At 40.4% G+C, this 288,358-nt stretch overlaps 1 protein-coding gene, 2 long non-coding RNA genes and 1 pseudogene across 4 annotated transcripts; 2 read left to right on the forward strand and 2 right to left on the reverse strand.

Annotated features, from left to right (window-relative positions):
• Window positions 1-21,977: 21,977 nt before the first annotated feature.
• Window positions 21,978-22,096, forward strand: LOC113921241 (annotated as a pseudogene).
• A 29,451-nt stretch (window positions 22,097-51,547) lies between these two features.
• On the reverse strand, window positions 51,548-83,288 carry LOC113920861. Its single transcript, XR_003519402.2, has 4 exons — window positions 83,026-83,288; window positions 78,086-78,181; window positions 58,926-59,040; window positions 51,548-51,760 (listed from the first exon to the last, which is right to left on the reverse strand). It is a non-coding gene; the product is annotated as an uncharacterized LOC113920861 (long non-coding RNA).
• An 11,807-nt stretch (window positions 83,289-95,095) lies between these two features.
• Window positions 95,096-236,252, reverse strand: EPHA4 (EPH receptor A4). Of its 2 annotated transcripts, none has more exons than XM_027589823.1 (18): window positions 236,120-236,252; window positions 232,912-232,979; window positions 228,033-228,696; window positions 172,519-172,674; window positions 156,387-156,725; window positions 131,961-132,085; window positions 130,770-130,929; window positions 129,504-129,615; window positions 121,021-121,079; window positions 119,077-119,190; window positions 118,632-118,817; window positions 114,558-114,619; window positions 113,897-114,106; window positions 111,919-112,068; window positions 107,970-108,163; window positions 104,545-104,700; window positions 103,240-104,185; window positions 95,096-99,188 (listed from the first exon to the last, which is right to left on the reverse strand). In XM_027589823.1, the coding sequence occupies exons 1-17, from the start codon at window positions 236,208-236,210 to the stop codon at window positions 104,071-104,073; spliced, it is 2,961 nt and encodes a 986-aa protein (XP_027445624.1). In that variant the 5' UTR covers window positions 236,211-236,252; the 3' UTR covers window positions 95,096-99,188; window positions 103,240-104,070. The 2 variants fall into 2 exon arrangements, with proteins under 2 accessions (XP_027445624.1, XP_027445625.1); XM_027589824.1 differs by having other exon boundaries at window positions 104,516-104,700.
• LOC113919896 lies at window positions 159,089-163,086 on the forward strand. The gene is made up of 3 exons (XR_003519158.1): window positions 159,089-159,226; window positions 160,522-160,661; window positions 162,855-163,086. It is a non-coding gene; the product is annotated as an uncharacterized LOC113919896 (long non-coding RNA).
• Window positions 236,253-288,358: the final 52,106 nt, after the last annotated feature.

A 288,358-nucleotide genomic window follows, 5' to 3' on the forward strand; every position in this document is an offset into this window, starting at 1 on the left:
TGATGAGAAATATATTCTTGGCTTTCCGTTAGCAACCAGCTTTGACAGTGTGATCCGTCTTTAGATTTATGCTTTTGAACATTGACCAAGGCTGCTTTTCCCTGGCTATACTGAACCTGAATTTGCTGACCTATTGGCCAAAGGTATGTGGGAAGAAGACTTCAGTGGATTATAAATCGAGGAAAAAAATTCCTGTTCAGTGTTCTTACTCAGCAAGAAAGTTTGGGGAAATTTGGGGTCTCCAGAGATTGGAAAGCTCACCCCAGTTGCCTTATACTGTGAAGCAAAGTTCAGATTTTGATTTGTTACTGCTTTCTGGATCTATAATACCTGCTTATGCTCCAAGCAGTGGATCACAGAAACAGATCATCCCACCTACCTGTTCATTTAAGTGATTTTCACTGAGCACCTAATATGTACTAAACATGTTCTAGTTATCAGGGATATGACATGAACAAGGATTATTCTCTGGGAGGTTATACTCCAGTCCCCCTTCCTGGCCCACTGATACAAGTTACAAGGCATTGACCCTCTCTTAGCCAAAGGTAGAATGAGCAAAGTTTCAATCCAGTAACTTCCAGTGCCCCTTATTCCTAACTTTAGAGGAGACTTTTTTTTAAATTAAGTTTATAGACCACTCATATTACACAATATTCACAGGGTCCCCTACTCCCCAGAATATAGCAATAACCTCTTCAAAACCATGATAAAACTTACACAGTTAATGAAGTTTTACTCATAGAAGAGAATGAAATTGTGTATGTATCATTTAACTTTAATAAAATCTGAGAACCAAAAGAAGAGATGCAGAAATTATTGTGGTCAGCTCTATCAGCCTAGACTCTTTCTTTCTACTCCTTCTTTCTATTCTTGCTTGATAGCTCTCAGGAAAATAAATACTCATGTGTTTTCCAAAGACACCAGACAAGCAAATATAGAATAATGCTAAATCTAAAGAGAGATCTGTGAATCACCCATCCAAAACTGTCAATTTACATAGGAGAAAATGTTTTTTTCACACAATTTCTGCTCTTAGGACAGCCTCCCTAGCTTTCTTCACCTAGCTAAATCCTTCTCAGGCAGTACTCATCCTCAGCATCATCTCTTCCAACTCCAAGGCTAATTTCAGAGCTCTTTGCTCTGTTCCCATTAGTCCTGTGTGTATCTCCAACAAAACAGAGACAATGCTGAACTGAAATCCTTTGTTCAGGTATCTCTTTTTCCTAACTATACTGAAGGTTCTCAATGGCAGAAACCATAATCTCTTTGCTCATGTCTGTATTTCAGGCTGCAGCAGAGACTGATGCGTGGTGGGCACCTATGGAGCCTGCCAACTGATAACGAACTACTCAGCTTTATATGAAAAGCCACAGCAGATCGAGGGCTAAGACACAGTCTCCTAACTCATGGTCTTGGGTTCTTTCTACAACACTGCACAAAGAAGTATGTGAGAGGAGAAAGTCTTGTAAGTCGAAAAAAGAAGTTTTTGAATGGTTTTCTTTAGGCTAAATTAATGAAAATTAATGGGTGCTTTTGTGTCAAACCCTTAGCATTCACCTGACCCCATGACTAGTCAGTCCTCAGCTGCTTAGGATGAGCAACCTCAGCTCCAGTGGAAGAAAGACAATGGAAATCAACATTTGCTGAGCACCTGCTATGTGTCAGGAACTTATCACATACTACCTCATTTAAAAGCCAGGTTTCGGTAGAATTCTATATTTTGATTTGTTTTTCTTTCATCTTTCCTGGTGAAACTCTTTTTAAATAGTTACAAGGGGGGACAAGAAATTTGGGAGATTTGGGAGGCCCAGGGTCTCTTGGTAGCCAATAGAAGTAGCAATAACCTACTAGAGGATTAGATGAAAGACAATGAAAAAAACCCATCAAATGTCAAGTACAGCCAGGTTGATCATGAGATACAGTTCCTCAAACTTCACCTGGCTTAAAGGGCCTTAAATACATAACAGAAAGTCTCAAAGTGATTTGTAATAGTGTTAGTTCTGACAGTCTGAACCTGCTATTCTCCTGGCTTTTCCTTCTTGTTTATCAATTCATTATTTCATCATGGCACCATGGGTGTCAACTTGCTCAAGACAGAAAGAAAGTATGAAGGGGAAGTGCCAGGCACTTTTGTGCCTTCTATCAGGAAATTCTAAGACCCTTCCCTCCCTCCATCAGGTTCTTCTTGTATCTCATTGGTCAGAAAAGTGACAAAATCACCCCTGGTTGTGTGGGAAGATGGAGAATGAGAAGGACATTGGAAAAGCCGTTGGGCTAACCAATAAGCAGTATATGCCATAGGCTCCTACTAGTGAATTGGGGCTGGAGATGCTTAAGAAGACTGTAAGTTTCTGAAGGGAAACATCCATAATTTCCTTTCTTTGTGCCCTCAGCACACATCAGGACTTTAATAAATGATGCACCCGTGATTGGATGGATGAATAGAGCCGGGAACCAGGGAAAGTGCAACATAGATGCTTGAGAAAAATTGGGCATGCAGTAGGAATGAAACCAGGTTGAGGGCCGATGCTGCCAATGGGAGGTACTCTGAGTTGATAGGAAAGTTAACAACTCCTCCATCAAATCCCATCAAGACACGATGTTGCTATGCCACCAATTTCCTGTGCCATCGGAAACTATCACTGGCCTACACCCCAAGCAACAAAAAGAAGACAAATGTTAACATCGGAAAAAACATGTTCTCTTTATGGATTCCCCTTTCAGTGAAATTTGAATCGTTCTTATTAGATGAACTGTTCAACCAGTTAGCAGTTTCCAGAAAGCCTGAAAACACTTTGGGCCTTTGTCATTCAGGAGACAGCCGGAGGAAGGAAAAGTATTAACTAAATTTTCCCACCTCATTGATTGAGCTCATCACAATGAAGATTAGAAAACTTGAGATTCCTTATCATGCTTTAGAATATAATCATGTAAACCACCCAGCAGTTTTAGGAATTCCTAAAACAAAGGTATTTAATTGTCATTATAATCAGCATGACCCTTCCCCCTGGCTTGAGGATCAAAGACAGTGCATTTTTTGTGTTTTTTTTTCCCCCCCTCAAATTTACCCCTACCTTTTCCACTTTTTCTCCTATAAGTCTAGTACTGTCCCTGGGTCTCCACTCACTATTCAAATAAGCAAGAATCAGAAGGTTACTTATTACATCCAATAGAGAGTCCTACCTCTAAACATCTCCTAGAGAGGGGACTGGGTTTTCCCATAAATCTAAAAGTCAGAGATTCTCAACATTTTCTTTTTCTTTTTCTTTATTTTTTTCTCAACATTTTCTTTTTAAAGACATTTGTTTTACTTGTGTTTCCCGCCTTGATATTTTCTATTATAGATATATTTTTTGGCCTAGGTTTTTTTTTTTATTAGTATTCACTTCAGAAACTTGAATCCACAGATATAAGCAGTATATTACCAGAAAGTTACAAGTAAACACAGATTATACATGCAAATTTCTGTTCACAAAGGTCACATGTGCAGGTATATGAATTAGAAGCGTGCGTCTAGATTATGGCCAAACTTTTTAAAATGCAGAAATGTAAAATTACATCTTGAAATATATTCTATTTTTATTAGATATTAGAATTATCTATTATTATTATTATTTATTAGATATTAGAATTATATTCTATTTTTATTCCAAAAATATGCTGATTATTATCCACTAAAATGACTTCACTGCACTACCATTTCACTAAACAAGAAGGGACCCAATTTTCAGCAAATGATGTCATATGGTATTGCTACTGAGCACAGACTCGATGGTGCAATGATACCATCCACCACTTTCCAGACATCACAGACCATAGTGCTACTCCACTCCTGGACTCCCACAATGAGAACTCTTGAGCACATTATCTCTGAAATGTGAACACCATGCTGGGGTGGGGGCATGCAGGGTTGAGGGCACTGCAGTGAGAGCCTGGCTTTACTCATGCAATGGCCACATTCCCCTAGACTCTGGGATTGATCTAAATAGCACTCTGTCATGGTCAATTCCCCTTGTCTAACTTCAAGTTTATTATAAAACTGATGAGCAATCAGATGTCAAAGTGCTGGAAAAAGCTTTAAAAATTATCCCAATACAAATACAGTCATCAGTGTGACCTTACTGCTCTCTCTCAGTAAACTCTTCCACTAAGATATTGAAATGAGTATGGAAGAGGTCTCGTTTCTAAGAACATTCTTTGCTTAAATTTGGAAACCACCTTCCTAGCTGTGAGAACTCTAAGGATTTCATCATTATGACTTTTTTTCCGTAATCAAAACTGCCTTCCCTACTCACTCCTGAAGCCACTTCAATAAAAACTCTTCCTAGTGGGCACTCAGAGGAAGTCATTTGTTTGATGTATATATTTAATTTTGCATACATTTTTGCACCTCATCTGCAAATCCCACTTTCTATATTTATCTTGAGGTCCTCTAAGGACCTGCTGATTCCTTCCGTGCAGAAAGAACCCATGGACCCAAAGGAGGGATTTTTTTGTTTTGTTTTTGTGGTGTTTTTTTTTTTTTTTTTTTTAACAGGGGTAAATAGGAAATAGAAATCAAGGTCAAGGTCAGGGTTTAATATCATCTTATTGCTTTTAAACCTGAACTTTATAGTCAAAGCAAAATACTGGGCTGATTTTCTTTCCTCCTTGATGACTTCATTGCTGGATTGGATATATAACATCTTTGCTTTGAAAGAATGAGTGCATTAAAGCAAATTTTCTCTAAATCATTTTTCAAGATTTCCTGTTACTTCATCTATAGCTGCTTTCCATTAATAATTCCTCAGTACAAAGCATCTAGACACACAGACACCATAATTAGGGGAATTTCAATTACCTATGTGAGGAGGCAGGTAATTGACAATCTAATTAGTCTCATTTCAATTACAATTTTTCTCTTCATTAGAGCAGTTAGTTAGAGAGTGGTGAAGGTTTGTAAAACATTCCAAGACCACAGCATTTTCAAGCTAGATTTACTAAAGATTAAGGCTGGACCTTTCCAAGACCAAGGGAGCATAAGCAATAGAAAGGCAGTGTCCAAGACAGCTGCTGTGTGCAAGAACCAGACAAGCATATTGGAAGCTCATCAAGCAAGAATGTGATTCAAAGCCCTGGGGTAGAAGCTGTCAAGTGATTCAGATAGGACTCATTCATTGTCCAAAGGAGAAGTTATTTGAAACGTGCATTATTTAGTGAATTAATAATCATTGTCATTTTGGGAGTGCTTGCTCTGGATCAAACATGCAGTATTCTCTCACTTTCATGCAGACATCAACCCTCTGGGGTTAATATAATCATTCCCATTTTATAGATGAGAAAATTGAATGGTAGAGATCATGCAAGTTTCTGCATCCAGACAAATTAGTATTAATCTTAGATCTCATGCTCTGAAATTTTTCATTCATTTCCTGACCCATAGAGGACAACTTGGCTTTGGATTTCAACAGACCTGAGGGCATATCCCAGACCCTCCACTTACCCACCAACTGTCTTCCCCAAAACTTTAAGTTCCTTTTCACTATCCTGAATAATTTTTTTTTAAAGCAAGTGGGTATATATGTATATACAAATATAAAACTAACCACACATACATATAGAAAATTATGTATTTCACCAAAAAAAACCCACCAAAACACAAAACTTCCTACGGATTTCGGGCAATCATGATGCATCTATGTAGGCTTATTGATTGAAACAAATATGTCACTCTGGTGCTGGATGCTGATAGTGGAGCAGGTTGTACATGTGTGGGGACAGGCGCTATCCAGGAAGTTCTATGCTTTCAACTTAATTTTGCTGCAAAACTAAAGCTTTTCTAAAAAATAGTCTATTAGAAAGAAATGAAAGCCTCAAGGTTAATGGTGATAGGGAACTTCTTAGAAGAAATTCCAAGATTAATCCAAGCCAATACCATCTCTTTTCTGAACTTCTCAGTTGGATGCATCATGCTCCCAAAAGGGGCAGGTACCACCTGTCACACCCGGCATGCTGGCCAGCTTCTCTGTGCTTTCTGGCTCTTCCTCCGCTTCCCACCAGGACTTGCCTGCATCTTCCAAGACAACTTAGAGTTTTATGTTATCATTTTTGTTTTAAAAGACTACTTGACATGTAACAAAGCTAATTAATTTTTATGCAGTGCAGATAGCTGTCAGGAGCACACTAGTTTATTTCTAGGAAATATTAATGCTTTATATATCCAAAGGCCATCAAGACTCTTGACCATAGATTGTATAAGAAGACAGTCTTAAAAATAGGAAGACCAAGGCACAAAGTTTCTGGACCAGTGCCTTTCAATAGAAATATAATGCAACCATATACATAAATTTATATTTTCTAATAGTTGTATTAAAAAAAGGGAAAAGCGTAAAATTAATTCAAAAATCTTTTTTACTTAACCCAGTGTATTCAAAATATTATCATTTTAATGTGTGATCAATATAAACCCTGTTATTGAGGTATTTTACATTCTCTTTCTTTGGACCAAGTCTGAAGTTTGGTGGGTATTTTTCAACGTCAGCATGTCTCAGTTTGGAGCAGCCACACTTCCAGAGCTCAATGGCCAGCTGAGACTGACGCCTACATATTTGATAGCATAGGTCTAGAGGTCCCATGATTTCTTTTCTTTCTTTTTCTATTTTTTTCAAGTAGGCTCCACCCCCAATGTGGGGCTTGAACTCCCAACCCCGAGATCAAGAGTCACATACTTTCCCGAATGAGCCAGCCAGGTGCCCCCCCCATGGCATCTTATTGATCCCCCAGTCAGCCACAGCCACTGGGAGGTTTGTTCTCCATCCCCAGGAGTGGGTAAGCTCCTCTGACATGGGGCAGTGTTCCAGCTCTGGTGCAGGTAAGGCGGTGGAAAAGGGGGAGCATCTCTATCAAGCTGAGTTGCCTTTACGATACGTTGTCATGTTCCCCTTGATCCTCACAGCAACCTCACATTTTATAATTCCCATTTCACAGTTTCAGTTTCCACTGATTATTAATGGGTTCAAATACCATGTGCTAGCTTTGCGATTTTTGAAGAATTACTTAACCTCTCTGAGACTCTATTTCCGTGCCTGTATAATATAGATAATAATCCCAGCACGGAAGCAGATTGTGAGGGTTAGAGAGATTGTATATACAGTACCACAGAATAAATGCTCCAGAAGGGTAGTAAATATCCGAACTGTGCAGACTCCAAGTCACATATTCTTTGCCCTAGATCATGCTATGTGCAAGAGCAGGTGGGTCTGGAAGATTTCACAAAAAAAGACAAAAGAAACTCAGGATCTGGCAGAGCCATTTCTCATCCAGATGATTCTTGGATGCTTAACCATTGTTTTCTGAAACTCCTTGGTGCTCAACCTTTCTACCTAGTTCCTGACCTAACTTTTTAAATTCTCTGGCTTGGGAGGCTTGGATGATGAAATATGTTCGTGTTGGAGGACTCTCATTTTGATATTGAACTTGATGCATCTGGCTAGCTCAGCTCTGTAAGTGTTTAATTTCTCTTTCATTGACTGGACCACTAGACACCAGAACTTTCACTAAAAACCTAGAGACGCGGTATCTGCCCAATCCCACTGAAACTGCCACTAGGAATCAAAACTCTCTGGGGCATTGATCAGCCCAGAATAAAGAGTTAACAGAATAAAACAGGATGGGTAAAAAAAAATACTCTGTGGACTTGAAATATTACCTGCACACACAATATTACCTCATGTGGGCACCTGCGTACTTTGACTACACAGGAGTCTTGTGCCAATGTAATAAAAACACTGTCCCTAGGCTTGACTCCTTTGGATTTCACCAGGAAAAAAAGAAAACAAGTCAAAAGCTAAAAAACACTGTACCCTGGGTATTTATTTGTGTACATATTTCATGCACTTCAACTTCTGAATGTTTGACAGTGTTTTTGTTACTTTCACAAGCAGGAAAAGAAGCTGGAATAAAGTGGATTTTGAACCTTTTTATTTGTAATTCCAAAACACCATCCTGTTTGTCACAACAGACTCATCAGTGGGTATCAGTGGAATGTGGGTTACCACGGGTAGCTGGATGAGAATAGCATTTCAATACTGGGGAAGCTATTAGAAGAAGTAAGGGCATAATAAAGTCAAGGTTTAAAGTAGGCAAGATTAGGGTTAAGAAACACATAGTGCATATAGGATGTCAGAAATCCAGGTACTCAAGATGAAGGTTAAATAATATTTAGCCTCTCCGATGAACTTCAGTTTTGTCTTTTTTTTATTGCTACTGTTGCTTTTTAGATGCTCTAAATTTTTCTCAATAGACTCTACCCATAAGAAGCATAATCATTCTTCACCAGGTGGTTCTTTGAATGGCAGTGTAGATCAGAAGTTGTTCAACTTCCCTAGGACCCCTGAGGACTGTTATTTCTATTCATGTATTTTCAAGGCCCTGATGATTCTGAATAATAATCCCAGGGTTCAGATAACCAGAGATTTCTGACCACCTTCTGGACTGAGACAGAAGTCACTTGCTGTCTCCATGTGGAGGTTTGAAGTTGGCTAAGATCAAGCTGTGACCTTGGCTATACATTTCCAGAACTTTCAAAGGAGCAGCATGGATCTTCCACCACTGACCATGGCTCAAACTAAGACCATCTACTGCTCAACTAGTATAGTTCCCTTCTCAAGTGCAGTCCTGGAACTCTTACCTAGTGGGTGTGAGATTTCCAATGTGCTCTTTAGAATACGCTGTATATTATTTTTTTTTTAAATGTGATTGAGCGGGAGACTTTCTTCCCTTTAGAAATACTTCAAAAGGGAAAGAACAAAAAGAACAAATCCATCCCCACCAACAAAAAGACAATGTTCAGTTAACCTTTTTTCCTTCAAATGCCCATGGTTTCTTTGGTTCATCAACTGTCATAAATTTGCTCCCTCCCAGCACAAAAGCTTGCTTTGAGGTTCAGAGGTTGAGTTTTATCTGCCCCCAGGGATACAGGGTTGCTCTCCCCTGCATCAGAGGGCTCTGGAGTACTGTTGTTGGCCTCTTTTTGAGATGGGCTTGGTTTTCTAATGAATGAGTTGTGAAATGAGTCCCAAGGCTCTCCAGGAGACAAGAGGCTGCCTTGTCTTACCAAGGTTGACAGCATCTGTCTATTGCACATCAAAGCAAAACCAACACCTAAGCAAATCAATCCATCCCTAGAACTTCTGTAAAACATTAACTCCCCAAAGCAAGGGAAAGAACAGGACGGTGGTGTGACTCACACTTTAGGTAAAGAAAAACAGTGCTCAGTTTGCATCCTGTTAAAATTATTTTCAGGTGGTGAATTCTTTCTATTGTTTGTTGTAACCAGATCATTGGCTAAGACCAACTTTTGGTTAAGTTAAGCATTCAACATTTCAAAAGCACTCTCAGAATGGACTATGTTTAGAAAAAAATAAGTAAATATATGTAGTTTTCTAGGTAGAATTCTGTACCATCAGGTGTCCTATTGCCAGGGGATTTATATACTCTAGTATTTGTTTTTTAATTCAATTGTAACCAGTCTATCAGACTATAGAAATAAGGATGGGGAAAATCATATTGGGAATATAAACAGAAGAAAACCTCTTAAAAGTTCAAGTTCATTTTGCACAGATTTCTGTTATTAAAGGTCATGGAAAATAGGGGCCCTGGCTAGCTCAGTCAGGAGAGCATGCAACTCTTGATCTCGGGGTTATAAGTTTGAACCCCCCGTTGAGGGTAGCGATTACTTAAAAGTTATGGAAAATAGAAAGAAAAACAGGCAAATCATGAAGAAAAGGTAACGGCTACTCACTTGTTATTTCCCATGGGGACTAGAAGATATTTGAAACTTGCAAAGTTGGGATGCTTTAAGTTGGGCTGCAATCTCCTCTTGCAAGCTGTCATTAACAGACCAGATTCACCGAGCTCAACACTTAACATGTGTTTAATATTTCCCAATCAAATACATTTGGGCTGCAGTCATAGCTGTCAACTATAAAATAGATTAGATTGCTCTGTTTTGATAGCTGAAATAACAGGAACAAAACAAGAACAATCAATACAGTGATTTTGGTCATTTGATTAACCATGTGACTTCTTGATTGTTCAGCTATTGCCAATTATCCCAGCTGAAAGAAGACTGAAATCCCCAGAGAATGGTTGCTTCGAAATTCTCATGCAGGGCCAGTTCAATTTTTTTCTGTACCTGCTTCTGTAAACTATAACGTATACAGTGCCATTTGCCATTTCTGGGAGCATACGGAGGATGTCCTTTCATTTAACTTTCGAACAAAATTTTTCAGAGCTTGCCCAGGGCTTTATCCAGTTTCTTCTTCATTACACAGAAAAATTTCTATTAGTAGGATAAAGATGATTAAAAAATACCTGTGCTTTTCCCTATTTCCCCCTGTTTTTTTGAATAATAAGCATCTGCATTATTATTTTTCTGTTTTCTATGTTTCAAGCATCTTGCTTCAAGGCCCCTTTGTAAACTTGGGGTATGGCTAGCTCTTCTGCTAGATCATAGGTGTTAGGGGAGCCAGGCCATTTCTCACTCATCTCCTATTGATCATAGAGACACAACACCTTGAACTCAGAGGGCAGTCCAATTTTTGTTGGATGATTGGATGGATTTTCAACCTGGACTGATTTTCACCAGAGAATTCCAACTAATTTAAAAAGTAAGAATGATGGTGTTTGGCTAATTGAATAACTGTAGGATTATCTGGGATGAATAGCTCTCCCTAAATGAAATGACACCAGAGACCTCTCATTTCCCATCAGAATAGAGAGTAAGACATCAAAGTACTCCAAACCATCATGGCTTATTACATTTTATATGAGAGGATAACTTGGGTACTTTTCCTCAGTGATTGGGTCCATAAACTAGTCTCTACTTCAGGACACCTTTTAATCAGGGAAAAGAATTATTCTTAGAAGACTGACTCTGTCTCATTTTAAACAATGTAAAAATATTCAGGTGACTACAGCAGAAACAAACCTCCATGATTATATTATGCACAATCAATTGTATAAACTACTAGGTTATCAAAGAAAAGAATACCAAGTAAAGTCCCGTAAATATACAGCTGCTTGTGTTGATTAGGAATTCACCAGCTCCATTTTCTTATAAACTTTTATCGATGATTCTGCCTTGTAGTACCTGCATCTGATACAAGTGGTTACAAACATTTTGGAATCTTGACATTATAATATGTATGACATTTACCTGTCAAGCTAGAACTTTAGCATATTAAGGACTCCGAAAATTCCTGCAGTTAAAAAGAACTCTTTTTCTTGGTAAGAGTCCCCCAGTATATTCAATCTACAAACCTTTTGTTTATGTTATTGCATTAAAAAAAAAGAGCAGTTATGAAGTACCAGTCTATATAGATTTTGTGTAATGCCTACTCTATACCAAGCCCTGTGCTCTGTGCTGGTGATGTGGGATTGCATAAAATTGGCAAGGTTCCTATATTCATGGGTCTTATACTCCAGCAAGGAGAGATGGGCAATAAAAGCACAAGCAGTCATTTCATTTCAAGGAGGTGTTCGGTGGGTACATAGTGAAATGAAGAGTGAAGGGAAATTGGGGCAGTGAGAACAACATCTGCCTTCTAAGGCCATTTCTAAATGGCTTCTTTTGGGCTACCTGGGTGGCTCAGTCAGTTAATCCAATTCTTGATTTCAGCTCAGGTCATGCTCTCCGGGTCATGAGATCCATCCCCTTGTTGGGCTCCACACTCAGCGTGACAACTGCTTGAGATTCTCTCTCCTCCTTGCCTCTGCCCCTCCCCCTGCTTGCTCTCTGTCTCTCTCTTGAAATAAATACATAAAATCTTAAAAAAAAAAAGAAAGAAAGAAATGGCCTCTCTTACAAAGCCATCTGTCGAATGGAACAGATTTTGAGATGGAACAGGCTGCCCCACAACGTAACTTCAACAAAAAAGTGCATCCATAGCCTGAAATAAAAAGAAATGAGCTATCATGGCACTACAGGATATGTAGGCACCTTTAAAACATATTGCTTAGGGGCGCCTGGGTGGCTCAGTCAGTTAAGCGTCAGCCTTCAGCTCAGATCATGATCCCAGAGTCCTGGAATCAAGCCCCACATTGGGCTCCCTGCTCAGTGGGGAGCCTGCTTCTCCCTCTGCCTCTGCCCCTCCCCCTGCACTCTCTCTCAAATAAATAAAATCTTAAAAAAAAAAATATTGTTTAGTGAAAGATGCCAGTCTGTAAAGGCAATGTACTGTATAATTCCAGCTAGATTACATTCTGGAAAAGGTAAAAATTGATCAGTCATTATCAGAAGTTTGGGGGAGGGAGAGAAGGATGAAGACGTGGAGCACAGATGATTGTTAAGGTAATGAAGTATTCTGTGTGATACGATAATGGTGGATACATACACACCATTGCACATTGGTCAAAACCACAGAACCTTCTGTACAACAAGAGTCAACCCTAATGTAAATTATGGAGTCTACTTAATAACGATGTCTTGATATTGATTTGCTGATGCTAACAGATGTACCACAGTACTGCAGGATGTTAACAACAGCAGAAATTGTGAACAGGAGAGAAAGGAGATCCATGGGAACTCTCTGTACTATTGCCTCAATTTCCCATAAATTTCAAGGTTCTCTTTAAAAAATGCTCCTTGGACACCTGGCTGGCTCAGTCAGTAAAGCATGCAATTCCCAATGTCAGGGTAGTGAGTTCAAGCCCTATGTTGGGCATAGAGCTTACTTTGAGTAAGTAATTAATTAATTAAAAAATAAAAATAGGGGGCCTGACTGGCTCAGTAGGAAGGGCATGTGACTCTTGATCTCAGGGTCATGAGTTCGAGCCCCACACTGGGTGTAGAGATTACTTAAATAAATATTTTTTAAAAATTAATTAAAAAATTAAAAAGTGCTCCTGATATATCTTTTAAAATAAAGTATAACCATGGCTGCAAATCCCTGTGGTTCAATGGAGGATAGAGTGTATTCTGTATGAAGGAACCCAACATGTCATGAACCCCGTGTTCTAAGTTTGAGAGGAGTGCTCTAAGTTGAGTTTCCTGAAGTCTGCCCCCTTCCCAAAAGCTTTAGGTAAAATGGCTGTCGTCTTCCTTCTACCTCTCCAAATGCTTTAAGTTTTAGCTGAAGTCCCTCATGTGTTACATCATTTAAGACTCACACAGGCTTAGCAGGTAACTACCCTGATATTTAAGGCCAGTTTACAAACTCTTTTATAGATGTCCCTGATGCATCTCCTGGCAGGGTCAGCAAGATACTCTGTAAAGGACCAAATGCTACATGTTTAGGGTTAGAGAACCACATATGTTCTCTGCCACATGACTCTATTTTTTAGCAACCCTTTAAAGATGTTTAAAAAAAAAAAAATCATTCTTAGTCCAAAGATAGCATCTGGACTAGATGTGGCCCATGGGCACAGTTTGATAACCACCAACTCGATTATTCTAGAACAACCTTTGTGACAGGCAGTTTTCTAAGAATGAGGCTTAATTAGACAAAGATTCAAAGCTCATACACAGTCACACCAGGTTACTGACACGCACACACACAGACACACACATTTACCCAAACACACCTGCCATCAAAGAATTTAATGTGAAGAAACAGATGGCACAGAGGTCTCAACCCTGCCTGTACATTAGAATCATCTGAGAAGCTCTTTAAAAATATCCATGCTCAGGCCCCAGTACAAACTAACTGAATCGGAATGTCTGGATGAGAGCCCGGGCATCTGTGTTTTTTAAAGCTCTCCAGGTGATTCTATTTTGCAGCTTAGTTAAGAACGAATGTTTTAGGGCTGTGATTGTCAAATAAGACCTTGCTTAAGAATCACCTGGGGCTTGTTAAAACTCAGTTTGATGCCCCACCCCCAGTTTCTGATTCAGTAAGTCTGAGGTGGGTCCTAGAGTTTGTGTGTTTTTTTGTTTTTTTAAGATTTTATTTATTTATTTGACAGAGAGAGACACAGCGAGAGAGGGAACACAAGCAGGGGGAGCAGGAGAGGGAGAGGCAGGCTTCCCGGGGAGCAGGGAGCCCGATGCGGGGTTCAATCCCAGGACTCTGGGATCACGACCTGAGCCGAAGGCAGACGGTTAACGACTGAGCCACCCAGACGCCCCATAGAGTTTGTGTTTTCTAACAAGTTTCCAGGTGATGCTGATGTTGCTGGTCTGGGGACCACACTTTGAGAACCACTGTCATGGAAAATGGCAAAGGGATCAGGTGAGAGATTTCCTCTTTTTTCCAGGTGGAATTTTTTGGTTAGTTCCTTTAGCTGGTAAGTTAGTTGGTATTTTGTTTTGTTTTGTTTCTGGGACTTTAGATGTTTCTGGGACTCAAGTAAAAGGAAGTTAAGAGAGCAACCTGAAGGCAGGGACAATATGAAGGCATAGAATAAGTTCTTAACAAATATTTGTTTAATTTAGGAAAAGGCAAGGGCTGACAGGAACAGGGGAGGTAAATGGCTTTGTTCTCTCCGTGGAGAAAGAAGAAATCCTGAGTAAATAGCAAAGACATTTCAGAGACTGCCTTGAACACATTTACCAATCACATAGAGAATGCCTATGTTGAAGGAAACCTACCAAAGCTGACAATAGCAGTTGAAAGATTTAACTGATTATATACTGTGGGCCCAGTATTCTGGGGAGTTCATTCGAAAGAGAAAATACACCGATAGTCAAGAAAGTCATTGCCATGAAAACCGGGAAAAGTGCATTCTCTGTTAAAGTATTCAGGTATGAATCAGAGAGGGAGACAAACCATAAAAGACTCTTAATCATAGAAAACAAACTGGGGGTTGCTGCGGGGAGGGGGTAACTGGATGACGGACAGTAAGGAGGGCACTTGATGTAATGAGCACTGGGTGTTACAGAAGACTGATGAATCACTGACCTCTACCTCTGAAACTAACAATACATTATATGTTAATTAATTAAATTTAAATAAAAATAAAATAGTCAGGTATGAGAGTCTGACCTGCACATGTAGACTTTATTTAATAAGGAGAGAATCTCAGAAATGCTACATGGTTTCAAATATCCCCTCTCATCATCCACCCATAAGAGAAGCTGATAAAAGCTTTTACTCCAAATGCAGTCCCTGGGCCAGCTGCATTGCTACCAGGGTTAGAAACAGGGCCCCATTATGACATCAGTGGACCATTGGTGCTTTTGTCTTCACAGTCCCTCTCAATAAAGAAAAGTGAAAAGTGTATTTTTATGATTATGCCAATATAAATTCAGATATATTAATATTATACTTAAAACCTTTTTCTTCAACCTAAACATTCAACTTTTTTCCTTCAGATTTTAAAAGAAATGAAGGCTTGGGCCCTGAAGAGAGTATCTAATGGCCAAGTTGGCCCTAGTGAGAAACACAGAATCTTAAGCTCCACCCTAGAGTTACCAAATCAGAATCCACATTTTAACAAGATCTCCAAGTGACTTAAATGCACAATGGAGTTTGAGAAGCCCTGTATACAAAGTTCTGACTTTTTCATACTTTCTGAGTCCTGAAGCTAAGCTACCATATTCTCTGTGCTACGTATCAGCTGTGTGCTTCCAGAATCCCCACTGGCCTTGGGGCTGTGCTGTCTAAAATTACCCAGAGCTCTTCATCCGGGTGGACACAGAGGATGTAAGGGGGCTTATATAAGGGTTCATCCTTTAAAATCCCTGAGCAGCTGCAGAGGTATGGGATTCTAGCAGACACTCAATATTCTAATTGCCTAGAATATTTCACAGAAACTAAGTGGAATCCTGATAATCATTTTCTGATAGTACTGGTGATTAGGGACATTACTGTGTGTAATGCTGGTAATTACAGAGGAGTATGAGTTGAGGTACCCATTCCTCCCTGACCATAGAATGAACAGGAGTTACATAACAGATCTCAACATTTGCACTCTATTTTTCCAGTAACATTTATGAACATAAGGAAAAAACCGGTATTTTGTGTTGAAATAGAGTTTCACATCTAAGAGAACAAAATAGCAACTCCAAGTACGGAATTTGTTACCAGTGTCTGAGACCACTATCCTCAAGTTTCTCTATCTCAATGATTCTCAGACCCTATAAGTAGTAAAAATTAATTAAAAATTTTAAAGATTAAAAAATAAACAGAAATCGACTCAAAATGGGTCATAGACCTAAATGTAAAACACAGAACTATAAAACTTGTAGAAAATAGAATTGAGGTGACTCTAGGTGACTTTGGATATGATGGTGATTTTTTAGATATAACACCAAAAACATGTGCCATGAAAGAGAAAATTGAGAAATTGGACTTCATTAAAATTTACAACTTCCACTCTGCAAGAGACACTTGAAAGAATGAAAAGACAAGTCACAGATTGAGAGGAAACATTTGAAAAGTATTTACCTGTTCAAGGACTACTGTCTGCAATACAAAAAGAAGTCTTAAAACTCAACAACGAACAGAAAATAAACAACCTAATTTAAAAATGAACAAAAGATCTGAACAGACAGCTAACTGAAGAAGATATACAGAGGTGCCTGGGTGTCTCAGTTGATTGAGCATCTGAGTCTTGGTTTCGGCTCAGGTCATGATCTCATGGGTCATGAGAATGAGCCCTGCCTGGGGCTCTGCACTCAGTGGAGAGTCTGCTTGAAAATTCTCTCCCTCTGCCTCTCCCTCCCTTGGACTCTCTGTCTCTCAAATAAATAAATAAATCTTTAAAAAGAAGAAGATATACAGATAGTAAATAAGCAGACGAAAAGATGTTCAACATCTCGTGTCACTAAGAAATTACAAATTAGAACAAAATACTACTACATAGTTATTAGAATGACAGATCCAAAACACTGGCAACATCACATGCTGACTAGGGGTAGAGCAAGGGAAACTGTCAGCCATTCATGATGGAAATGCAAAATGGCACATCCACTTTGGAAGACAGTTTGGTGGTCTCTTACAAAGCTAAACACAGTCTTACCATTCAATCCACTAATAACACCCCTAGGTGTTTATTCCAGTGAGTTGAAAACTTATGTCCACGCAAAAACTTGCACATGACTGTTCATAGCTGTTTTACTCATAATTGCCAAAAGTTAGAAGCAATCAAGATGTCCCCCAATAGGTACATGGATAAACTATAGTATGTCTGTAAAATGCAACATTATTCAACACTAGAAAGAAATGAGCTACCAAGCTACACAAAGACATTGAGGAATCTTCGATGCATATTACTAAGTGAGTTAAGCCAATCTGAAAAGACCACATGCTATATGATTCCAACTATATGACATTCCAGAAAAGGCAAAACTATGGAGACAGTAAAAGATCGGTGGATGCCAAGGATTTAAAGGGAGGATGGGAAAGTTGAATAGGTGGAAAACAGGGAATTTTTAGAGCAGTTAAACCATTCCCTACGATACGGTAGTGGTGGGTGCATTTGCATCCACCATGACAACTGACATTATTCATTTGTCAAAATCCTTAGAACTATACAACACAATGAGTGAACCCCAACGTAAACTACAGACTTTCATTAATAAAATGTATTGGTATCAGTTCATCAGCTGTGACAAATATACCACACCAAGGCTAATAATAGGGGACGATGTTAACAAAAGGGGATGTTAATAACAGGGGAAACTGTGCAGGAGGAGGGAGAAATGGGAACTCTGTGCTTTCTGCTCAACTTTCTATAAACCTGAAACGGCTCGAAAAAAATCAAGTCTAGTCATTGAAAAAATAAAACAGCCTTGCTCTACATGACAATGGAAGCCTCAGAATCTTCCCCCACTAATTCCTCCCAGAAGCTATTACTCCATACAGGCTGCTGAACTCATCAACCTTTTTATAGCAAAACAAAGTGAAAATGACCTTAACTGAGTCCCAGGGTTCATTCTTGACAGTTGCTGGACCTGACCCACATACACAGCTATTGTGCAAGAATACCTGCATGAATGCAGCAAGAAATCATAGCCACTACCTACAAGGAAATAGATCAACTATTTGATGTGATTTTATTTAATCTTCCCAATAATCTGTGACATGGATTATAATATAATCCTCCTACAGAAAATTAAGGAAAAAAAAAAAGCCTCAGAGAGAGAATGTGATTTCCTCAAAGTTACAAAGCAAATTTTTGAGAGAGTCAAGTTTCAAACTGACCTACTGTATGTCTATACTTGCGCTTTTCCTCTTATGCAAAACTTTTTCCTCAATTCAGTGGGAATTCCCTTTAGTTCTAACCCCAGGGATTTTTGTGTATGTTATTTCACATTGGCACAATCTACTGAAAACATTCTTCTGGCAAAATATTAATGTGTGTCCTCCAAAAATGTGTGTGTGTGTTTGTCTGGGTTTTTTTGTTTGTTTGTTTGTTTTTGTTTTTATTTTACTTTAAACTTTCATTTCCTCCAAAAATTTATATTCTCATCCTTACTGGCCTGTGTGTTGGTCATACATCTGAATGCCAATTTGGCAACTTTCAAACATGCCCCTGCTCCAAACAAACAGAACCCGGATCTTGTTATTTTAGGGCCTGGGCAGCAACAGGCCACAGCTATCATGGGAGAAAGGTATGGTCAGGTTAAAACAAGTTAAAGTTCTCTGTTGGAGGTCCAAAACAGTAGCATACTTTCAAGGAAAGAGGGGAATAAAGGAAGCAGTAATATCCAGGAGATAAGCAAAAAAATTAGGAATCAAGAGATCTACCTGCAGCATGAGATGAACAACCCAGGAATAAATAGAAATCCTGTTAGATAAAGCCAGAATTCAAACCAGCCAGGAGATAAACTGAGCTGGTGGGAGCTACCAAGCTATGCTGCCTCATCTCTGGAACTTTCATACGCTTCCGGGGAAGAGCCAATTTACAGACTGAAATATGTGAGACTCACGTGGCTGGAATGAACACATGGAGAGAAAATGAGTCCCTGTGATATTCTTTTCTTTTCCTAATAAGAAGAGCAATGACATTTCTAAGATGTCACTATATGCTAAGCACTGTGCTAGAGTATAGTACATCATCTCATCCAGTGGTCAGAGAAACCAAATGAAAACAACAGCATTATCTCCACTTTATAAATGAGAAAAGTGTTACCTCCAAAAGGCTGAACAACTTCCTAAGAGTATGAGCAAAGACTCAGAGGCAAATCCTTTTCATTCTGAAATCAGTCATCTCAGCCACTATAACATGCTGGCTTGCTACTAAATATTAGGTGGTGATAAGCTACTACTATCTTATAGGTTTTAAAGATATATTTCATTCATTCCAACCATGTTAACAGCCACAGTTGCAATGGGACAGGCCTTTTGGGGGGTGAAGCTTTAAGCCTGTAGAAAGCATTGCAGAATCGCAACCAAGCTAGTCAAGCCTACTATCATGCAACAGAGACCCCGTTTTGGCTGCCAGCCACTCTGGCAGCACCAGGAACCTCAACTTGTTCCCTTTTTGTGCCTCCAGCACAAGTACCTTGGCCAGACCTCAAGTGTTTAACAGATGTTTGAAAAAGGGATGATAAAGGTATACCATTCGCATCATAGTTAAAAGAGTGAACTCAAGGTCCAACATACTTGCATTCAAATCCTAGCCCTCCTACCACTTTTCAATGCATGACCTTGGTCAAGTTACACAATCTCAGAGAGTCTTAAATTCCTTGTATGTAACATGGGCCATCATAATACCTACCTCATACTATCTGAATGATTAAAATGAGATTAGATATTTAAGGCATTAAACGCAGTGCCTTCTAACAGAAAGTAATGAATAGTAACTCCTCCTTCATCTTTTCTATATAACCCATTTGTTTGAAAGATTTAAAAAAAACACACAAAGAAAGAAGCAAACATTCCCATTAAATAGAGATCAAAGTAGTTTTAACTTTAAAACATATACTCCTATGATTGATATTAACGTATTGTACTTAAGGTATTAATTTTGGAATATAGTGGATGATTTTCTCAATGAATGCTAAATTATTTAAATAGCAAAATAATCTTCTTTGCAAATTCGAATCCTTGTCTCACAAATCTGTTATCTGTTCATCCAGATTTGAATCATCAGCCCTCAGTTCTTCAGCTTGTGGCGTTTTAGAAAAGTCACAGCAAAACAGAGCTCTGATTCGTCGGTTTCACTTCACAGATAGGAGGGTGTACAGATAGAATCTATTAAGCCAGCAGGGCACCCATTAATGTTCCAGTGGCAGTAATTAATTCCGGATGGAAAAATAACTACAAATATTTCCCCAAAACTGAACCAGATGTTTTGGCAACTGGATGAAGGCACCAACCTGAAAAACTCCACATGCCACGGACAAAGGCTCTTCAGAAGCGGACCTGGTGTGAGCCGGAGGCTGCTCACGATCTCAGCCGGCCGGCAGCGGTAAATAACAGCAAACAGTCTCCCTCCTGTGTAACTGCAGTCCCTCCCAGCAATACCAAGAAAGGATTGGAAGAACCGTCCACTTATTAAAAGCTCCTCTAATAATGAAGCCAAACGACTAACACGTTTGTATTTCCATGTGTGAGACACCATCAATTCACAGTGGGCAACTTAGTCATGCCTCATAGATCATCTTCCTAGGTAGCTTACACAGGATACGGGTTGCTCATTAATAAGCAGTCAAGATATTAATTATCACCATATTTAGTGGTCAGTTAATGAATTAAGACTTAAAATTCATTTCCATGGCTGGCCAAAGGTGACATGGGGGACACCTGAATAACCAACATCCTTTTATTTTATTTTTTAATTTTTATCTTTTAGGTTGTTGCTTTCCACCCCCACACCCCCCTCCCCCAGCTTGCTTCTCCTAAGATATCCACTGTGGCCCATTTCCCCGCATAGCACATCATTTCAATATTTTGACAGAATGTTTTCCAGTATGGCAGAGCTCACTCTAGTCATGGCATATGTATCTACCATGAAGTTGTCATGATATCCTGTCATGAAGTGAGATGAGAAAAGTTACTGGATCCATGGAGACTCAATAATGGTGGTGCCGGTTTCCATCAGCAGGGACAGCAGAGGAGGGTGAGAGCAGCCCTGAATCAGCTGGACTTGACTTCAGGGCAGCACGCTTGAACGTCAGCAAAGCAGGAATAAGCTGCTCCCAGCCACAGGGTCCACACAGGACTGGGGAGTATAGCAGAATGACACCTGCTACCGCCTCCTTAGGCTGGTGAGTTTCATTCTGTCATTCTGTCAGTTGCTACCCTGGTACCTATCTTATTAGTGTTAATTTATCTCCAGTGCTAAGGAGGTTAACGACACTGTTATTTTCTCTGCTACTGAGCTTTACTGCATGTCTGCAGGATAATATTCCAAGTAACCTCATCAGAGGAAGGAATCACAGAGAGGACCTACCTGCACAATAAATAACCTTTAAAAATAATGTGTCCTTCCAAGAGAGGAAATAAAGTAATATAATGTTAATTGTAGAGACTATGGAGGAAAGGTTTTTCATCCATCAAAAGAGACAGCATAATGGTTGCACATTCCTTAAAACACAGTAAGATTCAAAATCCTACATAAAGAACTGAGGTATGTTTTCAGGCAGCTCCTATCAGTTCACACTGAAATTCACTAAGGCAAGAGCTACAGACTTTTTCTGATTGGCCGTCCTGAATCTTCTTGCTTTATTTTCCTGTCAAACACTGCTTCGTAGACCTGAGCCTTCTAAGGTGGAGAAGCACAGGCAAGGGACAAATTATCTTAACCCCCTTAGTACCAGTAATCATGTATTCTAAATCAAAGGATTTCCTCAAGTGGCGATCAGCTAAATGACCCCACCTCCCCTCCACCCATCCCATACCCCTTACCCCCCATCTCATGGGTTGTATCGCGCCTGGTTGATCTGATAATAGCTAACTTCCTAAAATTCATGTCTGCAGAGTTGTCCCCAGAATTATAAACACAATTTGGAATGTTAATTTAAAATTATCATCTGAAATAACCAGAAAGACAGGTTGGGGTGCTCCGTGGCTTTGTGATTTGATGATTCTCTTTGAAAACTGTTCTCAATCACTTCTCGGCCTTTTGGCTAAGATCAAGTGCGAAAACTGTTCTCGAAATTCTTTGGGAGACAATCAATCCATTATTATGTAGACTTTTTTTTTTCCTTGTAAAATCCTGACCCCTTAACATTATATTAAATTCCACCGCTGACAGGAAAGAAAGAAAGAAAAGAAAGAAAGAAAGAAAGAAAGGAAGAAAGGAAGAAAGAGAGAAAGAGAGAAAGAGAGAAAGAGAGAAAGAGAGAGAGAGAGAGAGAGAAAAAGAGAGAAAGAGAGAGAGAGAGAGAGAGAAAGAGAGAGAGAGAAAGAGAGAAAGAGAGAAAGAAAGAAAGAAAGAAAGAAAGAAAGAAAGAAAGAAAGAGAAAGAAAGAATGGTTCATGAACTTTTGCCAACAAACAAATTCCCTGGTACTATGACAGCAAACAATTCCAAACACAAACTGCAATGAGATGTGAATAAAAATGTTAAATGACCTCTTTTAATATTCTCTCACTTGACGAACAGTGTTGGGCTGACTGAAACAATTGCTAAAAATGTTTTCATGTAGCCCTATGTCGCGCTTCTATGGAGAGTAAGACTGGAAATTCACCCACTCCAAGCCAAGCCATTGCTGAGGTCAGATTCAACTCTAAGGTATCTGTTCTTTAGAAAGATCAGTTGGTTATGGGGGTCCTGGCTGGCTCAGTCAGAGGAACATGTGACTCTTGATCTTGGGGTCATGAGTTCAAGCCCCATGTTGGGTATAGAGACTACTTAAATAAAAGGAAACTTAAAAAAAAGAAAAAAGAAAAATCAGGTTCTTTTTTTCTTTTTCCTCGTACTTCTTCACTCTCTCTTGCCTTGCATCACCTGTACCCCTTCTCCTCTGGAGGTCCTTTCCCACAAAGAAACTGTAATTCGATCACCTCATGAGAACTTCAATATGCAGGAGAAGTTACTAGAAAACAAGAGAAATAAACTGAACTGCTAATGCTGGGGAAGTCAGCTGGGTTTATTCACTAGCTAAGTGATTTGCTCTCCATCACCACCTTTGCAGAATACAGTTCAAACATTTATATGCTTTATCAAAACTACAAAGTATTTTGTGTCATGGACCTCTGGGATTACTCTTAAATAATCAAAGTTATAAATATTAGTTATATGAATCCCAGTAGCCACACACAGACACATATTTGTATATATAATGTTTCCCCTGGTTTTTTAACAGACAACTCCTTGAGTGATCTTTTCCTTTATTATCCCCTTTGTATAGACAATGGTTTCCACCACATACAGAAATTAAGAGAAGTCCTAACAGAAGAGGAAACGGCTTGGCCCACACGTCTTCGTGTATCTACCAGGTGCTTCAGGCTCACAAACTCTTAATACAACTAGAAGAGTATATGGGCTTCTCCCCAGTGAACACATGAGGATAGTAAAATCTAGAGAAGCTGGATAATCGTAGGGATTGCACAGCTGGTGATGTAGACGGAAATGGTTGCAAAGCCTGTGCGTTTCCTATTTCATCCCTCTGCCTCCGGACTTTGTGCACCTTGTGTTGCTGGGCCCCACCCTGGGAAAATAACCAACATCCGTAGGCCGAGCTTTAGGCCAGACATCCAGTATTTCATTCATTTTGACAATGGTCATTAACCCTGAGGACCTAAAAGAATCTGTTTGGGTTGTGAATCACTGTGTTTTGAAAACCATCCACCTGTCCCTGGTAAAAATTAAAGAAATAACGATTAACTTAATCATTTCGATTAGTCCTATGGTTTGTATGGTTTAGATGTTTTCCTGATGTGCTATCACATAAATATGCTATTGGTTGCAAGCACAGACCACCATTCAAGTTAATTCAAGCTTTTCTGATGTGGAAGCGTACCTGCTAATGAATTGAAAGGAGAGGCTATAGTGTCAGGAAAACAGGAAGGAGGTGAGGGAGGGTAGGGATGAAAATATTTGGGGATGAGCATTGTCACTACTGCCACCGCTGAATATAGACTACAAGGTGTCCACCACTTGTGTTGGGCTATATTATCTCAGTGTGAGATCACCCACTCAACATTCAAAATCTTGGGTTACGGGGTCAGGCTGGCTGAGCCTCACTTACATGCCCATCCCTCCATCTGGCATCCAGGGCATGGGGGAGAAACTGGGTAGATTCTATAGTAAAGTAGTGACCTGGCTTCCCAGCAAGAGCTATGCAACAGAGACTCAGCAAAATCAGAAAGAGGGTTCTTTTGTTGAGCAGACCTCCTGCAAAAAACACCAGGTGTCTACTACAAGTAGCGTTGAGATATTCTTCCAAACAGTTCTATTCATGATCAATAATAATCACAGGAATTTGTTTATTTGGCTGAATAAGAACATCAAGAGAGAAGTAATGCTGTCTTTAATTCTTGAATTGGCAATCTGTTTGTCTTTGTTTCAAATGTATTAATACTTATTTCCACATACTTGGTTTTGATTGATAGTATAACTCATAACCAGTGTGATATGAGAAAGAATGTCTTAGAATTAAATATATGCCTCTTTTTAATTATTGCAACTTGAAAACATGGAAAAATATTTCTATTGGAAAATTCAGCACCCCAAGTGAACTGTGACCAGCTGCAGCTGAAGTCAAGAGGCCTGCTTTCCAAGGAAGGTTTTCCAACCTACCCTCTCTGGACTCTGCTCAGAGCCCATCTTCCTCATTTGTGAACTAAGGCTAATGATATCCTGGCATGATGTCTCCGAGGGTAAAATATGGTGGTGCTTGGCAGAGAGTAAGCACTCAGTGTTTATTCAGTCTAAATGTTTATCTTTCTGCAGGGTTGCATCCAGTGATTATAAGCTATTAATCATCACAATTTCCTCCTGTAACTACTGTATGCTCATAAAGGCAACTCTATATCCTCAGTACTTCCAAACCAGCAGCTCAGAGTAGGGTTGCCTTTATTGCACCCTAAAACTTAAACCACAACTATAAATCACATTCATTTCAAACATATTCTCCTCCAAACTTGATGTCATTGAGAGATGCTCTCTGAATGGACTCACTTTGCCTGGGGAGCTCCATCAGTGGACAAACCATCATGGTCATGGTGTCTGCTGTGTTTGCAGCATTTAAATAGGATAATGGTGTAGAAGGCAAGCACCAAAAGCATAAATCACACTTCCTACCCTCTTAGGAGCTTACAGTTTAGTTTAGCAAGGACCAAAGGCACACATGTATGCACCCATACCAAGAGTAAGTTAGTTATGCATTTGAGGACACTAGCCAACAAGGCCATTTTAGCTCAAGGATCACTGGAATCTAGCGCAAGCAGAAAAGAGAGAGGTTATAGTTCATGGAAAATGTTTGCTCTTGAGAGGGAGGTTAACGGAAGAATATACTTTAGGAGAAGAGAAAGAAAAGTTTACCCAAATAATCCAGGTTAAGATAAAGCAGGATGAGATAGGAATGGTTTAGTACATAGTAGAGAAAACCTTTTATCAATATCCAGAGCTTTCAGTGAACCAGAGAAATCCATGGATTTCCCCTTTTCCCACCTCTAAAGTGAATTTCCCATCTTCTTCTCTACTAGGCCACCTCAAAATTAGTACTGAGGTGTCATCTGGTCCTGTAACATTCCTGGAAATCTCTCTCATTCTGAATTTACAGTGATCATCATCAAACTATTTTTGAATCATATCACTACACTTTATATAAATTATCTTTCCCAGTTTCATGAAAGCATGTCTAAAAATTGTTCAGTTTTAAAAAAAATTCATTTTCCCCAAAATGGTTCTAGAATCCCTGGAGACTTTCCATGCATATTCCCCCAGGGCTTTTCTAAGTCACTGAGCTTCCTCATCCATACAGAATGGAAAGGGAGTACACCAAAGGGACACTTACATTTGCAAAATAGAAGATAGCTCAGGGACTTTCATTCAGAAGCCAAGAGAGTTCCTAACAAAAAGCATTTTGTGAACCTCTGTTTGAAATGTTCTTTTTATGATGCCAGCTATGGTAATTGTGTTGTCCCTGAAGTAATAGAAGTAGGTGGTTAATTTTCATAGTGATTCAAGCCATCATTGTTAGACGAGGTGTTCATTGTCCTGACCTCATCAGATGACTACTGATTATTTTTCTCAGTAGAATCATAAATGTTTTTCTTCCTCTTGGTGCATTTTATTGTCCTTGCTTGGAATGTCTACTTATCTTTGATCCAGTGGTATTTAAAGTCTACCTTTATCCTAAGTCCTGGTTATAGTCACATTCAATGTGCTTGGGATGCCTGCGTACGTTCACTTGCTGAATGTTAATTATAAGCCTCTCAACATTTCAGTCTTTAGCTTCTGAATTCATTTTCACACTATTTACAACTTTCTTCTTTAAAAAAAATGGTTTTGAGGAATAATTTTGCCAATAGCACCCCATGGGTTCATGAAATTATACAACCTCTATTTTAATGGCCTTCATATCAAGACTTTTTGGGCTTTTGCTACTGTGGCAAAGGAGCATTTAAGACAACACAGACTTACTCTCATTGTCATAGAGATAATGTATATGCTACGGTTATTGGAGACGCTCTTACTTGAACTAGAATTCCATCAAGGTTTACTGAGTTAATATGGGTGATAGAGATGTCAAGGTGCAGACAGATGGTATTGTTCACTAACACTGTCATTTAATGAACACTAAGGAACTGGGGTGAAAGACCTACATTCACAATTCAATATGTCCATGGCCACCAATATACACAGAACCACGGTGAGTGAAAGAAGAGGAAAACAGATGTCAGAGAGAGTCAAGGAAAAAAAAAAAAAAAAACAAGAAAATGAGTTGCTTTCAGTTTAAATACCTTTCCAGAGAGTTCTCTGGACTTTTTCGCTTATGCTGAAGAGGTGTTCTTCTCTCAAGTCAAAGATTAGCAATCTACTGCAGATGGGTAGGAGGACAACTTTGCCTGCCTTATATTATTTTTTATTCATTGTTTTATGTAGTCAGCAAATGTACATCGAAGGCTTACTGTGGTTCAATCAAGTTACATGCTGGCCTTCCTAAATTGTAGAAGACAAAAGAGAAAGAGGAATTGAGTCTGGGAGAGTTGAGCAATGAGGTAAAATGCCTGCATATCAACACCTACCTCCTTAATATTTTGTTAAAATGGCCCATTGAGTAGCCTAGATGTATTAGTTATCTAATGCCATGTAACAAATTACCCAGAAATGTAGTACTGTAAAATAGCAAACATTTATTATTTCCTAGCTCCTGTATGTCAGGAATCCATGGGTGGTTTAGCTGGGTGCCTCTGGCTCAAAGTCTCTCAAGAGGTTGCAAACTGTTGGCTGCAGATTCGGTCTTATCTGAGTCAGGGAGAGTCTGCTACCAAGCTTGTTCACATATTCTGACAGTCCTCAGTCCCTTGGTAATTGCTGGACTGAGGGCCTCTGTTCGTTGGCCAGAGACCTACCTAAGTTCCTTGTCCTATGGGCCGCTCCATGTGTTGTATCATAGCATGGCATCTGGCTCCCTTCAGAGCAAGCCAGCCAAGAAGCAAGAACATTTAATATGAAAGTTATGATCTTTTTGTAACTCAATCTAGGAAATGACATCCTATCACTTTTGCCATATTCTATTTGTTAGAAGCAAGTCAACAGGTTTAGCCCACACTCAAGGTGTAAGAATTACACAAGGGCATGACTGTCTGAAAGTGAGAATCATCAGAGGATCTGATTAGAGGCTATCCACCAACCTACCTGTAGGCTTGGAGATGTTGAGACCATTTGCTTTACTCACGTCTTGCCAGCTAAAGACTTGAAATAAAGTTCCTAAAATGGTCAGTCTAGCCAAGGTGTCCATATGTTTTTCCAAGACAGTCACGGTTCAAGCCTATTGTCCTGGTATTGATTATGAATCAGTCACTTTCAAAGTGCCCAAATGTGAATGATAAATTACATCAGAGCTGTTCAGTAAAACTTTCTGTTCTGATGGAAATATTCTATACCTTCTGCTGTTCAATATGGTAGCTACTGGAAATGCATGGCTCTTGAACACTTGAAATACAGCTAGTAAAATTAAGGAACTAAATTATAAAATTTTATTTTGTTTTAATTAATTTAAATTTAAATAGACACATGTGGCTAGTGACTACTCTATTGGACAGCGTACTATTATTTGGTCATGCTAAGGATAACCCTCTTCACTGGGCTAGAGAATCTAAGATTGGATCATGTCCACTTTGATCCCCTTATGCTCAATGTGGTGAACTGGAACACATCACTTTAACCCTCTAGACATCAACTGAGAAACTCTAATCTATAAGAGGAAGTCAAACTTGTCATAAGCTTCACCTCCTGTCTTCACTTTCTCTCTTGCTATTTCTGTGATTCTTATTAAAATGCTATCTTCTACCACTACCCCTCCATGAACCTGCTTGAGATTCTCTCTTCCTCTGCCCCTCCCACTCATGCTCTTTCTCTCTCTCTCAAATAAATAAAAAATAAATCTTTAAAAAATATAAATACATAAATACATATATACATAAATATCATCTTTCTAAATTTCTGATCATTCCTGGCTCTTGAACCATTTTCTCATCACTTCTACTATACCCTTCTCTCAACTTTCCTCCTACCTCTCTGACTGGTATTCCTCAATCTCCTTTATCATCTCTTCTTTTTCTCCCTATCCTCTAAATTCAACAATCTGGGTGGACTATGTAGATTCTAACTCCAGGATGTATCTCAAATTAATTCAATTCTTTCCATTTCAACTGCACTCAGCTTAGTGCAAGCCACCATCATCTTATTCATCATCATAGTCTAAGAATTGGTCTGGTGGCTTCTGTTCTTTCTTTTCTCCATTCAACAGACAGTGATCTTTATAAAATACAAGTAAAACCACTTCAGTCCCTTTCTTAAAACCATTCAAAGTGGCCTACAAACCCCACATGATCTGGCTCCAGGCTTTCTAGAGCTTTATCTCATGCCATTCTCCTGACGTCCAGCCAAAGAGGATTCCTTTGAGTTCCTCAGATACAGCAAGCGTTTTCCTGTCCCAGGGTCTTTGATCTGTTTTCTCTGGTTGGAATATCCTTCCTTTACCTGGGTAACTCCTCTTTCTCTCTCTCTCTGTCAGGTTTAAGCTTTAATTTATAAAACTACCCCTTGTAAGATCACCCCAAACAAATTCATGTTCTTATTGTTCTCAGAATATCCGGGTCTTTCTTTTATAACACTAATTTAACCTGATGGCTTTATTCATTTTTTATATGAATTTTTCTCTAGACTATAAGCTCTATTAGTCAAGGATTTTGTTTATTTTGTTCCTCATTGTACGAAATGTTGAGCACAGGGCCTAGCACATACTAGATGCTTAATAAATATTTGCCATTGAATAAATTTTCCTCCATAATGTAGTGCCCCATTTGGCGTTTGGCTCAGCAACTGTGAGAAATTCTTCTGAGGACAATTAAATGTTGAATGCTCTTTGATGTTTCATCTGTGTTCTCTAGTCAAGTCTTTTCTAATCTATTCTTAACTTTTTGGCAGTTCTCATGTTTGAAGAGTTGACGAGGGTTCTCTGGCATCTGGGAGGATGAAAAGAACAGAGCAAAGGGATTCAGCCTGAGTCACAGTCAGACAGTGAACATCACTGTGTCCCTTAAGACCATGCTCCCAGCTCCAAGAGAGTCACCAAGCAGCTGATAAGAATAATGTGCCAAGTACCTGTTGAGTTCTTAACTCAGCCTTCAGTTCATCTGACTCTTATTACATCTCTGGCCATTCCATTCCAGGCTGGACTTCTGTCCTTGCTTTTGTTGACTTCCTGAACAGTTAGATTGATTCACTTGGATATAGACCTTGATCCTTTATATTTCAGACGTGACTACTTTAGACCTAAAAAAGGATATAGAGCCTACTTTGGTATATCCCCCAGGATCTCCCACATCCCTCTCTCCACCCTCTTCCCAACACACTACCAGTGTGTTGCCTTTTCAGGCAGCCTTGACTTGTTCTGGTATGGCCAAACCCTGCCTCCCCTCACCGAATCACCTATTCTCAAAAGGTGACTTAAGCATTATCTACAGAATCCCCCTCACTTATATAAGGCTTATGGTTTCATTGGTTCACAGAGAAAAACTGCAATTCTGCCGTGAAAACTGAGTATTAAGCCATCAACATTGGGAGATTGGGAAAGAGACTATTATTTTTAGCAGCAGTTTTTGCTATATTTGATGTCACGTGGACTGATTGTTTCACTATCCAGAAAGTCTCTGAGATCCTTCTCCTCTTAATCTTTCTGTCTGCAAAGCCTGACTCAAAGGACTCTAAAAAACCCCACTGGTTTATTGTTATAATTTCTCATTGTTTTTACTACAAAGAGCAAGATCTTGTTTTAAGAATGTTTCCAAAACAAATCCTCCTCTTTTTTTTTGTATTCTACTACTATAAAACATATTTCTATAAAAACATACCCATATGCATATTCATTAAATATTCCATTAATACAAAAGTATCCAACAAGCATATATTCTCTATTCCTTGATACTATTTATATGTTCTATAATTCCCCACACTGCTGAGGTCTCTGCCCTTTAGCTAATGCCACTGTGCTGAGATGTCAACTGTATCAGTGTGTGACTTAAAACAACTCACTTAAGCTTCCTGAATCTCAGTTTCCACATCCATGAGATGGAGTACCGGCTGCCTCTCAGGATTATGTTACAAGATGTGGATACCAAGTAAGAAAGATACTAGAGACTATGTCAGCCTTTCTTATGTCCAGGGATAGAGACCAAATCAACTTGGAGTAAACCTTCTTTATTCAAGGATAAGTCTCTTAAATGCCTGACTCGAAGTTGTACAAACATAGGGTGGATAGATTCCCATTGTCTGGGATAAAAGGTGTAACAAAATCTTGCATGGCTCAATCAAGACTGCCTTTCCTTGAGACCTCTGATATGAAAAGCTAATCTTTGAGGAGGTGCAGATCAATTAGCATAAAGAGCCTAGGGTCTCTGGGAGAGGAAAATCCAAGACCCACAAGCCTTGCTTACAGGGATATGATGTCACAGAGATGTCGGGATGCACTGAGGAAACACTCAGGAGTCAGCATCAGGAGAATGTCAAGCTAGTATAATGGTGGTCTTTAGGCACAATGGTGAAGTAAGGAGGTATGAGAGAAGGAGCTCCATACCTGTACCAAAAGAGGGTCACTCCTGTGTCCAAGGAGAAGAAAAAAGGGAGCAAGCTTTCCCCGATAGCAGTAGGCAAGTTTAATCTTTGGATGTGTGTATGACTGGTCTTGAAAGAAAATACTCTGAGGTTTCAAGAAGCAACAATAGTGGTAGACTGATCTTATTCTCAATTCCTCTTCTTCTCTTCTTCTTTCTCTTCCTCTTCCTCTTTCTCTGCTTTCTACTATCGTCAGCACTGTAAGAATATACCCTAGTATGTATACCCTAAATATATACTAGTGTTCCTTTGACTAAATATACCATAGTGTTCTTGGACAATTTTGAGGTAGTAGATTCCATAAAGAACATTCACTATTTCATGTGATTAGTTTGGGTAAACCAAGAAGCAAGTAATTGTTTTAAAACACATAGAGATGATTTTATTTATACCTTGAGCCAGGACAGAAGACCATACTATTTATAATAGTAAATGAGTTTTGTAAATGACAATACTCTCTATAAAACATGAGAATTTTTTCTGGCTTTTGACTGTGATCTTTTCCTGAGGCCCAGTATCCTCCTAAATCGTCCCAGGTCATCTGAAAAGGTATCAGAGATCAACCAAGATCTAGAATAAAAATAAATCTTCTAAGAAGTATATACATGATGGTATAAGGGGATGTTTGAGACAACAACTTTAGACTAAGAAATACCATAAACCACTCAGCTCTCAGTTTGCATGGCAAAATCTATATCAAGGCCTTTATAATAATTCTCCAGCTTCCATGTAAATGGTAAAAAAAGTACTAGGGAAAAATCCAGATATCACTGACCCTGGAGTCTTGCACATCGCCTCTGCCATAAATCAGCCGCCATGTCCTATGCGTCCATGAGAAGAGATTCAACATTGGGAACTGGAGAGAACCATTTTTAGCCAAGATTTTGGCCTTCAACTAGCTCTCCAGCTCCCTTTCCAAAATTGTGCCTCAGAGACCACCATCCTTAATAAAGTTCCTCTGGCCACACTGCAGACACGGCCTATGGCTTAGACATTCATTATTCAACCCAGCCCAGCACCATTTCTCTGCTTTACAGCAACAGAACTTCTGTCTTTTTTCATTTTGTGTTTTCATTATTCCCTTTTCCTTACAAAACAACATAACAATCCAACAGCTCTTCTCTCCCATTTTCCACACCCATGATCCTCTGTCTAACCTACTTCCAAATTCCAATTTCTAAACCAATTTCCTGTACCGTGCAAGATATTCTGAAATGATCACCATGGTCTTATCACTATAGCAGTAGTAGTGCCTGGCACGTACCATGTACTCCATAAATATTTTTTGAATTAACTATGTTTCTCGATGAACCCATTATATAAAATGAATTCTTTTTATCCATTTAAGAATATTCAGCCTTCTTGTGATATTAGTCATCTTCTTCTGAAATATTTACTTCCTTCATCCTTCTCTCCTTCTAGTTACACCTCATATTTCTACTATTATTATCAGTGATAATGATTGTGATATACTATTTGTTTGTTGATTTATTTATGTGCCACCCTGGTTATCTGTTTGACCAAAGAATTTAAGATGACTTATGAGAACATCCAAAACACAACGATATGACATAAATTTAAAACCAGTTTAAAAAAAAAGTCAGAAGAACAAGAGTAGAGAAATAAAAATGGGCTTGGCATAAAGTAAATGCAAAGCTTCAAACCATAAGGACCCATATGGCTATTCTGGGTAGATTACTGATTTGGCTTGCAATTTCCTAGCTACCAGTCCCAGAAGGTAAACTCAACCATTTTAACAATCCATAGTATTTTAAAAAGAAGAAGAAGTTACCCCAAAGAAAAAATTACTTGAAACGTTAAGATCGGATAGGGATGTCTCTCATAGGGGCTACCGAAGAGTCCTGTGTCATGTAGTGAACCACACCCCCATAACACCTTTATAGGGAGCATGCAGAAGTTTAGTAGGAGCATTTACTGAAAGCCAATGACATCTTTCCCAAGGACAATGAAATGTAAACATCCTGACCGGGCCCTAGTATGAATGATATGGTGCAGACACACAGATCTTTAGTGATCTGACTTAAACCAGAAGTAAATACAAATAGAAGAACAGATGCAGTGCATAACTTCTAAGAAATTTTCCCTGGAGATTGTTTCTCTCAGCTGAGTTTTGGTTTAAAATTGGGTTCTAACTGCTACCAATAGAAAATCCAGCCACTTGTCAGGCACTCTATTGATTATCTGGGATCCCCAGGTCAACCCACATGGTAGATATTACTGTACATATTATGTTAATGAGGGAGCTGAGGCTCTGAGAAATTAAATAACTGCTCCAAGCCACAATAGCTAGAAAATAAGGTCATGGGGATTTGAAACACAAGGCTTAATTCCAAACACATACTCATTTGATTTAATTATGAAAATTCTCGAACATTCAGAAAGACATAGAGATCAATGTAACAAATGGCCATATACCTACCCACCATCCAGATTTGACAGATGTTAACATTTTCCCCTGCTCTAGTCAGTCGACCAAGTTGCTTCCTCTTGGTGCCTCTTTGGTGTCTGAGGGAAACAGACTAACAAAAATTGGAAAGTGGCTTTTTTTCCAATGATACCAATGGAGAAATTTCCTGGCTGCCTTCTGTTATAAATCTCTAACTGCCCAAAATGGCTTGGGTTGCATTATTTAAAACACATTGTGCCTACCCGCCCCCACCCTTGGCTTCCATGCAGGTGCAATGGGAATGAAACTTTAATGCTTCTCTGGAGAAGAAAAGGCTCAGCAGTTGGTTCATCTGCCAACTTCTGATGCAGGTTAAGTGCCATTTGCTCCACCCCCAAAGAATCCTCTGTAACTCAAAACACAATGTGTGATTGGCCCATTTTATTTTTCCTTCAACTTGGCTAAACATGAAAAAGACATGTTGTGAGAATATTCTTTTCAAAGGTGCCATTTTCTAGGCACATAAACTTTTTCTAAGCATCTTTCTTGAAATGTTTAATTTACAAGTGAAAGTGGATTCAAGATCTCATAATCATGGGTATGTATTGACTTGAAATACAATTTTCATCTCCCTTCACACTTTATTTATTGTGGACTCTGGGCAGCCATGAAAAGTGAAAGAATTTTTCTAAACAAATGTTGGCCTACATTTCAGAAATAAGAATGAAAAATGCTTTAGTTGGTTTACCCCTTAACTCACTCTTTAAATAACACTATGATGAGAAGCTGAAGCTCTAGAGAAGAACATTGGCAGATACTGATAGATAAATAGGTAGGTAGATAAATAGATAATAGAGAGATATATGATAGGTAGATAGATAGATGATTGATAGATAATAGATGATAGAGAAATAATAGATAAGTAGATAGAAGATAGATAAGTAGATAATAGATGATAGAGGATTAATGATAGATATATGATAGATGATAGTCGATAGATAGATAATTGATAATAGATGACTGATAGATGATAGATTTGCTTCAAGTAACTGGTATGAAACTGGACAAGATGACCTATTTACTTGTTACTACATTTAAAATTTTAAAATGGTATAGCTTGGGCACCTGGGTGGCTCAGTCAGTTAAGCATCTGCCTTTGGCTCAGGTCATGATCCCAGGGTCTCAGAATCGAGCCCCACTTGGGCTCCCTGCTCAGCAGGGAGTCTGCTTCTCCCTCTGCCCCTCACCTCACTCGTGTGCTCTCTCTTTCTCTGTTTCAAATAAATAAAATCTTTTAAAATAAATAAAATTTTTTAAAAATTAAAAAATAAAATGGTATAGCTTAACTCTCGTAACTTTCATTTGGACTATTATAACCAAATCACCAATTGATATGCTTATCAATGTCATAAACTTCAACTTGTCTCAACAAATATTTGAAGTCCTTTGTCTTCCTCAGCCGAACTTTAAAGATTTGCATTCAGTTCCAATTTTTTTAAATGTATTCTTAAATCTTTCTCACAGTTTGCTTGTATGACCTTAAATAATTTTCTTTTAGACCCTCTTTCCTTCCCAGGCAGGCAATAAGTGCTTAGACTTTGCACCACAAAATGATATACAGTGGCAGCTAGACATAACATGCCTGTGTCTACTGAACTGGAGCCACACACAAAAAATATATGGATCAATTGGACCAAAAAAAAAAAAAAAAAAATCCACATTGTGTGTGTGTGTGTGTGATTGTGTGTTTCCTGAAAATGTCAATTTGGAATAATAAATATTTGCAATTAGAAAGTCCTTAGTGATCTTAATGATTTTCCTTCATTTTTTAGAATTGTATACTGTGGCCAGAAAGTTTAAGTGGTTTGTCCCAAATCACATGACATGTCTGTGGCAGTCAGCACTTAAAACAACCCCTTGATTCTTCTCATCACTTCCCAAAGCCTGTGTTGGGGTATCTCCATTTCCCAGGTATATTTCATTCCGTTTTCTCCTCCTCCTGTGCCTCCTTCCTTCCTTTTTTTTTTTTTTTTGGTTCTGTTTTGTTTTGTTTTGTTTTAATTTTCTACCTTACCCTATGTGTGAAGACAAAGATCTACCTCTGGTTTAACTCAAATTGTAATGACTTTTTGTAGCTGTTCAAAAAAGAATAAATCTTCTATTTGTTTTAACTGTCAGGTTTATCTCTTCAGCTCCCACAGAAGCAGCCACTGATCTCCTCTTTCCTTTGACCCGATAAAAAGATAGTTAAACCAGGCCACATATTTTTAATAACCCCCTGCCACCAAAAAAAAAAAAAAAAAGAAAGAAAAAAGAGTATACACAGACAAACACACAAACATAAACACCCACACTGGGACAACAAAACCAATCACAGGAAAGCAAGACAGTAAAAGAGACAAAGAGAGTCTTCTGACAAGGGCCAGTAAAAGTCTTATTTCATTACAATTTCACACTCCTGAACTCTGGGTGATCCTGGCCGAACATCCTCCTGTTATCATTTCTTAGTGCCCCAGCTCCAACTGGACATTGGATACGGAGCATGAATCTGTCCATTAAGGACACTGTAATCAAATACTAAGACAATATTATCTCAGAGCATACATAGGGTATCACTTTCTTGCTCTTCTTAGTATTCATAGCTAAGTGATTTATGGGCACACAAATGGATATAATGTCCCATAATATATAACAGGACTAATATTTAATGTGTTTCTTTCTTACTTTGTTTGAATAAAATTCCCAAAAATACTTTTAGCAAATGATCATTAATTACGTGCATTGTCAAATGCTCTCGGGTTCTAATAAGCGGGCCTCAGAATTTACAGTCCCCGGCTCTCTGTGAGTGCCCATAAATTCAATGTGGGTGACGGTACTCAATAAAATGGCCCCATCACCAGAACAGAAACCTCAAATGGTTCACTTTTGGATATACCACAGATTTTTTTTTTTTTTCCAATGCCTATAACACAAGCAGAAAATACCCTTTCTGGATGTTATTCTAAGGAACCTCCCAGATTATCTGAAGTTGTTTTTGTTTTTTTTTTAATAGGACTCTATGACCCACAAGGGCTAAGTTTGGCCTTCAGCCTGTGGATTTTATCAACTGCATCTTTGGGACAGATGGGTTACCTGGGACAGAGATGAAAACCACAGAGGCTCCTCAGGGAATATTAATCAGCAAATATATTTGCCCCCAAAATAAAGATTTTAAAGGAAAAATGCTAAAATAGAGTTGTGACATCATAGTCAATTTACTTAATCTTCAATGTCTTTGCAAATCCATTATGCACTTGGGATGTCAGAGGGGTCTACAAATTACCGAGTTGTTTGAAGTTTGCTGCTTTCTGAAGTGGCTTTGGTCATTTATTTTCATAGAAATGTTATTTCTTCAACTTACAAGGTATGTAATAGCAAGGTCTTTTGAGACAGCTGTCTGAATAGAAAATGATTATCCATGTTTCTAAAGAAAGATGACTTGTTCTTTATATGAAGTCCTCTAAGGAGCGTTTAGCATTTTAAGAATATGAAAAGACCAAACTTCAATTTTTAAAATCTGTAAGAAGTGTCCACGCAAAACAAGAGAGAAAAACAGAAAAAAGAAATAGAAGGATGAGCTGCTTTGATCTGAGGTAAGGGATGAAAATGCAATGTATTTAGTCTTTAGTGTTGTCTGCAGATCTCCAAATACTTTAGATCAATGTAAGAAGGTGTTATTGTCTTGTTATTTGAATACCAGACTGGGGAATGGAAGAAATATTTGGGCCTCCAGTTTAAGCTAGAGTTAATGATTGCATAATAAACTAGATGCTAAGCTAAGTGATGAATCCTATCAAGATTTATTTTTCTCTCTGAACGATCTGTCCCATAGAGGTTTAAAGTATCCAACTAAAAACAGGAAAATTCACACACTACCCTGCCTTTTATATGCCAGGAGAGTGCATGATGCAGTACAACCAGTGAGCATTACCACTAGAGATTTCATCTCAAAAGAGAGACTTCTAATCAACCTCCAACCCAAACTAACACGAAAAGCAACAGCACGACAAAATAGGAAAACACATGAAAAGCAGAAAAATAAAATAAAGGTCAAGGAAATACCACCTGTCAAAAAAGTTTAAAGAAAATGAACCAAGTAAAGAGTAAGAGAAATGAATTTAAGATCCCTGGTTCCAAACATAATAAATTTTAGGGGACATTGTGTCCGTGGGTGCTGGACACAGGCTTCTGGATTCTCTGGCAAGTGCTTTCTTCCTTACGTGAGACAAAACATTCATAGAGCTATCATGTATTTGAACCAGAAATTATCTTGGCCCTTTTGTCAAGACTGCTCAACTCTGGCGAGGACACAGCCTTCCAGCTTCTTTCCTGAATACCAGGCCTTTCCTGGTTTCATTCTGGTATTGTTTCATGTACTGATATCAACTCCGTCCTAAAGAGAGACTCCTATTCCTGAAACTGCAGGAGTTCATCTAACGACCAGAGTACAGTTTATGCATATTTGTTTCAAAGCCGTGGCAAACCTCCCTAGTGTGATAAAGAAGGGCTACTCCTCCCATACCAGGAAAGCTGTCTGCTCTGGTTTCCAGGACAGACAACCCTCTCTTTTACCACAGGGCTGTGTCACATAGCCTCCCTCACCTTCAGAGCGGTTGTCATTATCAGCTATTCCCATTCTTTTTTCATACTGGGGATCAAAATAAGGAATTTCCTGATTCCTTGAAATCCCATCTATGGTTTGGCCTTCTCCGTGTCCATTCAAGGCAGCTCTTGGATCTTTTAAGGAGCCTGCTTTTAGAGTCCGCTGCTGCTCGTCTGTCTGCATCATTGTCTTCACATCTTCCTTGGTTTTAGAGGGATTGTGTTGAATTTATTTGGTACAGTCAGTGTGAAGGCACTACATCCATTGTTTCTCAGAAAGCATTTTGTTTCTGAACCCTTTGATGGGAGAAATTATTTATTTGGGTTTGAGGTTGCACTTTTAGAATGGGAAGACGGGTTACGGGGGTCAGATAGCCCCATTAAGGAAGGAATTGTAACATTAAACAAGAGCACCAGAGTAGGATTTATTATTTTCCGAGTGATTCACCCTTCAGGAAGGAAATATTTGCCTCTGCTGAGCAGAAAGGAACTGTTTCATAATGGTCACAAACTGAGGTAAAGAAACAAGATTCAAACTAGACATCTCTGAATTTAGATATCCCAAGTAGATTTTTCTTTTGAGTCACATATATTCATGATCAAGAGGTATGTTGGGGCACAAGATGGGTGGGAAAGGGCATAATAAGTTCTGTAGGAAAACAGAGGGTAATTGATTCTGAAGGCGAGAAAGTGCTTTGAACTCAGGGTTTTATCTCCCCTACCCATGAAGCAGAGAACCCCTTTTGGTGTAAATTGTTCAAATCATGATATCTGTCTGTAACAGGCTTGAAAATGTTGATTTGTTTAGAAGGATAAGATCAGAATGACAATTCAACTCCTATCACATCCACCCCTAAAGTAGGGACTCACTAATAAAAGCACCTCGATTGTTTGACAAGTAGTCACATCTGGGAATTTCATTAACCCATGGGTTTTTCATCTGGGAATGGATACAGACGTTTTAGGAGAATCTGTGTTGGATCTGAAAGAATCTGGATCTTTTTGGCAAAGTGCTAGTTTGTAGACTGATATCAGACCCTTTAGCTCCATCTACGTGAAAGGGTCCAGATTTTGTTTCTATGTGATTTAAACCCATTGAAAAGGCAAAATGCTTTTGCAATGTGTGTGCTCCATTCTGATGAATCCGGAGATTGTTATTTTGTTGGCTCCTACAGACCACCCATAAAAGGGAAAAAAAAAGAGAGCATCCCTAGAGTTTAATGCAGAATATAAACTTTTACTGTTTTATTAAATATGTCCTCACAAAAATTAACTATTCTCCACCAAACTAACTAAAAGAACTTAGGTGAATCAGAAAGACCCAAGAACATGATCTATCACATCCCTCTCCTCACTTTCAGAACAGATTGTTTACAACAATCCTAACCAATAAAACCTTTTAAAATCTTCTAGGGAAGCAGATTCTGAAATTACCATCATTGTCCAATCTAGTTCTTACAAACCCTCAGTGAAAAGGAAATTGGACCTGGAGTTACTGGACATTAAGGACCCACCTTCTCTAATCTGTGGTTTCTGGGGTATTCCAGGAAGGAAGGGAAGTATTTACATTGCTCACTCTCCATCTTTCCTGACCTTTAATCGTATCTTATCCTATAGCTCAAGGCTTACGGCTATAATAGCAGCTACTAGGTTAGTCTAGTCCCATTGGCAAAACTAACCCCCCTGCCACTTTGGATGGTTGAAGCTTTGGAGTCAAACCAGATGCCCATTTGTAAGCCATGTGACTTTGGGCAAATCATGCAATCAATCACGCCATTTCTTCATTGGAAAATGGTGGTTATAATAGTATGTACATGTCCTGTTAAACGTGTTTTAGGGAACAAATGAGATTATTTACGTAAAGTGCTTACTATGGTAAGTGATCAAAATTTGTTAGCTTTAATTACGTGTGTGTTTAAAACTACCATCACTAATTCTTTCTTCATGTCTCCCTTTACCTCCCAGTTCAGATGCCTCTCACTCAGACCTTTAGACCCTTGACCACAAAATAGAGATTCCTACTAAAGCCCATTTCAGAGCAAGTGACACAGTCCCAGAGCTCAGTCATGGGAACCTTGAATGACCCTGTATTCAACCCCTTGGGGTTAACTTTTTACATTCCAGATGTCTCCCCTAGTTCTCAGAACAACTCTCTGATATACAATGAACAGATATGTATCATTTCTGACAATTGAAGCCCATGAGAAGTCAGTAATTTATCCAGTGCCACACAAAAGAATGGGCCTTCCATGCTGATTTCATGTCTCCCAGACCAAAGCTTCTTCCATCCCTTTCCACTGCCTTGAAATCATTATCTGAAAATCCTGGTCCTCATACTAACTTGAAGCCAAGGCAAACTTCAGAGAAGGAGGTCGCCGAGGGGCAAGAGGGTGAGGAGGAGGAGATGACATCCTCAGACTTCAGAGGAGCCTGGGGATCTCTCATGTCTTCCTATCTTTACCAGAAAGTAAAATATGTTCTAGTTTCACCTCAGAACATTCTGAAAGTTCCCCAGTTCTCGGACTTTCCTCATTTGGGATATATAGCCCAATAGCAGTAATTCCCAATTTCATGTGTGCATAAGAATCACTTAGAGAGATTCAGTTAAATGTGTCAAGGACTGGGGCCCAGATATTTGACTATTTAATTGATACTCCAACACATGTTGGTGTATGTACTCTCATTCCCCCACTGGAACAGAGGTTGCTCGAGCCCTAGGACATTGTAATTCTATTCTTAGTTTCTTTCAGTGGCAGCTATACTGTAATTCCCTTCTGCTGATTCTGCACCCACTTACAATATTATTTTTTTACACTAAATTTGCTGATCATGTAATTGTGTAGGCATCAAGCATGTATATTATGTAGATCACTTTCCTGCAATATAGCAAATCTGACACTGTCATAAAAGAAAATTAGAGTGGTCTGACAGGATTGAAGCAGCCACTGTTATTTCTTAAGGTGATTTTAAAGCAGATGCATTATCTGTAGGGAACATTGGTTGGGTCCTAAATTATTGCTCTTGGTAATGGATAATTTTATTATTTCTAAGATATACGGTTCTGATAATATAGTACAGAAGACAGTAAGAGAATTTGTTCCCCTATAGTATTATATAATTAGAAGGAAAATGAATTCAGTTTATACCCAAAACCTTTAGTGTTCCAAACCTGTCCAGTTATAGCTCTGGCCATTGTGCCCATCTTTGTAGAGCTGATTCTCGTGACCTTTCCTTTGAGTTTCTCCAAGCGATCCACAGGCTCAGAAGTCTGTGCAATCTGAAGGCTAATCTAAAATACAAGTCCCTGCAAGTCTGTGTGGATACCTACTGTGGGGGTGTGTGTGTTTGTGTGTGTTCATGTATTATAAAGCAAAGGAAGAAAAAACAAAATGCAGTCACAAAAATATCTGGAAAAGTTTTCTGAGACCATTTCTGATGAAAAATACAGATGGAATACCTACATAATATAGCACATCGAAACATATATGTGTGACAGATTATACATATGCATACATGTGCGCGCGTGTGTGTGTGTACATACACACACACACACACACACACACAGTGACACGCAGGTGAATGTTTAAGTAATTCTTTGTGGGGAAAAGCACCAGTTTGTAACATTTGCCAATTTCCATGGTGTAAATGCTCCCACAATGGCTGAATGAAAGCCACCAACATGACTGAACACACACAATCAGCCTTCCTGAGCTGAGGGGCTCTAACCACATTGCTGCTATTTACCTCTCTCAATTTCTCTTTGTCAAAGAGGAGGATTTCACTAGTTGACCTCATTTCAACATTTAACAGTATGCTTTCTCTATTTACATATACACACTATAATTAATTGCCTCTGGCTTAAGTAGGAAAGTAGGTGGTCCACAGTGCTTTTAATCCTACCGAAAGTAAAAAGTTTACCACAGCAGAGATTTAAAAGCCACGGCACAAATTTCGGGCTTTGAAATCCATTGAAATCCACCACTGCTTCCCCCAGCATTTCTAATCCCATGTGTTGGCAGAAATGGATTTGCACCTGGTCTGTTTATCATTGCAATCATTTCTTCCCACATGATCTACATATTTCTACGTGTATCTTTTCCTTCAGAATGACTTCCTTTGTTTCAGATGTGAAATAAGAAATATTATTACATGCCCTACCAGAAAGAAAAGAGGGGACAAAGTTAATTGTATCTGAACTGAAGTGTAACTATGGCCCTATTAAGGAGGTATAGTGATAGGCTATTGATCGCAGCGCACCGGAAATCTTGTCATGTAAAGTCAAGAGGTTAATGTAATTACAAGAATGGGCAGCAGGATCAGCTGTAGCCCAGAAGTGGCGAATAACTAAAAGCTGCTTTAGAGACACATAATGTTGTCAAAGCATAAATAATTCATTCTAGCATTCGAGAAGAAATTACTCCTCTGTTCCAGCATATTATTCCACCATTAAAATCTTGCCTTCTAAAGACATTTGATGTAGTCATATTTCCAGTTCTAAGTCACCGAGGCATGCCACCTTCATTAAGCCTTGTATTGTGTAGTTTTCAAACTATTCGAGAGAATGTGGACTTGATCCACAATTTGTTTAATAACCACAGTGCAGTTCAGATAAGAGGGAAGAGGCTGGGAGGGTTCATGCTGCATCTAGTAGCTAAGGAGCAATGAAGATAAGCAACATGGGGTTGGAATTCTTAATTCTTGAGTTGGGTCAAACTCCATTCACACCCGTTCCTTGCCAGCACCAAGTCCTCACTGATCTAATCCCAGAAACATTTCTCTAATGCTGAAGAAGTGGAATAGGCATGAGGAATCGTGGCTGGACCCACACCCTCCTTGTACATATCATCACTAACTGCTCATTAACTTTGAGCAAGATACTCTGACAATGTTTGCAATGGACTCCAAACATTTTGGAATGGAATCTGCTTTTTTTGTTGTTACTGTTTTTCTTTCAATTTGTGCATTTAGAAACAAAATGTTGTACCTCTGTGGGAAATGGCTAGCTACAGGCCCTTCAGAATCTATAGTCAACGACTGTCCCTATAGTGATTACAACTATTATTTATACACGTGCACTCATCATGTAAATGGTAGTACACAAAACAGTATGAGAATGAATGTAAACATGAAATCATAGAACCAAAAGTGACCGTAGAAGGGCAAATGTAGTTTCAACCCCAAATCTATTCTGTACCCTGCTCTGCCCTGCCTTGCACCCCAGGATGGTGAAGCTAGATTCTTGACCCTCTGACTTCTTTTTTGCGGATCAGCCAGTGAGATACCCCAGCGGATGATCATGGAGCAGGAGGAGAAAGGTGGGAACATTTCTTGTCTGTTCCTTCCCTGCTGGAGTTCAGTTCTGGAGTGGCTGTGGCCTCTAAAAGTTCTATTGAACGACACTTCTTTAACATTTTGGGTCTCATTCAAGCTTTGGCAGCACTTTTCCATCCCTTGCTCTGTAGACCTAGAAGATGCTACCACCACTGCAGCTCTCCAAGTGTTTCGGCATCATGGTTGGCTATCAATAGTCCCTTTATTGAAAGTCTTCAAAAATCCCAGCTCAGTGTGCTGAGCATTTTCCCCAAGGATCCTGACTGATATGTACAACAGGGCAAGGAGCACCAGGACTTCTCCTCCTTACTATATTCTCTGGAAGAAATTCCTCCTCTTTAATTCTGAAGGCATCATAACACTTGCTAAAACCACGATGAAAAAGCCTTAGAAAAAGTCATGTCAAAACAAGACTCTGAAACACTCAGGGTCAGATACTCAGAGGAGGGTTGTATCTTTTTGATATTTTAGGTCATACCACCAACCAACTGGTTATTCTCTCACCACTCCTAAGGGGGGCCCTGACATCGGATCAGCTTCTTCCCTACCCACGTTAGAACAGGACTATGCCTCTCTTTCAATGCCAAGAAGCTTCATCTCCCCACCAGAGGAAATAACTGCATATCCTGCCTCTGGGTGAGTTGCACTAGTGAGAAGCAACTCATTGTATAGTTCAATGCATTGCATATTTCTAACTCTTTATATATTTCAACTCATTTTATATGACTCATTCTGTACATTGAGTATCATTTATTTCAATCATTAACAGGTTCTTCTGCTTTTAAACTAAAACTATGTTCCCCTGAATTGCTCCTGGTTTAAATTTGCAAAGAAATCACATAATCTTCATTATAAGGGAGGCATTTAAAGTATTTATTCAAAATGTCTGAGACATTGCTCTACCATCCCACTGGTGGAGCTTACCCAGAGAACACCCTGGACAGTACATGCTATCGCTATGACCCCAGTGTTCACTTCAAACTCTGCCCGGCTCCTCTCCAGAGGATTAGTAAATATTTCTATTTAGCATCAGCAACTAGAAGTCATCCTTGATTTCATTTTTTGTCACCTCCGTGCTAAATCCATTAGCCTACCAGATCATTTTCATCTCTAAAATATATCCTAAATCTCTCTATATTTCTATCATCTTTAATACCTGGTGCAACCTGCCATCATCTCTCACCTGGATTAATATTAATGGAATAACCTCAATGCTTCCATGCCTGCCTACCAATAATGCCCTTTGTACACAGAGCAACTAGTGTGATATTTCTAAAATGTAGATCAGATTACATCATCCCTCCCCATTAAGCCTTCCAAATGGCTCCCTTGATCTATAAGGCCCTTGTATAAACTTGCAGTTCTCTGTCTCCCTCACTTATGATAATACACTAGCCTCACTGGCCTTCTTTCTAAGCCTCAAACATGGCTTCTTCCCCCCCTTGAGGTCTTCTTATTCTTCTGCCCAGAACAATTGGCCCCCAATCTTTGCTTGGCAAAACAGTCGAATCTCAACTCACATGCCACCCCTTTGGGAGGTCTTTGATATTCCTCTCTCTAGTGCCCTGTCCTCAAGCTGAGTCCCATCACATCTTACTATGCGGTTTCCCTCTAGTATTTATTACTACTGAAATATATCATTCGTTTATTTATTTGTACTGCCTGTCTTCACATTTAGGATATGAGCTCCATGGGATCAGGAATCTCATCTATACTGTTTACTCCTTTTTGTCCAATCCCTAGAATGACACTGGCATGGAGTAAGGACTCAGAAGCATTCACTGAATTGCCTTTCTACTGCCATAGTGTGAGGCAAAGTGGGGGTAGCCTCATGTTTATTGTTTTTCATCAAATATTCTCAATTAGCTTCACCTTATGCTCAAATTATTTTGCCTCTCTCCTAGTAGACATCAGCTAAACCTTAACTGCTCTGTTCAGTGGTAGAAAATGCTAGAACAGGTACAATGTGAAATGGTTCTCATTTTCAATGAATGTCTCACAAATGATTTTTAAAACTTTGATTCTTATATATAATACAAACCTACTTGTCAAGTAAAGAACATGGAATTTAAAAATACAAAAATGTGACAAAATGAAAGAGAGGTGACAAGAACAAAAAGACTTGAAGTCCAAGTACTTTCCAGGATGAGTACTTGGCAGCATGTCAATCATTACTGCTTTGAGAGAGACAGAAAGGTGAGGGACCAATGGTAGAAACCTCCACTGAGCAGTACAAGGGTGTGCAAAGGATACTCCCCAAGTGCTGAACATTTGGAGGGAAAACAGGGAGAAGAACACACCTTTGAGCAGAGGTAGGAGCTGGGAGCGATTGGTCTAGAAGTTTCTCATAGAGAAGATGTGACATGAACAAAGACCTGAAGAAGGATAGAGTCGCCATTTAGCAGGCAGAAACAGGAAAGGATGATTTGAAAGAAGTGCCCAGAACTGCCCAGAGGTCAGGGATCTGAATGAGCAAAGCAGAAGCAGGTGTAGGGAAATGCACTGCAGGTTTGTCTGACAGGAGGACAAAAGCCTGAGTGTAACAAGAGATGAGACGAATTAACCCAGAGAGGAGCCAAATGGTGGGAGGGCTTAAAACCCCAGACTGGAGGGTTGTGACCAGGTCTGGAGACAGGCAAGGCCTTGATCAAAAGAATACCCAGGACCACTGAGAACCTAACACCCTTCTTCTGCAGCAAGAGAAGAGGTGTGCCTGGATGAAGGAGGCAGGAGGGCCCTACTGCACTTTGTCAAGTCGGGCTGCATCTGCAGAACTGGGTTTTGTCTCAAGTGCCACATTTTTCAAAGGACATTGACTTGAAAGCACCCAGAGGAGGGTGACTGGAGTGCAGAAGCTAATAGAAAGCATACCAGGCAGGGAAGAATGGAAGAGTCTGGTTGAAAGCAACCCAGAAAAGTCAAGAAATGTGATAGAACCATCTTTTCTGTTTGGGTTGATCTCGGATGACTTCAAGAGATTAAAGACAATCTAGGACCTGGGAGATTCCACATAACCTAGAAGTCAGAGAGGTGTATGGAGAAGTCCACTTACCTGGAAGCCAGAAGACCTGGATTGAGTTCTAACTTTACCCCTGACTTGTGCATACATTACTTACTTTCCAAGTCCTCAATTAATTCATGTATTTACAAAAAAAATCTGGTTAGACTAGAAAATCTCTAAAATGGCACAAGAAAATGTCTAGTTAGTTCAGTCTAGTCCTTACCAAGCTACCGGAAGTACTAATTTTTCTGTTCCTTATTTGGATGAATCTAAAAGGATACAAATCAGAGCAGCAGAAATGGCAGGAATTTGTAAGCAGTGCAAACTGGCCAAAAGAATAAACACTTGGGAGTGTATTGGAATTGCATTACCCAAGAAATCCTAACAGAGTCAAAGATGGAAAATAAAGCATCAAACGTGTGTCTTAAAGGGAGGGCAGGGCGCCTGGGTGGCTTAGTTGGTTGGGCGACTGCCTTCGGCTCAGGTCATGATCCTGGAGTCCCAGGATCGAGTCCCGCATCGGGCTCCCTGCTGAGCGGGGAGTCTGCTTCTCTCTCTGGCCCTCCCCTACTCTCATGCTCTCTCTATCTCATTCTCTCTCTCAAATAAATAAATAAATAAAATATTTTTAAAAAGGGGGGGGAGGGCAACTGGGAAGCCAGGTAGGAAGAAGACACTCTCCACTGTGTTCAACAGAATCTTTGTGTTACAGACTAAATGTCTGTGTACCCCTCCCCCACATTCAGATGTCAAAGTCCTAGCCCCTAATGTGATGGTATTTGGAAGTGGGGCCCCTGGGTGGTGATTAGGTTTAGATTAAGGACACTAATCCTTAAAGGAAGAGGAAGAGAGGCCAGGGCTGTCCTTCTGTCTCTGTGTCATGTGAGGACATAATGAGAAGTTGGTCATCTATAAGCCAGGAAGAGGACCCTCACCAAAAACCCAACCATGTTAGCACCCCAATCTCAGACTTGCAGCCTCCAGAATTGTGAGAAATAAATGTCTGTTTTTGAGCCACCCAGTCTATATTTTGTTATAGAACCCAGAGCTGACTAAGACATCTGGTGTTTCTGGATGCTTGATGTTATTACTTCTTGGGGGGACTGGGGGCACAGAAAGAAAGGAAGGAATGTAGGAAGGAAGTAATGAATGAAGGAAGAAATATAGAAAGAAAGAAAGAAAGAAAGAATGAAAGAAAGAAAGAAAGAAAGAAAGAAGGAAAGTCAGGAAGAAGAAATAAAGAAAGAAAGAAAGAAAAGAAAAAGAAGGGAGGGAAGAAAGAAGGAAAGGAGGGAGGGAGGGGAGGAGGGAAGGAAGGAAGGAAGGTAAGAATTCTATGGTAAATTTGATGAATGGTAGTTTCAACAAAATAAAAGTTTTCTTTATTGCAGGATTTCTCAGCACCTTTAATATGTTCAAGGGTCTTGTGACTCAATAAGGACAGTGTACAAAGGACCTTTTTTTTTTCAAACCACAAAGGTGACCTTCCTCTTCACAACACCCACCACTTCCCCCTGCAAGCATTTTAGCAGGGAAGAGTGTTTATCAAACATTAACATTACAGAAACCCTAGAGAGCTTTGCCCCTGGGTTGGATGGTCCCAGTAGAGATGGTAAGAAGGGTGAACTCGCCCTGTGGGAATAGAGTAGGGATCCCCTTAAATCAATCCTTAAACGCAAATGAAGCCCCTGTGATTTGTCAATTGCAGTAGCAGATAAAGAGACTAAAAGCTACCTCCACTCTTCTCAGCTTTCAAAATACTAAGAAAATAAAACTTGCTCACGTAAAAAGATAAATAACCTTGTGAGACTCTCTTATTTGCTAAGTGTCAGAAAGAGGGGGCCGGTGTGGACAGGAGCATGGCAGGAGCCTGGAAAGATGGTGGTGACCTCGGCAGTGAGGGGAGGGGAGGGAAGGGAAGGGGAGGGAGGGGAGGGAGGGGATGTGGGGGGAGTGGGGTCCTGCTCTTGGAATGATGAGCAGGACCAGATTAGTTTACAGGAAGAGTCAGACATTTTAGCAGAAAGCAGAATATGATCGAAGGGACAACCAGACACCAGGGATATTGTGGGGCATTGAAGAGACGAATCTGGAGCTGAAAGTTCTGGAACAGTGGCAAATAATGCTGGAAATCTGTCAGGGCAGGGTGTAGATCTTATTAAAAGGAAACTCAAATACCACATGCAGGACATTCACTCCCTAACCTACAAGCAATGGTAAGCTGCTGAAGTTTTCGAGCAAGTGTGTGACATGATGAGAACATTCATGTCACCTTCAGCTGCATGGAAATGGACTGAAGCTGCCAACTATCCGTTGGCCCCCCATTTAAAGGAAAAGAATTTTTATTTCTGAAGCAAAGCAGTCACTCAGCTCCAGAAGGAATTCAGGGTGAAGGGGGGGTAGTTTCTGCTTTCTCTCTTCTTCTGGCAAATAAAGAATCCTTCTGGTGGAGGAAAGGGTTCGGTGGACTATTTTTAGCCTCCTGCCAGTGGACCCCAGTGATAGAAGACATAGATGTGTTCTAATAAAAGATTCAGCTAGCCTCCTAGGCCAGCTCTGCACATTGTTTAAGTAAACATTCTAAAAATAATACAATAAACTTATATAACTGGCAGAGACAAGCTGTGGGTTACAAAGTGATTTAAAGTGCTTCCTCCTTCAGTTTGGAGGTTTCTTTGAATTTCAGCCAAGAAAAAGCCACTATGGTGTCTAAGGGAAGAACCTCAAAAGAAGTTTGGAGAGCTCTTCTTCCTCAGTATTTTTACATGAGCTGGACTGCAATGCTCAGAGCCTTTCCTTGCCGGGTAGGAGCTGCCCCTTGGTAAAGGGCAGAGCAAGGTGGAGAAATGGTGTTTTGAGGACCCTCTTCATTCAGGTCATTCATGCAACTGCTCTGCCTGACCCTTAGGAGAATTCTAGTGGGTGACTCAGGTCGAGTAATGAGGTTGGAAATGGAACAGAGAAAGAAAGGCACGAGTGACTAGCTCTGCATTATCCTTCCTCGTCCTGCTCCACCACAGTTGACCTCCCTTGTCACCCGATCACTGGTGCCCTCGGGCCAGGAAGCAAGTAACCATGTTCCAAGGGGCTCTCTCTGCCACAAAGGCTCTCCCAGGAGAAGGGGGAGGGAAAGAGGCTGCCTAGGGCACCAAAGCCTTACTTGGGGGGCTAGATCTAGTTCTAGTTCTAGTTACTAGTTCTACTAGTTACATATTTGCAAGAGTTACTTCAGAAATCTAGGTTTTTCCTAGAAATACCCCTAAATATAACACGTTACTTCCACTTAAAAGACCTTGCATCCATACTGGAAAGGTTTTTCCTTTTCAAATTATATTTGAGACTGTACCCCTGAAACAAATAATACATTATATGCTAATTAAAATTAAAATTAATTAATTAATTAAAAAGTAAATAAATAAATTATATTTGATTTAGGAAGGTCTGGATTCCCTTTATACTTCCGTTAACCTAAGACATAAGAGACCATTCCAATGGCAAGTCTGGTTAGAAAGAAAAGAAACAACAAATAAAAGACTGGCGTGGCTAGAAAAGTGAAATATCAGACATTCCGAAATTATTTTTCAGGCTTCTCTGCTGACCTCCTAGAAAGCCTCCAGTTTCCACTGAGTGCTAGTTTAAAACCACTGCTGCCTGTGGGGCTTCTGTCTGTTCCTTCTTATGCTTGTGGCCAGCTTCCCCACCCACAGAATACTGCCATCTTGGCACGGGCATGCGCTCAGCCTTGTGAATGGATGCAGTTGGATGGAACAATCTGCAAAAGGAAGTCCATGTAGAACAGATCATAAGCTCAATACTCAGCTCTCACTCCCCAACTTCAGAAGTGAAACTGCCTTCAGTTCTCCTTTGTGAAGGAAAAGCCTGAAAGTCAAGCCCTTCACTTTTTCTGGGTTGTGCTTGCTCTAAATAATGCAATCAATTCAGGGCTGCTCTGAAAAAGAGCACGGGGCGACAATATCCAACCCCATCACCAGTCCAGCCTCGCTATCACAGCAGAGCCTGACGCTCCCCTGAAAGCTCATTTATGAAAAAATACAATCAAGCGGGTCTGCAAGGGGCTGCCCCTAGGGAACTTTTGTGTCCTTGCCTTGAGGAGAAAGAAATTCACCTTGAGCTGCGACGAACTGACATTCTCTACGTGGTATTATATGCCTGATTGAATGCAGTGAAAAATAAGTCCAGGCTGCCCAGCATCTATCTACTGATGGTTATGTTGGAGAGGAGGCCGGCAAGATGATGTTGTATCGTTAGGACACATAGCATTCATCTTTCTAAGATGATGAATCAGGAGACACTGTTAGAAACAAGAATCTACAAACCAGGGAAGAAAACCAGCAGCTCATTATCATTTCAAAACCACAAACTGAGCAGGGGCTTGAGCAGGGAATGCAGGAAGCAGAGAAGCAGCTCAAGGACACATGCCTTCCCTGTAAGGGCTTGACAGAGTGAAATAAATCAGCCCCATTGAAGACACACAGCAGCTCCCATGGGCAAGGGAGTAGGGAGTGTATTTGCTCAGCCTGAAGTTTCGGAAGCATCTTCGAGGCGAGTCAACTGCGGAAGAGCACAGATGAAAAAGAATCAGGACTGGAGTGGATGCTGGAAACCTGGATGAGGCGAGGTGTGGCTGCGAGTCGAGTAATGCAGGGCAGTAGATACTGAGCCCAAAGTCCTGGCACCCCACAGTTTTCCCCAACCCTGGCGGAGCTCTGACCTAGCTCAAAGGTGGATTCGCAGGGCAGATGATTGGGCAATGGGCAGGAGTCAGCTACCAGCTGGGAGAGCCTATGGAACAGAGCACTAGAGAGCGAGTCATTACAACTAAATAAGGAGGAAGTGGGGAGTGGAGGCTAGCAAACCGCTCCCAGCCATGCAGGACAGATGTGAACAGAGTGACTACGTGATCTATTGTGCGCACAGGGACGCTTGCTATTAATAATTACACAATCAGAGGAAAAGGAGACTGCTCCAACAAACCGGGATGGAGGATCACTTTAGTTATGGACAACGTCTGGAGTGAAAATGGGAGTGACTTCAATTTAGATCTTTCCCTGAAGGAGATCTCGGCCCTTCTCCGCATCCAACTCTGCTGGGTCAGGAGTAGAAGATCCTGCTCTCATTGGGCAGCACTGGCATTCAAGGTCAGCCCCACAAGGATGGAGACTCCTCCACAAATGGTGTGATACCAAAGGCACTCCTAACTGGAGACAGAGAGGTGGTTATTGGGTCAGATGGACCTGGGTTTGGGGTCAGACTCTGGCATTTGCGTAAGCTTATTAAACCCCACCCAGTTTTCTCACATCTAAAATAAGGAGGGAGACTTTTCCATGGGATGACTGGGAGGATTCCGTGAAAGAATATGTGTTTATAAATATTACTGCAGCTCACCAAGCAGCAGGAACTTTTCTAATTCCAAATATGATTTACCTGTATTTATGTGCATTATTTCTTTCAAGGCAGAGTGCCTGGCAGAGAGTAAGTTTTGAAAATGTACTGATTATTAGCTTGCATGATTTTTGCCCCTCCTTTTTTTGTTGTTCTATTTTTAAATTTTATTTTAAATCCAGTATAGTCAACATACAGTGTTATATTAGTTCCAAGCATACAATATAGTGATCCAACAATTCTCTACATTGCTCAGTGCTCATCAGGGTAAGTGTACTTTCAATCCCCTTCACCTCTTTCACCCATCCCCCCACCAGCCTCCCCTCTGGTAACCAGCAGTTAAGAGTCTCTATAGTTAAGAGTCTATTTTTTGGTTTGTCTCTTTTCTTTTCTTTGTTTCTTTGTTTTGTTTCTTAAATTCCATATATGAGTGAAATCATATGGTATTTGTCTTTCTCTGACTGACTTATTTTGTTTAGCATGATACTCTCTAGCTCCATCCATGTTGCTGCAAATGACAAGATTTCATTCCTTTTTATGGCCAAATGATATTCCATTACACACACGCATACACACACACACACACACACACACACACACACACACACACCCCTACCTTTATCCTTTCATCTATCAATGGACACTTGGGCTGCTTCCATATTTTGGCTATTGTAAATAATGTTACGATAAACATAGGGGTCCATATATCTTTTCAAATTAGTGTTTTCATATTCTTTGGGTAAATATCCAGTAGTAGAATTACTGGATCATATGGTAGTTCAATTTTTAATTTTTTTGAAGAACCTCCATACTGTTTTCCACAGTGGCTGCACCAGTTTGCGTTTCCACCAACAGTGCACAGGTGTTCCTTTTTTCACCACATCCTTATCAACACTTGTTTCTTGTGTATTTTTTTTTTTTTAAGCCATCATGACAGGTGTGAGGTAATATCTCATTGTGGTTTTTATTTGTATTTCCCTGATGATCACTGATGTTGGACATCTTTTCATGTGTCCGTGGGCCATCTGCATATCTTTGGAGAAATGTTTGTTCATGTCTTCTGCCCATTTTTAATTGGATTATCTGGGGGTTTTGGTGTTGAGTTGTATAAGATCTTTTATATTTTGGATCCTAACACTTTATCGGACATGTTATTTGGAAATATCTTCTCCCATTCAGTAGGTTATCTTTCAGTTTTGTTGATTGTTTTCTTTGCTTGTAGAAACTTTTATTTTGAGTGTAGTCTCAATAGTTTGTTTTTAGTTTTGTTTCTCTTGTCTCAGGAGACATATCTAAAAAGATGTTTTTATGGCCCATGTCAGAGAAATTACTGCCTGTGCTCTCTTCTAGGACTTCTATGGTTTCAGGCCTCATATTTAGTCTTTCATCCATTTTGAGTTTATTTTTCTGTATGGTGTAAGAAAGTGGTCCAGTTTCATTCTTTTGCATGTAGCTGTCCAGTTTTTCCAACACCATTTTTGAAGAGACTCTCTTTTTCCCATTGCATATTCTTGCCTCCTTTGCTGAAGATTAAGTGACCATATAATCGTGGGTTTGTTTCTGGGCTGTCTATTCTGTTCTATTGATCTATGTGTCTATTTTTGTGCCAGTACCATACTGTTTTGGTTACTACAGCTTTGTAGTATAACTTAAAATCTGGGATTGTGATACCTCCAGTTTTGTTTTTCTTTTTCAAGATTGCTTTGACTGTTTGTGATCTTTTGTGGTTCCATACAAAAATTAAGATAGTTTGTTCTAGTTTTGTAAAATATGTTGTTGGTATTTTGATAGGAATTTGATTAAATCTATAGATTGCTTTTGGTAGCATGGACATTTTAACAATATTGATTCTTCCAGTCCATGAGCATGGATTATCTTTCTATTTGTGTTATCTTCAATTTATTTTGTTATTGTGTTATAGTTTTTAGACTACAGGTCTTTCACTTCTTTGGTTAAGTTTATCCCTAGGTATATTATTATTTTGGGTGCAATTATAAATGGGACTGTTTTCTTTAATCTCTCTTTCTGCTGCTTCATTATTAGTGTAGAGAAATGCAATAGATTTCTTATATTGATTTTATATCCTGTGATCTTACTGAATTCATTTATCAGTTACAGTAGCTTTTTGGTGGCGTCTAGGATATTCTATATATAGTATCATGTCATTTGCAAATAGTGAAAGTTTTCATTTCTTCTTACCAGTTTGGATGTCTTATTTATTTATTTATTTAGTTAGTTAGTTAGTTAGTTCTTGTCTGATTGCTGTGGCTAGGACTTCTAGTACTATGTTGAATAAAAGTGGTGAGAGTGGACATCCCTGTCTTGTTCCTGACCTTTAGGGAAAAGCTCTTAGTTTTTCACCATTGAGGATGGTGTTTGCTGTAGGTTTTTCATAAATGGCCTTAATTATGTTGAGGTGTGTTCCCTCTAAACCTACTTTGTTGAGGGTTTTCATCATGAATGGATGTTGCACTTTGTCCAATTTTTTTTTCTGCATCTGTTGAAATGCTCATAAGGTATTTATCCTTTCTCTTGTTGATGTGATGTATCACATTGATTGATTTGTGAATATTGAACCACTCTTGCATCCCTGAAATAAATCCCCACTCGATTGTGGTGAGTGGTTTCTTTAATGTATTGTTGGATTTGGTTTGCTAGTATTTTATTGAGGATTTTTTGCATCTATGTTCCTCAGAGATATTGGCCAGTAGTTCTCCTTTTTGTAATGTCTATATCTTGTTTTGGCGTGAAGGTAATACTGGCCTCATAGAATGAATTTGGAAGCTTTCCTTCCTCTTCTATTTTTTGGAATAGTTTTGAGAAGAATAGGTATTAACTCCTCTTTAAATGTTGGTAGAATTCACCTGTGAAGCCATCTGGTCTTGGACTTTTGTTTGTTGGGAGTTTTTTGATTACTGATTCAATTCCATTGCTGATAATCAGTCTGTTCAAATTTTTTCTTTCTTCCTGATTCACTTTTGGTAAGTTATATGTTTCTAGGAATTTATCCATTTCTTCTAGATTGTCTGATATGTTGGCATATAATTTTTCATACTATTCTCTTACAATCCTTTGTATTTCTGTGGTGTTGGTTGTTATTTCTCCTCTTTCATTTCTGATTTTGCTTGAGTCCTCTCTTTCTCTCTCTCTCTCTCTTTATGAGTCTGGCTAAAGGCTTATCAATTTTGTTGATCTTTTCAAAGAACTGGCTCCTGGTTTCATTGATCTATTGTTTTTATTTATTTGTTTCTATTTTATTTATTTCTGCTCTAATCTTTATGATTTCCTTACTTTTATTGGTTTGGGGTTTGGTTTGTTCTTCCTTTTCTAGCTCCTTTAGGTTTAAGGTTAGGCTGCTTATTTGAGATTTTTCTTGCTTCTTGAGGTAGGCCTGTATTGTTATAAACCTCCCTCTTAGAACCACTTTTGCTGTATTGCAGAGATTTTGGACCATTGTGTTATCAATTTCATTTGTCTCCAAGTATTTTTTTTTTCCTCTTTGATTTCTTGGTTGACCCATTCATTGCTTAGTAGCATGTAATTTAACCTCCATGTATGTGTGCTCTTTTCAGATTTTTTTCTTGTGTTTGATTTCTAGTTTCATAGTATTGTGGCCAGAAAAGATACATGGTATGACTTTAATCTTTTTGAATTTATTAAGACTTGTTTTGTGGCCAATTATGTAATCTATTCTGGAGAATGTTCCATGTGCACTTGAAAAGAATATGTATTCTGATGTTTTAGGATGGAATGTTCTGAGTATATCTGTTAGATCCATCTGGTGCAATGTGTCATTCAAAGCCACTGCTTCCTTGTTGATTTTCTGTTTGGATGATCTATCCATTGATGTAAGAGGGGTGTTAACGTCCCCTACTATTATTGTATTACTATTGATTACTTCCTTTATGTTATGAGCTGCTTTATGTATTTGAATGCTCCCACAATGGGTGCATAAATATTTATAATTGTTATATCTTCTTGTTGGATTGTCCTCTTTTATTATTATATAGTGTCCTTCTTTGTCTCTTTCTGCAGTCTTTTTTATTTTTTTAAGTCTATTTTTTCGATGTAAGTATTGCTGCCTTGGCTGTCTTTTGACATCTATTGGCATGATAAAAGTGTTTCTCCATTCCCTCATGTTCAATCTGCAGGTGTCTTTAGGTCTGAAATGAGTCTCTTGTAGGTAGCAAATAGATGGGTCTTTTTTTTTTTATCCACTCTGTCACCCTATTTCTTTTGATTGGAGTGTTTAGTCTATTTACATTCAAAGTAATTATTGATAGATATGTATTTATTACCATGTTTTTGCTTGTTTTGTAGTGGTTTTTGTAGTTTTTCTCTGATCCTTTCTTCTCTTGCTCTTTCATAGGTCATTGGAGGGGGAGTTAGTGATATATTTGAATTGCTTACTCTTTATTTTTTCCATATCTATTACTGGTTTTTGATTTGTGGTTACCATTCAGTTTGCATATAACATCTTCTGTATATAGCAATCTACATTAAGTTGATGGTTGCTTAAGTTTGAACACATTCTTTACTCTTCTCCCCTGCCACATTTTAGATATATGATGTCATACTTTACATCCTTTTATTTTGTGAGTCCTTTGACTGATTTTTACAGATATACTTATTTTTACTGCTTTTGTGCTTCCTAGTTTTCTTACTTCTACTTACGAGCTTTCTTTTCCATTCAAAGTGTCCTCTTTAACATTTCTTGTAAGGCTGGTTTAGTGGTCATGAATTCCTTTAACTTTTGTTTGTATGAGAAACTCTTATCTCTTCTTCTATTCGGAGTGTTAGCCTTGCTGAATATTCTTTGCTGCAAGATTTTTCCTTTCAGCACTTTGAAGAGATCATGCCATTCTCTTCTGGCCTGCAAAGTTTCTGCTGATAAATCAGCTGGTTGCCTTATGAGGTTTTCCTTGTATGTAACTGTTTGTTTCTCCTGCTGCCCTTGAAATTCTCTCTTTATCACCACTTTTTGCCATTTTAATTACTATGTGAATTGGTGTGGCCCTCCTTGGTTTGATTTTGCTTGGGGCTCCCTGTGTATCCTTGATCTGGACTTCTGTTTTCTTCCCCAGATTTGGGAAGTTTTCAGCTTTATTTCTTCAAATAAATTTTCTGCCCCGTTTTTTCTCTCTTCTCCTTCTGGGGTCCCTATAAAGCAAATGTTATTATGTTTGATGGTGTTGCTGAGTTCCCTAAGTTTATTTTTCATTTTGTACTTTTTTTCTCTCATCTGTTCAGTGTGATTGCTTTCCATGACTCTGTCCTCCAGGTTGCTGATCTGTTCTTCTGCTTCCTGTAGTCTACTATTCATTCCATCTAGTGTATTTCTAATTTTGCTTATTAAGTTCTTCAATTCTAACTTGTCCTTCTTTATATTTTCTATCTCTTTGGTAAGGGTTTCACTGTGGTCTTCCACTCTTTTCTCAAGTCTTGTGAGTAACTTTACAACCATTACTTTAAATTCTCTATTAGGCATATTATTTATCTCCATTCTGCTTAGGTATCTTACTGTGATTTTTGTCCTGTTCTTTCATTTGGGACATATTCCTCCATCTCATTTTGTCTAACTCTCTGTTCCTATGTTTTAGGAAAGTCAGCTATGTCTCCTGCTCTTGAAAGTAGTGGACTTATGGAGATGAGGTTCTGTAGTGCCTTGTAGGGCAGTGTCTCCTGTTCACTGGAATCTGGTGCTTCAGGGCCATCTTTTATGTATGTTGCCTACTGTTGTAGCTGAGCTACTTTTTCTGTCAGTCCAATTAGTCATCTGCGATGGCTTTCTTTGCCTGTTGTGGGCAGAGTTTTGTCCCTGTACTGTTAGTGGGCTGGTCTGGGGCCACCTTGGGCTTTAGTTGAGTCAGACCAGGCATTTGCCAGAGATACAGTAACACCAAACTGCAGGACACTTCCCTGAGAAGGTTTTGTTAATGGGGGGAAGGGAGAGAGGCTGCAGTAAGACCAGCTGTTTGCCCCCAGCCTACCGCTGGGGTTGTAGTCAGATGGTGTATGTGGTTATCTTCCCCCGCTCCCTGAAGCAGGGGTCACTTTGGAGTGCTGCTGCCCTTGTTGAGACTGCTTGCACACTACCAGGTTTGTGGCACTGCTTTGCATGGGCTCTGGCCAACAGCATATTGGAAGGGGCAGGTCTGCAGGAGAACATGAGGGTGGGGTGTGCAGTGACAGTGAGTTCCATGCTGGTTCACTGCAGGAGGGGACCTGCAACTGCTGGGACTGAGACAAGTTGGGTTGGATGGGAGGGACCCACAGAAATGTGCAGAGGTGCGGCTTGCAGTGTTAGCAGGGTTTTCGAGAATCTGCTGTGGGAGGTGACCTGGTACAGAGGCCTGGCTGGAGGGGGTGTGCCTGAATGGGAACTCCAAGGGTGGGGCACACTGTTAGGAAGTTAAGTAGGGAGTTTTGGCACTGCCCTGGTTCCGTGCATTTAGGCTAGGGGGTGGAGGAGGGAAATGGTGCCCACCAACTGCTTTGTTCTGGGAGAAGTCTCCCAAGGATCCCTGCCCCTCCAGCACACACTCTGAGATTAGTAAACAAATCTCCCTCCCCTATGCCCCACGTGTTTTTCAAACTGCTGCTGCTATGCTGTATCTCCGAGGGGCTGTTTGTTGGGGACTCAGCTTCCTCCTGCTAGCTCTCCTAGAGCCAGGCCAGCTGATTTTTAAAGTTCTAGATTTTAACTCTTACTGGTTGTAAGAACTCACAAAATTCATCCCTTATGGCTTTCAAAGCCAGATACTATGGGGATTTGTCTACCCTGGGCATTTTCCCTGGTGTTATAGTCTGTTTCCCTGCCTTCTTCCGCTGTGGCTCCCTCCCTCTGGCAGCCAGACCCATAGGGTTTTGTTTGCTACTATGTCTCTGCCCTTCCCACCCTCTTCAATGTGGTCTCTTCTCTACATTTAGTTGTGGAGAGTCTGTCCCTCCAGTCTTCGGGTTGTTTTTTGGGTTATTTACACTGATGTAAGTGTCATCTAGTTGTATCCACAAGACAAGGTTCACTTAGGGTCCTCTTCCTCGACCATCTTCCCTGGAAGTCTGTCCCTCCTTCCTTCTTGGCTTATAATTTGCACTGTTATGGGAGAATGAAAAATACAGTCGTGAACCAAATACAGTTGTGATCACTGCCCGAACACCTCCTGATCAAATTATTTCACAATTAGATATAAAAATACAAACTCTGAGAAGTTATGTGGAGGAAAGCAATGCAGGACAGTATGCGAGAGAATCATGGGGTGAATTTATTTTAGCAAAGTATTCAGGGAAGGACTCATAAGGAGGCAGTACCCATATCCTGTGTACTGAATGACAAGGAAGAGGAAGTCCTCTGAGAGTGAGGCAAGGGCATTTGAGAAAGAGGGGATCTGCAGGTGCCAAGCTCCTGACCAGGCAAGAACTTGGCACATTTGAGGACCCTGAGGGAAGGTGGAAGATGAGAGAGGCAGAAGGCAAAAGATTGCCCCAAAGTAAGTCTCCAGCAGTAGGCGGTTGTTACACTACAGACGGCTTTGATAATCATATACATATTATGTATATGCACACATATATACATACAAACATAAACATATATAGTGTGCCTACCTTGTGGTCTTCTGGTTTGAATTTAATAGAGAAGTAATGAAAAGCCATTAAAGAGTTTCAAGCTTGGAAGAAGCATGATTTACACTTGAAAAGTGTCTATTACCATTTGAAAAGTGGAAAATCAGTGGGGAAGAGGAGAAGGAGTTGAAAGGAGCAATTAGGAAGCTCCTGCTATAATTCAGGAAGGAGTGGATGGTGATTTGGACTACAGCCATTCTGATGGGACTGGAGAGGAATGGCTGGACTGAGGATGTACTTGGAAACAGTGCTGAGAGCTCTTGGTGAAACTGAGTGTGGAGAGGAAGAAGGGAGAGGAAGAAAAATTCTGCTCTAAGATGTGGAGCCCTGGCTGAATAAAGACTGGGAGAGGACCAGGCATGAAAAGACAATTAGAAGTGCTGTATGGATATGCAAATTTTGAGATATTTGTCAGATAATGAAGTGGATAGCTCAAGTAGGCAGACATGTGTATGAATCTAAAGCCCAAGAAAACATGTATATAATTGGGAGTAGTAGGAAATATGTGATTTTTTTCGTGATGTGTTTTTTTAAAGATTTCATTTATTTATCTGTCAGAGAGAGAGAGCGCACAAGCAGGGGGAAGAGCAAGCAGAGGGAGAAACATTCTCCCTGCTTAGCAAGGAGCCCGATGTGGGAGTCGATCCCAGGACCTTAGGATCATGACCTGAGCTGAAGGCAGACACTAAACTGACTGAGCCACCCAGGCATCCCAGAATATATGTGATATTTAAAGACAGGGATAGATAAAATCATATGGAAAAACCTATAGAAAGAGAAAAGGGCAAAATATGTTAAAAACATTCATTTCTCCTCACTGACCCTAAGAATTATTTAAAAAAAAAACAGTAAGTTTTTTTCTTTGGCAAAAAGAAGACATCTCATTATGAGCCACTTGATTTTTTATTAACTGCCTGTGTAAAGCCTTTCCCTACACTTCAGTTAAGGTAGTCCTATTTGTGATTCATTCATCAATGTTCTTTATATATCGAGAATATAGACTTTTACTTTCTATGTTGCAATAGTTCTAGTTTGTCATTTATCTTTTAGAATTCTGTATAAGACTGAGTTTTTTGGGCGCCTGTGTGGCTCAGTCGTTAAGCATCTGCCTTCGGCTCACGTCATGATCCCAGGGTACTGGGATCGAGCCCCACATCGGGCTCCCTGCTCAGCGGGAAGCCTGCTTCTCCCTCTCCCACTCCCCCTGCTTGTGTTCCCTCTCTCGCTGTGTCTCTCTCTGTCAAATAAATAAATAAAAAATCTTTAAAAAAAAAGATTGAGTTTTTTTCCATTCTTTTCCTCAGTAGTATGATTTTGCTTTTGTTTTTGTTTTTGTTAAAGAAATCTAGAATTTTCTTCATGATTTTGCCTTTGGCATAATGTTTAGAAAGTTCTTGCCCACTACCAAGTTTTTAGAACAAAAATATAGACACTTAGAAGTTTATTACAGCATTATTTATAACTAATTTAAAAAAAAACTAGAAATAACCTAAGAATGTATCAAAAATTGATTTATTAAATATGTGACTTTATAAAATGTTTTCAGCCATTAAAAATAATGCCTGTCAGTTAGGTAGCCGACTCTTGATTTCCGCTTAGGTCATGATCTCAGGGTCCTGGGATCAAGACCCACATCAGGCTCTGCACTCAGCAGGAAGTTTGTTTGAGGATTCTCTCTCTGCCTCTCCCCCAGGTCTCATTCCTCTGCCCTCTCTCTCTCAAATAAATAATCTTAAAAAAAAAAATAAAAATAATGTGTGTCTGTTTACTGACATTGAATCATCTCCGCTATGTATTTAATAAAATAAGAAAAGAGAGAATAGAACATATCATTTTAGGATGATTCCCTTTTTGGAAAACTTTTATTATTAGCAGCCATATTTCTGCCTATTGCTATTTCTATGATAAAAGAGTAATCGTTTTACTTATGTATATCTTATCCCCCAATTAATTCTTGAGCTTGTATACTCTCTTCATATGCTACCTACTCAAAAAAAGTTAATTAATTAAATTTTATACACATTAATAAGAGATCATTTCTGATTTTTTAAATTTATACTATTAATGACGTCTATCATTTATTTAGCACATAATATGGCACACACATACTTCAGTTTAAAAGAGTAGAAAACTGGCAACAAATATTTCAACAAACAAATAATGAAGTTATCATTGTCTCTCACCTAATTAGCAAGTCAAAAATTTGGATGTTGACTGTCTTTCATAAAACTCTTCCAGCTTTTTCCCTTTAGGCAATCAGCCTGGGAATTTTCTTCCTTTTCATGGCCAGGGGCAGACATGTCAAATAACCCATCCAAGGCTGACCTTGACAGCTTTGTATCTGCCTCCCTCCAACCCCCATTTCCACTCTACACACCTCTAGATACCCAGAGCCAGCAAGCTGCCCTAAGCCTCAGATTCTGTTACTTACTTAGACCTCCCCCCCACCCTTCTTCCCTCCACCCAGAATTCTCTCCAACAAATCCCCTCCCTACCCAGCTGTGGTCTCATTTCTTTAGCACAGCTGGTCTTATCTAGGAATTATGGGGAAGGCAATCTGATTCAATTTATTCTGAAGAAGTAATAGTTGACATACATTTGATCTTCCAGGAGTCATTTGCATCCAAAATAAAATTAAGACGTAAAGGAGGAGGGAACCCTGTAGCAAAAAATGACTGTCATTGGAAAGTTAACTAGTATAGTCAATTGAAGTAAAAGAAAAAAAAAAGGCAAATATCTCTGGACTATCCTGCTCAGGCTGAGGGTCGAGTTGGAAGTGAGAGCAAGAAAGTAAGTGTACCAGGAAAAGTGGGGGGAGGGGCGGGGAGAAGAAGCGTTACTTCCTTTCTGATGCTCTTGATTTTTACAATCTCTTCCTTGTCTACATTTTGAAATCCATAGATCCTCTAAAATCTCTACATTTGGTCTTGTCTTGTTTTCTTATAGACCTTTCCCCTCACTTTGGTGGCAGTGAGATCTCTGGCAACAGAAAGGAACCAGCAAGGAGTTTGAACTCCTTGTGCCTGATAGTACCCACCTTGGGGAAGGTCAAAGAGATGTACATTGCAAGAAAGCCCCAAACCATTTCACCCATTTTTCCTCTACATCCAACCTCACATTTCCTGTCTCCAAAGAGTCTCACCAGATCCTAAATTGGCCAGGTCTTGAGAAAACTGAGAAACCACACTGTCTTGGTCCAAAGAAATAGAGACACAGGGCTTACATTTTTCTCTTCCATTAGCATTCAAGTATTTTAATGAACACCAGATTTTACTATTTGTTCCTAGGGGAGAATGTTTGAGTTTTCTGTGGCTCATTTTATTTTTAATATTTAAAAATCTTTTCCCTCAATGAGGCATAACCGTAATTGCATTTGTAAGAAGTAGGCTCTATTTTGTTTGGTGGAGCTGTTTCATAAATGTGGTGACAAAAATTAAGTTCATGTTCCTTTTGTAAGGTGCTTTTCTCCCCATCTTTAAAAAATTGAAAAACAAACAAACACATTATCAAGACCTGGAGATTTTCAGGCTGACCCAGATCCTTGTTATGTGTGAATACCAATGCGTAATGACCGATAAGAAGCCATGTAAGCAGGTAGGTACAAAGAAAAAGTCCTGTGCAAAGGGTATTCAAATTGTTTCATCTAACCACAAAGAAGAGCAAATCATTCCCAAAGTATAAAGTGGTTTAAAGACACGGAATTGAGAACTAAATTTGAAGCTGACATCTTGACAGTCTCATGACCTAGTTTCAGGCACAAAGCTATACAAGAGTGACAAAGGAGGAAAAAGAAGGAGGGGCAGATGGAAAGAGCCAGAGAAAAGGTAGTAAAAGAGAAAGACGGTGAGGTGCTGCTGCGAGGGGTAGAAAGGGCATCAGAAACCAATTAAGAATGTGATACTACAGGAGAATGTAGACTGACAACCTTAAAAGTGCTCTTCAGCAGGCGACTGATACATGGGATAAGTCTTAGACATTTAAATATTTGTAATATATACTACTCTATTTATCAGTATAAATTTACATTTTCCAATACACTAGTGACCAGTGCTCTATGAGAACAACAATGAAGTGAAAACTGAGGAAAGGGAAGTCAGTTTTATGCTTATTTTTCCAACTTCTTAGATGGTTAACTGCAGGTGGTACTTCAAATATCTGAAGTTTTTTTCTGTATCTATGTTCAACAGGACGACATCTCAAACAGGCATCTCTGATTTCTTAACCCTAACGGGGGCCAGATTAGAGAAAAGACAAGAGAGTTCCCAGGAGTGACCTCATCATAAGGATGGGAGTGAATACACCTGCCAGAGACAACATGAAGGTCTGGGGATCATAGGAAGCAAGAAAAGAAATGCTCCCGGTACAGTGCTCAGGCGGTCGGATAGCCCAGCCCTGGCCTGGCAGCATGTACATCATAGAGTGGAGGAGGATGCCCTGGCAGCTACCCTCCTATAAAGAGCACAGGTGGGTCTCCCAAACAATGGCAGCAGCAACAAAATGACAGAGGTAAGTCTTGCCTCAACGGGACATTCACAGCGTCGTCCAGGTTTGGTTGCAGGGAATCTGTGCTGAATATTGCAGGTCAGTGGGGCAGCAATGCCCAGGATTGATGTACAGACTTTATAGACAAACCTGGGAAACCTCAGAAATGTCAGGGGAGTGGGACACTTGAATGCATTGTATTTCCTGACATCAATCAGGTGAGGTTTTCCAGCCAATGAAAATTGGATATTAAAGTCAATACGATGCATTCATAATCCCAAATAGAGAAGGGTGGGTCAACTGGTTCCATTTGCATTGTCCTTTCCTCTTGACTATTATACAAATCCACTCAACAAAGGAAATCCTGAAGACTTAACCCCTCTTGAGTGGCGACTTTGAATGCCCCAAATTCTTTTGGTTAATAGTCTCCAATTTATGCCTCAAAGATAGAAGGTTATGTTTTTCTTTTAAAGATAAGCTAAGATTTAAGGTGAAAAAATACGTGTATCTTCCAGATGAAGTGTTACCTCGCACACTCATTACACAATGCCCATTCTTCTGGTTACAATTTTCCTATCATTTTAGCAAGGCTGGGCGTAACAGAGAGCTCTGATGTTTAACAGTTTTGTGAATACTGTATGTGGATTTCATTCTGGCGACCCTGCCTTTTGTACATTCAGGCTTTGATAAGCACTATCTCAGTGGATGTGCCCATTGCTTAATTTCAAATTCCATTTAATACCCTCCCAAGGTCTTTTCAGAAGCAATAAACTGAGGTTTCATTTAACTATAACTTGAGCTTTTTAAATTAAGATCAAATTTGTCATAACACAAATGAAGCACACTGGCTAAGTTAAATGTTCTGTCTGGGGTTTAACACACATTTTTCTGTAAAAAAGCAGATTAGTAAATATTTTTGGCTTTGTGTGCTACATCTACTCACCTCCGCCACTCTACCATGAAATATACAATATTATATAAACAAATAGGTGTGGCTATGTTCTAATAAAACTTTATTTACAAAAACAGGCAGCCAGCCCAGGGTCACAGTTTGTTGACTTCTAGTCTGGGTCTTTACCTGCTGCTATAGATACCTTTGTCTTGTGATGTTGTTGTATCCCTAACAATGGTACCTGTTTTTGGTGGTTAACCATGAGTAGAGAAGAAAACAGATTTCAGAAAATGAGAGCCTAGCCATTAGAACTGAAATGCCTAGCTCTGTACAAGAGCGTTAAACAAACAACAAATGAAGCTCTTTTAGTAAACAGATACTCACCGATGTTAAGAAAAAAAATCACAAAGGGCAAACCCTTGGTATGAAGAATTTAAAATAAAGATCAAGTAGATCTGTAGCCTAATTATAAAAGCACATCCATACCCACAAGTGAAAAGGATGATGTCATACCAAAATGATAAAGGAATTACTTTATTATGTAGATTGATGAATATTTGAAATGCATGGTTTCAGAAAGTCCTATCTCACCGTGTAAGCAACAAAGCTGTCTCTTGATTGCTGATTAAGCCCATAAATTCTCGGGAATGATAGGCATGAACAGCTAAAGCCAAAGAGAGATGCAAAATAAAAGGAATCTGCCTCCCTTTCCTCTAATGTCTAACCATGGCAACCACGCTCAATGCTATAAAAGGTGAAGATGCAAACTTGCCTATTGAAGGCAGCCGATGGTTTTTCACTAACAAACGTCATTTCCAAAGATAATATGTTGATTTAAACTTTCAGCTTTCCTCAGGAAATATTTTTTATAGGCCCACATTTTAGAAAAGCCTCTTTTTCAAGCAATGAATATGCAAGGGGGGAAATGTGGCTTCCCTGTGGTTTCTACCATAATATAAACACCGGTCCCTCATGTCGTTCTCTGTTCTGCAGATCAGAAAACTAGTTTTATTCAAACTTGAAAAATAAAATGACAAATTCCTGGTAGCTTATCTAGGTATTCGGTAGTTTCTGTGGTTTCTTTGTGCAGCTAGAAAGAAATCCTTTTGCACTGGGTTCTTTGGTAAAAATTACACTTAAGATTTAAACCAAGAGTGGTTCGTGTTAGATATTCTTTCCTACCCATCTTCTTACCACTTTTTTTTAATTTAATTTTTAATTAACGTACAGTAAAATTTACTCATTCAGCTGTGGGTTCTGTGAATTTTAACACGTCTATAAATTGACGTAAACACAACAACAGACCTTTCCAGCAGGCCCCCAAAGTCCCCCATGGTACCCCTGCAGGGCCACTCCTTTCTCCACCTCTGTTTCCCTGGCAACCTCTGATCTGTACTCATCACTACAGTTTTGCCTTTTTGAGAGACTTTTCATCTAAAATCATGCAAGAAAAAAAAATCATGTAGTATGTAATCTTTTGAAACTACCTTCTTGTACGTAGCAAAATGCTATCGAGATCCGGCCAAGTTGTCCCGTGTGTCAATAGCTCTTTTCTTTTTATTGCCAATGAGTTTTCCATTATATTGATGTACCATGGATTCTTATCCATGCACTGAAAGACATTTGGGTTTTTCCAGCTTTTGGTGATGCTGAATGGTGCTCTGTAAATATTCATGTACAGGTTTTTGTGTGAACGTAAGTTTTAACTTCACTTAGGTAAATACCTAAGAATGGGACATCAATTGCTAAGTTAAATGTATCTTTAACTTTATTAGAAACTACAAACTGCCTTCCAAAGTGGCCGTAGGGTACTATTTTTGCATTCCCACTAGCAATGAATGAGAGTTCCTGTTGTTCCTCATCTTCACTAGCATCTCATATTTTCAGTATTTTTGTTTTTAGTCGTTCTAATGGGTGGGTAATAGTGCCCCCCTTTAAAAAAAAAAGTGTTTTCTCTTTTAGCGTTTCTATTTTATACTCTTACTAAAAATTATGTCTTCTGACTCCCTATTTTGCTCTAGCGCTAAAGAATCTATGCTTTAAGGAAGATTACTCTCATTCTTTTAACATCTTTCTTTCCTTTTCCCCATTCTTAGTGGTTCTGAGCTAATTGTAGATGCAATTCTTATTTCAGAAGGAGTAGTGAGTAAGTGGTTAATAGACAGTGAATCACCTACTTTGGAGCAACACCCTATTGGCCAGGGATTGGCCATGTTGATTCAGGTGTGTGTATAGTATTTTTTAAGAAGCAGAACTGGATTATCCCCCTAAGGTAATATACCTACAAATTGTCATACAAATCCAGGCTTGCCAAATAAAAGAGATGCCTAATAAATACAGTATATCTCCACATATGTTGACAACCTATACTATAATATGGTTACATAAATAGCTAAACACTAGAAGGCCAAACTTGACTGTGCATATCAGATTTGGGGACCGAACTCCTGTGCACTAACTATCGGTAGAAATGACACGAGGGTATAACTGGGGATTTCAGTGCAGGGATTCATTCTGAAAACTGCCAAGGTAGAGAGGGCCGAGGGAAGAGTGACTAGAGGGATGATGCTGAGGGACCAGCCGGGGAATGACTAAACCCAGTTCCGGATCCAGTTCCTCAGTTATGCACTTGTTCAAAGTGGGTGGCCTCGGGAAAGCCTACAGATGGGCCAAGGGCAACAGGGAAGAGGTGAGCTTTGCAGAGGTGTGGCAATGAGGACTCACATGGGGTGTCGTAGAGAAAGTGTATGTCCTTTACTGATTGGAGGTCATCAAGACTGAAAATAATATACAATTAAAAAATAGTTTTAAAGAGGGATGGCTTGACAGCCCAGGATAACATGAAGAGTGTAAAGCAGAAAGAAAGGAAACTAGTTGAGAGACTCTTTGGCCCCAAACTCTTAATGTAGACCCTGCTTTTTCTCTCCTGTTCCGTCAGTGTCAAATTCCTCTCTATTCTCTTCTTTTACATTCATATCAACCCCACCTCACCTAGCACTGTGTTGCTTCAATCTTGGGTTACTCATGGTTCCATGTTTCTTATGTTATCCCTTCCCAGAGAATGTTTGGAACAATTATCTCATGTAGCCAGCAACCATATGGATACCATTTAGACAGTGAAGAGGCTGTGGTTTAAAAAATTTTTCTTAATATTTTCAGTGTAAACTTTTTGTTTCATACTTTGTTATTTCCCAATAAAAGAGAGATCCAAGTTCAGTGTGATGTGAGTCAGCAAAGCCCCTCAACCACTCCTGTCTGCTGGGGAAGCAGGCTGCTGTTGTCACCTTGACTCCCCACAGGCCCCCCAAAAATCCTTGGAATAGACCAAGCACCTTTCTCAGGGCTACTGTTTTCTGATGGATTTAAAGAGAGAAAGCTGATCTAGAATCTGGACATTTCCAGGATCAGGATCCCAAGAACTGTATAAACAAAGTCCACGAAAATGACTAGACCCAAAATTCCTGGTACACTGGAAAATGTACCACAGGGTCTTGTACATAGTTGTCACCTGATATATACACTTACTAAACTGAATTGGATCTCACTATTTTATTTGACGTAACCCTTTTTTCTGCTCCATTTCTCCTTGCTATAAGAACAAGTGAACATGAGTCATTAGAGGAAAAAGGCTTTTGAAAGAGAAAAACACTCACCAACTACATGTAGAAATTAAAAGTAACTATAAAACTCTTGGCTTGTGGAGACACAACTGTCATTGACCCACATGCTAAAGCATGGCATGATATGTGTATACATTTCCCTGGGCAGTAAGTTTGTTGATGCACAATGAAATGTGTGTGCTTTTATTTAAAGTTCAAAGGGAAATTTTCCGTTAGAAAGTCTTCTGATTGGCTGCCACTGTCAAGTTATTCCTTCACTCTTATCTTCTATCTCTAAGTAACTAGAGGCAACACACAAGAAAAGCATTTGAGGAGAGCCTGGGTGGCTCAGTCGGTTAAGGGTCTGACCCTTGGTTTTTGGCTCAGGTTATGATCTCGGTCAGGCTCTGACCTCAGCGGGGAGTCTGCCTGAAGTTTTTCTCTCTTTCCTCTCCCTCTCTGCCCCTCCCCCCCAAATAAATAAATAAATCTTTTAAAACAAACAAACAAAAGAAGTATTTGGAAACAAATTCTGAATAAGCTTATCTTCATTAGGCCATGCTTAATTACATACCTTCGGTCAACAATTTATTAAATAAAACTACCAGAAAGTCAGGTGATGTTCATTCTACTTTGTAAGTATTACCTGGCAGTAAGTACTAAACTTCACCCAATGATTGCCTCAATCTATGACTTCATCATTCTACATTTTCTGAATGAATCTGCCCATCTAGCTGCTTAAAAACCAAGGAGCTTAAATCAATGTATTAACATCCAATAAGAAATGTGTTGTGTTAGCATGGTCTTTAAAAAATATCTGAAAGTAAAACTAATCTTATCATTTTGGAGGTAGGGTGGCAGGCTTTTCTTTTTTTTTTTTTAATAAAATTATGTAAGATGAATGAGCTAGATATTGCAATAAGGAATACATTACAGGCATCCGTAGTTCATCTCTATCTGGGGCGGATATCACATGCAGTGTTTCCCTAAAATATAACCTAACCACCACCAGACTGCCCTGAACAACCCACATCGGTAATATCTAGTTTTCCTACTTACTGGAGAGTATGTTTTTAATTGACCACATTTTTAAAAGCTTTGACAGGATCAGTTCTGTCATTTTCAGTGTGATGACTACAATATTTTTTTTAAAAGCTCCTTTTTGGAAAGTCATAGCATTTCTCATTAGGTTTCCATTGTCAGAATCCAAGTTTGAAATTTCAGAAGAGTTGCAAAGAACTGTCCCCCCACACACTTTCCCCATTTCTTTATCCCACTTGCCTCATATAATTGTATATGTGCATATAATCTATCAAAAAGATTACCAAATATAACCCTGGGAAAAGCCAGGGTAGGTGTACTTCCACAAATATTTACAGGCTTTGTGTCTGAGGCTTTGTACATGGACATTTACCATTTTCATTTGTGCCAAGTTTGAGTATGTCTGTATGATCAGATGCTAAAAGAATTAAACAGACGCGGATTGAGTGACTTTAAGCAAATACTTCCTGAATCCCAGTTTCTATTTCTATAAACCTTGAGGTGGGAGGGAGATAGCTCTACTAAGCAGTTTTCCAGGCCCCCTCCTTTAGCTGTAGTCTGAGACTCCAAAGACAAATTTCTTTCTGTTGTCGACCGATTGGTAATTATTACCCGTTAATTGGTAATAAGTACTGATTGGTAATTAATTACCTGTAATTATTTACATGTGCAGCAAACAAGCCAAGACAGTTACACGCACAGCTTCATGGCACTATTCTTTCACTTGTGCGCCAGCTCCTGGTGTCTCTGCCTAATTTCCAAGCCTAGTTTGTCAACCATAAGAGGGCTCCCTCAACGAAATCCTGTGCTTTGCTCTGAGATTGTTGAATTCATGCTTTTTCTTCCCCCTCTGCCTCCATCTCATAACCTTGAAAATAGCCAGGTGGCCTACTCTAAATCACCCAGGGTTAATTAGTCACTGTTTATTTGTATGCATCGGTCCTCTCTGCTCCCAACATCTGCTTCTTGTACTCAATGTTTAGCATCTATCATGCTCATCGTTACCTCTGATGAGGCTGGTTGGTCACCGGGGCAAAGTTTCAGCCAAACTTTAAGTGAGTTTTCTTCATGTTGGCACACTGAACAAATATTTGTTGAATAATGACTGATTTGGTTAGGGAGGAACCATAGGTTCATGTAAAGTGCGTGGTTTCTAGTAGGTGGAGTGTAAATTTCATCTGTTGATGTTATTCACTACCACTGCATTGACATAATAGTTGTAAAGAAAGATAATATAGTATTACGGAGTTCTTTTCCTATCAGCTGCCGTGAAGGAGTACTGAATAGTTGGCCCCCTTTCCCGTGGCATCTGCAACAGGCCTTTGTAAACCTGAGAGAAAACTGTGGAATGGACCCTCTTAAAGATTTCTATCCTGGGACAAGACACACCTCCCACCCCTCTCCAAAGAGTTCTTGATGGGCCTGCAAGGCATCTTGGCTGCACACTGGATGGGGGAGCGTCTTGTCCAGTTCCCCAAGAACAGTTAAGGTGTCCTCCAAGAGGCATATGGAGGGATGTGAAACTTCAAGAAACTTCAGTTCTGCCCATCATAAATGTGGCTCAAAGTGGCAATCCAAAAGGATTTTGTTCTCTATTCCCAAGAAACATGGAGCCAGAGTTCTCCTACAAGGAGAGAGTGGGAGAGAGGAAAAATACTACATGTATTTTTTTTTAAGATTTTATTTATTTATTTGAGAGAGAGGGAGAATGAGAGATAGAAAGCACAAGAGGGAAGAGGGTCAGAGGGAGAAGCTGACTCCCTGCTGAGCAGGAAGCCCGATGTGGGACTCGATCCCAGGACTCCAGGATCATGACCTGAGCCGAAGGCAGTCGCTTAACCAACTGAGCCACCCAGGTGCCCGACTACATGTATTTCTAACACTATAATTTTTTTAATGGGTGACTGAATATCTGCCCTCCACCCCATTCTCCCAGAATTATAAGACCATTTACCAACAATTGAAGGACTTTTGATTTGCTCTATGTTTTGGGTTATTAAAAGTCTTAACTCCAGAGAACCTGGTCTGAACTAGCTGCCAATAGAGATTCTGTGCTCCCTTCCTGACAGCCTCAGCCACAACCCAGGAATTCAAACAGAAATGGAAGCAGAACTCTGTCTCAACATCAGTCAACTGGTCTTTATGAAAGACAAGACTTGTTTGCCAGAACTATGAGGAAAACATATCTCTTGATGTTATTCTGCAGAAAACTCGTCCATGGACAGTGTCATTGGATGAAGGCAGAGGCCTTTCATGCCAAGAAAAAGACCTAATGAGTAGTGAAGTAAGTCCCTGGCCATTCAAGGGTTGCCTGATTACACCAAATGCTCTCAGCTGCAACTTGCCAAAGATTAACTTTTTTTTTTTTTAATTTACTAGTGATTGTCCCTTTTTAACTGGTCTTGAAGCTTGTTCCAACTTTGCCAGCCACAGTCCTGGGGATTGATAACAAATCAAGAAAGGGTGATTGATGCCGATTTGGAGTTTATACAAAGCAGGAAGAGTACATAAGCTTTACATAAGATTTTTGACAGAAAGACATCCGACCCTGGATATGTTAATTTATAAATGAAATCTTGAGATTGATTTATTAATTGATTGATGTTTCTCTTTGAAGAGAAAGAGAGAGGAGCTGATTGCCTTTGCAATGTGAATTTCACAGAAACTCTCCAAAATGGAGTAAAATGAGTTGCTTCAAAAAACCAAAATGTGTATGTTGCTAAACTATCTTGGTAAGGTTAGTTGGCTGGGATAAGAGAAAAAAAATCATTTAATTAGGAAAAGGAACTAACGGGTGCTTGGGTGGCTCAGTAGTTAAGCATCTGCCTTCAGCTCAGGTCATGATCCCAGGGTCCTGGGATCGAGCCTCGCATCGGGCTCCCTGCTCAGTGGGAAGCCTGCTTCTCCTTCTCCCAGTCCCCCTGCTTGTGTTCCTGCTCTCGCTATCTCTCCATCAAATAAATAAATAAAATGTTAAAAAAAAGGAAAAGGAACTAAGCAATTGCATTAATTTAGCAACTGAAGTATGAACATCAAGGTGAAAAAAAATGTACATCAGCCAGATGCATTTTCCTACTCATGAATGTCCCATTTTCTTGTTTTCCATTTTGGCATTTTGGAGAGTTCCAGGAGCTAAGTAGGAAGGACTGATCTTGGTAGAAGTGAGACCCTAAGTCACGCGGCCACGTTGGGCTTATTCTTCTGCCCTGTTGCTCTACATTTCCTGCTTTGAAATTCAACTATTCTGTACTTCGTTTCTTTTATTAGAGGCATAAAAAACTGACACCAGATCTCTGAACTTAAGATAGCAATCGTGTGTCTGTCCCATCTTGCGATATAAGTTGTTCCAGTTGGCTAATACGGTATAGAGTGTAACGGTTAGCACGTAGGCCTCAGAAGCACAAAACCCTGATTTAAATTCTGGCTCAAGCACTACTCTCTGGATGAACTCAGGGAAATGTTTTCAGCTACCAAATGGGAACAGTAATTCCCATCTCAGGAGGCCATTAGAAGGACTAAACAAAGCTCAGTTTGGTCACTTGTGAGCTGTTCCTTAGGACCTGGCACATGAGCTGGACTCTGAGTTTGGCAAGGATGGTGGAGTGGGTATTATTTTATGTCATTTCAGATAAGAGGAAATCAGAGACTCTACTAATCCTTTCTTTTCCATAATACTAGGTTATACATTAGTGCTTCTCTTCTAGCTGTTGTTGAGAAGCAAACAGGGAAAGCTTGCTCCTATAGTCATGAAAAAGCTGAGATCCATCATTGGAGGTGCCCTGGAGAAGTAGCATAAAGTAGTAAATATAGCAATGATTAAAATAGGAATAATCACAATAAGAATATTATTTTTCCTTTTTCCAACTTAAAATAATGGGGAAAAAAAACAGAAGCAGATTTCTCATGAAGACGGAGATACTCAATTTCTGAGCCCTTCGTTCCTAGACCCTTCCTAAATCGACATTTATTTTCAGGCTTAATTTTGCATTATTTTCCTCAAGGAGGGTCCTCAAAATTGTATCAGCATCAGGCTGCAGAGCACCCAGCTCCACCCCTGTGCAAGTTGTCGCCAATAAGTTTTCCTCATATTATTCCTGCTCCTCTTCCATACTGAGCTTTCGACTGAAATTTGGAACGTGAAATTTGGAATCTGATGTGCAAAACAAACAAAAAGGAAGTTATCGTCTGATTAATTGGCAAAATCCTCACGCTCAAAAAACACTGAGCCCTGGCATATGTTCACTCAGCAGTATAACAATGCGTCACATTTGGGTATTTCTTGCTCAATTATCAAGCAACATTTTAAATCATTTGAACTGAAGAACAGAATACATACAAGAGTGCAGAGATTAGAAGTGAATAGCTGGGTGAATCTTAGAAATTAAAGATGTCCTTGCAACAATCCCCATGTCTAAATATACAACATTACCGACTTTCTAGAAAGCCCTTCTGTGCTCTGTCATTGGCTTGTTTCCTCCAATTTTGGGGGGGGGGGGGCAGGAAAAACTTCAAACCTTCAAAAAAATGAAATAGTACAGTAAACAAGCACCCCTTTTAGCTAGATTCATTGATTAACATTTGGCTTGCTCTTACACTGTCCTCCCACTCATTCTTTTGTTTAACCATTCGAGAATTGTCATAACACCTGACTCCTAAAAATCGATGTATTCCCTAAGAGCAGGACATTCTCCCAGTAGTCACAATACTGTTATCACAATAAATGACATGTCAATTCAGTGACATCACCTAATATCAAGTCCATATTCAAATTTGTTCCCCAAATTTTCTTTATGATTTTCTTCGCATCCAAGATTTAATCCGTGTTTCTGTGTTACTTATTAGTCTTCTCTATTCTGTCATGGTCTCAGCATCATTTGTGCCTTCAGTGTATTGAAAACACAAACAATATGTCTTACAGAGTGTCCCAGAGCCAGGTTTTGAAACTGGGTCTTCTGACTGTTTTTCTTTGTTGTTGTGTTTATTTGTTTCTACTCCTGAGGGTGGCTACCTCAAATGTCACAGACAAGACCAGCTACATAATTTATGGGACCTGTGCAAAATGAAAATGCAGGGCTTCTTTTTCAAAAAGCAGGGGAGGAAATGCTGTTTAAGAGAGGAAAATAATAAGTTTTTATCTTTAAAATTATTTTATTCCTATGAAACATAATGAAGTAGCAGTAATACATCAGTAACAAAATCAACTTAGAAAATGCAAAAAAGAAATATATAAGAAATAATAATCCTAGTAAAGTCAAAACTTTAAGTACTTATATGATACCTTAGTGATCATAAAAATTTTTCTGGCCGTCTTCATTTATTCATTTTATTAGATCAATCTAACTTACACTTTTAGCAACTTCCTTTTCAATCAATATAATTGAAAGTAATCATTCTCGGCAAATGAAAGGTAGCAAATGATTTTTGAGCATTTTTAACTTTGAGAAGGATCATTATTCTGATGCAAGTGTTACTTTAGTTAAGGGCATTTTATAGACTGTGATTATATTGGGAGAAATTTTTGATAAGTTATTTTGAAATATAAATTTGGTACATTTAGAGCTAATGATCCTTACGAAACAATTTTTCTAAAAAGATTTAACTCTTCATACAAATCAGTTTTGTGTAAGTTTGAATTTAATTGTAAGTGTAAATTTATACAATGGCATTTTAACGTTTCCTCTGACTTTTTATGTAATTTGTGGAGGTCATACAAGAAACTGAAAGCGGCTTCACAGTTTGTATGTAATTCAAATGCCTATTTATGCATCATATCACTGTATCTTTAGTTACAAGGAAACATTAATCTTAGAATTGTTTTCTTTGGTAAACCCAAAGCTTCATAGGAAAATAGTATTCTTTTTTATTGAATGTGATAATTTTTAAATTTAATTTCAGTTTCTAAGCCTGTAGGTATTTGCTTTGCAATGGTGCAACAGTTTTCAAACCCAGAGAGTCTAAACTCTTTTAAGAATAACTCCTTGATATGCTTTATTGCAATGTCCATGCATATGCTATTATTTTATAGTAATTTACTGACAAAGTTTGCTGAGTGTTCGCCAGTAGTTCCTGTGCTTGTTATATATAATCAAGATAGCTGTTTATGCATTCTGTTGCTTCCTTGGGGATCTATGGTGCCCCGACTGCCCGAGGCATGCACATGTGCACTGGGCAGCGAAGCCAACTGCTCAGCATGCATGCTGCCTGCTATCCTTCTCTGCCCATCAGCCTGAGTCCATGCTTGCTGCCAACTGGTGGATTTCCTCTGCTCACACACATGTTCAATTGTCCCATCACACTTCACTTACAAAACATGAATTCAAAAGATAAAATGATTAAGAATTTCAAGACAGAATAGCAAAGCCTTAAACCAAACTCAAGCCTCTCCTGAGAGTAGGGCCATGTGACTGCATGAGTCACACACCCATGAAGCTGGCAGGACCCAGGGACTGGCTAAGAAATTGTCCCCTAAAAGGTCAGGGGTAAGGGAGTCTGTGTACACACATCATTTCCACAATAGGGTTGGTGGCAAACTGGGAACATCAAAGACCAGTGGGAAGATGCCGGCTCCCAAGGAAATCCTACAGATTGGGCCACAGGGCAGAGGTTCTCAGACATGGTGTGTATGAGAATGACCTGAAGGTAACTAATGTCACAGTGTTTCTGACTGAGTAGGTCTGGGAGGGCCCATGAATTTGCATTTCTAACAAGTTTCTAAAGGCTGCTGGTGCTGCTCATGCAGCAAGCGTACTCAGAACCACTGCCATAGGATACAGCAGGACCAGTTTGCTTGATACTCCATTTTTGTAAGAGAAAGCAAAAACCCAGATTTTATGTGAAATATTCCAATTTAAAAAAAAATATTTACTTGAAAGTTATCGAACACCAACAAAACATTTATAGGTTGAATTTGACCTGAATGTTCTTGGTTTATAACTCTCCCACTAAGAAATTATGCTAAATTAGATGGAACTAGCACTCAAAACTTTAATGTTTAAAAGTCTAGTAGGAAATTGAGTCAGGGATACAATTCTTAAAAAGCCATAACCAGTGGAAGTAGAACTGCATTATTTATTCTTTTAGATAAAACTGCCATTATTTTCCCTCAGACTCTTAAAAAAGAAAGGAAGGAAGGGAGGGAGGGAGGGAGGGAGGGAGGAAGGAAGGGAAGGAAGGAAAGAAAGAAAGGAATGAAAGAAAGAAAGAAAGAAAGAAAGAAAGAAAAGAAAGAATAAAGAAAGAAAGAAAGAAAGAAAGAAAGAAAGAAAGAGAAAGAAAGAATGAAAGAAAGAAAGAAAGAAAGAAAGAGAAAGAAGAAAGAAAGAAGAAAGAAAGAAAGAAAGAGAGAAAGAAAGAAAGAAAAAGAAGAAAGAAAGAAGAAAGAAAGAAAGAAAGAAAGAAAGAAAGAGAGAAAGAAAGAAAGAAAGAAAGAGAAAGAAGAAAGAAAGAAGAAAGAAAGAAAGAGAGAAAGAAAGAAAGAAAGAAAGAGAAAGAAGAAAGAAAGAAAGAAAGAAAAAGAAAGAAAGAGAAAGAAGAAAGAAAGAAAGAAAGAGAGAGAAAGAAAGAGAGAAAGAAAGAAAGAAAGAAGAAAGAGAAAGAAAGAAAGAAAGAGAGAAAGAAAAAAAAGAAGGAAAGAAGGAAATAAAGAAAGGAAGGAAGGAAGGAAGGAAGAAAGCGAAAGAAAGAAAGAAAAGGAAAAACAACCCACAAAAATTGTGATGAGTAAATGCATGGCTACCTTCCGACTTACATTACAAATTAAAAGGAAAACACACCTCACAAATTAAGTGATGAATTTCCCACTGTGGGTAGGAGTTACAAGGCAAAATGGAGATACATTGCCTTGGTCTCATGTTTATCTGAAATGTGAAGTGCCTAGCTTAAGCCATCTCTCTCCCACACCTTTTATCTTCCTTTCCCTTCCAGCCCCCAAACTTCCCTTTATCACAAATACTGTATATTTGGCCTCACAAACCCAACATTCAACAGTTATAATTAGAACAGGGAGAAAAGAACGAAGGCATCTTTTTCTTACAGTGAAAAACTACAGCTGAATTCATTTTACTTAGTGGCAATTAAAACACATTTGTAAATTTATAAATATTTTGTAGCATGGTTCTGCAAGTGTTTCTAATTTGAGCAATGACAGGTGTTTGTTGTTTAAAATAAATAGTGATCCTGGGGTCTTTTACTTAGGATTCAAAATATGTCACCGTGGAAGAACAAAATTGAGCGCTGGCAAAATTTTCTTCGAAAACAGGTTGTGAGGTGCTCTGCTTAGTTAACTTAATTGACATATGTCAGACTAGCATGTGAAGTGCCTATTACGTGCCAGGTGCTACTTCACTTACTGACGTGTAATTTTCAGAACAATTCTGAGACCTAGGTTTTAGTAGCCCCATGTTATGGATGAGAAAGCTGAGCTCAGAGAGGATAAGTGACTCAGTCAAGATCATATTGTCAAGTAATGGCGGAGATGGTATTCAAACACAAAGCCGGAATCTTACCCAGGGGAGTGGTCACTGGTGATGATCTTTGTCTTCGCCAACCACAGCTCAGCTGAAGGAGTCATCACACTAGAGAAAGGCCAGTCTTACATGCAGCTTAGGGGAGGAAAGAGAGTGAGCTCTGAGTGAATGGTGTCCAGATGTATTTTCAGGGGGCAATTGAAAAATTAAATCCTAGACTCTGAAGTCAGAATGTTTGTATTCAAATCCTATCTCTGTAACTTAGTTTATGAACTCTGGCAAGTTGCTTGCCTGCCAAAAGCCTCATTTTCCCCCTGCCCCCCACTTGGTAAAATGAGGGTGATAACAGCACCTACCCCTTGGAACTGCATTGAGGATAAAAATAGATGAATAGTACTCAGCACCTTGAGAGCATAGTGCTCGGCACATTGTGAACACTCAATAAATCTTGAGCATTGTGATACTGCTTAATTTAAGGGGATCTTTGGGAACACTCCCACTCCCAAATATCTGCCCAAAGTCACATCTGAAACCCCAGCAGGACAAATTCAGTCTTAGAGGTGACTAACTCCTCCTCCTATTTGACAATCAGTTCAGGTGTTTGTGTTTATCTCCCAGGAAACTTTCCCAAACATCCCGTACATATTTACCTAGCATTCTGCTTATAAGATTATATACCATATGAAATTATATTATACTATATTATGTATACTATATTTATTTGACTTTTGCCCTACTAGATTGTGTGCTCTCTGAGAGCAGAATGTCTTTCTATCTTACCCACCTTTAGGTATATCTGAGTGCTGGCTCTTGCTCTAATCTGCTGGCATCGGCACCTACCTTTGCAAAACACTCCCTCCTGTTGCAAAGCATTTCTGTGAATCACAAACAATATCTGTCTGTCTGGCAGGCACCATGGTCCTACTCACGTGTGGACATATCTGGCCCTCCCTCTGGGTATCACTTCCTCTGTCTGCCACAATCACCCCCTGCCAGGCTCTGCTAGAATCCTCTGAGTAGCAAAATTGAGCAGCGGTCTGTGAACAAATGGGTACCTTCCTCTCTCTGTCTGCATTTTGCCCTGTTCTAAAATTTCCCAAAGTAGCAGTGGAGTAGGAATGGTAGGAAAATGACAGGGGTCCACCTTAGGAGAAAGCAATAGAGGGATGTACTACCTGTGGAGAATTAAAAATAAAACCATCTAAAAGTCAATCTTCTTTTTACTATTGCTGCACACTGGCAATCCTAACAATGATAAACTACTCCCTTTAGTTTATCTAAGTTCTAAACAACTGCTGCAGTTTTTGTTGAGTTTTAATAATAGTAATAGCAAAACAACAGTGGCAATAATTAACATAGACCTCAAATTAGCAAGTTTTGTGACTTATCTTTAAATAAACATGGTATTCCACATGAAAGTTAACTCAGAGAACTCCCAGTTATATAGTCACCCTCCAGGTACACAAACTCAGCCACATAATTGCATTTGAAGAGTAAAGAATCATTTGAAATCAATCCAGCTCACTTTGGGTGCAATTTGTGTCTTCAATTTCCTAAATAGTACATATTTTGGCATTTAAACAGTAGGTTCAATTTAATGACAACATGGTGGTTGGAAAGATGAAAAGACAGGACTAGAGTAGCTTCAGCTCTGTCATTCTATCTGACCACTTGGACTTTTTTGTTTGAAATTTAAAAACAATGAAATATAGTGCAAATAGCAAGCTTTGTTGGGTAGGTGCAAATTCCAGTTCATATATTAAATAATTTGTTGAATTTTAATACTATCATTAAGGTGAAGCTTCTTTTTCAATTGTTTGTCAATTAAAGAATGAATCGAGAAAATATTGAGTATTATTATTACATGATTACTACAGAAGATAATTTTGTTGAATTGGGGAGAATTAATAAGTGATCTGCTCCAGGTGTCAAATATGTTAGGAATACCATAAAAAGTTGTGCTGTCCAGGCCATGACTGCTTACAAAGAATGATCTTTCAGATATTATTGAAAGCCAGAAATCCACATTATAGAATATACATATATATATAAATATGTATACATATATATGTGTGTATATATATGTACATAGAGAGAGAGTGAGAGAGAGAAATCCATGTTACTGAACATACATATTACTGAAACATATCATATAAGATATATGATATTACTAAAATCCAGACCAGATGCAACAAAGACTAAGCTGGAGACAGAGGTCAAAACCCTTGTTTCTAGGTGAAGCTTGTCTTGCTTCTGGTCTTCCTCTATTCCCAAGGTTTCTGGAGTTTTTTGCAAATACTTCTAAGGACCCTGCCCCACCCGGTTCTCCCAGGTACTCAGATATGTGGGCACATGACCATTCATGTAGGTGAGGCTCAGACTGGAACCCCTCCACCTTTGTAACCAGGTTAAGTATAGAGCCCAGAGCAGGCAGGTGTACCATGAATGTTAAATGGATAAGTGAAAGAATGAAGTGCATGAAATTAAACCACATCAACATGATCCCATTTAATCAGAACTGTTTTTCTTCTTGGCTGGACAGGGAAAGGAAAGGAGGACAGGTGGGTGTCAGGGAGGTAGTCGAAGGGTCGAGGCTAATGCTAGACACTGAGGGAGTTGAGCTCACTTCTCAGCCTGGCCAGGCTGGAGCCTGAGTGGGCTCATGTTTCAAGAGCTGCTCTACCGAGTGCTGGAGTTGAGCAACCAACCAGGAGGGTCCCTTTATTGTTGCTTTTCTGTTTCCACAGCACTTTAGGTTTTATGCTTTACAACCATTAATTATTTATTCCGCAAGGCACTCCAGAGAGATATAGACTAGGAAACACACACGAGCAAGATCGAGTGCCTTGCCAGGCCTGCGGAACACTTCAGTGAGAGTGAGGAAGACTGCCTCATGGTTTCCACTCCTGTGTTCAGGTCCCAGCGGGTCCTTCCACCAGGCTTTTCCGCCAGAGGTGAAAAAGCACAGCCCGACTTCCAGAAGCCATTCAAAAAGAAGAATCCACTGACTTTTGTTTCATCATAATTGAAGACTTTCAGGACAATGACTTTAGCTTTTGAAACTAATTTTAAAGGAACTAATTAAGAGGAAAAACAAACCAGTTAAGTATAAAATATTGAGCTCGACTCAATTTTCCATTCCTTATCAAGTAATGACCAGGCGTGAAGCAAGATTTTATTGACCCCGCTATTTTGAACCCTAAGGATATTTGGCATTTTGACCTATCAACAGGGCAGGCAGTTAGTACTCAGCAAATAATAATTTCAGCAAGACTTCCCGAGTTCTGTGGAGACCTCCAACAGTGGGTGTCCTGTTGTTTGGACTGTGGCACCACCAGCTGCCTCCAGAGTGTCTCCTGTAACCCCTGCACCACCCTCAGGGGGGATTCAGGAAGTCCCATGAAGCTCCATGTGCTCCTGGTAAGATGGCCTCTCCTGCAGCCACACCACCACCCACTCACCCCTCCAAACTGATCAAGAACAAATCTAAGACTAAAGAGTTTATTAATCACCTTCATTGAAAAGGCCACCACAGCTAATCTGATCATGCTTTAAATCTCTGCTTACCTCAGCCACTTCCAGAAGTTTAGGTCTTCCCATAATCACGGGGGTTTTTATCCTCCTGTAGCCTCACAACACCCTAATCTGACCCAGCCTCCTACCACTTCTCTGCCTTCGACTCTTACATCTGGAATTTAGAGTCTATTATGAGCTAAATTCCCTCTAATCACACATTTCCTCTGGGAGAAGGGTTCTTTCTCTTTCTTTCTCTAAGTGGAATCTGGCCATTGTCTGACAACACTACTTCCCCAGTAGCCTTCACCAACAATGACAATGTTTTTCTGTGGCACCCTAGTGCCCTAGGGCCTGGACATGCAGTGTTATCGTCCCTGTTCCTCTTGGCTGTTTCCACATAATTTCTCATCCTTTCTTCCTCAAACACCACAGGCTCTTTTGAGCCACATCAATCAGGCAGCACCGTCAACTACCCCTCCTTATTTTACTCATCTAACAGTATTCAATAAGCTTCCATATTTATTGAAAATATTAGCACCAGCTTACCTGCCTTTCTTCCAAATTAATCCATCCCCGTCATCACTCTTGGCAGCTTCAACATCTAACAAAATAATCCATCCATCACTCTAGCCTCTCATTGCCAACAATCTTCCCTTCAGTTCACCTTAGCCATCAAGTCTCATGATCTTAACAACCTAGATCTCAAAATCACAATATCCATAACTATATTACCTCCACTATCTCGATTGTACTCTCTGACCATCAGCTGTGTCTTTCTAACTCACATATTCTAACAACCCCCCCCAACCCATTCCAACAATTCTTTGATCTTCATTGGACTTCCAATCTATTGACTTTAACACCCCTAACAGTCCCCCAATAGGCTTATATTCTTTTATACTTAGATTCTGTGGATCACACAGTTTCTATGGATCACAATCAGAGAGAAGCTGGGTATTTCTGCCTCAGAGTCTCTCATGAAGCTGTAGTCAAGATGCCAGCCAAACCTATGGTCATCTGAAGGCTTGACTGGGGCTGTAGGGTCTGCTTCCAAGTTGGCTCAATCACATGGCTATTGACAAGAGTCTTCAGTTCCTCACCATGTGGATCTCTCCATGGCACTATTTGAGTGTCTTCCCCACAGGGTAACTGACTTCACCCAAAGCAAAGAATCTAAGAGTGAGAGGAAGAAGGAAGCAACAACACCTTTTATGACCTAGTCTTAGAAGCCACACACCACTACTTCCACCATATTCTGTTAGAAGACAAGTCACTAAGTCCAGTGTATACTGAAGAGGAGGAAAATTATGCTCCGCATTTTGAAGGAAGAAGTATCAAAGAGTTTGTATACATATTTTAGAACAATTATACCATTCTACAGATGAGGAAATTGATGTGCATGGTGGAAAAATAACTTGCCTCTGATCACACAATCTCAAACATGAAAAGATTCTATTTCTCACTCATGTAAAGTCTTGATCAATGAGTTCTTCTCCAAGTCGTAGCTCCAAGATCTAGTACCCTTCCATTTTACAGCTACACCATCTTCAACACATGGCTTCCAATGTTAACACTTTTGTCTTCATCAAGCCCTAGAAGGTGAAAGAATATGAAAAAATCAAACATGAGAGGTTTTTTGCGTCAGTCCTTAGAGTGACATAACATCATTCTGCTCATATTCCATTAGCAAGAACTCAGTCACATGGCCACAAATACCAGCAAGGAACTTGTGAACTCTAATCTAACTTGTATAGAAGAAGAGGAAATGGAGTTGGTAAGAAGTCAGAAATCTCTGCCACACACAAATCCCATGCTCATACTTGTATGCACTGTGATGTGACAATGTGCATATGGATGATGTAGCAGGGTCATAGGTGACGGAGCAGGTAGGATCATGAGCTGCTTTCATCAATAGAAAGTGTGTGTCTTTTTAGGATAAAATGGCAAAACTAAATTGTGTACTTTGGAACTGTTTCTTTTCTTTTCTTTCTTTCTTTCTTTTTTTTTTTTTAAAGAGAGAAAGAGGGAGGCGGGGGAGGGGCAGAAGAGGAGAAAGAGAATCTTAAGCAGGCTCCATGCCCAGAGTAGAGCCCAACACAGAGCTTGATAATCACAACCCTGAGATCATGACCTGAGCCGAAATCAAGAGTTGGATGCTTACCTGACTGACCTACCCAGGTGCCCCAGTTGTTTCCATTTTTTAAAATTGTTTGTTCAATTGTTTGTTGACTGAAACCACCAGTGGAGCCACATATCCATTCCATTAGATGTCTAAAAATAAGCTTTCTAGGCTGTCCTATATATAAACGTGTAGTTTCAGGCCAGACATGTTCTTTTCATCTTCACAATATGGATATGACTTATTTGGGGTTCTATTTTAGAATTATCTGGAAAATGCATCCAATCTCCCACTTCATCTATGGAACACAGTGTTCAAAGGCACTGAATACAAATTAATCTGTACCAATTATCCTGCCTGTTCAAGAGTTAAGCACCCCTGAAATTCTCCCACAGGTATTTTTTTTAGATTCCCCAGGGGTAGTAGCATCTCATGTGTGCTCAGCAGCAAGGATGCTCCTGCTCCGCTGCTCCAGCATCTTGCCAAAACACCTGGCCCCTGACTATAGGCAGGGAGGCCCCAAGAGAAATACTGCTTCACATGCTCATCAGTTCTTCACTGATGGCCACTCTAAACGCTGGGAGTGCCCAAAGCTGCAGTAGGGTCTATGGCACTGTTTGTACCCTGACACTCGTAAGTATTTCATGAACACATGTCCTTTACTTTCTGGCATTATGACTTGTGGTAGATGATAATATTGTTCAAGAAATACGGCCTCACTTCCCCCTCCTTAATGACAGTAGAATATGCCCACACTCACTGATGTTTGCCTTAGCCAGGTGACTTGCTTTGAACCTCATGGTGGATGGAATGTATTGCCCTACCCCTTGATCTTGAGCTCAGCCATGTAACTTGTTTTTTGCCAATAAGATGTTAGTGTATATGACATACACAGAAGCTTGAAATGTGAGTAGCATTTTAAGGTGACATGTATGCAGATTTTATAAGGCAAGAGTCAACTTATATCCTCTTCTGTGATCTCAAAGTTAGTCCCTCGGTCTAAGTCAGGGAGGTCAATACCAATCCATCCATTCCAATGTTTTTTCCACCCATTCTGACCCCTTCAGACATTCCAGGACCAAACTAATCAAAATGAAAGAAGAACCTAAATCCAGTCTGGGACTCAACTCAGATAATCTTGGTACATTTGACTAACACTTGCCTGTCCGTGTTCTTCATGAATCCACTTGTAGGATTGCTTTAAAATCACATTTGGAAATAAAACTTCAGAACAACTTTTCACTACCACCTAAAAAAAAAAAAAAAAAAAAGGCTTAACATTTCCTATAGAGAGAGGTTTACTAGAGTTTTCTCAGTTTAATTAGGCTCTCATGCATCATAGGTCTTTCATATACGTGACTTCACCCTGCAGGCTTAGTGGTATCTTTGCTGGCAAATATTTTACAAAGAGGGCATCTGTTTCGGAAATACACACTTAATTTAAATGAATTTTAATAACCACAGTGCTTGATTCTGATGAAAATGTTTACGAGCAGCATTTCTTCTCTGGAAACATTTGTTTCTATTATTTTGACAGAAACAAAATTTGGTTGGTTGTTCTTTGGGATGTGAAGTGGTTTTGTAAGCATTTCAGTTTGATGCCCAGGCAGGCAGTCACAATAATTCTTCTCCAAATAAATGGGAACCACTGTTTTTGTATTCATTACTTCAATAAGAAAAGTTTAACCAGTGAAAGGATTTGCAAAACACTGCATCACAAAAAGCCTAAAGTGAATCCCAACAAAAGTTAGCACATTGTAAATATTTTGCAAAGGTTTGAGCAATCTTTTCTTTCAATAAATAGTTGTCTGCACAGTAAAGGAATGAAAAGTCAAAAGAGGAAAGTGTGTTGTCTCTTCTATAGTTGCGAACAGCAAATATTACTGAATTCAGCAGAACTTTATTGTGTGCCTTATAAGTTATACATAAGGTGGAAGAGTGGAGTAAATTTCATGCCAACATATTAAGTGACATAGAAGTGACTTCTGTAATTAAATCATTTTTTAATCATCAAAATTGAAAATAAGAGAAAACAACTTCTGAAGAAGTCCAGGGTCAATCAGCTAAATAAACTAAAGTCATTCAGTCAACTAGCATTGATTGGATTTTAGCAAGATGAAATTGACTTTGCTCCAACTCCACCCACTTCACAAACTAATTAAAAAAGCACATCAGCAACATCTTCAATCAGCTAAGCAAGATAAGTGGGCTTCAAAGCAATCAACTCCAAAACTCTGTCAAGAATAGCAATAGATCCTCAAAGAACCTCCGAGAGCTTTCTGAAAAGTTACTCCTGTCAGTCAGAAGAACAAAAACTCAGAGCCATATGCTTCTGATTTGGGAGACCTTTTTAGACAAGGTGGCTGACATATAAAAAAGAAAATCACACACCGGCAGGGCATATGCTCATATCCAGGATCTCTCTCAACTTCAGCCCTCCTAAATTTCCATCAAGCAAGAGTAATAACAACGCTTGGATTAGAAAGGCTTGCAGGGTCATTGGGTAAGTCATTTAAAATGTCTAGAAATGTACAAGCTCCTATAGTCCTTAAATGGAATAGAGGATTATTAGATTACCTTTTGCAAGGAACACTGGCTATGGATCAGCAAAAGACCCTTGCATTGTGAGCGTCCCATTCTCTCTACCATCCAAAGCACACAGAATATTTCGTTCATTACAGAATAGAGGAAAGAATAAAAGAAGCACTTTGAGTTCACCTAATGGCACAAGCAATGATTTTTCTTCTTTCTATGTGTTTCTGTTCTCAAAGCACCAGAAATCTAATTTCTTAATAAAGATATCTAACTATTCAAAACTCTGTTCTATTGACAATCCTAGTAAAAGATTTCAGGAAAAATCTGAAAATAGAAATTTCTTTCCTTAACTCATGGATGAAAGAGAAGAAGGGAAGAATGGAGGGGAATAAAAAGAAAGAAAGACACAGATTGACTTAGGAGACCATCCACGTTAGTATGGTGTTAAGTTTTCCTGTCAACTTTTTGATCCTTCATGGTAACCCTTTGTTTCCTGTCTTGCTCTCTCTTTCTATCCTTAGTGTCTTTTTTTTTTTTTTTTTTAGGGCCCATGTCTCTAATCAGAATGTTTATTGCTTCTATGTGTGAAAATATTTTTAGACCTTTCAAAAAATAAATTTCTATGAACGACATGGATTCAGTGATTGTGGGGCTGCACAGGGGACAATTAGGAGAGCTAGGTAACGGGGACAACTCACGGTGCTTCAGAATACAAACCAGGCACCAAGTAGCATGAAAATACTTATATATCAGACAGTTACAACAGCAGGGCTGGACATACCTGCTAAATATCAGTGCTGCCTTTCTTTTCTGTGACTGCATATAAACATTTTTGCATTCTGAAGTTCGTACCTAGGAACCAAGAAATACAAAGCATACGTTGAATTTTAGAGCTGAAAGATAGTAGAGATTAGGGAGTCCGAGTCCTGGTTTTAGAACAAGAAGTCATGAGTGACATATTCCCACTCACAAAGCTCTTCGTAGCAGAGTTCAGGCTAGATCTAGTATCTTCTAAACTGTACGGTATTATTTTCCAATGATATCAAGCAGAGAGTACCTATTACACTAAGTAGATTTCCTATCACATTGGTGTGTAGCTGGGAGAAAATCAATTTCAGGTCATCGACCAGAGAGTTAAAAGTCTTGCTTAAGATGTGAAATGTTACTGCTTCTCATGAAAACACAAATTTCCCCTATATCCCACTCCTCCATCAAGACCATTTGGACAGATAACAATAATAATGGGTAACTTATACCAAAGGACTGCTGAAACGAAGGAAAAGCAATACTTTCACAGGTCTGCTTTGTGGAAATGCTACAGGAAGTTACCAATGAACCACATTCCTCTCTAGCTCCACTTCATCCTTCAAGAAGCCTAATGGCATTGTAGGAAGAGCATCGTCTTCGGAGGCAGATGGATCTGATCTCTTTCCAGTCAAGTCCTGGCAAATAGCCTTCTCAAAGGTTTCTGAGTGCTTCCCAGCATTCCTGCCTCCCATATAGTTGGGAGCAAATCTGTCTGGTTTCCCTTGGTTCTTCTCCTGTGCCTCTGACAATCCTCATGATAACATGCCTCTTCTGGGCAGCTATTTTTCATTACACGTCCTTACTCCCTTCTCTCTGGTCTTACTGTGAGCTTACTGCTTAACCCGATTCCCCACATCACAGTTGGGAACGGATTAGGGAAGATGTGGTTTACCCCAATTTAATTGAAGTTTAAGGTTACAGGGAATAGTTCAAAACTGCTAACATCCCACATACCCATGTTCCTCACTAGATCTCCTTATTCGGTCAACATCCTGCCTATCTCTAGCCTGCTTCTTTGTGCAGGGACCCAATAATTCTCACCACTGGAAATACTCGAAACACTCCCATGGCTCACCTTTACTTCGTCATCTGAGGCCCTACAGAAGAACATATCCTCTCTACTAGTCCAAGGGCAAGATTCTGTTCGGCCCTAGAGCTTCGTCCTTTCAGGATGATTGACAAAGATTAACCTTCCATCCAGGGCAAAATTGCCACCTGTTGCATGTGACCTGATGTCATGGCTCAGACATGACATTCACAAGAGTCAATAGGATATTTCCCGAAGTCTGGCATATTCGATCTTAACACCACCTATAGGGCAAGAGTTACCCAGTCCAAGTTGCTAAGACCAACCCAGTTTTTTTTTTTCTCTTTATCCGAAGTATGTCTTCCAAATTAAAATATGAAAAGATGATAATTTTTACATCATTCCTGTCATGGTCTGGTCTCACATTCTGATTTCCTATGAGCAAGTTTCAATGACGTACACACGCACACACAGGATCTAATAAAAGGGGAAAGAATGGGAGGGATCCAAAGACAAATCATAATCAACCCTAAAAACAAAAACCTTCTTAGAAACTTATAAGTGATAGGGTTTCAGCTTGAAAAAAAAAATGTTTTTGCCTCCAATCTCCATGGGGATATATAGTAATATTTGTGGCTGTTGTTAGTCATAATTGGATTCACAGGATGCAAAACTAGTTTGAAATATCCAAACAAAGTAAATGGAAGTCAGATTCTAAATCTTAGGTGATAGTTCTTAGGAAAATATAAAGCAAAACATGGTTAAGTTTGTGGGACATGAAGGTAAAGAGTTACCATTTCTTCACTGTCTATTACCGTGCACCTGGCCATTTACCAATTATTTACTTTCACACAGCAACCTTACATGTTAGACCCCATTCCCATTTTATATATGAGGAAAGCATACAATTTGCTTAAGAAGACCCAGGCAGTGAATGGCAGGACTAGAACTCATATCCCATCTATTTGATAAAAAAGCCAAGGCTCTCTCTAATATCCCTCAACACACTTGCCTGACACCGGGACAGACAACACATGGTAAATAATGATGGTGATACTAAAGATGAGAAAAATGAAGAAGGGAGAAGTCAAGGAGTTTTGATGGCTTTATGATGATTCACATATTTAGTATAAGGATATGTACTAAGGGTAATGACAGAGTATTTCTTTTTTCCTTGAATTTCAAGCAGTAAAAACAAATCACGAGGATTTACTTATTCATCCATTCAAGTAATTCAGCCAGCATTGGTTGGGAACCTATAATATGGCAGCCATGTCTCTATCTGTGAGGATGTAGACAAGAAAAATGAAAGATTCCTAAGATTTCTAAGATGCTGTTGATCTTAGAGTCTAGTGGGGGAATCGACAAGAAAATCGATAAGTACTCCGCATTGCTAAAAGCACTCCAGACAAGGTAGGCACAGGGTGATATGAGAAGGGACTTAGTGACTCAGACTAAGAGGATAAAGAGGAACTCCATGAGGCACTGACTCAGGATCCTGAAAAACAAGTAGGCATTAAGTGCAAAGCTAGGAAATGTTTACCGCACAGCTCTGGGGGGAAGGGGGAAGGGGGAAAGAGAGAGGAGAAAAAAAAGCAGCAGCCCTGACCTGTAGTGTTTGCATACATCCATGGTGTAAATACTCCCAACTGTGGCCAATTGCCAGCTCCCAACATGATGTTAACCAGCTCACAAGCGTCCTACAACTTTAACAATCAGCTCTCGAGAGCTGGTTGGTACAAACAGGCTCCAGTACACCCGTGGGTCTGGCTCTGGTTTCTTCAAGATTCTCTTCATCTATGTGTATCACCTCCACCCTGAGGCTAAGTTTTCTCATGGTCCCAAAATGGCTGCCAGAGCAAATGGCGCCTTTTGTTCATGTGGGGGATGGGGTAGAGTTCAAGAAAGATTGCTTCCCACACTATGGTAAAGTCTCAAGTTACACTCTGATTGGACCTCCTTTGAAGCAGTAATTGGTTCAGAGGTTTGGATCCACTAGTATAACTCCAGACGGGGATGGGTCAGTCCCACCCAAGTGACATAAGGAGAGAACATGGATCCTCTACTGAAATCTGTTAGGTACGATTAGGAAGAGCACCAAGGGGGAGTGAATGCTGTGCGAGCTACCAGCAAAGCCCAAGATACAGCCTGGGAGCTTATACCTTACTGAGAGGGTGATGCAGAGATCCTGGGGAGGCAAATCATTGGAAAATTAGTCTTTTAACATCAGATGCCAATCCTTATTTAACCAGCTAGCTCCGCTTTTACTATCATGGCAGATTACATCAGGGAAAAATGTGTATTATGTCAGCTCAACTTTTAACTTCATATATTTTATAAACAGTCGGGACCTAACTTATAAAGAGGCAATTTACAAGGATCTTCTCATTTTGCAAATGAGAATTTGTTTTGATTCCCTAAGTTCCTGGCCATTTTGAGGAGAGAAAAAAAGATGAACTCAATTAAGACCTTAACTGAATGGTAAATGAGGTGGTGATGCTATTATGTCATCTACAAGATAATGCATAAGCAAGAACAACCTACAGGGCAATTAGCCCCCTGAGAGATTCTAATAGTTCAATAAGTCACAGAAATAAATTCTGAGCAATTTAAAGACTAGGAACTCTATTAATTGTAATGTTCTCTTGCCCATAATAAAAAATTGTTGTGCATGCGTGTCTTTTTGCCTTTTGCTATCAAGTCTTTCTTGAACTTCCTTGCAACTTTTCAGCCCTGCGCATTTGCCTCTGGCTGATTTTAAATTATGCTAATTGGAAGAGGGAAAAATGCTGGTAATGGAATAAAATGGAATGCCATTTCTTATAGCATCTGGTGCAATCTGAGCCATTTAAAAGTGCATCTTATGGAATAGAGCTCTGAATAAGCAATGCCAGTCTGATTACAAACAACATGGGTCTCATTAGAATCCGTCAATCTGATTGCTAGGTAGTGATACACTGCAGATTACTAGGCCATAATTGCCTCTTACATATTATGTGTATAATATATAGTTTCTCTGGTGTATGTTTAAGCCACTTTCTCTCATGGCTATCTTTTCCAGCTCTACACAAAGCAATGTCTATGTTCTACTAAGTTGATTTTAACTGGGTCCTTAAGTCCTAATTCTATTTTCTTCTAAGTATTCATCAAGTTTTCTACAACACTGCTGTAAACAAAGAATTATGTTCACGGCAATTGCCAGAAACAAGATATGTCGGGGGTCTATTACCCATTCAACTGGGAACAGTCAAAGGCTCAAGGCACTTCCTCCAAAGGGAAGGGTAAAATGACTGAGGCCGAAGCCCACCATACAGCTACGAGTCTTAATTAGGTTGTTGATTTAAGTGTGTCGTGCATTTTTGCATTGTCAGAATCTATTTGGTTCTTTATGAGGACTAGAAGAATTTAGATGTCTTAGCCCTGGTTATGACTTTGGCTCACATGGTTCAGTTCATGAATTAAAACCTGCTATATGGGCTCTGAAATCAAGACTTGATATTCATACTTCCGAGTAGCATAATCTCTCCCACCCATGCTTCCCATTTCACATGCTCCATCCCCAAACAGTAATGCAGCCACCAGGCCATGCTGGAGAAAAGACAAATCTCCATGCCGCCACAAAGCTAGGTAAATACTTGGAATATGCCTGGGGTTGTGAAGGTAGAAGGTCTTGTGGGCAGTGGATCAGGATACTTGAGCTAAACATTGTACAATAGCTGTTTGCCTATCTCCTTTGGTTTCCTCATATGAAACTCTAAAGGATAGACTGAGAGCTTCCGTTCATGGAGATGTGAACAGGGCAGGGTTTCATTTTCAAACGTCTTTGCAAAAATGGTAGGTTAAATTGGCAAAACTAGTTTCTGTACTGCAGGACTTCTCAGAGCGTTTAATATACTAATGCACTTTATGACTCTCCAAAAGGGGGTCATAGAACGCATCAGGGTTTTCTCGTCTTATTTGGCTGTAGAACCCTTCTTGCCCCAACCTACCATCTGCTGAATAATATTCATTAACATCTTATCAATCTAATGTTTTATCAAAAATATCGTGTTTTATCAAAATACATGTTTTCTCTTGTGCTACATTTGGACAGTCGTTACTCATTCACATGGCCTAACTGGCTCCTGTGGACACCCGTGTTTGTAGCTCCTGCTTTCCAGTTTGGACCTGCTAGCTTAACTCCAGATGGGGATGGGTTAATCCCACTCATATGAACTGATTACACTGAGTTCTTACAGGACCCTGACAAAGCAGGGAATTCTTACCTTCACTTTAAAGGTGAGTAAACTTTGTTTCAGGGAGGTTAAGTGATTTGTCCAAGGTCACATATATAGTAGCCAAGGCAGGGTTCACATGAACTCTGTGTCCTTTTTTATTACGTGATCCTCAGACTCCATTTCAGTGAATTTTTCTTCTGTCCTTGGATCCATCCTTTGTTTCTATTTGGTTAATGACTAGCCTCTCTGTCTCAGGCTGTCATCAAAGTGAAGAATCGCACGTGAGAAGTTCCATCCGTGACTTTTATGCTTAGAATACAAACGTGATGATTAAAGAAAATCACTACTTCCTCCTCCGCTCTACATCAGATGGTAGTATTTTAGTGATAATAGATTACACTCTGCTTTTAAGTGAAAAGTAGGCTTTGGAAATTAATTCTTACAAAACGCAGCATGTAAGGTAAACATTGTATTTAAGTTGTAGTTTCTCTCACTAGAACTTACCAGAAACAATAGCATGACTCACTGATAAAAAATGAGCCACCTGGCAACAGAAGAGGCAAGCAGTGTTTAAGAAAGAATGTCCTGGCATATATACCTACTACCAATGGCGTGTAGCATCGATATCAAACTGGAACGTACCCACCTGGCAAAATGTTTCATCAGATTGAGTTTATCATACGCACGGTATGGCAGGGTGCTGTAGAAGTTATAAGCAAATTGTTGGAGTCCAACTACTTGTGTTTAAATCCCAGATTCCAACCCTTTTCAGCAAGGTGGCCTTGAACCAATTGTCTAAGCAATCTGTACTTTAGTGTTTTCATCCATAAAATGAACATATGAGGACTTCTGTCACAGACACAGGCTGTTGTATTTAAATAAACAGAGCTTAATACATGGCTGGCATGTAGTTAAGTGTTCAAAAATGCTAAAGGGAATGAAAAACCCTGTGAGCTTTAGCTCCAGTTCTTAGGATGCTTCAGACAGAACAAGACTTTAATTAAGGTCTTGCCCAGCTGATAGATGTCAAAGGGCTAAGGTGGTTTGGTTTTGCACATTCTAGTTGTATCTTTACTCAGAGGAAAAATACTGCTTTAAATCTCTTGCCTGGGATTAGGGCTTATTCTCTGCTCCCGGCTCCCTTCCTTCATCCTAGGAATCCTGAGTGGCTAAGGCCATTTAAACCTGAAAGGGCAGCGCTTTTGTATATAAACAGAAGCTTGTGGCTAGAGAACGCATAGGAAGGAAAATGTTATCTCTGAAGCATCTGGGTAGACAAGGAGAAGCATGCAAATATCATAGCAAGTCCGGACACTGCTCATGCTTCCCTGCCTCTCTGGGAAACAAGCATTAGACACATTTGGGGGAGCAGATCAAACGAAGCTTAGAGATGCGTTTGACTTTGACGGGAAGCTTTCTCTGACCTCCCCTTGGTGCACGGTGCTCCTTTGTACTTGTGGTAGAGACTGGCTAGCTGCTGAACAGATTTAATTCATCTTCCCGTGCACCTTCCCACCTCCAAACAGTAGCTTAGGCCCATATGATAGGTTCTGGCCAATAAGATACGGGAGGGAGAATACAAGCCCTTTCCAGGCCTGGCCATAAAGCTTTCAACAGAGTCACCCACATTCTCTGGTGTGGTGGCGGTAGCAGCCGCCATTGAGGGGCGCCTTGGTGGCTCAGTTGTTAAGCGTCTGCCTTCAGCTCGGGTCATGATCCCAGGGTCCTGGGATTGAGCCCTGCATTGGGCTCCCTGCTCTGCAGGAAGCTTGCTTTTCCCTCTCCCACTCCCCCTGCTTGTGTTCCCTCTCTCGCTCTGTCTCTCTCTGTCAAATCATTCAATCAATCAATCAATCAATCAATCTTTTAAAAAAAAGAAGAAGAAGAAGCCACTGTTGAAGATGACAGCCTCATGGGAGGGAAGGAGCTTGGATCCAGCTCACTGCTTGCAAAGCTGCCAGAAAGATCCTCTGGATCTCCATCAGGCCATGGATGTTTGCTAGAAACAACACTTAAGTGGGTTAAACACTGAAAATGTGGGGCCTTTTATCATAGAAGCTAGCCTTCATTACTCAAAATAATACAAAAGCCTCATATTACGCTACACTGAAATCAATCTCAAAATTATTGTTAAGATTACGTGTGGCAATTTTGATATGCACTCTGCCAGCTCATTCTTGAAATGTGGGAGAGAAACTGCTTTGCTGGTAGAAGTGATGGTGAGTTTTGTGTGAACCTGACTGGTCAATGGAGTGCCCGGATTACACATTATTTCTGGGCATGTCTGTGAGGGTGTTTCTGGATGAGATCAGCATTTGAATTGGTAGGTTCAGTAGAATGCCCTCCCCAGTGTGGGTGGGCATTATCCAATATGTTGAGGGCCTGAATAAAATGCTAGGTGGAGAAAGGCGGAATTCCCCTCTTTGGTTTCCTGCTTAGCTATCTGAGCTAGAATGTCTCATCTTCTCCTGCCCACGGACTGGGGCTTACGCCAGTGGCTCAGCTGGTGCTTAGGCCATTGGACTTGAACTGAACTATACCACTGACGTTCCGGGGTCCCCAGCTTGCAGATCATGGGACTTCTCAGCTTTCCTAAAGGCATGAGACAATTCCTCATAAAAAGTCCATAGCTATATATATTTCTATAGCTCCATCTATTTATAAATATAGATATATCTCTACTACAGTTGACCTTCTATCTTGCTAAACAAGTGGGACAGAAAATGCTAAGCCTCGTTTGCCTCAAATCATAAATACGTTACCAACTATTAATTAATATAGCTGATTCTAGAGAGGTAATTAAGAAATAAACACAAAATAACCAGATGTAACCGAGATTCTTTTTATTTCAAGGTCTATGTTTTAAAATATCTCTGGTAACACTAGACAGCATGCTCTCATTCTCTGAAGCCAGCTGCTTGTGAGGGCTTTAGTTAATACACTGTAATAAGTCTCGAGACTGATTTTCAATTAACAGGGGCTCAGTCAATTGACAGTTTGTTTAATGAAATGGTATAATGATGGGAGCATTCATCCTTAAAACTATGGCTCTTATTAGTTTTGTATCCCACATTCATTTATAATTTGATGAAATTTAAGAACTTTCTCCCCATCAAAACACACATATACATATAAGCATTAACATTTACACCATGTTTTAGGGATAATCTTGGACCCCTTGGAGCCCCAATGCACTCGCGAGGATCCAACAATCCAGGATTAAAACCTGTGGTAAGAATGGGTAGCTAGTCACTAGCAAAGATGTTAGAGAGGGTATAGAACTGGGGATGTTGAAGAAGACAGGTTATAACAATAAAAATGCTCCTGAGAATACTGTAGGCCCCTCTTATCCACAGGAGATCCATTCTAAGACCCCCAGTGGACACCCCAAACCACAGATAATACCAAACTCGGTATATAGTATTGTTTTTTCCAATGTGTACCTACTGATGAGAAAGTTTAATTTATAAATTAGGCACAGTAGGATGTTAACAATAACTAAAAGTAAAATAGAATGATATAACAATATACCATAATAAAAGTTATGTGGAATGGTCTCTCACTCTCTCAAAATATCTTATTGTACTGTATTTTCCCTTCTTGTGATGACATTGTGATGGTAAAATACCTAGGTGATGAAGTAGGGTGAATGATATAGGCACTGCCATATCACGTTAGGTTACAGCTGATCTCCTGTTGCTAAACTAGAAGACGGGTCATCTGCTTCCAGACCATGGTTGACCGTGGGTAACTGAGACCATAGATAAGGGAGAGGAAACCACTCTCCTTACCATTTGCTGAGTTCTGGCTAGATGTTAGACCCTGTGCTAAAGTTCAAATATATTTAGTCTTTATACAAGTTTGTGGGGGGCTCAGTCAGTTAAGCGTCTGACTCTTGATTTCAGCTCAGGTCATAACCTCAGGGTTGTGAGATGGAGCGCCCCCTGCCGGGCTCCGGGCTAAGCGTGGTGTCTGCTGGAGATTCTCTCTCCCTCTCCCTCTGCCCCTCCCAACTGTTCACACGTGCTGTCTCAAATCAATCAATCTTAAAAAAAAAAAAGCCTGTGGTATTATAATTGCCATTGTACAAACAAGGAAATGGGCACAGGGAAGTTAAGAAACTCGCCCTAAATTGCATTATCAATAGTAAGCGGGAGAGTCTACGTTCCAACCAGAGATCATAGTCTTAACTACACTGGGATACTTACAGGATCTCATAAAACCTAAGTCTGATTTGCTAATGTATTGTTCTTAAGGGCGAGGGCTGTTTAGAAGTCAATGCTTTTTATCCTCTAACTAAGCACACTCAATTAGAACTTAAGATTTTTATGTTCTAACCAAATGACAATCAAGAATTAATTAATTTAGAAACAGCAGGGATACAGAAAAATTATTTAAAAGAGACAACTGGATTCCGGGTCTGTATACGGCAACTACTTTATTATTTTCAAATGCAAACTCTTTGCATTTAGTTTGCTATTTTACAATTTTACAAACTAGGTATAAAAGACCATAAATAAATGACATAAGTTATGTGTACCTAAAGTTCATGAAGGGAAGAAAAATACCTTGACAAAATAAAACAAAATAGAAAATCTATGTCTAACTCAAGAGATCGCTCAATTTTCGGAACATGTAGGAACCAAGCAATGTTCTGTTAATTTCCTTTTCGGTATGAACTAAATTATAATATGCCTTATACATTCTAATTTTAACCACAGTCCTTGCATATTCCAACATACTTGGAGTGATACAAAAAATAAATGCACTCTTCCGTGTGTATCAATGCTTGATGTTATTTGGAAAATGCTAAATAAGTGAAAATATTGCTTCTAGAACTTTCCTTTATTGGTCAGAATTTGAGTGTCTTCAGACAAATATTGAGGCTATAAGCGTGTATGGATTAATACACATATCCTTCACAGATTGAATACAAGAGTTCTCAAAACACACACACCAGCAGTGTAGTGAGCACAACCTGTCTTGAAAATAACTTTTTCAACACACCAGAAAATTTCATCCATGACTGTTAAAAATAATTTGGGGCCAGCAGACACATGGTGAAGCTACTCGATTTGGTGCAGGGGAACAGCTTAATGCTGCCTAATGGAAGATCTGAGCAAGATTGAGCATCTGAACTCACTAGGCCAGCACTCGCTAACGGGGCTAGATACAGTCCCTGAAGTTGGCCTCCTGCCCTGACCTCTGGGGAAAGATGACCAGCTCAGAGATTCAACCTCATTTCTTTATACATATTTTTCAGGCATCAATGCATAGGCACATCCCTTTAAAAATATATTAAAGTCCCCAAAAAGGGGTGAATTAACTTTGTCACTCTGGCATAGCTATGAGAATACAGTGCCACACACCCTGTCAGAATGTAATAAATATTTATTGATGATTTTCTCTACTTACTCAACAACATAGGGTTCAGAATCTTTTTTTTCCCATTTTTTCCCTGATTTGATGGTATAGCTTATGTAAATGGTCACAGTTTCTGCAACCATAGCTTAGAATAAACAAGGCAGCCACTCAGATTATGAAAAATGGCAGTATGTTGGCTGGAGTTTGGTATACGTATCCTATCAGAACTGAATCTTCACACACCGGACCTCAGATCCTAGAAGGCTAAGGGCCATCGGAGTTAGCTGCATATTGATAACTGTAGAACTCTTCCTGTAAATGGGGAACCTGAAATCACTTGAGGACATTTAATCCCAACTATGCTAACCTCAAGAGTCACTGGCATGTATTTTTCTGTGACATTGAGAGACAAAGTATTAATCCAGGACACATCATCTCAAAGCTGACACACGCGTCTACGTTCATCTCCAGAAGTATACGAATTGCATATATTTTGTTCGCATTCGACGAGTCCATTTATGCAGGAAAACAAAGGCTACTTCTGTTCCATTTGGGGTTACCAGACAAATTCCATCCCCTTCTCTCTCTCTCCATCAAGAAACCGGCAATTCAGATGAGAAGTTCAATCGGAATTAGTGATTTAGATGATGGGTTGTCACCTGAATGGATTTATACTCTCAAATTACCCCACCGCTGAGGTGAAATTGCCTCCATCCCAAGCTGTAGACTTACTTATTAAGGTTAGTGTGGCAGCTACAAAACACACTTCTAGATACAGGACATTGAACATTTCCGGGCTGTCTTTCTAAGGGGATGGGCGCGGTCTTCCAGCCCACCACCTCATGTGGCTCTTCATCTCCGAACTGGCGAGGAACCAGAACTCTCCGGGTGTTGCATTCCACAACATTCACAGGCAGTTCTGAGCATGAGGTTCTACACTCACACGCACATACACCCGCGGACGCGCACACTCACACCTATGTACACACATCAAAAGAGAGATAGTCAGCTCATAGTTAGTCTAGGAAAAAAATATATTTATATCACGGCAATGGCACACCCTGGGTAAAATGTTACTTCAGCAATGCATATCATAGGCAGCTCATGGGAACTGGCTTTGTTTTGTGTGGTGGCACCCAACCTGGTGTCCATGGTACAACCTGTAGCCTTGGGTCACTCGCTGCCACACCAAGGCAGCAGTGACGTACAGGAGCGAGATATGGAAATACATATAAATAAAACCACAAGGAGTTCAGGAACAAGGGCTCTGCAGAGCTGGTGCTGCGAGACAGTACATTCCTCAATGCAACGGGAGACCCCGTGCTGAACCTTTTGCGCGGTTGTGGTTTCTTTCACTGGGAAGGGAGATTCGGACGTCATCCAGGTATTCTTCTCGGGTATGGGTGGTGTTTCATCAGTGTCTTTGCTCCAGAACTGGCATAGCAGAAGCAGAAGAAATGCATTTCAAAGGGACTAAGGAGGGTGTGTTCTGTTTTCTTCTATGGGCTTTGTAATCAACAGGAAGGGCTGTGAGGCCAAGATAGCAGAGTCTACTCCCTGTAGAGAAAAGAACAAGAGTTTAGACAAACAGCAGCCAATAGTGCCAGCCACTCGTCAGCCAATATTGCAAGAAAGAAGAGAAGCACGTAGAAGTCGGTACGGCTCAGAAAGAAGTAGTTCAGAAGGGAGAGTGTTGAGTTCTTGTTTTCCTCCTCGGAAAAATGACAACCGGAGTAGCAACAAGAAAAAATGTCTATTAATAGCTTAATTATAACAACTCGAGGAAGGTACCAGTCCTACCCCTATCATACGGATGAGGTCATTGAATCATAGCAAAGCTGAGCTATCTGCTCAGTGTCACGTCCTACATTGTGATAGAACAAAGCTGGGATTAGAACCCACACAGTCTGAGTCTACAGCCATGCCTTAACCACTGTGTGAACAGTCTCTCTGTGGAAAAGAAAATTCTGACTTGGAAGAATTGTGCAAGAGGAGAGAGGCTTAGAGTTGGTAAAAGGATGTGAAAAGCAAATTGTACTACCGGAAAAGCCCCAGCTACTAGCACTCAGCCTTTCCAGAAAGGGAAATTATGTATCTTGGGTACAAATCTGGAAACATCACAATCTGCCAGTATTCAACACTATGATTGAAAAAATGCAAACCAAGAGATAAAAAGCACTGAATGTTTTTTCCTAAAAAGTAACCTCTAATGAAGGAGAGTATCTAGTAAAGGATTCATACACGCTGCATGTAACAGGCATGGAGAGGGAGCATTGGGGCTATGGCACAGGGTGACGTCTGGCGTGCCAGTGAGAAAGGTTTGAGGGCCTTGAGTCCACCAAGAACCAATCAGTCTCAACTGTCCAATCAGTCTAGAACAGAACAAGATCAGCACGATGCAATGGAATCACTGTGGCTCCTCACTGTCCTCTCCATAATCAACATGAACCAAAATAACCAATTTCTCTTCTTTCCTTTGTGACAACTGACCACCAAGACTGCTTTGGACACCATATCTCCCGCCACAATGGCTATGATTGGCAGTGGATGACCTCAGGTGGAGAGCAAAGGATTAAGACCGGAATCTATCTTCACAATTTTGCTTATTTTATTAAACCAATTATTTATTTGCTTGTTTTGTACATATGTGTCTTTATTGTGTATGAGCTATAAATCAAATTTAGTTTCTTTGAGGTAAATAACTGTTATTTAGTCTTGTAGTGATTACTTTACATAGAGAGAGAAATAAAGTTTTCTTATAAAATATTCAGATAGAGATGACTTCTTAAGCAATTTAAAATTCTAAATGTGGGTAAGGTTATAACTACCAAGCCCTTCAAGAAGCCATTTGTCAACATTATTCATTTTGACAATTATGAAGAAAATGAAAGGACCTGGCTCTACTTTTCCAGCTTTATCTTCTCTGCAGATTAGTAAGTCTATCAGGAGTACGGGCTTGCACTAGGCAAGCATGAATTTACATGCAGGACAAGGAGAACATGAGTATGACCTTAAGACTGACGGAGAACAACCAACACCATATGGGTATGCCCACTTTTTGAAGGTGATTTTGTTTTGCTGCTAGAAATTCCATTCTTAGAGGAGAAAGAGGAGTCCCCAAAACATGTCTGTCCCATCAGTTCACCAACACTCTTCAATAGTTCACAATAGGAAGTGGGCTATTTGGGGACTCAGTGTGCACGTCGAAAGGGTTGGACGTTCGAAGTGAGGAGTGTGGGAATGTGAAGGATTATATCTAGTTGATGCCAGAATACTCTATAGAGCAGAGAAAAAGAAACCTTTGTTCCTTTGAATTCAGACAACTCCTTATTTGTGGGGAACTGCTTGAACAAAGACCAAAGTCTGTGGTCTATGCGGCATCATGAGGGAAAGATGTGACTTTTGTTGTGACTAAATAAACAGAACATGGTTCCTTTGAATCCATTATGAAGACATCAAAGTGTCTTACCATCCAGTTCTTTTCATTACAACGGGGTCTTGCTTGTGCATTTCACCCTTTTCCATTATAAAATAACAATGTCATGAGTTTCAAGGCTAAATGATAAAGCAGTATTGGATAGGTCTGCCACCTTTTGTAGAGATACATGTTTAAATCAAACCCTCACAAATCCACTCAAGGTGAAGCAGCTTCATCTGCATGGCTCCTACCACTGAACTTCGCTTCACCCCACTCTGGCATGTCGCAATACAACATTTGGGTTCATGAGTGAAAGATGGATGAGTAACACTTGGAAAACACTGGAGGAAGAGTACACCTTCCTTCCGTGAAGTTCAGTGCATTCTACATAAGAGCATTTCATATACACTTACAACAACGCCATGTGTTAGGAAAGGTGTTATTACTTAAGTATCATTATCTCTAATTTACAGGTGGAGGGACTGAGTTATAAAGAAACATGGAGTGAATTTCCCAGTGTCAACATCTCAGTTGGCTTTAGAATCCACAGCTGTCTAGATGCCAGAGCCTGGCTCCATGTCCTGGGAAACAATGGGACATGCCTATTGTCCTCCTCTTTCTCTTCAAAAATGTGTAACGTCACAGAAGCAGTAGACTTTCACTTCGGCTGTCACTGGATAGTATTTTAGGCACTTAGAAAGCCCTCTTTTGGCCTTCCCATTGGCCTGGACTCTACAATGTGTTAAAATTAAGATTCAGAAGGCAACCTTTTAAATGTAGTAAGATTTCAAGCCTTGCCTGATTATCCTGCACATACAGAAGATATGCCCTGAGAAATAACACCATGACCATGGTATAGTGCCCAGCATTAACCTGGACATCTTACAACTGACACACTCTCTCTTTTGAAATGTTCTGCTTTGAGTATGTTCAGTGTGTAGAAAAATACCTCATCTTACATTGTTGCCTTGAAAGCAAGACTTCTAATTATTCAATGTATGCAAGGAAACAATTTTGACTTCCAAGATAATACCACGATGTCACCTTATTTGAATTGGTCCGTGGAGATTGAAAACAAAATACTCCATAGCCTTCCAGAAGGAAAAAAAAATATATATATATATTTTTTTACAGCAAGCAAAAAACCACCTATACTTGTCACCTTTGAACATGAATATCTAGAACTCTTAGGGTTCAGCAAAAGTGGTGATAAAACAAAAATGGTTGAAGTAGTTTAAAAAAAAAAACAAATTTCACATTCCTTCTGAAAAAGCTTTTACAACCAATGTTGCAAAAAGGTTTTTACTAAACTGTCATGATTTGACAGCATCAAATTGAACATGCCTTGCTCTATAAGAAATAGCTTTCAGCATAAAACCAAGGGGGTGGGGGGAAGGTCATTAAAATCAGCCAAGCTCGTGTTTAAAAGTGGTGAAAATGGAAGAGTTTAAGAAGTTAAAATTTGTCCGGTCAAAAAAGTTAGGCTGTTTCTAGGACTAAACAAAGCCATTTAATTCCCGTTTCAAGAAGAAAATTCTGGGATTAAAATAGAAGCATCTAAGTCTAGTGGTCTTGATGGATGAGAAACATGTTTTCCAGTAGGTCACATTTTGATAATGAGGATGTCAAGGTGAATTCTAAGTCTCACCATTGACTTCTAGGTAAATCCTCCCTGGCTGATCCTGTTTGGTGCACGGGTTACTGGAGCAGGACAGAAAGTGAGAATAATGGACAGATCTTCCAGTACTTCTCAATTGTAGCAAAGTCTCCAAAGAGTGAGGCATGACCCAAGGTTAGAGGTGATTACCTGGTTCCCAACAGATACTCAGTAAATATTTGTGGCATGAATGGAGGGCACCAAAAGGCAAGAAGAACTGTGTGTGAGAGAAAGCAAAGCCAGCGAGGCTCTAGGTGCCACGTTCCCAAACCTGACTTCATATAGTTCCTAACTCACTTCTTCCCAGTAGAACAGCAGGGAAGCCATACTGGTTTCCACACTGGTCTCTTCTCCCATTGTTAAGAGAGGACTGAAATCTTGAAAGAACCCCAAACTAAATGACAGACATGAAAGAATATTTATCGCTCAGTGTTTCAAATTAGATCAAGTTAAGAAAAAAGTTTACACTAGAGAAAGATTCATTGCTGGTTTTGTTTTTGTTTTTGTTTTTTTTGGGGGGGGGTTTGCCTTACCTTGTGGGTTTGGGTTTGCTTCTTTAAAGGAGGGAAGTGTGAAAGTTCCCTATTCAAGATTGTCACGGTCCGCTATCCATAAGGTAGTTACAGTAAGTTTGTAGAGTCCCAAAATACGACTTTATATGGCACAGCCTCAGGCCCAAAGAAACAGACCTTGTTTGTCCAGTGAGGGGAAGGTGCTTGGGTTTTATTATTATTAATTATTATTATTATTATTATTATTATTTGAAATCTACTTTCCTTTTCTTTCCAGCCCCTTATGTCACTGTAAGCCACCAGGTGGCCTGAGCACTGAAGGAGCAACACTGATGAGCCACGTGGTTTTCACCTAGGTTGTTTCCCACGGTATGAACCAAGCCTTAAAACCTACAACTGAGTCCTTCCAGAATGTTCCTGGGCATGGTATCCATTCCAGTGAAAGCAGGATGACGGTCATTTATGCCACAAACAAAATACTGCAGTTGTAATTCCCAATGGAGAGACGATCAAGGATGCCTCAGAGAAGCTCAGTGTCTGGCAGCAAATGCGGCATCAAAACTCGGAGGTGGTGTTCTATTTATATACGTACATGTATTTTACAAACTGGTGATGGACGGAGTACTTCTGAGAAACAATTTGTTCCAGGTCTAATTTCAAACGACGGCTGTCATTTCTACAAAACCCCACAGTTTAGGCGATCTGTACACCAAGCAACACTGCAGGTATTCGATTTTTTTTTTTCCTTAATTTCGGAGGGCGAAGACGAAGTAAAAAAAGTGCAGTTCTTCAATTAAAGTGCATGGATGAGGTAAACTAATTTCAAGAGTTTCGAGTTTATTCAGTACTGGCTCAGACAGGAACCATTCTGCCGTGGATCTGTTGCATTTGGGTTCTCATCGCCTGGACACTGCTCAAAATCTTATTCTGGTGCGTGACGACTGTGATGCCAATTCTTGCCAGGTCACTGGAGGTAGGGGGAGAGAAAAAGAGGGAGAGAAAAAAGTTACAAGGGTGCAGAATCTCGTTTCCGGGCTTCATGCAGACACACATTTGAAATCAGCCACAATTCATACAGCACAACAAGGCAGGTGTATTAAAATGTTTAATTAAGCAATTTAACACAACAATGTAGGTGCTTTTGAGGCTCTGTAAAATTATACTCAATCAAAATGAAAGGCATTCCAGTTTGTTTTTTTTGTTTGTTTGTTTTATTTTGTTTTGTTTTTTTTAAATGAGGAGGATGATAATGCAGCTCAAAGCAAAAAAAGAAAAATACTATTAAATCTAGATTTACCCTTTGGTGTTACATCGCTGAGTACTTACTCCTGGTTCATGTGCACTACAGCCTCTAGGGTGGTATAACCAGCAGCCGTGAAGTTATCCTTATACCGGTCCATTTTAATGGCCTGGAGCCAATCGCCCACTGATACCACGGCAGAGAATTCAGGGGAGCTTGGATCCAACAAGGCAGTGTTAGGTCTGGTAAGGGAACGAGGAAGTGGAGACAGACAAGGATTATCAGTTAGACGGCAAGACTCAGAAGTCAGATTGCCTAAAATAGGCACTGACATGCCAAGGACAGGCTTTTTAGAGGGACTACCTATCGTCAAATGGCATCATGAGGTTTTTTTGCCCCTAATTTCACAAAGTTGCTAAAAGCGTGTATCCATCACCTTATCTGTTCGTAATTCCACTTCCTGCATTTGTTTTATGTGGACCTCTTCGTACATTAACGATTGTACAGGTCTTTTAACACCCTCGCCTGGGGCAAAGATTGCGGGAGACCTTGTGGCTGAACCTGGCTCAGCCTTTGCAGGAAGAGCGCAGTCCCTGCTGCTACGGAGTATTACATACCTCAGGACAGCATCTATGGAAACCCTAGTGAAGTATGAGTAAGGAAAATTGTGAGCTTGCAACTTGCCAGATTCGATGAAACAGAGAAAACAGCAAGAGTTCAAGTCCAGCATGCTCCCAGCCAGGTTTGCAGGCAGGCTCAGTGCATTCAAACAAACTTGGGACAGCAGGGAGTTAATGCCCTCTTTAATCAGCCCATGCCTGACCAGCACATGTGCCAAGACGGGAAGGAAGAATGGCCACTTTGATCACCACTTGGACTGTGGAATGTGCTTCTCGTATTCCCTCTTAGATAATCATTCCAACGAATTCTAAGCACTTTTTATTAAGTTATTTATTAGTTTATGCATTTCTCAGGCCAGGTGTTTTATGTTAGGTCATCGTCAAGAGTGACAACAGTTGAAGGCATGATATTGATATACGATAAAACGTCTATCTATGGAAGCATTTATTAGGGGAATTATAGTCATCTTCAACATCAAACTACTTAATTAATTGTTGGGTACACCTTCACAGGGTATTTTATACTGCCTTTATTTTAATCTCCTGTAGAGCGACACAGCTACTTGTTTAGTTAAGTTTTCTTAACTCCCATTTCCCTAGAAATTATAGAATGCACTTGATCTTAACATTCTGACCTAATTTCATCCTGAGACTGTGTTCCTTGAACTGAATCAGAATATTATCATTACTGAATTTTTAGCCAAAAAATTATTTTCCTATGAAAACAAAATTAAGTCAGTGTAATGCCTTGATTAATTTTCTACAGAGCAGAATTAATCCGATTCCATTGTTTGTTTTATAATTTTTACCTGTTACTTTAATTTGCATTACTTCTTTCTTATATAACTATTTTACCAAAGACATGTTTTACCAGTTTTGTGTCCAAATAGTACTTTGCCTTTGTGACCTTTTATGTACATTATTTCAATTCATTTTCTAAGTAAAACTCTGTAAATTTTTATAGCAAGAATAATCAGGATTTAATTCTTCCGCCAATAACAAGTATCACCACAGAGGATTTTAGACATTAGTATTAATGTTTATAAATAATATTTATCATTAGACAAAGACCAATAGTTTGCATTTCTAACTTTAAGCCAAGAGCATTAATAGGGCCACATGTAGGCTCTAGGTACCTGACAAGGTCAAAATGATCTGAGGATGAAAATATCCTCAGTCAATATCAATTAACTCTAAGGGTCACTCTCAAGCTTGCCCTGGAAATCTCTGTGCTCTTTGTGGAACACCATGACATTTGCCCAATTTTGTGCTGAATCACATACAATGTTATACTACATCCCATTATCAGCAAGCAGTAATAAGCATCAAAGCTACTGAAGTACCATCAGTGAGAAAAATTTAGAATTGAGAAGAGTATATCCAATAACTCAATTTGTTCTGCATAAATGGTACAAAGCACACATTATGCAATATGAGTAACTGAAGAGTTTCTACCAGCAGGAGAAGTACCAAGTACCAATGAACGGGCCTTAGGATGCTTAGAGAGAATTCATGGGATCTGGAGCTGGAGATCCAAAGCTGAAGGATGTTCACCTTGGAAGAGAAGAGGCCCGCTACACCTCTCAGAGTACTGAAGAACAAAAAATAGCCCAGAAATGCCAGGAGATTTTTTTTTTTTTTTTAAGTCACTTGGCTATCAAGTGGCAGAAATAAAATGTGAATTCAGCCCAGTGTTATTTCAGAAGAGCTTGATCATGAAGCTCTTGGGATTGTGGCTGGTGCTAAGGGATCTGAAAGCCTAAAAGAATAGAGGATATCTCTGCCTTCTGATCCAGATTCTTTTCTTCATGGTTTGTAATAATCAGTATATATGACAATCATTAGGCTAAGTCTTCAGAAGACTGGAGGAGATGCTCATAGCACTGACAAAGACTAGAGGGTCTTGGATATCGTGGGAAAAATGTTCTATTTTTAACTCAGGGTTGTGATGAATGAGAACCTTGGAGAAGTACGGATTTGGAGGTGAGTCAATGCCTCACTTCTTGCAGGCCTGAAGCAGCTGGTCATCTTATGCTGATCTTCTTAAATCATTTAATAGCAACGGTGGTTATTCCCTTTCGGATAGAACAGGTATATAGGGATACTGAAACTTACACTAGGGAGGCCCAGTCTCCAAGTAGAAAAGTTCCTATTGAGTTACAGGACTTGCAGTATCCTTACCTCCTTTCTAGACTGATAAATGCTTCTTCCTTCTGCTCTTTCCAGTGAAATAACTACCTCTTTCACAGGTGGTTCAATTCTATTCATTTTTTAAAACCCCTCTCAAACATTCATCCACATGCTTTGTAACCTGATCACTTTCTATTTTGGTCCTGTTTCCTTCTACTCGTGAAAGACTAAAAAAAGAGAAACTCTAAGAACTAAAACCAAATGAATTTCTTGCTGTAAAGCCTATAAGCACCTATAATACTTTATAAGTCAACTTAACACTACAATGCATGAAGAGCTGTCCTCGACTCCTTATTTTCTACTAACCCAGTGCTCCTTTCCCTTCCCCAAATATAGCATCTTGTGACCATCATGTCTTCCCAAAGTCCATGTCATCTCTCTTCCTAAATGTTCAGGTCTAGCATCATCAAACAAGCACCTTTGCTCTTTCTTTGTTGTCGGTTTGTTTTTATTGTTATTTTGGTTCTGTTTTTTTAAATCTGTTTTTCTTATGACTGTTCAAGGCCTGACAGGTGTTAGGCTCCTCAACATGGTGAACAAAACCATCATACGTACTCCATTAACTGAGAGAGAAGCCACCCTGGTTGCAGAGAGCTGTGCAGCAGCCTCTGACAAATAGGCAGGAATTCCAGGGAGCCAGCACTCGCCTGCCACCTCTAATGTATCCTTTCATACATCACTATTAAGCAAGCATGGCCGACCTGGAGCTCTCGGTCCCCGTCCTCTTCAAGCTGTTGGGGTTGCGGATGAGTTTGTCCAACATGTTGACAATCTGCCCAAATTTCGGCCTGTCACTCCGCTCCTTCTGCCAGCAGTCTAGCATCAGCTGATGGAGTGCAATGGGGCAGTCCATGGGAGGGGGTAGCCGATAGCCTTCCTCAATGGCTTTAATCACCTACCAAAGACAAGAGAATGATATATAAGCTGTCAGGGAAGCTGTTGTTAGAGATCCACCCTCCTGACCGGCAAGTTCCTGGTACATTCAGTTGCCAGCAAGCTTGAGCATGAGAACAGCACCAGTGTCTTCACAGAAGCCACTGCTGGAGCTGAGTATTGCTGGTAACAGGGCAGGGAAGCCAGCTGCTGATATGCGGTGTTTTCAGATGGCAGGCAATTGCCAATCTGAAATTCTAAAGGGAAGATTAATTAATGTTCCCAAGAGGTTAGAACGTAATCAGATCAACAACCTGGTGGCGGCCGGGCCCTCCGGAGATCACATGGCAATGCCCCTCCCCCTTCTCCTATCCAGCAGCAGCTAAACCCTCTTAGCAGAAGAGACTCTAACCTAGTGTTAAAGACCTTCCTTAAGAAGCATTAATAGTGGGGCGCCTGGGTGGCTCAGTCGTTAAGCGTCTGCCTTCGGCTCAAGTGCATCCCAGGGTCCTGGGATCGAGACCCGCATCGGGCTCCCTGCTCAGCGGGAAGCCTGCTTCTCCTTCTCCCACTCCCCCTGCTTGTGTTCTCTCTCTCGCTGTGTCTCTCTCTGTCAAGTAAATAAATAAAATCTTAAAAAAAAAAAGCATTAATAGTTTCGTCCAAGATGGAAGTCCCTTTGTGTCATTTTAAGCCTCTGTCCTCTTGCTCAGACAGCTCATGGGTCAAATACAGGAGCCCACCTTCGAGACCTCCCAATCCAGAAGACACTACCACTCTCTAAAATAGCACGCTCCTCAAACCCTCCAGATGCCCAACCATTTTTATTTTTGGAAGACCACAACACACCAATACACCAATTCTGTATCTCATCCTTGGTCTCAGTTGGCTATCAATTGACCCTGTTAAAAGGTGTTAGTAAGTAGATTTGAAAAAAAGTGTTAGCAAAGAAAATTAAACAAACATTTTTTTAGGGCATTTACATTTTGAAGGGGATCCTTACACATCTAAGGAAAGAAGTTATATATATCTTTCCTTATAAGATAAGGAAAGATATATATAACCTTTATATATAAAGAAGTTATATATAAAGTTATTATATATATTATATATATAATATATATGATAATTGTTTTATTGCCCAGAGTTCTCCCTGCTTAATAAGACATAAGCAGACCATTCAACAGTCTTTCTTCTCATTCTAATTTTTCTAATCTGTCTTCACAGGTATTATGGTATTTTTCTTATTGGCATCTTGCTAAGCCCCCCTTTTTTTCAGGGCGTGAATCCCAGTAATGTAATGTCGTATGACTCACACCAAATTTAAGGAGGGGAATTATTTCATAACTTCTTGGCTACTAATCAGCAGTATTTATGGGGCTCCTATGAAATTCTGGATGTGCTTTTGTTTGGAGATTTTTTTAAAGTTTTATTTGTTTTAAATCAGTTTTGCTTTTTTTTTCTTCTTCTTCTCCACCAAAATGGTAACTGTCAGTGAAACAACCAGAGCTGTAGCCATCTCAATGACCACATTGCGTTCACCCTGCCAGGGGGTTTATTTACTGTCCAACAATTGGTCTTCAACAGAAAACAGTTAACTCAGTTGGGTCCAGTTTCTATGTATCAGTATGACTACTGTCTTTTTAGCCAGCACACAGTTTAACCACCATCCTGTGACTTATTAAGCCCTCTGATCCTTTTCCTGCCATGCATCTTTGCCAACATCCTGTTATCTTAGTACTATTTACCACTCCTTCTAGTGTAGACGTCTATATGCTATCTTACTAAACATTATTCCATTTACTTCTAGCAATTACATTAAGTCAGTTTGATCTTCTGACTTTCTTTTATCTTTCCAGGTGCATGGTGTTGACTCTAGACTTGACGAAAACATTTTACATTGAATTGATGAGAATGAGAGCAATATTGGGCTAACGCCAGGGTAACACAATTTGTTATAAACCCTCAAGACTGCTTAGTACTCTTTCATTAGCTCCCTCTCCACTGCCAGCTTGGAAGATGGCTTGTGGGTTAACAAAGCATATTTTCTCAGTTTGCTGCTGAATGTTTTGGGGGGAGGGGGCTGAAGAGCAAAGCAAACAAAAAACTTGGTAAGTCTGCCATATTTTCAACAGCTATTTTGATTCTATTCACCATATGCCAAATGAATTCTGATGAAAGTAATTCACCGGTTACATTTCCTATTGATCCCTGTTCTACACAGAACCCAACAGAGACAAATACACGTGAATGACTGATCAATATCATTTGGGGGAGAGAAATGGCTTCAGATGTTCTTCACGGATGCAGCCAGACAACTGAAAGTTCAAAACAATAGAAACTGTTTTCATAGAATATAGAACTGTCAAAACTGCAGGCCTGAAAATATTTAGGGTAGGAAAATGGACATCATCTTTAGATCCTCTGCTTTTATGAGCATTTGGTCATGACTCTCAACTAAATAAGGTTTAAGTATCAAATCACTAAATGAGCAAAAGTATGCACTACTTGCTCGTGTAGGTTGTTTTTGTCCCTCTGAAAGTATCTAATCTGAAACCCAATGTTGCTACAAGGTAGGACCTGGAAGGTGTCTGTGACACAATCACACCAAACAACAGATTACATACCACTCACCTCTATAGTTGTTTTGTTTTTTTTCCCCCAGCCTTCAATTACCTATCAGTTATGCTAGCTGCTGGCTTTCTTCCTATCTGCTATGAACCTTTCTAACATACAGATATGTTATGCCAACACTATCATTCCTCTTAATCTGGTTAGAGAATTCTTTTATGCCCCACTAGACACGGAGTGCATTAGGTTCTCTATCGCTCCGAACAGTCTTTTATTGATAAGGCAACCAGCATCCTATTTCTTGAGTGCACCTGGTTCTTCATTGAATTATCAGGACTTTGCCACTTCCTGTTGGTCCAGGACAAGGCAGATGGGCAGGGGGCATTCCACCTCAGAGAGAATTTTGTAAAAGAAGATTTTTTTCCAAACTATAATTTTTATCACTGATGAATTAAATACCATGCCTTTGTAAACACTCTCTGCTATATTTTACTTCACACGTATAAATAACTAACAAGTGTTCTGGGAAGACTCCCTGGTCTAAGATTTTTGTTTTTGTTTTTGTTTTCCCCTTTTGCACTGGAGATGTTTATAATTAAATTCTATTACTCTGGAATCTTATTAGTGTCATTATTGAATGCTTTTCTGAAATTGCAGGCATTGTGGATACTCCCTTACAAAGTAGTCCAGATGGTACATTTAAAGGGATGTGCATAATTTACAAAGGGTCATTTAGTGAAGCTTTATTTTAGAGTCCTCAAGGGGCAAGCTCTAATTACAACTATGCCAGCTTTAAAATATTCACTAGTTTTCTTCCAATAAACCTTTGGTGTCAATTTTTTCACATGTGAAATTTGTGTTTTTCATATACCCTTGTATTTTATTAAGATTCAAAGTTGAATTTTGTTTCGGTATGGATTTGAGCATTAATCAAGTAAAACACCGTTCCTTATCACTCATCTATCCACCTATGCATCTATCTATAAATCAATTGAATCTGTCTTCCATACTATCCCATTTAAGCTATGTAATTTCGGGCCTTGAAATCCATGACTATAAGGTTTAACTAGATTACTACATGCGTTTGTGTTGAGAATCTTGCATTTTGTGTATCATTTCAAGCTCAGCCCTCACTCCGTCATACGCTGATGCGATCCTTCCTGAATCTCAATGCAAAGACATATATTTTAGAACATAAAGACTCACGTCTTGATTGGACATATCCCAATAGGGTCTCTCTCCATACGACATCACTTCCCACATAACGATTCCATAGCTCCATACATCACTCGCTGATGTGAATTTACGATAGGCAATTGCTTCTGGCGCAGTCCACCGGATAGGAATCTTGCCACCCTGTGAACATTCAAGCTGTAAGTTATTCCCTAAGTACATCACTGATGTGCCATTTCAGTCACTGAACGTTGTTACTGTTTGCCAAGCAGGACAACAGCATTCCTGAGATAGCTCTCCAAACAACAGTAAGAGACTTGTTTATTTTAACTAGTCTTCTAGGTTGAGACACTTCTCCTCATATGTTTTCTTTAGTCACAGGGAAGTGAATAAGTAATCTGTTTAATTTTTAAAATGTCTACCTATTATCTGAGCTCTGCTTCAGGCAATATTGTAGAAAGGAATCTCGGGTTTTACCAAATGCATATGTCATCATGGTATATCAATGGATGTGCCATGGATATTCATTTTGACTTCTTGTTGAATTCTTTCACTCAGCAACACAGAGGCAATATTTAATACTGCTTCTGAAATCATGAACTATGGAAGTTAAATATGAAAATTTCTATCCACCACACTGTGATCCTACTTTTATATAGCATGAGAAACATGTTTAACATGGTTAAAAGATAATACATTACATAAGCTCTTAGCAAAAGCCAAATACCAGATGTTAGAGCTGTTACTGTCTTTAATGGAGTGAGGGCACCCACAAAAATGGTAAAGCAATTGAATATTACTCAGGAAAAGTTTAAAATGCTTTTTGTCTTGCCTCAAATATCTATTGTTTGATTATGCTTATGTGAAAGGTGTTTTTAATTGAGTTTCAAATTTCTTAAGGTTTCATCTGGGGAAATTAATTTAACTTGAACTCAGACCCTCAAGCTGTTCAAAAGAACATCATTTGAAAGTTTTCTTTACTAAGGCTACTAAACAAGACAATAAATTGTATTAGAAATTGCACTCATTCACTGGAGTTTACTCTGAAAACCCAGTGTCTTACATTTCCACTTGTTCCATACAGAAGGACGCTTGTTCTGCCTTCTACCTTCCTTAATTATTTGGCTAAAGTTTTAGCTGTGTAAATGCATCATTCTAGAAGCCTCCTTTTAACTTTCCTTTCTCCAAATACTGGAAAAAGATTTAAAGATCTTTAGCATTCACAAAGATGCATTCTTTCCCAAGTGAATGGACTTAGAATTCAAAAGGGGATATATGAGTAAGAATCAAAAGTAGAGCCAAAGAAACTGAACCCTACAAGGAAAAAAAAATAACCAAACAAACAAAAAACAGTGCTTAGGATTGCTAATGCAAAATGAGCATCAAAGGAGGAAAATGACTGCTAACTGTCTGCTTCCCATTGATTTCAGCAGTGCCAGCCCTAACGGCCAATAACTTTTATGATTCTGTTTATTCCATTAGTATCTTATATTCAGATTGTCCAGCTAAGATAGCATAGCCATTAACTGTATACTGATAACTCTTAACTGTGCCCTAATCCAGTTTATCTACCGGTAGTAAAATGAAGGCCATTAGATACTAAAAATTCTTGCACAGTGTATATGTTTTATAAATCCTGTATCTCCATTCTCAGATTCAGTAACCAACTAGGAACATTGCTCTGTCTTGTTTAAAGTAAGAAAAATGTTATAATAATAGAAAAGAACTAAGGACAAAATCTAAAACAGGAAAAGAAGGAAGGAAGGGAAGAAAAATTAAGTGTAAAAGATGCAATAAGTAAAGCTCTAGTTTGCCGTTTTTAAAGTAGTCACACATCTTGAGGCAGTTTCAAAATCCCTCAGAAACATGGCTTAAAAATGAACGCATGGAAATGAAGAGGCTCTGAATGATGAGGAAACTTACAAAATCACAAAGGGCTTAAACATCAAAGTGAGAAAAGAGGAACAGTTTTTATCAGAGTCAAAACCCAGAGGTCATAAATCCTCCTTACCCTGGTGGTGTAAGCGGCTTCTGGATCATCCTCAAGCACTCGTGACATGCCAAAATCAGACACTTTGCAGACCAAGTTGCTATTTACCAGAATATTCCGTGCAGCTAGATCTCGATGCACATAGCTCATATCAGATAAGTACTTCATCCCGGACCCGATGCCGCGAAGCATGCCCACCAGCTGAATGACAGTAAATCTGCCATCATTCTTCTGCATAGGAAAGGAATGAGAAACAATCTCATTAGCATTAGGCCAAATTAATTTTCACCAAGCATTTATTACTTGGAACTTTTTTGGTATCTGTATCAAGTATGCAATGAAACTCAACATTATTTCCGGGCCTTTCTGATCGAAGTCACTAATTCTTTAGTAGAGTGTATCCTAGGAACTGGGTTTGCTTCCTGTGGTAGATGGAAATTATCCAACTCTAATGAATCTACAGCTCAAACAACCCGCAATGCAAGAATAAATCTAATACTACCTTCATTGAACATGGATTATTTAATAGCCTTTAAAAATCACATCATTCTCTATGTCTCCTCTTCTTCCCTAGCCCCATTAAAAAAGTCCATGAATACAACCAAACAGAATGGACACAAGGAGTCTGTTAGAGTCTTCTAAATACCAACATTCTTGGATTTAATATAAAGTAGTCACGTACCCTGAGGAATGCATCCAAGGAGCCATTCTCCATGTACTCTGTTATGATCATTACTGGTTTACCTAGAGTTTTCAGAAAGAAAAACACAAACCCTTGATGAGCACTGCAGTTAATGAGATAAAAATGGCCTGTGCACAATTTTACTGCCAAGACACCTGTCTTGTGCGATCTAATTTAATTAAAACAAGCCAAGCTTATGCCTCAGCTGTGGGGAGCTAGGAATCAAATATTAAAAGGACGGGTAGGTTTAAATTCCATCTGGAAGGTTAACCCTTTGGGTGGCTTGTTGACAAAGTCTTTAACTAAAGTGGTCTCCGGTATCCAGGGAGCACATGAACGGATAATTGCTCTCTCAAGCAAAAGGGGAAGATGATAAATGGGCAGGCCTGTGTAAAGGCGAAAAAAATCTTTAGGATAATTAATTTATTTTGTCCCCAGAAGAGCCACTTGTGTGATGCTAAAGCAATCAATGGACAGAGAAAATTTTTTACTTATTTAGAGAAACCCAAGTTTCTGGGAGCAGTTACACCGAATAGGTCATGACTCAGACACACCTTCCAGCTCAAGCCTGCACAGTATTAACGGCCCCCTCCCTCCACCTCCGACCGCCTGCCTTGCTCAGGTCAGAAGCTGTACCCTTTCTTTTCCCTTTCCTTTCTATAAAAAAAAACAACTTAATTCTATTTACTCCCTTAAGCTGACAACCTCAGTAACAACAAACAACAAAATTCAGAGAAAAGGTTCAGTAAATTATTTCATCTGAGACAGAAAGTTAATTCAGTACTAGAACATTCTTGTTCCCCCTCACCTGTTCCCCCCACCCCCATAAAGAGAACAAATTATTTTAAGGTTTGGGAGAAGTAGGGGGAAACAATCCTCTCATTTCACTTTGGTGTTCTTTCTGAGGAACTTAGGAAATAAGAACCATTCTTTAGTTTCTTAATTGCTGGCAATGGGCTCAAGGTCTGAAATTCCTTCTTTCTAAATGGTATTTGTGGGAGGGGTGGGGGTGGGTGCATAAATCCTCCATATTTTACTAAAGGATGGGTTAAAGCAAAGAGAACATAAAAGATTCCCTGGGAGGAAAACAAAATGCTAGTTTGATAAGTCAAAAATATTCACTTCCATTGTTATACTTGTGGAATATTTGGACTTAGACATTCAGTCGGGAAAAATGGACTAGGGTATGCCACTGCTGAAAAGTTCCTGTAATCATTCTAAACTAATACCTTTCCCACCCAGAACAGACCCTCTTCTGATGTGGGGGAGAGGGGAAATGTCTTCATTTCAGAGGGAAAAATTAGGAAGAGCAGAAGTTTTCCATTTCAAAGCCATCCAAGTTACCTTTCTTTTTTTTCCCCCACTGTGTGTTTGGTGCCATGTCTAAGAAATCTTTCCAAGGTAAAAACTTTTGGATGAGGAAACAATACCATGGAGACTTTATTTTCAGTGATGAATGAAAGCTCTCAGAAAAACCGGAAAGTTCAGTGTAGACCAAAGGATGAACAAAAACCACTTCCGGTCTCTCCCCTTGGATGGAGGGCGTGGTCTCTCTACACATTTTCTGTCCTCCCTCAATGTAATACATAAGAAGCTCTTACTTTTTTTTTTTTTTTAAGAAGCTCTTACTTTTTAGATTCTTTTACCCTCTACATCTGTGGCCACAGACAGAGCAAATACATCTAAATGAGTTTTAATGAACCCACCTCAATCAAAAGATACTTTGTCAACTAATGAGAAAGGTTGACTCTCCTGCATTAACACCTACTCCAATTTCACCAGATCCCTCTAGAGGTGTGGATAAGAGAGTAGAAGATCCAAAAGATTGGGGGGGGGGGGCGTGGAGAGTAGTGGAGAGAATTTACGGTCTCCCTGTCAATTTAAAAAGTGACTCAAGTAACTGCTGGTAATGAATTCACACGCTTCCACGTCACCTTTGCACCCTCACACCTCCCTCCTCTGATGTTTGGCACCATCTTTATAATTTTTCTGCATTCCTTCTTCTGTTTATTAAAAGTATCCATTTGTCAGAATCTTTATGAGCTCTCCAAGAGAAATAAAGATGAATGTCTCCATAAGCAGAGGGGCTTATAAAATGGGTCTCAGCTGGGCTCATAGATGGATGTGGCTCTCCCCCTGCAATAGGCAGGGGTGCAGTGGGGAAGGCCAGAGTTGGGGGAGGGGGACAATTCCTCTGGTGGAAATTTTAAATCATTTTGATTCAGTGACAACTGCATTATGCAAATGAATCCAGTCGTTTATAACAGTTACAGCTGTAATAGCTACGGGTTTTAGAGGCACGGTGGGACTTTAATACAAAGATCCCCTGTTTCTTCTCTCTTCTGCAGAGGTGCTACATGAAAATCACTGTCTGCAGCAGGGAAAACACCCCAAGCTGAACAGAGCCTCCTTTTGAGAAAATGGACCTGCAGAAGTATTTAAACAGAATGTTATCTGTCAATTAAAGTAGTGAAAGGCTCTGGGCAGCCCTGAAGGCCACGGGCAACAGAAAAATATCCTGTCTGTAAAACTAATCTTAAAAAGCAAATAGAGCTATTCTATGCTAATTATAGCCTTCACCTTAGGTAGAAAATTATATACCCTTAGCACCGAGGTTCTGTTTTTGAAGGATTCTGAAGATGGGGAAAGATGTTCTTCTTAGGACATAATAATACCAGTTAACACTTAGGGAAGTTTTCTGTTGTTGTTGTTTAAATTTGCCAAGCATTATGCTAAATACAGGAAATATTTCATCCAAAGTAACCTTCTGAGGCAAGTTCTATTTTTATCTCTATTGTACAGATGAGGAAACTGACAGTTTGAGAAACTAGTCAAGACCTCATGCCGTTATGAGCAGTAGCGCTGATGGGCATGTCTCTCTGGTCATGGGGCCAAGGAGTCTCTAAGTCTGGTCCTAAGGAACCGCAGCTTTGGTTTATCTTCCCACTCTTTAGAAATGCGAACTCACTGCCCCACCCCACATGCTGAATCAAACCTGAAGATGTGGTCCAGGAAGCCATTTTAACAAGTTTTCCAGAATTCCGATGTATGTTCGAGGACCTCTGAATGAACATACACTTCCTCTCACTTTTCAGTAACTTCCTTATTTTCTCTTAGTAAAGGTCATGGACTCTTGTGTCTCACTTCCCCGCTCTGCCCCAGACCACATGTCCAAAGTTGACTCCTTAACCTCCCCTCCTCTCCACCATCTACCCCCCCCCCCCGCCCCAGTTCACCCACTCTGCACATGCTGATTGAGGATGCTTCTCATAGGCACCTTGAATCAAGTTAGAGGAACCTTGGCCTTCCTGGAGACATAGCCCTGGGGCTTACAAGATCCTTGACTTGTAGTCAAATAGGAGGTACCGCGGCTCCTGGAACAGAGCCATGTTCAATAGCAACGGCTTCAGCTAAACTATCCATGTGGTGCTTTATAAAGTGGTCTTAGCCAGCCTTACAGATGTGTTCAGGGTTTGCTTCACAAAATGCATCTGTTGAGCTGTGTCGTATTTTAACTGAAGCGTGGTTCACAGGCTCAGCGAATGCTAATGGGCTAAAAAAAGGGAAGGTTCATCCAGGTGTTACTGTAAATAGGTGCTGAACAGCAAAAGCCATAAATCAGGCAGAGCAGACAAGCAAATCGCCCAATATAATAAAGATTTCCAAGATTCACTCCCTGCATCTGGAGCTGAAGCTTCAAGCACAAGGTGTGGCGAGGTTTTGTTGTGGTTTATATGAAAAGTACTTAAATTTTATTTTGCTTACCATCTGCTTGCGCCTACCCTGTGACAATCAGTTTGGTCTAGCGAAGGTTTGAAAGATGGCGAGGCATACCAAAAATCTGCAATATTAATTTCCCTAAAATCTCACACAAGCTGCCTTGGAAATAGGGAATCAGCCTAAACCGTAGACCCATTGAGAGCTGACTACAAGATTAATGACTTGTCCTGCACTGATTTCCTCCTATTAGCAATCAGTGGGTCTGCTCCATCTGTCATTTCCCTGGAAAGAAAATGTGTGTTTAATTTGCCAGTAACTTCTAACTTGGCTTTGTAAAGGGAGCGACCCACATACATTTGGTGACAACGCCTTCCAAGTGAATTATGTTCGGGTGGTCAAACTGTCCCATGATGCTGGCCTCACTCAGGAAGTCTCTCCTCTGTTTGTCTGTATAACCAGCTTTCAGGGTCTTGATGGCCACACAGATCTCTCTCTTGCCAGGCACTTTGAGACGCCCACTGCATACTTCGCCAAATTCACCTTTGGGAGAGAATATGAATCAACCATGGACCAGAAGCACATTCAAGATGAAAGAGTAATAGCTAGCATTTGTTGACTGCTTCTTATATGCTGGGCACTGCGTTAATGTTTTACATAGATCAAGGAAATTTCATGTACACCGATATTTACATATATACACGTGTATACAATACATTCATACACATTTGTATAATCTACATATGTATAGTTAATATCTACAAAGAAAATAGGCTTATTCAAGAGACATTCAGATACTTACCAACTCCTATGACTTTTTCAATCTTAATGCAGGACGCGTCGATTTCTTTGGCAAATTCTCGAACCGCTTGGTTGGGATCTTCATATGTAAAGGGATCCACGTAAGTTCTAACACCTAAGCAATAAACATGTGATAGGATGGCTGAACACTTCTCAAAAACCAGCAATAAACTTAAGTTGTCCTGGTCTAAAAATACTCAGTACAAAAAGTGTTCTTGGCATGACAAAAATACTTAGCACAAACATACGAAAATGTTTAAATTCTTGCTCTGGTTTTCATTAGTGGGTAAACAAAGAATTGTTAGCTACTTAAGAGGCTACAGATCTACTGACTTCCTGGAATGTCTTCACACTTCAAGGATGAAATCTGAGAAACAACTCATCCCATGGAGGAAAAGAGAGTCTCTACAAGAAAACTGGGAAGGTGTTGGCTGAATACTGTTTGTCCAGATCAGTTGCTCATTTCCTACCCACCATCTCCAGCTATCCTTTCTTGGGAACGTAACTGGAACTTTCTTTCTCAACTGTCCATGTCTACACGGTGCCCCATTTTCTCCAATATCTGGACCAATTAAGCATGTGACCAATAATTAACAAATGAAGATTAAAGCTAGGTCCAAATAGACAAGAGGGATAATACCAGCTAGCTGACTGGAGACTATAAACTCTGTATTGGATCTGCACTTTTATTCTGCTTTAAAAAGAAGGTGCTGTTAGTAAAGACATTGAAGTTCATCTGGCAGATTCAGCTGAAGAAAATGTTGTTCCTCATTGTGAATGGTTTGAATACCAGGAAGTGTAATTCAGCCAAACGCCACAGTCAACTTGCAGCCTAAATTCAGAATGTGGAGCACTGAGCCCAGAGATGTCTGGCACAAGAAGCATTTGTAATTACTGGGAACTCTCCTTTCCCTACTAGAGCTCCTATGGCTTTGGGGCAGCGAGAGGGTGCAGGGCACTACTTGACCTAATCCCTGATTTTCCAGAACTGTCAGTTTTGTCCTCATCTCAAAAAAAAAAAAAAAAAAGTCATTTGTTTTTAAAAATATATACCACATGCAAATTTTAAAAATATGGTTTTGAAAAGAAAACAAGGTGAATAAATAGAAGGTTGTCAGATATCCCATATCCTTTATGACTTTATGTGCTGTAGCCAAGAAACTCTTTCTCAAGATCATTCTTCCTACCCCTGGTCTCTCTCTTCCTTCTATCTCCCTGTGCGGTGCAATAGGGTAGCTATTACCCATAAATTGCTATTTAAATATCAGTTAGTTAAAATTAAATAAATTTAAAATTCACTTTCTCATTCACACTTGCTACTTTTCAAATAATAGTGCATGTGGCTCTTGGCTAATGTACTGGATGATGCAGACAGAGACCACCACCATCTCAGAAGTTTCTACTGGATGGTGCTCCAGGAGAGGCATCAACAACTGTCCATTTAAGAGTCTTCTATCTTGCTCAAGTCTTCTAGGGCCGGTTCTCAAATATTTTCTTCGACCCCCAAATAACCAGAGTACACTGAAGAAATATTAGGAGTTCTGAGCGCCATAGTAAATATTCTTGGGGTTGGAGCAATTACTGTTCATTCCTGGAATTCTTTTCTTCCGCCCAAATTTTATCTTATAACACAAGAAAAACTGACCAGTTAAGCCTTGCCACCTACCTACAAAAATAAGCCAGCAAGACCAATACTTTCCAGGGTGGAGAATAAAATAAGGGAAAAGAAGACTCTAAAGGAGTTTCCCCAACCCCCATCTTCAATCTCACTTGAAACAATCCCAAATCACTTATTTCAGTTGGATACCCTTTAAGTCCACTATTTAGATAATTCCATGGGAGGACTATAATATTAATAGTCATGTGAATTTAATGTAGGCATTTCTAAACTGAAAACATGAGACATGCTCTAAAAATAAAATTATTTTTAATCCAATTTTTGTACCTTGATTCAAATGTTTCTCTTCATCTGCTTCTTGTTTAGCTTTACTGTATTTACTCCGTCTATTAAAAATTAAAAAAAAACACACAATTATTTTCAAAAGTTGTATGCCATAAATTCTTTGCTACCATAAGTCAGGCAAATACACTGTGCATATTTCACAGATGAGTAAACTGAGGTTTATGGGAAGTAAAATAATAAGGTGAATAACTGTCACTTTGGTGGCGAATGATATTTCAAGCACAAGCAGTCAGAACCCAGAGTTTCTGCTCTTAACCACAATACTAACCTGAGGTGATAAAGCAAGTATTTTATAACATAATTTCAAATCTCAAGAATAAATTTATCTTATCTTAAGAAATTTATCTATCTTAAGACAGACTGGCTAATTTTCCCATACATATTCTGAATTAAAGTAAGTTTCCATGGGCGAATTCTGCAGAAATCAAATGGCAGTAGTATTCAGTTCCTGGTATTGATAGGTAACAGTCCTGTTGCTCTAACCACAATAACCACTACCACAAAAGACTCATTATCATATTAGATGATATTCTTAAAACAATAGTTTTGTGGTTATTGGTTTCAGCTGCTGCTTACAAACTCCTAAATTATTAATGAAAATTTAAAAGGTAAATATTTGCTTTTTACTGGATTACGTTCCTTAAGAGTTCGCAGAAAACTTGCAAGAGCAAAAATGAGAAGTTTCCATTTGTAGCCGAATTCTCTTTTTCCAAAGAAATGGTGTATGGTCTCACCATTGGCATTCTGTTCTAAATGTCATAAAGAAATGAGATTTGGGTGGGGGGTGGTACGCCTAGATGGCTCAGTCGGCTAAGCGTTCGACTCCTGATTTCTGCTCAGGTCATGATCTCAGGGTTGTGAGACTGAGCCTGTTGTCAGGTTCCACGCTCACTGGGGAATCTGCTTAAGATTCTCTCTCTGTCTCCCCCTCTGTCCCTCTGTCACTCACCCTCTCTGGAGGAAAAAAAAAAAAAAGAAATGAGATTTGGGTGTCATAAAAGTCTTGGGAATCAGAAATCTTGAATACATACAAATCTTAAGTCAATAATCTTGATGCATATATATATACGTGTATGCGTTTATGTCACCTACGTGAATCAAAAAATCAACTCAGTTGGTACTACAGCTTTCTAAAGTTTAGGAAGATGAGGTCAAATAAGTGAATAAAATGTGTACATTTATGTTTCTGTCCAAAATGTAAAGTTCACATTGGCATTCCTCTCGTGTTTTTTAGGAGCTTCACAGACGAGGTAAGCCAAGACTCTTGCAGATGAGGAAGCTGACCCAAGATCCCCGCCAGGCCACAGAGCATCTTGACAGTGCGGCCCCATCAGATTCTGGAAACCTGAATCCCTGAACTCCGAACAAGAAGAGAAGGGTGAGATGATCGTGTAGAAGAAAGAACAGCAGAGAAGTGGACGGGGCCGCGAGGGGCGACCAGAGAGGAGCCGAAGCACCATACCCACATCCCGCCGGACTGTCTGCAGATGACCCTCCATGGGTGTCATTTCCCTGCAAGTAATAATACCTTGCACTTTCACACTGCATTTAACTTTCCAAGGTGCTCTGTACACATTATCATGCCCTCCCCCAACTATTTACGAAGCAGGAATCAGCTTGGTTGTGATTCAGTCACTCAAGTTAACCCGCCAAGTGTGTGGAATGCAGTCCCAAATAATAGCTTGCCTTTTTACTTTGCTTTTAACTTTTTAAAGAGCCATCCTGTCTATTATTGCATCTTCCCAGCAAGCCCAGGGAATTAGGCAGGCAGACAGACACACACTCAGTCCCACCGTATAGGTGAGGCAGGGGGCCCGCGGCTGCCCCACGACACTCTTAGCAAGGAGAGGAGTGCGCCTGCCCCGATCTGCTTGCAATCTCACATGCCTCTCATAGTACAGATGAACTTACACCAAGATCTCTGATGAGATTATTATAAGTAATACTACATTTTATATCAGTAAATCCACTTAAACTGGATGCCGCTGCTTTCAGAATCCACTGGTTCATCAAAGAAACGAAACACATTGAAATGTCCTGAAACCGAACCTTTGTCTGAAAGATGTAGTCCCCTTCAGCCCTCCCCATCCCCTTCCCCTTTTAAAGGAAATATGAGTGTAAGGTCAGGAACTATGAAAACAAGATTTTATGTCAGGGAAACGCGTGGCTGGGTCCCAGGGGTGTGATAGGGTCCTGCCAGCCTGAGCGATTGTATCTTATCAGAGCTCCTAAAAGCATTATCTAAAATTACAAGTATATCTCTTGAACCACTTTAGATTTCCAATGCTGATTTGAACGTCTCTCCTTTAGAGAAGCAAAACAATGCATTGAGCAGGAGAGCTTTGGTACCAACTTTAAAATGCCAGTGAGTTTGTCAAAGACCCTGTAATATACCAACAGAAACAAGGGCCTCCAGCTGCCCAGGAGGGCAGTTATCTGTCATCCATTAAATATGTGTGAAGCCAGAGGAAATGCAAAATGGCAGGGATCATTAACTATAAGGCCGACACGCCCATCCCCTCCTCAGACTTCTAAACACAGGAGGAGGAATTAAACACGAGGTGAAGGTGTTATTTTTAAAGAAACCTCTTGATTTGCAGTGTTACTTGGGGGAGAGGACCCTCCAGGAGTACAGAAAATGCTGGAAAAGAAACACAAGGAATCACTGTTCAAACACTAATGGTAGCCTATTAGCTTTTTCAGAAGACATTGGAAACTAAAATGCCTAAGCTCCGCTCTACCTTTGTCACCTGATGACCCTTTCTCCTTGGCTCAGGGGAGGACAATGTGTCCGTTATTGTCCCAAGAAAGAAGCCCATTGAAGCTGGTCAGCCAGGCTGGAGGATGCCACATGGCCTAAAGAAGGGCTAACTCTAAATTGACCTCCACGGGCGGATCACCTGAATGGCAGAAGGAAACCTTTGTGGAAGATTTTCTAATTACTGGGACTAGAGGGCAAGCTGATTAAAACAGCGTGGGAGGGGAATGGCTTGTTAGTGAATGCTCCAGAAGGAAGCAAGGGACCGTTCATCTGCAGGAGTGAGAGGGAGGAGCCTCCCCGGCAGGTGAAGCTGCAAGTGGGAGCTGAGCCCTCCCCAGCTTGGGTCAAAGGGGGACGGAATCAGGGTATTAGCAGGCATTGTGGAGGAACAGCGTGAGCCCTGAGCCCTGCCCTCCCAACTAATGTGTCCTTCTGGCACCTTGACTATTCAAAAACACAAACAAAACACTGGAGGGGGAGCGTGGCAGGGGCCCAGCACAAACCCCGCTTTTATTAAAATACTAACTTTCCTTGATCAAGTGGATGGATTTGATTGATGTGGTTCACTGTTCCAAAACTAATTAGTAAAAGGTAAGTAATTTATTCAGCTAAAGTGCAGATTAAAGAAGATAAAGCAATGTAATAACTAGCACGGCTCCAGGAGGACCCTTTCCAGCGTTTAATGGCATCACCCGTGAAGATTCATAGAAGCCATCCTTCTTTCCCCTTCCTTAAGCTGTCATTGTTCTTGCACCAAATGATGTCTAAATGTTCTTCACAGGCAACATTTTGAAATGGGTGGAAGTGAACCGTACAATTGCACGCAAGTTGTTTAGAAATGTTCCTGCAGTACCATCTGCCCCCTAATTGTATGAATTCACATGACTTCATCGGAGCCAATTTAGGCTAACATTGGAGTGTATTCATTCTTATGTGATCATAATATTCCAATTAGGACACCAGGGAAGATGGATACAGACTGAATGGTAACTGTTTTCGCATTACATGAACAGTTAGCTCCAAAGTGGAAAAGCTTAGCCTTCAGACGAAGACAAAACCAACTCACAAAGTCTGACTTTATAGCGTGCATTCGATCGGCACGGCAATTCACAGATTATCAGGGCTACCAACGGCACCGAGGAGACTCCTGAAATTTTGGTCCGCTAGTATGGTCAGTGTGGGCTTTAGATATAGATCCGTTTTTTCAGTTCAGAAGACATTAGAATCATCTGTGCCAGTATTGGAAGTCAGGAAAGTTGGGCTCCTGTCCCGATCAGGCAACTAACCAGCTGTGTGACCTTGGTTTAGTTCATTGTTTAACCTGCTCTCCAGGTTCCCGGTAGAGAAGGTACCAGTGTGAGAATGAGGTAGTTTCCTGAACAGGGGTCTTTTGTGTCCTTCTTCACAAATTTTACCACAACCACCTCATTTTTTTTTTCTTAAAATCAATTCACTTCTTTTTCTTTAATTCGAGTAAAATGGGTACAATGTACCCTAACATAAACGGACATAACAAAAACCCAGCAGCAATCCTCTATGCCTGGTTTTCAGGCAATACTTGTCTCTCATCACCAAACTGTGCTTTAGAAATGAGAAACTCGTCTTATGTTCTAGTCCTTTCAAAAGTTTTTCTTGCACAGTAGAATAGTATTTGGGGAAGACACACTGGCCTCAAGCAACCGGGATTAATCGCGTTTGGGACAACCTGATGAAATCATTTATAAAGGGGCAGGGGACCAGGGAAATGGAATGCATTCGTTCATTAGTCCCGGAGGTTATGACCTTATCATTGCATTTTATGATGTCGCTGTTAACAGTCCTTTCAAAATCACTTTAGAAAGCAATAAAGCGGTTACACGGTGGAGACCACAGATAGATACCTACAGGAGTATGGGGACGTGGTACCATATGCTACTGAGAGAATGTACAGACATGGTCTGGGATAAACTTTCTAGGGACAGCATCATGTAAGTACAAAGGGTATGACACTTGAACAACCCAATAGCAAGTACAATTGTGTGCCCAGAAAGCTGAATTACACATCAAGGGATGAGGGAGTGCACTGATTGTAGATGCTTGTAAAAAAAAAAAAAAGTAAGTGAATTTGTCGGGGCGCCTGGGTAGCTCAGGCGGTTAAGCATCTGCCTTCGGCTCAGGTCATGATCTCAGGATCCCGGGATCAAGCCCCACATCGGGCTCCCTGCTCCGTGGGGGAGTCTGCTTCTCCCTCTGCCCCTCCCCCTGCTCTTGTTCTCGCGCTCTCAAAAAAAAAAAAAAAAAAAAAAGTAAGTGAATTTGCCTAACATGATGTGGGTGGTAAAAACATATAATGGGTCTTAAGTCAACTTGCTTTGTATATCATTTTAAATATATAAATAAAAATAAATGTGGGAGTTGGATTCTTTCACTGAGATCCCCAAATGTTTACAACACATCCAAGTCGGCCAAAAGGAAAAAGCTTTCTTCTCATTGAAAAAAAATGGAGATTACCCTGGCTTGCCTAAAGCTGAGGCTTCTCAGTATAAAGAAGATATAATGAAATAAATGAAACAATAGCTATCAAAAAAAAAAAAAAAATCTAGCAAGATACCAGCTGTGAGCCTGAGGCCGTTTCCTCTTTCCTAAATGACAAATTAGCACCAGACAGATTTTTCTTTGAGGTAATCAGGAGGGTTGAAACTTTTCTCACTGTGTGGGTCCCTGTCCTCTACTTCTGAAAAAAAAAAAACTCACACTCCATCCCCTGGTGGGACTCAGTTGGAGGGGAATCACCGTATAAGGGAGCCCCTCTGTCTCAACTTTCCATGGCTCTCAAGGGCGAGAAGCAACCCTATCATTTTCCGGGCCAGAGCGTTCCATTTGTTGCCTTCCCAGAGAGCTGGCAAGATTATTTGGGGTGCCATTTACCACCTTTCATTTGTACTCGCACTTAAAGCAGGGACCAGACTTCTGTCCGCACTACCTGTCTCCTCTCTCTTCACCTGTTCTTGTCACATTTAAACATCTGTAGGCCAATGTGACAGCACATACAGCCAGCATGCGGAGAAGAATCAGCTGAGTGTGCATCAGCCGCGGCAAAGCCTGTCAGCTACCTGGCTCCAGGCAGCCTTTCCCATGACAGCTTTATGGCCGACACTAAAGAAGAATCAATAGGAGGGCAAGGGGTTGACATTTCATTTTCTAAAAAGTGATCCATTGAGGACCAATCACCAAGCAGTGTTTATCAGCCTTGGGAAGTGACATTTTTTTTTTTAATGGGGGAGAAGGGACAAGAATCATCGCTGGGTAACTCGACAGGCTCAATTCTCTAAGGTGGGGACTCATAATTGGAAATCCGATGCATCCTCCTATCAATCCTGCCTTAAAGACTAAAGTGATCAATAGAAGCAGAAAGAAAATTAAGTCATCAAGTGTGCAATTCTATTTCCTATAGCTACAAGCTTTTTAATAAGCTCGTCTTCCCATTACATTTTCTTGGGCTTTTGCTTTCTTTTTGTCAAAGTGGAACATCTGAAAGAAACTTATAATGAGGTGATTTATTCCTAATTATTCTGGTTTCACTGGTATATTTAAGGTAACTTGAAAAAAAAAAGTAACTCTAAAGAAAAGCTGGACAAGTAGACAAAGCTTCCCTTCAACATCAAAGAGAAGGTTGAGATACAACATGAGACCCACTTTCTGCAAACAAATGTTCCCTCAAATGGTTCTAAGCATCATATGGTGCTGGATTTTAGCCAAAGATTATTTCGACGTGGAGGTAATTAAGAATTTTTTTCCTAGTTTTAGACTTTTAAACGTCTTCCTTCTGTGATAAAATTTTATTGATATATACTGTAAAATTTTCAGGCACAGAAATACATAATAATGAAAACAAAAGCCATGTAATTTCCACGAAGTCTCCAGCCCTGCTCCTGCCCCCACTATCAGATGGATATATATGATTGCATCCCCTTCCCCTGTGTTTGTGTGCCTAGCATGTGTACGTACGCAAAACCAAAAGGCAATGGACGAGAAAGAGGTCCATCCTGATTGACTTCCAAAATCAAATGCCAGAACAGGAAAGAATACTTGAAATTCAAATTCTGTTTAGGCCAAATTAGAGTTTCCAAAGACTGAGCTATAAGGGTGCAGTGGGCATGTCTAGGGATGTTCTATGTGTGCAGTCCAGCGATAGGGAGAAGTGTTCACGGTGGATTTCCCTTCTTCAGGTTGGAACTCACAGCTCTAATCACACAGCGATAGACTTTGCACCAAAAAGAACAAACACAATGACAAAGGTAGGTGGTGCCTGCACACAATGAGCTCTTGCTGCATACTGCATTAGAGCGACCAAGATTGATTTCTATAATTCCAGTACGTTTTGGAGCATGGGAGTGGGGAGGCATGATATTAATAGATACGTGTGACAACTGAGACCATCCTGGCAAATTAGGATATACAGTCATCACCCTAATTACAGTGTACCACAAAGTGAGCACAGAGCCTGATGGCTTGCTCAGGCCAGTGGCAAGAGCCAGAAGCATTGTTGTGACATCAATGAGATCACCAAAAGGAGGGGCAGAGAGAGAGGACACAGCAGACATTGGCCAGGGAGCTGAGCATGGCTACTGGGTGTCCAGTAGTAGCTCTTCCACTGAGGGACTCATGACCCTAGACAAGTGTTATGTTTTCCTATCATGTTCCTCTTCTGTAATGGGAAAAAGTTTATATTGAAGAGGATCATTTTGATGTCTGCGGGTTCTGCCTTTCTTTTGCCAAAAGCCCCACCTTGTGAAATAGTTGATGGCACAGGGGAGTGAAGGTTGGAGAAGCCTAGATACTGGAGATGAGTGGCTGTCCCTCCTTGACCCCATTCCTCTGGAGCCTCTGACTAGTGTTAATAAGCAGATGGGGGCAACAACAATAAGGAAAACTAGTTCAAAAAAATAGGCTGCCAAGCCATTTTTATTTCTCTCTTTCTTTTCTAGATTGGTTTTCAAGTATCAGGTTAGATTGCAGACTCTCACAGAATTAAGTAATCTGCTGTTTTAGATTCATTTCCAAGAACAATGCCATGTTCACAGCGCGCTTAATAGAAACTCTCTAGAAATGGTGATGGCCTCTCCTGAAAGAAGACTGAGTGCAGCACCCAATTATTTGCTTTGGTTGCAATTATTATTAACCAAACTCGAGTTGAAGCACTTACTGCGTGCTAGATTAGCTACTTTACCTATCAAAATTCTCCTGTCAGTAACTCTTAGAGGCAGATCTTCTGAGATCCTCTATCCCTACTTTATAAAAGAGGAAAAAAAAAGATTCAAAGAGTTTAAGTAATATAGCTGACAAATGGCAGAGCTTAAATTTTGGACCCAAGTTTTATATGGCTTCTTTTTTTTGCCTTTGGCAGTTAAGTCTAAGCTTAAGAGAGGTATAAATGTAACACCTTACAGCTTAGAGAATCTAGCTCTCATTGGCTTGCTTTTCAGCTGGGTTTCCAGGAAATAGCTGGGTCTTTCCAGGACTCTCAGCTGTGAGGGCTGCCACTGGGGCCAGTCCAGCTCCAGTAGGGGTGTGGGGAGATCAAAGCCAAGAGGAAGGAGCTGGCCCTGCACATGCCCTATTTACGATGCTAATCAAAAGCCTCAGCTTTGCTGGGAGGAGACAAAAAGCTCCCTCATAAAAACTGGGATGGGGGCGGTGGGCAGTGAGGGGCTTAAGGGCTTACCTCCTGCTGATGACAAAAGCTGCGATGAGAATGACCACCAGCACCACACTGCCTGAGACTGAGACCAGAAGGACGGTGGAGTTGGCCCCATCTCCAATGATCCGGGAAGGCACTGGCAAAGACAGTTACACAAGGATCACCTCTGGGAAGGTCCGACGAGCTAGAACTTCTGACTGGGTCACGAGTGTCAGCGTTCCGAAGCCACCGGGAAGGCTCACAGCCTCTTTTGCCCTTTGATAAGTACTTATGCGACAGCATTTCTAAGACAGCCTTAAGGAGATGAAGACTTGTCTTTTATGTATTTGTATGAAGAACTTCAACCAGAAGACTCTTACTAAATCCTCTGGTAAACATTACCACTTATTGCTTTTTCTTCTTTTCATTTCTAGTTTCATCCCTAACTCATTGAATGATTGGATGCATTCCTTAGTGAGAAAGACACTTGGAAATTTCAAAAAGGACAAGCAGTTTTGAATACCTGCCCACATCCCCCGCCCCAAATCGATCCAAAACCTGCTCATTATTGACCAGACCAGAAGCCACTTCCTCCTTGAAGCCTTCCAGGAATATCCCCCCAAAAATGTCAAACCCCATCAGATTCAATCCTAGAGTACTTTCTCTTCTGCTTTTTCAGTCTTACTTTATTTAATAATTCATGAAGAAAATGACTTTCTAGAACTGATGTTGAAGCTTCTTCTCCACTATCTCCTTAATCCAGTAAGCTCAATTTCAGTTTGTTAATTACATAGGTGGAGCCATCTTATGTAAACCGCTCATTCAATGGGCATGTCCTTTGTTAACATTTTCAAGTCAATCAGTCCAACTCACAATGTTGAGAGAGTTGATATGCTTGTCCAAAGGCTCTTAAAAAGAAAAAAAACTGATCTGACTTGATTTAAACAGATTCCTAGAAATAAATAAAAGAAGATAAATTTCGTCCCTTCTTTACTCTTCCCAGGGAGAAAACTTCCTACCTCCTTTAAGATAGCTATGCAACTCTCAATTCGTCCACTTATCAATCCCATTTTTCCATGATCAATAGAAGACTCAAAATAAGAAAAAGAAGAAAACATTTTCTAATCACATGCATAGACAGGTTAGGTAATATGGAAAATGCTCTTCTCTAAAGAGCATGAGCTTTTCTAAGTTACAGACATCGTCATTTCAAACCGTGTTCGTTGTCAATAGAATGTTCGCCTAACCAGAAATTAGGTACAGCTACTTAGATTTCACCTGGACTGTAAAAAGGGCCTCAGAAGTTGGTACCTGTGTTGGTCGTGACCTCCAGTGGCTCACTGAAGTCTCCATAGCCAGCTGCTGTCCTGGCTCGGACATGGAACACATAGGAAGTCAGAGGATTCAGGCCTTTGATGTCCGTGTTCCTGGCAGCTGTCCGGACAATGCGGTAGCTCCGCTCATTCTGATCCTGCATCATGGGATGATAAAATTAGGGAAGGTGGCAAAATAAATCCCCACTTACTCTAGGCACATAATTAAAGGAACCAAGCCAGTGTCCTTAGAAGTTGAAAGTAAATAGAGATTGATAAGCTCTAAACCTCCTATTCTCTTCAATGTTGGAAGTACCATTGTAACATCTTGGACGCTGAAGGACATGTGGAGTTTGGGTGTGATCACTGTTGACACTGACCATATGCAGATCTCTATTTATGCTCTTTTTGAAAAAGGAAATCAGATGATGGTTGGTGGCTTTTCTCACTCCACAGCCAGCAATTTAACAGAAATAACCATAAGAAGGTCTCTCATCTTTTTCTATTTTCCTTCTAGAAAATGTCAAAAATGTTGTAATCTGGTTTCAGTGAAAAATAAGTCCTGTCCCCTTTTTGCTTTTAATAAGGAAGCCAATAAGTGATGATCTTTAGAAAGAAAGAGAAGTCAATTGTTCATTTTCTAGACAATCTTGAATGCAAATAGCTCTCTTCAGAATTCTGTCCTTTAAGAGAGACAAGTTATTTGTAAAACTAATGTCTTTCTATAACTTTAGGAGGCTGAAAAATGTAATTTTCCTTCCCTGATTTTCTATTAAAAGTCATCAAAACCCACACCTTGATTCTGAATAGCAGTGATCTACTTAAACAGATCATTATTTCGACTTTTATGAGTCACTCTCACTGATAGAAGGCTTATATATAAGAACCTCTTAGTTATCTTGATTTCCACTACTAGAAAGAAAAAATGGTTATATTAGAACACAATTCCTATTTTTCATGATAACCAACTTAATACATAACATTCATAACTGGATTCGACTGGGGAACAAAATGCTTTTGGTTTTGAGATTCCCTGGTACTCTGGATTTATAACTGGCTAAAAACTAAACAGAAAAAGAAAGAAAGGAGGGAAGGAGAGAAGGAAAGAAAGGAGGGTAAGGGGGAGGGAGGGAAGGAAAAGAAGAAGAGAAGAGAACGAGCAAGAGAAGCTTGCTCATTCAAGTAATACCTTCTCGTAATACTTGACTTCATACTCCAAGATCACCCCGTTGGGTCTATCTGGTTCCAGCCAAGCCAGAGCAACACTGTATCTTGTAACTTCTTTCGCCTGGACCAAAGCAATGGATGATGGTGCTATTGGGAAAAAACAAACAAAAAAACAAAAGGGGGAAAAAAAACAGTGGTGGTAGCAAGCAATAATTTCATTTTACTTAAGAAAAGTGTGAAGGATTATCTTGTCTTCCCAGATCCCCATGTCAGTCTTCCCCAGTACAAAAGCATACCGTTTTTATGGTTGTCTCCAATATGTTGGTATATGGTTTGTCTTAGAAAGATACTGAGGTAAAAGCCTACAGCATCACCTCCACAGCACCTGCAGCCGCACCTGCAGCTGTTCCTCACAAAATCTATAGAGAACGCTACCTTCTTTATGTTTTGCAAGCCATGAAATCCACTGGAAGACCTCCTTTTAAGCTCAGTAAAACGGCATTTCCTCCTACCTCCGAAGTTTACAAGTGGTCATCTTACCGGTCTTTTAATTTTATACAAGCAGGAGAATTTGCAACTCCTCCCAGGGGACTGTAGGAAATGAGAACAATTTCTATCCTTTCCAATATAAATAAAAGTACTGCTCAATTGTAGCTAAGTTTTCAGTTTGACACCGTGATGCAAATAATGAAGAACACAAATAAAACAATGATGCTCTCTCTGGACACGTGTGACATTTTGAAGCTATTTTTACAAAAGCTGAAATATTGCTTTTGCCTGTTAAGTAGTAAACTTTCTTCTTTCCACTAAGAAAGACACAAAAGCAGTCCTCTATTGGCTGTGTTCTCAGGAGTCCTTGAGATTTCTAAAACTAGGCTGCCCTCTTCTTCACTGCGATGGTCACGTCTCCAGCTATTGTCCAGTTCTGCTCGGACTGACAATGACACAAATGTGCCATCTCCAGGGAGAAGAGGAGCAGTCAATGAAATCTGTAATCTTACCTAACAAAGCTGGTCTGTAGAACCAGAGATTAGGGGGTCTCCCTCAATTGACCAAATTGTGGAAATATGTGAAATCATCACAAAATGGCCACTGAAGAACAACAGCATAGTGTCAGGTCATCCTCCTGCTCTTTCCCAACACACACACACACACACACACACACACACACACACACACACCTGCCAAACCCTAACTCAGAGGAAAAAAGAGAAAAGTAAAATAAATTGTCACTGAAAATGGATTGGGACTAACTTCAAACATGCTTGACCGTATCTGAGAGGTATGTACTGATGGAAAGGAAAGCAACCAGACACACCATAGTCACGGGGAATCTTCCAGCTGAAGTTAATCAATCAGGGAGCACCTCTTGGAGGTTATTTGACAGCCTGGCATCTCTGTTGGGGGTACTTCAAGATGGCATGGGCACATACGTGCATGCACGCACATGTCCCCTGCCCTATTTCTCTCTCCCACTCTTTTTCCCCCAAAGCTATTCCAGATTGAATCTCAGGCATAAGCACAAGTGAAAGATACAGTGGATACATATGTCCTCCATCAAAGGCAACCCCAAGGTTAGTAATACCAAACTGGATGAACAGAGCTGCATGCTTCAGACATATGGAAGCCACTGAACATCTGAAGAAAATGAAAAACGGAAATGTGCTCATTAGCTGCATTAAGGCTTCCCTCCCCCAACACACACACACACACACACACATACACACACACAGACATGCACACACACATTTTCTCTCTCTCTTTCCTTACTGGTTGAAACGGAACCATGGTCCAGCAAAACGCAAGGAATGACTCTCCCAAATACAGAGGAAGCAAGAAGGCTAAGAAAGCTGCCTGGCTATGAAAAGCTATTTTGCTCCAGGTAATAAATATATTGTCTAACAGAGCACTTTAGCATATACTCCATAAAAAGGGGCTCTTTAAACTCTGATGTTCAGGATTGGGAAGTGCAATAGAAAAGCGAGGATTTTCGAAAGAAAGCGGCAGAGGATGGGGTGGGGGGGAATCATAAAGTTATACGGTGGACTTTCTCTCAGAAATGGTCTGGCTCAGATTCTGATAATCAACAGATTCCTCAGGAAAGAACTGCCTGGCTGCCCTTGGGGTGCACTGCTTAACTAAGCCGGTTTCTCTCTGGCTGGGTTATCACTAAACTGCTGCATGTGGGCAATGAATCTGATTTCCATTTTAGAAGTTGGAACAGCAGTGTTCCTGTGCCCATTCAAGGGGAATATGAACTCAACTGAAGTCCTCAAAATATTGCAGGCAGTGCGTCCACCATATAATCGTGGTAACTGATAGACTATTTCTATTACAGCCCTACTTGGAAAAATCCATATGCACAAACGTGTAAATAAACCAACCATGTGTGCTCTGACTCGGCCGCCATTAAAAGGGAAGAACATGAGATGAAAAAGTAAAGTAGAATAGTTCTAATTCCCAGAGGTATTATGTTGTGGGGCTGTCATGTCTGAATTCTTTCTGGACAGATCTCTTTCAGAAAAGCATTTTTATCAGGCCACGGTGACAAAAGCAATCCATGACCAAGTGAGGTGGCGAAATATACCTACTACAACATGCAACTGCCCTGTAGTCGAACATGGCAGCCATTCCTCCCTCTAAGGAGAGCGTCTTACCTTCTCTGGTACAAAGAACACCAGTCTGAAAAAAAAAAAAACAACAACAAAAAAAACTGGGCTTTACAGGGCTGCCACTCTGGAGGGAAGAGGCAGTCTGGATGTGTGCTCTACATTATAAGCCATGTAGGGGTTCTTCCCTCGCCCTTCCTACCCTGCTTCCAACGCAGCCTCCAAGTCCACATCTGGAAGCCATCACCCTACCACGTGTGCCGGGCTGCAGCTCGCTTCCCCAGCTGAGGCATTTGGCAATGGCATTTCTCAATCATTCTCCTACCCCGACGGTTCCCAAGCTTGTCTTCTCATGCCATTCATGTAATTGCTGCCACATCCCTCTGCAACTTGTGCTATGATTTCAGTAATAGTTTTCTTGAAACCACACGCTATATATATTGAGTTGTATTTAAGAAGAAACTTCCCATTACTGATATAAATAAAACCCTGTTAAAAGCAGGTAACCCTAAAAATGAATATGTAAGTAAACAATACTATCCATGTTTGCTGGGCATTCTTGCCTCTCTCCCTGCTTTATCAAAAAGTAGATATTATAGCCAGTGTGAGAGACGAATCAAGGATAACCCGGGCACCAACTTGAGATTCTGGCCTTGGAGTAAGTGGAAGAACTGAGGGAGAATTGAAGAAACTTACTTTTCACACAGGGCAATTCAGTATTATGGGAGGTTCCATATGGGTCTTCACTAAAATCGTCTCTGATGCCACCATTTTTAGGTTTCCACATTTTGGTAAATACTGCCAAGCCTTTCTCAATTTAGAAATGTTTTGGATCCTGGGTCCCAACACCCCAGGGCTCTGCCCTTTGCTAACAAAATTACAAGATAACAGACTAACAGAATAACAGATTGAACACTCCTGTCCCTAAAATACGGTTCAGAAGGAGCTATGACAAATCAATGCCTTAGTTCAAAAGAGGGCTTCTCACCATAGCAGGGGAAATTTTAGTCAACACAAAAAGACCAAGCAGAAAAAAGGCCTGCTAGTCTCTCAGTTCTCTAACTTACATTCTGAAACCTGCAGAGACATAGTTTTTCCTCAGGACTGACTCATCCACTAAGCACATACTTAATGAGCACCGGTGGAATAAGGCAAAGATGGGAAAGCACAGACAAAGCTGAAATCAAATACAGTCCTTGGGATCAAAGGAAGACCCATCTTTCCTTCAGCCTTTTCTGAATTAACAACAACAACAAAATAGATGAGGAAATTTTTTACAACAGTCTTACAGAGAAGGCACCCATTTTCTAGAACTCAAGAGGAGGCAGTTCCTGCCAATCCTCTTCTTATCCAGATTCTCTCGTGGTGACGGGGAGAAGTATGGGGTGGGCGCTTCCTTATTATACTGTGTTTTTAGACAGGAATACACCTGCCGAAGAGTCCGAGGAGAAGCCAGGAGGAAGATGAAGGCTGACGTAAGGAGCCTCACTACAAGAAAGAGACACATCTTAGATTGGAAACATTCCTACCTACCCACAAACTTCCTTCATAAAAGAGGTGTTTGCTTTAAGGAAAGTTCTGTGCCCCTGGACATAAGCAGGCATTCTTTGGTGGCTAGCATTTTGGAGTAACACACAACGAGGGGGGCTGGTCATGCTAGTCGACAGTAGTCTGGTTGCGAAAGACGACTGATGGATGTAAAAATCACAAAGGCAAGAATTACCAGAGGGTAGTTTTAGAGAAAGGTTTGTGACTTAATTTAATTAAGTCCTTAATTTTCAAACGTTAGAAGCAGTATTTCCAATGACTGACAGATGTCCATTTTCCTGTCCTGAGATGTTGTTATCTGAGACCACATCCTATGACTCTCAAGGGTATTTTAGTAGTTTTAATCCAAACCACATTCTCGATTTCCTTTTCTTTTTGCTTATAAATCACACTGACGTACCTGTTCAATCATTCAACAGATGCCCTTTAAGCCTCTGCTTGAGGAACTTAAAATCCAAAGTAGAGCCAAAGAGGTATTTATGTTTAAACAGTTAAACACTATTTAGCTAAATAAAGATAGTGGCTGAGATAAGAAGCCAGAATGGGGAGAGGGCATTGTAAACTGCAGAAACAACCATGGAAGGATTTGGAACCATGGAAGGTTAGTGAAGTCAGTCAAGATTTGCAGTGACACACAGGAAGCAGAAAGGTGAAAGATGTACCTGCTCCGAGTATGACCGGGATTTTCAAGAAATACTAGTACTCTGATTCTGTGAGTGTCGAGCGCCCACCTAGGACATGTGAAATGAGGTAAAGATGAAACTATATCTGACTCATATACTTAAAAGTATTCTTCACCTTACTAATTTGGTGGGAAGATCAATGACTGTTAGAAGGATTTGGGGTGTAATTCTGGGTTTGAAATTTACCAGTTGCCATCTTGGCCAAGTCACTCAAATTTTCTTGCCTCTGTTCCCCCATTTGTAAAATACCATTCCAGATACAAGTGTGTGAGCTATTAGATGTATGCTCCAAAAAGGTAGGGCTTTCCCTTGTCCATATCGATATCCAAACTATTCAAGATCATGTTTGGCACATAGTGAGCACTCAATAAGCCTGTCAAACAAATAATTAAACGTTAAAATAGACTTAAAAAATCTTTGTAGACAGCAAGATGTTTTCTAAATATAAAGTAACAGAAAGAAGTCATCCCTAAGACAACTTTTTATCTGCACCTGTTTCAGATGACCTTCTGTGGGTCTGGTTTTGCTATTTAGGTTAACTAAGATATTGACAATTAGGAGTAAAGCAAATGACAATTCTAATTATAAATGAAGTCTCTGTTTTCTAAGAGATATGAGAGGCTTCTGAGCTTTTTTTTTTTTCAAACACACAGGTTTGTAAAATGTCATTCAAATGTGAATTAACATTAAAAGTAGTTTTCACTGCACCTGTTACAGACAGCATTTTGAAGGGCTGCTCTTTTAGCTGACGGAGACATTGACAATCCCCTCAGCATTTTACCTCTATATCTGGAGGGTATGTAAATAGTTCTCCTCATTGCAAAGGTATGGAGGCATTGAAATCCACCCCCCACCCCCCGCCGCCAAGTCATAATCCTAAATCCAGAAAGGGCCCTAAGCATCTCTCTTGTTTTATAAGACTAGAGATGAGCTAATGGAAACAAATCAGTGACTGCCAGAAGAAGCCATTAGGTACTGCGTGTATCCCTGAAATCCCACCAAAAGGACATCACTGATGAAGTGTCCAGGTAATAGAGTGCAGAGCCCTCTGCGGTCAGGGTCGGGACAGCAAGATGAAGCACGTGGAAGAAATATGTTTCCACACACACATTGGAAACAAGTAAAATGGTAGTAGAATATCACTTTTTAAAGATGGAGCAAACACCACAGAGGATTAAAGAAAAAAAACTCACCAAAGCTTGAAGGTTGAATGATCTGAGCTTTCTACTAGAAAGCCAAGATAAATTATCCCCCCTTCAAAAATTCTGTACTGAAAATTCCACATATCCCTGAGAAACTGAGTGTGCTTTCTAAATAGAATCCCCATTTGCTATGTACCTGTGGTTACATCTGGTGGGAGATCTGGCCACATGCATGCAGAAGGCACATGTGGGTTTTATCTCTGTGTGTGTTTCCAATAAACAGAAACAGCACAGATTAGGGGCTCGATCATGACTCTCTAACAGTGGTACATTTCACAACGAAGAATTACAGGAGATGCTTTGATGTCAAACAGAGGAGGCTCCTTTTAAGAAAATGGTAAATTTAACTTTCTTTGGTTCAAAGCTCAGCAGTTCTCCTTGCTCCCCACCGATGCAAGTGCTACAATTTTCTTTTATTCGCTTCCTCAATGACTCGCCATTAAACACCTACAAGTCATTTTACTGCAGCAGTTTGGCACTTGTGACACCCAAATAGGATGGAGAGGAGGAAAAAAAAGGACGGAGCCAAGAAAGGCAGGAAGGAGTCTTCTGCGAATCACTGTGGGCTATCAAACTGTTTGCTTGAGTCCAGCATCATGAGCAATGAATTAAAAACAGTTTGGGAGACCTTGAGTGGGGGAAGAAATAGCTCAAACAGATCGACTGCATTTCACCACTGGCTCAAATTAGGAGGGCGGAGGGAGGAAGGCAGGAAATAAGCAGATGCAATGAAAGCTCTCCAGCCTGCAGGCAAGGAAGAGTGGAAACAGTCCTTTATGAAAGTCAAGAAACCCAAAGCCGGGATGTCAGTGGTACAACAATGCCCAGTGCTTGGAGGGAAGAGGACTTCTTAACCACAGTGGGGTGCCCCCTCCCCAGGATCTGAATTTAAAGAGCCAATGTTGACTCAAGGGGTCTTTCACTGATAGGAAAAATAAACCCACAGTTTATACATATCTCTGCTTCATGCAAAAAGCATATTAGAATTTAATTACTTGGGGCTTAAGGTGGTTTTTGTTCCCTCTTTCTTTCTCATTTCAACACCGCAGCTCTGATTTGCGCTTTATCAAAGGTTTGTGCATTTTAAAATGCTGTCAGGCATCAAAATTAAATGCTTCAGAGCACTAATGATATCCTTGTGATTAAGGGTTTTGCCGTCACAGAAATACTAAGAACGTTGGTGCTAATATTAATTGCTTTCTTCCACATCCCACCAAAGGAGGGAAGGATTTCTCCTCTGAGCTCTGCACTACCTAATGGCACTAAACACCAGTGAGTAATTTTTTTTTTACTATTAACATGGCAGTATTTTATAGTACTCAACAGTGTGAAGTGTTTTCATAGACATATGATTTCGTTTGCACTACATTCCTCCCTCTGACCCTCTCCCCTCTCATGTACTCTCTCTCTCATTCTCGCTCTCTCAAATAAATAAATCTTAAAAAAAAAAGAAATAAAATTGTAAAATTGTTTTAAAAAAAAGGTACAAAAAAGTTGATTACTCCAAAACTGATACAGAATTATTTTCCTATTCAACAAAAGACAGAGCACCAAATTCTCAATTAAAACCTTTAGACGACTGAATTCAAGGAAGTTCATTTATACTTAAATATGGATATATTAATATTAATTAAGCATACAGTTAAAGTATATGAGGGATGCATTTGTTCCCCCAGAAAGTGATTCCTTTCCAAGCTCAGGACACAGAGTCCATTTTAAAGAAATACTCTAAAATAAAGCAGGGCACAGTAACACTTACCAAAGGATACTTCCAGTGATTTTTCAGAATCTGACTTTGGGACACTCATGTGCTTTAACTAAGTGACCCGCGAGCAAGCCTTTACAAAGCATGAAACTCAGACTCTTACTTTACTTATTTTCAGAGAAGTGGGTGGCAGATAATTTTAGAGAAATCTTTTATAGAGAGCTGTTAACCGCATTTTAAATAATGGAATGTGACGCTATCCTTGGTCTTCATGGGACGTGTTGGCACAAGCAAATGAAAGGTGTTGGGATTAGCTTCTGTGGCTAAGTGTCCAAAGATGTGAGCACCCCTCCCCTAAACACCTGTTTCTGGGATGGGGAGCCGCTCAGACAAGGACTACATTTCCTTTACATGTTGGAGGGTTCATGTGACTGAATTCCGGACAATGGGGTGTGGGTTTAAGTGATTATTCCTTTTCTAGATGCGACACATAAAGAGTGTCCTTGGGCCCCTCCATCTTCTTTAACCTAGCATCTGCCGGCTGGACATTGATGTCCAGGCCCAAACCTCCCCTCATCACCACCAACTGGATACAACTTGGGCAAGAAACAACTTTCTACTGTGTTAACCTGTTAACCTGCTAACTGACATCTGGGGTTACAGCAGGTACTCATCAGGGAAAGTGGAACCATTCAGCAAAAAAGAGGCCTTTTGCACATGACGTTTTCAGATGATGACTAAAGTGTAATAGTATGGTGGCTCCAGAAGATTGAGCTGTGGTCTCAAGTTGCAGCTTTGCAGGGACACAATCGGCCGCAGAAGGTCTTCTCCCAGCAAATGAATTCAGCGGAATCACAAATTACTGGGCTCAAAGCTTCCACGGAGCTTGTCTTAATGTTCAATGGGAAAAGACAGCGGGGTTCTCAAAATGGCTTGGGTGAATTTTCTTTTCAGAAAAGAGTTGGTCTCCATTGCCTAATTAACAGCTGACACAGTTGAAGGCTTGGGCCATGTCAATCGGAGGAAAACCGAGAAGAACGAGCAGGTGAGCAAATCTGGCCTCCTTCGCAAGGCACTGCCACACGCTTACCACTATTTCGGCCGAGCAGCTCTCTGAGGTACTTATAATTATCACCTTTGAATTCATATTTGCAAACTTAGGCAACACACAGAAGGTAAAACTGGACCGGAGCTATAAAATGAGATTGTAAACCCAAGTCTGCCTGACTCCAAAGTATACAATCCTCCTACCGTACCCCATGCCTATAAACACACACTCACTAAATTACCATTTATTGAGTAACTACCGGGTGCCAAGCACCGTTTCAAAGGTCTTGCATGAATTAATTCATATAATCCTCACAAAAACCCTATAAGGCGGGTACTATTATTGTTCTCATTTTATAGATACACTAGGTACAGAGAGTTTGAATAACTTGCCCTAAATTATAGCATGTAAGTGGTGAATTCACCAGTCAGGTCCTGGAGCCCACATTTTCAACCACTGAGCCACTGGAGGCCTCTAGTCTCTCCCCTCTTTGCACTGGTAGGAAATGGGAGAGTTGAACATTAAATGGCTTGTTCTCCCAAAGCATCAGCACCATTGGTAACAGCAAATCCTACAACTGCTATGCGTCACTTACGTATAGGACTGTCCCCAGACATTCTTGGTTGCCAGAAATCCAGAGGTAACTTAGACAGGACTTCTGTTCACAGACAAAGCTTAAAGCTTTTGGAGATGAATCACCTCACAAGAGAACTCCTTCAAGACCTAAGAAGAGAATTCTCTAAAACAGAAGAATTCAATCGCAAAATAAAACGACAGTATTTGAAGTTAGGGAAGGGGTAGGGGGTAAAAGGCAAGCTTCTGGAAGGTTGGCAATGTTCTAGTCTTTGCTCTGGTTTATGGTTACACAGGTGTTTGTTTTGGGATAATTCACTGATTGTACATTTATATCTTATCCACTTTTCTGTACGTGTGTATAGTTCATAATCAAAAGGCTAAAAGTCAAAGAAAAAAAATGTTAAGTAAGGGTATTAAGGATGGAATAGGAAAATTAGTATTAGAAAGACCCATCCAACATTTTTCGTTAACCCTCTGGGTAAAGGTCTAAAGGTGTCATGGAAGATCTAAGTTTTTGCAAATTAGGACTTTCATAACTATTTAACTGTTCTGTTTCATATTTGAGCCACACAGCAATCCCTGCTCTCTGAAGTAAAGAAAACGTTTTACTTAAATGCTTGTTTTACTTTTGTTTTTGTTTTACTTTTTAAAAAAACTACTATCTTAAATTAGCATTGCTACATATATAGCCATACCATTAATTGTAAAACTGTAAGTGAGTAACAGCTCGACTTGGAACCAAGGCACATGTCCCCCAGAAGTAACTGGGGATGACTTCGGGTACCGAGGGTCTCCAGTGTAGTTCAAGTGTGTCCTCTGTTTCATCTGAGAGCTGCTTGTTTTACTTTCTATTTGCATACTAAGAAACTTATTGGCAGGTTCCAACAAGGGTAGCCCATATTTGCCAACAGAAACATGGCAGGATTCAGTGTGTATTTCCTGTTAAGTAAGAATGCCAGTTTAAGGCAAACAGGAAAACAAGTCTTTCAACTGGAAGGCGATTTATAAGAATATGCCTGAGAAAGACAACCATTTTAAACGGGCAAAGTTAGCAAGAATAAATAAATGAGGTAATTTTTTTCTCTCTGAATGCCTCTAGGAAGATGAACCTTTTTCATTGCACCACGGTAGCTCAAAAAGTATCTAGGATAAACTCTTGGTTGAAATTATTTTATATGTGTTTTGATTAGAAAGGACGATGATGAGCCTTGGGCAAAGTGAGCCGCTCCATGCCCAACGATGCCTGCCAAAATTATTCTGAAATACGGAGGATGGTATAAAGGAAAGGTTCTCTTCTGCTGAGCAGAAATATAGCATAGAGAGTAGAGACAGATTAGCTGCTGTGAATCAAGGCTTCTATTCCTCTAGCTGTCAACTCTACTGGAGAGTTTCAGGCATTCCAAATCTGGAAAATAAAAGCTGTGCTGTGGGCTTCGGGTTCTCTTTGTTACTCGGACAGCTGCTAATCGTCCTGCTGTGTTTGGAACCAATGAGACAATGCTGTAACATTTAGCTTTTTGACATCCTGAAGCATCTAGATCATTCCCCTATTAAACATGTATTAATCACAAAGACTCTAAAAGCCAGGAAGATAGATGCACCTAGTAAATCTTCGCCCTTGCCTTTTACTTCCCACACTCACGTTTCTACATTTACAGGCAGAAATGCTTAAAAGCCTGCTCCAGAAACTGACCAATAAAAAGCCCTGTTCATTACTTTATATCAGATGCTTGACGATTTCCTACCCCTGGAAAAGCCTTTCAGAAGGAGGTAAGACATTGATCATTCTGCTAAAAGAGCCTGTCTGTTTCAATAAATAGATCCACTGTGACTGCTGTCATCTTGACTTTTCAAGTGTGATAACTAATTCAGGAGTGTGGCTTTGTCACTTGCTACAGGGACATCCAAATCATCTATGTAGTTTAAAAAAAAAAAAGCCATTAGATAAACCTAGGAAACTTCAGGGAGCAAAATATTAATACTCCTCGTACTAGTAGTACTAATTATCACCACGACTACTAATACGAGAGCTACTAATAATACTTGGGCTCCAAGTCAGGCCAAATTACCCCCCAGGTCATGGCCCCGAGCAAGAGTGAATAAATGGGAGCTAATTCTGGGTTCGGACACCTGGAAGAATGGAAAGAGTGTGGGCTGGATGAAGCCTCAGAATTCTGTGCACCAAAATTTATGTCAATAAAAAGGTCTCAGAGTTATTTCTTCATATTGGCCTTCATTTCACAAGAGCATTGAAGAGAGACATCAAATTCTCCATCAAAGAGTAGACCATCCATAGTACCTGTTATGAATGGGTGACCTGGTAGTCAACCTCCAAACAAAGGAAAAATTAAAAAAAAATAAAAACAGATAGACTGATGTTATCACAGAGGCCCAGAATCCAATTTTCTTTTTTCTTCCTTACATATAATCTTCATAGGAAGCTTCTAATCACCGTAACACAAGATGAAGAGAAAATTCTCAACACAAGGAGGCTCCTGTTAACTACAGAAAAGCAGCATTTGCCATTCTGAAATTGGAAATTTCAGAAAAGCAGAAAAGCAGCATTCGCCATTGGAAATCTCTTGAAATTAGACTGCTATTTTTTATTTCCCAGGCTAATGGACCCATAAGAGGCAAGTACAGTATTTGCAAGATGCCAAGCTGGTGCCAGCTCAAGGCGCTGAATTCCTTGGCTTTCAACGGAGTCTGAATATATCATGACTAACTCCTTCCCCATCACTGCTTCAGTGACAGTCCACCGTCTTCCAAATTGAAAGAGTAGGAAGTCAATTAGTGTCACTTATGATGTGAACACCTGTCGACTAAGACCTGGACTGAGACCAATTTCATTACCATAGCCACTCAAAGGCTGCCAGATGGCCAGGCCTTGGACCACTTATGATAGAGTCCAGATTCAAGGAGGTGACCTAGAGACAGGAAGGTCTAGAGTCCCATTAGTCATCTCCTGAGCCATCCAGTGCCCCATCACATATACAATTGCAATAGGATACCTATTTTTCCTAATGGTCATTTAAAAAGACCACAGGAGCTGCTCCAAAAAATAGTTGTGCTGACCAGAAATTAAGGATATTCGCCCCTTAAATGATAAGCATTTTTACCAGCCATTGTTATTTTTAAATCTGAAACTACTTTTTAATAACTCAACTTTATTTCTCTTATTGCATTTTAAAACACATAGAATCGGAAAAAAAAACACAGAAATGAAAAATATCAGACAAAGAATACAGTGGAGCATGAAATTATAGGCTACAGATTATCACTGACAGGGTAAGACAGACAGGCAGAGGGTACATTTCAATACAATTTTGGTTGCAAATGTATGTGTTCTATGTTACTTGGAATTTTTCCAAGTCCAAATGTTGCTTGGCTTAAAGAACGATGACTAAATACTGAGAAATGATGGCCATGGATGGTAAACTAGAGGGTTGCAGTTGGAACAGAGAGAATGAGAGAGAGAGAGAGAGAGAGAGAGAGACAAAGATTGAGAAACAGGAAGAAGACGAATACTAAGGCTCTCCCTCATATTCCCAGTTGGTTTCACTACCTGGAAATCTGGGAAAGGTTCTGAACCCAGGGAAATCAAATATTCAAGGGGCAATATCTATGAGCCATAGAACAAATGCTGAGGAGCTGGTTTTTCAGTAATACCTAAGGAAGCCTTCGTTTTACTTGGAGCCAAATCTTTCCCTCCCAGTTTCTTTCTTGCTACAAAGACAAGCACAGAGTAACTGATAGGTGGAGAGAAGTGATGGAGACCTTTGGGTTAAATTACAACCAGCACATTTTGCAAGTGCTTCATATACAAATGGTCACCACATGCTATGCTCTCAAAAATGTAGCCATAAATGATATTCTTGAAGGCCTCACATTTGAAATGCTGTCTTTTTGGCAATTGTCATAAAAGCTATGATCGAGGTTAGAGAAAGGAGCATAATATATGAGAAAGAATTTTAAGCTTGGGAATTTGCAACAATAGAATTAATGTCTTTTTTTTTATTATTGGGGTATCAGCCAGAAACAAATCTATGTGCCAGATAGTTTAAACTCCTACAGGCATTATAAGTCCGAAGCTGAAACAACCAAGCTATTAAATTTTAAAATGTTATTAAGGCCAATAGATGTCTCCAACTGGATCTGTGTTTGAAAATCCAAGATGACTTTTGTAGGCATAAAGAATAACAAAGGATGAATTAGGAAATCTATAATTGTTTCAGGACTTGAATTTTCTATTCTATTCTTTCTTTTTTAACTATGAGGTTCACAGCGTCTCACTGGGGCCCCTCTTTAAACACAACTTGCTGAAGTGTGAAATTCAGTATTACTGGCTCCACCCAGGAGTCAATCTGTAAATACTGGGAAGGACCTCATTAGAACAACACATCGCCTAGAAATAGTCCCACAGCATGGTCTCCAAGAAAGACATTGGAGCGGGGCTCCAGCACACTCCAGGCAGTTTATGGGAGTATTTCGTGTGTGTTCTGAAATAGGAAGGAAAGAAGAGCTGGAGAGAAAGAGAAAAAGCCATCATTCAAAGCACACATGCAATGAAGGTTATACTCTTGAAGAGTTAACAGGGAGATTTAAAGGGCTTCTTATGGGTCATTCTTGCCTAGACAATACCCTTTGATATTACACAAAGATTCGTTAAATATATCACCAGCCTCTTAGAGCCACACCTGAATTCAAGGACTACTCAGCACTGGTGTCTGCAATGAGGGAAGTGAACGCAATTTACGCTTTTTAAGTTCTATGACCTGTGCTCTGGTTACAAGACACTAATTTCATTAGTGTCTTGTAATATAATTGCTGATATTCTGCCATATTTGTACTCCCTGCTTTCAGCGGAAAACAAAGCAACAAGAATCCCAATTATATACCATAATGATAATCACGCCCCTATTTTTAAAATGGGGAGAAACGAGATGATGTTAGCTTCAAGAATTCCCAAGCCTCCCAAAGCATCCTCCTAGAAAGATTCCTAAAATCATGCTCTCCTTGAGCCCTGTAGGATTTAGTGGGTTTCAGTGCAGACAAGAGCTACACCAACAACTCTTAAGATCATCTAAAATTTTCAGATGGAAAAAAAAAAGTCTTTGATTATCTTGTAAAGTGGAAAGGAACACTTGATGAAGTTTAGCTGCATATTCAAAATCCCTCATCCGTCTATACGTGTGCCCCTGGCTTTGATAAAGTAAGATGGAGGAAGCTGTGCTCTCTTGCCCATCTTTACACTTTCTGTGCTCAAAATACACACTTATTATGCTAAAAAAAAAAAAATTAGGGTTGAGTCAAGAGGCAGATTTACAGCTTGCAGTATGTTATCTAGACAGGCACAACTCTCCAGGGAGCCATTGTGAGCTTGCCCCTCTCAGTGTTTGTGCTAATGGATGTATCTTACCCAAGCTCCTTCCATACAGTGAACCTGTCGGTGGCAGGCCCCTATTTAATACCCACTGAGAAGCTGAAGCTATGTATTTGTCTTGTTTGTGTGCACACATCACCGTCAAAAGGTTCCAAGATAAGGATTTTTTAAAATAAATCATCTACCCCGGGGGCCTCCATTAAAGAGGTCTTTTTGACAGTGAGGACCAAACTGCCTGAGAAATTCATAGACAGAGGTTCTCAATGGAAGGTGCCAGGCAAAAAGGAGTGGTCCAATCTTCCCTTCTTCCCTCTCCCCGTCCCTGGAAGAGTGACTGCAAAATAGAACACATATTTCAAATCATTGTCATCTTACCCATAAGATATTTTAGATAGTTAATGTTTTGGAAAGCAGCCCTTGTGCTTTGTCATAAAATAAAATAAAATTAAATTAAATTAAATTAAATTAAATTAAATTAAATTAATATAAATAAAGTAAAATAAAATAAAATAAAAAAAGATGGTTCAGGAGAGCCACAGAGTCCCTTTAGAATGAGCTAACCAATTTATCAGAATAGAGGAAGAAGGAATTTAATGTAAGATTTGTTTCTTCAGGGCTGTGCCCAAATTGACGGCCATTTTGCTGACTATTCAGCCAAATTCCCACCGCACTCCGGGTACCCACCTTCCCATGTGAGACCAAATCATTACTGACATTTCCCAATGAAGCCATGGTGTTCACTAGGCAGGCGACCACACGGATATCTGGTACCACCTTTCTTTTCTGTTATTGTAGTTCTGGGGTAGCCTATGGAATCTTTTTCATTTTTCTGGCACAGGCAAAGAAGGAAATAGCATGTCTGGTGGGGGGTGAGGGCAAAAGGTGGGCACTGGGGGAAGACATTAAAAGAGTTATTTTTAATACGGATGGCTAGAGTTTAGGCTTGCTTATCTTGACAATTAAAATGTAAAACCTAAAAAAAAAAAAAATCCTCACAAGTCTTTACCTGAAGACAACATATGGAATGCTTTCTTACTGTATACCCACATGAAAACAGCACGCAGACGCTAGCGGGCAGAGAAGGCTCTGTTCAGTGGGCATGACATGGACAAGCATTTTAATGAGTCCCTGTAGATTTAAGATCTCTCAGTGCAGGATTAGTCCTGCAGCACAGCTCTTGGTTTTCCTGGTGTTTAAAGGAAAAAAACTCTTTAAAGACATTAGTAGGGGGTTAATGGGAGGTTTGATAAAGTTTCTCTGGATCTTTTTATTAATGCTCAGTGCAAACTATCTCCAGAGTCTCTCCTGGGCTCCTCTGAGGAGGTAGTCATTAATTTAGCCAGTTGGAGTGATAACTGGTCAAGGTAGAAGCCCATCTAAAACCTTTGCTAGTCCTGCACTGTTCATTTCTCATCTCCACCAGGCACTTATTTTTCAAATCTCATGATGGCTTCTCCAGAGGGTGGAAAGTCAGTGTTCGTGTTTGAAGTAACGAGCACAGAAATAGACTGTCAAGTGTTTGGGGTGAAAGCTGGTGAATGAATTTCCCTTCTCACCAAAAAAATAAGTGTATATGAATATGTACATTTATGTAAGAATAAAGGCATAGGAGTGGAAAAACAGTGTCCTCAGTCTTGGGTATAAATAAAACTTTTATTTTCTTGGATGGAAAAACAGTTGACTGTTGAACAGCATGGGTTTGAACTGGGCAGGTTCACTTATACGTGTTTTTTTTTTTTTTCCAATATAATACTGTACTGTAAATGTATCTTCTCTTCCTTATGAATCCCTTAATAACATTTACTTTTCTGTAGCTTCCTTTATTGTAAGAATACAGTACATAATATACATAACATAAAAAGTATGTGTTAATCGATTGTTTATGTTATGGGTAAAGGCTTTTGGTAACAGTAGGCTATTAGAGTTTCAGGGAATCAAAAGTTATACGTGGATTTTTGACAGTATAGGGTAGGTGCCCTTAACCCCTGCACTGTTCCAGGGTCAACTGTATTAACTTCTTTTTAAAAATGCAAAGCAATTTTTATCTGTATACAATAATTACTAGTATGCTCTATACACACTACTTGTCCAGGCGACAGAGTCAGCCTTGAGGCTGGATAATTTAGTAGGTTCTTCTATTTTTTTCTCCTCCCTAGGACTAGTGGCACCCACCCTGAATACAAATTCATGGACCCCGGTGCCACACACAAGAGGCTGTGTACCATTGTACATCTCCCAGTTTATTTTATTCTTAATTATGATCATAATTAGTGAGTACGCTTAATAATTATAGAGGTGGCAACAATATTCAATAGACATGAATTTATTTTATGTATAACGTTAGAATCAAGGGACTATTCCCTTTCTTTAAAAAAAAAAATTGTACTCCATGTTTTTAAATGTGCATTTCCTAGGCATTATGAACTAAACCAGGAGCCCAGAGCTGGATCAGGGCTGTTAATAAGAAAATCGCCGCCTGGCTTCTCTGAAGCCCATTGTGTGCTCGTTTGGGCCTATAATTACTCAGGCACAGGAAGGACTCTCTAACCAGCTTCCCCCAAGAGGTACTAATGATCACATACCAAGCACTGGGGATGCGTGAAAAACTTCCCAGCAAAATCTCTTGACACAGTCACCCTACAATTTGTTTAAAGATTTTTAAAATGTGTCTTTAGAAAGATCTCTGACTTATATTCAACTAGTTTCATCATGTGTCTTTCCTTTAACTTTCTTAGGAGTAAGAAAAATACGACATGATTTACTTGAGATCAAGGGCAAATGAGAAATCATCTGAGCGAGGGGACAATGTCAAAGAGCAGTGCCTAAGATTATTTAAGAAGAAAATTGCTGCCAGCATCAAGCCAGCCTACAATACTGCTCAGAATGCACGTTTTCAAGAGAACTGAATGCTGCCTTATCAGAACACTCAAGCACATTCCACGTTATATTTAAACCTGAGTGTCACTGGGAAAAGATCTGTGGTACAAGACAGCGAAGGCATGCTTGAAATTTGACTTGATTCCCTGAAATTGTGTTTATGTAGCCAAAACCTCTAAAAAAGGTGTCTTGCCAAATATCAAAATTGTTTCAAGGGGCACCTGGGTGGCTCAGTTGGTTAAAAGTCTGCCTTCGGCTCAGGTCATGATCTCAGGGTCCTGGGATCGAGTCCCACATCAGGCTCCCTGCTCAGTGGGGAGTCTGCTTCTCCCTCTCCCTCTGTCACTCCCCCTCCTTGCTTGTGTTCTCTCTCTCGGTCAAATAAATAAATCAAATCTTTGAAAAAAATAAAATAAAATCATTCCGAATGTGACATTTACCTAAATGTTAGTCCACCACAACCTTGGCCAGGGTGGTTTCCGACAAATGACCCCAGCAGCTCAGCATCTTCTCAGCCTCCTTTCTGACTGTGTTCTTTCTCAATTTAGTACGCCAGAGCAGGGATCGGCAAACCTTTTCCACAAGGAGTGAGATGGTTAATATGTTCGCTGTGGAGGACATTCACTCTCTAAGCTACTCCACTCTGCTGCTGTCCCGTGGAAGCAGTCTCAGATGATACACCGACCAAGGAGTAGGGCTTCGTTCCTATAAAACTTCTCCACGGACACTGAAAATTGAATTTTCTATAATTTCCAAATGGTGCAAAATATCATTCTTCTTTGGGTTATCTTCAACCCTTTTGAAATAGAGAAACCATTTTTAGTGGGTTATACCCCACCTGGGAGAGGATCAAGATTTGGCTCCTGGGTTATAGTTTGCCAACCTCTGTACCAGGGCATTAACAGAAGTCAGATATTTGTGCTTTAAAAGTATCAACAGAGCTTCCCCCCTCGCTCTCCTTCCTTTTCAAGTTTACAGAAAAGCCTGAGTTCTGGTCACATCTTATTTGGGTATAATGGGTAATATTCCATTACCATTCTCAAAATCACCAGGACGGTGCTTTCTGCCTGTTAATTTGATCACGAACCACACTTGGGGCCACTTTGGTACCGCCTGTCACATTTAGCTATGGTTAGGACCACTCCAGGATGACCTTGCTCTTCAAGGTCTTTCACCCCAGGCCAAACTGGACCTCTAGACTTCTCTACCTTCTTCTTGTTCCTTTCCACCCTTAGGTATAAATTACACGAGAGCCCATTACCTGACAACTGCATTCATTTCAATCTGATCAGAGGCAGAATTTAAAGTAGTTTGCCCAGGCCCTTTCTGAAGCTTTCCTCTTCATTTGATATTTATAATTTTGTAGGATTTTTCTTGAAATCACACAAAAATTGTCTAAGCTTCAGACCCCACAAAATCTGGTGCCACTATGCCTCGAGCACGTTACCTAACTCAATTGCTCTAAGATGTTTCCTCTTCTCCCACCGTCTCCCTGAAGCTTTCCCCTTACCATGTAGAAGACAGGTAGCAATTATACCCAGTGGGGATGAGAATTCCCACTGTTCTCCATTATCCTACTCAAATAATATAATACGTCTAATTAAAAGATGACAGAGAAAGAGAGAATGGGAACCTACCAGATGACTAATAAAAGACAGTCTGCCTCTTGCACTTAGTTATTTTCTTTTCTTTACTCATTATTTTGGTTTTATTAAATTTAGCGCTACTTGAGAAAGAGTCTGGTGATTGTTTTTACTATAAATAAATGTGTTAATCGACAAACAGCTACTGAATATCTACTATGGACTGTGCAATGGCATTCCATCAAGGTGTCCTGTCACTTTACCATTGATGTAGTATTTCCTTTCAGTCTTAATTGTCCGTCCTAGAGAACAAGGCCAGTCTAACAAGCAACACCAGTTCACGTGATGACAAAACAACTGGGATTCTTCACAAGAGGTCCCAAAGGGCCGTTTATAACTGCCTATCCTCTAAGAGTAGTGTTGGGAGCATTCTGTTCCCATCATGGAGCCATGGAACCAAGCAAAGGCAGGATCTTGATGGAACACTAGGAAGGTCGACATTTCTATGAAGTCATGAAATCTGTTTTTCAAACCTATCACTAGAGCAAAGTTGCTCAATCTTGGCACTGTGGCCATTTCAAACCAGATGATTCTTTGTTGTGGGGGCTGTCCTGTGCATGATAGGATGGTTAGCAGCATCCCTGGCTTTCACCCACTAGATGTAATAGCGCTCCCAACTGAGATAACCAAAAATGTCTCCAGACATTGACAAATGTCCAGGGAGGCACGCTGAACAACTAACTATACCCGAGATGCAGCTAGCTTACTGTTTCGCCTTGCAGAGGAAATAACTTGGTAGGTGTGGATTTGGAGGGGTAGAGAGGAGGCAGCATTCGGGTGTGTTGTGCTAATTCTGCGGGAGCATTTCCTGGAATTTTTCCCATCCTTGAAATTGCCGTTAGAGCCCATTTCTGAACATCCTGTGGAAACAAGCCCTACTTCTTCATGCTCATAGCTCATGACTGTATTCTTGGAATTACAGACTTTTAGAATTAGAAAAGATCTTAGAGATCAGCTAGGTTCAAACGATTATGTAATCCACCAAATATCTGAACTCCTCCAAACTCAGTGTGTTACAGATGTTTGTCACTAGGACACTGCAGCTGTGCCAAGAGAGATCACCAGATGCCATTTCATTGTCAAATATCTAGAATAGGATCTCATGCAAAATAAAAATCAAAAGTGTGATCACTGGGGCACCTGGCTGGTTCAGTCTGTAGAGCATGTGACTTGATCTACGGGTCATGAGTTTGAGCCCCATGTTGGGTGTAGAGTTTAGGTACGTACGTACATATGTACGTACATACATACATACATACACACACATGTAATTGTTGTCCCAGGTGCAGTTCAGAGTTAGTAGGGAATACAATCTGTGGCAGTTCATAATGTTTTAAAACAAACCAAACAACCTCGAGTGTGATTTGGCCCCAGAGCTGGAAGACAGGGGTGGGGGACTTGGGGGTGGGAAACATGCAAACTGGCTCTGTGATATTAAGATCTACTGCTGGCTGCCATCTTAGCATTTTTAGCAAAACTATTCACAGTTCTGCTGCTTGGCCAGGAAAACCTTGTTTCATTTATACCGCATTTCTCTCTCCCAGTGACGCAACCTGTATTCATTTGCCCGAGATGGTCCACTTAAGTAAAAGTAAACCAAAGAAAAGCCATTTAGAAAACAAATCACCCAGCAGTCTGCTTATTCATTTTTCATAAACATCAGAACCATCTCCTCCTAAACGAAAAACACAACAGTCGCTGGAGGATTTTAGATGGAGGAGGGGAAACATAAGTTTCTCGAGGAACCGCTCTTTGCTCCTTTTGGAAGGTAACAGAGAAAAGTGACAGGGTAGGGAAGAATTGCCTTTTCCTCCGTCTGCTCTTTTCCCAAAGTGACTTCTGTGGAGCTTCCCACCCTCATCCACTTCCCGCTGCTCCTTCCCACTCTTGGCATAGAGGTGGGGCACCGGGGTGGAGGTGGGAGCAGTCCTATGCCCTCTCTGCTCTCCACACCTGCAGACCTGTCCAGGGTGAACAACTTCCGTAGCACAGGCTTTATCCTTGCAGGGAGCCTGCAGTCAGCCAGCTGAGCTAGTCTCTGGGTGACACAGGGCAAGTGTCATTAGAGCCAGCCCTTTTGGCCACAGAAATAAAGCTTATATCCTTCAATCAAGCAATAAAGCTGACATCCTGAGTTCCCTTTGTCTTGGCTCCAGTGTCAATTGCGTTTGAAGTGGGAGGGGGAGGAAAAGCATGATATTTACCTCTTAAGATCCCAACAGTAAGATTTGGGTTAGAATGGTTTAAATAACCATGTGAGAACATGAGCCCATTCACACCACATTCCACAACTAAATGATCAAAGCCTGGTCAAACGTCCATTTCCGTGCCCAGATACTCAAAGTTTGGTTTCACCAATGGGGAGCATGTCAAGCTGAACACAGGGATGCTACTAATTATCCAATCATTGTAAAAGAAAGCAACTTTGTCCTTTCGGGAGCAGGGAGGAGGGTGCTCCCTGGTTCCAGGTACTGGCCCAGACATGAGCTTGGGTGAGTCAGGTCACCCTCATGAACCTGTTCAGCCATGAGAGCCCCAGAGGTGGTGGTGACAAAACCAGGTATCCCAGGAGGGTCTGTGTCTGTTTGTTAAATAAGTTACTGATGAGAGAAAGAACCCTGTGAAAACAGGGCAAAACCAGACAGCCATGAAACGGTGGCTTTTAGGTGGTAATGCTAACAATCATTTATTCTATGTATTCCTTCCAGAGTGAGCCATCACGTCTATAGGTGTTCCTAAGGAATTTAGTTTAACGAAATGATAGGCACGACTTCAATTAGAATATAATTGTGTGTATGTAAATATGCTCAGGGGAGGTTTGATAGAGTTTATGGTTGCTACATTCACCCAGAATTTTGGCCTACGTTATTAATTTGCCCTACCATGAAGAAAGGGTTTGTTCATCAAAGATAAACTATTCCGCTGATACTGCATTAGGGAACTCCAAATCATAGTAGGATAACGAGGCAGTGCTATGCACGTACACAACTCTGTGCTAAGCAAAAGCTTTCTGGCTGGCCACATAGGACGTCTCCTTATTGAAAGATTTATTTTTAATTTTGAACAGCTTTCCAGCATTACCCTTCATGAAAATTAAAATAGGGAGCTGGAATTTTGTCCTGTTCAGCAAACCTCCTGGAAGGGCTGCTCACCATGGCAGAGAAAACCTCATTGTGTCAGAGGAATTCCCCCATCCACCTTTCTGTTAGAGCTCAAAGAATCACGCCTACATTTTTAATAAAACTTGGACCTTTTTCCTCTCCTAATGTTTTTGCACCTTTTCTTCTTTTGAGGATTTTTTTAGCCTGTCTTCTTTGGGCTCCTTGGGCCTTCTGGCCTGGTAGGAGCTGATATAATCGCTTGGCTCAAATTCTTATGTATATAGTCATGGCCATTCCCACCCCCCCAAATCTGGGGGAGCCAAGCCTGTCCTCAGCATGTCTCCCAGAGGCTATTCTCTACCAAAGAGAATGACTTCACCTCGTACAGCCTCAAAAGGTCCCTTCCTACTTTTAAATCAGTTAAGAACACGAAGTAGTGATATGTTTGAGGATAAGTACATCAGGCTGAACATAAGATTATTGATTGAATCATAAACCAGATTCCCCAGCGGGTGCAGAGAGGTTGGCTTGGTCTAACTCAGAGACACGAGTAGCACCAATATGTCTCCCAAGATCTATGGGCAATATTTCCAAAGAAGAACTAATAAAAAGCTGGCAAAGGCAGAGTACTTGGTGATGCTATCAGAATCTCCTAAATCATACTAGTCTTCGTAGAAAAATAAAACCGATTACCATGAACAGTGCTCACCACCTATACGTGCCGAAATAAAAGACAAAAGCATAATCAGATGATCTGTTCACGCCGCATATTTTAAAAGATGGCACATTTGTATAGCTGAAGCTGCCTTCCAGTCACATTTGCCACTCTCGCTCCAGTTTAAAATCTCACCCGCGTCGTAACTTTGTATTTATTCTAGAGAGTTCGGGGCAAAGCGGAAAAATAATGACTTTGGATTGGGACACTGGAATACTTTTCACTATAGGATCAATTAATATGGATATATTTAACTATGGAGTGCACTTACTGAAACATTCATTTAAGAGAGAAGTGCAGTAAGAGGGGACAGGGCTGCCGGCAATTTATAATCCTTTTCCGGCGAAACTTGTTGTTCTTAAGAGCCTCATGAAAGAGTACACCACAGTTCTTTTCTCCTACTCCCCTTTAACTCGCCAGAAATAAATAACAGGGAGCCAGCAATGTGAGGCAGAGATCCAGGATGGAAAATGAGCTCGAGAAAGCGTGGAAACGTTTTCAGGGGAGGACCTGGAAGGAGGGGGTCAGGAGCTGGAGATTGTGCAGATTGTGATTTGAACTTTGAAATATCTGATACCGAAGACTTTGTTAACAATTCTGCAACTAACTCAGCAGAAACTCTTCATGAACAGAGAATGTTTGCAAGTCTATGGAATTAGAAGAGGAAACCAATGCCAGAAATGGGGTAAATTAACTCTCCTCTCCCACGTGTCAATTATGGATTCAACTATGAAAGTGGCTGCAAAACCAGTATATGTTTTCAGGAAAATGTTGTCAAACCGCACAGAACACCCATTAAACTATTCACTGTTCACAGATTTACGTGATGATGCTAGCAGAGGTCCGTATACATTTTTTAAATTCTAAAATACCAAACAAGATCAAAATGATAGCCACTGATGCTTTGGTTGGAAAAGGTAGCACATGCCGATATAGCACTCTGCATTGGTAAAAATCAATTTTACAATTCAAGATAATCTGTTAAATGCTCTGATGTCCAACCATGGACCTTGTGATTAAAATGGCTGACATGAATTCCTTACAAGAGGAGTCCAACATGGAGCGACCCAGCTCACTAGACTGTCGTCTCCTTCCAATCAGACACTGTCTTCTAATCTCACTGAATCACCACCACTTGGTATAGGTCATGCTATGCAGTTGGTGTCCAAAAAAATATTTGCTGAGCGAATGCACGTTCTTCTAAGTATCTTTTGTATTACAAAGCAGCTCATGGGTTTATAGTTAGATCCATGTGCTTCTACTTCAGTTGCAGAACTTTAATATCATTCATGGATACCAACATAAGCCCTCTCTCTCTCTAGATTCATATCATACAACAAAGAAGATCCGATTCCTACCTGCTTGGTTGGTTGTCACAGTGACAGACACGGATTGGTCCGGGCTGGGGTTATACTTGGACACTCCATTCACTGCCCAGATTTCAAATGTGTAATTGGTGTGAGCCAGGAGGTCAGTGATGGAAACTTTGGTGGTCTTCAGGCCATTCTGCTGTGGGGTATAGTGGACCCCACTTCCACAGGGTCGGCACTTGCTGAAATCACCAGCTCCACATTTCTTGCACACCACATTGTAGGAAATATCCTGGCGGCCACCTGTGTTCTGGGGACTGCTCCATTCCAAGTTCACTGAAGTCTCATTGACATTAGAGATCAAGTTGAGGGGAGCAGATGGTGGGCCTAGAAAAAGAGAAAAAAAAAATACATGCACACATTATCACACCAAGAACTTAAAACTATCCTTTTGGAATCGCTCAGAGTTTATATTCTTCTCTGCAGCTATAGGAGGTAAGGTGTGGGCCCATGTGGCAAAGAAAGCAGAAAACAGATCAAGCCAGCAAAAACAGATCTTTTAAAAGAACCACATGAAAGAAGGCTGCCTGTATGTCATTCTCAACCCTGTGCAAACAACAGTAGCACTGATTGCCACTTGGAGATGTCGTGCATCTCGACATCAAATGGGCTTCGAGTGCGGGCCTCTCTTTGAAGCGGCAGGAAAATACCAAAAGTTATCTAGTTTTTATCTCATCATCTGAAAACAGGCATATGAATGTGATTCTAGTTCCCAGGGCCACGGTGGGACTCTGCTAAAGTAATAGTTATGTACCACTTTTTTGAAGCTACATCACGGTTCCCAAGTACAGCACGTCCTCAAGATGGAAGAAAATTAACTGAATTGTATAGATATGCCTCTTCGGTTCAACACAGTAGTTGAGAGCTCAGTTCTTTATATGTAATTAGTAGGAACTGGTGTGACCTGGTTGCAGAGATGTCAAAGGTAGAGTTGTTGGGAGATCTCAACTTGAGGCAGAGATTGCGCAAAGGCTCCCAGGCCCCGCGTCCTGCCCTTCAGGGACCTAAGGCTGCACCGGGCCCTTTTAAGCAAACTCATTCCCACCGACATCAAAGAGTTTATGAAACACAAACGGTGCTGGTGGCTGTTTCGAAACAGAACTGACTGCAAACAACATAGTGGTTGGTTGTAAAGATAGTAGTAAAAAAAAAAAAAAAAAAAGACCAGAGATCCATGCTGAACCCTCTTGCTTCTTGCCGTAGATTCGTCTTCGCATGCCAAGAAGCTGTTAACACACACTGCCTTCAAGGAGAAGAATCGGGGTGGGAGAAGGTAGGGAATGTTCCTGGTCTGAGCCACTTCCAAAGGTTGAAAAGACACCTGCCACGCTTTAATGAAAAATACCTACTCAATGGAACACATGGAAAGTCCTCTCTTTCCCTTCCTCTTTCCCATTTTGGTCTTGCCAGAAAAGAACCAGACTGAGTTTTAATGAAAATTTGAGGTTTCTGCTCACTGTATTTATTCTATTTCTAATTTACTGGCACTGACTGCTTTGAGGGAAATGTTTTGTGTTCGTCAGGAAAAGGAAGTTAACGGGAGGTCTGTATGAACTAGGAAGAAGCTTTAGCTAGTCAACCATAATGGAATGTGTTGTTCCAACGTAGCCATTGAGCAGGAATTGAAAGAGGTAACCTATTAATCAGGAGTCATACTCAATATTTATTACTTAGCTCACGCTAATGAATGGCTAAAGGATTTTGGTGGTTAACACCGAATAAGGGTAATCCACCCTCTGTTTCTCTTCATAAAGCTTACTTGAAGACGCTCACAAAGCAAGCAGGAACTCCCAATCTCCCCTTGAGACTAATTACCAACAACCTCTCTTAGTTTTGAGATCTGCTCCCCGTCCAGTGTTGTAAAATATGTGTTTAAAAGTAAGACTACCCCACAGAAGTCTGCAGGAAAAAAATGCAAATTTCTTTCTTCTTTAGATTTCAAATTTATAGCTACGGTCCTTAATGCACTGACTGGACTATGATAAAGATAAATAAATGGTTTCTGAATAAACGAACACAGTTATTTAAAATCACAATGTCCTAGAGACAGATAGGATGTTAAAGATCATTTGGTCAAATAACTTCATTTTAAAGATGAAGGAACTGAGATACAGTAAGTGGATCTGCTAATAGTGAAATTTCATGCAATTTAATTAGTGACAAAATTGGACTAAAATCCAAAAGTACTACCTCCCACTCTGGGGTTATTTCCACTCCCTTATGGGGCCCCCCATAAAAGGTATAATAACAACAAAATCGGCAGTTTCAGCCAAAGTTTGAGACGTGAAGGTAGGAAAAGGGAAGGTGTATTTTCAATCCTGCTCAAATTCTAGAGATGCTTGCCACCACGGTGAAATCCATTAGTAGTCTGCCGCTAAAGCTGACCACAGCGTGGTTTATAAAATGGGTCAGCCCCTCGTTCTTATTTTGCTGCGACTTCCAGGGTTAAATACGAGTGACTCTTAAATCCATTAACCTCCCTGCCAAGGTTCCCGGTCCACTTTCGCATGGGAAAAATGTGACACAATGAATCAAGCAATGCAGAAGCAAAAAGTCAGTAATTAGTATGTAGGACGGGGCATGGCAATGTCTAAACGGAGAAGAAATGGAGCAGAAAAGGAAATGGTCACAGGACTCAGAGATAGAACACTGCCCGGTGGGGCGGGCGGAGATGCTGCAGGATTTCAAAATGGAGTGCTGGACCAAAACAAGTGGTAGCCTGCAACAGCCTTCTTCCCTTGGGCAGCGATTCTCAAAGAAGACCCTGGGGTAGATGCTAAAAGGAAGACAGGATAGGATGCGGCACGCTCAAGTTCAGGGACGGCTCCGTGAGTGGTTTGGTGAATTGCACTGCACCTTTTATGTGTTGCTGCCATAGGGAGTGATGTTACCTGGGCTTCAAAACTGGACAAGAGCAGAGTTTCGTTTTGTGGGTTTTTGTGCAGGCTAGGGGAGCAGAGGTAAAAATGCCCACCCAGGACTACTATAATGGCATTCTGCAGAGGCCTGAGAAAGAGCTCAAGCTTTATACATTAAAATCCTAATGGTGGGTTAGGTTTGCAGGATCGTGGTTTTCTTTCTTTCTTTTTTTTTTTTTTAAACTTGTGTCAATTAAAAGATGGTAAGTATATTTCCATTTATAAGGAGGGACCATCTTTTCCTCAGAAAAGACAGTAATTTCAAGACAAGGAAAGTATACCCTTTAATACAGCCAGAAGTCCAGCCAGACCCAGCAGTCATACTTAATATAATAGAAGCACCTTAAAACCATTACCTGTAGAAATGACTATCAGGAAAAGAAAAGAGTGTTTGCGTAACGTGGGCTCTCTCAGTAAATACAAGGAATCCAGGAGGGAAAAACTTAACTCTCCGATTATCCTGTCTTTTGTTTACATAAGTAGCGTAACTGGATATTTGGGAACAAGTAAATTTCTGACAAGTGATTGTGCCTTTCTCATCAGAAATCTGCAAGTCTCCAATGACAAATATGAGATCTAGAACAAAATGGGATAGCCATACCATTTGTTTAATCTTCTAGTCACCAGGATTCTGTCCTTCCCAAAACTCCTCACTACTAGCCCATATATAGGACTGGCAGCAATCCTGCTTATGGTATTGCTCCACGTTTCAGGTCACCTTTATTTCCATGTCTTACTCTGTTCGGAACATGCAATGGGGTCTTGCTATTCAGACATACACTGCTTATCTATGTCTATCACCGGGTCTATCTGCGCCTCAAGAGAGTTGATATCTTCATTATTTCCCAGTGTCTCCCCTGATTCCCCGTTCAGGGCAAACTCAACAAATGTTTGAGGCATCGACAAATGAATGGATGACTAGACAGAAAACTAACAAAGTCCCCTAATGCATCTGAGGCCCACTACCTATGGTGTGTGAATTAATACAGCCTTCCCTGAGCTAAAACTGGAATAGTCAGCTTTTCCCATAGAGACTCATTAGCATTAAGCCCTGTAAAGGAGTATCTCGATGTACCTAGTTTAAATCAAGTTCCCCTTTTCTAGAATTTAAAAATACTTTGGAAAAAGTCAGTAGGGCTGTATATCATATCTTAGTGGTTACTCCTGTTGGGAGGGACTTACGGACTCTTTCGTTTATTCAACAGGCACTTACTGAGTATTTGTCACCTGCTCTAGAAGATGGAGGGAAAAAGAAATCTGATTCATTCTGATGCTTTCCTGGATAAGCAAAGAAGGAGAAGGCAGGAAATCGGGGGAAGGAAAAGACTAAACGAAGCTAAATATGGTGAGCACAGGAGGTGTAGAGCCGGCTGTCTGCTCGCTTTTGTCATTTTTATAGCTCCATTACCAGCCAATGTGGCTGGAGCACTAAACATGGGCTCCACAGGGTGCCTGGCTGGCTCAGTTGGTAGACCGTGCAACTCCTGAGCCGAGGGTTCGAGCCCCACGTTGGGTGTCGAGATTCCTTAAAAATAAAATCTTAAACGGGTGCCTGGGTGGCTCAGTCGGTTGGGCGTCTGTCTTCAGCTCGGGTCATGATCCCAGGGTCCTGGGATCGAGCCCCGCATTGGGCTCCCTACTCGGCAAGGAGTCTGCTCTCTCTGCCCCTCCCCCCCATTTGTGCTCCCTCTCTCTCTCTCTCTCTCAAATAAATAAATAAATAAAATCTTCTTAAAAAATTAAAAAAATAAAATCTTAATAAATAAATAAAATTAAAAAAATGTGGGCTCCATCTCAAAGTTTTGTTAATTTAGGATTGGTTATTATGACTTCCTTTCCCCATCTTGGTTCCAGGTGATGGTTTATTCAGGTTTGAAGCTATGGAAAACTTCGTATCTGAAGAAAAGTTAATTTTCACATTTTCAAAAGGCAGGCTGGTATTTTCCTTATTAGCCTTTGTAGAACCACAGTTTTCCTTTACATTTTATTTTTACCATCAAAATTAAGACATGTTTAAATACATATCAATCAAATGCTGAAGTGCATGTAAGGAGAAAGAAAGGTCCTTCCTTTACCTTATTTTATTTTTTTACTTCCTTGGAATTTACGTATTAAAATCCCTCTCTGCCGCCAAGAATGGAGTTAGAATGTTAAACTCTTCTGAATTTCTCATGTTTAGCATGCCCTTCACATTTTAAATATAATTTAGTGGCACAGACAGTAAAAGCTCTGCTCCCAGAACCAAAAGTCAAATGCAATAATCCTTAACCTACGAATCCTTTACAGTAGGATTCAACAAAATTTCCTCTGTGAAGGGACCAATATAAAGAGTCAATATTTCAGGCCTTATGGGCCACACATTTCTCTGAAGCCACTATTCTACTCTTCACGGTACCGTGAACGCAGCAAGCGACAGCATAGAAACAAATGGATGTGCCTGTGTCCCCAAGAAAAATTTATTTGCAAAATCCAGGGGCCGTTGAATTTGGCATTCAGGCTATAGCTTGCCAACCCCAGCCGCTGAGAAGTCGTCAGGAGCAACGGACTCTCCCCTCAAAAAGATGCTCAGAGGAAGCCTCAAAATTTGGCACATGAATTCTAGGGACTTCCAGCACATTCCGAACCTATCTAGGTAGCTCAGGGTAAGGACCCCTGATTTACACCTTCATAAAGCCCTGGCTTCTGAGGTGGAAATTACATCTACCTTCCCTGACTCAGGAAGAAATAAAATATATGAAATATTATGGCCTATTTCTTGAGTTTCTCAGTGCTCTGAAAGAAATGGGTGCTGTATTCCTGCCACTGTGGATAAATTGAATGAACATCCATTTGCTTCACTGGTGTGAAATACTTTCTCTCTGGCACAGCAGGTACTGGTGAAAGGTGCTACAATGGGTAATTATTATTTTCTGGTGGGATGTCAAGTTGCATTCAGTTGACAGGAGTCGGACAGTATGAAGTCCCAAAGAAGCTGTAGCCAAATTACAGCAAAAGCAAAGGACTATTATATCATATAATAAAATATCATATCATGTGATATCATAAAAGGAATCTTGATCTTCCTTAACCCATCATGTGCTCTCCTCTGGGAAAAGACAACCTTCCAGAAATAAAGCACACACTATCTGGAGAAGCTGAGTGAATGTGACATTTAAGAAGGGTGATATTCCAAGTATAAAAGAAAATTCCAGTAATTCTATAAATCTTAGTTCTTCCCTCCGTGTGCATCGGACTAAAGTATAATTCCTGAGTAGTTCAGAGAACACAACTTACTGGCTTACGTCAGGATTTAAAGTAGCCCCGTGCAGGAGAACCGATGTTACCACAGCCACATGAAATCTGTATGAGCCTTACTCACATAATAAGGTCATCGGAAAGGAACCAGCCAACACTGAACCTAAAGTCCTAAATGCCTCCGATGTGAAGGAGGAGTTTGGTATGAATCATTCCATGGAAAGTCAAGGCTAAACTAAGTGCTCCCTATGTAACCCACCTGCAACCCACAAGTCCAATTAAATGTATTTTTTTGTTCTTATAGAAAGCAACTGGAACTGCAGCAAAAGATAGAAAGAAAAAGGTGGATGCTGTGCTCACTGCGGCTAGAAGTGGATTCTGCTGAAGGGTTTAAATCCACACGGACACATGATCTAATATGCCACATCAGCCTGAAATTGCTATTTCTTGTAACAACCATGAAAGCGCTAACAGACTCTAGAGCCAAGGGGAAAAAGAAGTCAAGTTGAAAGTATCCATTATTGGGGCACCTGGGTGGCTCAGTCGGTTAAGCCTCTGACTCTTGATTTTGGCTCAGGTCATGATCTCCGGGTTGTGAGATTGAGCCCCGTGCGGGGCTCCACACTCAGCCCAGAGTCGGCTTGGGATTCTCTCTCTCTCCCTCTGCCCCTCCCCCCACTCATGCAAGCTTTCTCTAAATAAATAAATAAATAAATAATAAAATATTTTTAAAAATACCCATTTTTAGCACAACTCTAGACATGTAACTCATAGATTTTAGTTGAGAGGCAGAGTAGCTGGGCTGCTGTCAAGAGGGGTTTCCAGAGCTCTCACAGACATTTAATACGTAACAGATTTTTAATCACCATTTTAAAATTCAATGTCTGAGCCATGAAATTAATTCTGGATGTGGAAAGTAACATTCCCCAAGAGCACGGGCAGAAACCTGACTCTTAAATGGTCAATTTCTTCAACTGCTACTACTGTCACCCTACAAAAACGCCAAGGCAACCAGGACAAGACAGATCTTCTGAGAAGAGGTGCTGTGGGTCTCAAGTTCCACTTCACAAGGCTTCATTAATCAAGTACAACTTTGGGATTGTCAATAATACTTCAGTGCCTTTGCTGTAAAACCCTCCAACCCTCCAGATAAGCCCATGTTAATCTCTCTCCAGCTGAAAGACAAGCTCTAAGGCAGAGTCAATCGTTGGGATGTGTACGTTTTGACAGAAATGAAGCCCACGCCTCCTCCCCGGACGGTTGTATATGTTGCCACCATTAATTGCTTTCTCTCTTCTTGCTGCTGTGGGTTAGTTTACATAAAGACTGCTGTTCAGGGACTCCCCTCCTGAGACCGATGGACAGTGCATAACCTTTGCTCATGGCAGTTTATGTGTTTTAATGATGAAGAGAGCCAAAGCATAACTGCGCATTATTTAAAAAACAAAACCATTTGGATGCATCAATCACTTATTCCTCCATGAAAAATTATTGGCTTCCTATCAAGGTAACTTCTTGCTATCATTTTGTCACTACCCTATTTTTCTGGTGCATCTATTTTAACATCCTCCTCTCCAGGAACCTTTGTCCTTCCTGGGTTAATTGAGGTTTTGCTTTATTTATTTTAAGATGACTAGTTTATGGCTGAAGTACTTTCAAAAGTAAACTCCCAGTCAGCCATGAGGAAGCTATAACGTGAAAGACTGAGAAAAGTGTTTTGTTTTGTTTTTTCCCCAAAATGAGCTTTAGAATTAGGTAGCCTACGAATTAATTGACATTTTTTGCAAAGCGGTTTTTCGTACTTTATCTTATTTAATCCTCACAATAAAATCTGACAAAAACTATTTATTAGCCTCAGCCATCTGATGACCAAAATGAAGATAAGAAAACGTTAAGCGAAGTCGCCCAAATTAACACCACCCAAACGTGCAAAGCTATTACACTCCAAAGGAAAAAAAAAAAAAAAAGAAAGCACAAGTACGAATTTTTTGTGGAACATTCCTCGCTTTCTCACTTCACCCCCGAGTAACATTTCCCCTAGCTTCCCTGTCCTTCATGCTGAAGTTTGCTGGCATTACTTCCTGGATGGTGCGCTTGCCTTAGATGAGTTATCCTCTCTCTCTGCTAACTTCTCGCTAAGTTCCACTGAAGAGGGTAATTAGGAGTTTCTGTTAAAGGCTCTTTCCCTGGGGGGAGGGGGAAAGGTCACAGGAGGGCGGGGGCAATCGTGTCTATGCAATGAGACTCTTGCCTCAGTTAGTCTTCTGCTGAGCTGTAGATAGAACAAGAGTCAACTCTGGGTGGAAAATCAAAATGCTGATAGCAAAGAAGGTAACCAGTGCTCACCCCAGGGGATCTCAGCAAAATGTGTAACTGACCCTGTTTCACAGAAGCATGCTGTGCACAACCACTGTGTGACTACCGTGAACAGTGTCAAAAATGTTACCCCGAAATGACAGTGCTGAGTTGATACCAAGCCACTCTTAATTATTCATGGTGGTGGGAAAATCACAAGGGCCTGCCTAAACGGCATTGGCGGATTATTCAAGCTTTTCATGGGGGCATCCGTCAGTGTCCCTCAAACCTACGGGTTTGCCAGTTGAATCCACATGATGCTATTAATCCCTATAAATGTCCACATTGAACTGTTTATCTGTATAAAATGAGAAGTAGGTTGGAGGGTAAAGAGAAGGCTAGAATAGCATTGTTTTAAAACAAATAATTTGGGTGGCTCCGTCAGTTAAACGGCCGACTCTCGATTTTGGCTCAGATCACAATCTCAGAGTCCCAGGATCGAACCCCATGTTAGCCCACTCAGCAGGAAGTCTGCTTGAGGTTCTCTCTCCCTCTCCCTCTGCTCCTTCCCCCACTTGTGCATGTGCACGCTCTCTCTCTCTCTCTCTCAAATAAGTAAATAAACCTTTAAAAATAAATAAATAAAACAAATAATTCAATGAGATGATCCCTGATCCTTATTAAATGTCCTGAAGCTTTTTAAAAATTTTACAAAAAAACAAATGGCAAGTGATCAGCCTGGGATCCATCCAGTCCCTTCCAGTAAGCATTACTTGGTGATCTTTTCCCCCTGTATCCCTTTGGACAAGAGTATGCACTTGGGTTCTCTAAAGGTGCTTTTTTTCTATTAGTCAAAATACTGAAAGGCAATCAGAAAGGAAGAGACAAGGATGTGGGTTACTCACTAGTTGATGTCAGACTGAACTATTGAGATCTAACCAAAGAAGCACCTAAAAAAATGTAACCTGTTGAGAACTTCATCTGAAACGTCAAAATCTTTGATTGTTCTTATCTGTTTGGTATTGTCCAGGGGCAGGCATATTAATTGGCTTATCAATGGATTACCAGGCAGGCAGCAAGACCATACATTCTGAACTAAAAACCCTGTCACAGAATCTAGCAATGGCGGAGGTGGTGTCTCAGTTTGAGTTTTTATCCCATGACAAATGGAATGTAGTATGAAATTGTATTCTCATATCACAAATTTGATAAATGATATGAAATAACAAATTGCCCTGTAAATCTTGGATCCAAAATTTTCATAAAAATATGTTCACAAAAATGATTGATTAGATGGATGATAAAATGTGATATGGTTAGAGATCAACCAGTGGATTAACAAAACTTCAGGAATCTTTGGCCTTTGTTCTCACTCTTGTACCAACTAGTCTTTCGCTAGAACTAACCACGCTCTCATTGACCAATTTCACAGAGCGTCCTTCCTCCCATCATTATACTATTAGTTACTTGAAGCTCTAGAGCAAAGAGATATATGCTTTTGGGTGGGGAAAACGATGTAGTTGACTTGAACCCGAAGGCTACCTTTTATGCTATGGTTTACACATCAAAGACTCATGGCAGACGTCCCTCCCAAAATCTCTTAGCCAGACGTTAAGCATGTAAATCTTTGGTGCAGAGAATTGAATCGAACATCAGTGGCACCTTCAAGGGCTTGTTTGAAAATGGATGTGAGATTTCCAAAATTAAAGCACTTAAAAAAAAAAAAGTGTCTCTCTTCTCCTAACCTTGGAAACAAGTAAGGACGATGTTATTTTAATTTGCATTCAAATTTTAACAACACAGTCACACGACACCACTGGGGTCCACATTGGCTTTCCACTGAAGATCGCTCATCATCTCATTACGGTTCATTATGTTGATAACTGTCAGAAAGCATTAGAAGTGAGGGCTTTGAGTAATAGAACTGAAATGGTAATTTTAAAACAATACACTTTCTGGAGGAAATACAGTCGCACACTAAATTCAATTAGAAAAGGCAAATGTAAAGACAAAGTAAGTGATGTTTGCTGTTTGGAGCTAGGCTATTTCAATTTCTCGATAACCCAAACCTGCAGAAAGCATTCTCAAATCAGGACCTTTCGTCATAGATCTTGGTAAATGTGCCCTCATTAGCTCAAAGCTTCTCCAGTATGAATTGTCTTAAAAGCTGCAAATTTGGAATATTTTAGGCCATGCCTAAGTATCAATCAATCACTCTTTGTTTGTTTGGGACAGCTGACTGAATTATTCAAGGCCCTTTACTTGGAGACAGATTTGTGAAGGCCTTTCAAGCTGGCAATCTAAAATAATAATCTCTTATTTACGGAGCGCTCCAATCAGGAGGTTCTAAGAAGTTTCACCAAACAAGTTAAATAAAGAGTACCCAAAATCACAGGACAGATTTCCAATTGAAAAATACAGAACACCATCCTGGTAATGGTGCTCAGAAGGAAAGGTGGCAAAATAACAAATTAGCTCTTTCTCTCTAGATATACAAAGCCAATTTACTTCTTCTATAAGGCATTTTTTCTTTTCTAGTGCATTTTGAAGCACAATAAGAGGTTAGAAAATTTCCTTTAACTGTAATATCAGTTCCGTCTACCAGTGAGGGGAGCAAAGGCCTTTCTCACTATAACCACTAACAAGCAACTCAATAACTAAGGTAATCAAAGTCTTCCTGCAAAGGAAAGTGGTTGACTTCTCCCAACACTGCTGATGGTCAGACCCCATTCCTGACTACCCAGAAAGGTAAGCAAAAGGTGAAGGAGATCTGGAGGGGAGGGGCTGGGTCTCTGTAGAGCTAAAGGATGTTGATTTCATTAATAAAAATCACATTCGAATTCCTTCTAAGAAATGGTTCATGACATCAAAATGCCCTCATCAGCTTAAACAGCATCCTTGTGTATAAAGAAGTCTCGGGGTCTGCCTCGTTGGTGGTGTTAGAAAACTGCCGTCACCTTTCTTGATGGATACACGTGTCTCAGGCAGTAACTTGACGGGGACTCGAGAAGAAAATACAAGCAAATAAACAAAGCTCCATGGCGGGTGTTTTTGATTATGTAACTCCGAACTGGGTTGGGTTTTCTTTCTGGGAGAGAAAGTATTCCATTTCCATCAAGGGAGAATGTTCACGACCCTTGCAATATCTTCCTAGAGTCACTGCTGAGCTGAAGCACAACCGTGGAAAAAGGGCCTCCTGTCTCCTGCCAACCAGCAGGAAGGATCTAAAGCCTAACCACATGAAGACCATCCGCAGACCAGCAGCCTCAGCAGCATCCAGGAATGTGTCAGAAATGCAGAACCCCAGATGACTCCCATGAGATTTCTACACCCCTTCAGACTTACGAAGCACTTTTCTGACTCTCTATTCTAACAGGTGTGGATTATTTTCTTGAAAATATTCATGATGCTTCTATGGAAGCACTGTCTAATCCACAGGTAGCCATTTATGTGAAGCTTAGCCAGAAGCTCCAAGAGAAGTCTTCCTAAAAATCAAGTTTATTTACCATTCAAGGCTTTGAAGTTCTCAAGCAGTGTAGATGGTATGAAGACCTTCTTAGGGGTTTCCTTCCAAATTAGCCAATGCTGCTTGTATTCACCTGATCTAATCGTTCTCCAAGTGAACAAAAACCTGATTTTACAAACCAGTGGAGCAGAGTCTCTCTTTGGCTAGAAGAATGAGTCTCAGAGAGTGTGTTTTATTTCTTCATTAGTGTGCCGTCACAGTGAGTGATCACTAAATGCGGGGCTGCATAAGAATGCTGGGGTTAAAGATAGCATAATGAACAAAGAAGGTGCCTGATTATCATGGCTGTCAGCACAAGGGAATTGGGTTTGTCACCTGGCTTAACCAACTGGTAAGAACTGATTAAAAGCTGGAATCAGTTTGAAAGGATCCCTGATGTTTATGTTCCTTTCCATCCCCACCTCTTGTCAAAAGAATCTGATAAAGCTGGGGGTGAAGCATGGGGGAAGGGCTTCATTCTGTTGGGTTATTTGAACAAAAGGTTCTTAGAGAAACTCCCACTGGCTTCTCTATCAAAATGCCTACTAAGCGCTGTCCAACAGACCTTTCGGCGATGGCAGAAATACTCCGTGACTGTCCAGTATGGTCACCACTAGCCAAATGTGGCTATCAAACCCTTGGAACATGGCAAGAGTAAGTGAGAAACTAAAATTACTAATGCCAAGTTTAAAATTCAGTTTTAATTTAAAGAGCCACATGTGTCTAGTGGCCACAGTCATGGACAGTGCAGGAAGGGAGAAATCTAGAATGAGCGGTAAACTAGAATAGATTATTCCGCAGCCTAACTTACCGGTATACCTATTAGCAAAATACAGTCACCTCCTTAATGATCCCTGTCTGTCTCAAAGGAGGCCTTAAGAGTCTTCTGCAGTTCATGTCTATTAAATTAAGAAAACAAAAAAGAACTTAAAAATAAACTCTGTCCAGAAGTGGTCTCAACTTTGTCTTTACAGTACAATTTACGGGGGCAACTTTTAAAAATACTGATGCCCGAGTCTTTTCCTCAGAGATTCTGGAGTCCTGTGCAGCCACTGGGTAATTCAATTGCACAGTCAAGTGAGAAAAGCAGTGTAGAGAGGCAGTCAGACGCATGGCAATGTGCTCTGGAGCTAGTCTGGGGGAGGCAGTGACCAGCTGGAGACACAAGGGGACAAACATTTGTTAGCTTCCTACCATGTGCTGGACCTTTACAAGTTATTTTCTTATTCAACTCTTAAAACAACCCTGCAGGTAGACCCTGAGAATCCCATTTGACAGATGAGTAAGCTGCAGCTTGGAGCGGTTTAACAACCTCAGAACTTGGTGGTGTTAACAGTACTGTGCTTCCTCTTGACTCAGTAAACATTAGAATAACGCAAAGCGCTTGAGTCAGTGCCATGTAGGCGGGAGTTCCAAGAGGATGGAGCAGAAGCAAAAAAGGTCACAGATCGCTTTGGTATTTTCATGGACCTTTTATCAATGATACAAAGAGCCCCCAGTCTTCCTCTCTTCACATCACTGAAAGCGATCTGTGAAAAATGAAAAAGTTGCTTTAGTTCTTAAACTTTTTGGTGCCCCCAGTTGTTAAAATCCATATTTTCCTTTTCCCATTTGTATCCTCAAGATAAAGCCAACAATTTATTCTGACACAAACATAAGAATGCCAAGGGCTCAGCTACCGCACTGTGACACACAGGGCAAAGCATTCCAGTAACTCAGGCAGGTGGTGACCTCTGGGGTCTCCCAAAACTCCCACGTAGCAAAGCTGCAGTAGCTAAGTGATTGGCCCATGGTCCTGTCAGGCTGCATGACAGATCAGAATCATGAGACTAAAAATACCTGGGAGCAAGACCCAATCCATCTTGCCATCAAAGATGAATTTTATGAGGTTCATAACACAGTCAAGCCCCAACCTCTGGAAGGCTCTATCTGTATGGAAAATAGGTGGTAGACATCATGCTGCAAGTTAAAGACAACCATCACACTGTCCAGCCCCAATACTGCCCTTTGGGTTTGCTGCCGTGCCCTAAAATCCCACACCTGGACAACTGCTGGCAGCCGGTATGGACAGAGGAAGAAAGTGTACCACTACCCCAATCACACATTGTGGAATAAAGGATGAGGGTACTTGGAAAAGAAAAAGTCTGGGACTTGAGCTTGTCAAACATGGCTATCCAGAGAAAGCACTTAGTCTAGGGAAGCAACAGAAAATGAGAAAATCCGTGCGCAGTATTCTGGGCTGGTCCTAGTATATACTCTTTCCCTCTGGAGGAAGTTTGTGCTAGACCTGGGGGAGTGGGCAAGAGAGCCTGCCAGTGATCCGAGCTACGTGAGTCTTCTGGTCGTGCGGCTCTCTCATCAGGCTGGCGTGGAGCCTTGGGTGTGTTCCTTAACATCTCTGAGCTGGCAGGTACCTCGTCTATAAAATGAAGATAATGTCTATTTTATAGATTTGTTATAACATGAGCCTTGTGATAAGGTTTCCTGAAAGTGCCTGATACATTACCTGGGCATCATTTTATTTATTTTTTTTAAAGATTTTATTTATTTATTTGACAGAGAGAGACAGTGAGAGCAGGAACACAAGCAGGGGGCGTGGGAGAGGGAGAAGCAGGCTTCCCGCTGAGCAGGGAGCTGGGCATCATTTTAAAATGGTTCTTACTACTGCTGTCATCATCATCTCTGGCTAGAAAAGAAACTCTGGGGGCACCTGGGTGGCTTAGTCAGTTAAGCGTCTGCCTTCGGCTCAGGTCATGATCTCAGGGTCCTGGGATCAAGCCCCACGTCGGGCTCCCTGCTCAGTAGGGAGGCTGCTTCTTCCTCTCCTCCTCACTCGTGCTCTCTCGCACTCTCTGTCTCTCTCCCAAATAAATAAATAAAATCTTAAAAAAGAAAAGAACAGAAAAGAAAAGGAAAGGAAAAGAAGAGAAAAGAAAAAAAAGAAAAAAGAAATCGAAATTCTGGAGGGTATGCCAACCTCAGCACAACTGGGATGGATCTGAAATCTCTTCCCATTCCCTTTAGAGGTGATACTTGACTGAATTAAGACAATGGCCTCACAGCGGCCCAAGTGCCCCCAAACCAGAAACTACTTCTATTTGGAGGGGGATGTTGGCTCCAGGCCAGCCAAGATGGAATTTGTAATAGGGAACAAAACAGTAATAGTCATAAACACCGTAAACACTAAAATATATTGAGTAGCATCACTTTACACATTTATATACTATGTAACCAAAATGAGGGCACTAAATACAACAACATGGCGGAGGTAACTGTTATTAACTCCATTCTACAGATGAGGAAACGAGGCTGAAATTTAAAAGACTAAATAAGTGAATTAGCTCCTAACTGGGCGGGCTGGAAAACAAAGCTCAAACCTGTGGGAATCCTGTGTGCCTGGCCCTGGGCTCCATCCCTCCATACACTGACTCACCCAATGGGAGCATCATGGGTGGAACGCCTGGGCCCACCACCCCCTGTTCTGGTCAAGGTCACAGCCATCACAGGGTCTGTGAAGCCCACAGTGCACGTGAAAGAAATGGCAACACCAGGAGCACTGTCCATAGAAAGTGTGAGAACAGATTTCCCTGCTCCCCTGCATACCAAGGTGCCAACCCCGTCCATTCATTAGCCCAGCACTTATTGAGTGCCTGTCATTAAACAGGCATTTATTAGGATCTGGGCCTAAATGTAATGAACACAAAACTATGAGGAAAGAAGGAAGAAGGGTAATGACAACGCAAGCCATGACGTCAGTGCCCAGAACTGAAACCACAGCCCACATGTGATCCTAGCCTCGGAACCCTGCCCTGTACCTGTTTCCCCCCCGCAGCTGTCAGGCTTCCCCAAGACTCCTGGAGGAAACGCTAAAGACATTTCGAAATTCCAATCTCAGCTCTAATTACACTGTCAGACAAACCCTGAACGCTCTATCTCTGCTCCACAACGTAGTCTGTGGGCAGCTATGTGCTTTGAAGACAACCAGAATGGCGACAAACAGCCTTGCTTCTCATAAGCATCTCCCCTGCTTTGAATAAGAGAAGATTCATATTTGATCTAATTTGCCCCTTGCACGGTTATCCTGGGAGAAAGCCTGGCAGTGCCCTGGTGGTAGGTGGTAACGAAAGCTGTTGGCATTGAAGAAATTGGACAGAAGCACACAACTTACGGGTGCAGGGCATAGAGGCTGCATCATTGTCGGCTCTGAAAAAGCCTCGGTCACAGGTGCACGACGTGGCTCCTTCCCAGACTGAGTAGCTATGGGGTGGGCACTTGGCACAGGCAGCATCCGTGGAAAGGGCCTTGTAATATCCAATTTTGCAGGCTATGGGAAAGAAGAAAAAAAAAAACAATAAAACCACTGCTAACAGAAGAAAGCAAAATGTCATCTCCTTGATTCAGTAGAAAGGAGATATTTCTCTTAACTGCCAGTGATCACCTGGCTTCAGAGGCAGGTAAAGCAACCAAAAACATTAATTAATTACAGTCACCCTTTAAATCGTTACGTTCCTGATCAGGTGGCAAGGAGCCCTATGGAGGAAACGTTCTTAAAACCAGTAGCATCAATAAAATTACAGTTAAGTTTACGGGGTGCTTCCCATGTGCAGATACGTTGCTTATACGCACAACACCGTCCCATCCCTATGGCACCTTTTGCACAGGCACTGTGATTAGCTCTACCTTAGACATGAGGAAGACCAGCTTTGAACACGACATTCTTGGTACCACACCATGCATCAGGTAAATGTCAGGGACCAGCTTTGAGCCAAACATTCTGCCCCCAAAGCTTATACTCTTGGCTACATGCTGTGGAAGCTGAGAGCCTGGTCTTGAACCAACAGTTGGAAGTGTATCCAAGTCCTTACAAAAAATTATTGCTGATTACTTCCTAAGTGCAGGTAAAGGCAATCAAGCATTAAAAAAAAAAAAAAAGAGAGAGAGAGAGAGAGTTGGTAAGACATGGTCATAATTTCAGGGGAAAATAGTATAAAGTCCCAACTGCAGATTGTGGAATATAATATGCTAAGATTTTTTTAAGATCAGTAGATATTTTATGTTGATTTTCCAATTAATTAAACCCTCCTGTTTTTCCCCCTCTCCATTTTTTCAACACCCCCCTTCCTCCTCATGCATGCACACCCTCAGGGGCTGCTGCAGAGAACATGGGCCATATAGTTCTTTATGCACCTGACATGCTTTCCATTACTTCATCTTTGCAAACACCACACTGACACCAAGAACTGCTTTTACTAATGTGGAAAATCTCAATAATTCTGTGAAACCTCACAATAAAAAATAATTAATAGGGCCTTACTCGCCCCTTTTTCTCCCTATGCCCTTCACCACCACCTCCCAAATCTGTCTCAACCTGAAATAAAAATTGACCAACACCATCAGTATTAAACCCACAGTGACAAGGCTGTCCAAAATCAAGTTTTTTCATAAGACCAGCAGTTAAAAAAAAAAGGTGACAGTTACCCACAATCTTTCCAGTACGATTCACTTTCAATTTTCTCCATGTAGCTCATCTTTAAGATGTTCCTCAACTATCAAAAATACCGGCTGGGAGAAGGACGCATCAGGCATTTTTCATCAGCCCAACCACCAAAGGAGAACCACCATGCCAGCAACCCAGCAGATTTTACTCAAATGAGTAGATAAAAAAAGAGCTCCACAAAACTGCTTGATCCTCTAAGGAGATAGGGCCACAGCGGCTTGTCTCATGACTCATCCATCAAGTATCTACATGGCTTCCAGGGGAAGTCTGTTCCTCCCTCTTGCACATCCTGTTGGTATTTTCTTAATCACGCTCTTGTAATGGCAAGCGGAAAGAGAGTTGAGCAGAAGCTCCAGAAAGGCACTACAGTTACTTCACTATGATTAACTAAAGTTGTTTATGGAATTTCCTTTAACGAGCTAAAACTTTATGACGTGTGCAGCACCAACAATAAAAAGCGCTGGGAGATCAATCTTTCCCTTATTTGCTTTCGTCTTTCACTGGACCGAAGAATCTTAGAAAAACAAGTTGCTCCAATGACTGAGATTTATGTGTCTCAAGTTTATACACATCACATAATTAGGTATGGTTCAATATGCAAGGTGCTCTTTGGTCATGCTCAAGATGGCCCTAGGGTTTCGATTAAAATCAGCAACGCCAGCTTTGGGAGGAAGATGCACCAAGGGTCAAGCTTGTCCTTCCCACATCAAACATGACGGGTGCCTGAACTCAGAAACAAACCCACTGGGACCTGTCTGTCACTCTGTCACTCAGTCACAGCCAACAAAGGCAAGTTGTAGAAACCTGGTGTTAGGTTTGGTGGTGCTAGGACTGCTGAGAAGGCATAAATTGCTTTTATTTTTTCACATCTGGATAGTGGATGAAAATTCTCCACATTCCTGATGATCCTCATGCACCTCCCCCCTTCCATCGGGCATCAAAATCTAACATCTCACAGTGGAAGTGGAAGACTGACAAGAAAAACTGGCCCCTGATGGATTCATTGCCACATGAAAACAGAGCACATTCAAAAAGTGGTAAGGAAGAGAAAAACAGAGTAGTCCTATTTCCTCAACTTCTATGCTGATAGGACTACTTCCAGTTAAAAAATCAAATTCACCATTCACAAAAGTCAAATTATAGGATGTCTTGAATTGTTTGAAGTTCAAAAATGAGTTGTATGTTTATGTTAATTTAAAGAAAAAACAGATTGCAACTTTATACTTTTTCTCTGTGTCCTTGAAGCCGGCATGAATGTGTTAGTGAGAATAAGTATATTTGAATTCATCCGGGGAATACGAGGTTTTTATACCTATTTGGAAAATTGAAGGCTGCCCGTCTCTAAACACCCTGACTATTTTTACTCTCTTTTCCTCCAGCTTTTACCAGCGCAAGCAAAAGTACAAAATTGTCATTGTGCTATTCTCGGCAACCTTGCAGCCCTTAACACATTCCTTTGTCTTCAACTACATTAAGACCATGTTATTAATATTTCAGGATTCTTAGAAAGGATCTCTCAAAATATAGTAGGGGTTTTTCATGCACACGGCCATTTTGCTGCCTACATTCAAAATGACCTACTAAATTGATGGTTGACTACATTTCTTTGCTCTTGTGGTTCACAGCCTTCCAGCCTTTGGTGCCTGGATGTGTTAAGTACATCCCGTATTTGTTTATTCACCACTTATCTGCATCTTAAAATTTTCACTACATCTTTCATTCTAAACAAAATCCCCATGAAAGGTGTGTTTGGTAGCAAGCGTTGACACGTGCTGTGATATTCCATCATTCTACCATAGGCGAGAACTGTTACCCTGTATTTTGGAATGGTAATGGCTTGGTGAGCAAGTCAGTAGTGAGTCAAATTGTACACCCAAGAGTTAGTGCAATTCCTTCTGCCCTCTTGCTGGAGTACAGTATGAAGGAGCGCCTTATTTGGCCTTTCAAATATGTCATTGTGGGAAGATTAGTTCACATGCGCAGTGCAAACTTTGAATTCATTTCCTTTAGCTTTGCCTTAATCAGTTCTTTCTGCTGACTTTAAATAAAAGGAGAAGATAAATGGGGACAAGAAGAAGAAGAAAAACTCTTTTCTTTTCTTTCATTGGCTCACCCAGTCTCATAACGAGTTGCGTTTTAGGATAGTCTTCTATAGACGTTTCCCTGTGGAATCCTTAAACATAATAATTTCTGGTTAAACACAAAACCAAAAATGTTCTGAAGGTAATGTAGTATCTTCGGGATTTCTTGGTGCATAGATGATTTACATGAGGTGCAATGCCCAATTTAAGCAGCTAGTTAAGCCTACTCCTTAAAAGGATTGTATATCAATGTTATGGCCATTTTCCTCCTTTTTTACAGAAATAAAACAAGGACTGTCTTTATAGTTCATTTTTAAGCAATTCTGATTTGTAAAAATAGTTAATAACAGCAACAGTGATGACATATCAAGCATTTCTTGAGCATTTATGGTGTTTATATGCATTATTTTATTTACTCTCCACAACAACCCTGGGAGCCTGAGGCTTTATCTCTGTTCCCGTTTTGCAAGTGAAGAAACTTGAGTGTTTTACGTAACTTGCCGGAGGGCACACAATTAAGTGGTAGCGTCAGCACCTAACCCCAGCTCCTGCTTTTCTCAAGTTTTTCTGTAGTTACATGGAGTTAACAGTGACCTTCAGCAAAAATGTGACACTGATATAACTGAGTACAAAAGCACTGAGGATGGTCCCAACTTTCATTTGTCCCCGCTGTCCATCCCGTGGTTGGCTTCACCAGCCACGCTTTTGCAATCTGCGAACCAGTTTCCAATTCAAGGCTCCCAGAGCTGCGTTGGCCAATAAGATGGCTAATTTATGCCATAAGCAGCTACTGACCACTTAAAATGTGGCTGGTCCAAATTGAGACAGGCTTTAAGTGTAAAATACACACCGGATTTCAAAGAGTACTGCAGGAGGAAAGTGTCTTATTGATAAGTTTTATATTGATTATATATTGAAGCAGTAACATAGTGGGTATATCAAGTTAAAAAATGTATCATTAAATTTAATTTCACCTTTTAGATCTCACCTTTTTTTTTTTAATGTGGCTACTAAACTTAAAATTATCTGAGTGACTTGCCTCGTATTTCTGCTAGCAGAACTACTCTCCAGTCGGCCATGTTAAGTCCGGTGTGGATGCGCGCACGTGCACAGGGACTCTTGCAAATGCTTGGGGCGAAAAGTGCTGGGGCTCGTATCACAATCACCTGCGTCCCTTAATAAAGATTAGCCTGGGCCCATCTCAGAGAATCTGATTTGTTTCAATATTTAAGTGCTGCTCTCAGCCATCTAGTTAATTTGAAAAACCTAGTTTGGGCTAAAGTACTAACAAAGAGACACAAATGGGTTAAAAATTACCTTCCTTGGCAACAAATTTGCATTTTAATACAGAGTCCCCAGAAGGTCAAAGCTGAAATTCCAGCAGTGGCTCTCTGGAGGAAAGTTGAACTAAATTTTAGGCAAACTAGTCGCGAGGGTACTTTTGGCTCTGGGGAGCCCCAGGTCCCTCCAAGCTCTTCATGTAGGTATGGTATTAGGCACACACTTCCAAACATGTTCTATGAGAACTCGCCTCGTGTGTACTGGCCCTACAGTAGATTCAGTAGCTTTAGGAATCTGCTTTAGAAATATCAGAGTCACTTTTAAAGGGCATTATCGAATCAGTTCTCTGATTAATTGTTCACTTGCTAGACTATTTTATGAATAATTTAAGAAAAAGTGATGGGAAAGGAAAGCAATCTGTCAAATAGGTTTCCTCTTTTAAGTTTTTATAACAACACACAAGCCCCAGCCATCTTTGGGGAAGCTGTGAACATGAACAGATTTCCCACAGTATCGATGGGAAAACGGGGGCAAAGAAAATGAAGGATTTGCCCCAGGCAGAGTTGGTTTTCTAACCCAGGCAGTGTGGACTGAGTAACTATGCTTATGGATGAAGATGGGCAGGGAAATTTTTCAGAGGGAAACAGGGCTCTACTTTTGGGTCCTTCTGATTATATTCTACTCCCAAATAGCAAAACATGGCCAAGCACTGGCAAATCCACATCGTCCAATTCATCTTTCCACAACTGGTTTTACTGATATGCAATGAGAATATCTGAGTAATCTGAATAACATTGAGTCTTTGAAGGAACCTTAAAAAATCATCTAGCCCAGGGATTGGCACATATTTCTGTAAAGAGCCAGATAGTTAAAGAATTTAGGCTTAAGAGTTATACCAAGAATATTAAGAAGGTACTTATAAGATAAAATTCTAACAAATTTTCTTTAATTTTTTATTGATGGAATTCAAAATATAGTAGTAATAACTAAGTCTTTTTTAAAAAAAATACAGCTTTACTTCCTAGAGAGATAACATTTAATTTACGTTTCAAAGAAAATGTTCCGTATTATCAAATTCATTGCAAATGCTGTCTGTAAAAAAACATTCTTAGCTCTCAGACCATACAAAAACAGGTGGCAGGCCTGAGGGCCATACTTGGCTGACACTTGATCTAGTCCAATATTCTCCTTTTCGAGATGAATGACTTGCCAGTAGTTCCTTCTAGAGCATTCCAGGACTAAGTCTGGAATCCAAGGTTCTGTAGTCTCTGTTACCCTGCAAGGCCTTGCTTAGTTTTGAATAGCAAAGCTGAACAAAAAACACTTTCTTAACCACTGCTGCAAAAGAGTAAACTTTCCATCAGCCACCTTCCTGGAAAACTGATTTGACTCAGTACTATTATTAAGTAAATCCGCTTTGAAGTTGATTTTCTTGGTTAAACGATGTAGCCTGATTTGGGGGATATTCCTCCTCCATTTGGGGGGCAATGTCTCTTCGACCGTTTGAATTTTTGCATTTAGACATTATGATTTTTTTTAAGGGTTTTATTTATTTATTTGAGAGAGAGAGAATGAGAGATAGCACGAGAGGGAAGAGGGTCAGAGGGAGAAGCAGACTCCCTGCTGAGCAGGGAGCCTGATGCGGGACTCGATCCCGGGACTCCAGGATCAGGACCTGAGCCGAAGGCAGTCGCTTAACCAACTGAGCCACCCAGGCGCCCTAGACATTATGATTGATTTTAACTTTACATTGTTTTTAAGGTTTTATTTCCTGGGAATCCTGACCTTGAATTGTTTTCCTCTATACGATGAAAGAATGACATTGATTTTTGCTTTCTGAGCCACCAAACACCAAAAATCATCAAACACCAAAAAAAGCATAAATGCTTTGCATTTATGAGGCCTATGAACAAATGTTGCATTAGCCTTCTGCCAGTGAAGGTGGGTTTACTCCCCACCCAGCTCAAGGATATGCATGGGCCAGAGGAGTGTTCAAGCACTTTGAAAGGTATTACTGGTATCTTAGGTCATTCTTACTGGGGCCTAAGCTCTAGTTTGGGACACCAGTTGATTTAAAATGAGGCATCAAAGTGAAGATGACCTGAGCCCAAATTCGGCTAGAATGCTGAGTTTCTATTCCCAGTAGTCATCACTCTCAGACTTGAACATACATCAGAATAATTTGGAGGACTTGTATCTTTAAGACCAATTGCTGGACTCCAATCCAAGTTTTTGATTGTCTGATCAGGCCTGAGAACTTGCATTTGGATTGCCAGGTTGATGACAATGCTGCTGGTCCCGGCATCGCACTTTGAGAACAACTGCCCATCCGTAAACAGACCCATCTCTAAGAAAAATGTTAAAGTACACTTCATCTCAAATTAGGTAAAAGTAACTCATCCTTTTCCAGTACCCACGTGCTACAGGGAATGAAAACAGGGCCTAATTATTAGCAGGGAGGGTTGTAATTGGTTTTGGAGATGGGAGAGAATATGCCAGAAATTTGAAATATTTTGAAATTTAAGGAATGAATGACTTCCTTATGAAATTGAAATTATTCTTCAAACCAGTATAATTGCACCTTGTAAAAATGCCAACATTATAGAACAGAGCCTGCTGTGGAATGTCTTTATAAAAATGGATTAATCTGGAGTGCCTAGCAAGCTCAGTTGGTACAGTGTGTGACTCTTGACCTTGGGGTTGTGGATTCCAGCCCCACACTGGGTGTGGAGATTACTTAAAAATAAAAAAAATAGGGGCACCTGAATGGCTCAGTGGGTTAAGCCAACTGCCTTCTGTTCAGGTCCTGGTATCAGGGTCCTGGGATCGAGCCCCGTGTATGCTTCACACTCTGCCCTTCCCCCTGCTCATGCTCTCTCTCCCAAATAAATGAAATCTTAAAAAAAAAAAATTTAAAAAATAGATAATCCAAAATCCAAAGGAAACTTGCTAAACTAGCACTATCTCAAATAAGTAGTTTTCCTCTGATATCAGTACTATGAATTGATCAGTTTCTTTTGATACTGTGCTTCAGAACTATTAAATGGAATGTTTAATTCTTGTTTATTAGATTTAAGAACATTCTTCTGTTATCTGGATAGTAAGTTCAGGATGGAAAAAACAGGTGTCTGGGGGTTTTTGTTTGTTTGTTTTTAATTATTAAATAGTGGAACAATTATTTAGAGATCTTTTACACACTCTGGAGAAAATATTTTCTGAAAGACAGTTGTTCTGGTTCTGAAAGACTAGAAAATCACGTTTATTCCATTCATACCACTTCCTCTACCAAACTGAGTAATACATGAGAGATGTACAAAATTGTTGTGAAGGCTCCGCCCTGATGCTGGTGACTTTTGTTCTTCATTCTCCTCAGAATATTATTTTGAAGTGGCTTCTGGGGAGATGGTGAAAACAGAAATGAAAATATTTCATTGGGGTCACCTTAATCAAGTTTATAAAGGAATAGACTGGATATCTGTTTAGAAAGGATAAGACATTTAGGACAGAGATGTTGCATACTCATCAACAATAAGATCATAAGTGAAAGTAAAGAATGATGGCAAAAAGTGAATCGCTGGTTATTTTTTTTTTTATGTCACATTTCTCCTCACTGTCTGATTTCTTTTTAGAGTGTGTAGTCATTTATAGCAGGGGCAGCAGGGGACCCGTGTGGGAGAGGCCCACACTTTGGTCCAGAGTCATATAGACCTGGATTTGGTTCTTGGTCTTGCCATTTCTTGGCTACAGGAACTAGAACAAACTTGACCTACTGTGACGTCAACATTCTCCTCTGCAGGGCTGGTGCGATGGGGAAATGAGACACCAGAGAGGAGTGAGGGTGGGTGCCTGGCCTGTATCAGCTCCTCCCTAAAAGGGTCATGTGATATCACTACAGTGTCATGTAGCTGGCCTGCACCAGATGAGAGTGTGGATAATCCATGTATCTTACACAGTACTGGATCTCATTTCTAAAACACTGCAAGACAACTTACCCATATTATTTCATTCCCCCCGCTAACATGATGTAGCGAACTTTAGAGTGAGTTCTCGTCCATAGCATCTGTAGCTCATTTAGTGACAACAGGTAAGACAGGTTATTGGGTAAAAATAGATTTTTATTAAAAATATGGAAACACATTTTTAGAATGAAATAAACTATTGGGGGCGCCTGAGTGGCTCAGTTGGTTAAGCAACTGCCTTCGGCTCAGGTCATGATCCTGGAGTCCCGGGATTGAGTCCCGCATCGGGCTCCCTGCTCGGCGAGTGGCCTGCTTCTCCCTCTAACCCTCCCCGCTTTCATGTACTCTCTCTCTCTCTCATTCTCACTCTCTCAAAATAAATAAATCTTTAAAAAAAAAAAAAAGAAAAAAAAGAAAGAAACTATTGGGTTGGGCTTTTGAGGTTTCTTCTTTTCACGGATCGTTTATGATCCAGACCGTCTCTTCCAGCAGGCCACAGTTGGGTCATACTCTCTACATTCCATCTCCTTCTATTGTTTACACTCTTACTCAGGAGCTAGCTTTCATAAAAACAGACAAAGGGGGGGGTAGAAATGACCGAAAAAATCTATGCTGAAAATTGACCTGCTCTTTCAAGAACAGAATGCAGTATAATCCCATAAATAGGTGGGTAATTCTAAAATGTCAGATGTAGACAGTTTTCACATAAGATGCAGTAAATCCTCTGGAAGGAAGTTCACATAAAGCTTGCTCAATTTAAATTAACTCCATAAAAATTATTGAACACAAACAAGAAGAATGCAAGGGAGAAATAACTTATTTTCCCTGCTTGCCCGGAAAACAGACAATCTAATTACACGAGGAGCTATTTCTCTTTGGTGAATTTGGAGGGAGTCAACTTCAACAGAAGGTCCAAAGTAGACAAAAGTGCAGTTAAACATGGAGTTAATTAGTAGAATCCGCACATGAACAAGACCTCATTCTCTTGTCAGAAACTCTGTGCGGCCCTCCATATCACGTAAAGGTACTGATGGGAATGAAGATTGCTGGTTGCCATCTTTGTACCTGCAACTTTTGGCTGGTCCGCCTGGGGCTCTCCCTCATGGGGGAATTTTTAAGGGCTCCAGCAAAGGCAATCAGGCTTCCAAATACAGATGTAACTCACTTGAGTGATAGATAAAGTGAAGGGCGGCTTCAGGATTTTTTAAAAAAGACATAATCTATTCTGTTTGTTCTAAAGCCCAGAGGTTTTTACCAGGTTTGATCACAGTGCAGTTAGAAACTTTTACTTAGTTTGATCATGACTACTCTATCTAAGATGGAATTATTATGAATTTGTAATGCATCACAATAGAGCATTGTTAGACACAAATTATTTCAGCTTGATAAGGGATGACAATTTTAAAATAGAAGGCAGCACAGCGAATTACTTTTTGTGATTATTATTACAATCACAATAATTTCTTTTTTAATATGTAGTTTGTTAAATAAAGATTCCGTATTCTTACTCTAAGACTTTTTCTTATTCTCCCACCTAGGGCACTGAAAATTTTCTATGTAAAAAAAAAAAAAGATCACAGATTTTAAGATTGCCTTGAAAAACAATATTCAGGGAAACATTCTAATCCCTAGATAAACTCTATAAATTTTGTATTTTTCCCCTTTATCTCATACCTAAATTTCACATGTCAATGACCCTAACTTTCTTTAGTAAACATTGTGATTAAGGAAATATTAATTTGACTTTCGTTTTCAATGTATGGATCCTATTGAAGATATAAATTCAAGTATATTGAGCAGAACTTAATTGAATGACTTATAATAGTATTTTAAGGTTATGACAAAATTTAAGCTTATTGGCTTTTCTAACACATTAAAGTTTATATTAAGAAAGCAAACAAATGGATGCCAGAAACACAAATGACCACACTATAAAGAAAAGCAATCAAGATAAACTACTTTAAGATGAGCTAAATGCAAAAAGTGTTTAATTTTATTTTTAAAAACACCTAATGTCTGCCTTGAATTTGAATATAAAATTACCGAAAATATGGGGCGCCTGGGTGGCTCAGTCATTAAGCGTCTGCCTTCGGCTCAGGTCATGATCCCAGGGTCTTGGGATCGAGCCCCGCATCGGGCTCCCTGCTCAGCGGGAAGCCTGCTTCTCCCTCTCCCACTCCCCCTGCTTGTGTTCCCTCTCTCGCTGTCTCTCTCTGTCAAATAAATAAAAATCAGATGTTTTAAAAAATAAATAAATAAAATAAAATAAAATAAAATTACCGAAAATAGAAGGGAGTGCTTTTGAAAGATTTAAATAAGCCTGGCCATATAAACTATCGATCCTCACCACCGATAGTACATCATTCACAGCGATGACATGCAAATCTGAAGCCATTAACACCAAACTTGATTACCCATGACATTTCAGAGAGGGCCAGGCTTTTTGATGAGTTCCTACTGTCTTCTTCACCCTTTGATATTTGGGGTCCATAAAGACTAGCGGCTCATTACATATCCACTGATTACAAATACCAGGTCAAGGCACTGAGTAAGGGAAGCAGCTGGTCTTCACTCCCACACCTTACACTACCCCATGTGCATGCCTGTGTGATTAGCATTATCATGTAAAAAAAGTTCCCCCATTAGGAGGTATGTGCATTTATTCATTCATTTGGCCACTCATGTGGCCAAATAAATAAATAAATAAATGTTAGCAAACATTTATTAAGCCTTTACATAATAACAGTGAAAGGAACAACAATAGTGAGTATTTACTGAGCACATACTAAGCACTAAAAGGCAAGAAATGTGTTCCTGCTTTCAGGAACAGAACAGTCCATTGCTCACCCTCCCATCTTTGGGAATGTTCTCTGACAGAGATGCCTGCAGACTATGATGGGATCCTTCCCTGTGCACCTGCCTATAGAAGGAACAGAGTAGAAAAAATGGTCCCTGCAAGAATAAGCGAGCCCTGGGCGCCTGGGTGGCTCAGTTGGTTAAGCGACTGCCTTCGGCTCAGGTCATGATCCTGGAGTCCCGGGATCGAGTCCCGCATCGGGCTCCCTGCTCAGCAGGGAGTCTGCTTCTCCTGCTTCTCCCTCTGACCCTCTTCCCTCTCGTGCTATCTCTCATTCTCTCTCTCAAATAAATAAATAAAATCTTTTTAAAAAAACATAAAAAAAAAAAGAATAAGCGAGCCCTGCGTGGAATAATCCTGAAGAAAAAAAAGCTTAGCCAGGAAGCTCCCCCCACCCCAGAAATTGAAATGACAGTCCCTGCCAACCGACAGCAAATCACTATGGTGGGTAATCCAGGCATCCACCAAGCTGATTTAGACAAGGACCCTCTTTCTAGGGAGATCACAGCCCAACTGGAGAGAGAAGCGATTTCCTCATTAACTGCACGTACATCTTATACTTGCTCATTTTCTCCATTTAAAAGTAAAGGTGGTAAAGAAGACAGGCAAAGAATGAAATATGTTCTGAAGGCAGGGCCAGATCAAGAGAAACACGTGTTAAATAATTATTTGATTAACTCCGGCGGAGTCGCTAGTCATTGTCATCCAAACGACTTTATAGCCAGAGTTGTCACAAATCATGATTTATGCGCCGCAGTAATAACCGCTTGGCGCCCCTCCTTTTTTGTTATGTTGATGGGGACTGAGGATCTAAAAAAAAAAAAGGCAGCTTTAAAAGACCGAGTTCCCCCACGTTAGTTATTAGCAATGCACTAGGATTTTCCGCTGAGGTTTTTGACCATGGGTCCCTTGCTGTTTACTTTTTGAAAATAGAGAATTTTTTTAAAAAGAGAACTTCAAGATTCTGAATACTCCTAATAAAAAAAAAGGGGTTTATGTTTCATGGGTAGGATCAGGTTAAACATCTCTTTTTGGCATTCGATGTAGTGGATTAATGATTTTTTTAGAACTACCTGCCAGCATTTAATATTCTATGTGTTTGACTATTCAGGCACTGCTTATGTCTGAGGAGAACAAAATAAAAATTCCCAAGGAGCTCCCAGAAAAGTCCTAGTCTAGACCAAGTGAAATTTATGGGGAATCTGGCACCGTCTGTTTTTGGTACAGTAGAGTAGCGGCCTCAGAGATCAGAGCAAGAGCCAGCCGACCAGACCCGAGATAACAGTGATGACTTTGCTATTATACAAAATAGTGTATGACCAACCCACTCTCTCCCATTGCCTCGGGTACACTTGTGCAAGGGACGGGGGGAAGGATTTGATCATTGATTTAATGCCTTCTGAAGGCATCAGGTCGACAGATCAGTGTCCTAATGTGCAGTGTGATTCAGAGAGCGCACAGGCACCTGCCTGGACAAGGACAACCTGGTAAGTTCATTGTCAGGACCGAACCGTGAGCTTCGTAAAGGACCGCAAGGACAAAAGAGGGGAGCCAGGGGAGCCGCACGTTCACAGATCTGAACTCCACGGCACTAGGACAACATCCTTGCCTTCATTTGATCTCCCGTGGTAAAGCACAAAGGGCCAGTCTCTAGATCCCCCGGATGGCAGGGCAGGTCGGGCTGGTCCCACCCTTAGGGGCTCTGAGAGGTTCTCCTGCGGAAAGCGCTCTGACAGCCTCAGCTCTCTCTGTCATCAGTCTGGATCCGTGGGAAAGAGCAAGATGCCAAAAGTGCTTGCAGGTGAATTCTTCGTCCCTTTCAAGTGCATCTGACTTAACACTGATGACTTAAAAGTGTGTTTATCTTTTGTTGGGAAGGATTATCAGTTCAGTCGGTAAATCTTTCCCAGGTATAAATTATAAATCACAAACAGGGACGCCAGGGGAAATACCAAGTTGTAATTTGCTCGTGTGTCTGTGTCTCATCCCCAATATCGAACACGAGCAATCGTGATGAAAACTGATATGAATACAAACAAAAACGAAACCGTGATGCTGACACGTTCCCACAGGGCTGGGTCATGAAGAAAGAAAAAGTACAGCTCCTCCCTTTTGCAAAATACAGATGGGATGAAAGTGAGAGATGACCCATTTGAAGAAAGCAAGGGAACAAATAAGGCTTATTATCAATTACAAAAGAACTGAATATCACTAACATAACCTAAATTTATCTTGGACATAAAAAAAAAACAAAAAACAACAAAAAACACCTTTCCTTATCCAAAAGGAACTTCTAGACCAAACTTCAAAAATGACTATGAACAGTATAAGAAATTGAAAACTTTTTCTAGGATTTTATTTACAAGACCTGGCTTACCTAGATGTAGGAAAATGGTTTAATCTCTTTGCAATGAAAAATCATTAACAAGTCCTTCCAACCAGCCATCAAAAGTAGATCACTTTTGTGTCTGGAAAGCTGAGACCAAGAGAAGACCTGCATTTTATTTATTAGAATACGAAACTTTTCTTCCTAGCCCTGAAGCTGAATCATTCTGAAAGAAGCTTGGATTTGAAGAGGGAAAAAAAAAAAAAAAGGAAAGAAAGATGAAGTCATAAATCCTTCCCCAGGGGAGGGAAAAGGCATTAAAAAAATTTGGCAGGTGGATGATCATCTGCATGAACAAAATGAAGGTTTTCTTCCTCAAGGCTATGTCAAGGTTACACTTGGTATGTCAAAAACACAATCAAGAATCCATTCCACGCCTATGTGGAAGGGCAGGAAGTGAGCTCAGACAGCAGGCCTGCCTCGGTGGGGAGCAGACCTGGATTCCAGTCCCAACATTTACCAACTTAAGATCTCTGAGCCTCTGTTTCCTCTAAGGACACCCGACTAAATCATGTGTAAGATCTCTAAAATTCTACCTCCATCCTCTTCTGACTCAATGTTTCTGAAATTCTACCTCCATCGTTGACTGACTCAATGATTCTGAAATGGCCAAAGATGTTTTAATAAACACTGAAGTCATTTACAATTTGGTTCAAATGACATTCAGCAGATTAGTATGTTTATCTTCCCCCTTCCGGGACTGGTGCGGGCTCATCCATGGAATTCAGGATCTAAGTTTTGCCACTTACCAGCTGTGGAACCATGAGCAAGGGACTGACTTACCGGCTTACATGAACAACTCTTTTCCCTCCAAGAAATTCATCACTTCAAAGTCTTTATTGAACTGTCTCTTTACCTGTCTTAGCAGAGATTTCTGAGTGTCCCCTATGGGCTTTTAGCCATTTATTAAAATCAGAAAAAGAGAACAAAGGAAGGAAATGTCTTTATGGTGTCCAAGTTCACGCGATCTCCGTGTATTGTGGACCACCTACATTCTTCCTGGCAAAGGAGGAAGACAAGGTCTGTGCTTCAAAGAGTACACATTCTAGTGGTCGGGTGTCATTTAACAGAAAACAAAACTTGTGATGTGGAAGATATTGAGGGGGATATGGGGAGGGGCTTAGAGCAGGTGCTTAGGAACCGCCTTTCATAGGGGACCAATGAGTTGGGCCCTGAGCTAAAAACTGGTCAGCAAAAGGGAAATTTACACGGAAACACATTCAAGGAAAAAGAGAAAAATTGCAAAGGCCCTGTGGTGAGTGTGTATTAGAGGGATGGAAAGAATAGTACTGTGCCTGGGGAATGCTTCAAGAGGAAGGCCACGACCAAGCTCAGAGTCCAGCAGCGTCCCCATTATAAGACCTAAACTCAGTGAACGGTTTTAAAGTTTATTCTCAATGTGGCAATGTGATTTGCTAGAAATTTTCAAAAGATCATTTTGGCCACCGGTGGAACGCGGATAGTAGTAACTACCAGTAGAAGCAGGGTGACCTGTGGGAGGCTGCTGAGGCCAGGGAGAGGGGGTGGTCACCTGGGGGCGGGGAAGCCAGTAGAGCTGGGGTTCACATTTGGGTTCCAAGTTAAGTGACACAGGTGCTCACATTGCTCTCCCCATGATCACAAGACGTTCCCCTTCAGGGGACTTAAGATACCAAACAAGTGACATAAGGAAAATATTTTGATTTCCCCCTTGGCTCTGTCCTTCAAAATGAGTCATGTCTAGATCTACTTGAGCAGATGGGGCCATCACTCTTACTGCTAATTACAGAACAACTCTCATATCTGCTAACACAACAGCCTTTAGGAGGCTGGTGCCCAGGCCCCGGATTTGGGCCACTTACAGCCCCGGATTCAGCCGCACCTTGATGGGAGCCACATGACAGCACCCACTGACCTAGCCAGCCAAGGGGCCAGATTCCTGAGCATGATTCAAACTGGGATGGAGAGTGCCGCTGACAAGAATTTGTCAACAACAACAGAAGTAGATGAAGTTATTAGGTTTCCAGTTGACATTAGGTAGCTGTTAGTGTGGGCCGTGTGCTCTTGTTCAGTAAGTGAGAGCTTCCCTTTCCTGTTTCCTGACAGAACCAACTTTGACCTAAATTGGGAGACTACAGAGAGCTTGCTGGTTACCAGGAATACTGAAAAATGAAAGAAGATTTATTCAGACCTGACACCATCCATGACCATTTTTCTTGATTGCCCCTGCGGTCATAGAGCTCAGTTCTTACCCTTCAGTGTAAAATGGTCCACATCTCCAGCTTTTAAGAAACAAGGAAACCTCCCCGGAAACTTCCCTGACACCTGAACTCACTACGAGGAAGTCTTTCTCTTATAGACCCCTACAGAGCCTCTCTCTACCCCCTCCTTCTGCACAATTGTAATTAAGTCATGAACCGCATGTTTGGAGGTTTACTGTCCATTTCCCCCATAGAACACATCTTCCCCCATAGCTCAACAATAACAGTCAATGAGCCTACCCTGTTTATTAAAAGCTCTAACAGTGAGTACGGGATCTTGTGATGATAGTGGCTCAGTAAATGTTTGTTGAGTGAATAAATGGATGCCTGAATGATGCCTTTAGCATCTGAACTCTGATGACCATCTCAAGAAGTTTGGACACAAAAGGTAACTCAGACCACTCTCGGCTGTGACTTTACGGAGATCGTTCTGGGTTCACTTTCCTGTTTCTGTGTTTCTTGGCCGTTGGGGTTTCGATTTCCCTTCAAACAGCGCCTAAACATTACAGGCTCTGCAGAAGTTGCCAAAAGTGAAATAAGACAATCCTAACACAAGCAGGCAAGAAGTTCTGCTACTAATCCTTAAACGTAGAGGAGTAGGGTAGGCAGGATTTTCACGCTTTCTATTGGTGAGTCCCTGTCATTCAGAGAAGTAGGAAAGCCATGGTTCAGATCACCCAACAGAAAATGAATCCAAAGAGCAGATTAGTTTTGAAAAGCCAAAATATTTAGATATGAATAATTTGGGGAGGAATGATAGCAGTAAAGGTCGAAGGGTTGGGGCTCATGGAGGAAGAAAGAAGTCCTATCACAGGCAGCCCGGAGAGCTTAGGCAGATAGGACAAGAGATAAGTCCCTTTGCTAAGTTAGTCAAACTCTCCCACATACAATTCTCGTGGCAAAGGTTCCTTTGCTAACAAAGCAAGCACATATTTTAAACATAGTGCAGTATACAGCTAGGGTGCCTATAAATGTAGTTTTAAATACATTTTTTTAAGATTTTATTTATTTGAGAGAGAGAAAGAGAGTACAAGGAGAGGAGGGACAGAGGCAGAGGGAGAAGCAGACTCCCCAGTGAGCAGGGAGCCAGATGCAGGACTCGATCCCAGGACCCTGAGATCATGACCTGGGCCGAAGGCAGACGCTTAACTGACTGAGCCACCCAGGTGCCCCTTAAATACGTTTTTAAAAGCATCAAAGGAGGGGCGCCTGGTGGCTCAGTCGGTAAGGTGTTCGACTCTTGATTTCGGCTCAGGTCATGATCTCAGGGTCATGGGATCAAGCCCTGCGTCCAGCTCCATGCTCAGCGCGGGGTCTGCTCATCCCTTTCTCTTTGCTCTTCCCCCTGCTTGGGCACACTCTCTCTCTCTAATAAATAAATAAGTAAAATCTTTTTTAAAAAAGCATCAAAGGAGTGGAAAACAAACAAGATCTGTGGTTTGAGAATACGAGAATACTAAGATTCCTTGGGTCCTGTGGCCACAAAGGTATAATCAGGTTTCCTCACTGCACTTTAAGTGAAGGATAGTTTCTAAAAAGTGGTGTTTGGACCTTGAGTCCCAGACAGCAGAGCCAATGCTAATCCCGATGCACTAGGAGGTGGAATACACCTGCTGATTCAGAACAAGACTCCCGAAGGAAAGAGAAGAGGAGAAGAGGAAGGGACAATCGACTGGGAGAAAACGCATTCCCTTTTCTGCAGCTCTTCAGGCTAATCCAACAGAACCTCTCTTCTGTTCAGCTCTAAACTCATCCTACCCGAGAGATTCTGGTCCCCGATGGTATTAATGCTGCTGGCACTGCCATTCAAAGCTAATCCTACAACGGTCCCTTAGGAAGGGAGCTTGTCAAGTTTTATGGCTAAAAGAACATTAAAAGAGCTGTGCATAGTGGGAGAACGTTAACCTCTCAAATGTAAGGCAAAGGTAACACTCTAAACCCGCAGTCTAAATAAACAAAAGCAGAATCTAGAGTTCCAGCCATGCCTTTTCTATCTCTTGGCAGATCGTTTTTCTTCCTCTGTAATTTCTCAGTTTTTCTGTCTCTCCCCTCACCTCTTTTGTTTCCTCTCCCATGGCCTTCACTGGTCATTAACTAGAGTTAAGGCTAATTTTTAAATACTCATCTTATGTAACAAATAAAATATAATGCCCATGCTGATGGTGCCAAGCCTGTTTAAAATCTTTCATGTGCCGCATTGTGTATACCATGAAATTCAAATGGAAGAGTACAGAAACCCAAGTTCCCCAATATACAACCCCAATTTGTCCCTCACATATTCTATACTCCGTCAAACCAGACTGCATACCATTTGATCTTACTTGGATGGCCCACACATTCCCAATCACTTGCAAATAATAAAATCTTAACCTCTCTTCAAAGCCCAAAATCAGGGATGCCTGGGTGGCTCAGTCGGTTAAGTGTCTGACTCTTGATTTAGGCTCAGTTCATCATCTCAGCATCATAGATGGAGCCCTGCTTCGGAGGGCTATTTCTGTGTTTCTTGGCCGTTGGGGTTTCGGGGCATGGGCACGGGGCCTGCTTAAGATTCTCTCTTTCCTTCTGCTTCCGCCCCTCCCATCCCTCTTCCACCACCCCCCATCCTACTCTGTCTCTCCAAAAAAATAAAAAACAAAAAAAAACAAAATCTAAATCAACCATCCCCTCTTCTATCAAGCATTACTACCTTCAGGAATCAGAACTCAAGTTTATTTTTGTGTATACAACATTTGTACCTTTATGCTGATTTTCACATTTATTTATTTCCCTTATTATCAAGCAAGCAAAAGGTAAACTCAGAAGACAAGACTTATCTTAGACATAGTCATCTCTCTCTCTCTCTCTCTCTCTCTCTCACACACACACACACACACACACACACACACACACAAAGTGTTGTATTTTATCTTGAATAGATGCATCTTTAGGAAGTGGGAATTTCAAACTCACTATTCAAGTGTTCCAAGGTTTTCAATTCCAATTTCTCTCCCCAAACCTTATTTTTGAAAACTCATGTAATCTCTGATTTTTTTTCCCTATGCACTGGTGCCCAAACAAATGAAAGCAAGTCAATCATCCTTGAAATCCATGCTTCATAATGACATCATAACATTCTGATAGTTGCACTTGCAATATGCGTTATTTGAAATATTACACAATGACAAAACGTTACTACTACACATTCAATAACTCTTTAAAATATATTTGCATTTTACTAGCCATAGTGGTATCTGCATGTAGAAATTGTGAGAGTCTGGTTATTATACCCAGCAAAGTTTGGCTTGGTCCACAGTGTTAACCCAGGGACATCTTGCAATAATTCCCTTCCTATTCTCATCCACTCAGACTGTGACCTACTACTGTGAATGTCAATCAAGTAGTTATTGCTTGGCCTAACTTCTAACAGCCAACTTTACTTCCAAACTTGCCCTTGAATGAGGAAAGGAAGAAAGCTCTATCCAAGACCAAACCAACAGCAGGACCTCACTTCTGATTAGATGTTTCAGAATACAGAAAAAGTGGGACTGAAATTGGCTTTAAGGTTTCCAGGCCAACTGTCTGAAAAAGTAGAGATACTATAACCAAAATAGGAAGAGAAGTCAGATTTGGGAGGGCCTGAGGTCAGTTCGGCAGTCATTGACTGAGATTTTGTGTTGAGATGTTCAGGAAGCAATTGGAAATACAGGTGTGGAGGTCAGCACGACCAGGGATGGAAATCTGAAAAACATCTGCGAAGAGCGCAGGAGTCACAGGAGTGGAAGAGCTGAAGATGCAGAAAAAGTTCAGGAAGGAATTGGAAATACCGTATTTCAAAGGCACTTGGAGAAAAAGTAATAAATAAGGCAGGCCATACAAGAGAACATAGAGTGAGACGGGAACTAGAGTTTACTGAGCACCGCCAGAGACAAGGAAGACACTTTACACAGGCGACCTCACTTAACCCTCATCATTTGCTCTGGTTGTGGCCATTGTCAGTTATACTCACTGTGTATGCAAAGGACCTGAGAATTCTGGTGCCCAATGCCGCCGATCGAAGGCTATATTCATCATGGAGGAACCAGGAGAGTTCATGAAGAAAGTCAGAGATCAGAATTTCAAACCGTCAAGAAAGGCGTCAGGGAGAATGAGGCCTAGGAAGAGACTGGGATTGTCAATGTCAAAGGTGTCTGTAAACTTTGAGAACAGTAGCGCGGAGGTGGTGGGAGTGGAAGCTTAATGGCAGGAATGGTCCAGTTGATAAGTCACAATGAATCAAAAAAGTGAGCTAACAGCACCTGGGCAATGGCCAATCTAGAAATTATATAAAGACAACAGATTTCTATTACAACGAAGTTCATATTGCCAGAATTTAAATCCAATAAACACCATCCCAGAACATGGTTCAAGCAGGGTCCCCACATTTCATTTACTTGTGTTCCATTTTCAGGAATTTTACCTTCTGAGAGTTCAATCACAGTCTTAATATCTTAACCCAAAAGCCAATACCTCTTGCTATAAGTTAAAGGTGATATTAAAATTAAATATTAAGAATTTTTTTAAGCTGTCTACAACCATCTGTCTATGACGTGTTTAAGGATCAATGTATATCTTAATAACTTTACTTAAGACAAGAAGATACAACATATAAGAAATTTGTACTTGGGGTGCCTGAATGGCTCAGTTGGTTGAGCGGTTGACTCTTGGTTTCGGCTCAGGTCATGATCTCTGGGTCATGAGATCAAGCTCTGGGCCGGCTCCCTGCTCAGCAGGGAGTCTGCCGGAGATCCTCTCTCTCCCTCTCCCTCTCTCTAAAATAAATAAGTAAAAATATAAATATAAATATAAATAAAATAACAATCGTATCTTTATAATTCTTTAAGTTCCCAAATGTGTGCTATCTCTTGTCTCATTTACCTGGGATAAATGTTAGGGAAAGGAAAAAAAAAAAAAAAAGGACAAATTTCCTAAGTCCATAAATATGTAATTTTATAACCTTCTGAAAGAGCTTACTATTTTCAAATAGTCACCAAATTACATGCCAATGGTAGAAATTTCTATTTCATAAAAGAATGCGATAAAAATTGATGATGTAAATGAGCCCAAGCTGTCAAGTAACTGGCATTCACCACGGCCTCAGGGCAAAGCGGGTGCAAGACACCCATCCCCTGCCCTGTGTACCCCGAGAGGAAATTCATTATGTCGCGTGAAACCTACCATTTAGGCGGATGAAAATGGGGACTAGACTCAATGTGCAATGTATATATTAAGTTAAAAGGTTAATTTTCTGACTCGTGGTCTGGATATTAGAGCTGTGAAGGAAAGCGAATCATCGTATGTTCCCTGAATTAGCTTTCAGTGAAACACACTGAGGGAGGGGAAAAAGGGATATGTCTTCTGTTTAGCTCCATTAGTTCCAGCAGCGGGGATGCTCCCAGTAACACCTGTGCTGCCTGTCAGGGGTGGAGGCGCGGCAGCCAGGCCCCCGCCTGGATGTCACGCTGGGATGGAATAACCCAGCTGCCACACACAGCGGGGTGGGACCCCTAACGCTCAGCTGTGGCCCCCTCTGTGAAATGGGGACATGATGTGAAGAATAATGGGAAATGGGCCACAAAGGACTTGGCCGGGAATTCAAAATATGCTGCCATTCAGTTGCCCTGAGGTCGTCCCCACGAAACATAAACTTAGAGCCTACATCCTCCACGTAGAAGGGTTTCCTCCCGAAATGGAGATCCCCTGGAAAAAGATGTTGCCAAGAAAAGAGGCTAGGAGCGGACAAGGGAGAAAAATCCAATAGAGTATTTTTAGGCACTGTGTCCCCATTAGTGCTGGATATTGCCTCTGATCCTATTGCAACTCTGAATTAGATACTGTTTTTCCTATTTTATTTTCTAGATGATGAAACAAAGGTTCGGCAAAGGTGCCAACTAGTTAAATGGCCAAAGTGGGGGTCAGATTGAGGTTTATCACATTCCAAATATAATTACAACTAATATTTATTGGATGGTTATAGCTCAGCACTCTACATAATCTTACTAAATACTAAATGATCTCACCAATAAAGAAATACATTCTATTTTAAACTAGGGAAACTGAGGTAAGCAGAGTTAATCAGCTGCTTGAGAACACTTGGCTGCTAAGCTGGAGTCAGTGTTTGAACAAAGCTGTATAATTCCAGAACCACTGCGTAAAATACACATGCCTCCCGAGGATCTGTTTTTCCCCTAGGTGCTCCAGGAAGAGGGTCCATGGTCAAGAAAAATTCACACACACACACACACACACACACACACACGTGTTTAAATTGAGAAGATGTATTAAAGTCCCAGTCTACTCATTTGTCTTAGAACAACATAAAAGAATAAATTAGAATAGTGTGGAAATCAAGTGAATCCAACATGTCCCATTTCTCTCACTTGAGAAGATTTTTATTAAAAAATATGTTCTACACCTCAATGACAAGTGTCTCTGATTAACATCCATGTGCACCTGCCCAGTCTCTCATGGGAAAACAGAAAGAGAAAGGGAACAGAAAAGGAGAAATACAAAACCCTGCGAAGAGGTAGCGGAAATGAATAGACATATTCCACCAAAGGCACCCTGGACAGACCTTCACGGTCTCCAGATTCAGGACAATGACCCATCCCCACAGGATGGAGGGGTCATCACCTGACGTGAGGCCCTGACCCTCCACCCTCATTCCCACCTGGATATTTACAGCCAGGTGTGGTGGCCCCCAGCCCGAACAAGAGATCCTCATGGGTCTGCTCAACACTCAGATGTGCTCAGAGCAACTGTACCTGGAAGCCCATTCTTTCTGAGGACCACCTTAACAAACCCTCCATAAGGATTCAGAGCCAAGGAGGCCTGGATCGGTCCTGAAGACATTCATGGCTTATAGTTACTCCACAACAGCCCAGTGTGGTAGCTACTATTATTATTACCTTTTTTACCAAAGAGAAAATGGAAGCACCAAAGAGATGAAGTCAGCTGGCTAAGTGATGGCTGGGGCAGGGTTGAGACTGAGGCTCTCTAACTCCAGAGCTCGCGGTGTTGCCCTGCAAACCCCTTCTTTCAATATTCCCCCAGTTTCTGAGGCTCATGAGCAGAGACAAAGAAATTCTCTCACATATAAAGTTGTTTCTGTACCTTTCCCAGGCCTCATCCCCACACAACTACTCTCTATTTCCCCTCCCCCTCCCTTCCCCACATAGAACACAAACCTTATCTGTGGTGTAAAACACTGAGCTGGGCCTGTCCTGTTCACTCTTGTGTAAATGCAGCCAGATTCCTGATATCGTGGCCTGTAATCCCTTGTAAAAGTCTGATAAGAGTCTCTTAGGTGAAGAGAGTAAACACACTAGCTTTACAGGAGAATGTACTCATCGAGTTAAAAATACACAGACTAAAGAAGAAAGAGCGGCCAGCATAAAATAGCAACTAAAATAATCCCAATTTCAGGCTGGATGACCACCTTCACAGAAAGCACACATAAACCACTGGATGCATTAACGACCACAAAGAAATCAAACAGCCAATTACACTGTTTTACCTGGCGCCCACCCACATCTTCCAGCCGCCTTTGCTCACTTTGTCCTTATTCCCTCTGAACCCCCAAGGTCAAGCCTGAGCTCCTTTTTCATTTAATATTAATATTATATTTAAATATAATTTTATGTATATTTATTTCTTCTTATGTTTATTTTATAATTATTTCATTACATTTACTTTATAAATAAAATAATATTTAATACTATTATCTGCTTCTTGGAGTGCTGATCTGCAGATCATTTTCACCAACAGTACCTCATTTAATAAACTGAAGCATTAACACAACCCAGAGAAGTGGGAGTTCTCCCATTTGACAGAATAGGAAACTTGAGCTTTAGGGAGGCTACCCGGCCGGCAGAGCAGGAACCTGAGCTGATTGGAAATGCAGTGCCGCTCCTGTTCTGCCATTTTCAACCCCTCTGAGGTGGGGTCCGCCTCTCACACCCTTCTTTCTCTACCCTAGCCTTCTGGTCCTGTGCTCTTCTGTGCCATCACCGAATGTGTGACATTCCACAATTTAAAATAGTTCTCAAATAGTCACACAACTAAAGGCAGGCTCTCAGCCTCTGTCAGAAACACCCCTCTTGATACAACCAGATAAAGATCAAATTAGAATGTGCAGCCTCAAATAAATTAAAAGCAGAGAGTATTAAAAAAAAATTCTATCCATATGCCAAAACAAAAAAAGGAAAAGAAAAGGAAAAAGAGATACCTCAAGAATATACACAATATATTAATAGTGGTTCTCTCTGAGTGATAGCATCGTGGGTAATTTTCCTCACTCCGGTACTTTATGCTTTCTAAATTTTCTGTAATTAATATATATTACACTGTTTGACATGGGGAAAATGATGTGGAAAGCGATAAGCAAGGAAAACACCAAAATGAGGAGTCTCCTAAGGAAGGAAGGAGACCACGGAGGGGGCGGATTTTGCCAGGTCCTGAGGAGGCTGTAGGGAGGTGGGGGTGAAGGCGGCCACCACCATTCCCAGCGCACAGGGGACCCTGAGCAGAAGCCTCCGTCTCTCCAGCAGGAACTATGACTTCTGGGAAACAGGCACCTCGCCCTAAGGGCTGCCAACCCTTTCCACATCCAAACACGCTGACTTGTACCAACAGAGAATGCCTATCCTCTAAAACAAGTTTGAAGATGGTTTGGATCCGCGCTGAGGAAGAGTTGATTATTCTGTAGGCAGAGCTAATTATTTTGACCTGATGCTTGGAGATCCCCCTGGTATCAAATGTCTGACTCAAATTCATCTCCAAGGTCATCCCACACTGTCTTTAATCCTAGTCTTAGAGCAAAATTGAAGTTTTCATAGCTCTGCGGTCACATCGCTAAATGGCTAAATTTGGCATCAACTGTAAAGGTTTCTAGGCACGACTCTTGGAGCTTTTAGACCCAAATCAAGCGCCCTGTTTTCCTTCATGTGGGCAAACCCTCGAGTATATTTTCCTCAACGTGAAGACAGTACACTGGAAACAGTGAAGGTGTTTTAATGTGAGCATTGTTTTCATAGGAGGAAATCCGACCTACCACAAAACCAATTCATGAAAAGGGAGAAAAACAGATTCAGAAAGTGAAATGATTTCAAGTGTTATGTTAACTGAATATCAAAATAATCAACACCAAAAGCAAGCAGGCCAGTAGGAGCAGGTAATAAATCAAAATACTTGTGGGAATGGGACCTCATTAGGCTTGAAAAAAGGAACAGTGTTGCACAAACTGGTTATTAGCACAGGGTTCTCGCTCCCTCCCTCTTCTTTCTTTTTACCTCTTAAAAAAAAAAAAATGGGACAAAGTCCAAACCTTTTAATACGTAATTTCTTTCCTTATTGTACATGTCTCAGCACGTTGCCATCAGCTGTTATTTGTTGTTAAGGATCCGTGTAAACATTAAGGCCAGGAGATTGACTCACCACCCATCAGCACAGAAAGAGAAAGGATGTGATCACCTTGTTACTTTCAACTGCCTTCACGTTCAGCATTATCCATTACAGAGGAGATGGCAGTTAACACTCCCTGACATGAAGCATTTGAGCAGGGTCGGAAGCAAAATCTAGAATGGAACAACGGAGCAGCAGGGAACCACGGTGGGCTGGTGAACTTGGGTTTGGGCACATGCACTGGAGGTGGGTCTGCCACACAGCAGAAGAAGCTTATGGGGCTCCCGGGGACACATGTACCCCGGACATCCTTCTCAGGAGCAACCACCAAGAAAAGCTGCTACTCTAGGAACCCTTGCATATGTGGGCTGATGGCTTGGTGTGTCTGATTCGGGAATGGGACACAAAGGGAATTCTGTTTTCCAGCTCCACTGGGCGTATCCATAGCCCAGTGGAGCCAGGAAGGGAAGAAGTACAGCAGGACATGGGGGTCTGCAGGAAGGCGGTTCTTTTTGTTGTCAAAAAGTTGTATATCCTCCACCTGCCACAGATTCCACTACTCCCCTGTATGGTAGGTAAATGCAATTCTTAGAATTTTTTTTTTTTTTTTTTTTTTGAGAGAGAGAGAGAGAGAGAGATAGCAAGGGAAAGAACCAGGAGAGGGAGAAGAGGACTCCCTGCGGAGCAGGGAGCCCGATGAGGGGCTCGATCCCAGGACCCCAGGATCATGACCTGAGCTGAAGGCAGCCCCCCGGCCACCTGAGCTGCCCAGGCGCCCCAGTAAATGTGATTCTTTAAGCGCTGCCCCCGAACACCAAGTACCCTGGAAGTCCTTCAAGTACAAGCTGTAAGTGGCTGCAGACTGAGTCCACACCTCAGGGGCCTGGGAATTAACTTACAAAGGGTAATTTAGAATCACTTGATCAGCCCAGTGCACCCAGCTACAATCAAGAATCAGATGTTAACTGGATTCATTGTGGTGATCATTTTGCAATACATACACATAGCCAATCATTGCATTGTATATCTGAAACTAATATAACGTTATGTCACTTAGACCTCAATAAGAAAACCATTTAAAAAAAAGAGAGAAAAGAATCAGTGAAGGTACAACTGTTTCAATTGCAGCAAATTGATGTTCTAAGACCACTCTAGAAAGCAAGGTCAAGCAAGAAGAATTACCAGAAACATCCAACAAAGCCTTCTAACCATACTTAGTACTGAAAGTGAAAAATGAGAAATGCTTTTAAACTTTCTCTCTGAGATAAACTAAACATGAAAATCTAGTTAGAAAATGTTTATACGGGCCGGTTTATTACTCTAGTATAGATTAATAGATTAACCACTTCAATGCTTCTGAAATACTGATCATTTCTTACATTCTTCAAAGCATTAGACCTGTTTCTGCTTGCAGAAACCATGTGTACTTTTTGAGCTCAGAGTCAATTTGCCTGGGACTCAAAATCCTCTTTCAACTAACTTTTGCTTTGTATAATTTTTACAAAATTCCTGGCAGTCCTCAAGCAGGAATTTTATAACAATCACAAATAAAAGCAGAAAAACAAAAGATACTCTAATTCAATATTGAACCATGATAGAAAGGAAAAAATATGCAAATTTACTTCCTCTACAAATAAGTCCTTTTGCTTTCCAACTCAGGGCTGATTCTGGATGATATCTCCTTTTTCTTCACTTGATAAATGTGAAAAGTTTTTTTTTTTATTTAAGAACAAAAATAGTATAAATATTAGGGTGACATTTATGACCATCTATCTGTATCATACCAAATCTGGACTAAACAATTTCTGTGTTTCTAGATAGAGACAAAACATTTTTTCCAAATGTCCATTTTATTTTTTACTTTACAGCTACTCAAATCCAAACAGAATTTTTCTATTTGGGTAAAGGCCATGGCTTGATTTTCCTCTCAGCAAAGCAGAGACTTCAAATACAAATGTTTGCTTGAAAGAAGGGAGAAATGTACAAAGACCACGTGCAGAATTTCCCAATGAAAACGTGTCAGGAGCGAGCACTTCTGTGTCACCGACCCTCTTCCTTCATCAAGGGAGTGACCAGTGCTCTTTCAAAGGGGGCTGGCTGAGACAAACCAAATACATTGGTTTCTGAAAAGGAAATTTCTAACATGGATCAACCATCACCTAGATATTTCAATTTATCCCGTTGAAAGATAAGAAAAACTGATCAGTTGAGATTTAACAATCTAGTTCTGATTGCTGGCCGCTTTAATGCGCTAAGTAGGCCCATGAATTAACCAAATCCCTTATCGTGAGAAGGGCACAGAGTATTCACTTTATTCACTTCCAGTTCCTGCTCAAGGAACCATTTCTGAGCCATTTTATGAGCCTCCAGGGTATGAGCAAAAATTCAAAGTAGTCATGTCAAAATTGTCCAATTTCATTAAGCCACCCAAACTGGCAGAGAAAGTGTTACAAAGTTACCTCACTGGCATCTTTTTATTCAAAATGTGTTACAACAAATCATAAGCCTGGTCTGCCTTCTTTTGACTTGGTTTCTCTATTTCTGTTTGTGGCTCTTTGCTAAAGTTGGAATAAGGACACGGAGGACAGTGGGAGTCACGACCCCTTTCCGGGCCCCCACGTGCATCAGTGAGGGGTACAGATGTGCACGTATTTAAGGGGGCTGATGACTGAGGGAGGAAAGCTGTGTTCAAAGCAAAAACTCAAAGGCCTGTCCCTGAACGAAAAATACTGAAGCCCCGCTCTACACCCATCTGTGACCCCTAAAGTCAACACAGCTTCCAGACACACAGATTATAGCGCTCGGAATGAGCTCCAGTTTATGGAGTTTCTAGAAATATGTAATAATGATGGTACCTGGAGCTTTGCCTCTTCAAAAAAAAAAAAAAAAAATATATATATATATATATATATATATATATATGTATGTATATATATATGATTTCAAACACAACCTGACAATTAGTTTTGCAACTTGTATGCCAAAAACATGCCTCTGAGGGGGGACTCGAGAGAGAGAAACTCTCTCTGGAAATCAGAAGAGCTTTCTATGGGGCTACGATGCTCCAACTTCTATACTCTGCCAACGTGGGAGCCGTAGTGTAGAAAAGCGAGCAGAACAAGCCAGAAGTGTTAGGGCAAAAGCCCTTTGGGAGACCACCTTTTCTCACACCTCTGTGGCTCCAGTGTGTCTCATACCTAAGTAAATAAAATGTACATATAGTAAGAGTCCTAGTGACGGCACCCACTCTTGTCTACTGCTTTTTATTTAGTCTGTCTAATCTGGAAAGCAGAGATTCGATTGCAAATATCAATCCAACGACTTCTCTTGAAGGGTATCAGCAGAGACCATTTTAACTGGTATCTTTTTTTTTAATAAAGATTTCATTTATTTGCCAGAGAGAGAGAGAGAGAGAGAGAGAACGCACAAGCAGGGGGAGCTGGAGGCAGACGGAGAAGCTGCCCCCCACCCCAAGCAGGGAACCCAAAGTTGCTGGGCTCTATCCCAGGACTCTGGAATCATGACCTGAGCTGAAGAAGGCAGATGCTTAACAGACTGAGCCACCCAGGTGCCCCTAACTACTATCTTTATAAGGACAACTTTGAGAAGTGACCCACAAGGAGAATAAACTGTACTCTGCTTAATAAAAATGAACTGATGCAAAGCAGACCTCTAATAAATCAATAAATCATTGGTGTTCCAGCCACCCACAAGCCATGTGGGAAATTTCTCTGCCCTGGTCTTAAGCCCTGACGCTGGCCTTAATTCTATTTCCATTTGTTGGTCTTCTTGGCTAATCCACTGCCAGGCCTGCTCTAAACAAGTTTTCTTTTTAACCAAATGCTTGGTTAACTCCAGAAAATTCTGAGAACTTTTCTCTGCAAAAGCTCCAGTGTTCTAACACTGGGAAGGAACTCTCTCCTGGAAAACTTGCATCTTACAGGTGCCCAAGAGCCTGAAATGACCTTCTTTCCTGGTCTGGCAACAGTGTGTGGGGGCAGGGGTGGAGGGATTTCCCTACTTTTTAGAAGGAAGAGAACAAACATCCTGCAGGCTGTGATTATCCCTGCAACCCCAAGTCAACTTGGTGGCTCTGTCTGCAAGTCTTAGTAGCTGATAATTTCTGATGGGTCTTCTCTGCTCTGCTTGTGCTGCCACATTCAGTTTTATGCCTATAACCCAACTGAAGAGCTTTTTACTTCCATGTAGCTGTACTTCAGATTACCTGCCCAACCCCCCCACCCCAGAAAAAGTTTCCATAGAAAAGAAGCTCTCATACCTCTCCAGTAGACAGAATTGCTCCTCACTTGGGCATCTATATAATTTAATTTTTAATTTTAATTTATTATTATCATTATTTTTATTAACCCAAAGGAACGTTATTCAGAGCATCCAATCTAAACATGTGGAATTGGCTAATTTCTACCTGGCTGGAATTGACCTGGTTAGCCTACATGGGTGCTGGCTCGGCACTTTCTGAATCCGCAGGCCTTTCTCTTCCTACCAAGTTAAAGAGAAACGAACGGCACTATTACCTCCCTTCAATCTTGTACTTAGCAAGGGGACCAGCAAATCACTTTCAGCTCTGTGTCAACCAGACTTCTCCGTGTGGGCAGCAGAGTTCACAGTGGCATCCACATGCTATTTCCTCAACCTACCAGAACCACCTGGAGAGCTTGTTTAAAATTGAGATCACAGGGGCGCCTGGGTGGCTCAGTGGGTTAAGCGTCTGCTTCGGCTCAGGTCATGATCTAAGGGTCCTAGGATTGAGCCTCGCATCTGGCTTCCTGTTCGGTGGGGAGCCTGCTTCTCTCCCTCTCCCTCTGCTGCTGCTCCCCCTGCTTGTGCTCTCTCACGCTCTCTCTCTGTCAGATAAATAAAAATCTTAAAAAAAAAAACAAATTCAGATCACAAACTCAAAACTCTTGGGATGTATCCTTAAAAATGAATATTTGTAGCAAACACCCAAAATGATTCTAAAGTCCATTTTTGGAACCCTCAAGGTTCAACATCAGAGGGAAAGCCCAGAAAGCGATCATCTTCCACTCACTTCTATTATGCCATTCTTAACACCTACAAAAAGTAACAACCAGGTGCCGACCTGACCTCCTCTAACAGTTGCAAATTCCGAATCTAAATAAACATCATCAACATTTGTGTAGTGCCCTAAACTACCCATCTACAAGGTAATAAAGCATCAATCATCCCAAATCAAGAGCACTTTTTTTTTTTTTGCTCTTCAAACAACTGATTTGTTGTTTTCTCCTTTGGTTGAAATGAAGCCGATCATCCTTTAAATATAACCTTTAAGTCAACTTTACTCTGAGGCTCTCCTTATCTTTCTGCTGCATACCTAAAGTGGTAGAACAAAGATTTTGGTAAACATGACAAATCTGGCTATCAATGTGCGCATTCCCTTTGCTTAGATGAAATATCTAGACTCTTCCAAGATCAATGGCTCTCAATGGCCAGAAGATAGCAGGCAATCAATGACTATCTGAGGAATGAGCCAGAGGAAGAGAACAAGCCCCTCTTGTTCAAAGTCTTCCTCAAATCCAGTCTCCTCAGCCTCTGGGTGAGACAGCCCTGTTCCCAGCTCGTGGACACCCACTCCTCTTCTACCACCTTTATTTATCCACATTTAATCAGGTTCCTCTTCAGCTTGGAAGCCTTCCCAGATAACTCCAGTCAACATGGATGGTTCTTTTCAATCTCCAGGCAAACAGCGTTGATTATCCTCTCACACATTTGGACGCTTAAGAGCTAAAAGGCATCGATAGCTGACTTATCCCAGCTAATTACTTTCTAGATGAGGAAACAGACGTGAGAAAGCTAAGGAATTTGTCCATGACCAGGTAATTGGATATTTTCAAGAGAAATTAGAAACTCAGTCTTTCCACCCTGAAGTACTCTTTCTCAAGAAGATTATAGGCCTTCTGGGAGTTGGGCTTTAGATGAAACAGTATTATTATTATTATTATTTTGTAAGGGAGAGAGTGTGAACACAAGCGGGGGAGGGGCAGCGGGACATAGGGAGGGAGAATCTTAAGGGGGGCTATATCTCCCAACCCTGAGATCATGACCTGAGCGAAAATCAAAGAGTCGGACGCTCCACCAACTGAGCCACCCAGGCGCCCCAGATGAAAAATTATTTTTAATAAATGTCCTAGGGCTTACTCTTTCCCTGAAGTCTGACCATCAGAGTACTTGCCTTGGGATGTTTTGCAGTAGAGCCGTGCGTGACATTCTTGAAAGTTACATCCCTAAATCTCCACTAATTCTGGAATTAGAAAATCCCTCCATAAGCCATATTTTGGCCAATTCCCTTGTCTCTGAAAGGGGGTTATTATATCCTCAGTTTAGGATGACTGAAATGTGAGAACATGTATCAAATCAGAAAAACAAAGACACACAGAAAGGAAGCAAAGAATCTTAGTTAAGGTGTAAGTCAGCAGCCAGACCTCGCAAGCTGAATCCCGACTCTTCATTTACTAACTGTGTGATTTGGGGCAAATTGCTTTGCTTCTCTGAGCCTGAGTTTCCACATCTATGAGGACAGGATAATGACAGTCATTCCTTCACCAGGTTGTGGTGTTACAAAGAAATACTGAAAGTAAACTGCTTAGCACAAAGCTAAATTTTCGCCAGGTAGGTGCACAATGGCCTCAACACGAATGATTTAAATTAATGCCAGAAAGTATAAAAAGATAAACCACTATATGCGATGGGCCTTTGCATGCATTTGTGAACTGCTGTTAATACTGATTCATGCATGCTTTCATTTACTCGTTGATTCATTTCAATAGCAACTATGCGTCAGGCTCAGCTCTACGTTCTGAGGATTCAGTGGGACCCAAAGAGGGCCCCACCTTCATGCCCATTGTCTTGTGGTTGACAGAGAAATCCCCAGATGCTGGAGACCCACCCCATCCTTATTCCACTAATGTCACCAACATTCCAAATACTTCTTTTGAGCTGCATTCAAAGCAAGTTAAAAGTCACTCAAGAAAAGAGTTTGTTATTTTGCAATCACTCATTGTTCTTGACGCAAAAGCAAGATTACACAGCACGCTTGATCTTTTCATTTATCAACAACCTTGTCTATGAATTATTTGATTTCCAAAAATTAAATCCACCTTAAAGGACAAAATTGCCCAATACTGAGCACGTTTGAAAAGAAGGCATCAGATCTTTTGAAAAAGGCAATTTCAAAAAAGTTCCAAAGTCGTGGCAGCATTGCCGTAATTCTACAAAGCTGACAAGGTGACCACTTTTCAAGGAGTCATTTGTGGGAAAGTCTCTACATTTGCTCTTTATAAAAAGTCATGTTGTACTCCAGAGGTACACAGACTTTTGTGCAACTATACTGTGCAGCAAAACTGAGGGCTGGGCATATAGCAAGCACAAAATGAGTTATTTATTGAATTGAACCAAGAGCCTAAAACATACTGGCATGAAATAGATGTGTGGTAGGGTTATAAGTCTTCTCTTCTAAGACACAAATGAAAATCTCCTTAGGGATGCAGCTCTACCTGTAATTTATCTCTACATTATTCTTGTGTGTAATATTATTTTTGGCATGTTAATGCATTATCAAAGAATTCCAATCTAGTGACATGACAAAAGCTGTATTTCATTTTGGAATGTAAAAAGTGTGAAAATCAATTGAATTATATACCAATGACATGCAATAAGGATAACCAGTATATTCTGGGTAATGTCACTTTTCCAGAATGATTAGCAGCCTAGAGCTATTAGATTAATTACCAGAGTTTTATTCTTACTATTATAACCAGTTGGATTTGCTGAAGGGAAATAAAGGCTCAAAGCTCTCCCCGCCCCCCCAAAAAAGAAAGAGTGATTTGCCAGAATCCACATAATTCAGATGATTAACTTCCTTTCTTGGCACTTGACTAAACCCATGAGTTTATGCTGGCAAATAAAGTAAGTACTGAAAGTTGAAGTCACTCTTTGATCTAGTAAATAAACCCACAGAAAATTCGGCCTCAATAACATTCTTTAAATTTATGACATAACCAGAATTGTAACAAGATGGTGACAAATCCTGGTTTCTTACTGAAAATACATGATACATCTTATGAGTGCGCTTCAAATATCAATGGGCTGTTTATAAATAAACAAAATCACAGCGACATTTGTCTTTTTACATTTGTTTACTCATTCATTCATTCCAATAATCACATAAGGAGTGCCTGGACCACATAGGACCCTATATGCTATATTGTTTCAGGCACTGTATGGGGACGCTAAGATAAATGGAATATTGACTTAGCCCTGGAAGAACGAAGATTCTGGCACTGAAGTCCATATAGAGTTCTATCAGTTGTTCACCGAACAAAGGTATCCAACTCAAGGGGAAAATACAACTTTAATAAAATGCAACTTAAACTCTTCTCACCTAACTCAGGGCCACAACAACCCAGTAGTAGCAAGAGTAAGAGCTAATATTTTTTGAGTGACTACCATGTTCCAGGCGTGGTTCAGGGGCTTTACAAGTATTTACATGTCTAATCCACACAACAACCTGATAGAGTAGGTATTATTACTACCTGCATTTTATACATGAGTGAACTAAGCACAGAGAAACAAACTCACTTGCCTGAAGCCAAACAGTTAATAAGTTGTAGGGAGGTTATTCACTAAGGAATACTCTGTGCCCTGAAAAGTCAGAATGTGTCAATAGAAAATATAAGTGACTTTAGGGAATGTAATTGAAATACCCACCAAGTTCCAAGGGAGAAGAAAGTGCTGCTTTAACAATGTCTCGAAGAATGTGTACCATTGAGACAGGCAGGACGTGGGACAGCTTGAACTGTGGACAGAAGCCCAGCAGCGGGATGCAGTGAAGGAACACTTTAGAAAGAGCTCGGACCACCTTTCCCCAAAGGGCCATATGTAAAAACCGGAGTTATTTCAGAGTAGGAGTATCTGTGATCAACACTCAGGTTTAGGAAGATTTATAATCCTGGTGTGTGTGTGTGTGTGTGTGTGTGTGTGTGTGTGTGTGTATGTGTGTGTATGTATACATATACATATGTATACACACATATCCTATTATAATTCTATATCCAGCCTATATATTGAAGGCTGGGTACATTTGGAGGAGGGAAGCAGGCAGAAGAGGAGCGATTTGTCATCATGCCCAAATACTACTTCATTTATTAGCACCTGTCCATTTTTACAAGACAATTTTCTTAATTAGTTCAATAAATCCTCTCTATTCAGAGCAAAACACACAGCTGCCACTCTTGTGATTACTTAAGTTTCTATGTGCAAGACAAAACAAATATACATCCAACTAGTGATACCTTGAGCCAGTGAATCAAGCCAATTTCCTCAGTTGTCTTAACATCTGACAGAAGTAAACAGCATCCACATGTAATTTAACCTGGCCAATGGAACTGAAGTTCCCAAACAGGCGATTTTTAATCAACTTAGTATCTTTCCTCTTTTTGTACTGATCTCACCTTTTTAAAAATTTGATTTTATACTCGATGGGCATACCACAAAGCCTTCTGTACCAACTAGTCCTCTCAGCACAGGATGGGGGAAATGGTGAGAGAGTTTTTATTGAATCCATGAGTGGGAGGGGCAATTACTATTGAATTATATAATCTTAAAATTAGAAGGGACCAGAGTTAATGATTCCCATCTGTCTTTCCAGCGAGGGATACTTGCTGAAGCTCCTCTTACCCAAAAGACTCCCTCTAGTTTCTGCTTAAACGCTTTCCATGGTGGAGAGCTCACTGCTTATCTTTGATGGGATGGCTGTCCAGGCATGTAGAAACCTCACTGACACAGGTAACAGAGGGAGATAGGGACTAACCGGAATCCAGAGGAACCAGGTCTATGGAAACAGACATAGGGCCAAATTCGTGTCCCAAATGTTGTGCAAAGCTAGGCGTTGATTTGGGACAATGTCAAACTCTCAGGACTTCGAGCCACAAGGCAGAGAACAGAAGCAGCTGGGGGGACGCAAGAAGGGACCATAGTGGAAGTCAGGCAGGCAACCCACATTCAAGCTGATAATTCAGAGGAAGATTCTGTGAGATTGAGAAACCGGGCGGCAGCAGCCTTGGGGAAGGGAACGGCAGGCTCATTCATAGAGGATTTCGGGAATACAGCCAAAGGTGCTGGTCCCAGTGGGGAACTGGAATGCTGAGCTGGAAAGAGACAGGAGTAGTTATAGTTTCTGGGCCAATAAGGTGTGTGGGAAGCTATAACACCACAGGCATGTCGATGCCAATATTCACCCCAAGCAAGACAGGAATGCAGTCTACAACAGCAAAACGCTTCCATACCCAGCAAGTAGGGGATTCGAAGGCTACACCTCTGAACCACTTCCTTGGTCTGCACTGGGAGTCGAGAGGAAAAAGCAAGTCCCACCACGTAAGCAGAATAAAATCATTCTGTCTTTAGACATGTCCAGCAAGAAGCCAGAGAGGATAGGTACCAGGAACATTCCCAAATACGACTTCAAGTCGACTTTGTGTGTGAAAGTGTTTCTCTGCGTTTTCAAAATGCTCTACAAGGAACGGTATTAGTTTCATGAATAAAATGTGTTCATTCATTTAACAGAAAAAAAACAGTAATATGGCTTTATATTTCACATTGCTAAGAGGTTAGTTGCAAAAAGCAGAATGAAATGTTTTAGGTCTGAAGAGATGCATTCATGGTCTCATTGTCCGTGGAGACTCTCTACCCTATTTCCAAATGACAAGCTCTTCCAGATTAGGGCCAGTGTGTGCGGGGTTCTTTCACTGAGAAAGAGGGAGCCAAGAGGATTAGGAAAAGGTGGGAAAGAAAGGATGAAACAGTTTTCCATTTTCCATCCGTGCAACTGGAAAAAATAACCTGCAAGATGCTAAGTTTGTTTTAAAGTGGGAAAGGTGCAAAATTGAACTGGAAAATTAATATTCCATGGTGAAAAAGTGGGTCCCTGGAGAAAACAGGAATGCTCGTATAGGCACTTGGATGACCTAGTTTAAAGGTGTTAGAGCTCCAAAGTGTAACAAGATGAATTTTAAGGTCACAGAAACAATTGATTACACAGCAATCAATGCATTTAACTCATAAAGAAGGAGAAATCAGCCAATCCTACGGGAATTTGAACTCCTGGTTTCTATGTGTGTATTTTAAAGTCCATGTACTGTCCATGAGGTCATTTTCCTTTCCAGCTGGGGAAACCCTGAAGGCATTCTGTAAAACTGTAAGACAAAAGTGTCTAAGCGAGTATATAAAGACGATCAGCCCCATCAAGCTCACTTTAACAATGTCTTTTCGAAAGGCAAGATTTCTCTGGGTTTTAAGAGCAATGATGCTCCTTAGATAGGAGGAGGAAAAACTTACAGTAAATTTAGAGGCAATAATTTACATCAGGTGACTAAACCATACAATCCTTTATATTAGAGGTTATCCTTTACATTAAAGGGAGCTGCCAACAGCTATCACAGGTAGACAAAGAATCCTACATTTTGTTTAAAACAAGCATAAGAATGAATTGATTTTTAGCTTGAAAAGGTAATTTTTTGCCAAAAATTTTTGTTGGCAAAAACCTTGAGAAGGTAAATCCTTAAAAGAAGTTTTCTCACATGCAAGTGCAATAAGTAAAACTATCTCAGCTTCGGGAGTTCGTTTTGTTAATGAGTATTGCATGGAAATTAACACATAATGTCCCTAAAGGTACACTACTTCTCCTTGTTTGTTTCAAGCTCCGGTAAGCCTGAACCTCAAAACTGAGCCTTCTTCAATACATGTCGAAGCCTTTAAAACTGCGTATTTTTCAAACCAAGAATTATTAGAAAATAATTAAGGCTATATTTGAGATTTTGCCGTGATGATACTCAGGACGATGTTACTAAAAGCACCAAATGGAAAACAACCCACATGTAGAATTCAATGGGAGCTGGCTGAAGAAACTGTCATATACCCAAGCTGGAGAAAACTCTTATTTACTGATCTGGAAAGATTTTATGATCATGCTATATGATGGATAACTCTTAAAGTGTGTGTATATTGTATATATAAAAAAAAAGTTTGAAAGCATAGAAAAGTTTGAGAGCATGACTCTCATTATGTGGTGACATTATAGATGATTTTGCCAGTCTTTCTTTTTCTTTTTACTTACTTATGTTACTGCATTTTTCTACAAACAACTTGTAAATTTCTTGTGTGTGTGGATTTTTTTTTTTCCTGAACCTGATAACCCGTGATTCATCACTTCCCTTGAACATGGCTTAAAACCATAGTTAGATACTCCAGTTAAGCAGGGTTTTCCACACTACACCTGGCAGCTATGCACATAATTAAAGCCAGAATACACTTAATGAGAAAGCTATGTTATAGCCTAGGAAGTACTAATCAGCTAAAATTTAAAAAAATTACTATCTTCTTTAACCAAAGATATAATAAATGTATAAATAAATATAACACATACTATATACAGATCATATGAATTACACTGCAAAATTCAAAGTAATAGTCTCTCCATTTCACAGATGAGGAATACAAGGGCTTAGAGGAATCACGTGATTTGTAAAAGATTCATACTCAAAGAAGAGCCCTGGTCACCAGAGCCCAAGCTGTAGCCTCATTAGCGACATTGTTTTCATGAGAAACCCACACAGGCATAGATCAATACATAAAATAAACTCTGAGACAGGAAGACAGAAAACTTGATACAAAGGCTAAGTTGTAACAACCTGTCAGGTGGACATGTATTTTATAGAACAAAGAGAGAGGTATCTTTCATCTCCTGTGATGGAATGAAATATATCCCCCTAAGTATTCATATGTGGAAGCCCAAACCCCTAGTGTGACTATATTTGGAGATAAGACCTTTAGGGAGGTAATTAAGGTTAAATGAGGTCATAAGGGCAAGGCCCTAATCTCACAGGACTTGTGTCCTTTAAGGAATCTCTTGCTCAACACACACACACACACACACAAAAGGCCATGTGAGGACACAAAGAGAAGGTGACTGTCTACAAGCCAAAAGGAGAACCTTCACCAAAACCAAATCTGACGGCACCTTCACCTTGGACTTCTGGCCTCTAGAACCATGAGAAAATAAAATTCTGTTCGTTAAGCCACCCAGTTTATGGTATTCTCTATGGCAGTCCAAGCAGCTGAAGATATTTCCCAAAGAATATCAAACAAAAGCCTCTCACAAGTTGTTTTTCTACAAAGTCAAATTCAGAATTGAAAAATAAATAAAAATGTTTTCATTCTCCTTTCCTGGACCAGTACTCTCATCCACTCAGACATTCACAAGTATCAACTAAACTAATCCTTCATCCTGCCACACCAAACCACCATCCCTTAAAAATTACCACATCCTCTAGGATTTTTTTTCAAAGATTTTATTCATTTATTTGAGAGAGAGAGAATGAGAAAGAGAGAGAGCATGAGAGGTGGGAGGGTCAGAGGGAGAAGCAGACTCCCTGCCAAGCAGGGAAACCGATGCGGGACTCGATCCCGGGACTCGAGGATCATGACCTGAGCCGAAGGCAGTCGCTCAATCAACTGAGCCACCCAAGCGCCCCCCTTGGATTTTTTTAATATAAGAATGAAATCACCATGTACTGATGGACCAAGACTAAAACTTAGAAGTTGCTCAAAACTTTTCCTTTCACATACGCCCTTTTTTCCATTGGCTGCTGTATCCATGCTCCGGTTTCCTGCCGTATGCATTTTGCCTCCCACTGACCAGACACAGTAGATGCTTAAGAAATGTTTACAGTTGAAGTCAGCTGCTGTTCAATACTCATGTTTAATTTTCCAAAAACATTCCTTCACACCTCATCTGCAATGATATTCAGCATTTCCCTCCTCCAGGTCCTCACCTGAGCTTAGTCCATTTCTCAGATACTATAAACAGTTTTACAAAGCTGCCTGCTCCCTTAGACTGAACTCTTTGCTAAGGAACTTTTTTGAAGAAAAAAAAAAAGTGGTGCATGGAAAGCATGGAGCATTCAGTACGTACTGATGTAGCAGAAAGAGGCATAGTATATCCAAGGAGTTCAAGTTTATATGAGGGAGAACGTTTACTGAAACCCCAATAAATGCAATCAAGGACCAAATTTAACCTTTTCTCAAAACTGAAGAGTAAGGCTTAGGTATAGGGCACTTAGTTCCCCCAACGTCCTCCACCCCTCCACTCCCGCATCAGGCTCCTTGCTCAGCGGGGAGCGTGCTTCTCCCTCTGCCTGCCACTCCCCCTGCTTGTGCGCGCTCGCGCTCTCTCTCTCTGACAAAAGAATAAATCAAATCTTAAAGATATGCAGATACTACTTTGCCTTGGCTGCCCACATCTTTTCTGGGCTTATCCTGCCTTGGCAGGATCGAAATGGCAGGATTCTACAATTCCTGACTTCAGGAAGCAGTCCTTACTCATTTATTATATGTGTTATTAATTTGAGCCTCAGTTTCTTCATCTGTTAAATGAGAAACATGTTCTAACTGCAGGATTCCTGGGGCCCTACCAGCTTGAACATTCTCCGCTCTTAAGGAAGACAGATGTCCCACTTCACCGAGCAACAGTATGGAACTTGGGTTTCCCTTTGCCTCTCTCAGCAACAGAACCCAAACTAGTCCATCTTGCCCTCAGGATGAAAAGGGAGGACAAAGAGCCATCCAAGATGTTTCCATTGTATATAGGACTATAAAGAAATCTTTTGGAAGGGCAACTACTCAGCTTGGGCAAACACATTATGTTTTCTGTGCGCAACGCTTGTGTAGAGAAAAGTAGTTTGCAAGTTAAATTTTAATCGCCATGTTAAAGTAATGACCTCCTTTATTAATTAGGATTACATCGCAAGCAACAGAAAACCCGATTCTAAACGGTTTAATCTAAAAAAAAAAGAGAAAAAAATTAAATAAAGGAATTTTTGTTACTTACAAAACAATTCAGGATGGAACTGTTTTTAGGTGCTGAAAGGTGAGCCATTTCCACGGAAGCCACAAAGTAGCATCCCAGTGGGGGAAGGGTAGAATGGATGGTGGGGGGGGTGGCTAAAGGAACTGACATCTACAGCAGTCCCCCTCATCCTGGGTTCACTTTCTGTGGTTTCAGTTACCCACAGTCAACAACAGTCCAGAAGCGGATGATCTCCCTACTGTCACCAGATGGTCAAAAGCAACCAATCGCCAAATCACAACGCCTACGTCAGTCCCCTCACCGGAGGCGTTTTATCATCTCACGTGAGTCACAAGAAGGGTGAGTACAGTACATTAAGATTTTGAGCGACAGACCACATTCTCAGAACTTTTATTATAGTTTATTGTGATCACTGTTCTATTTTATTACTAATTATATGGTTAACCTCTTACTAAGCCTAATTTATAAATTAAACTTTGTCATAGGGATGTTTAGGAGAAAAACAGCATATACAGGGCTTGGTACTATTTGTGGTTTCAGGCATCCGTTGGGGGTCTTGGAATGTATCCAAGATAAGGTGGAGGGGGGGACTATTGTACCACCATTTGCAATTGTTTACCCATGTTTTTTCTCTTTCCCCTTATTATAGAAATGTATTACCTTCCAAATGGGTTCACTGCCATTTTTTTCCCTGCACACACTTCCAAGTAAATGCTCTACCTGAATCAGCTTAAATGCACATGCTCAACATTTAGATAATTAAAAGTTCGCCATCCTTTTCAGATTGATTTTCCTTCTAAATCTCCCTGGATTTATTAGACAACATGTGAGAAATCAAAAAGTTCTCATTCTCTTAGGCTGTCCTCCTGTTAAGATGAGATGATGCTCTGTCTTATGTAAACTTGGGTCTATGTTTGTACCTTCCTCTCTGCTGTGATACCAAGTCAACATAAGAATAATTTGCTCAGTAACACACTCTAGGACAAGGTCTTCAGCCTTAATAATTGCAAAGTCACAATTTGCTCTTTGCAAGGCCATTCAAAATAACACAAAGGCCACCCATTGGCAGATGAATGTTTGACAAATCTTGGGAGTAAACACAGGGCACTGTTTACATAGACTTGGCATTTTAAATATTCTTCTTACCTTGTAAGAATAGAAGGTGATCCCATATTGTCAACTCGGAGAGTTTCCTTTCTTTCTAACAGTTCTTACCCAGGCAGAGTAGGGTATAGAAGTGGCACATGTGGAGGTTGGAGCCAGTCTAACCGGTTCCAAATCGTCTTGGGGAGTCTACATGACCTTAGGCACCTCTCCATGCCTCAACTTTCCCAACTGTAAAATGGGGATAATAAGAGTAACATCTGGTCTGTTACAGGGACTAAAGGATGCCGCAGGCATTTCGTGCCCAGGAATTGCTCAGGATATTAAATGCTTGACAGAGCTGCAAGGCTTGGTGGAGTACTCGAGGAAGTGGTGGAGTACTCGAGGAAGAATCGTCCTGCCCAGAAGGACAACGGTGTCCCTTTTGGGAAACACAGGATCTCCAATCTCTAACCTGTTAGATGCCCTGGGGTCATCCAGCCAGTGTGAACATGTCCAAAATATGTGGAGCTCATGGCCTCCCAAGGCACGGCACTCCGCTCTTGCCTAGTTCAAAATACTAGACAGTTCTTCCTTATACTGAGGCAGTATCTGTCCTCTGGTCTTCATTCTGCCTGCCATAGCCTACGAAATAATTTGTCTGTTTGGCTAAATGAAAACTGAAATTTGACATTCCTCAAAACCAATATAAAATATTTACAAATTATTATGTCAGCGTTGTGGCTCTAAGGAGCACCAGATGTTTCTATTAACAGTGGATCTGTCATTTCATGGTCTGTCTTTCTCTCTCAATAAAAAAAGGATAGTAAAGCACCACAGCTCAGAGGGACTGCATCCACATTCACCGGCAGTGAAACGCAGCTTTCCCTAATGGGATATTAAATATTTCCTCAACTAGATTCTCATTAACGACCGGGCTCCTGATTAATGAGTAGCTCAACCATGCCAAAGCGCTAACTCCAGGTCCAACGATCTGTTACATTTACCTTCTATTTTCAAGATCTGCACGAGTAACATGAAATCTCAATAACGGAATTATGGATGAGAGCAATGTGACATTTTTGCTTTTTCCCTAAAGTCAGCAGAGGCTGGGAAAGGCCCAAATCAGAGTCAAAGAGCACGTCTACTCTGTTAGGGTTGAAAATGTGTGTGATTTGAAAAGCAACGGAACAAAATGCCAGGGCCAATTTCTTTTATGGGGTTTTGTACTTTTTATTGAATTCTAGCAAATAGAAAAGTGCCCAAATCATAAGTACCCAAATCATAAGCCAGTTTTAATGGTGAAGTCCTTCAAACTCGCAGAGAAAAGCTAGTTCTCACGCACATTAACGTTCTGCGGTGTTAATTAAAACTGGAAAACTAGCGGGACACCTGGGCGGCTCAATCGATTAAGCAGCTGCCTTTAGCTCAGGTTGTGATCCCAGGGTCCTGGGATCAGAGTCCCACATCTGGGCGGACTCCCTGCTCAGCGGGGAGTCTGCTTCTCCCCCTCCCTCTGCCTGCCGCTCCCCCTCCTCTGCTAGCTCCCTCCCTCCCTCTCTCTCTCTCTCTGACAAATAAATAAATAAATAAATCTTAAAAAAAAAAAAAGTTATCCAAATTAACTTTACAAATTGACCGTAATACCAAAACCTTCTAAGAACAGGATCAGACAGAGGGCAAGGAAGACATACAGTTGTAAAGCAAGAAAGAGAAATAGAGAAAGAGAATATATTGGCTAATATCAGTTGAATAGCTCTTAAAGACTCATGATAAAATAATAATAACAATTTCCACTCCACATTTTACTGACCACTAAATAGATGCCACTTCTCAAGTGAAACTTATGTACATTGTTATGTACATTACATTCATTATTTATCCTAAGTCTATTCATGGAGTAGGTATCATTATCCCCGAATTACAGAGGAGAAAATTAAAGTACTAAAGTAACTAGCCCATCATCACATTGTAAGTGATAAAGCTGAGATTAAAATTAAATTCTTATCCCAAAGCTTTGGCTCTTATCCACTATTTTCATAAAAAAACGAAAAACAAAAAACAAAAAACAAAATTCAAGAAACTATCAAAATTTATTGCCAACTAATAGTTTTTTTTTTTCCCACAAATGCAAAGAGAATTTACGGATCATTTTCAGAAAAATCTAACATGTTTAATATTATAAATACAACAAGCCAGAAAGGTCACATAACTAAAAGCAATACTTGAAGTAATTTAACAGAATTTAAAATTCCTTCTCTCTGAGAAATGTTTAGGAATTGGAAATACGATCTTAAGAAAAAAAATATCTCATATCATACTTAAACTATGCTCACTAAAAGTGGGCATAAAATAAAGATGTTCACAATCCTCTACTGGCTTTTATTACTGGTCTGAAAATTCTGACCAGTGTTGTAAGACAGAAATCAGAAATAAGAGGTTTAATTTTTAGAAAGAAGGGAAAAATATATATATTACTGCATTCAGTCAAAACTATTAGTTCTCTAGAAAACTCTGGAGAATTAACTGAAAACCTATTAGTATTCACAAGACAGTTCAATAAAAAATTGGTTGCAAGATAAACATACAAAAATCAATAGCTGTCCTGTAGATCAGTGATAACCAGCTAGAAGATCTAATGGAAAATATTGGAAAAACTCAAAAAGTTTGTGTCTTTCAGTCATTAACTGTAGTAGAAGTCAATAATCCTTTCTTCAGGGAGGGGTTCTTTTTAGGATAACCATTTTTTAAAGTTATGATGATAGTTGTGATGTTTATAAGAGCAGACATTACTTTCAAGAAATGACTTTATATTTTCCTAGCAGAAGAAAAAGAAAGATCTAACAATGAATTTTTTAAAAACCCATTTCAGTACAATTGCTGAAATCAGAGTGCAGGATTCTTACCGTATCAAGTACCCATTTAAAAATTATTGAAATAATTACAGTTACAATGTTTTGTGAATGAGGATCCCAGAGTCCTTCATAAAGGTTAGGATAAATTACGGACTTGGTTTACTTTAGCTAAGTACAATCGCCATTTTTGCCCTGTGGAGGAGAACTTCCAAAATCTAAGGCCATTGGAGACCTTCTGGTGGTGTTTCAAACCTTTTTTTAAATATTTCTTTTCATTCATGCAAAGATAACGTTCTCATTTTTCCATCAACATGGGTTCCTTTCATATACATCCACCACACTTTTATATTGGTTTACTGGAGTCTTGCATGAGCATTAATTTAAAATTCTAGGCTACAGAAGTGCCGAATTACTATACTGTAAACCTGAAACTAATAAAACACTGTACGTTCGAATTAATTAATTAATTAAAAATTAAAAACAAAAGCAAGCAAACAAAAAATCTAGGATACAGGGAGGTAGTTCCTAAAGAAAACATTGCAAATGGAAGCCTGAATGCTCAAATATTACTTTTGTCTCCACTTCTTTTGTTGGCACCTCCTTAGAAAACAGAGCAATGAAATCTCAATTTCTCCCATTAGTTAATTAGCCACCTTTGCATCTTAAGTAATGGAAGCATTATACTGTTAATTACCTGCAAGTCCACTCTCAAAAATCAGTGACTGGTTTTTTTTTTCCTTATGCATAGATTTGCACAAGCCTTAAAAAAAAAAAAAAGAAACCTATAAAATACACACAGGCTAAATGTTACAAAATGGAGTGCTCTAACAGCTGAAGGTGAGTTCAGTCAACTAGTGCCCTTCTATTGATCTCTTATTCCTCCCAATACTTTTCTTCTAATCCTCTCCATAATTACATGAACTGCTACAGCTTTCTCGAAGCTGTCAATGCCTCCCGCGTCCGTTTTCAAATGACCAGAGAAGACGCAGTCTGGACACTAGATCAAACTGTCAATGTTCCCAACTCAGCAATGAACAATCCTCTTGAAATCTCCTGGCACATCTGTCAAGGGCCTCCTAGGGTTCTTCAAAACTCTTCCCCCTCCGAAGAGAGTAAGAAGGATGGAGGGGCCAGAAAGGTATTGATCTAGTCTTTTAACATGCTAATTTGCCTGGGGGCTGCTACAGTCATTGCCAAGCTGGACACTTCAAAAGGAAACTGTTTTTTCAAAGTGGAGATGTCTTTTTCAAACACTTAGAACTGAAAACAAATGAACCCAAGCATCAAGTTCACAGTGCAACGTGAGGGAGTCTGGCCAATTAGAAATGGGAGAACTCATGTAGAGAAAAGGGTTCTAAAATTAATTGATGACAGCAGGAAGTTGGAAAGTTTGAAACCTAGTTTAAACTTTGAAAGCCTGTGTGTGCATCACAACCAGGTAGGAAATAGTCTATTGGATCGCCTGCCTTAATCCTGGGGAGAAAAATTAAGACTTATGTGATTAAACTGATGTAAAGTATTAGAAACACTGATATTGATGAATGCTTGGACGTCTCCATAAGTGACAAAAATGGAAAATAAAATTGATTGTTCGTTTAATTACACCTCTAACTGGCAACACACCATTAAGACAAGAAAAAGGCGGAGGGAGCTGTAGCAAGATTATTAAGGTATCTTTGTCTACTACCGCCTTTGTCATCAGTTTATTATTTCATCAATGAAACATACAGCACAGATAAGACCACAGGACACCATTAAGTGTGCAATGATGGTGAGGTATTCCCATATTAAGTTTGCAAAATTAACTCATCCAAAGCAATGATCTGCTCACAGTTTTCAGGTCGTATATTTCTGTGGGATATCCTGAATGGTTAGCAATGGAAAATACCCTATCAAAGAGACAGTGGTGCTCCTAATGATAGCTGGGAAGCTTGGCATCTTAAATCAGTGACGTTCTTAAGGACAAAAGCCCATGAGAACTGCATTCCTCACTGATCTGTGTCTTAACTGATCATGAGGTTGGCCCATATTTACCTGCCATGGTATTATGGGAGGAAATCAGTATTCTGTTAACCTCTGACCCCTGGGATCTGAAGCAGACAAAGGCCCAATCTGGAGTCCTGGGAGAACAGAGCCAAATGTCAAACAGCAGGGAAGCGATTGTTCCGGAAACATTTGGCATGGGCACAGCCAGCTTCATTGGGGCAAACTGCTATTCACGGAAACAAGCCATGAAGAGATAACGCCATAAAATATGAACAAAATGGAACCTTTTCTGCCTTGCTTCTCAATTGTTGGCTTTATGGGACATCATGCTGAACAGTATGAAAAAAATCCAATTTGCTTTGAAGCGCATTAGTCTGTCTAACATCCTAATTATTGTTTACATTGCCATTTGCCTTCTATTAAGAATTGAATAATTACCCAGCACTTCATAGCTTAAAAATACAAGCAAACAGGATTATCTGGGTAATTAAGAAACAGTACTTTAGCTTTGTACTGCTGCGGGAAATATCTGTACACGTAGGGGAAATGATAATTATCAATCAACTTACTTCAAATGGTATTTTAAGGATTTTGAGCAATTTGAGATCTGTAACTTATTAAGAAGAGGTTAGTAAGATCACCTTTGAGAAGTGTGGGTCTGTTTAAATCCATCCTTAGAAACAAGAGCCAGATAAGCAGCTGAATTTTCTCATCCACTAATGACACCAGAGAACACAACAAGTACAGAGCCTTCTGGTGTTCTTTAATCCCCTAATAATCCATCCCAAATGGACTTTGAACAGCATCATCAAACTTTGTCAGACCATGTGGAGCTAACCCAAAGCTCTTCCACATTTCGATGATGTTGTTTTAGCTGACCTGCCTCCACTTAATTACACTGCAAAGTCAGGCTATGCCCATGTTCTGCCCTGTGAAATTAGCTTGAACTCAAAACTAACTGAACTTCAAAAACATTTCATGCGAAGTCCCCCTCTTCTACTTTATAGAATGCATATGATCATGGCCTTCTGAAGATAGCGCTGTGGCCAAGCAGGGTGAAGTCTGTGGTGTTAACATATGCAGTGCGCTTGCATTTCCATTCTAGGAGAATAAAGCAAAGGTTATTAAGTCAATTTGGAGACACTGGGTGGGATGCGAAGACCGAACTCAGAAGGCGACGTTCAACCCCAAGTGAATGCACATACAGAAGAAGGAACAGAATTATAGTCAATACGCCTTTTAAAGAAATTTATCTGGGACATAAGCGAAGGTAAGGGCTTTTAACTGTGAGTCTAGATACAAAGACTGATGTACTCATTCATCCATGTAGAAACAGATGAAAATACCAACGGTGATCTTGAGTTATATGCTTTCAGTATCCATTTGTTGAAGGAATGAATGGATTCCAGCCCACTAGTGACCTGAAGCCTATTTTTGGAACTTCCTGAGGTCTGACAATTCATTTTCAAAGAATTTTATCTTTTTGCTTTACAACTTTTTTAAGCCCTTTGTTGGGACACTTCTAAACATTCCTCGCATAATCTGAATAGTGCCATCTCCTACCTCTCAGAAAGAAGTGCAAGATCCCAGCTGAAGCTGTCACTAAACAGACAAGCTAAAGGAGTCACCAAAACTAGGTTACTTTCCAAAGGTCAAAATAAAATGAGCAGCAGGAGCTTGAGTTGTTTTTCAAGGGGCAAGGGGCCCGGGGAGTGACAAGCAGCCCCCCGGGGGTGGGAGGTGGGGGGTGAGGGGGTGCACAAAAAGAGCCCAGTGCAAACAGTCCACTCTACGCCCCCGCCCCCAATCTCTGGAAGCATTCAAATCAAAACCGAATTAATTTGCATGGTGTCTAAATCATTGGGTTCTGCATAAACAGAAGGAGATTTTGGCTGGAGTTTCCAAAGGAAGCCTTCACTGCCTTTGTGCGAGGGGGAAATGGGTGTGCTGTTTTGCATGAGGGAGCATACAGAATATGCAAATGAAGACTCCGCAGCCTGGAAATGCAACCCTAGGCAGACAGCTGACGACCCGCATTTACCCAGAAAACGCTTGGCGTCTCCAAAGGGAGTTGTAAGCGGTTCCGACAGGATTGTTTCCCAAGAAGCCGAAACAGACCCTGAATATTCATAAAATGTCCATTTAGTCATGGGACTATTAATTACTCTTCGGATCAAGAAATGGAGTGCCCTCACCTGCTCTCCTCCCCAGAAACAGCTCAGAGGTACCAGCTGTAAGGCACACAATGAAAAAGGTTTTGTGCCCGAAGTGAAAAAGATACAGTCTCTCAGGGTCCAGGGGACAGCTGAGACGTTCTTTAATCATGCCTTCTCACAAGGACAGTAAAACTAAAGAGCGCAGAGCCATCTTCTTGGACCAGACAAACAGCTTTAAAAGGGTAAAAGCTACAAATTGCTGTCTAAGTTTATAGAAACATCTAAAAGGTTGAATAAATAAAAGGTCATTCTTCTAAGCTACCTTCATCTCCCAGATTCTGAAAGTTTTCAGAACTTTCTTATTTCATTTTAATTTTTAACTATCTGCAGCAAGACAGACATGCACCCCACCTACCTGCCAGAGAAACTAAAATGCTGATGGTCTCACGGTCCCTTTACACTTTTAAAAACACTGAGGATGCCAAAATGCTTTTGTTTATCTGCCTTAAAACTGTCAATATTTACCAATAAAAATGGAAATAGAGAAATTTTAAAAGTAATTATTTATTAATGCACTTTAAAAAAATCAATGGTTGCCCATCACGTTTACATAAATAACATGTTAATGAAAAAATAACTATATTTTCCCAAAATACAATTCTTTTTAAGAGTGATACTTTTTTTTTGCAAATCGCTTTAATGTGTGTTTTAATAGAGGACAGCTGGATTCTCCTATTTGCTTCTGTATTCAATTTGATGAGATATCACACGTCAGGAAGCCTCTAGAAAACGCCACTCATGAAAAAAAAGAGAGGTAATAGGCAAATGATAACTAAGTATTAATTCAGAAAAGTTTTGACCTTGCAGACCACAACAAAGGGTGGTGGGGAATCCAGATAGAACACACTTGGAGAACCACTGCGCTGGGGCGGGCAGTAACATGGAGAACAGAGGATCTAATCAATGCATATAAGATCAGCCATTTCATACCACCTCCTACCCTTGCTTATGTAACATCATCCCTCCCCCTGCCCCCCAAAACAAAAACAAAAATACTTCTACTCTGGAGCCTACATGAACTGCTTTCATTGTTGGACAGACACTGGTCCAATAACCCATCAACATTATTTCTACCTAACAACAATAAAATTAACAATAACCACTTCCACTAAGTGCTTAATGATTCTAGACACTGTGCGAAACCCTCTCCTCCAAACATACATACTTATGTGTGTGTATCATACATAACATACTATTACCACCAATTTGCATTTGTGAACTTGAGGTTAAGTTAGTGTCCATGATCACACAACTGGTTAAGTAGCACAAGTAGAAACTGAACCCAAGTCTCAAACTCCAAAAGCAGGTCTTAGCTATTTTATACTAACAACTCTGTTAACCCATGCACTGAGGAGATTTGTGAAAGTTCAGGCACAGAGATGAATCATAAACACGATGAAAAGAGTTAGGACCCAACTGAAGTAGGAATTATAAACTCAGACCTCATTAATGCATCAGTCAGATGCAAAGATTTTGATATATTATCTTGACTCCGTGAAACATTACTCCACCAACTAAATATTTAATATGAAACAGGCCACAGTTCCTTATGCATTTATTTATTCATTCATTCAATGAACATTTAATGAGACCCCACTATGCTCTGTAATCGTCACTGGGGTTACTTGTCTGATTATACCATGCTGCACTTCTTCACATACGTGCTCACAGTAAGGAAGTTTGCTAAGTTCACCTGTCCAAGATAAAGCCAGAAAAGCCACAGAGCTAGCCAAATCATTCGATTTTTTAAGCAAACTTGTACATGTTTGATTCATAAATTAAAGTGTTTGTTTAAAAAATATTGCCAGGAAGAACTAAGGAACCTAAATATCTACCACTGAGGGAAAAATTATAGACTTCATACTACAGAATATTAATTAGCCATTATGAAGGATGAAGAGTGATATCCTCTAACATGGAATGATGTCCATAATAAACAGTCAAGTGTCATAAAAACAAGATGATAATGAAGAGGATGATTCTGGGAGAATATTTGGGTTGTCTGACAAATTATAAAGAGTGGTAACTCATAAAAAGTTGAAGAGGTTGAAGCATGCCATTCTTTGGTAATGTGAAATTCATCAATTAAATGGGGGGGGGGGACCTAAACCTGAAGTAGTCAAGTTCAATGATAGGAAAGTCAAACTTCTATCACAAGCACCTCTGCTTTGCACAGTAAGCAGTAACTGAAAAGCAATTTACTCAGTCTTTTCCAAAGACTCAAGTCTTCACAGAATAATGATGTCTTAATTCATTTTTGAAAGGTAAGAGGAAGCCCAGTTAGACTAAAATAAGTCATCAAATCTTAAATACCATATTCAAAAGTCCCTCACTGAGAGCATTCCTATGTGATGATTTGGTGCACCCACAATAGAGACCACTCCATAATTCACACTCACAAAAGAACCCTGGTCACATGAAGAAGGGGGAAAAAAAAAGTATAACCAAAAAAGCACAATAATTAAACCCTGTTCTTCTTGTATATAAAGAATTGTGTCTTTCAGTGATCACAGCCAGGCTTCAAAGCTGGAGATAAAAGCAGCCATGTGATTCAAGCAATTGATTCTTAAAGACATGATTCAGAGGTAGAAGAAAAATTTCAAAGGTGGAAAAGATATGAAGCAGCATCTCTCTGAACTATATTTTAAATGCTTCCTTTCCAGTACTTCTTTCTCCTAAGATCTTTCTAGAGTGGAGTAGGAAAAACCAAGTAATTTCTTTTCTTTTTTTTTTTTTTTAACGTAAATCTCTCCCTCTTTTCAGAGCCCAAATTTGAAATATTTCTGTTATAGCCATCAAAGCCTTTCTATCTTGTTCTTTCTCATAAGAGCTTTTACTGATACCTTTTGCTGATATGAAGGCATCATATATTAATGAAATATATTAGGCCCTGGATATGTATGACCTGAAACAATCTACAGCAACAATGTGTCTTTCAGCAAGGGCTTGATTCCTATGGAGCTTGACTTTGTCGCCGCTGTGATTCTTCGGCTTAAAGAGTGACTCCAGAAGAATGCCTTCTTTCCAGCAGTATAAGCAGTGCTTATTAATATTTCACAAAGAGTAAATCTGTGACTTCCCTTTCATTTTTCAGCTTTTTAATTAAGCAGAAAACATGTTAATAAAGCATCTTTTCCTCTCTTGGTCTGTTTAATCTTTCTGAAGGAATGAAAACAACCCTCCAGAACATTTGGACCATTTCCTCACTGGGGGGGTATATGCGGGGGGCAGGGGGGGAGGTGGCGATGCTGGGGTCTGAGGTATATTTTCGATTTCCTCCAACGGTCTGAGGAGACTTGGTCACGAGACTAACTAGAGCAGTGACTTATCCTCTGCAGCCAATCACTGGGCAAGTTCAAACTCTGCTGAGGCCAGCCAGCCATGCACTCTCCTGAAGACGCCCGAGTGGCTACTACTATTCTTTGTTGTCCGAGGAGACGGAGCCACATCATTTCAGAACATGTTATTCAAGAGCAGAATGAACTTGCAGCTGCTTCAGAGGGCAAGCCCGCCATCACCTCTTGACACTTTGGACGTAGCTCTCCATCCCTCGCCTCCATTAGCATGTACTGCTTGGAGGTAAGAAAGTCAAGAGGAAGTGTCACTCTGTCCCCGAGGTCCCTTGAGGACTCTGGCAGCTGACGAGGGTTAGAGTCAAACAACAGCACACCCCAGGCCCCCACCCACCCTGGCCATTTTTGCCCAAGGATCCTTTGTCAAACATGTAAGATCTTAATCCATCTTCGCTCTGACCTCCCAGACCCCAAGGAAGATGGATGAGGAAGTGAGTGACCTTTCCCCTGTTCTATTCGGCCTGCAACAGTAGGCCCACTGAAAAGACAATTGGGGAGGAACCTGCTGCCACAGTTCTGAAGACTTGCCAGTTCCCCTTTTCATCCCTTCTTAAGCTCTCTCTGCGCCTGGCCTTTCTTGTCCCGCCCCCAAATCACTTTTCTCTCACTCAAAGGAAAGTTCGCTTTCCGACAGGGGAGAAATAAAATGACACTCTCCAAACATTATTTTCAACATGAAGTGTAAAAACAGACATTATTCTTTGTTAGGGCAAAGGCAATTCTTCCATCCTATCTTTAGCTTTGACTTCCAAGAGGGGCTGGGAGATGGATGAACTTCTCTTTCGCTTGTTCAACTCAATACCTTAAAAGTCCATGACTATGACTGTGAGAAGGACAGGGTTACCAAAGAATTGCTAGCATTAACACTGGTTTAATGCTTAGGATCTGAAAGACGACTTCTACTAATCTTACATCACTGTGTCCTTATGGCAAGACTGTAAGCTAAGTACAATTATTTTCAACCCATTTTATAGATGAAGAAACCAAAGCTCAGAGGGCTTAAGAAACATGCTCAAGGTCATACAGTTAGTTACAGGGACCACAGTTGAGACACATTTCTTTGTCTCTGTGTTCTTTCTGCTCTACCTGGATGCTTCCCAGTAATGACATCAACGATGGAGTGAACGTTTTTATTACTACTAAGATTTTTACAGTCTTGAGTCATCTTTAAAAAGTCTCACTGAGGTTTGGAGTTGAAGAATCTTGCCATTGAAGTTTTTCCTTCCTCCCTAAATTCATCAGCAATGCCTACCTGGTACTATCAAGAACAAACAAATAAACAAAGGGCAAGATTTTGTTCAAAAATTGTCTTCTTGAAAGAGTTAGGCATTTTATGAGCAGCAAAGAAAATACCTGGGTAACCAGAGTGAGAACAATGAAGATTCTAAAAAACGGCCTCAGTCAACCTCCCCTTCCATTAAATATCTGGCCTTGTGTTAGGAACAGTTACCTTAGAAACGGACTGAGTCTAAAACATGGAGCCCCACCCCTTCCATGAACCATATGATTAACTGGATTCCCAAGATTATTTCCATAAAGCAAACTACTAAAACGTTCAATTGGCTTTACATTCACTTCCCCCTCCATCTTTTTCTCTTCTTCTTCTAATTTGGGTTGTAAAAATGTCAAGGAGTTTCACAGTGTAGCGATGTATGAGCTACGGGGCTCTACAACAATTGAAAATCAATGACATTAGATACGGAGATATACTAATGCCGGAGCAGGAAATGGAAGACAATGGTGTTCTCTCTCTCGCTCTCTTTTTTTTAATACATACAAGAATCTTGACATGTGAAGACGTGCAAGTCCTCTCTTATAAAAATCAAAAAGTCCGAATAATTTACTCTAAAATGTGATTCAGTGTCATCGCCCTGTTCATGTCACTGTACCTGCTATGATGATTGCAGTGTAGGTGCCAATAACAATGCACTCACGTATATTCTCATACTGATACCAGGTTAGGTTTCAGGGTTTCAATTTGGTACAGTTTATCCAGTAGTTGCTAAGTCAAGAGCCAACACAATGATCAAGAAATTAATCTTTGCAAACAACAACAAAAAAAACAACTTTAAATTCCAACTTCAAAATTTTCGAATTTACGAGTTTAGCTTTTTACTCCGAGTCAACAGACAAGGTAGCCAGCCTTTATTGTTCTATTTGCAATGAATTTACGACATTCCTTGTTAGCTACTCCTGGAAATAACTAGCAAATCAGGAATGACATTGTAAAACAGTATATACTATAAAAGGGAAAAATGCACAACCTATGACATCAAATTACCAAAAATGCAACTTTCTTCAGGTTATAGCTGTTGATTTCCAGTCAGTCGAGTGGATTGTCCCATAGTTAATCCCACCCTGTCATTAAGATGGTTGAAATGCCAGACAAATTGTTCGGCAGTCAGTTATTTCGGGGTCTTTAATCACCAAATCAGATGAACCATGTGGCAATCAGTCTACAGCTCAACAATCACCCTGAGAAAAGATTAATCGGATCTGTTCCATAAGTTGGGACCAGAGTTACACTGTTTAATAGTAACCATAATAAGATTGGCGGCAGTAGACTATTGATAAGCCCTAAAAATAAACACCACGCAAAAATAACAACCTTGGGATAACTGATTTTTTTAAGCCCTAATCCACACACCACACGAGCACTCCGTATAAATATGAACTCTTCTCATCTCTTACTTGGAAGCAAAGCTGCTACGAAGAAAACTATTTTACCAACTCCCCAGAAAGGGGAAATAAGAGAAGAAAGAATTGCATACACTCCACTGCAGGTAAGAAAGAAAAAAAAAATCACCTTAGTAATGTGATAAGTAGTAATTAGCATGATACAAAAGTCTAGATTTCTTCAAAAACTCAATAACCAAAATGGATCACAATTTACTCTTGCCTCTGACCACACAGATCAAATAAGACTCTCACTAGTTCTTTATCACCTCCTCAGGGAAATCAAGAGGTCTTTCATCAAGATTAATGTCACTTGCAGACCCTATCAATGGGAGCTCAGTGGAACAGAATGCACCTGAAACTTTGTCACTCCACTTTGTTGGGCCACGTCTACACAGGCCCATGAGGCAGGACAAACTCGATTTTAATCAGCAGGCGGGATTTGCAAGCCGGGAATCCTAGTTTCACATTTAAGTCGTTCATGTACATATATATACCACAAGAGATATTTACCATTTTTGCCATTTCACCAAGTCTATAGCCAGGGAAAACTAGGGTTCAAAAATGTGTCTGCCCTCTTTAAGTAAGAATCAATCAAGTCTGTTTCTTCAGCTTGTTCATTTACATTTCAGAGGGCCCGTCAAGCCGGTTCAGATCTAAGCGCCTGTTAGCAAATGTGTTTGGCCTTCTGCTGATTACACAGCATCATTTATTTTGTCAGTATTAGAAACGTCTTAGCCTTGCCACCTGGAGCTATAGCATTTACTCATTAGACCCCTCTGTCCCGCCACATCCCACAGGGGCTGCTAATTACTGGCTTTACTCCATTTAGTCTCATCTCTGATTTAATTACGTGCACTAAGAACTAATGAAAAGTACAATATGGCTCTTCTTACCTTGGCATTCTCCATTCCGCTCTTCATGCCCAGCATTGCATAGGCAGTTGCCAATGGGTACCAGCCATTCACCATCTGCCCCACAGTACATTTTTGGCACATCCTTCTCTTCTGAGTTGTTGACACAGGAGCCTCGAACTTCCACCAGGGAAGACGTATCGGCCCCTGTGATGGTGTCTGGAAACTGGGCCAGATTGCGAACGGTGAGCGGACACTTCTTATAGAACACACGGACTGAGACCAGGGCTATGCAGGCCCCCACATCCTGAAAAGCCAGATAAAACCCCTTTTTGCTCAGGGGCCCTACATCCCGGATCTCGGTGTTCAGCTTCATGATTCTGTCACCAATGTCCACTTGGGTGAAGCTCTCATCGGCCGCAATGGTGTCAATCTTGGCAAACTGGCTCTCTCGGATAAAACGCTCTTTGTCGTTGTCTGATTCATAGTAGTAGAGGTTAAACGTCTCCTTGCAAGTCCCCATGACACCCGGAAGACTGTTGCAGTCTCTCAAGGTGAACTTGATTTCAATGTACACCCTCTGAGCCCCCTCCCGGGTGATCCAATCAGTTCGCAGCCAGTTATTCTGGCTGGGTTCCATTACGTTGCACACTTGGTAGGTTCGGATTGGTGTATTTTTTTCATCCATTATACTCACTTCCTCCCACTGCAAAGATCCAAAGGAAATGTATCAATTACAAAATGTCATCATGCGATGACTTGTCAATTCTATTTTACACTCATAGGACAGTGATGATTTTTGTTTCAGGGAGGTAGAAAACTACTGAGAACCAACCCTCACTAACAAAACATCTTATGGGAGTTAAGACAATATTTTATTGGGGAGGTGTTTTGTGTGTGTTTTTTTATTTTTTTGTTTTTTTGGGTTTTTTTGGTGGTTGTTTCATTCTTTTGCCTAAAATCCAGAGGCCTGGGGAGATCTTTTGCTTATGGGTTCCCAGCAGTTCCTTGTGGTGGTCTAACAACCTCAGATTCACCTATTACAACAACTACAATTTCAAGTGGCAACAGTTCAAATTTACTCATAAATGAAAAACTAGTATGTGTATTGTTTCAACAACTGAGCAGAGACCTGCAAATTAAGAGCAGGAAGAAAGAAGCTTGCCAAAGGAAGACAATTATCAGTTAATTAGTGGTGCTCCTGTCAGAACTTTGCTCTCTAATACCTAAAAAAAAGTGTCAATTTTTTTTTTTTTTTTTTTTTTTTTGGCACTGTCACTATTCTTTAAAGGGGTAAAGAAAATCTCACTCTTCTGGTTTTGGTAATCCTGGGAAGACAGAAAGTAAACTTTATGGTTGGATTTCTCAAATCCACTGTTATTTATAACAATTAAACACTTTTCCAGAGCTATATATTCTTATTTTTAAAACATATACCATAAGTAAACAAGAACACACACATGTTTTGCTTCTAAATATTCTGTGGATATTGAAAATAAAATAGTAGGTGGTGCTTATGACTGAAAGCCCAAGAAAATTAAAGGAGAGTGGTAGGATTTTCTTTGCGATCTACTTCCTAACATAAAGATTCTAACAGTGGGACAATCTGAACTCAGTGTGACTGGAGTAGTAAAAACTCTCTCGCCACAGCTTTTAAAAATAATCCTAAAAGCAGCAAGATTGTTTGGGGGGCTCCTATAAGGCCACTAGGCAGCCTCCAATTCTTCACAAGTATCTACAGTAATGCATTTATATAGATCTGGTATAAATCAGCTTAAGTATCTAACACATGAATATAATTAGAAGAAAAAAAGATAGTTAAAAAAATTCATATTCTATAATAGCTCCCCTTAAAGCTCCATTCAATCCAATGAAGTACGTAGAACCATAATGTATCTTTTAACGAGTTTTCCATCTGTGCATTGGAAAACTATTAATGGATGGAAATGTTACTACGTGAAGGGCCATACTGCATAAAATTCTGTATCCTTTTTATCTGCTACCATTATGAAAGTTGGAACTGGGAGGGTAAGTGCCCTGTGGTGATTAAAATTTCTTTTTATCCGCTAAGCAATAAATCACCAGTAATTTACTTATTTGGGGGAAATTCATGTAAATCCAAAAATAGATCTCCACCTTCAAAAAACCCTACTCAGCATGCTTCTCATCTCAGAACAAAGGGAAAATGGAAAAACACATTTATCAGTGTAAATGAAAGCTCACAGGGATATCTCCACAGAGTTCATACCGGAGAGTTTGGGTCTAATGTGAATTTTCCAGCCTGAACTTAATTGTCTAAACACATTGATCAATTCGCCAGAACAATGACAAATCTCACCTTATTTTTTGTATTTTACAATCAGTGTCAGAAACACAATATGCTCCTTTAAATGAACACTGCCAAGAAATTAGAATTTTTTGCCACAATGTTGCCATCAGGAGCCATGACTTTCTGTTATTCTTATGTTCTGCTTAGTTGTTCTTACAGAAAAAAGACAACAGTGAGTTGTCGCTGACTATATTTCATATTTTACTTTGTGGTACTGTCAAGCAAATTTTCTGTTTCTTTTTAAAAATAACAGTAACAACAGATAAATGTCATTATTTATTGACAAAACCATGACCCCAAGTTTCCAGCCAAGAAAGATGTGAATCGTCCTAACTCTAAGTAGAAATTTCAGAATAACTGAAAGACACAAATGTGCTTTTATCTTCAGCTGGAAAGAACTTTTTAAAGCTAATCCATCCATACTAGGTAGATAATCTAATTCATCCCTTCATTCTACGCCTGAAAAAGTCTTCTTTAATTATAAAATCTACAAATTAATGAACCTTTATAATCTGACACAGAATTTCTCAATGGCTACTATGTATTTTGGAATGACTATTTCTATTATACATAAATAAAATTTCATTTCTCACCCCTCACAATGAGTCCCTAAAATATTACACCCACCACATTTAAGGAAAGAAAGATGCTACATTCTACATTCAGAAGTCTACATTCAGCCCACAGAAAAGTTCTGGGTTGGACACAATCAGCTATATATGCATGGTATTATTTTAAGAAACCTCAAGACGAAAGTTTTGTGTTTATAAAAAGCGAGCAGGTGTTCTTTCGGCAGTTTGGAGTGGGTGCGGGATATGGGATGTCTACAGCATATTAAGTTGCAGTAAAAGCTTTCCAGAAACTAGATAGACCATAGACTGTGCTCAAAAATGTGTCATTCCTTGCTTTTATACAGGTCACATGTATATTTAGTGTAACAAGTCAGGTCCCAAATCATACTGGATGCATTCTCCCTTCAAACTTGAGAGCAGCCCGTAAGAAAAAAAGACTCATTAAATTTTTAAAGTACTGATACCTTCCATCTTCAATTTTGCTAGCAGTTCTAATACACTGAACTTACAGAGCTTTACTCCTGGTGTAGCCTGGGAAAGCCTCCCTGAATCACTGACCTTTCCAGGGTATAGGATTAACAAGAGTCTGACTCTCACAAGATAAAGCTGTACCTTTCTTCGCATTCAAAGGACGAGGGCAATTGCCTGCAATCAGCAGTGAATACAGCTTGTCTACACTGCCAGAGGCCTGCCAATCACTCTCCCTCCCTTTAAAAAATGGTTTTGAGGGCTGACTAGAATTTTTCAGCAGAGATCCAACCAACTGCAGTCAAGTTCAGGCAGAAAAACAGGAAGGCAAGGCAAATCTCCGTTTTATTTCACATGGATCCCAAAACCTGTTTTGGAAAAAGACAGCCTAACATTCTCCATTTTCATGACAACTTCCTTGCCTTATTTTTAAAACCCTTCCTCTTTTATTACAGTTTCCGTGCATCTTTACTGTTTTGATCCCTTATCGTTGATTCAGTGGACAGGTGGGAAGCACCATACTGGGGGCTGGTATTCCAATCGTCCCCTGCTAAAGATGCCTTGTCTTTCACCTCCACTGCTCTCAATCAACTGATTCAGTCACAGACTATCAAGCTGATAAAGGCAGAATGATCTTAATTTTTAAAGGATCTGAGAGTTCCTTAAATTTGACAGAAGTCGGAGTTACATGTTATACTGATTTCTTTCCCTAGCCGATTCATTCTGACCTGTTTTGAAGGGTGGAGCGGGGAGAATGTGGCCATTGACCTGTATTCTCTGAATCTTCAGAAGGAGGCAGTGAAGGCACATTTCAGAAGAAATGAACAGTGATGCGTTCTCTCATACCTTCTATTCTAGCTTCCCCTTTCCCAGGGGCTCAAGATTCCAAATACGTAAACTTTTTTTACATTCAGCGCCAATAGCACAAAAGCTTGGGGTTTTTTTTCTGTATATATTGTGCCCCTGGCACAAGCCCATAGGGTTTCCTCACAGTGTGCAAAAGAGCTGCAGTTGATTTAAGGTTGTGAGATTTAAGGTTGTGAGATTTAAGGTTGTGAGAGGTAAGGACGTGCCCCTCCCCCGCCCCCATTGCCTATGCCTGGAACTAAACTTGTGCCTGGTACAATCAGAAATGTTCTCTCCCCTGATATCTTTATTTATTCATTTTCCTCATCTAGAAACAGAACAATTGCTCTAAAATTAACCCTGTCAGGTCTTCACGGCCATCACAGTAATAGGCACAAATTCTAATTTGGTCCCTGGATCATATTTCTTGTCAGTATTTTAGTTTTAAATAGGCATCTAAGTCTATGCCTCCACCAATCTCCTAATTTTGAAACCCCTTTCTGCCCTTTTGGTTTCTAGTTCTTCCATGACAGACCTATCCAAAGGGAGTATAGGATTTCTCCAACAAAGCGTAATTCACTTCATAGGCCATGGCGGAAATCTGAACCCCTCACCACAATCAACAAGAATCAAGCCATTAGGACTCTCAGAAAGTTGCTAATCACTCCTTTTTACCCTTTGGATCAGAGAGCAACTCGGAACTTACCCCTCCTTCCAGAGGGCTCGCTATCCACCCAAGTTCTCCCTGAACAGATCTGGAATCCAGTAAGGTAACTGCAAGAAAACAAAGGAAAATGGATTAATTTCCGATTGCAAAAAAGCCAATACTACAAAAACCATTTGCCTGAGCGTTTCCATATGTTCTGGGGGTGTGCATATCCAACTCTGATCAAAACCTAAACTCAGTCTCACTTATGTAAATAATCATTACTTACTTGATCTTCTCCCATCTTTAAATCTGCACATTCTTATTTATTTAACTTGCTTAGCATTTAAAATTCCATCCCAGGCGTGAGCTGATTCATTTTCTAAAAAGGATGAATAGAGAATCTCAAGTACAATTCAAAAAATAAATATATCTATGTAGGGCAGCTACACTCCAGAGCAAAATCAGCATTCATCTCTGTCTGGTATCTACTAGAGTTATTTGTTTTTGCAAGTTTCAGATGACCACATAACTCATCATCATGGTGACAGAACCACAAGTGAATTCTAACAGAGAGTATTCAAAGGGTCATGAAAAGGCTCTCTCCTCTACAATTTCTTTTTTCCCTCCCCCACCAAATAAAGAGGCCCCGGATGTGGTATCTGCTGCTTTTTTAAAATATCCAAGTTTCAAAGGGGTAATGGCAGACCTGTAGAATTTAGAATGCCAACACACTGGAATACTCTCTTCCCCAGGTCTTTTGGAGGACAACCAGAGACTCGTCCTCAGCCTAGGGGGAAATCAGGGGTTTGAATTTTAGATGAAGGAGTGCTGCCTAATAGATTGAGTGTTTGTGCTTCACCTAAGCGTGTGTGTCGAAGCTCAGGGAACAGGGAAGCCGGCTACAGAGCTGCTATCCCCCCACCCAGGCTGGAACTGTCCTAGGCACCGAGGACATTTTAAAGGACACAATGGATTCCTAACCTCTCCACATTCCCTTTCCCACCAAGATCTGCAGGCCTGGGGGTCGAAAGACCCATCTCAAGGGAACCACTGGGTTATTAATTTGATCAGTGAGGCTGGCTCTTTAGGCTGGAGGAGGGGTGGGAATGGGGAGCCCTCATCCTTGCTCCTGAGCATTCCGACTCTCCATCTCACCCCTAGGCCCCTGAATTCTGCCCACCTTCCCTCATTTCATCCCCAAGTCAAAGGAGTTAAAAACTGACGCTTTCTCCTGGTTTTCCCGAGGAGCCTGAATTCCTAGGGTCTCTTAATTATTTTAAAATGTAGAGCCTTCCCTGGGTCGCTCCCGCCTGGAGTTGCGCCCCCCTCTTCATTCCCTCTTCTTGGTCCCTAGAGAAAAGCCCGCTACATCCATTTGGATTTATGTAAGGTGGATTAGGGACACAAAGGGAACAATAAGACCCAATTTACAAAAAAAGGGAGGGAGTAGAAAAGGAGGGTAAAAGGGAGAAAAGGAAACGTGATGGGAATAAAAAGCAACAAAATGAATTAATTTTTAGGGGGGAGGAGGGGCCGGAGGGGGGGGGAAACACTCCCCTCCTTCGTTCTACATCAGCCTACAGCTCCATCAACACCGTTTTTGTCTAACGCTCCCAAGTTTTCCTTCCAAAAGAAAAGGCAAGAAAGAGGAGGGGGGAAAAAAGAAAAAAGAAAGAAAGAAAAAGGAAAGAAAAAAAGAAAAGAAAATCTCCGTTACGTCTGGAGCCAGAGAGGTCTTGAGGGACGTCCTAACAAGTGTGCGAAGTAGTCAAGAGAAAGCGAGATCCATGATTCCACTAAAAGGAATGACCCTGGGGACCGAGGGACCGCAGCGACCGAGAAGGCACCAGAAGTCAGTTAAGAAGAAGGGAGGAGATCGAGAGGGTGGGAGAGCGCCCTTTTCTTCCCAAACGGTGTCTGCCGGCAGGTGTGTGAATCTCTCCCAGCCTCCGTCTGGCGAGCTCTGGGTACCGGCTGCCCAGCCAAGGCTAAGTTGGTTTTTGGCTCCCTCCTTCGGAACAGGGAAAATGATAGATAGCGCAGGGATGCATGGACGGATTCTGGAGAGATGGACGCCTGAATAGATGGATGGATGGATGGATGGATGGATGGGGGAGGGCGCGGGGCGGGGGTGCTGTGAAAGTGTCGACGAGACCCGTGCAAGGCTAGATGCACGGTGACTCGAGCACAAGCAACATGGAACAGAGGCTCACACAATCAGGGCACTCACGCATAGGCACACAATCGTCCGCGTCCACGCGGGCACCCGCGCCCCCACATACACGCATTTGCGCGCGCGCGCGTACACACACAGACTCACGCTGACACACAACACACACACACACACACACACACACACACACACACATTCAATTCGCCTTTCTCTGAGATCATCAGAAACTAAATGATCAACACCCACCTCCCCTACACAGAAACAGACACAATCTTTCCAGCACGTCCGAAGAGACGCGCAGAAAACAGCACCCAGACGGGTCCAGTCCGTCCCGCGCGTTCCATCCAAACTAACCCAGTGTATAGTTCTGGGGGCAAAAAGCAAAAACTACTACGTTCAACTTGCCAGAGGGTCCCCCGTTCTGCGGGGTGATCTGAAGAGAGTGGGGCCCCGTAGGCCAGCGATTGCACACCCGGAGCGCGCGGCCCAGCCGGGAGAAAGGTGTCTGACGCCGGATGCTACAGAAACCAGGTCGCTGGCGACCTGCAAAGCGGCGCCACGACCGCTGTGCCCCTGAGGCCCCGCAGCTGGGTCCCGGGAAGCCCAGGGCTCGGGAAACTTTGCAGAAAGCTTGAGCTCCAAGGCTTTCGCAGGAACCCGGGAGCACCAAGCACTCATTAGCTCCAGGCTTCCGTTCCCCCCTTGACCGGGGCTGGGTTGGGAGCGGTGATAGGGAACGCTACGTCCAAATAATTTATTATTATTATTTGTTTGTTTAGTCCTGGCGTTGGCTCTAGTGTATCCCCTTGGGCGCCTGGAGCCCGCCTCGCCGGCAGATGCTGATAAACTTTGTCCTTTCGCTACAAACTTGGGTAGCCCAGCCGAATGCAGGGTCACCGCCCGGGGAAGGCTGCCCGGCAGCTTCCCCACTCCCCTTCGCGGATCCCCTCGTCCGGGCCCCCTTCTCCGGAGTCGGGGCGCACCGCTCACGCCGGGATCCCCTCACAGCCTCCGGCCTTGCGCTCCCGGGGACCATTCACCCGCAGGTCCACCTCTCTGCCCGGGACCACGGAAGGACCGCCTCGGTCTTACCTTCATTCGCGGGGTACACCCTGGAACCGGTGACAGCGTCGCAAATCCCAAAGAGAAACGAAAAGAGGACGAAATAGAAAATCCCAGCCATGGTTCGCCGGTGCCAACGCTGCTCCTGCCGCTTCTATCCCAGTGGAATAAATGCTTAAGTTAGGAGTGCAGCAGGCTGAAGACATTGCCAAGGGGGTGGGCCCAGCCCGTGACGTTCACCCGCCAGTCCGGGGCCCGCGGCCAATAGTGGCGCAGACGGGACGGCCCCGCCCCGCCCCACTGAGCAGAGCCCGCCCCGAGGTCCCGCCCCCTCCGGGCTCGGTGGGGCGCGCGGTCTCCCGCGGCCTCTGGGGCCCAGCTCTGCGGGGTTCCTACCCCCGCCGGAGGGAGACGGCGTGGTCCCAGGACCTCACCTCAGGGGTCCAGCCCTTGGGCAGCGGAAGGAGCTTCGAAGACTGAATTGACTAGGGGGAATCCGAGGAAGATTGGCAACCCCCTCCCTCCCCAGGGCCCCCCCACCCCCCCGCCATGGGCGGTTTGAGATGGAGGAAAAGGTTCTTTTACTGCAATAAAATAAGTATAAAGTTGACCTGCCTCTTTACTGTTGCTCTTTTCTGAGGGTCGAAGCGTTTGCGTCTCGCTCGCGTGGCTGGCACACCGCCTATGCCACCCTCAACTACCTTGCCCTGTTTGTGTCTTTATGGCGCATCTACAAATGAAATGCTCTTTGGGGGAGTTCTGTGGTTTGATTATGTCTTTCTTCCTTGGTTCCCCAGCTGCCTGGAAAGCAGGGACCTAATCGGTTCCCAAAGTCCAGGGCCGCTGCCGGCGGGAGGTAAGGCTCAGCCACAGTCTCCAAAGACGGAACCAGTGACTTTCTAGCAACGGAGAAGAACCCTCTGGTTGTTCCTCGCGTTCACGCAGCGCGTCTCTTCCCGGCTCCGGGACAGGACTTGCCATCGCGCCAGAACGCCGCGAGAAGGCCGGGCCTGAGCTGCAGGGAACCGGCTGCGTGTTTCCCCGGGGGTCGTCCCGGAAACCAGGCCTGGTCAATCCCGGGCGCCGGGGCAGAAGCGAAGGGCGTAAAGTGGGAGCCGGGGTACCTGCTGCTGCCCAGACCCCGCAGGTGGGGACTCGGAGGCTGCCCGGCGCGGTTGCTGCAGCTCTGCGCTCCGACGGCTCCCGGGAGCTGCTGGGGACCGCTCTCCGAGCCCTGGGCCGGGTGGCGGACGGCAGAAGCGGCGGAAATCCTCGCAGCTGCCCCCACCCAGGCGCCGAGAGTGTCACTGTTAACCTCCGGGGACGTAGGCCCCACCGGGCCTTGGTCTGTCCCCAGATGTCCGGGCTGCAAGAGCAGCCACCTGAGCGCCGCCGGGCGACCCTAACGCTGCGGGCGGCCCGGAGACCGGACCCCCGACGCAACTCGGAGCGTTTCTCCCGACGTTTAAAGGGGCCGGATTCCAGACTTGGCCTCCTCCTCCCCCCCCCCCAGTCCCAGGCCGCCCCTCCTCTGTCTCCCTCCAGAGTAGGACCGAGTTTTTCTCCGGGGCTAAGGTCCCAGCGGGTGGGCAACCGCGCGGAGATGGAAGCGCCTTTCCCGCTCAGGCAGCGGCTCATCGTGAGGCAACCGCGCCACCTGCCGGCCTGACTCGGGAGTGCGCGGCCCCCGCGGAAGGGCGAGCGGACAAAGGCTGCAACCTGCAACCGGCAGAGCGGAGGTGTGGCCGTGGGGCACCTTTTCATCCGCGTTCCCACGTCCTGCGCACCCTGGCCACTCCTGCGGTGTGTTGGCGGGGGGTGGTGCAGAGGACCCAGGAGTCGTGCTTCTCGCCAGCTGGGTTACGGAAAATGGAATCAAGGAGAAACTCATAGTCAATATCCCCAGGGCTGACTGAGTAGCTGCAGTCCCTGAAAACAAAACAAAACAAGAATCCTAGATAAAACAGCAAGAGATAGGGCGGTGTGGAGGAGAGAGCGGATCGCGGCCACGGCTTCAGGTTCTTGGCCCCCGCAGCCCATCGTGTCTCCTCGTGGTTGGAGAGCCGCACCCTTGCAAACTCAGAACCCGGCAACTCTTTTTTGAGCGCGCTTGGCGAGGTTGTGAGCAGTAGCTGTGTGCGTGGTGGTCTCGGGGGGACAGCTTGTGCGGGGCCCCAAGTATTTTGCCTTCTCGGCGAAAGACCTCCTGAAATGTCACAGTGTGAGGAGGTGGATTTCAGTTATTGTAGCTACTGTTTTCACACAAGTGAAAAGGGCAGAAATGCACACGGGAGGATTTATAGGTATGTGTATGTATCAATTATTTAAGTAACTGCACGAAGTCCCTTTAAGGGATTCACTTCTAGCTTCTTTCGTGTGTCTTCCTGAGCTTTATAGGAAAAGAAGATGAAATATTTGTCCCCTGCATTTGGCACAACGACTGGAAAGAGGAAAGAGCAGTTTGAATTCTGTCTAAAACCTAACAATAGGTACCGGTTGCCTCTCTGCACGAGTTTGAGTTGTATGTGGTGGAAGGGGAAATTGCCCGCCTCCTTAAAAACAGTGAAATTTCTAGAACATGTACCACGTTTCCCCTCCTGGGATATGCACGCTGAATATTAAAGCCTTTGCAACCACAGCTGCCTGAAAGCAAGGCTTCATTTGCTAGGGCACATTCAGTGACTCCCCCTTTTTGCGTCCCATTTTCGTTTTTCAGATCCCAAAACAACCCAATAACCTGGAGAACCAAAAGGCAAGAAATTCAAACTTGGAAAACTGAACTATAACTTCCTCTTTAAAGAATTTCTGAGATGAATATCAGAAATGAACTACTGGAAATTCTGTCCACTGTGACTACCCAGAGGAAAAGTTCTCTAACCTAACAGGCAAGGTTCCTTTCCAAAATAGGGCAAAAGTGGGAAAAAAAAGATGGTGGCCCAGTCCATCAGCAGTGTGGAACCCCACCCCCAAACACACGCACACTTTACTGGAAAACACCTAAGAATTTTCAAGCATTTGAGAGAATTTATAACACATCAATAACTCACTGGTGTCATGAGCATACAATAGAATACCATAATCTCAAAAAGTACCTAAAACCACCTTCTTTTAAAATAAATTAGCATGGCTCAGTCAGTTAAGCATCTGCCTTCAGCTCAGGTCATGATCCCAGAGTCCTGAGATCCAGTCCCACATCTGGCTCCCTGCTCAGCGGGAAGCCTGCTTCTCCCTCTTACTCTGCCCCTCCCGCTGGCTTGGGTTCTCTCTGGCTCACTCTCTCTCTCTCTCTCTCCCCCTCTTTCAAATAAATAAATAAAATCTTTAAAAAAAGAAATAAAATAAATTAGCTTGACTCCAGAGGGAAACACCCTAAATGCTGTGAGAATTCGAGACAATTTTGAATCCATTAAGAGATATGTCAAAATATATGTGCTTATAATTTTAATGAATATAGTAATCCAATATCTCAAAAACTTGGATAGATTTTTTTTTCCTTTGTTTACAGTGCCTGTCACAAAGACTTGGGCTTCCGAGTCCATCTTAAATGTAAGGTTGACTTAAGGTTCATTTTCAGAGGTCTTTCTGATTTGTAAAGACATTTTAAAATAGCACCAAGTATCTCAGAGTTTCTGCCTCTCCGGGGAGGGCCAGTTTCACCAAAGTGGTGAGAAAAGGGCCTTTGACCTGTGGATAAGTAAGCAGTGACCGAATTCTTTCAAGACCAGAGACAGGATAACAAGAATCCACGCGGCCTTTTACGGCTAGATTTTTTTTTTTTTTAAGATTTTATTTATTTATTTGACAGAGCGAGAGAGATAGCGAGAGCAGGAACACAAGCGGGGAGAGGGGGAGAGGGAGAAGCAGGCTTCCCGCCGAGCAGGGAGCCCGATGCTGGGCTCCATCCCAGGACCCTGGGATCATGACCTGAGCCGGAGGCAGACGCTTAACGACTGAGCCACCCAGGCGCCCCTAGATTTTTTTTTTAAGATTTTATTAATTTATTTGTCAGAGAGAGAGAGAGAGACAGCGCACAAGCAGGGGGGAGGGGCAGGCAGAGGGAGAGGCCCAGGCTCTCCACTGAGCAGGGAGCCTGATGCAGGACTCGATCCCAGGACCCTGGGATCATGACCTGAGCTGAAGGCAGACGCTTAACCCACTGAGCCACCCAGGCGCCCCAATCCGCTAGATTTTTTTTTTTAACAAGTTTAGCTGGATTTCCCTGGGTAAGTCTTGTTATCAATGAAATGGAACCCCCAACAGTACCGTGAAGGATTCTGCCATTGCCGGGAGCAGGGATTTCAAGACAGACATCTAGCTGGTCTTTTACCAGTTGTGTGTCTGTGGGTAAGTTATTCAACCTCTCTGAGATATGGTTTCCTCATGTGTGAATTGTAGTTATGTGATTCTTCTAAAACGTGAATGAATTTTGTAGAGCACCTGGTATAATGCCTGGCACGTGGTGGACAGTTATTACTCTCAAATAATATTTCACTAATAACTATTTAACAGTTAATCACTTAATATTAATCATTTAATATCACCAGTTTAATATCAATAATTTAATGTCATTAATTGAGAAATCATGTGTTCAGCTTGAAGCTTCCTTTCTATAAGGAAACTGGGCACAATGACTCGTGCTTGTGCTCCATGGGAGGAGAATGTTTTATTTCATCAACTCTAAAATTCTAAATTCTTCAAGAAATTCTAAATTCTTCCCTTCCTACGTTGTTGATTTATTACAGCTCACCGTCAACTCATTCTTAGATGGTACAGTTGGATTTGAACCTAGAGGTAGTACTTACCTCCAAATTTAATAGTTTCAAAAACAATTAAGTGAAACAAGGTGCAGAGAACCCCAAATCCCACAACTAAATCAAAATATTGGTGATCAGGAATAACCAAAGCTCCATCGAATGACATAGCCACCTTAGTCAGGAAGACACTCCTGACCCTAAGCCACCACTGAAATATTGTAACCTAAAACAACATTTGGTGAGCCTCCTAAAGCTTCCAGGAAACCGTTTTGAAGACTTCATCCTTTGATATCAAGACTTTGATGCTATTTCTGATACAAATAAGAAGCAGGACTCTTGTTAGCCCTTGACAACTGAGTGGGAAAAATGGCCACAGAGCCCAGGTCCTGACGAGTCAGAAGAGTGAGGGCAAGACACAGGAAAAAAGCCTTCCCGAGTCACTGAGATGGAAAAGGACAAAGAGTTCTCCAGGAAGAAAGCTTTTCAGAAACTTTGGCGTTGTGCCCGAATTTTAATTCAGTTCTAGCAAACATTTGTCACGCGCCTACTGTATACCAAACACCACATGTTTAATGTGTTAAAAGTTTCTTCCCAGCCCTGACCATTCATGACACCTACCACCCAGGGATGTGGGGGCTGAGCAGAAACCATCAGGAACATTCTGTCATCCTTGGGGCCACGAAGAGGAAGGTGGAGAGAGAGGAAGACCCTCAGTTCAGTCCTGGGGCAATTCTAGACCCCCCCCAAGAACTAAATATTTTGTAGAGACAGTGAACCTTTCTTCAGGAGAATTTGGAGGAGGTCATTAGCATCTCTTTTTTTGGCTGCATTGGGAACATGAGTTAAACACTGAAACTATTTTATTTCGTTAGTGTGAAAGAAAAGGCTGTTTACTTGGAACTCTTCGATACAATACTTATAAAATGCTGTTCACTCCCTCTAACTCAAAATATCAACATAAGGCTTCAAGTTACAGCGATTAAATACTTTACTATTTAATAGCTATATTGATTTATGATCATTAAAAAAACTGGGAATTATAGTTGTTTTATAATGAAAAAACTAATGATAATATATATGTAAATAACATAAACTGGTACAACTTTTTTAGCCATTTTTAGAAAAGACATAATTATCTGGCTAGAGAACCAATTTATGGAAAAACTGCAAAAGCCCTCTTTTTTTTTCCTGAAAAACAATGTGCAATTGCAATGAAATGTCGTTAAGAAAAAGAACATAACCATGAACATACTTTATGATTTACTGCATAATGAGAATGTAAGTTTGGAAACCTAACTTTTCTTTTCCCCATCGTAGTCTAAAGCGTTTACCAAGTATTTATGTCCCAAACACTTGTTTTGTAATTTCAAAAGATCTCCGAATAGTCTAACGATGTCTAAAATGACAGATAATGTATTTCCTTTTGTATAACATAAGTCTTGTAAATGCTTGTTTAGATAATAGAGGCTTATAAGTGTATTTACAGAGGAAATGTTACTTTGGATATTATATTTATATATTATTTCTCTAGCCTAATCATTTATGCCACATAGTAAATAGGAAAAGCCTTTTCCCTGCAACAGATGATGTCTCTTGACTCTATTTAAAGGGGCTAAGAGGAAACTCAGTCAAAACTCCAAAAAACATAGTGCAGGCTCTTTCCTGCATCACATACTACTTGAGCTCCACTGTAAATTAATGAAACCTTATTGAAATCAATTGAACATAAATAAAATTCCTCTATAAAGAAATACAAAAGTGAGATTCATGAACATGGTTTAGTTAGAACTAGCATTATTGGGGGGGCATTCTGGATATATGATGTGGAAAAACAATGAAGAATTTCTATAAAATAAATGCTAGCCCAGGAGTGTATGCATAAGGTTGTATGTGATGCAGGAAAGCATATACTATCTTCCACTAAGTTATATGTAGAATCACTTTTTCTTAGACCTTGACTATCTGCACAAATAAACTGGTGTGAATTCAAGCAAACAATGAGTTATTTGAAGGAGTGAGGTAAAAGAATTTAGTTAGTAGTAAAAGAATTCAGGTAGTAACAGATCATTTGACTCAAAGTGACATTTAAAGTGTATCAATTCAACCACTTGTTTTTCCTCTTATTAAATCCTATGTGTATGCAGCCCTGGCTTTCTTTTTGCTAGGCAATGACAGAAAGAGTTAAAAATTAGGCATGAAAATACAGATAATGATATTTCCATGAGATTTATTATTTAAACTGGTGCAAGTAGCCTTCTGAGAACAGCACCCTTAACCGTCTCTAGCTGGATTGGGGACGGCGTTGGTGCCAATTTGGAATAAATTTTTCTTCTGTAGAGAACGCTAGTACATTGCAAATACCATAGGGTTTATCTCCTGAGATTTGATGTTTCACTCTGATACTCAGGATTAACATGTGGGATAATTTACATATATCATCATTTTTTAATATGTCATCACTTTTAAGTATGTCACCTTTATCTCTTGCAGCTCTGAATTAAAACAAATTTGAATCAAAACATGCACAGGTGATTATGAGAGAGATTCCAACATATATTAACTTTAAGAGTGAGGTCCCATTGCTGCAACTTCGACCTGCCTATTTATATTACATTAAACACCTATCAGAGGTAATTGAACATTGACAGGATATTAATCAAGTCTGTTCCATTAAATGGTCAGTTGACTGCAGCTCAGTAAAGCTGGGCCCCATTTCCTCTGTGTGTCTCATTATGTTCTCATTTGAAACTTTTATAGTTTTCAGTCGGATTGTTATCATTTAAAATACTTTGATAAATGCCTACTTGTACCCATACTGCCTAGCAGGCCACCCTGGTTAAGTTACTCGCAAAACTTAATTCGCAATGCAGAAATCACCACAAGGTAATAAGAAAATTTAGGATGCTTTGGGTCTTTCCACTTACAGCTGTCTTCAGCAATATACTTCTTGTGCCATTTTACAATATGTGTTACAGATTTACTTATAAACCTGGGTGCTGTTTCAAAAACCTGGCTTCGATTAAAAATAAGATTAGCTGGTTTTAAAGCTCCTAAAGCCTTCGAAGTCTGGGCAAGTCTGTGATTTAGAACCTTCCTCTTGCTGTGTTCTGATTGAATCTGCTTGGCTCTCTGTTTTGTTCCATGTCCACCTACACCCAGCTGTCCATCTTCCTGAAACCTTTTTGCTGTCAGTCAAGTGACAGCCTTGGATAGAAGCTTTGTGTACCAAGGCCTCCTGAGGCCCAGCACCACATTTAGATGGAAAAGGGTAGGGGGGATATAACAAATTCTTCTTGGAAAGCTGGAGGTGGGAGGGTAGTGGCGGGGCAGTTTGGGCCCACAGTCCTTCAGAAACTGCTTTCGCAAACACACGCAAAAATGCAAACACATATACCAAACCCCCACATCTGTAGCATCAGCACCAATGTGATGGAAAATCACCCCCCCCCCGGGAGGGCAGCATTCCAAGGCTTGGGGATGCAAAAAATTAAGCACCCATGCTGAATTTTATTGGGGGCTTGGAATCCAAGAATAGACCAGTTTCTCTCCTAGTGTGAGTGATCAGATGTGTCTAGCTTCCCCTTTCTTGGACTGACTGATTCTAAGCCGACTTGTAAGTACTAACATCTCTTCATAAAAATGGCCTGGGAATATTTGTTTTTGCTAATTGTAGAGTAACTGGAGGGATGTTCTGCTTCTGACTCTGTGGGGCTTGCATCCTGCACAATTTAATGTCTTAATATTGGAAGGAGGTTGTATCCTATAATATGAGGCCACACTATGGAGACATTTCTGTTTGTATAGTAGGTTATTTCCCTGAAAAGTCAGGTAGGTCATCAGCATAACTGAAAACTTTGATCTCTAGAAAGACTCCCTGAATTAAGATGTAGGCCTTATTTTAATTACTTTGTTTTTATTTGGTGCCATCTGCATTCTGATTATAAGAGTTTCTTAAGTTTGACATCATTTTTCTGATCCGCTAAAATTGCAGGATCTTTAAACAAAATGTTCCAGGTTTATGTTAAAATCACTAGGAGCCCTGATATTCTCTAAAAATAAACAGATTATTTTTCACCTTGTCTCGGGAAATGAAATATCCTTGTCTGTGTTTCAACTGGGGTACATGTCATCCAAAGATTCTATACATTATACTGTCGTAATGTATTATACTTTTGTATTAGCTGTATTCAAGGTTTTTTGTGTCTGATTTTTATTTTTTGTTTTATTGGAGGTAAGAAGATATAAAAGTAAAAAGTGTGAATGATATAAATTTGAATATTATAGTTTATCGTCCTATATATAAATTATTTTGCTGTCTGGGAGCATTGTTGCTTGTAACAATTAGGTTTCTCTTCTACCAGGCAAAAGGCAAGCAGAAGTTGTTCAGGGGCAAAAGTGTAACCAATAAACCTGAATAAATAACTCTATAACCCTGGAGTTTATTTAGGATGTTAACACAGATGCTTGGCAAATCCATGGGGAATGTTCGGCAAATGTTTGATTCACCAGTGCCTTAAACCTGTTGAGTGTAAAGCTAATAATTGCCAAGAAAATAATTTTGTGATTTTTTTTTTGTCTGAAAATAGTTAATCTTCAAAAAACAGTGCTTCTTCTGGCACTTAGTATAAAAAATAGAACAAGTTTAAATGTAAAGAATTCTGGGAAATTAATGCACACACACACACACACACACACACACACCTGAAGAGTAGCAAAGATAGAAGCCTTTAACTTTTAAAATTAAAGCCCTATTATTGATTATTCTCAGTTTACATAGATCTTTTTCAAAGATAATTTACTTGTATGTAATTCTGTAATATGTTTTGTATCTCATGTTCTGATAAAATACACATGCATAATTTAAATTTAATATCACTTAGAGTTCAACTTTTTTGACAGTTGATTAATTTTCAAAATGATGAAATTGGTGAGAACAAATGAAGTAATACTGGGAATTAATATTTTAAAGCTCTGAGAACCCCCAATAAATTACACGCGGTTGTAGATAGAAAGAAAGCTTTTAATAAATTGTCTTCCTAGTAAGATAATGCCAAAAATAATATTGCTCTTTAGAATTTAATTTGGGTTGATTTGGTATATTTCAATACAAAGGGTAGATTATCTGTACAAATACCACACACATATATGCACATGCATAAGCACAAACTCGCACAAATCCAGAAATACTCTTGGTATACCACTGAGGTTCATTATCCCTAAAGAATATACCTTCATCTAATACCATCTCAACTTCTAACTCAGAATAAAAGCAATTTATATGGGGAAGTGGGGAAACGATGGTTGAGTGTTAAAGAAAAAAACTCCTTAGAAATTGGCATCTGTATAAAATCGCCCCTTTAAACCTCAAAATAAGTTATTGATTTTCCCTTTTAAGTCCCTAATATTGAATTTCTCCTTAATTCTTCACCATAGAAAACATACATTTTTCTTTTTATGTTCAGTGTATTTAATTTGGAAGTAATAACCATAGAAGATGAATTTCAGTAGGTAGTCATACTGTGCATCGAGGGATGTTTTCCTATATGTGTATTCATAACTAAATCAGGGTGTAATTAATTTATGAAATAAAATTGAGCCAGCTGATGGTAAGAATTTTCCTGAAACTTTTGAAGGTTTACTTCTTCTTTGTGACCACATAAGATTTGCATTGACTCTCCTTAGGAGGCCCATTCATTACAGCCATTTGGGGAATAGATGTAGATCTTCACACAATTACTTGCTTGCTGCCAAACCAAAATGAATGGCCTTATGTTGTACCATATTGGACAAATGTGCCCACTTCTGTAAACAGAGTATCTAATTACATTCCCCATTGTCTCCACAGTCAACTTGTGATTTCAGGAGCTTGAAGATTGTCCCCAAAAGCCACTGACATTGGCTTTTTTGCTAGCTGATTATTTGACTGCTCCCAACAAAGAGAGGAATAAAACCCCAAACAAACACAAATAGCTTAGCTAATTGTTAGCAAGTGCACTTAAAAGTTAGATGGCTTAGAAAGTTCAAATTGGTGATTAAAATGAGATTTAGAGAAACGAATGTTTTAAAATCATTTCCCCTTGTTTCTACTTTTTTTCAGGAATCAAAGATAACTCAGAATTTGTTGACCTAATTGAAACTATTGTCAGAATTAAGCATTGTACAAAATCTATTTCTTCGTGGTATAACATAGTAAACCCACATACAGATTCAACATGCAAGGTTTTGACCATTTGAGAGTAATCTTGACTGACAATGGTGTGTGACTTCCAACTTCACTGAGACACAAATTTAAATTATGCACTCTCTAGCTAAAGCCATTTACTTAAAGGACATTAACTGTCCCTCTGGCATTCAGCATCAAGTCAGTTCTCACGTTTTCCGTTCCTCATCTCAAACACAATCATTCTCTTTACATTTATCACATTCTAGGAGAGAAATGCATGCCGTAGTGAGAGTCTCAGTCTCTTCATCTGTAAAATGGAGCTAATAGCAGTGCCTGCTTCAGGACTGTTACAGGGATTAAGTGAGATATTCTACATATGACCATAAATGGAGTGCCTGGCACAAAATAATTGTTTGTTGTTAAAAGTATGGTATCTTAACTTGGCGTTCAGTGAGTGAGGTAATTGTGGTAAGCCATTTTTTAAAATTCCACTGTATTTTTATAATTTAATTTAATTGTCTAGATGTTTTTAAAGAGCCTCACAAGTACTTCTCTGCCAACCATTACTATTTCGATTGGTTATCAGTCTTAAATTCAGAGTTGGACTCACCGTGAGTCCACCATGAATTGTCTTCCTCCCGTGTACTATCTCTTGCAGAAATTAAGCCGTTTTTATATTTAGATAATTTATATCTTAGGCTTCATCTGTTGCAATATGTGTTTGCACGTGTACAGACTGCTTTTTTGCTTGACTATCACAAGTGTGAACCGTAACTTTTTCCCTCTACCTGAAATTTACATCAAAATGCAGGTATCAGTCAAAAGTGCTCTCTCTCAAACACAGATGACCAAATCTTAATTAGTGGAGTATGGAGTCTGTTTATAATATAACAAAACAGAACATGGAAATCAAACAATTTAGTTCAGGGGGCTACAAACACATGTCAAACAATGAATGGAATGCCATATTAGAAAGAAAGTGTCCTGGATTGTTTGATGTTGGATAAGCATTGTCTCTCTGGAAGTCTCAGTTTCCAATCTAGATCACCGTGATGGTTCCTTTAAACTCTAAAATAATATTATCCTAGTTCTAGCAACTTTCACACTTTTTCCTTGGGGAAGAATAAAGCTTCATATTCAATCACTTCAAAATAATTACCTACTATTCATAAACAAAGCAAACATTGAGTGGGTTACATGCAACTTGATGTTTCTGGGTGTAAATCCTTTTATCTTCTGTAAAAATTCTGTAAGGAGAATAGTTAAAACCTATTTTGTATTTTACATTAAAAAAAGCTCTGGTTTCCAAAATTACATATTTCAAAACTCAACCATATGAGAGAAATACATGAAATGCTCCATATAGTTAACTTCTGTTATCATGTTAACCTTTATTGTGTTTATGAATGCAAGCTTATGAATTCATAACTCTCACAGTTAGAGGGTCTTCATAAATAAAACAACCCACTTAGATCTGCATGTTTCAAAAAGGAAGGCAACAAGCAAGCCAACAGATGGATGCATTTTTAATTAGTCAATCCACCGCTATCCTTCGGTTAGAAAATTTTCTTGCAGGTTGTACAAAATCTTTCATTGGGTGCAAAAACAAGGACAATCTCAGAATCACAGGTTTCCTGAAAGAATGATAAATTTCAATACTTTGATAACCTATTCAGATTGTGTATAGCGATAAATTAAACTAAATTATTGGTGGAGAAACAAATCAAACAAAATAATTTGAGGTTATTGTAAATCTGAGACATGAATAAAATTAACATCAGTATCCAGTTTCTTTTATGTTTACTGATTTTAACTGAGTTAAGTAAACCAGTATAATCCAATTCAATTCAAGGCTGTTTTTGCCATGTTATAAGGAGAGAAGCTACAATATTATGCTTCAATTTTTAATTTGCATTATACTGACAAATAATTTTGGAAAAGATGCTCTTTGTTTTTGAAAAATTGCTACAAAAATGAGAAGATAATATTTATCAAAAGAAACCAGATGCAAAATTATGCAAGGTTTTCAGCGATTATATTGGGTGGTTCCCAATTTTAAATGCTGTCTTTTTCTAAGATGAAAAAAAAAAAAGTCTATCAGATTATGTCTTCATATGCACAAAGTAAAAGGGAATGGAGAAATAAAGTAATTGTTTCCATAATTCGGGCACTTAAAACTTTCTTCTAAAATACCCAAATGATTGATATGATAATTTTGACTGAATTAGTCAAATTACTCTTTCACAGCTTGCCTTCTCATTACATGAGTAGATACAATCCAAGTGTGGATGTAACACTTATAAATGCAGAACCCTAAACTCATAGGTTACAGTAACTTTCAAAATTCATCCAATTACATATAATCATTTACCTTTTGGCAACATAGATAGTAACAATTTATCAATCCTCTTCTTCAAAAGCACCTATTGAGAACTTTTCCTCTGGGACTTTGTAGCATCACTATCCGAAAGAGTTCCACCTATTACATTAGGCCCTTATTACCATACAGCTATTGCCAACCACTGTGGCATGTCCATATACAAAATATAGGTGACAACATAAACATTGAGCTTGGAATTAAATGAATAATGAGTTTAATAATATTTTATTGGTCCATTCAATAAAATGTGTTACTGCCAAGAGATTATATGCTTCTGCAGAAGCTACAAAAAAAAAAAAAAAAAAAGAATCAGTCCTACATTGGAAATTCAACCGATTGTTTCTATAGAAATCTGAGGACACTTTTTATAAATTGTTCATTTTAATTGGCTACATTTTTACATGTTTGTAAGTTAGCAACATAGTACGAAAGGGGAAAACAAGTATACAAAATCTCCAAACGATTCAGCAGTAAACCCAGATAAAGAAACTAAGAGAGCCTCTGGAATCTAGGGTCATTATCTTCATGAAAATTACATATATTAAAAAAGAAGGGTACCTTTTGCTTTTGGAAAATGGATAAGGGACTGATCTGTTGATCATGCCTGGGGAAAGGTGCTTTAATATTAATAATAAAAGAGAAGACAGAAGACCTATTTAGCTTAATTTTCCTTCTTTTTCACTGAAATGAAGAGATAGGCTTTCAAATGGAAAAGGAAGGAAAAAAGATTGAAAATTTAAGCAGTCAACAATGAAGCCCTGTGTTAGATCCTAGGTCACAGTAATAATGAATGCAGATACAATTTTCCCAGGGTGGAGGAAGAGATGAAAAGAGAGAACAACTTTAAATAACTATACATCTTCAAGTACAATTCAATTCTTTCCTTGGAAAATAAAATAACTTACAGGTATGATTGCAGAGTCATGGTTGATAATCTTTAAGACACCCTGAGAATGAATGGGATATGAAAAAAAAAAGGGGGCAAGCAACAAATGGCATTCTGTTATTTGCAAAGTGAGAAGGTTGGACTCTAGAAATTATAAACCAGTTAGATTAACAATGACCTCTGGCAAAATGTCCTAACAGTCCTAACAGATTGTTAAAAATATAGTTTGGGAACATATAGTGATGGAAGAGGTGATCACTAGGCAGAAGAATTATTTCACTAAACTCAAGTCATACCTCAGTGCCTAAAAAATGTCTGGCGCATAGTAGGTACACAATAAATCATGTTGACAGCTCTTCTTTTCTGATGGAATAGTTTGATCGGATAACACCACAGTGTATCTGAATTTCAGAAAGACAGTCAATAAGATTTCTCATGTTGTAGTGGACAGGATGGCTCTGTCCAGTTCAACACATTTATCAGTGATTAAAATGAAATCCAAAGCAAACGTATCATGTCTCTAACTGGTACACAACTGAGAAGAACAGTTAATTTACTGAGCAGGAATCAGATTTTAAATGATCTTGGTATACTGGAACAGAAGAATAAAGCCCTTGCAAAGTGAAATTTTACTGAGATAAACATGAAGTCTTGTGTTTAGATTTTTAAAAAAATCAATTCTGTAAGTCTGGGATAAAGAAGCTACAACTTCATGCTGGTTTATGTGAAGAAAGATCTGTTAGGTTCAGTGGATGAAAAGCTCAACATGTGTCCACCACGTAATAGAGAAGATAATAAAACAAATGTGGTCTTGGGCTGAATAAGCCAAGCTCGGTATCCAGATGAAGAGATGCAACAGCCTTACTGTCTTCTACATGGTGTGCACCACGTCTGGAGTTGGAAGTCCTTTTTTGGATTCCACATTTTTACAGGGACATTGACAAATGACAAAAATCTGGAGGAGGGCAACAAGGATGGTTGAGCCTTGAGGCCATGACTTATGAGAAATTGTTGAGGAGAGGGGGTAATGTTTAACAAAGAGAAGCTTAGCTTCACAGACCATGACAGCTGTCTTCAAGGAAACGGAAGGCTACCATGTGGAAGAGGAGAAACCTTACTCTATTTTGTTCCAAGAGCAGAACTAAGATCAGCAGGTAGCTTTTATAAGGAAACAGATTTCTTTTCAATGTAAGAAAAAAAAAAACTCTTACAATTGTGGTTTTGTTTTTCGTTGGGTTTTTTGTTTGTTTGTTTGTTTGTTTTGGTTTGGTTTGGTTTTTTTTTCCTATCTGATGTTCTGTGAAGTAGTGGCCCTTGAGGAAAGACTCAAGCAGACCCTGGTTAACCATTTATCAGCATTGCTTTAAGAGGAAATTCCTGTGTTGATGGGAAAATAGAATTGCTTTTCCTCTAAGAGTATTTATGATGGCTAAAATAAGTAAATTGCTTGGCAATCCCGAAAGAATTAGGGGTGGAAGCTCTGTGTTGGATGACAACTATTGTAAATTCTCTAAAGATTAAGAAGGCAGTACTTATCAGCGGGAAGACTGGGAAGAGGAACCGATCATCAAGGACGGTACTGTCCGTAAAAATATAATATGGAACATATATGTGGGACACATCTGTTATTTTAAATGTTTTAGTAAACATCTTTTAAAAATAGAAAGGGCTAGGTTAAAATTAACTTTAATAATATTTTTATTTAACCCCCATATATCTGAAATATTTCCATTTCAACATGTACTCAGAATTCAGAAGTTTATTGAACTAATTACACTCTTTTTTTTCCCATAATAAGTCTTTGGAGACCTTTGTGTATATTACACCTACAGCACACCTCAATTCTTACTAATCCCATTTCAAGGACTCAATAGCTACATGTAGCCAATGGCTTCCATACTGGAGAGCACAAACTAGAAGCTGAAGTCTCCATGCATGGCAAGTTAAAATAAAGGGAGTTCTTAGTAAAACCAGGCAGAACTGTACAGGTTACCAAGAAATTCCAGAGACATAGCCAAAATAAAGAGGGTAAAGCTGCGGAATGTTTTCATTCTGGCAACCACAAGAGTGATAAGAGCCAGGAATACAGGTGGAGTTTGACCAAACGGAGCCGAGAATCCATTTGGGGCTGAACTGCACCTGCCCCACTCCTGGTTGCTCTGGCAACCGGACTCCCTCCTCATGCTAATGACATTATAATGAGAACATCCACATGCAAATGAATTAAGCAGTAATTACAGGCAGATCCTGCTTGTTCTACTAGCTCCACTTAAGGGGGTGGTGTTTGAGAGAGGAGTTGGGGAGAGTTGGATACTGCACAGAGGGGATCGCAAAAGGGAGGAATTTGAGTTGCAGAATAAAATGGCTATCTGGAGCTTGTACACCAGGCAATAAAGTCATGTAGCTACATATTCACGTTGTCCCATCTGTTCAGCATTCCCTGCTCCTACCATCACTCCAGGGAGACCATCCAGGGGAAGGAGACGAAAGAACGGGATGACAACAGCAAGGCAGGCACGGGGTTTAGGGGAGAAATGCTGATTCTCCCACCCCAACCGATTTCAAAATAAATTCCTTACGAATTGCTCCACCTCCCAACCCACCCATGGGGAACTACACTGCAAAACACTGAAACTCTGGGAAAAGATAAAAAGGAGAAAGAAAGCCTGTCCTTTATTCTTGAGTCTGGTTTGCTCTTAATTGCTTTGTACAGTTTCCCCCAAGTAGATCATAGCCCCATATTAATTAACAGAGAACAAGTTGAACATTGAACCTGAGATACTTGATAACTGGCAACACAGAGAACTTCACTGATGTGGGAATAGTGCATATATTGAGGTTTTGCATCTTGTAGGCATTTTTAGGTTTCCAGAATCTTTTAAGGCCTCTCGGAAAACCAATATGCATAAATATCTGGTGGATGATATTTCCAGGAAATACTCAGCAACTGAGCAAACAATTTAGTGCATTGGAGGGTGCATCACTTTGGCTGTCACACCAGTAGGCACAATAATATTATTAACACCATGCATCAGCAATGGCCTTCACATGTGGGTTTATAAAGGAAATATTATAGCGCTCTTCTCTTTTGGAAGAATAGTGAATAATTGTCTAGTGCTTATTAGATACTGGGACTATTCTAAATTCCATGGCAACCCTATGTGGTAAGCATTTTTGTTAGCCCACTTTACAGGTGAGGAAATATGCTTAACTAGTAAGTGACATATAACTTGCTTAACCTACTAAGTGGCAGAGATAAGAACTGATTCCAGTTACCTTGGCTCCAGAACCCTTAGATATATTCTGAGATGTCTGAGATAGAAACTTCTAAAGGATGAACCAGTTGTCACTGATGTTTAACTAATGAACTATTTTGCTCTCTAATAGAACTACTAATACTGTGGAATTATTTAACTGGTTATGACATTTAGAACAAAAAGTGGAATCATGAGCAGGCCAGCTTGGCTGGAATGGAAGATTCACGTAGGGCATAGGAGGAAGGGCAGTGAGGGCCCAACTGTCAAAGAATCCTAGAACAGAGAGGCTCCAGAAAGGTGCCATTAAACAAGTTTGCTGTGAGGAAAACAGTATTTGAGGACATTTAATTTAGCAACAGCATGTAAGGGTAGGAGGGAAAAGAAACTTGAGCTATTAAGATAAGTGAAACATATATATTTTTACCCAAGTAAATGCACACAATGATGGTGGTGGTAGGAATGAAGAAAATGATCAATGGACAAAAATTTCCAAGGAAAAAGCCCAAGTGAATCTCTGCCTATTAAATGGAGTGGGAAACATGAAAAATACAGAAAAGAAGGACAACAACAGGAATTAAATCCAATTCATTCTGCCAGAGGGACTTGGTGGCAGAAATGGGGAAGTGTCAGTAGATGAGGACAGAGTTTCAGCTTGGACACTATTCATATTGAGGGCCAGACAATTCTTTATCATTGGGCTATTCTGTGTGCTGCAGGATGGTTAGCATCAGCCGTGGCCTCCATGTACTAGAGGCTAGCTGCACCCCTCCACAGTGTGACTGTGTCTCCAGACATTGCTGAAGGTCCCGGGAGGCGGGCTGGGGAGGGGCGCATGGAGAGGGGAGGCAGGGCAGCAGCGAGATCACCATGGAGAAGCACTGGTTTAGGAAATCAAATGGGAGGTTAGTGGACTTTGAGGTAGTGGGACAATCAAGTAAAGTACCTGGAGCCCTGGGGAGTGCCATAACTGAAATTCCAGAGAGAGAGAGACAAAAACCCGACAGCAGATTTTTGTATTATCTTACAAAGAAGCAATAGTGGATGGGATATCTGAAGAGAGGGTTTAGAACAAAGAATGAATGAATGAATGAATAATAAAATAAAAGGCAGAGAGCTCTAGAATCAACGAAAAGGGAAGGAAGCCAGGAGTATCCTGAGGCCAGGAGAAGGAAGCCAGGCTGGGCAGTAAGAGCCTCCCCAAGGAAGGAGTTGCATGGAGGGAGTGAGGGAGGGGTCTGGGGATCTGCCAGCCTGATGGACAGACACTGTTGGTTAGGATGACCTGCAGGTCATAGTGATCCCAGAAAGAGAAATTATACTGACATCTCTGCATGTGTGTGTGTGTGTGTGTGTGTGTGTGTGTGTGTGTGCGCGCGCGCGTGCGCGTGCGCATGGGATGTGTGTTGGGGGCTGGGTGGAGGTTATGGTATAGAAATGAGATTTCACAAAATCAAGGAGTACATGGTGGTGGAAACATGGTGGTGATTTAGTGTGAATTAGTCTTTGAAGAGCTTTGACATTGACAACTACTGGAGAATTAGTGCCCCCAGGAAAAGGGCAAGGTCAATGGAAGAATTTTCCTTTTTAGGATTTGAAATAATAGAGAAAGTTTTCAATCAGGCAGCCAGATAGGAACACTGAATACAATGGAGAGGCCAACATTGGGGAAAAAATAAATAAATACCCCCCTCCCCCCGCCATTTGATCTTAACTTCTGAGATGAACACTGCTCCATAAACACCTCTTCCTAGAAACTCCAAAGAGTGAGATGTAGAACAGAAAACAACAAGGCACATTTCCTTCTTGGTGAAACTGGGAAACCAACTCCAAAAAGCTTTGTGAGGGAAGGGGGCTATTTGCTATATACCTTTGGGACTTTTTGATGTTTGACTCACGCAAATGTCTATTCATTTTTGCAAAAAATTAAATAATTTTGCTTAAAGAAAGGCAAGAGCTAGAAAATTAAATGCCATGTTATTTTGGTCTTCCCTCAAAGAGAGAATTCTAGAATGACATTGTGCACAATTTTTAAAGTACATTATCCTTGTGTTTGGGACTGTGTAAATTTAGTCTTTTGCCAATTGTCTGAGTTAGTTGTTTGGTTGTTAAAGTCAGACAACTATGGTAGTCATAAGCTGAAGGGGAATATCTCAGACAATTGGTAAGAGGTGTGAATTCTTAAGTTTTTGGAATCATCCATTGGGTTTTTTTTGTTGTTTTTTTGTTTTTGTTTTTTTAGTTTGTCTGAAGTGTCCCCTAGAAGAAAAATTTTTCAACGATTAAAATCTTTTATTATGGAGTTGACTTCCCGTTTTTCTCAACATTTCCATCTATCTATGTATTTAGAGCTAACTGGAATTAGAGGTGCTTGCCACATACCAAAATTTCACAGTGTTTTTAATTTATTGTAAGTTATTCTAAAATTAAGCACATTTGCTGAAACTTTTAAAATAGTATATGTGATTAAGAAAATCTCTCCATTCATCACTGTAGTTGCTTACCATCAGCACATCTAAGGCATAAATAATGCATTCTTTTGGCAAATATAAACATTATATAAAATTTAGAAAATCTAAGTATTGAATACAATATACTGAACTTGGTTTCGTTTAATTGATTTTATGGGCCTATTCCTCATGGAATAATACCTTGAGGATTTCAGAAATTTTAATCATAAAGCTTTACTATGTTTTGTCTATAACCTTCTTTCTCACTCCTTTTTCATTTGCCCTATGAAAAAGTACTTATTGAAAATGATTTACTGAAAAAGATTATTTGTGCAATGCATACTAAGATGCTCTGTGTAAAGCACTCAATTTGAATGAAATATCTTATATTACAACTGACATTCTAAGATCCTAATTACACACATGCATAGCCTTCTTGGTGTCTTCTTTTATCTGCTTCCAAAAGAACACGTGTATTTCATACATATTCAAACGTTTGCACATACTTTTTTGAGCATCAGGCATTACGTAAAGTGCTAGGAATGCTGGAAGGACCAAAGTAGCAAAGTCCCTGTCCTGTTAGAGATAAACCAGTGGGGGAGAGGGAGAATCACGCAAATGTGCAAGTCACATAATGTAATAAATTATCAAGGTCATTGCAGCCAAAAGTGAGGGAGCTTGGCCGTTACAGGTGTAAGATGTCACTGAAGGCCACTCAGAAGAGTTGATACACACATAGATGGAATATCTTCTCACTTTATAAGTAATGAATAAGTTACAGTTTTATATATAATTTTATGCTAAGTTAAAACAAACCTCTACTCAGCAAACCTAGAATGTCAGTCTCCAAGTATCCGATCAAAAAGGAACAGATATTTAAGGTACTGATTAATTTATTTTAGCATAATCTCTTGCTTGCATTTAATCCAGTTATTGGTAGTTTAAATCTAACAAGAAGACACTATTTACAGGAAATCTACATTAAGTAAATCCTTACTGTCCTCAGGTTCGTATTTTTTTGTTTGACTTGTAGTTTAAGAATTGGGTTAGACACACTATCTTCATTGTGTTACATAACATCAATTTTTTTCTTAATAATTACTAATAATCATGTGCTTGATTTTATTAAGATTTTTATTTATTTGTTTGAGAGAGAGAGAATGAGAGATAGAGAGCACAAGAGGGAAGAGGGTCAGAGGGAGAAGCAAACTCCCTGCTGAGCAGGGATCCTGATGTGGGACTCGATCCCGGGACTCCAGGATCATGACCTGAGCCGAAGGCAGTCGCTTAACCAACTGAGCCACCCAGGCGCCCCATGTGCTTGATTTTGTTCTTTCACTTCTCCCAACCCACATTTTGGTCCACAATTTATAAACTGGAACTCAATGGAAAGTTTCCATCAAACAGGGTAAGAATCTGTCGTTCCCAACAGGTCATCTCTACCGTGAGTACACCTGATAAATATGAAATATTTTTTATTGCATCAATGTCCAAAACAAAAGTTGTTTCAGGATGCAATACAATATTAAAATGGTACCAAGTTCTAAGACTCAAACAAGGGAATATATTCCAGAATGGATACAATTACTTGGCCACAATATAAATGAAGTCTTTCTGGGTGTGTGGTTAACATTCACACAATGTTAGAAGAAACAAAGATAGATAAGATCTAGGAAGAAGTAATTAATATGGACGTATTCAAAGGATATTGGAATAGAGATGAAAACAGTACACAATGCCTAGATTACATGGATTTTCCCAGATAAACTTGAAGTGCCAGCTTCAGGATAAGGTTGCTATTATCCTAGGGTTGTTTCCAAACACTACACTCATTCAGTCAACAAGAGACCCAAATGTCCCAATTATTTTGCACTCAAACAAGTTATTGCTCTGGAGAACTGTCCTTTATTTGTAGTTTTTATGGATCTCTATGCATTAGTAACAGAATCACCTAGATGCACCTGCAAGTGGGCTATTTATGCTGTGGCTTAAACAAGCTGAGAACATCAAGTGTTGGCACAATTTTTAGGATATTAACCTGTAAAATCATTCTGAGCGAGCCTAGAATTTCAGGCTACTAATATCCTCCACTCAAGTGATAAAATTTAACTGCTTAGCTTTATATTTCTTTAATATGGTCCAAGTTAATAATTTCCAACCTTGGTTTTTTTCACTCTGCATGTTGTCTTCTGTTTTCTTGGATAGCCTTTGGAAATATTAGGAACAAAAGCAAAAACAAACCGTTTTAAAACCAACTGACCCGTCATCAAGCAGCGAGTATGCATTTAATATTGACTTAGGTCTGGTGAGGGCCAAAGGGCACCGCTACCCATGGCCCCTGTCATTTTGTTGGGAAGATGAGATAAAAACAAATGCAGAATGCAGAAGTTAAAGCAAGAGAACATAATACAAATTTAATTACAGCTCGTTCTAATGTTAAGTGTGTGTGTGTGTCCATGTGCTGTGTGTGAGTTACTTTAAAATTAAAGAGCAACACTTGGATGTAAGTGACAGGTTGCTATCACACAGTGATATGAAAACACAGCTTATATATTTTTCTTGCTCATCTTAACCCAATCGGAATTTGATATTTCGAGATAATGACTTGAAAGTCAGCCCTGTAAGGAAAACTGAAAGAAGTGGATGGAAGCTTTGGCCTCCTGTCTGTGTCTCTTGAGCAGCCGCCTGCACGCCTGGACCGCATTGTTCTGACCCCTTTGGAACAGCGTGGTAGTGCGAACCCAACTGATGAGCTTCGGCAACATCTGGTGGCATTGGCATCCCCGTTCAGCTCTGATTGTCACTCCCTGTCACCAGATGAATGTGTCCCGAGCGCCGGTTGGGGTGTGCGATAATGAAGCCTGCGTTAGCAAACGATGGGGCGGGGGCGGGCAGAGGCATTCTTGGGCCTTCCTCATGCAGTGGCAGGATGCACAAAAGTGCTGATACCAGAAGGCCTGCCACGGCGGCAGGCGGTACGTGACATCTCGTGGCTTTGGGCTGTTGTCGGGTGTGATGTATGTCACCGGCATGATGGATGACTTTCAGATCTTTCCCATTATATCATATCTGTAAGAAATCCCCTCTTCCTCAAATGTCTTTTTGTTTCCCAGCCCCGGAGCTGCAGATGGCGTCTACCCACGCATTCCCATTGTGTGAAGCCCACAGAGAACGTCACCATTCTTCAGGGATCCCGGCTCATGGTTCAGTGGCTAACATTCAATTAAGACCTGAAATTATATCTTTAGGCAGTTTAACCTCTTTTAACACAGAGGAATGCTAGCTACTGTGGCCATTTAGCAATTTCCAGAGGTACCACTGATATATTTCATTAAGGTCCAAAAGGATAGAATGGGTAGACAAAATAAAGGCAATTGTTTTTTCCTACCCTTTCCTACCCTGTTCAGAATGAAATTATTCTTCAGAAAGAAAAAGTATCCTCTTTGTGAGTAAACCCATTTGTACACATGCATGAACTCCTAGTAAAATGGGAAGTGATCTCTCAATTGCAAAATCCGGCCTAACGATATTCATATTAGATGCAGAGGTTAAACATACACGAGATGATGGTAGGCCCAAGTAATAGCTTCTTCTTTCTTTCTCTCTTTAGCTCAATGACAGAGACTGCATGTCTGATTTATGCAGCAAATATTTTTTGCTTAAGAGAGGCTGAGATGATGAGTAATGTGGAAAGGAGCAGATTGGTTGTACAGTTTTTCCTGTTCCTTTCTTATGATTGTTCCAAGCATTCTATAAAAGAGAATATAAGCTGTAGTTATGGGTAAGTCAGTGAATGAGTGCAGGGACTTCTTCCAAATTATAGAAAGAAATCGATATGTCATCTGGCTGCTCTCATATCCCCCATGATATGTGCAATGTGCGGGTGGTTTAGACACCTTAAATGGAACACTCCAAAGTCACGTTTAAATATTTGTGGGTTGAAGTAACATTAGTTATAGAGGGTGAAAGCCACACGGATGCCTGGCAATTGCAGATTCATTTTAAATAATCAGTCTCAGACTCCAGGTTCCACGTAAATTGGGTCTCAAGAGAATTGGATCGAGGAGCATATACCCCGACAGTTCTCACTGGAATGCTATAAATTCCCAGGAAGGGCTCTTGCGGCCACAGATAAAGAATGAAATGACTCTTGAGGAAGTCGGTATCAGGAGGGACATTCAGTTAAAAGGAGAGAGAAGAAAGGAACCAAAATAAGAGAGTAAATGAAAAAGAGATAGAATTTGGGAAAAGTAAAAAGATGCAGGGAATGCATCTTTACATCATGGATGTAATAAAGACAGGGCTCTGGGCCAGTGGCTGAGAAGGCTAATAATGGCTTTTGAAGACTGACCTTTCGAAATGCTAATTCTTATCTACACTGATCATGGCAAGGGAAAACAATAGTATCTAATGCTTAATTAAGAGCTGAGTAAGTGCCAGACACTTTCCTAAGTATTCTGTATGTATCATACAACCTTTTGAAGGGTGGCTACTTGAGTTAGTCATAATTTAATAGAGTGTCTCTTGTGGTCTCCATATATGTGCATTCTCCTGGGGCACTGTTTCCCAAATTACCAAATCCTATGACTCAGTGGGTCCCATTGAAAAATACAGAATCCTAGGGTCCTCCCACATAGGTCTTGGTTGAGCTAAGTGTCTTTTCTTTTAATAAGCAATTCTACATAATTTTTATGCTGAAGACATTTTGGAAAGCACTGACTTGGGGAAAAATAAAAAGTTTCCCTAGTTTTGTTTTGTTGTTGTTTTACTTTTTAGGAGAATATTTCCACATTCAGAGGTAAGCCTAGCAAAAATGTATACTTTCTATATATATTAGAGAGTGGACCTTCAATACATAGCTTTGAATAATTGTATGAAAACCCTGGGTTGTAGAATATTCCTAAAGAGATGTAGCCTAAAGTTCAAAGGTAGCTTGACAATTCGTAAAAGGAATTTTCAAGTAAAAGTCTTGCCTGATCTGTTTTAATTAGAATTCTTAGAAATAAATGACTTGTAATAAGTACATTGCATGTTACTAAATGACCTCATGACTTACTGTACCGTGGATCCTGTCACATTGTGTGGATCAATGCTGGTTTCTGAGACCACAATGGCGTCTGGTGCATTTCTTTCACTGAAGTATGAAACATCTGAAAGAAGGTGTTGCATTCTAATGGGATGGCTGAACGGATAAGCTCCAAGCCTCCTTCTTTACCAACTCCAAATCATCTAGAATTCTGATTCAAACTAGCAGGAGTCTACAAGTCAAAAAGACTAGAAGAGAGGATATTATTATTATTATTATTATTATTATTATTTAAAAGATTTATTTATTTATTTGAGAGAGAGAAAGAGCATGAGTCGGGGAGGGGGAGAGGGACAAAGGGAGAAGAAGAGAGGGGAAGCCGACTCCCTGCTGAGCAGGGTACCAGGGCGCTGGGCTTGATCTCAGGACCCTGAGATCATGACCTGAGCCAAAACCAAGAGTTGGATGATCAACCAACTGAGCCACCCAGGCGTCCTGAGGATATAAATTCCCACCATAGCCAAGACTCTTATTCAAGAAAACTATTCAAGGGGCGCCTGGATAGCTTAATCGGTTAAGTGTCTGCCTTTGGCTCAGGTGTCCTGGGATCTAGCTCCAAGTAAGGCTCTCTGCTCAGTGAGGTGCCTGCTTCTCCTTCTCACTCTGCCCCCTGCTCGTGCTCTCTCTCTTTCTCTCTCTGTCTTCTTTCTCTCTTTCAAATAAATAAATAAAATCTAAAAAAAGGAAGAAAGAAAGAAAGAAAGAAAGAAAGAAAGAAAGAAAGAAAGAAAGAAAGAAAGAAAGAAAGAAAGAAAGAAAGAAAGAAAGAAAGAAAGAAAGAAAGAAAAAGAAAGAAAACTGTTGAACCTTTCTGAGAAAATCGCCAGAAATCTACCTATGTGTTACGGGAGAAAATGGGGTCTAAAGGTGGTTGAAAATCACTTCTTTGTGTGTGTGTGTGTGTGTGTGTGTGTGAAGGTCATAATTTGTAAAAATCAAATAATTTCCCAGGTAATCATGTATCCTGTATCGAAAGTTCCCACAAAAAGAAAAATATGGAAGTGTTATCTCCAGAGCTGCCAAGCCATTTCTGGGCATCAGACCTCTAATCACAAGGGGGATACAAAAGAGAAACAACCGTGTGGAGAATTACTTCATCCCAACAAAAGGTTTAGGCTTAAGCCAGATTGCTAAATGATGAATTCAAAAATCAAGCTGAATATTTGTAAAACTTTAAATGTTCCATACATAAACTTGAGGCATCATAAGCATCATTGCTATAAATGGATTGTGAATATGTGATTATTACCTAAGAAAAAAATGTGATTTGGTTATCCTTCAAGAAGACGTAAACTTCATCTCTTGGTAAAAATGTTCCCATGAAATCAAAGGGTAAGTGGTGGGACCTGCATTGCAGGATATTGAACGCAAATCTCTGCTCTCTACCTGTTTGATGCTGCTAGCACGCCTTACCCTATCATGACAATCAAAAATGCCTCCAAACATTGCCACGTGTCCCCTGGTAAGGGAGGGAAGAGTACCCCTGGTGGAGAACCACTACTGTAACGTGAGCATCACCGAAAGGGATGCTCTTCCATTTTGCCAGACCATTAGGCAGCTTGTTAAGAAAAATGGCCCCAAACTGTCAATGGTAAAGCAACACTGTACTTTTTGGCTGTGGGACTGTGTCCTTTTTTTTTTTTTTTTAAATCTTATCCTGACATTTCTAAAGTCCCTGACAGTGGAATCAATCAAATCCTCCAAAGCAGCCTACCCATACCTACGTGAACACACACAGATGGAGGGGGGAAAGAGTTCTCTCAGAAATTCCAGATGCTGCAGGAAGAACACTCACTTCATCTGTAGTAACATTCTTACTCTTCCAACACATGGTGCAGGGATATTTGCAACTGGAAAGTGACTTCTCTTCTCTGGACAATTGTTTGTTTGTTTCACCATACTTCGGGCTAAGAAGACATAAGTCCCAGTGTCTCTCTAAGTTTACTTATAATGCCTAGTTTTCCCCTCTCACACGGAGTCCCTTGCATATTGTACTAAGCAGAGCAGTAGCTTTCTTCTACTTCTCACTGCAAAAGAAAGCACTGTGGTCAGGAATCCCATGTCCCTGAACAGCACTTTGTTTGATGCAGGTGAAGGCTGCAGGTGAGTTGACCCCAGGAAATGAGCTTCTGAAGCATGTAAAGACTTTTGGCCAGAATAAAAGCCAGATAATGCTCAGGATCTAGAATAATATGAAAAATCCTGCTCTCCACAATAATACTATGATGTAAGAAATAGTCTCAAAATGAATTCAGGTACATTTGTTGGGGAGACGAGCCTCACAGAAATAGATCGCCTCAAATTTGCTTTATTTTTTTAAATGTGGATGCCTGGCTGGCTCAGTTGGTAGAGCATGTGACTCTGGATCTCAGAGTCATTGAGTTCAAGCCCCATGTTCGGTGTAGAGCGAACTTAAAGAAATATTTGCAATTATTATATTTATTTTCTAGGGATAAAATCATATGCACGTGTTAATGTACATATTTAAGACTAAATACCATTAGGCAATGCATTGCTTCCTGAATTTTTTTTTTTTTTTGCTTTAAAGAATCAAGTTCGGAAAATTTATTTTCAGTGCTAACATATCTGATTGAAGTTTACCTTGAGTCATAAATTTGTCTTCTCCCTAGTAGGCTAAATAGAATCATGGATTATTAATTTGCTATTTCTCCTCTTTGTGCAGGTATGAGCTTGCATTTCTGATAACAATCTGCTCTCTCTCACTCTTTCTTGCTCCCTCTGCCCCTTTCTCCTGCAGTCTGCATTCCTGGAGAGGGTAGAAAAGAGGTTCATTGATGTGAATGAGATGAAAGTTCTCGAAGGTCAGCGACAGAGACACATTTTTAAAAGACCGAATTACTTAAAATTAAGTACATGCAGTAAGACACCGAAAGAGTAGTATCTAGGAATCCCAAGAACTTTTTTTCCTCAAGAAATCAGCAAATGTTATTTAGTGTAGAGGGCTACTTAATATTCATTTCGGTCAGTGTCCCATCTCTAATGATTGCTTTTCTGAGTGGCATCCACCAGGGCTCCAGTGATAAATATTTAATAAAGGGACTCCCCCTACCTTTTTTTTTCTTTTTCCCATATGCATTAAATTAATTACTTCATTTTCACAAGCAAAGTGGCTCTCTCAAATGTTACTACCTCAATATTTCACACTCTTGAAAACTCGCTCCGTACCAGGCTGATTTACAGTGAAACACTTTTAGAGATTGAAGTTTGGGGAGTGGATTTTGACAGAAAAAGAAAAAAACACAAAACATAAGAGATGCTTAGCCCATGAAATGGAAAGGTTCTGATATGCTTCCCTCCTTTAGAGTTGGTGAACATTGCTCCATATTTGGTCATTTCAATGAAACAACATAGAAATTTTGCTTACTGCAAAGGGAAGAATAAAGACATTTTATTTGCTTTGTGGAGGGCTTGATTTCCCAGAGACTTTTCTCCCCCTTTTCTTCCCCACCGCCCCCCCCCCCCTTTTTTGGTAGAATTCTCTGTGCGCTGAAGACATTCTGTTCTGGTGAGCTCTGCACTTCTTATTCATGGCAATTACGTTCACATCTTTGATCTTGGATGAGATCTCTTGTGCATATTTTGTTCTATTTATGTCTTTGATCTGGTTTCTTGTGATTTTTTTTTAAGATTGTGTTTTTACTCGAAAGACATTCAGCCTACAATATTTAAAAAGGAAAAAGAGGTGAAATTTAGTTTATCCATATGACATTGTCTTTTTAGGCATATGGATAAATTAGACTGTCTCTGTACCTCTTAGCTTCTTCCAATATACCGATAATTTGTGTTTTTCAGCTGTCATAACAGTGGAAAGCTCAACAATCAGATGGATTGCAACATGGTTGATCAAATTCAGCTCAACATTTTTGCAATCTTGTTATTCCATTTGTCATAAAAGAATCAAACTGCTCTTCCAATGATAGGGACGGTGAGATAGCTAGAGAATAGTAAGGGAGTGGATTCACCATGCTCCTGCTTATGGATGGCTTAAGGAGTCTTATTTATTTGTTATTATTATTCTAATGTTATCTAATACGAATTTATTTTCTTGTTTATGTAACATATCATTTACACACAGGTTCCAAGAATTCACCCAGGTAGCTTAAAGGTGATATGTATTACTAAGGGGGGATTAGATAATAAGACAGCAGCTAGCAGTCACTGCACTGATAGCAAAGTGCTATGAGGAAGGAGGCCGCACGGGACCTGGGAATGTACATGACAAAAATTGGTCACCATGGCAACATTTGAACAGTGGGAGACAGGAGCTGAGCTGAGCAACGCAGAGCTGCAGTGGCCTGATTGAAAAGAACTGCCTATAATTTAGCTTGACTGACTTGTTATGTAATATGTTTTCTGTTCTATGCAAATGACTATAGAAATGAGAGAATCCAAAACAGTCTATAAATTCAGACTGCAATAAAGAACATACACCTTTCTTTGGGGGTAAAATTAGGAATTCCGATTTGTAGCCAGCCAGAGAGCTCTTTGTTCCTAATAATATTTGACTGTGAGCATTAACTCAGGTATTTCTCTAGAAAGCCGTGTCTCTAAACAAGATTGCCATATTTTAGAGGCTGGTTTATGCAAACACTAAATATCATTTTATGAAAGCAAGTACAACCAGAATTAGAAGGCAAAGAAAAGTGATCCAAATATAAGAAACTGCTAAGTCGAACAGCTCCATGATGAGCTGTATCATAGAAAAGGTAATTCAATAAAGTTTTTCTTTTAATTCACTTCTAGCAAGTGTTTGCTCTTTAAATTATGTGGGTAACTGTCCTTGCTTTTCTTTTCAATTCGTTTGTGTGACAGAGTTGCAGAGACATAAGGAGCCTCAAACAACCATATGATCTGGTAAACAAAGGCTAAATGGCATTTTTCAGTTTCATATTTGCATACTAGGACAGGGGACCTCTAAAGGGCACTCACAACATATGTGTAGATAAGGACACTCAGAGTATAGCTTATTAAAAGTGTTTTAAGAACAATGATACCTCGGTTAATAAATTTTCTAAACATTAAGTTTCTTCTTAAGATTCAGTGATGTCGAGCATATGAGCACTTTACAAATCATGTAAAGCAGAATTAGGAAGAATCATAGAGCTTAATGGCAATATCTCTCCTAAACTGTGCATGTGTTAATAATGAAATTTTAGTAATTATGGAAATAATGAGACTTACATTTACTGAGCATTATGTATATGCCAGGTGCTCTGTGGTGTCATTAATCGTCCCCAAATCACTGCAAGGTGGAAACAAACATTCTCCCATTTTGCAAGTAGAGGCTTAGAGAATTTGCCCAAAGTTACACAGATAGGAAATTGCTCTGATTTGAACCTAGGGCTATCTGGTTCCAAAACCTCATTTTCTAAACAGAGTTTCTTTCTGCCATGTATTCAGATTACTCTTTTTTTTTTTAAAGATTTTATTTGTTTATTTTAGACAGAGAGAGCTTGTGAGTGAGTGATGGGAGTGGGGGAGGGGCAGAGGGAGAGATCTCAAGCTGACTCCACGCTGAGTGCAGAGCTTTACTCGGGTCCACGACCCTGAGATCATGACCTGAGCCGAAACCAAGAGTGGGATGCTTAGCCGACTGAGCCACCCAGGCGCCCCCAGATTTACTTCTTAGTAAGAGCTTTCTTCTCTATTCCTAACACTGTCTCTGCCCATTTCATCTCCTGTCAGTCAATTGCAACCCTTCCTTGATGAGTCCCAGCTTCCAGTCATGCATTGAGATGCTGCAAACTTATTTCCTTTGTTTTGTAATCTAAAACTCATGCATTCGCCTCTTTTAAATTTTCTATTTATAAAGTTTTTCTCCTTTACAATCATGTATCAGTTAGCCTTTCCTTCTATTTTAATTGGCTAACCTGGATTAAGAAGAAGAATATGTCTTTGTTTAAATCCTGAATGTCTTCATTCCAGTTGTGTTTAAGTGTTGATGTCACAAAGGGATCAGGAAGCAAACAAAGAAGAACTGGCCAGGATTTGCTAGAATGCAAAATTCATGTAGACTAAAAGCACAAGGTCAGAGAGTTTCTCTACAATTAGGTGGCTTAAACCACAAGAATTTGTTTTCTCACAATTCCAGAGACTACAAGTCTGAGATCAAGGTGTCAGCAGAGTTTTTTCCTCCTGAGGCCTCCTTCCTTGGCTTGTAGATGTAGGTGGCCATTTTCTTCCTGTGTCTTCATGTGGTATTCCCTCTCTATGTGTCTGTGTCCTAATCTCTTCCTCTTATGAGGATACCAGTCATTTGGGATTATAGCACACCTTAGTGACCTCATTTTAACTTAATTACACCTTTAGAGATCCTATCTCTAAATATAGTCACATTCCGCGGTATACTAGGGATTAAGATTTCAGTATTTGAATTTGGAGGACACAGTTCAGACCATAACAGTTGTGGAAGGCAGATTGGTTGACTGTGGGGGTGTAAATATCTATACAAATGAAGCTTAACCAAAGATAAAGGAAGTTTTATGGGAAATTTCCAGGCTAGCAGTTTTCAACTAGGCTATTTATTTTTGACAACATTTTTCTTTTCTTTTCTTTTTTTATTAATTTTTGACAACTGTTTTCCAGAGAGTCACTTCAACAAGATGGCCAAATAAGACATCTCTCACTCATGTCTTGCCCTCGAACACAGCAATTTGGCATCGATTAATGGACAAAGGTGCTTTTGTGGGAGCTGAGGAATCCAGGTAGGAGACTGGGAAAGCCAGTGCAGTTCACAAATGAGGAGAGCTGTTTTGAGAAGACAGGTCTGCACTTAGGTGGCTGACTTGCTAACCATGGTCCCAGCAATAGACCACGAAATAGCTCTGTCCCTCTGAGGACTTGGCTACAGCCCCATTTGGCTTTAGTTCTGTCACCAGCCCATACATCAAGGGACCGGTGAGCATTCTCACCCACCTATGCATCAGGTAATAGGCATACAGACCTCAGTCTTGGCTGTGGACCCAAAGTGCCCCAGAGACTGACTCCTGCCCCTCTCAACTGTGATCTGGGAGTCCTTGAAGAACAGTGTATTAGATAATCACTCACAGATGAAAGAAACTTTGTAGAAGTCCCAGAGTCCAAGAAAAAAAGAGAGAGAGAGAGATCAGATGTATTGGAGAGGGTGAAAGGAAATGTTTGACTTTTCCTGCATTGCCCTTCCCCCGAGGCAGTACAGCTTGGTGCCAAGAGATCCTTCCTTGGCTTTTGATTTCTCCTGTGGGGGAAAATGAGAGCAAATGAGTGAGTGTCTGGCTTCCCTAGCTTTGTGGGATCCTGCCAAAGAGGCCCATTTCTCTCTTGCCACATCCAGGGTACTGAGTCATGAGTTGCATGACTGTGGGACATGAGGAGCTGGGAGAACAGCAGCTGGGTCTCAGAACAAAACATATCAAGGGGACGTGGATCCTTCTAAGCACATCAGGGACTCAATCAGGAGGGCTGTCCACGAGCCACCGGGGATGTCTTGCCTACAGATCCCCCCCATCTGGCCCATTGGCACTCACAGCACTCCATGGGCCTCATCCAGATACCTGCCCTCACCCTCTGGTGGGTGGGTATGGAATGAGAGGACTACCTATGCACGATCCAGGTGGTGGCAAAAGTGAGCTTTTGCAGATAGCTAATAAGCATATACAGAAAGCCAGTCTGAATCAATGGGTCTGGGAGTGACCACCCTTGAGAAAACAAAAGAGAGGGTATGAACACACAGCTTGGCTCTGCAGGATCTAGAGAAAACATACAAGCTTAAGAACTCTTCCACAAGAGAGAGCAAGAAGTCTGGCAGGTATATCCGTAGAAGGTCTGAGACAGCCTCAGAATCCCTAGCAGTACTGATAGAAGGCATTTCTCTCCTGAAGTCAGTCAGTAAGGACTGGAGGAACTGACTGCTACTTCAAGACTGAAGACAGCAATGCAAGACTTCAAGGAACATAAAATATCAAAGAAATGTAACACTATAAAAGGAACACAGTAATTTTATAGCAACCAACTCTAATGACATGGAGATCTGTGATTTATCCCATAAAGGATTCAAAATAGCTCAATGATCTACAAGAAAACAGAGCAAGACTATTAAATGAAATCAGGAAAAGAACACATGAAAAAAATGAGAAGTTTCACAAAAAGATAGAAATTGTAAAAAAGGATCAAACAGAAATCCTGGAGCTGAAGATGACAATGAATAAAATGAAAAGTGCAATAGGCAGCATCAGCAGTAGCATGGTTCAAACAGAAGGAAGAATCTGTGAATTAAAAGACAAGACCTTTAAAATTATCCAAGAAAAGAACAAAGAGAAAAGAATGAGAAAGGAGTGAAGAAAGCATCCGTGATCCGTAGGACACCATATAAAAAAACAATCTACAAATGATTGGAGTCCCAGGAGAGAGAGAGAAGGAGGGAAGAAAGCTTATTTAAAGAATAAATGGCTATAGGTGGCCTGGGTGACTCAGTTTGTTAAGCATCTGCCTTCGGCTCAGGTCATGATCCCAGGGTCCTGGGATCAAGTCTTGCATCAGGCTCCTTGCTTAGCGGGGAGCCTGCTTCTCCCTCTGCCTGCTCATGCTCTCTTTCCCTTTATTTCTCTCTCTGACAAATAAATAAATAAATCTTTAAAAAAAAAAAGGTAAAATGACTATGAATTTCCCAAATCTGGAGAGAGAGTTGAACATTCAAGTTCATGAAGCTCATACATTCACAGACAAACTCAGCTTAAAGAGACCTCCTCCAAGATACATTACAAAAAAACTGTTAAAGACAAAGAAGCCATCTAAAAAGAAGCTTGTAACTTACAAAGTCACTCCCATAAATCTATCAGCAGATTCCTCAGCAGAAACCTTATAGTAGTAAGGGTAAGTATATAATCAAATTCAGGATACTTTATATTGTAATATGGTGATGTGCTAACTACTTAACTCGAGTATAAGGATTAAAGGATGCAAGTATTAAAAATAACTAGAGCAACAATAACTTTTAAGTGAGTATGTGATATAAGAGTAAGTAAATTGTGACATAAAATACATAAAAGAATGGAATGAATGGGTAGTGTTTTTGTTTTGTTTTGTTTTTTGTTTTGTTTTGTTTTTGTATGTGATCAAAGTTGTTATCAACATAAAATAGAGAGCCATTTCTGTAAGGTGTTTTATGGAAGCCTCATGGTAACCACAAAGCAAAAAACTATAGTGGATACACAAAAGATAAAAAAGAAGAGAATCAAAGCATATTACTGTGGGTGTTATCAATTCTCAAAGGAAGACATCAATACAGGAAGGAAAGAACATGGGTCGGAAAACAATAAGATCACATTGGTAAGCCCATACCTATGAATAATTACTCTAAATATAAATGGTTTGAATTTTCCAATCACTTTAGCTTCAAGGACACAAACATACGCTCAAAGGGAAAGAGTAGAAAAAGATATTATATGCATCCAACAGCAGCAGAATACATATTCTTCCCAAGTGCATGGAATATTCTCTAGAACAGACTATACGTTATGTCACAAAACAAGTGTTAGCAAATTTAACAAGACTAAAATCATAATGAGTATCTTTTCTGACCACAATGGTATGAAAGTAGAAATCAATAATAGCAGGAGAACTGGAAATGTCACAACAGGTAGAAATTAAATAATACACTCTTGCACAACCAATGGGTCAAAGAAGAAATCAAAAGGGAAATCAAAATATATCTGGAAACACATAAAATTGAAAACACAACATATCAAAACTTATGGGATACAGCAAAAGCAGTTCTAAGAAGGAAATTTATAGTGATAAACACCTACGTTAAGAATATTATTCAGCCATAAAAAGAAGGAAATCCTGCCATTTGTGACAACAGAGACAAATATTGCATGATCTCACTTACAGGTGGAATCTAAAAATCCAAATTCAGAAACAGACAGTAGAATAGTGGCCAGGGCTGCATGGTGGGGGAAATCAGGAAATGTTGGCCAAAGGGTTCAACCTTCCAATTATAACGTGAATAAGTTCTGGGGGAATCTAATATATAACTGGTACAGTGTAGTGATTATAGCTAACAATACTGTATTACAGAGTTGAAAATTGCCAAGAGTAAACCTTAAATGTTTCTCTATCTCTCTCACACACACACAGTACTTATGTGAGTGATGGAGGAATTATCTAACCCTATGTTGGTACTAATTTCACGATAAATACATGTGTCAAATTATCACACATACACCTTAAACTAACACAACGTTATGTGTCAATTATATTTCAATAAAGTTAGAGAAAAAGCTTCCAATAGTTGCAAAGTTCTTCCTTCCCTTGTGAACTTGATGGCTGAGTGTTTGAAAATGACCCCCCTACACCCATTCTCACTTACTTATGGAGGCTCTTTTGTTGTATGGTACTGAACATTCTTTTATTTTTATTTTTTATTGTTATGTTAATCACCATACATTACATCATTAGTTTTTGATGGAGTGTTCCATGATTCATTGTTTGTGCATAACACCCAGTGCTCCACACAGAATGTGCCCTCTTTAATACCCATCACCAGGCTAACCCATCCCCCCACGCCCCTCCCCTCTAGAACCCTCAGTTTGTTTCTCAGAGTCCATCGTCTCTCATGGTTCGTCTCCCCCTCTGACTTACTCCCCTTTATTCTTCCCCTCCTGCTATCTTCTTCTTTCTCTTTTCTCTTAACATATGTTGCATTATTTGTTTCAGAAGTACAGATCTATGATTCAACAGTCTTGCACGACTCACAGCGCTCACCATAGCACATACCCTACCCAGGGTCTATCACCCAGCCACCCCATCCCTCCCACCCCCACCACTCCAGCAACACTCAGTTTGTTTCCTGAGATTAAGAATTCCTCACATCAGTGAGGTTATATGATACATGTCTTTCTCTGATTGACTTATTTCACTCAGCATAACACCCTCCAGTTCCATCCACGTCGTTGCAAACGGCAAGATCTCATTCCTTTTGATGGCTGCATAATATTCCATTGTGTATATATACCACATCTTCTTTATCCATTCACTGTCGATGGACATCTTGGCTCTTTCCACAGTTTGGCTATTGTGGACATTGCTGCTATAAACATTGGGGTGCACATACCCCTTCGGATCCCTACATTTGTATCTTTGGGTAAATACCCAGTAGTGCAATTGCTGGATCATATGGTAGCTCTATTTTCAACTGTTTGAGGAACCTCCATACTGTTTTCCAGAGTGGTTGCACCAGCTTGCATTCCCACCAACAGTGTAGGAGGGTTCCCCTTTCTCTGCATCCCCGCCAACATCTGTCGTTTCCTGACTTGTTAATTTTAGCCATTCTGACGGGTATGAGGTGGTATCTCATCGAGGTTTTGATTTGGATTTCCCTGATGCTGAGCGATGTTGAGCACTTTTTCATGTGTCTGTTGGCCATTTGGATGTCTTCTCTGGAAAAATGTCTGTTCTTGTCTTCTGCCCATTTCTTGATTGGATTATTTGTTCTTTGGGTGTTGAGTTTGATAAGTTCTTTATAGATTTTGGATGCTAGCCCTTTATCTGATATGTCATTTGCAAATATTTTCTCCCATTCTGTCGGTTGTCTTTTGGTTTTGTGGACTGTTTCTTTTGCTGTGCAAAAGCTTTTTATCTTGATGAAATCCCAATAGTTCATTTTTGCCCTTGCATCCCTTGTCTTTGGCGATGTTTCTAGGAAGAAGTTGCTGCGACTGAGGTCGAAGAGGTTGCTGCCTGTGTTCTCCTTTAGGATTTGGATGGACTCCTGTCTCACATTTAGGTCTTTCAACCATTTGGAGTCTATTTTTGTGTGTGGTATAAAGAAATGGTCCAGTTTCATTCTTCTGCATGTGGCTGTCCAATTTTCCCAACACCATTTGTTGAAGAGACTGTCTTTTTTCCATTGGACATTCTTTCCTGCTTTGTCGAAGATTACTTGACCATAGAGTTGAGGGTCCATTTCTGGGCTCTCGATTCTGTTCCATTGATCTATGTGTCTGTTTTTGTGCCAGTACCATACTGTCTTGATGATGACAGCTTTGTAATAGATCTGGAAGTCCGGAATTGTGGTGCCGCCAGCTTTGCTTTTCTTTTTCAACATTCCTCTGGCTATTCGGGGTCTCTTCTGGTTCCATACAAATTTGAGGATTATTTGTTCCATTTCTTTGAAAAAAGTGGATGGTATTTTGATGGGGATTGCTTTGAATGTGTAGATTGCTCTAGGTAGCATTGACATCTTCACAATGTTTCTTTTTCCAATCCATGAGCATGGAACGTTTTTCCATTTCTTTCTGTCTTCTTCAATTTCTTTCATCAGTATTTTATAGTTTTCTGAGTATAGATCCTTTGCCTCTTTGGTTAAATTTATTCCTAGGTATCTTATGGTTTGGGTGCAATAGTACATGGGATCGACTCCTTGATTTGTCTCTCTTCTGTCTTGTTGTTGGTGTATAGGAATGCCACTGATTTCTGTGCATTGATTTTATATCCTGCTACTTTACTGAATTCCTGTATGAGTTCTAGCAGTTTTGGGGTGGAGTCTTTTGGGTTTTCCACATACAATATCATATCATCTGCAAAGACAGAGAGTTTAACTTCCTCTTTGCCGATTTGGATGCCTTTGATTTCTTTTTGTTGTCTGATTGCTGTGGCTAGGACTTCTAATACTACGTTGAATAGCAGTGGTGAGAGTGGACATCCCTGCCGCGTTCCTGACCTTAGGGGAAAAGCTCTCAGCTTTTCCCCTTTGAGAAGGATATTCGCTGTAGGTTTTTCATAGATGGCTTTTATGATATTCAGGTAGGTACCCTCTATCCCTATACTCTGAAGAGTTTTGATCAAGAAAGGATGCTGTACTTTGTCAAATGCTTTTTCTGCATCCATCGAGAGGATCATATGATTCTTGCTCTTTCTTTTGTTAATGTATTGTATCACGTTGATTGATTTGCAGATGTTGAACCAACCTTGCAGTCCAGGGATAAACCCCACTTGGTCATGGTGAATAATCCTTTTAATGTACTGTTGGATCCTATTGGCTAGTATTTTGGTGAGAATTTTTGCATCCATGTTCATCAAGGATATTGGTCTGTAATCTCCTTTTCGATGGGGTCTTTGTCTGGTTTTGGGATCAAGGTAATGGTGGCCTCATAAAATGAGTTTAGAAGTTTTCCTTCCATTTCTATTTTTTCGAACAGTTTCAGGAGAATAGGTATTAACTCTTTTTTAAATGTCTGATAGAATTCCCCTCGGAAGCCATCTGGCCCTGGGCTTTTGTTTGTTGGGAGATTTTTGATGACTGCTTCAATTTCCTTAGTGGTAATAGGTCTGTTCAGGTTTTCTATTTCTTCCTGGTTCAATTTTGGTAGTTGATACATCTCTAGGAATGCACCCATTTCTTTCAGGTTATCTAATTTGCTGGCATAGAGTTGCTCATAGTATGTTCTTGTAATTGTTTGTATTTCTTTGGTGTTGGTTGTGATCTCTCCTCTTTCATTCATGATTTTGTTGATTTGGCTTGTTTCTCTTTTCTTTTTCATAAGTCTGGCCAGGGGTTTATCAATCTTATTAATTCTTTCAAAGAACCAGCTCCTAGTTTCGTTGATCTGTTCTACTGTTCTTTTGGTTTCTAGTTCATTGATTTCTGCTCTGATCTTTATGATTTCTCTTCTCCTGCTGGGGTTTAGGCTTTATTTGCTGTTCTTTCTCCAGCTCCTTTAGGTGTAGGGTTAGGTTGTGTATTTGAGACCTTTCTTGTTTCTTAAGAAAGGCTTGTATTTCTATGTACTTTCCTCTCAGGACTGCCTTTGCTGTATCCCAAAGATTTTGAACAGTTGTGGTTTCATTTTCATTGGTTTCCATGAATTTTTTAAATTCTTCTTTAATATCCTGGTTGACCCATTCATTCTTAGTAGGATGCTCTTTAGCCTCCATGTATTTGAGTTCTTTCTGACTTTCCTCTTGTGATTGAGTTCTAGTTTCAAAGCATTGTGGTCTGAAAATATGCAGGGAATGATCCCAATCTTTTGGTACCGGTTGAGACCTGATTTGTGACCTAGGATGTGATCAATTCTGGAGAATGTTCCATGGGCACTAGAGAAGAATGTGTATTCCATTGCTTTGGGATGGAATGTTCTGAATATGTCTGTGAAGTCCATTTGGTCCAGTGTGTCATTTAAAGTCCTTATTTCCTTGTTGATCTTTTGCTTAGATGATCTATCCATTTCAGTCAGGGGGGTGTTAAAGTCCCCCACTATTATTGTATTGTTGTCAATGTGTTTCTTTGCTTTTGTTATTAATTGCCTTATAAAATTGGCTGCTCCCATGTTAGGGGCATAGATATTTACAATTGTTAGATCTTCTTGTTGGATAGACCCTTTAAGTAAGATATAGTGTCCTTCTTCATCTCTTATTACAGTCTTTGTTTTAAAATCTAATTTGTCTGATATAAGGATTGCCACCCCAGCTTTCTTTTGGTGTCCATTAGCATGGTAAATGATTTTCCACCCCCTCACTTTCAATCTGGGGGTGTCTTTGGGTCTAAAATGAGTCTCTCGCAGACAGCATATTGATGGGTCTTGTTTTTTAATCCAATTTGATAGCCTGTGTCTTTTGATGGGGGCATTTAGCCCATTTACATTCAGGGTAACTATTGAAAGGTATGAATTTAGTGCCATTGCATTGCCTGTAAGGTGACTGTTACTGTATATTGTCTCTGTTCCTTTCTGATCTATGCTGCTTTTAGGCTCTCTCTTTGCTTAGAGGACCCCTTTCAATATTTCTTGGAGGGCTGGTTTCGTGTTTGCAAATTCCTTTAGTTTTTGTTTGTCCTGGAAGCTTTTTATCTCTCCTTCAATTTTCAATGAGAGCCTAGCTGGATATAGTAGTCTTGGCTCCATATTTTTCTCGTTTAGTACTCTGAAGATCTCATGCCAGTCCTTTCTGGCCTGCCATGTCTCTGTGGATAGGTCTGTTCCTAATCTAATATTTCTACCATTGTAGGTTACAGATCTCTTCTCCCGAGCTGCTTTCAGGATTTTCTCTTTGTCTCTGAGACTCATAAGTTTTACTATTAGATGTTGGGGTGTTGACCTATTTTTATTGATTTTGAGAGAGGTTCTCTGTGCCTCCTGGATTTTGATGCCTGTTTCCTTCTCCACTTTAGGGAAGTTCTCTGCTATTATTTGCTCCAATATACCTTCTGCCCCTCTCTCTCTTTCTTCTTCTTCTGGGATCCCAATTATTCTAATGTTGTTTCGTCTTATCGTATCACTTATCTCTCGAATTCTGCCCTCGTGATCCTGTATTTGTTTCTCTCTCTTTTTCTCAGCCTCTTTATTTTCCATCATTTGGTCTTCTATATCGCTGATTCTCTCTTCTGCCTCATTTATCCTAGCAGTTAGTGCCCCCATTTTTGATTGCACCTCATTAATAGCCTTTTTGATTTCGACTTGGTTAGATTTTAGTTCTTTTATTTCTCCAGAAAGGGTTTCTCTAATAACTTCCACGTTTTTTTCAAGCCCAGCTAGTATCTTTAAAGTCATGATTCTGAACTCTAGGTCCAACATCGTACTAATGTCCGTATTGAGTAGGTCCCTGGTTGACGGGACTACCTCTTGTTCTTTTTGCTGAGGTGATTTTTTTCATCTTGTCATTTTGTCCAGAGGAGAATAGATGAATGAGAGAACAAAATGCTAACAGGTTAACAACGTCCCAGCAAATATACTGTATACAAATCAGAAAAGACCTGAAACCAGGGAAAAGAAAGGGAAAGAAAGAAAAAAGAAAGAGAAAAAAAAAACACAAAAAGAAAAAGATAAAACAAAAACAGAACAATACAAAAAAAAACAGAATATGATCAAATATGATCAGGCCAGTGCATAGATCAGTGCCACACACTAGATTTTGGGCGTGTTTTGGTCTGTTAGAAAAAAGTGCCTCCTAAAATTTTAAAGGAAGAAAGACATATATGTACAAAAAAGGGTTGATACAATGGAGGGATGGAAGATGACTGTAAAGATAAAAATTATAAAAGATTTTATAAAAGGAATTGATAAGAAGTTGTTTGAAAAAGAAAGAAGAAGATATAAAAAAAAGGAAAAAGAAGGGAGAGAATGTGATCAGGCAGGAGACTAGAACCAAGCCATATACTAGTGATTTAGGGTATATTTTGATCTGTTAGAAGAAACTGTATCTTAAAATTTTAAAGAGAGAACAACTTATATATATATATAAAACAAGGGTAACTAGTATGAAGGGATAAAATATGACTAAAAATGAAAAATAAAAAAATTTTTTTAAAAAAAGGAATTGATAAGATGTTGGTTGAAAAAGGGAAAAATAAAAATAAAAAACAGTTAAAAAATTAACTTTGAAAAACTAATGAATCATAGTAAAAAAGGCCATGAATTCTATGTGCAGTATTCCCCTAGCGCTGGAGTTCTCCCATCTCCTTGATCGGTAAACTTGGTCTTGGCTTGCTGGCTGTTCGTGCTGATCTTCTGGGGGAGGGACCTGTTGCCACGGTTCCCAAATGTCTTTGCCGGAGGCGGAATTACCCCGCCCTTGTCGGTCCGGGCTAAGCAAGCTGCTCGGGTTTGCTCTCAGGAGCTTTTGTTCCCTCCAAGCTCTCGGCACAGCTTTGGAGGACCAGGGTGAAAATGGTGGCCTCCCAATCTCCACCCGGAGGAGCCAAGAACTCGGGGCCCCGCTCCTCAGTGCGCCCCCAGAGAAAAGCAGTCACTTCCGTCTCCCCGGTCTCCGGCCGCACTCCGTGCTCACCCGGCCTGTGACCAAGCGTTTCTATCTCTGGCACCCGACCCCGTGTGGAGTCTCCAAACCCAGCAGATCCCTGCGGTGCGCTCCCGCGCCACTCCTCCCGGGGGAGGAAGGGGAGTCTCCCCGGCTCTGCCGCTTGTTGGGTCCCTGCTGGAGGAGCAGTGGCCCGACTGGGCCGCGGATCACAGTTTATGGCAACCCCGAGCTGAGAGCCCGCGCCTCGTCTCTGTCTCTGCAGCCGGCTTCCCCGCTCCGATACCTGGGAGCTCTGCCGCACTCAGGCACCCCCGGTCTTTCTGTGACCCCGAGGGTCCTGAGACCACACTGTCCCGCGAGGGTTCCACCCCCGCTTAGCCACTGGAGCGACGTCCGTCAGCGGAGCCGACTTCTAAAAGTTCCGATTTTGTGCTCCGCGGCTCTAGCACTTGCCAGAAGCGGCCGACGGAGGCCCCCTCCCCCGCCGTCTATCCTCCCGAATATCGCCTCGGATTCACTTCTCTGCTCGTCCTACCTTCCAGAAAGTGGTCGCTTTTCTGTTCAGAGAGTTGTTGCTACTCTCTTCTTCGATCTCCTGTTGAGTTCGTAGGTGTTCAGAATGGTTTGATCCCTATTCAGCTGAATTCCTGAGACCAGACGAAATCCGGGTCTCCTACTCCTCCGCCATCTTGCTCCGCCCCCTGGTACTGAACATTCTGATTACCGAGCACGACGATGTTCCTATGGGGAAGTGCATTGCTAGTGCCAAGGTGAATACTGGGAATACTCAGGATTCTTTACCACAGGCCTCGAGGGGAGAGTAGAGGTTTCTTTTCATACCATTCAACCTGCATGTGTTGGTTGTAGGCCTGAAGCTACTGGGGCTGGGACTATGGTTCCCATGGCCAGACAAAGAAGAGCCCACAGCTTGGGTTAAGAGCACCTTATGATCTGAGTATAGAACCAGGGTAGGAACTCTGGAATGAGGCACGTAATAAGGGGGGCATGCTGAGACACTGGGACCGGGCATAGGGGATCAGGGGCTGGGATGAGGAGGGGCTGCTCTGGTGGACAGGTGGGACGGCTGGGGTGGGGTCAGTGTTTCATGGTTGTGATGGTGGGAATAGGGCCGACTGCGCCCCTCCTTTGCCTTCATCACTCTGCCTCCCCTCTCCTGCCATCACCAACAAGGTGATAAGAAGGGTATTTGGAGCAGCAAAAGGGATAGAAGGGCCGGGAAGAAAAGACAACAGTAAGATTTGCAGTAGAAGGAAAGAGAAGCAGATACGGAAGTGGGGCAAATTGATCGATTGCATAGCGGTTCCGCTGAGCTGTCACCCCAGGCCAACCCAAATGCCAGTTTCAGCTCCCATGCTCGCCAGAGTAAACTCACACCATCTTTTCATCATTTGTACTTTTGTGTTTTGTTTTTATCATCAGCCATCACGGCAACCTGGTCCTTTATTCTCCTGATGGAAAAATGGATAAATGATATCACAAATAAAAGCTGAACTAGTTTAGTTAAATTTAAATTTATCTAGAAATTATGAGACTCAAAGCTTCTTCCAGAAATCCCTCACCTTAAACATTTAGTTCTGGAAAAGGACATACTTTAATTTGGCTTACAAATTAAAAATTACAGAAATGAAAGAATTAATTTTTCTGTCAATATTCGTTTCGCACACCGGATGTTACATGAAAACATGGAGTCATTTAGATATAAAAGCATTTGGATTCACTCTGTGCACATACATTCTTTGCACTTGCTATCTCTCCGTATACATACTGCATGTGTTGTCAAAACAGCTTCTCCTGTGCACAGGGCCATGTTCCCACTAGCGCCATTACCTACATATGGTGCGATGTCATAATTCTAAACAAATAACTAAAGCATTGCCTACTTTCTCTTCCATTTCCTCATTTCTATTGTCTATCAGTATCTCTGCTGAATGCTTACCGAGAGAAAAGCACCATGCTGGCAGCGATGAGGTTTTACCTGGACCGAAAAATGCTCTTTTGCCCTTCAGCAATTTAGGAACTAAGTGGGGTGACAGCCATCCCAATTCCCAGCCCATATGTCAGGGGAGAGGACTGTCATATGGCTATATAATGATGATCACTCTGTAGAGGTTCTCTTCTCTGTAGGCACAGGACACTGAGGCCTGTTGACTCCACATATATTAGATTTGCTGTCTGGAAAATCTGTGCCACCTGGGACTGGGTGGGATGGGCCAAGAGAACCACGCATGATGTAGTTCCTGTGTGTTTTCAAGCAGCTGGGCAGCAAAGCCGCGTGGGTTTGAAGGAGTCCATTGTAACAAGGGTCTTAATCATATGGAGTTGGAGATGGGAGGAAAAGTATTTTTTGTTTTTTGTTTTTTTTTTAATCTGAGAAGTTAGAGGGAAGATGAGTTGAAACTCATGGAATAGAAGGCACAATGGGGTAGGGTGGCAGGCAGGGAAAGAAGCACATTCTTATAAATTAGCCATGGTGCATATTTATAATGCAGAGTCAAGGTGGGAAGAAAGAAGAAGGAGGGATGGTAAATCTGCTCCTTGTTCACATTCTTTTAAATAATTCGTTCAAGAAAGACTTACAAAGGGGTGCCTGGGTGGCTCAGTCATTAAGCGTCCGCCTTCAGCTCAGGTTGATCCCAGGGTCCTGGGATCGAGCCCCGCATCAGGCTCCCTGCTTGGCGGGAAGCCTGCTTCTCCCTCTCCCACTCCCCCTGCTTATGTTCTCTCTCTCACTGTGTCTCTCTCTGTCAAATAAATAAACAAAATCTTAAAAAAAAAAAAAAGAAAGAAAGACTTACAGAGTGCCTGGTATGTCCTAGGTACTACCCTACATTCTGGGAAGACAATCAAGAGGAAAACAAGCAAATCCTCTGCTTTTGTGGAGTTCATGTTTTAAATAGAGAGAGATACAAAGCAAGAAAAAAATGGGAAAAGAAGGTATATCATGTATTATCTTAGAAGGTGACAAGTGCTTGGGAAAAAATAAAGCAGGCTTAAGAGGATGGAAGATTATGGGAAAGAATGACATTTGAGTAGAATCTTGAAAGAAATGAAGGTGGTAAGCCATCTGTATAACTAGATAGAAGAAACAAGAAGTGCAAAGGCCCTGAGGTGACAGCAAGGAAAGTAGAGGGAGTAGAAGGTAGAGCAGAGGGTGAGCCAGAAAGGGCATGAGAGCCAGTCTATGTTGGGACTTGGGGACCCTGCTGAAGACGTTGGCTTTTTTACTCTGAGTCAAGAGGACAGTTGTGGGGGCATTTTGAGCAGCAGAATGCTCATGCATTCAAATACTCAATGAGCCTGAGTTCAGACCCAATGTTGTGCCAAGTACTGGAGATACAGTGGTGAATATGAAACAGTCGTGGCCCTCAGGAATTCACAGCTTATGGAAAATTTGGTCCCTGATGCCACCTAATGAAGGGACATGGCAGGCTGGGAGCAGATGTAGCAGAGAAAACATATGGTTGGCCAAAAATCTTAGATGTGGGCAGGAGCTTGGTCACATGCCTTCAGAAGCATAAGGAAGATGATCCAAGCCTCATCTTCAGTGACCACCCTTCCTCCCAAACTTTACAGACTACCCTCTAGAAACAACATCCCCCAGGGTGGGTTTCTCACTCTCAGAAGCCTGAAGCATTGACAGGTGTAGTTGATGTATGTCCTATAATAAAATCAAGTGCCTTTTCGAGGAGGAAGCATGGTCTTCATCTTACCAGTTACCATACCCTAGTGAACACAGTTGGGATCCTCTCTTTTGAATAAGTTTTGAATGGGAAAAAAGGGGAAGGTCTGAAGTGACTAAATGTTTGAAGTGGAATGAGGGTGGGAAATGGGGTGCCAGAGACCTATAATCATAGGGGTTGGTGACATGAAAGGTAAACTGATCCAAGGGACAGAATAGTAGGCCAGGGACTGTGTGACGGAGTGGAGACAATAGGGTTAGAGAGGTGTAAGTAGTAAGCCAGATGGTGACTAAAGCTATGGAAGGAACTGGCAGGGAAACGAGTGACTTTGGGCAAGAGTATGGAAGCTAAAGCATTACCAATTAGTAATACACTGGATAAGAAGTGTGCAGACAGGATTTCCTCTTTGGCACAGAGCTTCTGATATCTGAGTAAATGAACTATACCCAGCACATTGATTTCTTCAGGAATGCTCCAAAGTTCAATTTTTCCTTTAGGTTTGGATTCTCACTGGGATTTCCTTTGGGATTCCCTTTTGGAAACAACCTGGCATTATAAAGCATTAAAACAAAACAACAACAACTAAATATTTGATTGTTTTGTGCAAGAAAGAAAGGAAAGGAAGGAAGGAAAGGAAAGGAAAGGAAAAAGAAAGAAAGAAAGAAAGAAAAGGAAAGAAAAGAAAGAAAGAAAGAACAGAAAGAAAGAAAGAAAGAAAGAACCAGAAAGAAAGAAAGGAAGAAGAAGGAAGGAAGGACGGAAGGAAGGAAGGAAGGAAGGGAAGGAAGGAAAGAAAGAAAGAAAGAAAAAGAAAGAAAGAGAAAGAAAGAAAGAAAGAAAGAAAGAAAGAAGAAGAAGGAAGGAAGGAAGGAAGGAAGGAAGGAAGGAAGGAAGGAAGGAAAGGAAGAAGAAAGAAAGAAAGAAAGAAAGAAAGAAAGAAAGAAAGAAAGAAAAGAAAGAAAGAAAGAAAGAAAGAACCCAACAAGAGAGCTTCCATACTTATTTCTATTTTCTTTTTAAAGGATAAAATATCTAAATATTTATGCAATTCACCAAGGGTTGGCAAACATTTTCTGTACAGTACGAATAACTATTTTAGGCTTTGAGGGCATACATACTGTTGCAGCTACTAGGTCTACCATTATAGTGCAAAAGCAACCACTGAAAGTATGAAAACAGAGGAATGTGGCTAAGTTGCAATAAAACTTTATTTATTAAAGCAGGTAGTGAGCTGGATTTGGCCAGGAGCCGTAGTTGGTCCATACCTGCGTTTCATTACCATGTTAAAATCTGCCCTCTGTTGTAGATTTTTTGCTGTTGAGTTTCCGTGATTCATTTTCATTCCTATTTTATATCATGTTTTACACCTAAATCTAATGATTTTAACAGCAGAACTTTTAAATGGTTTAAAAGTTTTCATATTTTTCCTTCTTTCTTTTCTTTCTTTTTCTTTCTTCTTTCTCCTCTCAAATTTCAGTCTTCTGTGAACTTTTAGAATGGATACAGGGAGTGGTAAAGCTTTTAATTGTCCACTTTCTTTTCCCTGAAGGAAATAAAATTCATAATTTCTTGTGTCATTTTTATGCTACAGCAGCTATGCCATCAGTAGATTTCCATGGCAAATGTCATAAAAAAAAAGCAAAATTAATTTTCTATCGTTTGAATCAAAGTGTCCCAAGGCCTCAATATGGTACTAAAAGTAAAACTGTAAAGTTAATGGAATATTATAATCTGCAAGATGCTCTTTTGTTGAAGAAAGAAAATTGGCTCATCCTCCATGGTTTGAAAGGTTTATAGCAACAGGACCAACTAAATCAGCAATTAACAGTGAAAACACCAGATGAAAATGGATCAGTCTCATCCTATTTTACCCAAAGAGTAGAAATTCTTATCGAAATACTCAAATTTTTTTTCCTGTCTCATTTTTAATGCTTAGGTAAACAAACGCCTTTGCTTCTAAATCTTGCATTGGACCAAAAAAAAAAAAAAAAAAAAGCTGTCTTAAAAAAGAGTAGCTTTCTTTTTTTTTGTGCCTGCATATGAAGTGATTCAAACGTTGACGGCACCCCAGCGGCCCCCGAGCTTCATGACAGGTGCTGTTTCTACCGAGCACCACGGTAGAGCGAGGGCAGCGGTTATCGGTAAACTGCTCTGCTGGGCCAGGGACGGTCTGCCTCCATTTCACACCAGCATCTGGTGTCGCATTTCTAGGGTTTACTTCATCCATCTTTGACAGAGGCGGAGAATCCCATGCCCCATGCCTTCGCTACTGCGACAGAGCCACACTGGTCAGTTTTCCAAGACGGAGACCAGAGAAGCCTTTGTTCCCGGAACTTGACGCATTGTGCCTGCGTTTTGTAGCAGCCAACACGTTTTCACTTCTTGCACAATCTACATTAAGGAAATGGAAATTGCACTGAGTTACAGATTTTCCTTTTGGCAGGAGAGAGAATAATCGTTTCGATCAAGCCTCACCAAATGCGGACTTGAGACATCTTTGAGGCATTTTCAGTGTGTCCCAGTTTGTGGAGCAGCCCTGGTCACACGTCATCCCCGGTGACAAGAGCTTCAAATGCGGCTGTGGCAATGCTCCGGAGATATCCATTTAAAAAGAAAAGCATGTAAAAATCCAGATTTGAAATTCAATAAGGAATTCAGAGAAAAGTCTAGTTTTCAGGGCATCTCCTAGCTAAATGAACAAATGAATAGATAAACTATTGCATAAAAAAAAAAAAAATCTAAAAGGCCACCAAAGGAAGTCTTGCTCACTAATGCCTGAAAATAGCCCTGTCTGGAAAGGTATGCTTTTAGACTGAGAAAGCAGAAAAAACTAATTAGACAAGAAGCAACCGTGAACAAACATGTTAGCAGAATCAATAACTGGAACTGATCAGCTATTTCTTTAATTGTACCAGCTGGGCGTCGGTGATATGCTTAGCAGAACATAATTACCAGTTTCCATCTCATAACCAAGAACTTTTCTTTTCTTTTTCTTCCTTTTACATAAATCCTGGGCATATGCAATTTAATAATAATAACAATAGTAAGAGTAATAATAATCCTATTTAAAAAAACTGAAAAATTGAATGGAAAATGAGATGTCTCATGTAAGATGACATTTTATGAATAATTAGAGGGAGGCCAAGCAAGTATGCCAATCGTGCTAATAAGAATGTGAGCTATCAAGGAAATGTAACTAATTTCTTAATTTAAAGGTTATTATGTGCTCCATGTGCAAAGCTGCATTATTAAAAGTAGAGACAATTTGCTTTGCTATTTTAGCATGCGTTCCATAGTTTGTTCTCATTTGTAGAGCTATGATTGATTTGAGCCCAAAGCATTGTGCCTCTTGCAACTTGAAGGACCCCGCAATACAGTTGGCTGGTACCATTAGGAGGAATTAAGACACTACGAGTCATGTAAGTAAAAGGAATAGAGAAGAAAAAGGTTTCACTAGTTAATTCAAAGAAGAAAAACAATCCTGGCCCAATTGATTTGTACACTCTTTTCCCCCGAGTGACAGCAAAACAAAGGTTTGTAAGCATGTAATAGACTGGAAAGCCCTGTGTTTAAAAGTCCTAGTTTAGCTGTGTGTAACCACAAAAAGCTTATCGTTTCTGACATATTGCTGTGGGAAACTGGCCTCTTTAGGGCAGTTGTCACCTGGAAAATGACATGTTAAAGGAAATATGTACATAGGGAGTGAAGGGCAAACCAGAAAGCACTGGAAGATTCTGAAAAAAGTAAGGATTTTCCGATGCTTATTCAAAACTTAAACTTACCTAAGATGTCTTTTTCTAGACATCTAGAAAATATTTCCTCCAGTTGCTTTGAACAAAACGAAAGAATCCATTATAATAAATGCTTTGACACATTTGCTCCCAGATATAAATAATTTATTAGTGAAACAAAAACAAAACCAGTAAAATAAATTTTCAAGTGACAAAGTGTCCTAAGTTCTTTAACTTTCTTTCTTTCTTTCTTCTTTTTTTTTTTTTTTTTTTTTTTTTTTTTTTTTTTTTTCTTTCTTTCTTTCTTTTTCTTTCTTTCTTTCTTTCTTTCTTTCTTCTTTCTTTCTTTCTTTCTTTTTTTCTTTCTTTCTTTCTTTCTTCTTTCTTTCTTTCTTTTTCTTTCTTTCTTTCTTCTATCTTTCTTTTGAGTTCCATTGTTACATATGAAATTAGAAATAGGAACTGCTTTACTCAACAGGCATAATTCACTACAGCTGTAAACTCTGTAGCTGCATTGGACTTGTGGGTACCTGGGTTCTACCATCCCTGGAGAAGTGATTGCTCTTTCACCCAAGATGTTCAGGAGGGGGAATCCGTATACCACCTTTCCTCATACCAACGATTTAGTTCAGTTTAGCTCAACCCAACAAATCTTTATTGTGCAACTACCATGCACCAGGCCATTGTGAGGCACTTGCCCTCAGAGAGACCCATTGTCTTTCAGTCCAAGAAGAAATCATGCATTTCTTTTTTTCCAGGCTCTCTAAAGGCAGAGTAAAACCAGGCTATTTCTACTTGACAGCAAAGAAGAAATAAGTTACTGACTCTAGGAGCTTTCAACTCTGGGTAGCTAGCTACCTTGGCTGTGACACAGTTGACATGAGAGCCCATTTCTCACATCACTAATTTGTTTTATGACTTTGCATTGGTTATTTGATTTCTCTGGGAGCTTGTGAGTCTTATCTGTAAAATGGGGATTACAATATTTATCTATCTCATAATATTTCTTTTTTGGAGGGAAAATTTAAAAATTAATAGAGTAGTACTAAAAATAATATAACAGCTAGGTTTTTAACCAGAATTGACAACAGTTTATGTTTTATAGTATTTGCTTTAAATTCATATATATTTTTTTAACATTTAAAAAAATAATGAGTAAGGCATGTGTGAACACCAGCTGGAAAATGGAAGAACAGGTATTCTATGCTTATTAAGCTCTTTCATGTTGAAGGTAAGAGACACCTCAGGTGACCAGATGATGAGACTGGATCCTGAGATGCCAGGAATGGTAGCTTAGCCACCACACAGCTCCCCTGGGTCCTCAGGCTCAGGTCTCCTCATAGAGAAATGACCTTTGTCATTAAATCTCGCAGATGCTGCAGAGTTAATTTCATTAGTCCACATGGTGAGGAATATAAAGAAATAAGAGGCTCTGAGAAGAATGTAAATGTATATGGCATATGGCAGAATTTTAAGACAGAAAAGTATATATGCAGTCTTATTTGGGAGGCAGAGTAACTGAGATTCAGTTTCCCCTTCTCAGTGATGCTGCATGGTGGAAATGGTCTTTGTCTGCTCCTTCCAATATGATAAAAAATGAACCACATGTGACTATTGAGTGCTTGAAATGTAACTGATGCAACAGAGGACCTGATTTTTAAATTTTATTTAATTTTAATTAATTTAAATTTGAATTAGATACCCACACTTAGCTCATGGCTATCATATTGGATGGCACAGCTCTAAGCCAACCCCTCTGCCTGGTTTAAATCCCAAGTCACTACCTGATGTTTGACTTTGAACAAGTTACTTAATCTCTCTGTTTCAATGTTCCCTTTTCCATGAAATAGGAGTTTCTGATGATTTAAGGAGTTAAGATAAAGGGTTCAGAATGGTGCCTGGCATACAATAAATGCTGTATGAGTGTTTTTGTTACTTTTATTAATGGAAATGAACATTTATATGTTTATTTGGCTTTTTAGATTTCTTATTCTGTGATTTTTTTTTTTTTGCATAAAACCTTTGCCTATTTCACTATCTGGTCATTTGTTTTTATTTTGTTGATTCACTCCAAATTAATTTGATTTTGAGAAACTATCTGATAAAGAATTTTAAAGTGACCATATTGAAGATGCTTAAAAACTGAAGCAAAGGAATGACATCTACCAAAAGTACAGCATTTTCTAGGATACTCTAATAAAAATTTTTTAAAAAGAGATAATGTGGAAAGATAAGAACTGAAAATTTTCCAGAATTAAAAAAAGAATCTCAGAACAAAGTGTACCTTGAGTATTAAACAGGGTAAATGAAGACAAATCCACACCTAGAAAAATGATAATGAAGCTGAAGAATAATAAGGGGAAAAAAGCCCAATCTACCAATCTCCTACTGGTTTTTCTTTCCTCCATTTTTAATCTTTTTTTTAAAAGATTTTATTTATTTATTTGAGAGAGAGAGCAAGCAAGTTTGGGGAGACCTCAAGTCTCCAGAATTATATCCCGAGGTCTTCACAAGTCTCAAAGCCATATTTGCGAATAATCACTACACAATTAGTGTTCTCAGTTTTCTCTTCTTCAAAGTGGTCCCAGTCATGATTATGTCACAGGTTGTTGTGGGAGTTCAATGAAGTTATATATTGAAAAAAGACACCACCAGGCTGCATTGAAAGCTGGTTGATGAGCAAATCTCCATCTGCTAAGCGACTTTCTTTTGTATACCAGCCTTGGAACACATGCTGAGGGGGGAAAGGACTATTATAAACTGTAGAATTTGGTTTATCAATAGATAACCAGAACTACGAATGTCCACTCAAAAACGGTGAGAGCCCTTGAAATTAGAGGCCTCACAGCCCTCAGAACACCACGGGCTGAGCGCTCTTCACCTTTCTCAGAGATGTTGGTAAGACTATACCAGCAAACCACCTCCTGGCACAACCCACCTCAAAAGGACACCTCCATTTTTAGTAAATAAAATATCCACAGAGTCTAAATTATTCTAACAATAAGAATCAATGTAGAAGTCAGTACTAAATATTTATTGAGCACAGTGCTGAGTTTGTGCTCTCCCCAAGAAATGTAGAAAGTAAGATTTATAGCATACATCTGAAATG

The sequence above is a fragment of the Zalophus californianus genome, chromosome 3, assembly GCF_009762305.2.
Source record: "Zalophus californianus isolate mZalCal1 chromosome 3, mZalCal1.pri.v2, whole genome shotgun sequence".
NCBI classification, from domain to species: Eukaryota; Metazoa; Chordata; class Mammalia; order Carnivora; family Otariidae; genus Zalophus; species Zalophus californianus.

Coding starts and splice junctions, on each gene's coding strand:
- EPHA4 (XM_027589823.1), bottom strand. CDS start 236,210: ATGGCTGGGATTTTCTATTTCGTCCTCTTTTCGTTTCTCTTTGGGATT. Junction 121,080..129,503: donor GCTTTTGTCATCAGCAGGAG/GTAAGCCCTTAA, acceptor AATTTTTAATAG/ACGGAGTAAATACAGTAAAG. Junction 112,069..113,896: donor AAGCCGCTTACACCACCAGG/GTAAGGAGGATT, acceptor GAATGTTCACAG/GGTGGCAAGATTCCTATCCG.